Here is a 227,285-nt window from a genome sequence, read left to right as displayed (position 1 = left end):
TCAGGGTACCTGAGGCCTATTAGTACATTCAAGGCCCCAAGAGCAGCTTCTCCTCCGGTCATGGTGTGTCCCACACCTTGTAAAGTCTGCTTTTTTGGATAATTCCCTTGGACGCCAGATCCTGATCCGCTATGCTGGCAGCCATGTTTTGCCGGCATTTGGGTAATATAACATGCTGATTCAGCAACTAGTCAAGACACCGGATCTGTGATCCATACCATTTTTGGCCTCATAAATGTATTCATGAATACCTCACAAAGTAGAGATCAGGGATCAGGAGTAAAACTGTCTGGAAAGTGGCTTGGGAGCACATATGAAACAAAGATCCTGAAGGAACGCTTACACTTCATGGAATACTGAAACTTCCCCTGATACATGGAGAATTTCTGCATCTTACTGCCATTCTTTTCATGGCAGCATGGTTATTTAATAATTTCAGTGGAAATAATGGAAGTGTATTCATGTTCATAACGCTTTTCTGCTATACTGGTGCTCATTCTGAGGAAAATGGGCAATGCATCATTAAATAAAAGCACCTCACTCACCTCCTTCAAATGGACAATACACCAATAATCATGGGAAGAACCTGAATGTAGCAAAGCTAGAGGCTGTAAATGAATGATCTCTTTCCGCCAAAAAGAAAAGCACCAACTTTCATTTTTAACCTCCCTAACTTCCCCACAGCACTCACTACAGTTGCCACGCTACTATTTCATCTGAAATTGGTGGCTGGGAACCAAAGCAATCTGTTTGTTACAGCAGAGGGGGTATACTCAGTGAATCACCCTGGAAAGCTGTGTGTCCATTTCTAGATGCCTCAAATGCAGTTACTCAAAGCTGGTTTACATATGTATGTATTAGGTTTGCTGCTCAGATGCCGTAGATTCAAGTATACTGCTGCTGAGGTGCAACTTTCTGTACATCATTGTATGGCCCATGTCAGAGCGTTCCCATGTTAGATTTGGTCACCTGCGGAAGACAGCTGGTTGAAGCTGAAGCAAAACTCAGAAGAAATTACTTAATTATTGCCCACTTGGATGTTACTGCATTAGAGCTACAGCATCCAGGAGATGGACATTTTTTTGAGCCTAGAAACAAAGTGCCGAAATTCTCTCCACAGATCTCTGTATCTCCTGCTGCATTGCAAAAGAGATTTCCTTCATTGCTTGCTTTAAGGTGAATACATAGCAACATTATGTACTTTTGTACATAAATGAAGAACCGAAAGCTGCCGCACATGCTTCTCTTCTGGGGGAGAGGGGAGCAAACATGCAGCAGGTGGCACTGGCACATGTTGCTGGCAGCAGGAGCACCAGGATGCTCGAGATCTTGTTCATTGAACCAAACGGTCTGTAAAAATCCACATAGGGTGGGATGGAAGGTACGAGAGAATATATTTCATGTGAACATGCCCTTGAATTGAGAAGTGTGACAAGAACAGCAACACTGGAGAAGGAAACGGGAATACGCTGGGGACATAAGAACATGAAACAGGTCTTCCTTCTGCAGAGATATTTACAGAAGAGCCTTGAGTTGCTCAACTCAATACGTTGTAAAACACAGTTCCCCCCAGGAGGCCCATGAGCAAACCGGCACTGGTTTATCTCTAGGTGTCTGCCCCGATGCCAGGCACGTCCGCCTCGCACACACCGGGCTCGGCAGCCCGTGCCAGGGCCCTTCCCAGCCGTGTTAAGGCTGGAGGGACACCTCTGCGGGGCCCCCGCTTGAAGCTGGCTCCACTCACTTTTTGCGGCACTTCCACCGGCACCCCGGGGAAGGCAGGCGGGGACTCCGCAGGCCCTCGGCGCCCCTCCGGCACGGCCTCCCCTCGCACAGCACCGCAGGGAGCGGCGCAGGCTGCGGGCTCCCGCTGCCAGAGCACTGCTCAGCCGCACGCTCCCAGCTCACCCGCGGCGCTGGCAGCCACCGCCGTGCACCGGCAGCCGCGGGCTGGGCACCACCGAGCCCCTTCGCCACGGCTGTGCCGTTTGCCGTGGGCTGCGCCCATCCCAGCTCGCCGGCTCGCGGCGCGGCGGTTCCCCGCAGGCACCCGGAGGGGCCGCCCCGCCGCGGGGCCCGCGGGGCAGGGGGGCAGCCGAGGGCGAGGAGGCGGTGGCGTCCCCCCGCTCCGGGAGGGGCAGGCGGGGGATGCCGCTGGCCGCCACCCGAGGGGCGCACGGGCGGCGGAGGGAGCGCGGCGGGCCCCGGCCGAGCGGCTCCGAGCAGAGCTCTCGCCAAGGCGATCCGGCGCAGGACGGCGGCGGCCTCTCGCTCCAGACTCGGCCGGGCCGGCTCCGGGCGTCGTGAGGCGCGCTGGAGGCCCGGGCCGGCGGCGCTGCCTCCCCTCCTCCGCGGGGCCGGAGCCTCCCCTGGGCAGCGCCCCCAGCTCCTCCCCGCTCGGCAGTGCCGGTCCCAGCCCCTCCTCCCGTTTCCGCTGGCAGAGGCCGGAGCCGTGTCCTGCCGTGCCGCCGCAGCTCCCCCAGCACTCGGCCCCATCCGGCCCGGCCCGGCCCGGCCCGGCCCAGGGACCCGCGGGTGAGACCCGGCGCCGCGGGGGGCGGCGGGGACTTGCGGGCGCTTCTCGGCCTGGGGAGGTGGCGGGAGCGGGGCGGCGGGGGGCAGCCGGTGCCGCTCGCAGGGGCCGGGGGGCGCCGGCCCGGCGGTCGGGGTCTGTGAGGGGCGGCGGGGTCCCGGCGGGCGGGCCGGGGTAGGGGTGCGGGTGGTCCGTAGGGGCCAGGAGTGTGTGGTGTAAAACAGCAACGCCCCGCGCCCTCAGCGTGTGTGATTTCGTGCGGAAACGGGAAAGTTAGTTCCGAGGGGCGAGCTGAGCCCGGCGGCATCTGGGTCCGCGGTGCTGCTCCCTCGAAGAGCCCGCGCTGCCCATCCCTCACGGGAGCGAACGGCTTCGCCTGGGCATTGCCCCCGCCACCGGGGGGGACACGCTGCCACGGCGCTGCTGGCAGCGGGGGGCTCCCGTCCACCCCCCTGACACCCCCGGGGCTGCAGCGGGGTGCGAGGGCGCCGGGCCGCGGCTCGGGTGGGCGGGGGAGCCCCGGCGGCGGGCGGGAGCGGGACCGCGGCCCGGGGGGCCATGGGGGCGACCCCCGGGCTGGCCGGTGGGCTGACAGCTCCCCTCGGCAGCCGCGGTGCCAGCAGTGCCTCCTTCCCCCTTATGTAAACCCGGGCTCCAGCGCTGCCTTTTCCTGTTGGAGCTTTTGGAAACTTCTTGCTGAAGGCTGGATGTCCGCCCGCCCGGCACCCTGCTCCCCGGGGGGCGCTGAGCGCTGCCTCCCTCCAACGGGCCTTCAGCTCCGGAGTGTCTGATGGGCAGAGCAGGGCCTGTGGCACGGGGGTGCCGTGTTGGAGGGGGGGAAACTAGGTTACAAGGGTGAATAAAGCTGCGCTTCGTAGTCCTTTTATCAACTTTTGCGTTCTGTGCTTTTACTCTGCGTAGTTTTGTGGTTTGAGCCGCAGCGCTAGGAACGGGGGCATCTGATTTTCCTACCTGACTGCACTGAACTTATTATAAGACTTGGGGGTAAGTCACCTGGGATTTCACTGGGAAAAAGTTGGATATTCTTCAGAAGAGCCGTGAGAGTCAAATCACATTGTTTTTGCTGTTACTCCTAGATGGGCCGAAATTTTTGGCATCCACAGGTCAAGTTAACATATTATCGCAGCGAAGTTCTTAGTAGCAGGTGCTACAGGTAGTTTTAATGGTTTAGTTGTTGATAGATTAAGGTCTTTATAGCTAGGGTGTATAATGGTAAAGGATAATAGCCCCTGAAGAAATGCATTAATCTAAGTTATATTGGTATAGACTATGGGGCCAAAGTTAACACTTAATAATTTTAAAAATTACAAAAGATAAATTATCAATGCGATGTGCATATAGTTGATAACACAAAGGAAAAAAAAAATCAGTCCTCATAGTTCTATACTCTTTGCTTCCATTTTGCATTTTTTCTGAGCTCCGGGAATGAAAACTGACGGAGCTAATGTAGCTTCTGCCACCAGAACTTTCCCTTCTGTATTTTTAGACCTGTGATATTCAAATTGCAAATGCTACAGACAAGGCCTTTTCTATAGTGGGGCTGTAAGACTTAACAGTTTTGGGCATCCACACTTATAAAAAAAATTCAGAATAAAGCTGCATGAGGAAGCCTTGGGGTCAGAATACGAATATTGCAGTATCATTTGCATTTTTCAGACAAAACTCTAAGGTTAGAATGATCCTGTTCATCTGTCTTGAGGAGGGTAGAGGGTTAACTGGGAACGTCAGTGGTATCTTAGTTATTGTTGTTATTTTAATGGAAAATAGCCATCAGAGATGCATATCCCACAGTTTTTGCTTTCCTTGCTATTTTAAGTTATTTTCCTCCAAAGCATGCCAAACCTCAGCCTGTCGATGAGGGTATTTCCAACACAACTGTGTATTTTTAGTGTTTAACCCTTCCCTCCCCAAATACACAAACTAAAAAACTGCAATTAAAAGAGTGAAATATGGCAGCAACACAAAATAAAATAGGAAAACAACACTGAGGCTGCAGCACTGGTTGGAAGAGTTACTTTCACATTTGTAGCATGTGAAACGAGCACGTTGCACTAGAAAATGCAAGATGCTGTCTCAGTATTACTCTGTGAGAGCTGGTATGGAGTTGATTTGGCCTCAGTCGGAAGAGGCTGCTTGTTTAGAAGCAGTATGTTAAGATTCCTGTTGCATTCGTGTTTTACAATTGAAAACCCATCTCAGTTTTTCACTGTTGTCATGTTTCAGAATCATGCTGTTTGCGAGTAACTGGTGCCCCATTAGTTTTCTACATTGCAAGAATGTCACTGCATTTATTGATGCATAAAACGCTTTAAAGAAGCTGGGCATGAGCCAGCAGTGTGCCCTGCAAGCAAAGGCAGCTGACAGTACACAGGGTTATATATTCATAAGACTACAGCCCATAAATGCAGGGAGGTGATCATCTCCCTGCATTTAGCATTTTTTAGACAAAACCTAGAATACTGCATCCAGTTTTCTGCCCTCAGAGACAAGAAGGGTATGGATGAACTGGAGCAAGTCCAGTGGAAGGCCACTAGGACCACTGGGGGCTGGAGCATGAATTGTGGAACAGCTGGCCCTTGGTAAGGGATGGGGGGGGTTGGCAGCTGAGGGGTAACCCAGCTGGCAAGGAAGATGCCCCACCAGCCAGGGCACCGTCCCATGGTACCGAGTTAGGCATCCAGTGCCAAACTAGAGTCTAAATCACCAGGCAGGTTTGTGGTGATAAGGCAGGTCCAAGATGAAGTTGAGACATGAGTAAGCAGGTCGGGATCAGGCCCAGTGACGTTAATTAGGGACAGGCACAGTTTGGTTATCACTGAGCTGGTCCATGGTGATACAGGTAGGTCCAAGGTCAAGTGAGGAAGTTATATCATGGGTCAGTCGGGGTCTGGATCAAGAGGGTCCGTGACCATACACAGGCATGGCTGGAGACAGGCACCTATGATACAGCCTGGGCAGGGACTGAAGGCCAAAGACAGTTAAATGGAGCCCCCAGGGCCATGGGCAGAGAGTGGGGGTGGAGGTGAGGCTGATCAGGGCCTTGAAAAGGTCTTTCAGTGCATTCAGGGCCTTTGTGCAGTATGAGAAGCATATGTTGGGGGAACAGGGCTTGTTCAGCCTGGAGAAGAGAAGGCTTTCAGGGGACCTGTAGTAAAATTTCCAGTACTTGTGAGAACGTTATCAAGGAAACAGCTGGGCTCTTCGCATTGGTACGTAGTAGTTGCATGAGAGACAACGAATACAAGTTGAAACAAGAGGTTCAAGCCAGGTGTAAGGAAAACCTTTTCTGTTGTGAGGACAGTGAAGTGTTGGAACAGGTGCCCAGTGGGGCTGTGCAATGACTGTCCTCACAGGTTTTCAAGACCAAAGTGGGTAAAGTCCTGTTGTGACCCTGTAGCTGACCCTGCGTAGAGCAAAGCAGGAGTAGAACCTCAAGCCTGCTCCAACATGAATTCTCTGATCCTAAGATCAAGCAACCATTTGGTCTGAGAAGGAAGGAGGTGTGTAAAACTATGGCAGTACTTGTAAGCACCACCAGCGAAGAAATGGAGAAAGGTTTAAGGATGCTGATGTGTTTCTGAGATACTTGGTTGAGGAATTTTTAAAAAATTTAAACATTTTCTTCACTGTGTTAAGGTCTTGTGCTGGAAGGTGTGTGTGTGTGTTGGCTGGTAGGCTGAAGATACTTTCTATCTGAAAACTTGCTTTCCTTTAGTGATTCTCAATGTACAAAATGCCTTTTTAGTGTAACATCACGTAAAGATGCTTTCTGGGATAGGTCAAGCTGCGTTCTTTAAGAATTCTTGTAGAAAGTGTGATGACATTAAAACAGGATGCTCAGCCTGCGGAAGGACATTATATGATCGAGGAAGAGTTCTTACCCGAGGGTTACTTTCTTTGTAGAAAATAGAATGGACATGTCAGGATCAGCAGAGCATTTCCCCATTTGTTAATGGACCTGAGGATTGAGTCAATCCTGGTAGGACCAGCTTAGCAATACCCAGAGAATGTGAGCAGATACAAATAAGTCTTTGTCTTTTCTTCTCTACATGGCAGTGAAATTGTGGTAAAGTAGGGATGTGCTGAGGAGCTGCCTTCACTCAGTACAACGCATGCTAGGATTTAATTTTGAGGAGAAGCGCCTATTGGGATGTTACAAACTTTTGTGTATTTTGCTCACATGTAACAAGATGGTCTGTTGGAGACAAAAGAGCTATCACTAGTTTGCTCTGTCCTTCCTCATTTTCTCTCCTGGCCTTCTAAAGCTGACTTCCAGACACTGTTTCTGCTGCTCCTTGTAGCCTGCCTCCGATGAAACTTGCATTGCTGAATGTCAATGCGATGTTTCCTGGGGAAAAATAAAGAAACCAACCCCATGAAATTGGTTTTGTGGGTCACTTTCTCTGGTTCAGTGTTCAGTGGCATACTTTCTGTGGTGTGTTTGTAATGAGGCAGGATGTCGTTCTCCACTGAGATACCAAATGCTTTCCTCATTGCTCAGGTGTTCCTGGGAAGGTTATGTGTCTCTGTGTCTATTGCCGCAGTTAGACGGCACTGTACCTAAACTGCCTTTCAACCCCAACCTCACCGTTGCTTCTCTGCCTGCTTTTGAAAGCACTTCCCCTTCAGGCTCTATTAAACTGTTTCTTCTGATATTCCAAGCACTTGCATTCACTGCTGTCAAGAATAAACTTTGAGGGCTAGAGCTTGTAGAATAGGGCACAATCCTGGGGCAGAGCCCTGCTGGTTTTGCCCTGTCTGCAAGCACAGTAAAACAGGAAGCATCTGACCTCAGTGCTTCACACAGAAGAAAGGACAGATAGGAAATACGGGGTCCCCAGTAGGTAACAAACTGCATTTTGATGGCGGTGATATGTATTAAGCTGTTAAGCTGCCTGTTGAGGAGAGGTAAAAAAATCCTATTGTTGAAAAGCTTTTAAAATCAAGAGTATAAAACAGATAGGCATGTTCTAGGGATAGGTTCAGGGAGATGAGGCAGACTAAATCATAAGCATATGCTCCAATAAGCCTTTAAGTGGACAAAGGTATTAATTAAGCCTAGCTTTCCTTTGCAGTGATGTGAATATGATGTTGTAATATTATGACGCTGAAGTAGCAACATCAGTTTAAAAGATTTGAAGTTTGCATTAATCTTTGTTTCAAATGGTATAACAGGAAAATTTTTCTTGATTATTTTGAAAGCACTTTTTTCTTTTGCTGTTGGAGTTCTCCTTTCTAATGCAAACTCTGTCATGCCTGATATTCTAACGCCTGATATTTCTGAAGGTGGAAGTGACTAATAGCTAGGGTGTTTATTTCCATGATCCCTGTTACAAATGCAGAACCTCCTTATGCATTAACTAGTGAATAGCTGATTATATTTCTCAGGCCAAGTCACTGTGTGTCTCTAGAATCAGTTGACCTGTGTTAACTGAGCTTTAGTTTCTACACTGATGGTGTGAAAGTACAGCTGCCTTCGCTGTGGGCAGTCTTCACTGATTTATAGTTGCTTGGAGTGGTCTGTGTGTACTCATAATAAGGATATGATGGAGTATATCAACCTCATGTGGGCATAGGACCACAAGGGCTGTATTATCTTTATGTGGCATGTCTGGGGAGGAGGCAGGGCTAGACTGGAGAAGGAGCTCATGGGGGGAGTAAGTGAAAATGCAGGAGTCTTGAGAAGGCAGTTAGGCTAAGGGAGAGGAAGTCTGCAGCCCTCCCTTGGGAGGAAGGACTGAAGAGGAAGGATGAGGTGGTACATGAACAGAGAGCTGAAATGTCACACCCAGCAAGTCTGAAGGAGACTTAAACCTTGTGACTGGCCTGGGGAACAGGGATCAACTCAAATCCTAGAGAGCAGAGGGCTCTCTGAACTGTCCTGTATTTGGTGTCCTTCAAGTTCACTCCTGAAGTCATTTGACTCAAAGAATTGTGGAAGGCAGGGCTTGAAGTTGAAGGAATCCTGGGTTTAGGACACTGCGGGGAGACTCATAAGAAAAAAAAGGTTGTGACAAAGCTAGATGAGTGGTACTTTCTGATCGGTAGTTTTACTTGTTCTCTATAACCTCTAGATAATCATTGCTAATTTCAAAATGAATATGGCTATAGAGGGGCAAAGGCTGAGAGACAGCACTGCATACTCTATCTAGTGTTACTAACCCAAGTTCCTAGTTTTTTGCAATTTGGTGGTGAATGCTGTCTCCTCAAGTGCCTTATGGTGATATGTTGACAAACACTGTTTTCATGGTGATTGCAGCCATACCCAGAACTCATGCTGAACACAGGCATTTAGACTTTTGGTTTGTATTTACTAATTTTTAAAGGTTAAATAATTCAAGAATGCTTTTGAAAGCATATTTTCCTTTCTGTGTGTCTTTTGCTGTTCTTTACCTATAACTCTGCATACAGTTCAGTGTAAGGTGGTTCTGCCCAGGATGTTCAATTAGCTTTATTTTGAACAGTTTTTTTGATTTCTCAGATACGTTCTTATCCCAAAATCAATTTTGAATTGCATTTTATGTTAGGACTGTAACCTTATGTGAATGAAGGTTGTTACTTTGCTTTGTTGAAGAAAGTGTGTCTGAAGTTGTGAAAGAGTGAAAGCAACATTCTAAGAATGTGTGCTATGTTGTTTGCACTGCAGGACAGCGTGCAGAGTATTGTTTATATGTGTTTATATACATGTGGACAAAGTACCATCAGGGGACTAGGATAATGGCTCTGGCAGTAGAAGAGACCTGTACTAACAAGCAGACAGGAGATTGTCTCCTTGTAAAACAAAAAAAGTAGAAGGCTGGCTTAAAAGCCTGTAAAGGAAACCTTCCAAATATAAATAAAGTTATTCTTTTTCATAGAGCAGAGCATTTGGATCTCTCCAGTGCTACTGTCCTGTCTGATGAAGTTCTGCCAAGTAACAGTGGCTCTGAGTGTTACAAAGACTTTTGCTAATCTGTTTCCCAGCAATGGAGAAAGCGACAGGACAGCCAAGACATTTTGCATTTCATAGCACCTGGGACACTATCGATAGCAGCAGAGGCAGCTATGGGGAGGATGTAAATTGTTTAGACACCTATTGCTGAGCTATTCAGTGCCGTAAAGATGAAGAGCAAGGGGGAGGAACTGTAACTCTGGAAAAATTTTCAACTTATTCCCATTACAACCACTCAGGATGGAAGATGGGCTGGATCCTATGTGAAGCTTCTGTTTCAGGTGGGTAACGGGGAGGTTCCAGGACAGTATTTCAGGTGAATGTGGTTGTAGATTAGGTTAAGAAGGTCATGATAAAAGTGGTTGCTGGGACCAGTTATCTGTAGAGGGATATGAAAGAGGGGAAGAGACTTCATTGTGAACAGAAGCTTTTTGGAAGTGTTCTCTATTCCAACTATACAAGGCAAAGTGGAAAGGACTGTGAAGTAGAGAAGGGATCTTCTAGGGAGAACCAGGAGGAGGAAATGAGAACAGACGGAGACCTAAGCTCCCTCACCAATGTAAATTCATCTGCGTGGATTTCACTTTTCCAAGTTCCATGTTCCACCCTTTCCTGGTGAATGGTCACCATAAAATATCTCCCAACACTTTTATAAGAATCTTTCTCCTTTTCATTCTGTTTTTCTTAAAATAATTTCTCAAGATGTCTTTTTTTAAAGCTGTCAGTTTTCCCTGAAAAATTCCTGCTTGTGTGTCATCATAGCTTGGCTTTCCTAGCTGTGTATTCTCCATCTTCAACTCTTCCTTCTCATTCTGTTCTCCATCAATTCCTCTTTGAGGAGCTGAGGAAGCTCACTGTATGGTAAGAGCGCCACATGTTCTGTTTGGCTGTCTGTAATCCATTTCTTCCTCACTGTTTTTACATGAAACCACAACAAGGCAAACAAAACTAGTTCAAGTCATTTAGATATGCAGCTTTTTTTTCTGAACTGCTTTTTAAAGGGCTGTAGAGACGAGTGTTGCTTTGTGCAGGAATCTCCACCTTTCTTCCTGATTTAGCAATGAGTATTTCATTCCTCTTTTTGTAAAACTTGAAAGTCACTTCTCAAATCTGCTTAAGGCACTTGTCTTTTCTGAAGGTCCTAAGGCATCCCTCTCCTTTACTCTTAAGGGGCAATGAGAGGTTATGCTCTATTGGTCCATGTTTTTCTGAAGTCAACAGAAGATAGCTATCAGGCTGTTTCTATTTGGATCACTAGACAGCCATGTTTCAAAGATCTGAAAGTGGTTACAGATGTATCTTTTACTTTTATTACTAAATGCACTCATCCCATGCTTTGGGTACAAAATATCCTGAAATTGTCAAGTGACAAGCCAAAGTAGGTATTTACCTGGTGCTGATGGCATTAGTCCAGACCATCCATTTGCAAAAGCAAACAGACTTTGCTTGCCCTTGGGACGTAATTCGAGGAAGTGAAAGACAAGTATGCTTTATCTTAGAGGACTGAGTGTAGTGATGTACCTAATGGTTATCAGGAGATAAGTGCCTACCAGTCACTGAGCTTTCTAGAAGAGAAAAGATCTGAATTTTCTTCCAGGTTTTGCTAGCCCTCATGTTATATAGGACTTCTGATTTGGAAGGTAGCCCCGTCTCCTGACCTCCTTCTGCTGTTGAACAGTAGATTGAACAGATTGCCTGGCTGTTGACTACAGTTCCCCACTCATGTAGACAACATGGTGAAAGATCCAAGTTTCTGAAGAATTTGCAGAATAGCTGTTCCTTGCATCATTTGCTGTAGGAACCTTGTGCCTACCTGAGTCCTCTAGTGAATCATGGAGGGCATGAACCGAGCTCTTCAGCTGCATCTGCCTGTGGTTTTTGTCTCACCAGTTCTGGTCTGTCGGAAGATTCTTGCTTCTTTGAGTTTGTTGCCAACATTTGCCTTGGTCAACAGCAAGACCTCTTTTCTCTAACAGTTTTCTTGCAAGCACTTGATTTTCCTTTCTTAATTTTACTGTATAGACCTGGTTTACATCAAGGTAAGCAATGTACCTCTGGTGTGGCTAGGACCACTACCTGGCGCTGGATTTTATGATTTGAAGGACTAGTCTTGGACCGTTTCTGCCTTTGCTGCAAATCATGCTGTGTTCATAACATCAGTGGTGAATGAAGTTCATCTTTATATGAAGTTGACATCATGCAGTGTGTGGCATCAGTTCGACTAACTAGCCATCATCTGTGCAGTGGAACTGTGGGAAACTTGGATTGTTTAATTCTTGAATTTTAGAAATATTTTTGGTTTTATTTTTTGCTAAGCTATATGTTACTTCAATTAATTCAGTTGCTGAAATTGTTGTCTCTTCTGTCTCTAGGGAGCTGGTTTGGTTGGTTGATTGCCTACACGTGCTTGACACAAAGCCTAACGTCAGCTGTGAACGTAGTGTTCATATAGTATTACTTCACTTTGTGGAAGATGTATAGAGCTGATGTGTATGATGTGTTGAGGTGTCTGTGTGCTCCAGTAGGTATAGTAAATAGACTGTATGAACTGTGAAATCAACATGACTTTCTCTTGGCAACAGCGGCAATAGTTAATTAACTATTAATTAAAATTGTATTAAAATAACTATTAATTAAAAAGGTAAATTAATTCTTAAAACTGGGTGTGAAAAGCTTGAAAGTGAAGACAACTAATTAGTTCCACATTTACTGTTCTGGAAGGAGCAGTAGTTAGTTTTGAAAACACTATTCTTAAAATCGGGTTTTCTTATCCACCTTTAAAAAATGCTCTATATTGGAAATCTGAAAACATTTAAAAATTAATTATTTCCTTATGGATATGCTTGAGTACCTTTTGTGACTTTGAAATCAGTGTTTCAGAATCTTGATACAGTGAGGCAGGTGGAGGGAAAGCATTTGTTTAAAAACCACCAACAACAATGGAATAATGGAAACATTTCTTTTGACCAAGTTTGGTGAATAATCACATTTTTTAAAATAATCAGCCTGTACTTTTTTGTACGCAGCTGCAATAATCTGATGGGCTTTTAAATGTTGCAGATGTTACTGTTCTGTGTCTCTCCTCCACATGGTTGGAGGAAATCCTGGTCTCACTCTTGTTGGTTTGCAATTTTTGTAGCACTCTTCTAACACGAGGGTGATGCTGTTACAGCCCTCAAAGTACCAGTGTGAGCTGGAGAAAGTGGGGTGCCTTATGCTGTTTGGTTTTGTGTGATTTTCACTTCAGCAGCGGTTTGTTGTACTAGAAGCAAAGATGAGACCAGTCAGAAAGTGGGACTAGTGCAGGAGAGTTCAGCAGGGAAGGTCCTGCTTAATTTCTGTTCTTGCTACTGTGAACAGGTCATCAGGTGTCTTGGTTTTAGGGTCTTAGGGGACCTAATTGCAAAGGGGAAGAAGCACGGGATTTTTCTGACTAGTATTTATGATTTAATTGACACACAAGTTTTGCTTTTCCCCTTAATCTCTGTTTTCCCTGTTGCCATTATTTAAATTTGAGTCCAGATGAAATCAGTGTATTATGCCCTTGAGACCAGCATTTAGACTTATTCCTTTTGTTCAGAAGCAGGTGGGATGTGACATAACTTTTCCTGTTCCTCTCCGCAATCTCTCCTTTTTGTCCTCTTGAGGTGATTATGTTTGTGATGGGAGGTGGGTCCAATAGGCAGCAAAGTTCACTTTGGTCTTCTTCATCTTTCCATGTTGGGTCTGTGATTTTGCCATTGGCATACGTTCAGTTACCTCAAATAAGTAAGATCTCTGGGAAGGATAATTGGGGTTAGTCAATGTGACCTTTAATGCTGCTCACATTGACGTTAAGGGGAGATGAGTTGGGCCAACACTGAGACCTTGTCATTTCCTATTTTCTGGTGACACATGTGGAGAGAGTCCAGAGTAATGTGGTTGTTGGTGACGTTGTCTCCAAGTGCTCCTGTAGATTCCCAAGGAAATATAACAGAAAAGGACAGTAATTCGCTTCATTATATGCAAATACTCTTCTTCCTCTGTTTCCTTACCAGCCTCTGACACTTGAAGGGAATGGAGGCAGGGAAGAGCCCAACAGAGTTCCTACTGGTAGCACTTTCATTAGTCCATATGAGTTTTGTTCTTTTGTGCAAGCATAATTTTATAAATAGGCTTGGAAAAATAAACTCATCTTGGAGGATGGACCCACTGTTACTCTCACATTTGGTGTTCTAGTGCGGCTGCGGGCCTGTTGCTTTGAGTTTTTACATTCCCTACATTTTTCAGGGTTTTAGACTTGACTAAGAAGTGAGTGGAAAATGTGGTGTTGCCTGTCTTTCGTTGTGTTTCTGACATAGTAGAGGGAGAAACTTCTGGAAAGGGAAAGGAGAGGTGAGAGCCACCTTTCTGCTGAATGCCAAAGGCAGCGAGGAGCGCAGGCTGGTAGGTCCCAGCAATGGGAGCAGCAGAGACGTAATAGTCCACTCTTGCCCATCGCTTGCTAAGGACTGTTAGGGACTTCTGTGCCGCTGGTGTGAAACTTGTAAAGACAGCTGCAGGCAAAGAACACCTACTGTTGTACATTTTGGAATAAGTGGTGAGAGATTATAGTCTGCAAAGGAAAATAATGTCCCTGTAATTGGAAAAGGCAAAGAACGTGTTAGGTGGGGCTAAGAAAAAGAAATGCTGAAGCTTTCCTTCACTCTTGTGTAAATCATTGTTACAGGTGATGCCACACAGTGACTTGGTCTTGGGGATATGGCAAAGATAAATTGACCTTGGGGTGCTGTTTATATAAAGGAGAACTGGGAAATACACCGAGAGGGATTTTATTTCTGTTGTCCAATGGCTGTGGAAAGCATTACTTGTAGAACCTGTAAGTCTCTGAGAGAAAAAATTAGTAATAAGATGTATTATTAATAAGAAGTGTACGGCTAGCTCAGAATCTGTACATTTACTATTGGACACGAATAGCTTCTGGGTAGTTCTGTTGCAAAACAAAGAAGAGATAGTTGAGGGGTGTTAGGCATTGATATAGGTAACATCTGTATTTGTGGTGGATGAGACAAAATGTCACAGTATGTAAGATAAAGAACCTATGACATTTCATGCTGTAGAATTTAAGAAAATTATAAAAAGCCTTGGCTTAGGCATAAAATGTCTCTCCTGCAAGGCTGCCGTGTGTTTACATCTTGCAGTGATTTTTTTAATTGCTTTTTGCACGCGTGCCACGCTCTGAATCATACCGAGTGGTGCTTGGTTGATTCCTGTGTCCTAGGAAAGCCAGGCTGTGTTCTTGGGTGATGGAGTATCCTAGGGAAAAGATAGATGGGGAAGCTTGAAATGGTTGTTATTTGTTCCAGGAGTTTTCTTTCTGTTCATCTTTATGCCACCTGAAATGATTGCTGTATTGTGAGCTTTTTCATCTTGTTTCCACTCCTTTAAAACTTGATACTGCAGAAATTAATGTAACATTACCTAGAATGTTTAAACTGCCTTATGTTATGAAAGTGAGAATTCCCACAGCAGCCTTAACTCTGCCCCTAGAAGAGAAAGCATGTCAAGTGAGTGTCTTAAATTACACCATTATGGAGCACTGGGCACTAGGATGTAATGTATGGCAAATATTTAGATTTCAGGTCTGGTCCAAGTCCATGGTAGTGTTGAAATAACATGTGCTAATTATGCTAAATGATCATATTACACTGATAAACGGGCATAGGCTTGATTCCCAGAGTGCTGATCTGTGAATCACATCATCAAGGAGTATAAAAGAATCCACATTCCTCAGAGAAAGATGATAAATAGGACATTTCAAACATTTTTCTTGCATGCATGGTAATATGGTAATATGCAATTTTCTCCCCTTTCCATTATGTTACTGAAATCAGTTTCACAGCAGATTGAAAAATTAGTATCCCATCTCTAATGGGGGTCTGGAAATTACCTCACTTTCTTTACCTTGCTGATTGGTGTTAGCTATGGGATTTCAGATACTTTTTACTGTAATTCAAGGATTTTCTTTTCAAAGGTGTCCATTTCTGCTGAGAAGATAACACTTTTTCATGCTGAGCAGAATGGGAGATGTTTTTATTTCTATGAAACATACTCATACTTATGCATATTAAAAAGCTTGCCAGAGTTGAATTTCTAGTATCTGAACAATAAATTTGTTGTTAAAATAAAATGAATGCCTTGATAATGTGTGGTGTTGAAGTTCACTGAAATATTCCTACTCATCACCCAAAATTAAATGCAGTGTATTGCAAAAGCTATTGTAGGAAACTGCTTAGCAGAAAAGTCAGACCTAGACTGATTAGTGGAGACGGTCTTCAGTTGTATCTTAAAACCACACTGTGATTTTTTTTTTTTTAATGTCGGTAAAGCACTGTGAGCCGTGATTGTTGTCACTGTTGTGTAATGGAATCAAAAAGAGTGTGTGAGATGCTTTGTGATGGTGTGCCTTTGGCAGGCAGCCTTTTTAAAGGAGGTGGACATTTTAACATATAGAATGTGTTGAATAATGTTTAAGATATTTGAAGCGCTATTGTATGGGGGCAAGTTGGCACTATGCCTTACCCGTGTGGTGGACTGTGGGATCTTCTAGGTGACCCTGGATAACTCATTGGGGCAGATCTGTTTTTCTTTGTCTGGTTTGTTTTGGACTGTGAGCAGGGTTATTGCTCCCAAATTCTTCGTACTGTGCCCAGCAGAGTGAAGGACAGGGAGGAGGGCCTGGGAAGTACTGTACAAATACAGGCTGTGAAGTTTAATCCAAAATGAGATCAGAGAAGCAAGGTGAGAAAGAGAAGTATTAGAATAGATTTAGCTAACTTATTTGGCTGTCTTACAGAAATAACTGGATGACCTGGTTGTGCCAAAGGCACATATTTATAAAATGTGTGTAATGTGCTGGAGTGCTCCACAGCTGGACCAACACCTAATTTGTGTCTGATCTGAGTGACATCTTGGCATTGGTCTCTGTTCTTTGTCATACGAAGAGCTTGTCCGGTTAAATGGGTGATGTTAGATCAGGTCTTCAGGAACAGTATTAGAAGTCCTGCTAAGGCAGCGCGAGGAAAAGAAAGAGTCTCTGGCCAGGAGCCTTGGGGTTTGCCCAAGTCAGGGTATTTTTGTTTACAGGGGTCTCTGTTTTAAACTGGATTCTGAGGCCTCGGGACAGGCTTGTAAATGATCGTGTCCTGTAAATTACTAAGCAATATGATACAGCTAAGCTTTAATGTACCATAAACTTAAATCTCCGTGTATGAGAGCACCCCACTGGCAAAAGATAAATTAGTTATGGGGAAAGGAAAATGATTTGTCCCAGAGATACTGTTAAGAGTTAATCCCTGTCTCAGGTTGCTTGAACCTGGAATATTTGCCCCATCATTAATTGAGAAGTTCTCTTTGGTGCTACCACTGTTACCAGGAAAACATGTTTTCTTATTACTTTTGCTCCCTTGGAACATCAGATTTGTGGCCCTCTCCCACAGGTAAATTTTTATTTAAGTTTTTTAAAATGGAGACAAATTTTCTGTTGAGTCTTTAGTGACATGTATGACCAAATCTCCTTACGAATGGTAAGATGAAGCAGTTTCTTCATTGTTTGCCATGTGAGAGAAGGCATGGAGGAATGTGATCACTGATGGAGCACCGTTTTCTGCTCTTCCCTACTTGTTGTCCCTATTGCTTGTCACCGAGCTCCTGCAGAGCTGTGGTCCCCAGCTGTCTTCTGTATCGCAATTCTTGAGCCTCTGTTGCCTCTGAAAGCAACTGGGAGGTGCTTCTCTGTGGTCTGAGCTTGTCCATGGTACCTGTTCCGTTGCATGCAATGTATTGTCTGTTCTCTGTGATGAAAGGGAACAGCCTCATTTTTAATAGTGATGTGTATATGTTCACATGCTAGCCTATTGGACAGCTGTGAACTAAATTCAGTTTCTTAAATCAGCAGTTTTCAGTCTTTTTATCATCAGACCTTAAGTATTTTCTGCTGGAGGCTTTATGTACAAGTCAGTTCAAACCCACTTTGATTTTTCAGCTGCTATATTTAAATTCCTGACCCAGCTGTTCGTGTCTGCTCTGTACATCACGCTCATGCTGCTCAGCTCCAGAGAGGCTATGTATGGTTAGGAGTATTTGTCTTAAGGAATCAAGAAAATGAACTTGTTAGAGTACCGAAGCCTCCATTATCAGTGGATTCTTTCTTTCTTTTTATTCTCTTGCATAAAATTATTGCCCTTATAATCCCTGAACGATTTCCTTCAGTGTAGGAGAGAAATTAGGTCATGTATCTGTAGCTCCACATGGATGTAGGTGGGAATTTCAGGAGCTGCACTACTTTCCTTGCTAGTAGCCCTGATCTCCTCCCCATCAATATCAAAGGGATGCCTCTGTCACTCAGCAGGAGTATTTATAGTATCACAGAGGTTAGAGATGGCCATGATGGGAAAACATCAAACTTTCCAGCCCTCTATAGAGCCAACATCAAATTGCTTCCCATGAATGTGTTTCCTGGCACTTGGGTTCGGTTGCTGCAGATTTTCAGCATCTGCCTGCCCCTAGGCAGCTAGGTTTCCCCCAAGCAGAGGCACAGAAGTCTGTTCCTGATACACTATAGCATATAGAGTATGTCATTATGGATTGTAGAAGTCTTTGCCAAGGTTTTTGCCAAGCCCATTTGTTTGGGCTGACAGTTCAGTGCTTTTGAAAAAAAAGCTGTGGATATATGTAGGTAACAGGAATAGCCATTAACCCTAGTTCTTTCCCTTCTATCAAGCTAATTAATCACTCCTCCCCTTTGTGTTCCTACCACTGCAGTACTGAGAGGCTATTAGTTTGTTCTCATCCCTGTGCTGTTCTTGACTAAACTATGCTACTCAGCTGTTCTGTCTTTTCCATCCTGCTAGTTCCTTCACTGTCTGTCTCTGTATTGCCCTCAGGCTAACATGGAGATTAATTGACCTAGTGTTATGGAATTTTTCCTGTCTTAAAGTCCTAACTCCAGGAGTGTTTAAGAAGGAAAATGGGGGAATAAGAAAAAAAAAAATCAGCTAGGATTTGGTGTGCAACATCTGAGGACAGATAACACGAAGCAGTATTATTGATGGGAAAAGTATGACATATATACACTATTGCTATATAGAGCTCAGGATGTGGGGGATGGAAAACCTGTTGTATTTCCTCTAATCTGCCCTCAGCAGTGGGTTTCAGAGGCTGATGGAGAGATTCCCCAAAGTAACTCACCAGGAAACTTATTTTTCTAGATGGGCTGCATCAAGCAAACCCCCAAACCTGATCTGATTCAATCATTTGATTGAGGGGAGAGTTGATGAGATCTATTTGGATTTTTATAAGGTTTTCAGTAACAAAGCCAGGCAATAAAGTCAGATGGAAACTGAAAGACATACCAGCTGACAAAAGCCGGTCACGTGGACCAGGAGGAGGTTAAGAGCGATCGTGTTGAGCTGGCCTATTTGATGCTATGCAAAATGGATAAAATTTGAACCCAAGGTTGCTGGTATTTGATTTGCCTTTGTTTATTTTTACCTTCTGCTCCAGGGATGAGCATTAAGTCAGACCTGACTGTACATTGCTAGCAGTAGTAAGACTGATGGGAGATGCTGTGGGCATGGAGAGTGAACAGAAATGGAATTTGGTGCCTGTGAATCTGAGCAGGACAGATGACACAGATTTGTGGGGAGCAGTTGCAAAAGCACGAACTCGTCCTTACAGAAAAGTTAGTTTGAATTAAGGTAGAAAGCAAGCTTAAAGCACAGTGGGAATTTGCAGGGATCCGTCTGTGATATGAGCATTCACACAGAGTGTTGACACTAGTTATTTTGGATTGTTCTCAGCCTAAACATGCTGAAGGCTGATGGACTTGTCACACAGCACTGCTGAAAATACTGAGGATGTTAATACCATTACCAGTTACTGAGCAAAACCCATATCAGGATGTGTATCTTTTTGTCATATTAATTTTAGTAATCTTTTTAAAGTGTACAGTTTAAAGTGAAAACAGAAAGCTAAGTAGTTTCAGATGTCTTTTTTTTTAAAGTGGTTTTGATTCTAGAATGTATTTGCTTTTCTATAAGCATATTTTTAAAAAGATAATGTCTAACAATTAGTTTATATTACCTCAAGGGATCTATTTTTAGCCTAAATGGTGTTTATGTATCTGATTTATGTTTAAGTGTTACATGCTTCTCTGACAGCATTTCCTACTTTTTTCTTACATGCCTTGTACATATTAAAAAGAATATAGAAACACTTGGGAAGAAGTTAGCGAAGGCTGCATGTTGTGACGTCTATGCTTTATTCACTATATTGATGTTAATTTTTTAATGGTTGCTGTACATTTTAAACTTAAAGCATTGTGAGTGATGTTGCTTAAAACGTGCATTATTAAACCTGTTTTTTTCCTTGTGGCTTGCGATTATAAGTTCTGTTCACCTACGAGAAAGTGATGATGTGCTAAGAGCTGGTTTTTGTATGGGAGACCTCACACGGAAAAGCTATCGAGTGTGCTCTTTGTCCAGTCGCAACTGATACTTGGGGGTGTTTGGATCATTCCAGAGATATGCAAGATGGGAAGAGGACTCCAGGAGTGAATTGAATACTGAGATTTTGTGGTTTTGAATAAAAAAAAATTATTATACTGGCAAAACTGGTATCCTGCCTTGTGATTTATTATTATAACCTTGTTACTTAATTAAAAAAAGAGAGAATTTGTAGATGCCAGTGAGTGTGGCTGTACAAGAGTACTATTTTTTTACCTTTGGCATTTACAGATATTTGTATATGTCTGGCTTTTGATGCTAATGGCTGAAATAAAAATTTAGGGGGCAACATTGACCTTTGTTAAGATTTTTTACAAGTCAAGTGTTTGCTGCTTTAGTCTTCAGTGTGCTTGTTGTTTAGTGTGAGTTTTTTGGGGGATGGCGGAGGTTGGTTGGTTGGTTTGATTTTGGTTCTTGTTTTGTTTGTTTTTGCTTTAAAGCTGCCCCCAGTGCATCTTTCATTTATTGGTATGATGTACTATGCAATGAAGACTTAAGCTGGCAGAGAGCTGGTGCCAAGGAATGTACCTTTTCACTGTTTCCTGCTTTTGTATTTTCATGTGAGTGCTTCCTTTGATAGCAGCACAGAACAATACATAGACTAAACTCTACATTGTTTTTTTTTTTCTTTCTTTTTAACAATTATTGCTTGTTCAGGAACAGTGGTTTACAGTTGGCTAGTACCAGTCATCTACAGCTGGTGAATGAGGGTGCAATTGAGAGAATCCAGCCAAGCTCAAACAAATTCCTATTTGTTAAAACATCCAGAGCTACCCAATTTGAAATGTTATTAAATGAGGCTGATGAACCTTAGATGAATGAGAAGATAGTAGCAGTATGTGGAAAGAAGTATAGTGGTAGGGGCATGGATATTTTCTCCTTTAAGGGAGGGTGTGTAGAGAGAGAAGGTTAGACTAATCTTCAACATTTTTATAGGTTAAAATACTGAAACTGTTTAGTGACTTTGTCTACTTTTTGTTCTCTATGCTAAATTTACTGACAGTTGTAGATATATTTGTGTACCCTTGTGTCAAGATAACATCTGTTGATTCATCTTATGCACTTTTATTGGCATTATTGTAATTCCACAGGTACCCAATCAGAACAAGCATATTAAGTACTTAAAATTGAAACTATATATCATTATTACACATGCTGGCCTATCTTTTAATTTGGTAGTCTTCCAGGATTCTTAAAGAAAGCTTTTAAAAGATTGCTTTCTGTCCTGTACAAGAAGGGGAGGTTCACTGAGACTCAAAGATGGGAAAAACAACGAAAGAAAACTGCGTATTTCTTTTCACACACGATATCATCATCATAGATTGTAAAAGTCATCATCAAGGTTTAGGGTAGGGCTGTGAATTTAGTGCATTTAAAGCAGTTTGGGGGTATAGTTAGGTAATGAACACGTGTGCAATACATCCCTCTCCAAGTAGGATTTCTTATTAATTGGTTGACATCAGTTCTTCAGTCTGTTCTCCACCTATTAAGTTCAGCTGGGGATTTTCAAGTGGGAGCAGTTTTACTCTTTACTGACTGCTGAGATTCTTGTCCCTGTGAGAGTATAGCACTCGGCATTTCAAAACTGCACATGATCTAATATTTTAAGTGAAGCACTGGCAGGCTGTGCATCATGGTGTATCAGCTCCAGTCTGACCACGGTGCCAACAAGCTCCCTGTGAAGGGACCGGGAACTTCTGGTACTGTACAAACACGGCCCACGCTTGTGCCACCATGTGACAGGGAGGTTGTTGCATGTGACTGGATGCATGTTTATTATTCAGCAAAAAGGGAGGCATTTTCCTCCCATTTCAGTAACTTCTGTCATGCGATGGGAGTGTGCTATGGGAGTGTCAGGAAAAAGAGAAAGGAAACAGGCCTCCAGCCCCTGGGGAATTAATCTGCCCGCAGCTGTGGGATGGTCAACAAAGATGCTGGGAAATGGCCTTTGGGTTAGATGAGTTGATTTGTAAAAGTGGATGGATACCAGACCAGATGCTGTACTGACTCAGAGATTCCCAAAGGCTGGTACATGTGCTGAACACGCCCATGCAGCAGAATAATATTATGCTGAGAATGTGCATTAAAGCAGCAGCAGTGCCATGGAAGTATGTAGCTGAGCAAAGTGGTTTTGAAACTTCTGTACTCTACGAACTCTGGTCTCCTCTACTTTAGAGACTTTGACATTCCCATGAAATATTTATAAACATAATTCTCTGGTTTAAAACTGTATTTATCTTTTGTCCTAAATATTTAACTGTGCTTCAGAGATCCAGGGATGCTTACTGTGATGTAATGCCTACTGCTGATACTGGTGTGAACACCACTGAATTTTTTGACAGATTTCACAAAACTGCTGAACAAAAGTAACTGTGTAATGTGGGTGACTGTTCCTGAATGTGTAACTGAGAGTCATGGGAGCAACTGGAAGCCAAGTATTACATCAGGCTCTGCATTCCAGGCAGTGATTTGGTTTGGCCCTGCTGGCTTATTGCTGCTTTCAGAGGTTGTGTCAGCAAGTTTACTCATGATTGGCATGAAGTTTTAATCTAGATTAATGACATTAAATGTGGGTCTTGTCATTGACTTTTGCGGTCAGATACTTGACAGTATTCTACAACTGGCAGCCTTCATGCTAATGATGGCTGTTACAGAGCAGATACAGTAAGGATAATGACACTACAGAGGTGATACACAGGCCAAGGCGACCATCTGTGTCATGGAAATTTTCCAAAGACTTGCTTCCAGCTGGATTAAAAGCTTGTGTCTATATGACCTTATGCATCTTGGTACCCGTATCAGTATGTTTGCACTGAAGGAAGCATACAGAAGGAGTGCGGACAGATTTAAATTTTCTTGAAGCAAATGCTGCTAACTAAGCACGTAAGCTGTGGATGAGCAACCCAAACATTCCGCAGTGCTGCAAACATACGCCAGCACTGCTTGTGAATGCAGAACAGGAAGCCCTGGTATATCCATATGCCAGATGTTAATGCCATTTCAAATACCGTTTTAAAAGCATTTATAAATGCAGTTGCTTCAGAGTGGTGAGCACCCAAAAATAAATAAATATTGTTGCTTGTGATGTTACTGTCAGAAAGAACATTGAATCCGATACCCCTGACTCCCTTGTGGTTAGGGTGATAAGGTGAAGTCACTTGCAGAATCATTCCAGTTGGAAGGGACCTCCCGGGACTGTCTCGCCCAGCTCCTACTCAAAGCAAGTTCAGTGCTGACTTCAGGCTAGGTTGCTCAGACTTTGTCCAGGTGGTTCTTGAAAATCCACAGGGCCATGGATTCCGCTGCCTCTCGGAGACCTGTTTCAGTACTTCAGGGTAGTGATTTTTTAAAAAAATGTCCTGTGGTATCTTCAGTTTATTGTCTCTTGTTCTTCTGCCATATACCTTGGTAAAGAGCCTGGCTCTGTGTTCTTGGTAGCCTTCTCTTAAGTGTTAAAAGTTTGTTGTTTTGTTCCCCCAAAGCCTTCACAAGCTAAACAAGCTGAGTTTCCTCAGCCTTTCCTCACAGGTCCAGTGTTCCACCTCCCTAAGCATCTTGGTGGCCATTGGTGGGACTTGCTCAAGTTTATCAACATCTTTCTTGTACTGGAGGCCCAAAACCAGATTTAGTACTCCTGTGGATAAGTCCCGTAAGCTTTTAGCCTTCATTGCTATCACAGCGTAATTGTGACTCCTGTTTAGCCTAGTGTCTGATCCCACAAATCCTTTTCAGCAGAAGTCCTTTCCTGATGGCCTGTTCCTCTGCCCCGTCTAGGTTCCTCAAAATGGTAGCTCTGCCCTGGAGCATATTGACTGCATCCCCTAGTTTGCTGTCATCCGCAGACTTGAGAGATTACTGTGCCACCTTCTCCAGGTCATTGATAAAGATGATAAACAGGACAAGCCTCAAGACAGACCCAAGCAGTACTCTACTCATTGCTGCTCCTCCAGTGTAGAGTATGACACTTCAACTACTGTTCTTTGAGCCCAACCTTCCCACCGGTTTTTTACCTATCTAGTTGTTGACCCATCCAGACTGTAATGTCATAACTGGGATAACAAGAGCACTGCGAGAGACTTCAGAGACTTGCTGAGGTAAATGACATCCAGTGCTCTCCCATTGTCCACAAATCCAGTTGTTTTATCATTTAAAGCAATCGAGTTGGTCAGGCATGATTTGTCACTGGTAAATCTGTTAAGTGTTCCCACTCACCGACAGCATCTGCATATGCCCGGAAATGTCTTCCAGGAATACCTGCTTCACGCACCGGGACACTCTGTGGGCTGACTGTCTGCAAAGCAGCTCTGAAGAGAAGGACCTTGAGGTCCTGGTTGATGACTGAGCTGGCTGACCATGAGCCAGCAATGCACCCTCGTGGCAAAGGCAGCCGACAGCATGCAGGACTGCATTAGGAAGAGCATTTCCAGCAGGCTGAGGAAGGTGGTCCTTCCTCTCTGCTCAGCATGGGAAAGCCACATCTGGAGTACTGGGGCCAGTTGTGGGCTCCTCAGCAAAAGAAAGGTATGGACGTATTGGAACTAATCCAGCGAAAGTCCGCAAAAATTAGTAAGGGAGTGGAGCATCTTTCATGTGAGGAGAGGCTGTGAGAGCTGGGGGACTGTTCAGCCTGAAGAAAAGGCTCAAGGAGGAAAAATCTTTTCAATGTGTATAATATCCCATGGAGGGTGCGGACTGTGTGTGTGGGGAGGAGGTGGTGGTGGTGGTGGGTGGGAGGTGAAGAAGAGGGAGCCAGACTCTTCTCAGTACTTCTCACGGATGGCACAAGAGGCAGTGGGCACAAATTGAAACATAAAATTCCATTGGAACACAATAATATTTTTTTTTTTTTTTCATTTGAGCATGGTCAAGCACTAGAGCAGGTTGCCCAGAGAGGTTGCATGTCTCCATTTTGGGAGATACTCAAAACCCAACTGGACAAAATCATGGGCAACCTGCTGTAGCTGACCCTGCATGAGCAAGGGCCTGGACAAGATGATTTCAAGAACCCCATTCCGCCCTCCATGATTCTGTGTTTCTGTGATTTTCCCAGGTAGCAAAGTAAGGCTGACCAGCCTGTAGTTGCCTGGATTGTCATTTTTCCCTTTTTGAGGACAGGTTAAACATTTGCCTTTCTCCCGTTGTGGGAGACCAAGCATGATCTCTGCAAGCTTTCAAACGTGGTACTGAGCAGTCTCGCTATTACATTGACTGATTCTTTCAGCACCCTAGAATGCATCCTGTCTTGTCTCAGGGACTTCTGTGGGTTGAGTTTTTTTAAGACATCCCTGACTCGATTCTCTTCTGCTACTGATAGCCTTTATCCTCCTTGAACCCCTTTCTACACGCAGAGGCGAGACCTTCCTTGTGAAGGCAAGGCAGACATGAAGAACCTCAGCCTTATCTGTCGCTGCTGATACTCTGTCATCTGCCCCCCAGCAGGCCTATGTTTTCCTTATTTACTCTTCTGCTGCTTTTCTTGTTGCCCTTGATGTCCATTGCCAATTTTAAATTTAGGTGAGCTTTGGCTTTCCGAGCAGCACTCTACACGCCAGGCAGGGTTTCTGTATTCCTCCTCTGTAACCTGCCCTCATTCCTATCTTTTGTGGGTGTCCTGTTTGCCTTAGAACTCAGTCCTGCATTCCTTGTTTAGCCAAGCCAGTCTCATGTATGTATACTTACTTTGCTGAGTAGTAGAACAGACTGTTCCTGTGCTTCGAGAAGGTTGCCATCAAAGACCTGCCAGCCTCTCCTTCCCTGGCTTAAGAGCTAGGAGGTTGTTTATTCCAAACCAGTCTACGGACTTCCCCGACACTGCAGGTCTGTATTACACTAGATGTAATACAGGTGTTAATGATGGGGCAGGCCTGCTGGAAGTAAAGATCGGGAAGTCAACGTAATTCCTGATCTTGCGAAGACAGTAGTACACATGTAGTAGCAGACACATGTGTCCAGAAAATCCTTGGTTATTGCTGACTGAAGTAGTACACCTATGGTATCACGTGGAGGTATTATCTTAAGTCCTGAAAGAGGAGTAGATGTGTTATTACACTGTTACAACTCAGGTAATCACCCTTATCTCTCTCAGCAGGATTAATTAGATCAGGAACAGCACTGTCCCGGTATGACTACACTGTCACTGGTACTGCAGCAAACTTGGTCAGTACTAGCTCTGAGTAAAAGCTCCATATTGCATACAATAAACCCGCCCATGAATAATGGATCTGCTGATTTCCACTGAACTATGGAATATATGCATTATGTATCCAGCTTTAGACTGGGCCCTGACTCCTTCGGTAGTAACCCTGGCTGAATTTCATGTAGCAATCGAAATGCGGTGGTGATTTTCTTTTCCTAGTTGTTAAATCCTTGGTCTGTATTTTCCTATTTTAGCCCATTATATAGCGTATCTGTTAGAACATTTCTTTTTCTTCCATCAGTACTTAATATTCTTAGGAGTCTCGCTTTTCGGCATATTAACCTTATTCTTTATTTCTTTATTGGTGCTCAGGATTTCATTTAATGTGCTGGTAAAGGACTTTATGCCCTTCAGAGAAGGTTTCCCTCTGAGCTTTCCTTATTCTGCTTACTAGTCAAACTCAGGTTAAAATTTCTATGTGCGGCCTAAGGAGGAAAAGGAGAGTTTGTCAACTGTGCTTATCTGTAAACAGCTTGCTTTATTTAAAGTGAATTATAAAAGCCAGTTCTCTTCTAGTTTTAATGTTTGCTTATCTTAGAGCTTGGTCTGTGGAAACAGGTGATTGATTCGTTTCTCTTTTAAAACTCGGATTCCTAGTTTAGTATCAGACAGAACTTCTGCTTGGGCACTGTTTTCCTAGAAATCCGGGGCTGAATTCGAGTAAAAAAAAGTCCCACAATTTCACGTAGCCAGCTCCTGTGGGGCTGAATTGCACGTTGGAAAGAAGGTTTAAAAACCTTCATTTGAAAGCCAGAATTGGCCCGCTGCTCTTTTAAAAATCTGCTTCTTAATTTTTAGCTTTACAGTGGCTAACAGGACACATAATAATGAATTTCTTAACTCGAGTTATCTTTGCGCCTCCCGCTCGGCTAACCTTTGCGTTAATTGTAACACTAGAGGGCAGCTGGAACACTTGGGTTCTTTCAGGACACCGACTTTAGGAGAGCAGCTTTCATTTTTCATCATCAGAAGAAAGGAGTTTTGTTAGCCGCCTATTATATGATGTTTATTTTGAGCAATTAATTTGCTTTATTTCTTTCGGTCCTTTTAAAAAAACCGAAAAATCCAGCTATTAACTTCCTAGCTTGCTTTGTGCCTTTATAGCTCTACCGTGCAGTTTGATCAGCCATTCGGGGGGGAGAAGAGTTTCACGTTCCAGTAGCTATGAAGACATACTGCTTGTGTTGCCTGTGTGGTTAGATGGGTGTTTTGAACCACCTTGTTGCAGAAACAAGGTGAAAGATGCCAGAGAAGAGAATGATTAAGGTTTCTTCTGTTAATTTTTCACAAGAAAGTAAAGTTCATTTTTATAGCTCTTCAGATTCATTTTGCAGTTTTTGTTGGTGTGTAATTTTAAATCAAACTCCAAAACACTTCAGTGGGTCTTTCCTTGTTCTATGCTTTGCTTTAAAGTCATCTTTTTTCCCTAGCAGAGCTTCAAAATGGCAACTCCTATCCTTCCAGATGTTATTCCACCCTCTCAGCAATCGGAAAACGTAATCCAATATGAAGACTTTAGAAAGGAGAGAACAAACCAGTTAAAATAGATTCTTTTCAGAGCTCGCGTGAAATTGCCACAGGAGTTCTTCTTGGCTTAAACCTGAAACTGGAAACATTACATTTTTTTATTAAGGAAGTGTGGTAAAACACATAGCGAAACATGGTACTCTTTGTAAGTTGCTTCAAGGGGATACTGTCAGGGATGCGATACCTGTTCTGGCTGTAAAGTAAGAATCTATTTTGTCTTATGAGTTTGTTGCTAATATATCTTTGGGGTTTTTATTTCCTTTCTTCCTGTTTTGAATCCACTACACTTACTGCAAGTACTGAAAAATAGTTTTCAGCGGCTGAGTGATCAAATGTTTATTTGCACTTAAACTTTGAATTGGAACAGTAGCAAAACAGTATCAGAAAGCCTGTAAGAAAGGAACTCTTTGTGTCTTATGGTTAGTGTAAGAGATTAATCTGATTTTTCCTTGGCTTGGTGTCAGATGATTTGTTTCCTTCTCTGCAAATTATGTGATCTGAAAAGTAACCTGTGCTTCTCTTAGGGACATCTTGCACCGCAGCAATTTTGTAGTGACAGTAAGGACATAGTGTTTTCTCTTTCAAGCCAAGCTCTTGAATTGTGTAGTTATAAGAAAATTGTGTCTGTTTTTATCAAAAGCTTTTCCTTAGCTTTAAGAGGTGGAGAGAAGAATTAAAATACCTAAGCTATAAACAAAAGCAATAAGAGAAAAAAGATGTATAATTTATTATTTTGGAGAAAGAAAATAATAAAAAAAAAAAGAATGGTTTCATAGTGAACTGCATGGTTTGGCTTGTGATGCTGACACTGATACGAAACTATGCGATTGCAGTTTTCCCTGGTTTGTGGAGAGAAAGGCCTGAGCTGGAGTCAATGAGAATGGAATGGCTTTATTTCTTGGTTGGTGTTTTTCTTTTTTTTTTTTTTTTTGTGTGGAATCCTGAAAGTGCTGCAGTTTTTGTACCTTTGCTTGGTTTCTACCATCATTTCCTTTTTATGTTGCAGAGAATGTTCTCTCTGATGCTTTCTTGGCAGTTTTGGTCAGAATGTAAGTGTTCTCACCAGCCTGTGCTGATTGATAGGACAGATTTTGAAAATGGTTGATGCGTGCTAAATTTTTTCATATGCGCTTCTATGAAGTGCAGGGATGCTTGGCTTTTGGACAGTGCCCTAGTACTACTTTACTAAGAGCTGAATTTCCTTAGAAGTGATTCTAAAAAAAATGCAGTAATAGAGCACTTTTCTTTCTCTTACTGGTTCTGGGTCACAAGAAGGAACCAATTAAAAATGAACAAAACCATTGCATTTTTATTTTGTTCCTAGCTGCCAGCTTTGCAAATTGAGACATTATAGTGGGCTTTATTTATAACAATAAAAGAGAAGTTGCTGAGGGCCAAATTTTCTTCCTGTGGGGCTTAATTGTTGGGTTGTGATTACGCCCTGAACTGCCACAATGCAATCTCATTGCAGATGTGCAGAAATTAAACCAGCTGTAAATTATTTTGATGTCAAGGGTAAACTTCTGCTCCCTCTCTTTGAACTGCATTGCCTTCATAGGACAAAAAGGAGTTATAAACCTTCATTGGCTATTTTTATTGTTATATTTAGTAGATGATACTGTGGCTGTGTGTAGAGAATAGACCTGGTGGACAGGCATTGCTATTTCGATGATGTTTGAGAGTAGATTGCATTTGAGCTTGACTGCTTAGTAGGCCATCCTTCTTCAGATGTGGCTCTTGTAAAAGAAAACACTTTGGAGTAGGCACTTTCTATATTTTAATGTTTCATATTTAAAGGTCCTAGTAGATAAATAAGCTTTGCTTTGATATTTTCCCCTTGGTCCTTTCCTATTTAAAATACGAGCACTTGGAAGACTGGCCTCTTTTGGTAGCTTGCTTAATTTTTTGCCTGGTTATACAGTGTCCTGGCAGCAGTTACTTTGTGCTCTCAGGAGACAAGTTCTTGCAGAAGTTTAAATTTTGATAGTCCATTATAGCTTCCTCTAGTGTGTGAGAATGTAAAGGGAACAGTCCTTTTCCAGAAATATAAAGCTTTGATGTTTTTGACATAGAAAATTGTGCTACCCTTCATTACCATCTACCTCTCCTCCACCATCGGCTGTTATTTTGATTTTGTTGAGCTTTGCTTGCTGGCACACTACCGTGCCACATGGCGTAAAGCAGGCTGGACTGGGGCAGTCGGAACGAGTGAAATAAATCAAGCTGATGAAAAAGTCCTGTGATAGTCCGTGAGTCTTGTTCTCTTCCACCTCGATTCTCTTCGCTGTGCAGTGTGAGGAAGGTGTGGGATATCTTCCTGTACTCCACTGCAGACTGGGTGGAATTGGGGCAGTGGAGCTATAGCCATTTTCCCCCTGTTGTACAGCGTGGTGTGGCTGTGTGTGAGCAAGTCGTGGGAGTGAAACATGGAACTTTCCTCCATAATCCGGCTATCTCTGGAAGATCAGGAGTTGTGAAAAGCTCTCCCAGTGGAAGAGTTGTGCAGCAACAACTAGGTACTGCTTGTTTGCTCCTGTGCTTCTTTCAGTGTGAAGTGAATTGGACCGCTGTCTGTGACAGCACCGCTGCGTTGGTTTGGCTGGTGATCTGATCAGCTTAAATTCTCCTTGTAAGTTAGTTAAGTCTGTGAGGAACTAATGTGCTGGTCTCTTCCTCCCTAAGGATGTCAAGCTCCTGAGAACAAACGTGGAAGCGTTAGCAATAACAAAAGCCTCCTCTGTCTTGATCCAGTTTCTCTTAGTTTTCTGATGAAGAAGCATCTGGTACAGACTTCAGCTGTGCTTTTATAGGCAGTAAATCCTGATACATTGCCAAGTGGCATAATATTACATTTCATTTTTATAGAGGATTTTTTTGAGGAAAGGGAGCAGTGCACAATAGGTTTATTTGTTGCAAGATAAGGTCATTCTCTAAGAATAAGGCAAAACTACAAGCATGTTATTTTTGATCAGCTTTGACTTGTGATTAGTTACAGCTTCCCACAACCAACCCTGTCATAGTAATTTTTATTCTGAGTCATATACAATGGTTGTAAACCACATTAAAACAAAACCCCCAAAAAACCCAAAAAGAAATGTGTTTGCAAGAAGACTTTTTTATTACATGAGTCATACAGTGCATGGACTTCTTGCAGATGAACTCTGCTATGGTTGCTTAGTGTATTTCCCATATGTATCGATGTGGGAAATCATTAGTAATGCTGGTATCTAAACCACTCCGGTAGTACCTGCTTCTCAGTGACATGGGATGCTGTGAATCAGCACATCTGCACTTTGTGACTCTGTCCCTAAAGTAATCCTATAGCTACTTCCTTCTGTATGAAGCTAAATCTGCTTGTAATGTATCTATTCAATTGCTTAAAATCTGACCTGCATGTCTTCTTGTTTGTAGGAAATACCTTAGACTTTAAGAAATATCTAGGATAGTTTTTTAACTGCAGGCTGTAAAAATGAAGGGAAACAGTGGGAAATGTTTTGAATGAGAAGAAAATAAGGTTTTTATATAATGAAAATTGTTTTCAGTGCTTTCTAAAAATATGGTATCGGAAGCTTTGGGTGTAGAAGCATTTGAAGATATTTCAAGAGGCAGGTTATTGCATTTTGATAATACACTTTAGTTACATGTTTTTAGAGGAACAGAACAGGATTGGCAGTGGTACCTCTGTTTTAACTGGATCTGTGAACTATGTTTGATACTGAAAGGGGCCATCATGTTCTTACGTATAAACCAAGAGATACGTAGACAGTTACGTGACTGTAGGGATGGGTAGTGTGTGATTTATGTGCTAATGATTCCTTTAGTGATTTCACTAATTTCTGGTGGTTGTATTGGTTCAAAATGGATTTGAACGTCCTTAACTGGAAGTAACTAAAGCAAAATTGGGAAGTCTTTTCAAAACACTTTCCCAAAAACCTGAACTACTACAGAGAGGAACTACTAAGTGAAATCCTGTGCTCTCAGTTGCTTCAGTGGTCAGGTGAGGTGATCAGAATACCTGTGTGGGTAAAGAGTTTTTGTTGAAAAGGTTTTGTTTGGTTTTGTGGTTGTTTTTTGGGGTTTTTTTGGTTGTTTTTTTTTTTTTTCCCCAACAGCAAGGTTATATTTATTGAAAGTCTGTAAGAGCATATTTTGTGGTATAGCGCCTTTATTGACAAATGAAATGCAGCTAGAAGAACTGTTTATAAGTCAGTCACCCCTAATCTCCAACCAATCCTATTGCTAGTTTGGGAAAGGTTGGGAGGAGTGGGAGAGGATGCCCTTGTGTATCCAAACGAATTTAAATTGTGCTGAACTTTCAGTGGACGTGAACAAACCAAATCAAGAATCTGTCTTTGAGAATCCCCTTTGGTAGTTTCTTTTTGTTTATCTCCAAGACCAATTTGTTACATCAGCAGTTGTTGGCAGGGGTCAGTCTCTTGGATAATTCTTTCTCAAGCGATTTGGCTGTAATGATTAAAATCAAAACCTTGAATTTTTAAACTTACAAGGACAGATCCTTGAAACATGAGCCTGATGATCTCAAGTGGCACCATGCCACCTCATAAATAAGGATCAGCATTCCTTGCCAGCTGCAGGGCCTGAATGGCATCACACCATGTAGGTCACAGCAGTCTTAATATTGAGGTGACAAGTTCATACATCACTGTGGCAAGGTGTGATTTGGGCCAGCATGATGAGCCATATAATACAATGAGATGCAAGTGAAAAATAGTTGTGTTCACTATAGCCTTTAGTTGGCACATGTTCCTGGCAAATTCTTACTTTGGTTTTGATTAAGTACCCCATATAGTACCCAATATATTGTTTTAATAACATTCTTACAGGACTGGTTGATCTGAATGTGACTCTGGAGCTAACAGCTTCTAAGGAGTTCTAGCTAATGGTGGTAAGGATCTTAAAAAGGAAGATAGTATAGCTTTATGCTATATTGATTATAAATGGCCAGAATTTCAGAAGTTTTGGAAGAAATTTAACAGGCAAAAGTTAAAAAAAAAAATCCCATAGAATTGAATAGTGTAATTGGAAGGGACCTACAAGGACCATCTAGTCCAACTACTTGTTGGACCACTTCAGGGCTCACCGAAAGCTAAAGCATATTAAGGGCCTTGTCCAAATGCCTCTGAAACACCGACAGGCGTGGGGCATCGACCACCCCTCTAGGAAGCTGTTGCAGTGTCTGACCACCCTCTCGGTAAAGAAATGCTTCCTCATGTCCAGTCTGAACCTCCCCTGACACAGCTTTGGACCATTCCCACGCATCCTGTCACTGGATCCCAGGGAGAAGACACCATCACTGCCCTCTCCACTTCTGGTGGCTGCTCACCAGCCAGAGGTAGCCCCATTCACTACAACCCTCTGAGCTCTGCCCTTCAGCCAGTCCTTCACTCAGCGCACTGTGGACCTGCTCATCCCACAGCTGGAGAACTTGTCCAGAAGGATGCTGTGAGGGACCATATCAAAAGCCTTGCTAAAATCCAGAAAAAACTAGTAAAGATTAGATTCGTACCCTACAGTGTTCCTGCAGAAACTATTGAAACTGAACTATGCTCAGATCTAGGCAGTGTCGCACAAGCTGCACATACTTTTTTTTTTATTTTCTGTCTTTGCATAGAGACTGTAGGTTCTCTAAGCCTCTCAGTGAAGTGGCAGTTGGAGAGGAAGGGGAAAAAGAAATGGAGGTGGGAGGGGTGGGTGGGAAGAAAGAAAACAAAAAAAGAAAATGTCAATTAACTTTTATAAACGCAATAGGTGCAGTCTTGTAGCTGTAGGGTTTCCCCTCCCCCCCCTTCCCCCCCCCTTCTGTAGAACTGACCACCTGCTTTAGAATTAATATGTGGAACATGTAAGATTGGTGGGCATTTCAGCAAGTCTGTGTAATCTGTTATTAGTATGTATGTCTGAAGCTATCAAAAAGAAATCGAAACCGCTTAATTTCCTCAATTTTAAATTTTCTGATATATTTATTTATTTTAAACAAGAATTAGGCTGAATGAATGATTGTCTCAGGAATCAGTAAATACTTAAGAGTGCAAACTATTTTCAACATCATGGATAACTCAGCCATAGCTAGGAGAGCTGACAGAGTTAAGTCCAGTGCTGGCTTTTTTTATCCGCATTTAATTTTTTTACTGTCATTAATTTGACCCTGTAGCACTCCGTAATTTAAGTCTGTCTGTAAACATCCATACATTGGAAGTATTCAAGTTGGCTTAAGCAACATTCTCATGGGCAGTGTGCCAAGAACTCTTAAGGCTTCACCTAAATTGCATATTGCTGGGAATAATCTCACTCTCAGCTGTTGTTATCTTTTGTTTGGTTTTTGCCTGGTCCTCCATCTGGCTTTTTACTGGGATGAGATGAGTAGCAGTAAGTGGTGGTATCTATAATTTGTATACGTTGCAGCTTCGTAGCGTGTTTGGAGGGAGGTAGAGATCAGAGACACTGAAGCTAAGAGAAGAAATTGCCATCAAGTTCCAACATTTTTTAAATAGTCTCTACAGACAGAGTACTGGCAGCGAGAGCGTAACAGAGCATCCGTGGCTTCAGCTATAATTCTTTAACAGTCTGAGTTCAGCTCATTAAGGAATCCAATGCAGCTTTTAGCCGTGGTAATTCTGTTGACCTGGGATACACAGAATCATCAGTCTGTCCCCTGACCACAGCGTGTGGCTGCAGGTATTTGAGATACGGGTTGGAAGGGTTGGTCAGGAAATAGGTTTTATCTCTACAAGAGTTTAGACACGCTTTGCTTTTCAGTGTATCTTCTAGAGGATGGATTTTCTCATGTAAAACATGTTTTTCCTTTGGAGATGGAAAGATTTTTGAATACTTCACGCTACTTATTTTTTAAAGTGTAAGTCAACCCTCCCTGATGCGATGCAACAGCTTAAAATTAGAGATTCTTTTTGTTTCTGTGGTGAGATAAATAGCGGTTATTTTCTGTTGGTTTTGAGCTCAACGGAGTGTTTTGAAACAATGATTTCTGGAATCTGAAACACTTGAAAAAACATATCTGAACCTGTGCCGTTGCAGGACTGCGTAAGCTGAGACTTTAGGAGAGAAAGTGTGAGATTTCAATACAGTCATGAAGACTGGCAATATAGAAATTCCTCAATTCTCAAGTAGTTACTCTCTATGGATGGGTAGATTTATTCAAAACAAAACTTCCGTCTTAACAAAAAGGCGTGCTCTTGGAAGCATGATGATTCTGACTTTTGATAAGGAAGAAACTAATTATCTAACTTTAAGTGGGATTTTTTAAATTTTTGGGTGCCTGGTTATCAAGAGTAAAGAGCCTGTAGAGGAGTAGCTGGTTCAGTGTAGACATTTTTTCCTCTGCTTTCCAGTGATGTGTACATGATTCAGCTGGAGTGGATGTAAACTGAACCCAAAGCATACCTCGCATTGTCCCTGTTTTTTCCCCTCCCCTCCCTGCTGAGCATCTCTTTAATTAAGTATGCAGAACTGTGGCGCTCTGATTTGTACAGTTTTAAACCCTCTATCACTCCAACATTAGAAGGAGAGAGTCCAGAAGTCTTGAGCTTCAAATCGGATAGCTAGCTCATTTAGGGGTCTCTTACCCAGCCAGGCAAGCTAAGAGCTTGATTTTTAATTATAGATAGAAGATAAACTTCGAGGTTAAAGGACAACAGCTTTGCGGAGCCTTGACTTTCTGTTTATTGTGAATGGAAAGCTGGGAAAAGCAGATGAGGGAAAATTCTGTTGTGTTCCTTTATTACAGGCATAAGGTGGATGTGTTCCCTATTTTAAAGCCCTGCATTTAATTACTGCTGCTAATGTGCTCTTCAGAACCAGCAGTAACAGGCGTCTGCACGAGAGATGTTAAACCTGCAGCCATTACGTTTAGTAAGCTTCCCAAAAAGTAAGAAGATGCCCACCTTTACTACTTCTATTTGGTCAGTGTCTTGACATTTCCTGGAATGAGCCCATTAATTAATTCTCAGACTTTTATTTCCTATCTATTGATCTATCAGGACCCTTTCTAATTGCATCATAACGCAGCATGCAAGAAAATGGTTTTGTTGTCTGTAGTTAGGGATGTAGTAGCTTGTGTAAATAAGATAGGAAGGCTGTGAAAACTTTTTTCCCCTTTAGGTTTAACAAAAGGTTGAGGGAAGTGCTAAGCAGATAAAAACATCTTGGAGTCACAGAATACAAACTCAGCTGGATTGGAGAACGAATACAAACACCAGGACCAGTTTGTGGGAAGAGGAGGCCTCAGAACAGGTTAATTGAATCAGCCTTTTATAAAATTAATTAAATTGGCTTGCTTACTCAATATGCCCAGTATCTTGAAACTTTCCTTGAAATTTGTTTCAAAAAATAAAATAAAATCTTGATAATGACTACAAAATCACCTGCAGTATTTAATCAGGCATTTTGCACAGTCAGTCCTTCTAAAAAATATGTAGAATGTTTACTTTCTGTAGTACATTTAGGTAACGGGTGTCTTCAGTACATTTTTGTGAAGGCTCATGACCTCTCTGTGTGTTTTGTTTCTGATGAACTGCATAGGAATTCCCCCATAATGTGGGTGTTTGTCCCACCTCATATATATTGTATCAAGCCTCCTCAGTACTTGTTGGGAGCAAGTCGTAGCTTGGGAGGCAAAGTTTTCTTGCTTGATAATGCTTTTTCCATTGTGAGGAACATTTGTCAATTTTATCTGATTGATAATTTAGGGTGGATTTAGAGTTCTGTCTGTCAGAACACAGTTATGCGGTTTATATGATTAATTCCAGTTTCAAGTTGCTCTTCATGTTTTTTTAATCATGCACATCCATTAGAGCATACCCTTCTGGTAGGTAATAGCAAAACAATACTTTCCTTAATGGCTGGTCCAGATGGGCAACTTTATTTTAGCTGTTTCTGGTATTGCATGGAAAGATGCACAGACCTTCAAAAGACTAGATTGACAGGGGAAGGTTAGAAATTAGCAAGAGTGCTGGTTTTGGTTAAAATGGCAGGTACCTACCCTCTTTCATTCAGTATTCTGCGTAGCTGGAGAGAACAGGACCATCCAAGAGTTGCAAAGGAGAAGACAGTGTTCTGTTAAGGTAGTTATGGGGTGTTTTTTAAGCTATCAAGACTTTTTTTTTCAATTTTGTATTTGTGTGATTTGCTACAGTAATTAATGAACAAGAGGGCCTTGCAGAGTATGGTAGTGTGGTAGTTGCTAACTTACTTCTGCCTGTATGGTATTAATGACAGTTACCTTTAGCAATATAAAACACATAGTAACTAAAGTTACCTCATCAAGAACAAGGTGGATTTGAAGATGGACCAGTGAGCTGCAGCTGATACTTCTAAGCTCCATCAGCTATGTGGGGAAAGAGGAATGTCTGGGGATGTCATTAACCCTTTTAACAGTGGCATGAAAAGACCTCACTTTTGCTGGAAAGGTGCGGTTTTTGGTCACTGGGTCTGCTGATTGCCAGCTGTTCTGCCCAGTGCTGGCGGTTTTGCCAGTGGTTTTATTTAGAGTGGTTCTGTGCTGACTGGGCACCGGCTTTCTTAGTAATAAATAAAAAATCAGTACATCAGCTTCTTCCCAGTACTGTCATGTCTGGGTCAGGGGGAAGAGGTGGCTGAGCATTTAGCAGGATTTTCTGTGGATGGCCCAGGTAATTACAGGCGTCACATGTCACTCATAATACTTTCTTCAGATGTTCTTTGTATTTAGATTGCAGTCTTGCCATTCTTCATCATTTGCTTTCTTAAATGTTTAAAGTTCACATTTTTAAAGTTCCCGGGGCAGATAAAGTAACTCCAGAACAGGTAAGTAACATTCAGGGTTGTGTGGATGATAAAAGAAGCTGGGGGGTGCTAATTATTCAACTGTTTAAGGCAGCCTAAGAGAAAATTCAAAACCAGAACTTCTCGGAAGACAGGAGATTGGAAAGAAAGGAATCTTTTTGTGGTAGAAGAACTTGAGGTTTCTACAGGTAAACAGGAAAAACAGGAGGTTTGTGCAGACTGGAAAATCTGTAATCGGGTGCAACGTCTGTGCCAACCAAGTGAATTATGTTTCAGGAACTGGTATGCAAGAAGGGAGCTTTCAGATTCGGGAGTAGTAGCCATTCAGTATCACAGAAAACAAATTGGAACGTTAAGAGTTGGGAGGAAAAAAAAGGATAATGCTGTAAATGCATTGTGGATAAGCAGTAATAGCCGTATGGGAGCTCAGTATTGCAGCTTATTTATTACAGTGTACATTTTCCTTTGTAGAGGTGTATCAGGAAGCTTCCTGTCGGAGCTGCAGTTTAAATAAATCAGTTCTTTAAGTGGAAGGATGCACAGTGGCGACTTGAATTTTGCTGATGTGATCAGGCAGTATAAATTTCCAATCTATGTCAATGTAAGGGTGGGAGTGAGGCTGACAGCGTGTCTCTACTGGCAAAACTGAAGCGCAGAGGGATGACCCCAAGCCTTCGCTGGCCTATTGGTGGCAGTACTTGCTAAAGTAGTGCTTGGTGGTCGGTGTTGTACTCTGCCCATTCAGTCAGTACTGCCCCTTAGAGCTCTTATCTAGCCTTGCTGTCAGCTTCTTGCATTTTCCCGTTTCTGTAAGCATTGTTTAAGGCTGTGGCTTGAGGACTGTTGGTGTGTGGGAGGCTGGATCTGCTCTGCAGAGTACAGCTCGAAGTGGAGATCCTTGAGGTAGTAGTAGAGGCTGTAGCTGTTCAGACTACGTGATGTGATGTGGCTTGATGCAGTCATAGTTGCTTTGATGTGTGTCAGCTACCCTCCGCATCTCAGTCCTGTGTGCCAGCTACAGTGTAGCATCTCAACCCTGTGGTAAAATGCACAGAGCTTCAGGAGATACCTTTGCACAAAGAGTGTGAGGCTTGGCTCATTTAAAAAAGAAAGAATTAAATTGTTGACACCAAGGGGTCCAAGATATGCTTCATAAATGAATTTTCTATTGAACTGAAACCAGAACTGAACTTGGGCTCAATGGTGATGAGATGACTTCAGGGGGAGCTGCAGAAGAGGAGAAAGTCTGTAGTGAAAATAGTATCGCAACAATCTGCTGGGGATACTGTTGAGCTCTTGATTTAAACTGTACTGTTTCTTTTCCGTATGTAAATCCTGCCCTCTGGCCAAAGGGCTCATTTCCATAATTGCTGTGTGGCTCGTTCTCCAACCTTCAGTTTAGGCGTGCATTGCTGTTTTCATTGGCTCAAAACTTCCAACTGTTTGTCAGCAGCAAAGATGCTGCATCAGCTTCTTCCTCACTACAGCTGGAACAGGGAAGTGCCAAAACATTCTTGAAAGAAAAAAAAGGCAATGCAATGTGGTGGTCAAACAGCCGAGAGGCAAACCCACTTAAACCTTTCATTCCCCCCCGCTATTTCCTAATCTTTTTTCCTCTTCTCTGTAGACTAACTGAGCTTTGACTTGTAGACAGTAGAAGGACAGAAGCTTTGTTGGTGCATAGAACCGAAGATCCCAAAGTCTGTTACAAAGAAGGGTGTTTATTACCGTTCCCTTTCTTGATGTGGGATCCCAAAGCACTGGTAGCACCAAGTAACCTATGTAGCTACCTGTGAACTCTGTTGTAACTGAGAAGCTGAAAATCTGTACCTGCTGTGCTGTTGTTTCTTACTTGAACCGTTAAACTACATGCCTTCCTTTGAAAGTATATCTTCTAATGAAAAGTTTATTCACTGTTCACTTAGCTACTGCTTGTCTTCCTGTTTTTTTATAATAATAAAATGTGTGCAAGATCTAGGCTATTGCAGCTTCTACAAAGAACTTTGCTAACACATAAGTGCTAAACAGAACCTCCTTGATTTGAAAGATGAGGCAGCAAGGAATTATTGTTTAGGGGTATTTATTTTTAGTGAAAATGCTGCATTATGTTTATTTGTCTGCTGTGGATTGTCATCACCTATTCCACAACTCAGAGTCACTAAAATCAGAGGGATGCAGTGCAGGCTGGAATGTGTTTTATCTGTTGGCTACATCTCCGTAAGACTACAGGCTAATGCTCCATCTCCATTTGAGGTAGGAGGGCAGTGGGACCGAGATGAAGTGTTGCAGCAGTTCTCATACTTAATCCAGTTCCCAGAAATGACAAAAGGCAATATGCCATCTGATATGTTTCATGCAGTGGTCCCAACCACCAAGGGCCTGGCTGATTGCCAGTGAGGACCTGAGTAGGGCAGAGTTTCAGAATGTGCTTGTGGTGGTCATGAATGTCAAGTTTCTGATGCCTCTCTGCAATGAGATGTAGTAACAGCTGTGCATTCCTATCCCGCTGCAGAACAGGAGTGGGATTCATGTTCTGGTTCATATTCATTTGCTAGAGTGAGCTTCTGATTGCCTTCCAGATGGTGGTCAACTGATTCTCAGTTGGGTGTCTTGAAAGCGCCCGCTATATCAGAAAACTCCAGGAACTGGGAGTGTAGGAAGAAGGAGAAGAATTGTCAGCATCATCAAAAGGCATTTTACTAAGAGCCTGGGCTGATGAGGAATGCGTGGCTGTATAAGGCAGCCATGACCCAGTGCAAAAGGATATAATCTGGGGGAATAGGGAAACTCTGTTCCTGGTTCTTTAAACCACTTGGTGATGTTGGTACAGTAGTTTTGTTGGCCTCTGCTTCAGTATTCCCGTCTGCTAGATAGGATCCTGTTTGTAAGATGTGTTGAACTTGACAAAGTGAAATTCACTGTCATGCAGCCAGTTACTAGGGATTGTAGTCTGTGTAGCCAGTATGCAGAAAAAGGGTGTCCACATGAAACAAAGGAGTAACCTAAACATTTTCTGCTGTTGTTTCCTATAATGCATGATCACTACTACTTGTTTAACAGCTTTTGAACAAGCTTTTGTCTCTACAAAGAGGATGCTGACATTCTTGGGAGAATTACTCTGCTTTATTTCCTCCACCTTCAGAACTTGTAGGAGCCTGCCGATTCAGAAAGAACCCTGTCGCCCTTTGCCTTTTGTTTTTTCCTTCTCTGTCATTTCCCTTCCTCAGGTCCTCAGCCCAGTCTAATTATTGTCAGTACAACAGCAACAGCTGCTGCCTCTGCACCGCTGAAATCTTTGTGTTTGTCCATTTCAGTGAATTCCCCTCTCACATCCAGGCTCAGCAGAGCCGTACCCTCTGCCTGTGCCTCTTGCTTTTGTCTCCTGTTATCTAATGACGTAAAGCATTTTGGTCTACAGTTTGCATTAATAAGATGAAAACAAAAATTGCCCCACAAAAAATCAAACAAGCGCTGAACAAAACTGTATTGTGTGAGACAGTGGCTCATTTGGAGCCTTATTTTGACAACCTTAGATTGGGAAAAAAAATCCCACTGTGCATCTTCATGTCTCACTGAACTCTTTCTTCAGTGAGTTAAGATCAGCTCCCTTTCCCGACAGCTCATTGTTTGAACAGGAGCGTGCAAGTGTCCAAGATACAGAGCAACACAAAGGGATGTTTTGTCTGTTCATGTAGCATAAGTATATATATAGGACAGGACAGCATAGTCTGAAAATGTAGTTAAATGCAATAAATAAATTAAAAAAAAAAAAGAGTGTGATGAAAAACATGCATGCATTACTGTAATCCTGGTCCTTTCAGAACAAAGGCTAAATGTGGCTGCTGCTACTCTAGTTGCAGCCTGGTTTTTTTAGTCTGTAAGCATGCGTGAGAAGAATCAGTTCAATAGAAGGTAAGTGTAAAATCACAAAATAATTACCAGTAATGTATTTAAGGATGATCTCCTCTAAGCTTGCTTTCTTTGCTCTTTCTTTGTCTGCTCTAAAGCTCATATAATAATTATAATGTGAAAATAAAGGATAGAGGAAAAAACCCAAACCGGTCTCTTTTTTGCTTTAGTACCATGTGAATGCCTTTAAAGGGGTTAGTTTCTTTTATATATTCTGTTTACTTAGGTTAATTGTCCCTCTACACTAGAAATTCAGATGCACCAGCAGGAAGCAAGATTGGCATTAGTATGAAGTGAGGGAAATAGAGATGGGAAATAAGGGAGTAGGGGGCACATTACAGCTTTGTCTGTTCTTTCTGCCACTCGTCCTTTTTTATTTTAAAGCTATTTGGCGTTTTTTGTATTTTCCATTAAAGTTCACTCTTTTGAGCTTATTTTTCACAGCCCTGGAGACCAGAACCAGAATCTCCACTCCCTTCCCACCCACCTACTTTTGCTAGTGTAAACTAGAATTTTAAAAAGTATGTGTAGTTTCAGAACATACAGTACAACTGTAAAGTTGCCAGCAGGAGGTAACACTGGACGTATGTACTAGTGCATAAGGAACTGTGGTCATCCGCTGATGCTACCTAGTATTGCACACCTCATCTTACGGAAGGTGGCTGTGAAGTTGACTCTCCCATCTTCTACCCATTCTTTCCCTCCCACCAGTAGCTGTTGGTTTCCTCTGTTCTTATTTAAATATGTTGTCAGACTGGCATACTAGAAACACACTGGGATTTGTAGGTGACATGAGCATTTGAATTGTCTCCCTGTCAAAGTAAGAGCTGGTTTTTGGCTTTTGTTTTCTCAAGGCAGGAAAAGAGAAACTTGCCATTTGCCATTGATTTCTTGATGGTCGCTGCTTTCTGCACGGTGCACGTATTTGGACTTCTTTCTGCTGCTTTCTGTGTGGAAATCTGGGCAGCCTGGTCGTTATTAGGGGAATGACACATCTGGTAACATGGCAGAGTTGCAGCTGCTGCAGCTCTGTGTCTCCAGGTGCAACTGCTAGCGAGGCTGGACACGTATTCCCAGTAGGGGCACACACACACAGACGCGTATGACGCATACACATGGTTGGCCACACAGATCAACATAGAAACAGCAGGCGCACAAATGCAAACAGCACCAATGGCCTCATCCTGTTTTCCCCTTTCCCACTAAGCAGGGTGGGTTTGTTAGTGGAAAATATATACATACGTGAAGTGTCGCTCCCTCCAGTACCTGGGTTTAGACACTGTCTGCTCAGTAGCTGGCCCCCGGATCCCAGTTTTCCCAGCTGCTGAAGTCCCCAAGGCTGCAGCCCCACTCCGGGTTTTTTTAATAGACCCTCTCACTCACAGACACACACAGACAGCCCCCCACCCCAGCGCGCCCTGCATTGTGGGTCCCCCAGTAGTTAGTCTTGGACACAGAGTCCATCCAGAAGCAGCTCTACCAGTTGACCTCCAGACCCGAGTCTCTCCAAAAGTTGTCCAGGACCACATCGATCTCTCCAGAAGCCAGTTCCACCAGTTGTTTCACTCCTAAAGACACACACGTACCTCTCTACCAAGCCACTTGGGTTAACTACTTGCTTAGCCAGCAAGTAGTTGCTGGATGCTGTGACTTGTTAACTAGCAATTACACACTCGCTGTAGTTGCAGGCGCCACAGATACGTGGGCTCTCAGACCTGTAGTCCCACTCCAAGCAGCACGCCTATTTACGTATGACCAGCCCATTTGATCCTCTTGTCCCTCTATTTCCTATGCTTGTTCCCCCTGAATCACATTGATCCCACCCTTTTCCTGTGCCTGTTTCCTGCCCTAACAATCCTTATGCAATTCCAAAATGGTCTTCCTCTGCATCCCGTAACATGTCCTGTACTTCTGGGCAGTACCCCCCCTGTAGTCTCTAAGGTGACCCTGAGGGCTTCTCCACTTGACTCATCTGGTGGGTGTCACACCTGGGCTGGTGGCTCTCCTGGGGTAGCCCTAGCGGGGGCTCTGTTTTCCCGACTGAGTTTTTGGGAGTCACTGTGCTTTTGTGCTCATATATGTGTATGTGTACGTAAAGGCCTTGGAGGGGATGATCATTCTCCTGTGATGGCCCTGGGTGTTTCTGGGGTTCCCCCACCTGCCATTGCCTCTCTGTGCTCCATTTACAGGAACATGAATAGGCACCAGCCTTTGGCTACGGATCATTCTCACACAGAGGGAAGAAATCTAATTTTTTTCCCCCTCATTTCTCTTTTTGTATGACTCTTATGCAACAACTCCTAACTACTGGGTAGCTGCAAAACCTTTTTATGTGGGACATAACAGTGATCAATGCTTGGCTTTCTGTTCATCTTTGCATTTACTTTTTTGTTAAAGGGTTTTCTGTAGTGGTCATAGACAGTGTGTTTACATGCTTATAGAAAGAAGATCCATGATGTGATGAATGACGACCTGACAGGGGTGATGAGAACAATAGTAGTAATTTATTTACATACTACTACTTTTTTCACTGTAACTGGTAAAATATAAGGATGATGAAAAGGGTGTGGGAACTCTAGAGATACCTCTCGTCTTAAGCTGTTTTGATCCAGCTGTTAGTTCGGCTCCAGTTCTCCAGTATCCCCCCTCCCTATCCCCTTTCTCTCTCTCTCTCTCTTTTTTTTTTTCTCTCTTCACCCTCCAATTGCCACAGCTGTTAGAATTTCATCATTGTCTCCAAATACCACATTTCCCATTAGCACCACAGCCCCTTCTGTGCTAAGGGGAATGCCATTTGTGTGCTTTGCATGTGTATTACTGTTAGGTGATGTGCAGCCAAAGCAGTACTTACACCTTTGACTGCTGGAAGGCTGAGTTCCTTGGTAAGAGTCACACATAAGATGCAGAAATACTGAAGGGTGAGATTCGCAGACTTGCTGGCAGAAAATGGTTAAGGCTTTTTTTCCCCCATGCTCTGCTTTTCAAATGCCTTTGCACGTATTTAGCCTTATCAGTATCAGATTTAACACTGAATGCCAGCATATTTATTCCTTTTGGCAGTTTTAGTGCCGTGTCACTCATGGACTGTCACAGTTGTGTCATATATTAGATGGCTTCTCCTAAAAAATGATTTGCAGGTATGAAACCACTGCCCATTTTAATATTCTTTATCTATCCGTCTGTGTCTATCTGTTGAGGGTTTTTTTTTTTTTCAGCTGATATTTAGGTTTGTGTAGATGTGTGTGCTTTGAATCAACTGCTTTTGTGAAGTTCTTTCTGCCCGGTGTCTTCCTTTCTGCCTCATACTCATTTTGCACTTATCTTGGCTTCCCAAAAAATCTCTGGCAATGCCCTTGCTCTTTCCTTATAGTCTCCTGTGATTACAGAGTCTCTGCTAGACTCTTTCTGTAAACTTGGCAGAGCAACTTAATTTGGACTCAAGGGTCAGCTTGGAGTTCTAAATTATTTGAACGTTGATTCCATCTTGCAGTCTTGTTCTTCATTTCTACACAGATCTTACTGCATCATTTATGGATGGAAGAGACCTTGGGCAAGCCTTAGGTTTTTCACATGTGCAGTGGGCATTGCAGATACCATAAAAATGCCCTAAAATAAAGTTGATTATAGTGTGCCTTTGCCACATTTGTGATCCACATGACTAGTTCCCTCAGGTTCTCTTTCCTTATTTCCTCAGACATGGTGTTTAGATCTTTTTAAAGTGTATAATACCTGGGTGGAGAGAGTGTCTGGAACATAAATCGAAAGTCCTAGGACCGTGCCTGTAGATTTAACTTACTAGACCACTGGGGAGGAGAACCTCATTCCAGGGAACAGAATAGGCCTTTCAGTCGTAATTGGTAGGAGGCACATTGATAATATATACCTGCATGTGTAGCCCACGTGTGTATATATGTGCCAAATGAAACTGTGACCTTGAACGTATAAAATGAAGTCATGGGTCATCTGTGATCACTGATGCAAGCTCTGCCCTCTTTGCACCGAAGCACTGAATGCATCTGTGTTCAGCGTTACATGCCATTGTGTATTGGCTCATTTCTATACTGGATGCATAATTGTGAATTCTGTTGTGCAAATACAACCGTACCTTGTGCAGTCTGAAGTGTAAAGCAAAATACAAAGCAAAATACTTCTGGCAGTGCTTGTCATCTTCTATTCTTTCCTCTCAAGAAGTAGCAAGGGTATTTGTACAACACTGACAACACCAGATATTTTTCTCTCTTCTGACATGTTCATTCCATTAAATCCTTTGCAAAGAGGCAGAGGATGCAGCTCCTTTTGCAGTGTTAGTTCTCTGTATAATGCACGGGCTTAGGACATATTCCTGAGGGCAGGAATTGCAAAGCATTGCCAGGTCATGTTCAACCCATTCGTCCACCAAGACCTGCGGGTTTGCTTCTGCACAACTGCTTTCCAGTCAGTCTGCTCCCAGCACGTAGTGGTGCATGGGGTTGTTCTTCTTCAGGTGCGAGACTTTGCATTTCCCTTGCGTCAATTTTCATGAGGTTCCTGTCAGCCTGTTTCTCCAACCTGCCAAGGTTGCTGTGAATGGTAGCACAACCATCTGGCGATCAGCCACTCTTCTTAATTTTGTATCATCTGCAAACTTCTCAAGGGGAGAAAGTGGTAGCACCAGACACAGGCTCCTGAAATTCGTGTTTGCTTTGGGAGCTCGGAGTGAGCTCAGAGTGGAAGCAGGATCTTGCCATGTGACCTAGGGTGAAAAAGTGTTTGTTGGATGCAGTAAGAAGCTTAAGAGAGTGTTCCTCCACTTCGGGGCCCTTGGAACTCCCCGCTGATGAAGGCTGTGTGTGTCTTTTCTGTGTTTTAATTATTCAGGAAGGATGTCCTACCCTACAGAGTGTTTGCCGATAGGCTGAAATTCAGATGACTACTTTTGATGTTTACCTTTGATCCTGTAAGTCAAAAAGACCCTAGATGGAAATCCTTGTGAGACTCTAGGAAGCCCCAAGGGCTGCAGGCGTTGCCTCCCGGTACCCGAGTAATGCTCAGCACATTTTGAGTTCAGGGAAATGTGAGTTTTTTTGCAAATAAACATAGCTTTGTGACTATCCTGGATGGACCTTTCTGTTTCTTAATTTTACTAATCAGGAGGGACCTGCTTGCTGCAGTGGTCTGCATCTTGTTGGCCATGTGATTCTGGTATGTTCCATTCAGGACAGAAAGCTCAGCCCTCCTCCACCTGGTGTCAAATGCTGTCGGCTGAAAATTGCATCTGCTGTGGCTAATGTTCACAGCGAGCAATCCTGAACGTGCATTTTTACCTTGTGTTTCTTGACCTAGAGGTTGTGGGGAGATCACTTTAAACAATGCATTGAAACTGCAGCTACTGGTCTGAAAACAGGTGTTGGAAACTGATTACCAGCTTGCTTTGGGGATGTGGATTTAACTGGTTCGATCTGTGAACGATTTTTTTTAATGGATTTACCTCTTAAAAGTCTCATAAAGTCCTGTCGGCTTTCTCCTGCTAAATAAATGTTTCCTAATAATCCCCAAATCTGTTCCTTCATTTCCATTGTTTATTCACTTGTTTAATAAACAAACAGGTTTTTTTCTTTTTTTTTCTCCAAGAAGCCTGAAAAGACTTACACGTGAGCTGCTCCTTGGCTGAACCTCATAGCAGCTTCTGTACTGTGTGGCGTATTTGGCAGTGTTCTTTGAAGAGCCACTGGTACTCCAGAAAATCAGTGCTACATAGTGATGCTGCTGAGGGGTGTGGAGGTGTCGTGGGAGAATAATATGAAATAGGTCTTGCACGTCTCTGCTGAGCTAAAGCACCAGGGAAGTGGTTAATTCTGGGCTTCCTGCGTTGTACTGAACTTCTGATTTCTGAAGCCGACAGTGAAATTCTTGGCTGTTTGCAGGATGTGAACGGGGTCTCCCGTAGAATCCCACTGCCTGTTCCTTCTGACTTGACAGTAAAACATTAGTAACTAGTAACCAGTTCATTTAAACTGTCACCTAAGCGTTCCGAGTAATCGTTTCGTAAACAATCTAAGTAAACATTTTGAATAATTTGCTTTTAAAATTCAGTTGTTCTAATTTATTTTCCATGAGCGTATCTTTAGAATAGAATAGACTAGACTATTTCAGTTGGAAATTTATTTCAGTTTAATTTTTGCTCGGTCAACATCCTAATAGAGGAAACTGTAGACAGGATCTACAGCACCATTCCCAAGGAAAGAAAAAGGAAGGAAATGCAGATTTTGTCCATGTCACTCACTTATGAATAGGTCCCTGCAGAATAATAAAAAGCTTCAGTGTCACTGGCTTTTTTTTATAGCTAAATAGTCATAGACTTCACATGTGCAGGATAAGATCCCTCTAGCTGGGTACCTTTTTGGGAGAGTTCTATATTATATTACATGTTTCTAGCTGCTGGTTCAAATTTCTAAAGTAGGATTTTTCTGATTACAAGCTAAAGTTTGAATTTCCAGCCCCTCTAAATCCCCTTCCGAACCTGCTGACTATGCCAGGCAGGCCAATATTTTAGTGGATTTGTTAATGTTCAAGCTACATTCTTACCATTCTTTTCTCACAGGAAAATATCTGTAAATAACTCTTGTCTAAAGTTTCTTACTCTGCTGGGTTTCCTGTCACCATCAGGAACTTTAGTGCCTTCTGTGTTCCAAGTGTTAGTATACCTCTAAGAATAACCAACTGAGGGTACGATGACGGATCAGTGCCATTTGGGTAAAGGACCATATGGTGAAATATGTCTTTCCCACCTTGTTTTAAAGGTACCTAGTGCCACTTTATCCTTGCATGTGTTCAAGGAACTTTTTATTTCAAGATTTTAATCTTAAAATAGGATTATTGCAGCTCTAGTTTCTTTATTTCCTGCAAGTGTCATTGGTTCTGTTAAAGTTTAGTGTCTGAATCTCACCTGAAAGCTTTTTTTTTTTTCCCAATTCAAAAGTTTTCATCCACAAAAGTCAGCGTCAAAAACTGTTACATTTCCTCTATCAAGAGCGGCGTCCAGTTTAACTAGACAAAAAAATGCAAAACTATAACTGAATATATAAGCTAACTGAATTTGAAACTGTCTTCCCCTTCAAGAAAATTGGACAAATGTATTTAGTCTCACTTCTACGTTTTTGTCTCATTCCCAAAGTTAGTCCTCATAGTTTCTTTTGATTCAAAACAGACGAGATAACAAACTCTGTCGATAGAGCTATGTTTAGGCCAACATTTTTAAACTTTTGCACTTAAAAAATACAGACTTGAATATATTGCCATTTTTTCCTTAAAATATTTTTTTTTTAAGATTATGGAGAATTGACCATTTTACAAATAGACCGTAAATATAAATTTCAGAACTTTAAACAGACAAATTTCAAAAGTTAGTCAGTATTCTTAGTTTGGACCATAGCAATCCTCATTACGCTCGGGATGTGAGGTTTCTAGGTTTATCTGAGGAGTTCCTGTTCGACATTTTTACTGGTTAATTTCTCTCAGCCCCCCCAAATCATCTCTTTTTTTCTCCAGTTTCAAAATCTTGCTAGAACACCTGAGAAGTGTTAAGTAGTTCACATTCATCAGGGATTTTACCTTGAATCTCTGATGTCTTTTTGTGACTTTTTAATCGTCTTAAGGATTGCTGTGTGAGTCAGCAGGCTGGTCAGGACCTTCTGCAGCACCGTGCTGGGGTGAGAACAAACTGGGTGATGGCTGGGTTGGAGGGAGTTCTGTTGATGCCCCCACTTTTAGCTGCGGTGTAACAGCATGATGGCATGTCTCGGAGCATGAGTGTTGAAAGTTGTGCATTATCTGCACTCCTGAGCATTCGAGGATTCTTCTCTTTCTCCATGGTTGAGTGTCTGAGCTGGATGAAAGCCTTCTTGCATGCCTCAGCTGTCGAGACTAGAACTTTCTTCCTTGAAAGGGTGGGATGCTTATAGCTGATAGAAGTCCTGAGCGTGGAAAGTTGTGGGCTTCTTACAAAAAACACCTTGGGAATTTCAGGATTTTCAGGTTTTTCTAGTCTCAATATTCAACCCTGAAGGTTAAACACCTATACGTAGAGAGGAATGTGTTGTAATTGTATACTTTTTACAAGTGAGTCTACAACAGGTAGGCAAGTATATGCAAGAAATGTGACACAATAATAAAAACTAGAAGTGCTAGCTCTTGTAAGATTCTAGTAAGGTCCTTTTACTCTCGTTGGCTGGCAGTTTGAACTTAATTAGATCTTATTTTTTATTGTGATAATTTATATTTAATTTAATTGCATAGTACTGGCTGATAGGAATGGTATAAATGAAACAAATCTGTTGCTGGGTAGTGTATAATGCAAGGCATTTTCAAGAGCTGGCAGGTTTTGTACAGGCTGAATTATCATGCAAAATACCTAGGAGCATATGATTTATGTCAAAGGTGCTGTAAGACTGCATAAATTTAAGACTTTTATTTTGAACTACTGCGTTCATACAGGAAAATAATTATACGGTGCTGATGATGCATCACCATTTAAGAAAATGAATGACTGAATTTTACTTAAATCTATTGTTTAAGATGAAACTATGCTACTGTATAAAAAAATCGAAAAGAAAAACCCCACACAAGAAGATGAAGTGCTGTCAAGTCATAGATCATAACACTGGAATTGGGAGTTGCTCTCTGTGGAGAAATTACATTGGTTTTACCTTCTTTTTTTTAAAGTGTCCTCACACGATGAAACAGTTCATACAGATGTTGAAATTTGGCGATGTCTCTGTTGCTGTTAAATTTTCATATTGACTAAGAGTATGGGCAGTAGTCTGATCTGAACTGACTCACCAGTAAACTTGCTATAATTATAATAATTGTCAATGATTGCAGGGGGCGGGGATTATTTCGGGTACAGTGATGCTCAGAAGTACAAAATTACTAGGTCTTGTGTATACACATGGTTCCATAGTGGTACACCTGATGGTTAGCACTTGGGCATGAGTACCTACGCCTTGAGTTTGAACCCAGGGCTGCTGGACTGTTCATTTCAGGGAACCAGCTTCTTGTATGAGTCTCTGTGGGGGCATGTTTGTGCTGTAGGAATCCAGACTCTCTTCTGGTTGACTCTAGGAGAGCTTGTCCGCCCGCAGAGGTGTGGGGTTTGAGAGGTCTGCAGGGGCAAGAAGAACTTGGGGAACCATTGACAGGCTATGGGCATAGAAGCAATCCGTTGTGTTGTCCTCACCCTTGCAAACAGGTTGGGTTTACCAGCAAAGTACTTTATATGACAGTCTAGATGAAAAATACTAGTAAACCATGAAAAAAGGCTTAAAAGAAATATAAATCCCCCACTCAGTTACATCTGCTGTGAAGAACAGCCTGAAGGGGTAAACTTGAACCAAAGAGCTTGGACAGTCAGTTGTCAGAGCAAAGAAACGATGCTGTGAGATGGCCCGTTTCAAGCCATGTGTCAAGCCTGTGCCAAATGGAGCAGCAGCACCCATCACTCAGGAGTCCTTCCTTGTGCAGGGCTGTGCCTCGTTAGCTCGTAATCAGCTTTCCTTACCTATTAGTAGCCTGCACTTGTATAAGGCTGGGTTTGGTGTTAGCCCAAGCAGAAGCAATGGAGCTGGAGAGGAGAGGGGGAAGTGGAGGGCAGGTTGGATGCTCACTTGGTGTTACAGACGTTTTGCACTACTGTTCTGTGGCGCCCTTACATAAGGACCCTGGTGCAAGTATGGTGTTAACGGGAGATGTCTACAATGCATCACAAGGAGTTGCCCCTTCGGTTTCTCACTCACCATCTATGTTGAAAGAGAAATGGAAAAAAGCACAGTGGGGGAGGAGTAACGAAGGGCTGATGCTATTTACTAGCAGCTCTTTCCAGGTGAGCATGACACTGGTGGACCAGCTCCCAGTCGTTCCAGAAATTTTTGATAGGAGCTTCAAACATAATATTTGAGGTGAACCTTCCAGTTTAATTTGTAATAGGTGTATCTGAATGAATATTTTTTTTCATATCAGACCTCCATTTTTATTTATGTATTTCTAATTTTGAGGATTCTAAGCTTCTTGGTAAAAATAAATATAAATTATTTATCTGTAGCAGTTGCCAGAACAGAGGCATGCTGATATAAAAACTTATATTGGTGCTCTGGTATCCCAGCCTTCCAGAAGGCTACTAGTCAGCAATAGTTACAGTGAAAGATATAAATTTACTTGTCTTCAGGTGATTTAAGCAAGATGTGTGAACTTAAAGGCTTTTGTGGGACTGTGCTGGATTCTTCTAAGATAAATTTTATTCGAACTTTGTTAAAGCAAGTGAAGGAACTGTAAAATGCTTGACAATTGCAATAGAGTGACCTATAGCAGGGTGACCTATAAAGAGGGAAAAATGAGCTGCTTCAGATTTTTTTCTCTTGTCTGTGCTGCTTAAAGAAAACCTGGGATATAATTTCCATGTTTTCCCTACTCATAACAATAGGAACTCAGATCTGACTCAACATCAAAAGACCTTTTCAGTTATTGGAGTGCAGTGGCATCACATCTTTCAAATGAATTTGGAAATAGGGACTTAAAGTATCTCTATCTTTAAATAGCTTTAAAATGTAGTTCTAGCAGTTTCTGAATTCAGTGAGAAATTCAAGGATGGAAGAACCACAGATCCGCAACAGAATTGTCCATTTTCAGAAAACAGTGAAAAATAAACTTTATTGTTTTGCTATATTAAAGAGGTCCAGAAATCCAAAACACGTTAAGCAAAATTTTTTTCTTTCTGTAATGCGCTTCCAAATTGCCAGTTTTATGATAATCTGGATATAATGGAAATGATCTGGTTTAATGTTGTTTTGCATTATTAATTTAGTTGTTTTTCTCTGGGGGAAAACAGATTTGGTGTTAACCTTGGTGTTCATTTTGGCTGGAAGTGGGGGAAATAGGAAAATGGGTTTTACTGCTTCTCATAATGTAATGAATGGTCCATTGATTAAGAATTGCAATTTTCATGTGGTTTGCATTATGTTTAAACCTCAAAAATTGCTTGCTTGCTGGTGTAATATTTGATTTAGGATTATGTAAAATTGGATGTGGCTTGAAATCTGGAAATGAGTTGAAACTATAAAAATTTGTTATAATGTTACATAAGGCTACATTAATTATGCTGGAGGCTTAAAGAAAAATGTTTTTAAAAACATGCTTTCTATTTGAAGTTAGTATTGGGGCAAAGTATCTGTGGTATGTTGAGCTGTATTTGTTAGTCACTGTGTTAAAGTATAAATATGGAACCTATCCCTGTGTATCAAGGGGTTTTTTTTAGATGGGAAGAAACCAAGCTTCCCACCCCTGTACCCTCTTTTTTTGTTGTTGTTTTGTTAGCTTGCAGCTTCATGTGAGGTGGTGCCGTGGTTTAGCCCCAGCTGGCAACGAAGCACCACCCAGCAGCCACTTGCTCGCTTCCCTCCAGAGGGATGGGGGAGAGAATCGGAAAGGTAAAAGTGAGAAAACTCATGGGTTGAGATAACGCACGCAAGCAAAGCAAGACAAGGAATTCATTCACCAGTTCCCATGGGCAGGCAGGCGTTCGGCCATCCCCAGGAAAGCCGGGCTCCATACGCGTAACGGTTACTTGGGAAGACAAACGCCATTGCTCTAAACATCTTCCCCTTCTGGCTTCTTCCCCCAGCTTTATACGCTGAGCATGACGCCGTATGGTGTGGGAGATCCCTTTGGGCAGTTGGGGTCAGCTGTCCCAGCCGTGTCCCCTCCCAAGTCCTCGTGCCCCCCCAGCCTGCTCGCTGCTGGGGTGGGTGGGAAGCAGAAGAGCCCTCGGCTCTGGGTAAGCACGGCTCAGCAATGGCCACAACACCCCTGTGTCATCAACCCTGTTGTCAGCACAGATCCAAACCACAGCCCCATACTAGTGACTCTGAAGAAAATTACCTCCATCCCAGCCCAAACCATCACGGGTTGTGATGAAACAGAACTAGCTGATGAGGCTGGCATGAGAAGAGTAGCTTCTCAGAAAATACTGCTGCTGTCAAAAGTAACATCCCCCCATTCTGTTCTACACTTTTATTTCACATCAAACCTGGAATACTTGAATATGTTTATCTAATTAAAAATATTTTAATAGCTTGGCAATTTTTAGATCTTAGAAGTTGTCATAACTTGGAGTTTTTAATAATTTCATTTTAGATGAAAATATGCCTTATACTTGCAGGTATGTGATTAACTGAAAGCATTGAGAGACAATGCAGCCACTGGTCGTAGCCAGCATGGGTTCATAAGGGGAGGGTCCTGCTTAACCAATTTCATTTTCTTTTATAACCAGGTCACCAATCTAGTTGACCGAGGGAAGCCAATTTTTTAATTTTATTTTTTTTTAGCAAAGCTTTTGATGCAGTCTCTCACAGTATCCTTCTGGATAAACTGTCCAGCAAGTCTGTAGTATGTTGAGTGAGCAAGTGGCTGATGAGTCAGGCTCAAAGAGTTAAAATAAATGGGGTTGCATCTGGCTGGGGAACAGCCACCAGTGGGGTTCCCCAGGGCTCAATTTTAGGACCAGTTCTCTTTGATATTTTTATAAATAATCTGGACATAGTAATCAAATGTACATTAAGTTTGACGAGGATGCTGAACCAGGAGGAGCTGCGGACCCCCTGGAGGCAAGAGAGGCCTTACAGAGGGATCTGGATAGACTGGAGAGCTGAGCAGTCACCAGCTGCATGAAATTTAACAAGAGCAAGCGCCGGATTCTCCACCTGCGACAGGGTAATTCCGATGCTGATCTCCTCTCTCTGGTGACCAGCAATAGGACAGGAGGAAATGGAATGAAGCTGCATCAGGGGAAGTTCAACTTGGACATTAGGAAGAAGTTCTTCACTGACAGGGTGGTCAGTCGCTGGAACAGTCCCCCCAGGAAAGTGGTCACAGCACCAAGCCTGGCAGGGTTCAAGGAGCATCTGGATAATGCTCTTAGTCATATGGTTCCATTTTAGATAGTCCTGTGGGGAGCCGGGAGTTGGACTCAATAATCCTTATGGTTCCCTTCCAACTGGAGGTATTCTTTGATTCTGTGATTCATTCTTTTACCTACGGTATTTACTATGTGGAAAATTACATGGCTGTTATTTAAAATGCAGCAACCACCTTCCAAGTTGTTCACAGTATTTTAAATAACTCATTTTTTTCAGTTACTCTGCACAGCTTGGCTTCTTCAGGTTCTGTTTTTAAGACATGGCTGTCTGAAGCTGACTATGGTACTGATGTAGCTTTTCGCATTGGAAGGATGAGCAAAGATCTGGGATAATGTTAATTCCTGCAAGATCTGGTATAAAAGTGCTGAAATATATATTTTTAGCTGCTGTGCGAGACTGTTGAAGAGGCTAGTTTCCCATCAGGGTTTCAATTTCAGAATGAAAAAGACACGTGTAGCAGGCAGTCTCTGCATTGCCATGTTGCAGCAGAATCCCATAAAGCGAGGTATCTGTCTGTAATTCAAAACCTCAAGAGGGATCCAGCTGAAGCAGCGAAGGTCCCACTTTTGGCATTCGCGCAACAGCTGCCTGGGCACTGTGCCATTCATCAGAGGCAGTGCACATTCCCTCTCAATCCTGCTGTGATTCCCTTCCTCCCTCCTGTTTCAAATGCTTTCGTAGATCTGAGCTGTGTGAACTTTCATCAGAGGAGGTGAAAGCAGTGTTGCTCATTCTGAACATGCCGGGATTATTTTCCCAAGTTCAAGTCCCACTGAAGGTTTGTTCCTGTTGGTCTCCTCACGTTTGGTCCCTTGTAGCCCTAGAGCTGGCTTGCACTTTGGTGTCGTTGCAAGAAAAAAAGCTAAGAGCCTTTTTCAGACAAAGAAAATTAATGGCCTTTTGTTCTGAGCTGTACTGTATTATTCGTAATCCAGTTATATTCGGTCCTTTGCAAAGGAAGACCATAAAAGAGAAGCAGCTTTGATCCGTCTCAGTTACAATTGCCATAATATCCATCCCATCCTCGGAGTCGTCGTGGAGTTTTTTCAGCAACAGTTGGTACAGTTTCTGAATGTGGAACTTAATTTCCATTGTTAGATGTTATAAATGATGGTTGGGGGGATTTCTATGACCTCGTTTGGTGAGAAGCTGTACCTAACAACATAAATACCATCTCTCTGTCTTCTGGAAAAACTGAAATAAAAACAAAAATTTTTCATCATGAAATAAACCTTAGGGACCTCTGCACAAGAGCAGCTGTTAAAGGGAATACCTGATGGGTGGTCTCTCCATCAGGGGATCTCTCTAACAAAAGCCTTGCTGATGTGAGGAGGCTGGTGAGCACTTAGATGAGGTCCTAAGGGATAAGACAACTTTCCGTTTTAATATATATTGTGGTGAGATCGCTGTGTTTAAAGCTTGCTTCAGCAGTTTCCCATGTAGTCATGGTGGCCAAGTACTGAAGTAAAAAACTGCTGTGGTAAAGTAGTTCTGGAAGTAATGCTAATTATGAAAAATCGTATATCTTGGTGGTTGAAAGAGCCTCTCTGGGTCACCCCTGCCTGAGAGGAGATTCTACATGCAGAAACCTGAGGATAAGTCTCTGAACTGCTCTTAAACCCTTCAAGTTGTAGAGCACTGCAGCTTGCCTTTTCTTGCTAGCCATCTTCCTTTTGACCTCACCCATAAATCCATCCTTCCACTGCGTTTAAGGGAAAAAATGCCAGAAGGATGGATGACATGTACATAATGATCTATAATAGTCTCTCCGTATCCGTATCACTGGTTTGCATCCAGCCCAGGTGGTAAGGTCTGAAAGCTGTTGACAGCTGATAGCTTTTTGGTGGGCTGTGAGAAATGAGCTACCATCCAGGCTGTCGGGAGTAGTTGTTTCTGGTAGAGAAATGCAGTTTCGCTGCATCTTGGAGCATCGGCAGAGGTGCTGAGGCAGAAAGAGACCCAGGAGACTGAATTCCTTTGGATTTATGTCGACGAAAAATAACTGCACGTGCTTCAGAACAGACTGTAAGGGAGGGCTGGACCGCAGATAGGCTTTGTACAAACACAGCAATATAGCTTTCACGTAACAAGGTGTTAAAAGCAAATACAGTAAAATCAGTGATAGGAATAAACTGTACTGGTTTCACATACTAAGGAGGAAACTGGAAGAACATTACTGAGGCCGCAGAAGTTAAGCACTGATAAGAAGTAAAAAGCAAAGGGAGCTTGTGGTGGCTGTTTTAACAGCAGGGAGAAAACAGCCTTGGCATAGATCGATTGAAGAAGGTACAGAGCCTCCAGCCTTGGAGGCTTTTAGGAACACATATTGAGTGCGGCCCTGGACAGCGAGCAGACACTTCTGCAATTTTAGTGAGGTCTGGCAGACCCGAACGATTTCCCACAGAGCTGTGAGAAGCCGTGTTTTATTTCCTCCGCTGGTCTCTGGGGGAGCAGTTACAGGACATCTCTGCTGTTTCCCCACTGTGAGTGTGACATGCAGCATCTCACAGAGCTGGAACTGGGACACAGCTTCCCGCTGAGCACGTCTCTGTTGATACTGCTGTTGGAGAGAAGGGTGTACTACATGAGTTGTTGAGCCTTACCTGGCTTTGAGTCTGGTTCTGTGAAAGCTAGGGGTACCAAGGGATTCAGGTACGTGGCTTCTGTTCGGTTGCCTTCTGTGGATTCAGTGTCGTGCCACTTTTCAGTTCCTGAGATCCCATCTCATTGTCTTGGAGGGGAGCGTGCTACACCGTACAGCCAAGGAGCACCCGTTTTGCTGTTTACTCAGTGTTCGGTAGTAATTAGTATGTGCTGTTGTAACTCTGCTTTGAAGACAGCCTGCAGTGACCTTATTGTGATAAAACTGAAGTGCTTTATACAGTTTTGGAACTTAATTTTTCAGAGTACTCATTTGAGGGAAGGTGGAGGGTGGCCTTTTCTCCATTGTAATGCATGGGAATTGCACACAGTGAGGTTAGTGGAGTTTTTTTTTCCTGGCTGCCCAGTTTTAGATCCTGTGTTTTTTTTTCAGAACAGCTGGTGTTAAATAACGGCCTGTGTTCACAGTGCAGGTCCCACTGTAATTGGACGTGCTTGGCCATTCTGCCTGCAGAGCAACCTTGGTCTCAAGTAACACAACTAAGAAACAAGGAACGTGATTAGTAAAGACAGGACTATGTGAGGAATTTTGCTACGCTTTGCAAATGGTAAATGCAAGGATCATGCTGGATTTCAACGACAGGAGTCGACTGCCTTGACTGTCAGAGTACGGTTCCTGTTTGTGCAGACCTGGCCTTCACCATCACAGGACCTGTGTCCTCAGGTGTTGTGTGAGTAGGTTGTACACGGTGCTGCTTTCTCCCTGGAGCAAGCTGCTTGTGCTCGCTGAGTGTGGAAGCCACTTTATGTTCATAGAGAAAATAAACCTATGATTGCATGAGCGAACCCACAGTGGGCTGATGATGATGGTCCCCAGTATTTAGTGGGTGAATTTGCAGTTGCAATGTCCTTTTAATGTGGATCTCAGCGCATTATTTCCCAGGTTTTCAAAAAGCAAACATTAATCCCCCTCAACCCTTCCATATGTGTTGTGCTGCTGACAGGGATGGCAGGCAGGCAGTCGTAGGTTCGCAGCGCTCCTCTCTGCCCCTTTTGCTGATGGTGTCTGTTCCATCAGCGTTTGCCAGGCGGTCGTCCTCTGTTGGCCGCTTCGCCTTTAGGCTTTGCAGCTCTGAGCTGTGTAGTGGGATATTTAAAAAGCCAGCTGGGTCTCACCCCGCGCTCCGGTAAGGAGCGAGTTCTTGCTTGGAGGAAGTTCCCCTTCCCTCAAAGATAAGTTTGTCTCTACTATCAAGTTGCAGCGGTGACTTGTGTAGCTGTGGTTTTATTTTGGTCGCCGCCTTCTCCTCTGGCCTTTTCATGTCTCTGTGCTGCACAGTGTTTTCGATCGGTGGTTTTGTTTGTTGCTGATTTGTGCCACTGTGGGCTTTTGGGGTAAGTAGCTGGGTTTTCCACACCAGTCTGGTGAGGTTTAGAACTCCTCCTCTAGGTGTTTGACAAACCAACATCTTATGTGGAAAGTAGACATGCAGAAACACGTCCCTGGTATTTAGTCCCATTTGAAGACAAGACAAAGTTTATAAATAAGTGTATTGCTATTTTCATCACTGCAAATACAGCCTTTTGTTGGATTGATTCTGATAATTACGAAATGGTTGTCTTTTCTTCACTTGTCATGTTTTCTCATTAAATCTGACCATAAACACTACTTTTTTCTTTCTTTCCTTTTTTTTTCCCGTTTTTGGGGAGAATATTTTGCCCAAAATGTCACTGTGCATTAGGATAAAGTGATGTTTTGAATGTCCCTCCCTTGTTCATGAGGTTGATTCATTTAATTCCCTAATAATGACACGTGTTCCTCCCTACTTTCTTTTAGAATCTAAGACCAACCTGTTGAGTGCTTCTGTCGCAGAGTAATTTCAGGATACTTACTTGCTCCCTCCATAAAGGAGGCAACCTATAAGTATGAATTATTTCCTTAAATATTTACCGTTTTTCATAGAGGTGTTCACCTGGACTTGTGTTCTAGCACACACGTGAGCAAGTGAAAATTCTGTGATCAGAGTTGAGCTCTGTAGGCTTCAGTGTGAAAGATCATTGCAGCTGATGAGAACGACAGATCCTGAACTGGCTGTGAGCAGCAGCGTGATTCCCATTTTCTCTGCGTAAATGGAAAGCTGCAGTTCTGTTGTCAGTAGGGTGGGAGAGCTGAAATGAAGATCTATCAGTATTCCTAAAATGTATGCATAGCCTGAATGTTTGTAACTCATTCAAGATGTGACCTTCAAAACAGTTATGTAATACTTGGGTTCAGCGCTGAGTCTGCAAGGTTTGTTTTGCTTCATTTTAGTTATGGGGGAGGGCTACACGTAGGCATAGATTTTGTAAAATGAGTTAGTTCTCACGTGGTCACCTCAAAATCCATAATCCCTGTCAATATTTATTGAGACACTAAGTCCTCCATGTGGAAGAGCTGTGGAGTACTGAGTGTCTTTGGATACTGAAAGGAAGGCTGTTGGCTTTGAGCTGTCTTAAGTATCTGAGGCTAAAACAAGAGCTTTAATGCTAATGCGCCTTGAAAAATTAATGAACTTTTCCACTGTAGCTTTTTTTTTTTTTTTGCATTTTCTCTGTGACTTCTTTTCTGGTATTGTATATACTGTGTGCTGAGGTGCTTTTCAGTCTCTCTTATGAAACTTCAGGATCCACCTTACTGTTTCCTATGTTTTAGACCAGTTTTGTGTTCATTCCCCCACCCCACCCCCACAATTTCCCACTGGTATCTCAGGATACAGTCCTCCTGGTGCTTTGATGTGCTTGGGCTTACACTTTCTATTTGAGCTGAGCTGCCTGTCATGGGATAGTTACAGGCTGCATTCCTGTGCTGGAAATAGATGCTTTCTGCATAACCTGCTTCCTTATACCCTTTTAGCATCTAAAGCCTCTGGTAAAACTGTCTCCACTACCATAGATAGCGCAGCATGGGAATCATCAAAAGCTCAGAAAGGTGACAGGGAGAACGTAAAAAGCTTGCCAGTTTTGTAAGAGATGGAAGTTCAGGGCGTCTTTGGTTCTGAGGTACCGTCACTGTACTATTAATTTTCTTTAAGCTAGAGGAAAGAACCTGTCTTTTTCTTAGTAGATATAGACATAGGAAAACCCCCAAATACCTTACGAGGCTTAGAATGACGATACACAAGGATTTTTAGTCTTTTCATTCTCCTCTCTGCCCTTAATAGGAAATTATTTGGCATGTGCTGCTTTTGCTTTTACCAAAAGATGTCTTCTCAAGAACCAAGCAACGGAACTGAAACATTGCTCAGAATACATTCTGATCATTAGCTGACTGTTTAGCTGTTGTTTTCTTCCCCATCAGAAAAAATGAACTTTAAGGTGTTGTTAAAAAAAAATAAAATTACTTTTCATTTTAGGATCTTATAATATTAGGGAAGTACTGTCTTGTAAACACAGATTTCTGTAGTTCCAAGTTAATTTTTGCCTGTGGTTCTGTCAGCTGTGGCTTTTGCCTGTGGTTCAGAACAACTGCAACTGACTTTGGGAAAGTCACTTTTCTGACATGGGTGTCTGCTTCCCATCTTTAAAATAGCACTTCCTTTGTCTCTTGGGGTTCCAGCTTTCTGCTGCAGAGACAGCCTCAAGTGACAGGGTCCAGTTGTTGGAGGTGGTGCTTCTTGAATCGTGACAAGCCTAAATTCAGCTTCCCACTCTTGCCAGAGGTTTCCTGTGGGAGCTTTGGCAGTTTACTTGACACCTCTTTGCTATCCATGAAATAGGATAATAGGCATGCCCTGCTGCACAAGAATATCCAGAGGGTATATCTTCGAGAATGGACTCATCTAGGCTGTGGTTGCACAGCTTTTGAAACTAACCTTGAAACGGGATTGCTGGGATCCAGCCCTACCCTCCTTTTCCCCTGAGCGAGTTTTCCTCTCTGTGCTAGTAGTACCTTGTGGCCAGACTGGCGGTGCTTTTTTCATAGGGATAGTTTGTGGTCAGCTCTGCTTTTTGACGTGTCTCACTGAATAGATACGGATGCCAGTGCCTGGGCAGGATGGGGTGCTGCAGGGGAAGTGAGGAGACCAGAGGAACTCAGGAGCTTGGATTTGCAATGTCTTTAAGTTGCCCAAACCCTGCAACCCAGAAGCAGATTGCAGTGTTAGTGATGAAATAGAGATGTTGAATAAACAGTTATGTACAGACCAGTACAAAGACACCTTGTTCTTCACAGATATCATGCGCAGGTCCTCCTAGCTCAAAAGCTGGTACAGAATAGTGTCTTAAAGTAAAATTCTTAGTTTTCTCCATCTCACCCTAAGTATGTTGAGAAATTTTCATCCTCCGCCCACAATGTATATTCCACCCAGTCCCAGTGTTTCTTGTTCTTGAATGTACCTCCCTGTGCTGAGTCTCCTCCTATCGCTCTGCTGTGCAGCTCATAGCATTTGCCTCTGAACTCCAAAGCGGTTATTCTTCCTTTGCTGTAGTCCTTTTCTATGACTTGGTCTTTCTATATTTCTGTGTAGATCTGTATTTCTATAGACCTTGACTATGTAGGTCATTGCTTTCCCTGTCTTGCTCTTTTCCAAGGTGCTACAAGTGCCCACACCCCCTCCCCCCTCGCCCCCAAACCAAAAAAGCAAAAGGTGGGGAGGAACTGAAAATAACATATTTGATTTGACATGGTCTCCAGCGTGCAGGGCAGGGGACTTTGTAGCAAGTCCTTCTAAAGGCGTGGGGAAGCGTGTTGGTAATGCAGCATTTCACCGAAGAGTAAATAGTTCATAAGAACAAATCTCTGGGAAAAGTATGTCTGGGGCTGTACATTTATTTCTGTAGTGTCCCTGCTGGCAGCAGTTATCAAAATACTTTAATTCATAGCTACTGTCATTCATATATACTGTAATATATGTATATATAAACACACACTATAACTTCAGTGGAGGGGGTGTATGAATTCTTCAGATCAAGTGCTAAATTTTAAAGTCATTGTTTGACAGAGGTCTCGGGTTGTTTTTATAAACTGGCAGCATGTTCGCGATAACCTGTGCACTTGGCCCCTGGTTTGCTTCCCTTGATTAGTTCTGTGGGAGGAGTAAGTGCGGTGGTGAAACACAGTGCACTCATCATTGCTCGTTCAGAAGATCCGTTAGGTTATGTGATAAAAGGCTTATAACCGCAAAGGAGCAGAAGGTGAGGGAACCCCACTAACTGTAGTGCAAAGGGAGCGCCCTGGTCTGGCTCCACCTCGGGCTGTCACCGGAGAGGGATCAGCCTGTGGTCCGGGTGCGAGACCTGTCAAGGTGAGTGGGCATGAGAGGCTGGTCAGTATGTTTGCAATCATCCGTGGCGTGAAATTTAACAAGAACATGCTTTAGCTTTTGGTGAGCCCTGAAGTGGTCAGGCAGTTGGACTAGATGATCCTTGTAGGTCCCTTCCAACTGGAACTACTCTACCCCTATGGCCATGCCCTGTGCCTAATGGCTGCAGTTTATCTTATCGTCTTCCTGAATTCTGTTTCTGACTGTTCCCGTGGGTGAGGGACTCACTTGTCTCTGTGTATGCATGAAGCCTGAGTGCCGGCAAGTAGGGAAGGGGCCAGGGATCATAAGGTCCAATACATCCATGGTGCCGGCGTGTAGAGAGACTGCAGTTTGTGCGTATTGTGTGGGGGTGCATGTCAGCTTGCTATTGTAACTGCTATTGACCATTAAGGCAAAGTAGCTGGGCAGTGAGAGAAAAGGTCTGAGGCGCTGGGGATACTGTAAGTCTGGACTGGATGCTGAAGAGACCAGAGGGTTTAGTGTCAGCTGCTGGAGGAACTGGGAGGTCCAAGACGGCTACTGTAAGAGACCAGGGGGAATCAGCTACTGGGGAAGCCATGGGTCTGAACCGGTTACTGGAGAGATACACGCGTGTGTGTGTCTGTGTGTGTGTGTAAGGCCAGCTAACGGGGGGATCCATAGTATGTGCACATGTACGTGCATTTGTGATGAGGGGGGCTGAGTGCAAACTACTGGAGAGGTGTTGCTGGCCTTAGGGGTGATAGACCCAGGTATCAGCCACAGTGGAGACCAGGGACCTGATGCTAGACAGACTAAGCATCTAAGGGCTGCAGCTGGAGGGATCCATATTGTGTATGTGTGCAGATAGTACAGTTTTTACTCTAATGAGCTTTCTTCCCCATCAGCCAGTGAGAGGCACAGAATCAGGCTATTCCTATTGTCTGTATCTATGTGACTGGCCATTTATATATATATATATAATATGTGTGTGTGTGTGCATGTGCATTGGGAATATATGCCTGGCCTTGCTACTGGCTGGATGTGGGGACATGAGCCTGCAGCAGCCTTGACTCTATGGGGCTATCAGATTTGGCAGCTCTTAGCAGGTTCTAGTTACCCTTTCTAACTGGATAGCTGGAAATCTGACATTTAAATATTGAGGATGGGAATAGCGGTGAAAAGGTGGTTGGTTTGGTATGTAGGTTATTCTTTTTTGTGTTGAACTTTTGAGAACAAAGTATTTCATAAAGAATTCTCTGTCTTTTACACAAATGAGCTGTCACACAGTACTCTTAGAGGTTTGCCTGCGTTCACAACTGGAACTAGGTTTGCACTGATGTGTCTTAGATGCTGTACCTCCTTCTGGCACTTCCAATTGGCCTGTGTCCATCTCTGACATCTTGCTGTTGAATAACAGCATTAGTCTGTCCCCACTAAACTTTTCCAGGACACAGGATGCCTGAACCCTAGGGCATCCTGAATAAAATGGCTTGGCTAATCTAATTATGAAGGCAGGCTGCACAGAAGTGCACAGCTGGTTCTATTGACAGTACAGAATGCTGCTCTAAATGCTGAAAAGTGATAAAAGTGTATTTATTTAAAAATAACTTCTAGTGGATTTTGTGTTGTCCACTTAACATGTGTGACTCATCCGGTGATCCCAGGCTGTGAAGCTGGAACATAGAATAATGGATGAAGCACCAGGAGTTTGGCTCAGAAATTTTTCTTGCACAGGTTTTTACAAAATAAAAACTCTGTATGTCACCAAACATAGAACTGCACTTGTTGTATTCTGTAACTATGCTGGAAATGTTTTTGAAGCATTTGCAGGTGTTACTTAGTGCCTGAGCCTTTTTCCAAGAACTTTGAAAGTACTAGCAATGAAGACAATCAAAATGGCAATAGGTTATACTTTTTTTGTGAGATAGTTACTGGGCTAGGTATTACTTGGTTTGCTTCTTGGTTTCAGAGAGCTCCCCTCTCAGTTGTGAGACCCTGTGAGAGTTGTGTATTTCTGTTTCTCCTGTAGCCCGAACCCAACATTATGCCTGGCTCCCCAAACAGCTGCCCCAAACAGCTGGCCTCTTGTGAGAGAGGGAACTTGAACTTGTAATTTGTGTAGCATATAGGCCTTTGTCTTATAATAGCCCTCAGATGCTTGCAAAGGAACATTTTTTTTTTGAGCCATTCTATTTTCTTATTGTTTGTTTTGCTTTTTTCAGCTTCTCTGTTAAAGCCGCCATATGAATGCAATAAATATCCTGAGAGTAAAATTAGTCTGTGTTACTCCTAAACAATAACAGAACTATTCTGTGTTCATCATGGCATTGCTATTAACGCAGAAAGGAAAGCGGTGGCTGATGTACACATCCCAACAAAGATAAATGAAGTGACATTCAAAACCAAAGACACTGTACAGCGCATAGGTCCCTTTATGAACAGTGGCCAGCATCACCCCTTTATTTATTATTTTCTGTTGTCACTGGAGCCATTGGTCTGTGCCATGTACCAGAAGAGCATTAACCTTGGTTTTTCTTGGGTTGTGAGAGTGTGAATGTGGAAAAGCAGACCATCTTCACTCATTCCTCTTCTCCACCTTCCATGTTCCCTGCAGTATGTCCAGGACTGAGAAATCGCTTTCCCGATCTAACATAAACAGCAGACACAGAAAGTGTTTAAAAGCGCAGCCAAGGGTAGAGCTTTATATTGCTGGGCTCTAAATATACATATGAGAAAGTCTTCCTTGTTTTTTTTTTTTTTTTTTTTTTTGCATGTATTTACCCCTTCCTGGCTTATTAAAATCTGAACCTTCAGAACTGACTGAACTGCTGCAGCTGCTTGCTCGCGGCTGCCCTGCCCTTTCCTCCCTTTTGTGCTGCTCTCCCCCAGGCATAACAACAGGGTTTGTACACTGCACCTTTGTTTTTTCTTCTGTTGTATGTATTTGCATTTCTAGGAAATTCTCTGTCTGAATTCCCATCGCTTACCTGGCCTGTTTTGTTGCAGCTCTTCCCTGTCGCTCTGCCTGGTGTCTGTTTCCACCTGTTCAGCTTTCCCTCGCTGCGTGCTGGTGATCCTGGCTGCAACTTTCCTGTCTTCCATTTCTCCAACACTTGGGGTACAAAGAGGGGACCTTGGTCAAATGTCTTCTTCTCTGTACATTAGCCACTTCAATAAACTGCTGTTCACTTTGCTCCGTTGTTGCTTGATCGACTGAGGAAAACTGCTTGAAAGCATACAGAGGCTTATATTCAAGTGCAGATTTTGTAATTTGTTTTATGAAACGCCAGCTTCACCAAATGTATCAGTTCAAAGATTGAGTTTTGACTGTGATTAGAAATCCTTTGCACAGGGTGCAAGGACAGTCAATATTAAAATTTACCGCTATGAGAAAACCTGGAGAAGTAAGATTGAGAATCTATAGTTAGATGCCTTATAACAGCAATGGGGAAGCAATTATTTCTGTTTCTTGCCGCTCGGTATTTGTGAGGCCACATGGGGAGTGCTGTGCCCAGTGCTAGGGCTCCCAGTACAAGGGGGATGCTGACAAGCACATCCAGTGAAGGGCCACACGGAGATTTCTAAGGGTCTGGAGCACACACTGTATACAAGGCTTAGGTAGCAGGATTTATTTAGCCTGAAAACCAGGCTGATTTATGTACTCTTACTTTACCTAGAGGGGGTGATAGGGAGGATGCAGTCAGACTCTTCTCAGAGGTTCAGAGGAGGGATGAGGGGCAGTGGTCACACTTGGTGTCTAAGTCCCAGATAGAGGTGAGGAAAAAATTCCTTGGGAGAGCTGCTGTGGGAGGAGGTTTGTCTAAGGAGCTGTGGAACCACCAACCTTGGAAGTTTCCAAATTCAGCTGGACAAGGTCTTAAGTAATATGATACAGTTTTGAAGTTAGTCCTGCTTTGGCCGTGGGGCTGGACTAGGTGATCTCAAGAGGTCCCTTCCAACCTGAATTATTCTGTGAGTCCAGACAGTATTACCGAGTGCTTGCTTGCAGCAGAATGCTAACATTAAATTAACATTTCTTCTAATGGTAAAGAGTTGATTAAGAGAGTGTGTGAAAAAGAGGTTCATTTTTTTTCCTCTTCCTTACGCCTCAGTTTAAATCGTTTGTGTTTATCAAACCTTCTGGCAGTGCCACTGTTGTGTGATTATTGTTTTTGTGAGAAGGTAGCAAAAATGAAGTGTCAGTGTGAATAAAGAGTGGCAGCTATAGTGTTGACCTTCAAAAGAGTGGCAAGGTTTTTTTCGCTATTACTGTCCTGACAGTGTAACCACTGGTGAAATAATGGGACTGATATTAAAAGAGGATGCAAAACTAAGAGTCTGCAGGGTGACAGAATTGTCAGCAATAACAACATGAGTTCATAAAAAGTAAATCTTGCCAGACAATGTAATTGCCTTTTTTGATAGAATTGCAAAATTAATGATTTTAGGGAATGAAGAGAGGAGTAAGGATGTTTACTTTCTAACGTGAAGATTAATTGAAATTGGTTTGGGTAGGAAGAGTATCGGGTGGATTGAAAGTTGGGTGAAAGTAAAGAAAGCTGATTATCAACAGCAGTGTGATGGTTATATAGGCTGGAAGTTAGACTGGTGGCATGTAACATTTCTGTTAACGGTATATGACAGAAGGAGAGAGAAAATACTCTTGATGATCTTTGAAAATAAACTGGGAATTGTGCGCCTTAGAGCAGAAAAACAAGGGGACGGGGGCTTTGGTTACATGAAGAGAAAATAAAATGGGATTAAACTTGGAGAACTGTTAAATTGGGGGCATATATGCTATCTGGAGCATATATCCTAAATGGATGTGGGGAAAGAGGTGTTCAAAAGAGACATACGAATTTGTGGTGCTGAAAATGGTAGCTAGCGTCCTAGAACCCCTTTTGAGCAGAAAACGTGGTCTTGCCCCTGTCACTGGGCAGGGTCACCTTACTCCCCTTGCCCATGCCTTCAGGCTTGAACAAGAGAGTACGTTGTTTGCAGAAATCACTTAGAATAAACTCTGCCCTGTCTGCATGCATCGGTATACCCTCTAAGAGCATTTTGAAGGTACTAGGATGACCTGTGATTTGGTGTCTCGAAGTGCCTGTCTTGATAGAATGAGATCGGCTTGAAAATGACTGATCGGAAATGATGGCACCAAATGAACTTCCCCACTTTTTCCACATTTTAATGGGAATAGGGGGCTTAATGTCACAGCTTATGATGAGAGGTATGCGAGGAAAAGCATACACAGCTGAAAGTGTGTTTTGGTGGTAGGTCTTCTGAACGCCGCTTTTTAAGTGATGTTCTTGGCATATGTCTTTTGTTACGGTGCATTCTCAGAAAGCACTGTGCAACCTGTTCAACCCCGTGACTCCACCACAGTGGCAAGAGCTCACTGTTCTCAATATGTGTTGTGTGTACCTGCTAAAAACAGGTCTGTACGATGCCAGAGCTTAACCGATTATTTTTTGTGCTTGAGCCTTGCCTGGGAAACTGCAGTGAGAAACTGGACTTGAGCTGTAAGACACAAAGCAGAAAATGATCCTTGTCTCAGAGTTTATTATAACTGTTGTGATATCCCACAAATTCTTTATGACTGGTCACAGCTTCCCTTGGCCCTCTAACATGCAGAGGGGTTCAGTTCCACCATGCCAGGCGCAAGTTGAGAGCTGCACGAATTATTCTCATTTACATGAAAGGATGTAGTATGTATGTTTGATCTGATTGCATGAAAGATCATGGTTTGGACGAAAAAAAAAAAAAAGTGATAGTGAGTGTGCCTCACCTTCCTAACCTGAAAAGAATTTTTAACCACAAATTGGCTTAATTATTTGTTTCAAAGTAAATAAGGATTGGGACAATCCATAGCCAGGTTTGGGTTTTGTTTTGGTTTTTTGGATTTTTTTTTTTTTTTTAACTTCACTGCCTACCCAGAGGAGCATTAGGATGGCTAAGATTTAGGTAAGGGTGGTTTTTACGCTTGGAGGAAGAATTTTGGGGCTAACATGTTGGCTAAATTAGGGGTCACAGGGCTTTGGGGGAGGTAAATTTCAATCAGAACACAAGCCCACAGAGAGATGCTTATATGGGGAATATATTGAATGAGAACTGGATCCCAGTTGCAAGCCTGTGCTGGCCTCTTAAAGACGTTACCTGGTTGAAATAGAGAAATAAGGATACACAGCTGATATTAGTGTGACTTTATTTTTGTATATAAGCTTAATAGCTTCAACTGTAACTATTACTTTCCGTGTTCAGTTTCATCTTAGCATTTCTCTTGTTTTCTGGATGATGCAGTGCAGTTAGGGTGGAGTGTATTGCTTTGTTTTCTTACCTGGTTTTGTGTGCATTGTAGCAAATAATAGTTGTGGTAAAAAAAAAGAATAAAAAATTGCTCTGTATGTTGTTGAGAGTGGTCTATTTGAGTATTGCCTGAGAACTGCAAGAGCTGTGTGTGGAATGACTACAATATTTGGGTCTTTTGGGATTGTTTTTTTCAATTATTACATGAGGGCAGCCTTTAAAGTGAGCTTCTGCCTCATCTCTTCCTAGCCATGCTGCTTTGATCATTGCGTTCATGTTGACTGCTGCTCAGCTGACAACTTCAATCAAACTCCCTCTAATGTCTTTAGTGAAACACTGTCTCAGCTTCAGAGGTCTGGCTCTCATATAAGGCATGTAATTTCTTTTAGCTCCTGCTTGCTGTTAGGATTCCAGGGATACCTGTCCCTGGTCATAAGAATCAGGTTCACTTATTTGCAAAAAAAAGAAAAAAATATTTACTTAATCCTGATACACATAGAAATAAAAATGTTCATTAATGCATGAAGGTTCTGCCATCCAGTCGAGTCACGGCCCCTTTATGGTGGGAGTCCGTAAATTTCTTTGCAGAATGCCCTGCCCTGAAAGGGAGAGCCTGGGTCATTCTGCACGTGCCTAACTTTCGTGAGTACAGCTGTCAAATGACCATGACCCGACTTACGGATACGCGCTTTCTGCTGCTGTTGCTACGTGTACTTGGGGCTCCTCTGCGCAGTGCTGGAGGTGACGATGTGACTGCCCAGCTCCTGTTCTTTTACCATTTCTATTTCTGCCAAAAGCAGAACGAATGAGTTCTGTCTGATTTTTCTTGCAGACTTTTATGGGTGACTGGATTGTAGACTTCTCTCCTCCTTCCCTACCTTGCACCCCGCCCCCCCCAGACTCCCAGATCTCCCCCGTGTCCCTCTGGTAGGGCTCTGCAGGGTAGAAGCTCGGTGCGCAGCGTGCAAGCCTGGAGCCATGTGCGGACTGTTGCGCCTCACTGCTATGGATACCCCGAACACATGCTGCTGTGTGTTGGGTTGGGTTTCCAGGACTCCTGCGCCCTTCCCTCAGGTTTCACTGAGGCTGATAGGCAATCTGGTTGCATAAATCTTATTCCTTTAGAAATCTGGAGTGAAAATTAATCGTGATTTGGGGTGGGAAGAGTGGAGAGAATCTGTTGCTGTGTTGCAACTTCATTTATAGCGAAGAGGTGGATTTGTTTGTTTGTTTGTTTTGGGGTTTTGGTTTTCTTTTGTTTGTTTTTTTGGGAAGTGTGGAGGCAAAGAGGCCACCAGGGTAAGCTAGAATTGACCACGAAGTGACTTAGGTTTATTGCTGGCTGTGTTTGTTTTAGAGCTTAAAAAGGAAGTTCAGCTAATCTTCTGTGTGTTCATCCCCTTCTTTGACTCCTGTAACAGCTTTAAGTGTTATCTGTATTGACATGCTGAAATGAGACTTAAAAAGAGGCCTGATTTTGTTAGGGACAGAAGAAACGCATTTTTTTTTTTTAAATCTATAGGGACTGTGCCATGGGTTTTTATTTTGGACTGTAGCGAGTTATTTTTCCTCCGAGTTACAGCAGGCACTGCTAGTTTAACATCGAAAATGGTCACTTGCTATGGGAAGAAACTCAGTTGTCAACCTGCATAGCCACCCCGATTAGCCTTGAAAAGGTAAATCATGTCAGGGTATGAAAATCCATTTGATTCTGTAAGAATGAAAGGAATGTACAGCACTTTGAAGGTATGTGCAAAGAATTCATTAACCTGATCTTCAAAATTAATTGTTTTATAGTCACATGAGTACCGAAAGCTGGGAAGTTAGAAAGATTTCAATTCTTGTAGCGGTTCCCTTTAAAATAGCTTTTTAGTGTTATTAGCACCCAAGGAACAAATCCATGTTTGTTTGTTTTCTTCATATTTTATGCCCCTTGTAATGTAGCACAGTAAAGACAGCAAAACACTGCAGAGGAGGTGTTTCCATATGCTAATGCCTGCCATTAGAAGAGCTCATGACAAAGAGGTTAAAAAACTGGTTAGAAAACTTAGAGGTGACTGATAATCCTTCAAAATCCCAAGGAAAATAACACACCGTGCCTGTCTGCTGCAGAATGAAACATCTCGGTGGGCTCAGCCCAGTGACAAGACTGCCTGTAACCGCTAAAGGCTCTAACAATAAAGCAATTATTTGGGGATGTGGCCAGAGATAGCACCATTTTGCTTGGTAAATTGCCTTTTTCCTTTGAAAGACTAGTCCTTTACTCAGTATTTTGATGAAAAAGCTTTAGTAATCACACCAGTATACATTATTCATATACTCAAATCTGATAGCTTTTCTAGCACTTAAAGGAACAACAGCTGCTGAAGTCAGACTCCTGTCCAAAAAGTTCTATTCACTCTTATTACAGTATCATCTGGGATGCCCTGAATGAAGGTGTTTGAGCGAGCTAAAGAATTTTTCTCCGTTCTTTTTTTCCCATTCTGTATTCTCCCTCCCCTCTTCGTTGATTGTTTTTGTGCAAAGTTTCACGGACTGTCCTCTCTTCCTCACTGGGGCTGTACGAAGAGAACAGTATGGTAGGAAAGCTGTAGGGAGAGACTCGCAACACAAGATGTATCTGAAACAAAGTTGTACACTGTAAAAACTAACATTATTTTGTTGATAATGCCCAGTTAAGGAGATGGGTGCATCTAAAACTGTATCAGCTTGTCAGATCAAAGTCCTTAAATAGCTTTCCACTGTCATGACATAGTGGCAACACCAAAAGCAATTCCACCGTATCTGTGCTCAAGGAACAAGGTTTCTTCTCCCATATAAATAAGTTTCATTTGGGATCTTTCAGAAAATTTACTCTTGAGGAGATTAAAACAGCCCTTCATCTGTGCAGCCGGTACATCTCGAGGGGCAGATGGATTGCCTTTAAATAATTACTAATCCCTGTTTTTTGCAAGTAAGTTGCATTCCTTGCCTTAGGGAAGATCCTGCATTCTGACAAATACACCTTTGTATAGGATTCACAGCCCAGTAGGGGGAAAAAAAATGCAGAACATGGTGATGGGAAAGACTGCAATTTGTTGTGTCCTTTCTTCTGTTAAACATGTTTTTCAAGAAGACTGTAGTTAACAGATTAGAAAGGATAACTACCAAACTAATTCACACAGATCAGACAGGCTTTATGATATGTCGATATTCAATTGATAGGATGAGGATGTTCCTAATTCGTCAAGTCTAGGTACGGATAAGAAACACATCTTCTTTTCCCCCTCCTCATCAGATTGATAGCAATTTCAATTTGCCAGGTTTTGTAGTCCCTGCAATTGTACTTAAATTGTGACCAAGTCAGTACTACTTTGTCCTTCGAGAACTCTGCGCCTTGGAGTTCAGTGTCAGTCTTTGTACTCCAGGGAGGTGTTATGCAGTGATGGGGAATCACACAGCCCATCTTCGGGCTCAGTGGCTGACTCAGGTTTTAGACATTAGGACAAAATGTTAGAATCACAGCAAAGTCTAGGATGGAAGGAGACGCTGGGGAGCATGAGCCAACCTTCTGTTGAAAGCAGGGTCCCAGTTTAGGTTATCCAGGCCTCTGTCAAACTGAGACTTTTTGTCAAACTGAGAATATTTCCAATGAGGAGATTCTACCACCTCTCTAAGCAATGTATTCCAATGTTTGATTGTTCTACCACTGAAGGTATTTTATCCCTTATATCCAGACCAAATTGTCCCTGAGCAACTTATTTCTGTTGCTTGTCCTGCCAATGTTCATCCCTGTGAACAAAGTACCACCGTCTTCTGTAACTGCCTTTTAGCTATTGGAAGACATTATTAGCCTTCTGGAAAGGGAGAGTCTTTTAGGTGTTAGGCAGCACATCTGTCCTGACCTTAGTGCCTGCATAAAGACCTGATATTAACATTTTATGAGCTGAAAGTTTTATTTCAAACTAGCGTATAGCATCTCTTGAGGGTATCTTCCCGTGGAATTCTGTTCCTAAGCATGTATCTTTTCTATAACAGAAGTCAGCGCTTTAAGATTTCCCAGTACTGAGTACTGTGCATCAATGACGTGTATCTGGCTTTTAATTTCAAAGGGCCCCTGGTTGCTTTAAAAATGTGATTTACAGATTGTGCATAACAGCTACTGGTGACCAGCTTGTGAAATCTGAGAGGGAATCTGGTTCACAGAACTTTGCAGCAATAACGTAGCAGTGTACTGTGTCAGGCCTTGAGTGATCTGGGGTTTTTTCCACTGCTTGAGAATACAGGATACTGTGTAGAAAACTGTTTTGTATTTTTTGGCTTTCAAGTATTTGTGCTTTATATTAAAACAAAAATAACCAGATCTTAAATATGAAGGATGTTTAAAATGTATGAAGATAGTTCTGTGATAGACATTTTGAAGGCTCTGGTGCCTGGGAACAATACATAGGGAAGAATTCATTACTCCCTCCTCCCCGCCTACAGCTTGGTATTGATGTAGTCTTTTAGACTCAGTCAGAGATCATCGATATTTGAGAAAGACTATATAAACATAACAGATGTATTAAGTAGGGACAAAATTGAGGCATCTGTATAAATGGAGCTAAAAGAGCTGCAGAACAGCAATAGGCACTCTTCGGGAGGCACTGAACTGGAATAAGGTTTCTTTGAAATGATTAAGGCACTTGCTACGTCTTTTTTTGCAGCATAACACATAAACCTGGCATTGAATTACAAGACAGGTGCAAAGCATCATTCCGTTTGGAAAAAGAAACTGCACCTTCCAATTCCTCAGCTCTGTTCCCTTTGTATGTTCAGAGATCCATAACTCCTGATTCTATTGATTAAGCTTTTATTGCTTTTTGGTACCTTTAACCTACAGAGTTCCAGTGGTACAGCTGTCAGGGAGTGAGAAGAGGGGTTTTTTCTTCTTTGTTTTCAATCTCAGGCCAAATTACTTACCATAGTGCCAATTTCTGAACCTTTGTTTTCGGTGTATGGGGCAGAAAGCATTCAAGTTGATTTAAAAGAAAAAACCACAGTGGGAACTGAGCTGACTTAATTTAGCAATCCTTGTAATAGAAGAAACATCGGATTTCAGAGCGCAGTGTATGCGATCAGGTTTTGGTTGGAATCATGTTTAAAGCTGTGTATTTTGAGTATAGTATTTCTTCAAAAAGAGACAAACATACAGACTCTTTTAATGATCGTGTCTGCCAAACCATCTTGCTTCAGCTTGCAGCAGAAGAGAGTAACCCCATTACCGATAAATATTTAATATAACAGTTGCTGTGCTATTGGAATAGAAACACTTAAGTACTATACAGGAGTGTCCTGTCATAAAACCAGTGGCACAGAGAGAGGTGGGGGAGGAGAAGACTGAGATGTGATCAATTTAGAGAAGTTGAGTTCAGATACGGAATAGGGTGATGAGTTCTTAAAACTCTCTGGAAGATGTCTGGGTGGCCTGAAAGGATTATATGTTTCTTCTGGCCAGATGCTTGACAGGAAAGGGACTACTGTGACTTAAGAAATGAGCATATGAGAAAAATAACACAAAAGGAGAACCCACAGGCTGGATAAAATCCAGGGGACAAAGTATCTTTTATGTCAGGGGCATCGATGTCCAAACCTGTATAGCTCTGTTTTACAGACACTGAGATTACAGGGTTAAAACAACAACAAAAGCCAACAAAACATTACCACATGGATGATATTCCGGTAGATTTACTATTAGCTTGTTATTCTGAAGGGAAGAAGGCTGGAAAGGCTTTTCAGTAAATTAGATTAGGTTTGAAAGAAGTCTAGACTTGGACAGGTAGGAGAGAAGAGAGAAACAGCATGTAGATACCATTACTGTGGGCGTCAGATTTGACTCCTGGAAGGCATATTTGGACCCAAACTAGCACTGTCTACCCTTATGTGGCATTGCATTTTGGAAGCCTTTAGTTTAGTTCATGTTTTTTAAAAACCTGTCTGGATGCACACCATTTACTAAACATTAATGGCCATGTATTTTATAGACTCCTCTGAACCAGTGTGAAGAGCATAGCATGAAGCATTGTGTTGGTTGCTTCTGAAACAAAATGCCAGTGTCCCAATTAATTTGTAAATGGAAAATATCTGCCTGTGATAAATTAACGAAGTGCTGCTTCTAAAGGCCAATTGATATTTCATGCTGTAACTACCGCATACTTGTTACATGCTCAAACAGATCAGGGCAGATTGAATGACACAAGTAGTTTTCCCCTCCAAAACCCACGTTTTTGTCTTTCAGATGCCACTATGGGGATTTTTTGCAAGGTGCTTAGTTTCTGGCAGCTGATCAAGGGCATCGTGGTTTTATCACCTCTGAGAGACACTGACAGTACAAATAAACTTTTTCAAAACTCGAGGGCATGTGGGCTTGGCGTTTGGGAAAGAGTCAAACATGCTTGCATCCATTCTTTATACCCCATGTCAGGCTCTGAACGCCTGGTATTGCAGCTAGCCCACAGCATTCTCGCCAAGTGTAAATGAGTCCCCCTTAATGCAGATAAGGTCATAAAACTCTTTTTTGCCATTATATTTCTGCCTTTACAAAAGATCATTAATTAAAAAGCTGTAAAAAGGTAAGTAGTTCCTACTGTAAATCAGCTAACTGAACTGCTGCGTAGTTTTTTGCGGCTTGACAGGCAGGGTCACATCAAACTGTACTCTATTTTTTTTTTCCCTTTCATTTCCTCCTTTGTCATTTTAAATCGCCCAACCCTTGTAGTAAGAGGTGACACCGATCACAAAGCTCATGAATAGCAGCACCATATACATAAACCTGCTGGATTATAGTGAGAGGTTTACCTTGGTTTCATTTTTACGCTTTTCTTGTATCTCATGCAGAATAGATGAGAACCATTTAGCCTCATTCTTGTGAGATGAGTAGGGTGGCTAAAGTATCTGCCTCCTCTTGGGGTTTAAATCTGACTTTGTTGTTCTCGGCAAAGCAAAAAGCATTAATTGCATGACTGTTATGTTACAGGCACATGCTATTTTAAATGACCATATCCCACAGCGTCACCACACAAAGTGCAAGAAGCTTTATTGTGAGGGGAGCTAAGCTTTATTGCAAGGGCAGATGCAGATGCTCAGAGAGGATTGTGTTTATAAACCTAAAGAGCTTCAAGACAGGACAGAGTCCGTGGGCTTTGCTCTAGCTGTACGTTGTAGAAGCTTGTTGGAAGCCATAGCACAGAGCCCAGTGCAAACCAGCAGGATGAAGCGTGGCCGTTGTGCCGTGGTTTGATCAGATCTTGAGGAGTGCTGTTAGGCGCTTCAGGTATGTTCGAGTTATCTTGAATTATGCAAAAACTGTTTCTCATGACTTCGGGAATGTCTCCTTTGGAGGACAGAAGGAGGTATTTGCAGGGAATCATTAGGCAGTGTAGCTTCTTACTACAGTTGGTGGACCTCAGGGAGGGCCCAGAGTAGCCTGGGGGCCGCGTGGCTGTAGAGGCTAGATCCCACCCTTGCTTCCAGATGTTTCTGCCGTGGGTCATGCTGGGGGCCCAGCAGAGGGGAACCTGGTACTGTGGGTTGAACTCAGCCTACTCTGCTGCTAACTTTCAGCTGTGAGGCTCCTCGCTCTGGGCAGGTACTTAAATTCATTTGCCGGTTTGACTCCTTTATGAAAGCTGTGCATCTCTTTGACCTGAAGGTGGAACCTGGGATCAGGTTTTGCTTGGAAGTGCTGCTGGTAAACAGCCTTTTGATAACTCACACATCGCTGAGGTGATGGCTCTCCAGTGAGTCCAAGTCTGGCACTTTCCGTGATGTCTTAAATTGGAGGCTGGGGCTGGTGATGAGGCAATGGGGAGGGGAGCCCAACACAGCGGTGTAAGTTTGCTGCCCATTGTAGACATCTGGGTCTCTGCCAGCCCTGACACAGTGGTTTTAAATGTTCCCATTCATGGAATCACACCTGTTTATGCTTAAGTGCCAAAAAATGAATATTTTAGCAATGAAGGAATTCACTCAGTTGTGAACGTTCCTTCATGGCGTAACTGAGCGTGTTTCAGAGATGTGTGATGCCTTTTAAAACTGAATGCTCACATCATTCTCTTGGTCTTGCTTCATGTGGAGGCATTTATATGAGGGGGTTGTAAATTTTTTTTTTACGTTTAAGTTACATAGTTCTGCTGATACATAGAACCAGCTGCCAGTTAATTCAGAATAGCAGACTGCTGGTGACATACAGCCTCTTTAGAACATAGGTCACAGAATATCCACCTGATTTTGTTCAAGGGACTTGTACATGTTGGATGTGGTTAGAAGAGTTCTTGTATTAATTAAGTCTCCCTACACTGTCCAAGAGGAAGAAGGGATGCCATCTCGCATGAGAGGCAAAAGTCTTCTGCTAGTTGCTAGCCTTTTTTAACCTGGAGTCAATATGGAAGATGTAAAAATCGAAACTGTCATTTGAAGTGGGAGAAGAGAGGCGCTCAGATCATGTACTTTACCTCTGCAAAAAATAGGTGGTAAATAAGAAGAACCTCTCTCACTTCCTCGTCCCTGCTTTCTTTTTTTTTGTCTTTAATTTTTAAAGCATGGTTTTGGAGATCTGATTTGTGATGTTTAACCGCTGGGGATATCAGGGTTATGATGTTGCTGCCTTCCTGTCCATGGTTCGCAGCTTTCATCTTGCTTTCTTTGTGCGTGCAGTAAAAAGCGCTTCTCTGCATATGCTTTTCTGTGTATTGGGAGGGGACAGCAGCTGGTACCACACATTTATTTGCATCATTGATGGCCAAGGCTTGGATTGGCTTGTGTTAGCTTCTTTACAAGGAGTCTCTGACTTGAAGATGGGCTTATTGATGATTTTACAAGTGACTAGTATTATACTAACATTGTTGAGCGAGAAAACTCCCCTTCCTCCTACAGGTGAGATACAAATTTAAACTACAAGGGTTTTCCTGTTAGGTTGTGAAATGCTGAACTTCTCAGAGACTAAATTTTGAATTTGAAATGAAAAAACAGAATAGGAATGATGAGGAAAGGTCAGTTGCATCTGGGTGACTTCACTTTTGTAAAGGTAAGGTGTTGATAGAAACAGAATTGGTTAAATTAATTTTGAATTTGAATATTAACTCTTATCCTTTAAAAAGGCGATCTTTTCATCAGCAGATTGGAAAAGACTGTGGTATAAACATAACAGAGAAAGAAGCACTAAGATAGTTAGCTGAAATTATGAGGGAGTTGGAGAGTTTTCAATAACAGGAGGCACTGGAAAGATAAGTGCTTAGTTTAATGAAGGACAAATTACATGAGCTGTAATACAGGATTACAAAATAATGAAATATGGGATGAGGATTAATGCCAGAACAGAGGACAGAGCTGGAAGGCTTAACAATAGCAAATAAGAGGAAGATGCTGAAATTTTTAACATAACACGTACCTGCAGAACTCACTGCTGTAAGATACTGGGGCTGAGTTCTCAGCAGAATTTAAGAAGGATTAGCTGTTGATGGAACCATGTATTCACCACCACAGAAGATGAGATAAACACCCTGTAATTAACAGGGATACAGATTCTTCTGGTAAAAGTCATAAACAGACTGTTCTAAAGCGTCTGGCACTCTGCTGTCCAGCAGGATAGGCCTGTCTGCTTGGGCACATGCTCTTCTCTTGCCCTTCATATTTTTTATGTTGTCCCACCTGCTGGTGGGAGAATTTTTAAGGTAGTTTTGGGACTTCAAAAAGAATGTCCAATTTAGTTATTGAATTCCGAGCCAGCTATTAATATCTTGTTTTCTGTCTGGACTGTATGCTGTTGTACGGGTTGATTTGATCTCCCTATGTATGGTGCCAAGCCCAAGAAGACTCTGACTTCCAGGGCTTCTCAGAAACAAACAACAAATAGACTTTCTGGATTTTTTTTCTTAAAGGTGAAAATATCAATGGTAAATTGCATTCTGACATAATCTTTAGAGGACTTCTTGCAGATTTAGCATGTTTCATGATGTCGTTTGTAAAGTGAAAACAAAACCCCTAAAAAGACCCTTGTGCTAGTGCAAATGTTTTGATTTAAAAGCTTAAACGTGGGTAGCAGGATTTCTGGGGTTTATGAAGTTATGTTTTTCTGTCGCTTTGGAAACTCAGGCATGCTTTTTGCTCAGTCTGAGGGCTGCTGAGGGGACAACTGGTGTGAAGGTGACATTCACAATTTCTAAGCTTCTGGACCCCGTGTTGCACTTTGACCCTTACCTCGCATGTCTCCTGTGCGTTAGTTTATCAAGTCATCTCCTGCATCTTATCACAGTGGGTTAAGGTCCCTGACATAGTTTACAACTAATTTCTTTGTACAGTTTTGAGACAGAACCTCATTCTGTCTCTGTTGCGAAATCCTAAATGAGAAGTCTCAGCCACATACACACTGTTAGCAGTAAATGGTTTTTAATGGAAATCCCAGGGACCAAATGACACAGAATGTTTGACACAGTGGGAAGTCTTATAATAGGGTCTTATTTTCTTGATCATCCATCCAGTGAGGACCTCACGGTGGAAGGATAAACTGTTCTTATTGGTATATGTAAGTGTAAACTAGTAAGTAGTGATTTAGGCCATTCAAAGATATTTTACCTCTTTGTCTTGGGAGGACAAGGAGAATTACTCATCAGAGGCAACCGCAAGCTGTAATGCTGTTGTGTCAGAGGAAACAGATTAATTAATTTCTTTTCCAGTAACAATATCAACAAAGGTAATTTCTTTGGGGTGAAGTCAGGACTGATGAAGGTGGATTTGGATTGAGGTGGCTAGGCACTTGGTCCCTATGTCCGTAAGAACAAATCCTTTCCCCACAGATCTCAAGCTCAGTGCCTTCTCGGGGGTGTTCCCTCACGCTGTTCCTGCAGCCTGGAGCGCTGTCCCACTCCTGTATCCCTGCCAGGCCTCCTTTTCTCCTTCAGCCGTGCCAATGCTAGGTGGAGTCACAGAATATGGAGCCCAGCCTCTAAAAACCCATCTGGGTGTCTCTGTTTTCCTTCCAAGTTACGCCGTGTGCACGTTGACCTGTCCCAGATCCTTTTACCTGGCCTCTGGAGGTGCCTTTCTTCCGCAGGTGGAGCTGAGGGTCAGAGGTGCCTGTCGAATGCTCTGAGTGAAGAGAGAAGGGCACGAGCTTGTCTCTGTCCTCTCTCACAAAACATTAGAGGAGAATTATTTACTGGTCAGATCGCAGGCACCAGCTGTGAGGAAGGCAGTTCCCTGACGAATCCAGCCTGCCCCTCCGTCACTGGCCTGTCCATCCAGTGCCCAAGGAAATGAGGGTTTTCTGAGGGTATTAGAAATGGCTGCTGTTCAAGGTGGTAGGGAAACTGTGTGTTTCACTCTTCTCCACACACTTGGTAGTGATTCTTTCTAGCATTGATAACAAACAAGCTGTTCATATCTGCTCTGAATAATGTGGGAAGCTGTGATCGGGTATTGGAGACTCCAAAACTGACGTTACAGTATTTCTGTCTGTTTCTGATGGAAGAATTTTCCTGTTGGAAAATGAAAGCATTTGAAGGGCAAAATATGGCTTGGGATATTTAATGCTGAAAAACAAAGGCAGGTTTCAAAACTTGTCTACCATACAAAGTTGTCCTTGAAACCTACCTTGCTTCTGTCCAGTCCCACGGTGGGCAGAATGCTGTGGATTTACAACATGCAGGCGGGGAACCTGGAAGGCCTCAGGACGTGGGATACAACCCTCAGAGCATCCAGGTTTTTGGTTAAATCCTGCAGCCTTGGGAGCCCTGGAACTCCGGGTATTTTGGCTTGCTGGAGACTAAGCTCTTTGTTGTGGAACCAGGAGCATAGAAGTCCCGAGAACTTCATGGGTTTGCCTCTCATGTGATACTAATTTCAATTTGATTTTTTTTAGACTTTCTTTTCCCTGTAAGCTTATTCCAAAATCAGTTGTGTGGTTTTTTTAATCTGAGGTTTCATCTGTAAACAGCTGTATGCCAGACTGATAAGCTATTCTTTCCAGCTCCTGTTCCATATCTCCTCATGGCTTTTCAGGATTTGGAGAAGTGGCTGGGAAGATGTAGTCACTGAATTTATACTCAGAGATCTTGGTTCTTTGTCTACCTAGTGTACTCTGAGGAAGGCTTGTGTAATTGACTTCTTGGTTAATATCATTCAGAAGAAAAGAATGAATTTAAGAACTGTATCCCTCGAAGACCTGATCATGTACGCATGCGTTTGTCTCTCTTCAGGGCTCGGTACTGTTCTGAAGTTATGTGGTAGAGTTACTCAAGCTCACAATTTCTAAAAATAATTAATTTGAGAATGATGCAATGGTCAGTGTGCTAGCCGAGGCCATGTGAGGCACAGATTTAGTTTGCTTATCCGACAGCAATTTCCTATTCATCCTCAGCTAATGTCTTGGTCCTCAAGTTCCCCATATTTAAAATGGTGACAGTAGCACTATCCTACATAATAGAAATTGCAAGGTAAAATATAGAATAAGTTGTAAAATGGTTTGTATGCTGTGGTGACCGGAATTTTTATCTTCCTTTTTTAAAAACTCCTAGTGTTTCAGATTTCATAGTCAGGAATCATGAGGGACTATAACAAAAGCTTGAGATATTTTTGCTCAGGCTTCTGTGTTTGTTCCTGTTCTTGCCTATTGTTGCCTTGTCCCTCTCCCTGGATCAGCAAGATCATTTAAGGGGAGTGTCTTGTAAAATGGATTTTGAACTTTTACAAGGGCAAAAATAAACAACACTTTTATATGTCGCTGAAATACGTTTTATGTCTGTAATATGTCTTTATAAATACATGGTTATAAATATGTGCATAAACTTGGTCAGCTTGTGCTCTGTTTTGCAGTATGGTTCCACAAGCCAGTTGTGCAAAAACAGCTGAAGAGGGCGAAGAGTAACAGAAGGGTTCAGAACCAGCGTAGCTGGCATAATTGGCACTGAAGTTCTGATGAGATAAAACCAAGAGCGGAGAAAAAGCACTAAATAATTTTGTGACTTCCAATAAAAACTGAAGTTGCTGGGATCTGTATTTTGAGGGCTATGGTGGACTGTTCCTGGGCGGGCACCAAGTAAATCAGATTCCGCAGGAGAACCAGCCTATGTTGTTTGGGTCTTATTAGTAATACCCCTCCTTTCCATTTTTCTGCTAACAGCCATTGTGACATCTGTTTTCCTACCCAGTATCTGAAAGTGGCCTAAATTCTTACCCTTACTACTTGTCTGAGCCATTTAGGTGCGATGGACTCATTGATGTTCATTGCCTTGTCCCAGGCATTTGTGTATGGGTCTGAAATTATTTTCTTGATGTGGAAACACCTATCAGCAAGAAAATTCTGTGATTCACTAATCAAAGATTAATGAAGTACAGAGTGAGATTTTGAACGTTTTTCATGCCCTAATTACTTAACAGAGACGAGATCCGTAGTGAAGCAAAACGTGTTTGTTGCTGTGCTGAGGTTACGCTGTTGAGTGGGACCACCGTAAGGTGGTGTTGAATGGACTCGCCGCAACACCTACCACCGAAGTCTCAGTCGGAGGCAGAGTGAAGTGCGCTGGCTAGTCAAAACACAGCTGGATGAATTGCTGACAGGTTTTGCACCGTTTATTTTTTCAGCAAATCAGCAGTTCTGTGTGATTTATTAACTGAGCTACAGCTAAACGGAGTTAAGAGTTCCAGCAGGAGGAAGTGGCATCTAATCTGTAAAGCTGCTCCGTGGCCACGAATTCCAGTGGCAGAAGGTTACTAAAGCTTGTAAAGTCTTCCTGGTGGGAAGAGCAGAACCCTAAGAGGGTGGTATGTTTCCTTGGTGCACAGCGGGAGGGCGGGCAGATCTGGAACTGCGGTTGCCCTTGTGCTCCTCGCCCAGGCTTGGGTTTGAAGCTGGCTGCCGGCTCTACCTGTCTTCGGTTCTCGGCTCTGAAGTATAGACTGTGATGCAGACCAGTCACAGAGAACACGTAATGGAAGGTGCGTTACAGGTAATGTAAAGAAAACTAATCTTTTGTAGCCTTGGAAGGCAGAAACAGAAAACTGGAAAGCCTCAATAAAGTCTCATAATGAAAACCTGAAAAAATTAAGCTTGGAGGGACAGTTATGTTGCCTTTTTATTTGTTACAAATTTTTATTATTATTTTTAACCACTAATAGAAATGTTTACACTATTTACAAACTCTGAATGGATTTGTGGAGATTTTTGCTTATTACAAAACATTCTTTCAGTTTTTTTAACCTTGAGGACTGTGGATTTATTATTATTGTTCTGTATCTTCATATGGGAAGCTAAGGCAAATATTTATATTGCGTTAGTTTTCAAAAGTGCACAGCACTGTTTATTTTTTTTTGCTGTAGCTAGTCTACATCAGTGGCAAACCAATGGGTGCAACAGGAAAAAATGCCTTAAAATACTTGTACCTTCTCATAATTTTTTGGTTGAGAGCTCGATTTCATGTGGCAAGTAAAAAGCCTGAAAGTAGCTGCTTCAGCACAGGATTGCAAAAGCACAACTTCACAGTGCAGTAAGTGAATTTCAAACAGAACAGGTTTTTCAGACTTCTAAAACCATACTCGGACGTCTGTTTGCCCTGTGTTCGGATGCGACTTACCCTGCAGGCTGCAGTGTGTGAGGCGGGTACCTGGCCGTGGTCTACAAATCTCTTCCATGTTTTTTTCTAAGAAAGTTAGTTCTTGATGACTGCTCACATGGACGTTTGTATGCGCGCCATAGGTGCGGATAGAAATGCCTGGCTTTGGTCACGGCTAATTTATCATTTTGTGGTTTTTTGCGTGTAGCCTTTCTGCTATGGTGCGTGCTACTGAGTGGTCATCTTGCAGTTGTCTTCCTGATGGGCACATTTGATGCAGGTAGTTCTGAAATGACGGTTGAAAAGCAAAGTGAATAAACACTGTTGATACAGGCTCGGGCCTGTCTGTTGTTAACGTGTTATTCTAGAGCGGAAGAGGTGAGAGAAAGATGTGACACATACAGACACTGGGTATTTTTGTGATGTGAAGTACTTGATGGTGGAGGGAACTTTTCTCAGAAAAAGCCTGTCAAGAAAGGTACAGCACTGCTTTAGGGTGTTGATTCTGATGTTGTTACGTAAACATTACAGAATTTTAAGGGGCTTTTGGGCATAGCTGTCTAAGATTGAATCCATGTTAAATTATCTTTTCTCAAAGATACCTGATAAAATAATTAACAGTGCATTATAATGTCGATATGGAAGGGTCAGTCGAAAGTTGTGCATAATTTTTGCTTTTCCTGGTGGCTGTTTTTCATTCATAGCGCCCTCCTAATATGGTTTCTTTACCAAGAGAAAAGCATAACCTGCATTTGAAATCTGCTGTATCACTTTGCACCATCAGTGTGCTGCTCTTATGCTTATGACAAAGTGACGAATTTGGAAGCACCAGGCATGACCTGAAGTATTTCTCTTCCTGCACACATACACATGTGCACAGTCATGCCCTCTCTGTTTCAGGAGTCCTAGCAGGCACGTTGCGCTACTATCTGGAAAGGACACGTGGCGTTTGGGTCAGTGTTTCTAGTTCACAGACTACCTGCAGTGTAGGATGGCTTATTGCCATACACAAGAACAATCTCTGACACACTAGTTAAATAGCGTGTAAATAGCTGCAGGTGCAGATACCCTTACATTTCAAGAGTTTGAAGAATTGATTGATGACCCTGTGAGAGCCAGCAGCTCTGCTTTTCTGGTTATGGTTAATTATATCAGAGGTGATGGCGTCACATTATGTGCATGTATCACTGAGGCATGTGCCTATTCAGTGTATGCTGGGTGCTACTCTATTCCAGTTCCTTGTCCCGTGGCATTCGTTCCAGCCAGAAAAGAAATGTAAATCGCTGTTAATTTAATGAGCAGGGAGAGGTTAGCACCTGTCTATCTAATTCGTACTTTTCCAGTATTTTATTGCGTTACAGGAGTATCACTGCCTCGTAGTTCTAGCTCATAAACAGCTAAACAGTACTTGACATTTAAAGAGATTTTCTGTTGTGCACTTGTATAGTCAAGAGTAATTCTAATCCTATTAAAGATATTATGTCATGGAGGCGTGCTCTGGGGGAGAAGGCTTCTGCTAACTGGCCCGATGGAAAGCAGAGGGGAGGGGCGAGCAGGAGGGTGGATTTATTACTCGATAGTTAGGTCAGGGTTTTCTGTGGGAAATGCCCAGTGGTTGCAGTTGCTGATGATTTCACGGCAACAGCAGTGAAACACAGAGTGCGCTCCGGTAGCTGGTTACTGAATGAGATACTGCAAATGGGTGGAAGGAAAAAAGACAGCTTGTGAGAGAGAGTCAGAGAGACACAGAGAGGGAAGCTGAGAGCAAGGAAAGTGCTCCGGCTCAAGGAGAGTCTCCCAGGTGTACTGCAGAAGCTTTTTGGAAATGGATGCAAGGACCATCTGCTGCCTATAGATTAGAGGGCTGCCTATAGACTAGGAGTGGAGAGAAAGAGCTTATGGCTCTCTTGAATAAAAATCGAAGTTCTGCATAACTGATTCATCAAGCTAAATCATGAGTATGCTCTTGCATGGGATATTAATGTATAAATCCATGCTACAGATAGAGTACAGCCTACATTGCTATAAAAAATAAAACCACCAACAATGCAATGAATAAATTCTGCAGTGATTATCTGATTTATGTACGAAGAAAAAGAGAAGCAAAACACAGGCAGCTCTTATCGCACTGTGGCATTTGCAAGGCACTGCATTTAATGCTGAGAGATGCTATACATTAAATCTGACAACTGTGAAAAGAGAGATCATGGAGAAGTCAAGTAGTGAGGATTCTTCAATTCATCGGAGTCCATCTTTGGATAGCAAAGACTCAGATTTTGCTAAACCTTCTACCTCAGGGAGGCAATTTGGTCGAGGTTTTACGGCTGGAGCTTTCTATGGTACAACTGGATCACGCACACAGAGCCACACTGGGGTCGGAACCGGGACCGGCGTTGGGACTGGGACTGGCGTAAAAAGTGACAAATACAGTGCACCCAAAGGCAGCAAATACGTGGTCTTTTACCTGGATCTATCCTTTGTTTTCCTTTTAGAATTTAAGAAGTGCAACATGGCAAGAGGCTGCCTGTGTTGTTTGAAATACATGATGTTCCTTTTCAATTTAATATTTTGGGTGAGTACTGCCTTTTCGGTTGCCTTCATATGTTAGTGTACCCTGTACTGCTGCATTATGTGTATAGTGCATCTTTGAAGCAGTACAGTAAGTTCCCCCCTCCCCTCCCTCCCTCCCTCTCATACCTGCTTAGAATATTTTCAGTGTTAAACTTGTGTCTACTGGGAAAACGTACATGTTTTCTGTATCTTTATTACTACCTGGTTACTGTAGTTTGGCTACCTACTCCTCAAACTTGCTGGTCTAATATGTATTTTGAACCGGGTTATCTAAGAAAGGACAGAATTGTTGCCCTTTAAGGAAGAGCAGAATTACTGTAGCATTAAAATCCTTCAGTGGCAGGATTTTCGCATTCTGTTGTACTACCTCATGTTGCATTAAACTGCAGGTTAATTTAAATTTGAAGTACATTCTTTTTGTCACCATACATCTCATTTGCTTATTGCAAACTTCATTTGACAAACTGCTTTTCCATTTGAAGGAGGTTCTGTACCATTTCTCCAACTTAAAACAATAAATAATGTATGTTCTAACCTTTTAAGGTATCAGCATAAATGTGACATGACTGGAACAGTGAATTAATCTGGATGCAGTTTCAGCTGCAGTTGTCCACGTTGATGTGTGAAGTCGGAGACTTGCACTTGCTTCTGAGGGATCAAAACTGATTTTCCTCCATCAGCCAAGAGGCATGAGGAGTTGTAACAAAGCCTCAGCAAGCAAGTTAAAAGCGTAATGGCTACTTTGAGCAAAGTATTGTCACGTACAAGAGAAGGAGGAAAAGTTAAGTCATCTGGCAGCTAGGCAGCCTCGAGTGAACAATATTGTTGAGGAAATCACAGGCTAAGTGAAATACTGAGTGTGCATAAATATAGCCCAACATGAAATGGTCCTGGTGGTTGCAAAGCTTGGGCACGTGAACAAAATCATTCGTGGTTCTGCTCCAGAAGTATACATAAGCTTCATAAATAAATAAAAACACCACCCCTGGCTTTATTTTAGAAAAAGGGACATTAACAGTCTAGTTCAGATAGATGCCTCTGGCGTAGAGAGATCACTGCTGAAATTAGGAGTCTTACTAGCAGCTTCTCTGTTTATCTTGACCCACTTACTGAAATAACCTTTAAGAGCAAGAGTTAATGGGAGATTTGGTACGGTGTTGAACCACTCAAGTAACAGTGAGCTTCTATCTGAAAATGCTACAATCACTGAACTTGTGGGCATCCTGCATAAACAGAAGGGTAGAACTGGTCACTGAAGAACACCTGATCAAAGTTCACTTGTGGTTTTTTATTTTTTCTCTTTTCTGTACAGCAATCCTACCAGAAAGTTGTCTTAAGTATTTCTGGAATAAATCACTTTGAACACACCATATTTATAGCAAACTGGCTATTTGACCCAATGCTGCATTACTTTGACACCTTGGAAGTATTTTTTTCATGTGCTATATGTTGTGTTTAATTTTGGAACAGCTTTTTTCTGGTATTGTTACTCATGTCCTTTGTGATCAGTCATTAAGTATCTCTTACCCCTCACCTCCTCGGATGCAATATCTTTCTTTCCCAAGCAGCAATGTTCTTGACTCTGCATCAGACTGTCAAGAGTCCATTTTTTTCCATTCCTTGAACTTGCAAAAATATTTCAGAACTCATCTGCATGCTCAGCTCTGCTCAGCTCCCACTGGACAAACCTATTGCTGCTTAGGTTAAAGCTAGCCGACGGTCTGGAACAGTTCTCTAGTGCTCTGTGCTGCTTCAGCTCTTACTCTTACCTCTTAATTCCCTTTACCCGCTTCCCACCATGTCTTCTGCTGTGAGGCTTACACCACTTTTCTTTGTATTTCTAAACTTTGTCACCACGTCTCTGTATAAGATTCTAGGAATGCTTTTGGTATGAACCAGGCTATGGAGAATGAAAATGATACTCTGGAATAGTGTATCTGAGAGATGGTAGAAAAACGCTAAATGCAAGATGTCAGGTACTTTTCAGAGTAGTTTACAACAAAAAGTTGATCCACCAGCCTGTTTTCAATTATTCGGAAGCCCCCCTTTCTTCGCTTTAGCTGGCTTATACTCAATTTTGCAAGCCAGTCTTGATGTTCCTGTGCATCCTTCCAGAGGACTGCAGTCTTGCTAGATTCATTGGGTTTTTTTTTTACCTAGCTATTTTATTGTCTTGAGCCATTCAAATGAACAACATTATCACCTCTTTTTACTCATGGAAATGCGAGCTAGAATGAAGCATACTGCAGGCAGGTGTTCTGTGGTTTGCCGCCTCTGGCTTTGTACCTGGAGTCTACGTTAATTCTTCTATGGCTGGCTGACAGGTTTTGGATGTTTGGCTCCGTATGTGCTCCTTGCTGACACCGTGTACTTGCGGTACTTCTCACTCCTGCCCTGAACGCTCCTGCCAGCCCAGCCCTGGGCTCTCCACACAGCTCTGTCAGTACCCTCTGCTCCCAGCCTGTCCTGAAGCATTCTCTGCTATTTCAGCCCTGTCTTTCATCTTAACCCATTTTTTCCATTCCCAGGATTGCGTGTTCTCATTGCTTCCTTCTGAATTTCTGTTAAGAAACCCAAATCTAAAACCATGAAGCTGTGATCTGCTCTTGAGCAGTGACTGTCACCTTTTGCGATGCAAGCTAAAAGAGAAGATTCATTTTTAAGCATGAAATTTTCTGAACCTGTAATTCCAAGCAGAATGTGACTCCTGGTCTTCAGAGGCAAGGGGACCACTTCGACACTGTTATCTTCTGACAAAGGCAAGCAGTGTTTGGGGGTTTTTATAACAGGAACCTATTTAGGCAACTGGAAACAGGTGGGAAAACGGTGTTCCAGGGAGTCTTTAAACAGATGCTAGCCTCACAGCTGTACAGCTGCAATAGGCGATCCAGCTGACCAGCTTGCTTGCCACAAAGCTACATGGTTCTTGAGCCTGCGGTAGCAGAAAGGCTGTCTCATGGGAAGTGTTGTTCCACCATGGTAGAATGGTGTTTCTGGGATGCTTCCTCTGAAAATGAAGACTGGTGGTATCCTTTGGTGTCCCAGAATGCTGGGCATTATTGTTTTGAATGGTACTCAATGTTGGCCCAAAGAGGGATGTTCTTCCCTAAAAAAAGAGGAATCTTTTCCCGTTATTTGCTTCCTGACACAACGGAAGAGGTTGGGACCGATTCTGTTCCTCATGGGGCAGTGAGCTGTACTATTCCTTCAGCCTGGCAGCCAGCTCATAGATACTTGAAGACCAGTTATATATGCATGTTATCTATTATACGTGTTTTTGGTATGAACCAGGCTATGGAGAATGAAAATGATACTCTGGAATGGTGTATCTGAGAGATGGTAGAAAAATGCTAAATGCAAGATGTCAGGTACTTTTCAGAGTAGTTTACAACAAAACCTTGATCCACCAGATAGAATATATAATAAATATATTTTAAAATATTTTATTATATGCATATATATGTCTACACATGTATATGTTTGAAGGTAAGGGAGGAGCACGCCAATTGGTGGATCCTATCTGTCATTTTGTAGCAGACAGTGTTGCTGTGATAAAGAGGTGGTGGTTGCTTCTTGCAAGCAAGAATTCAGCATTTGCGAATCATATTTATGACAACAAAATACAGTTTTTGAAAATTAGTAGCATGTGTATGATTTAACGTGGAAGGGTCACATATGAGTTCTGCAAAGCAAATGGATCTAAGCGGGACCCAGCATTAAGCTGAAACAGAAGGTGTTTCTCCAACATATCACTAAGAGCTTCAGGTATTTCTCTGTGGCCCTCTGATTCTTAACAGTTGTTCTTGGCCATCTGGCATTGCTTTCTTTTAGAGATTAGGAAAGTCTGAGCTGAGGGTTAAGGAAGCTTAGAGTATTTAATTGTGTGGCTAGGATGATGATTTACACTGAATTCATCCTAAGTGCATAATATGTTTTGCAAGGGGACTGGGCAACTGCAAATGTTGGTTGATTTAGTTTGTCTTCGAAAATATTTATGTGCAAACATATGGAGATTGCAAAGTAGCCAAAATAGCTCTGCAGAAGAAATAAAATACCGATTTTTGCTTCTACAGATCGCAGCTTAATTGTCAAGAAAGGTAATGGCCAAATATAAACATTAAGATGCATGACTTTCTAGGGTAAATTTTGCATCATTGTTTTATTAGATAAAAGAATTACAGTAATTATTTTCACTAAATGTATCAGCAAATCTTAGTGGCTATAAAATGGAATTTCTGAAAACATAATTTTTAAAAGAAATTTCACTTGTGAAATAAGAATTTCATAGCATCCTCAATGGGAAATTTTTAACTCACAGGGATAAGTTGTCAAAACATCACTAGAGAACTTTGCAAGTAGATGGTGGCCATGGTTAAATTTTGGGTTGTTCTATTCATTTAATTAATTCATTCATAAGTCCCTATAAAATGCATTTTATTAGGGTGATTTTATGGCAAGATCATTAAATCTGTGATCTTCTGTGTTTTGGGAAGAGCTAAGGAAAAGCTAAGCATAGTCAAGAAGATCCTTAATGTGGTTTCTTTGTTAAATTGTTTATATTTAAACTACTCCCCAAAAAATCCAACGGGAATAATACCTATAGTTAATGGTGTAATTATAAGCAGAAGTTATAACTTATCTAAATTAAATGGAGTCAAATTTACAAAGTCAGATATAGAATATTCAGTTTCAAAGTAAATTTTGTAATAGGTTGGGGGCATTTTCTTGTCACTAAAAAATAAGACTAGAAGAGGAAAATATGGGCTGGAAACTTGCTGGTCCAGAAGTAGCAGCAAAAAGTCAAATGCAGCAAATTTTTCATCGATACACTGTTATTAAAATAATGGATACAGGATAATGCTCCTGGAGAGCATTTTTTCTACATTAATTATTTGTTTAATCTTATAGTGGTAGTAATTAATACTCTTTTTCTGTAGATTAAAATGATGTTGTGTGTTTAGCAGTGAGCGTCAAGACAGCAGTACCGCAGCCATGCAGGTGACTTTTACCAGAGTCTCAGGTCACACTAAGAGAAAGGCAGTGTCTCCATGCCCTGGGTCTGGCTGCTGGCACAGCTCTTGGTACTGAGGAAGCAGCTCAGAATTTTAGAATGGCTTATATAAGTTAATCCATACTTGTTTATATCAAACGGGAGCACATGCTGTAGGGTACTGGTTAGTTTGAGGTCCAAAGCTCTAATGCTGAGCTGAACCTGTTGGACAGACAGTTAAATCTTGCGAAGAGACTGTGTCCCTACGCGTAACAGAGTTACCTCTGAGGTTTAAGAGGGGCGGAAAGTTTGTCCCTGAAATGAGAACAAAATAGCTAAGTACAGCTTAGAACAGGAAACATTCAAATTCTCTCTCTCTTTTTTTTTTTTCTTTTTTTTTTTTTTTTTTTTTTAATTGTCCTCCCCTGGCTGCGTTATCTGATATTGCCCATTTTCTGACACAGGGAGAGACAGTGAGTGACCCTGGGATGCTTCTCTCTTGACATAATAGCAGTATTTACTTCTGTCGTATTCTGACTTTAATGCTGTAAGTCAGCAGTGCAGTAGCAGTTGCCTGTACAATCCAGTGAAAGTAAGACTACTCAAAAGCAACAAAACAAAAAACCCCAACTAAACAAAAAACCCCAAACCAACCAAACAAAAAAACCCTGCAACTAAACAAAAAACCTCAAACCAGCCAACCAAACAAAACCAAATGAAACAAGCAAGACAGTGAAATCTGGAAAAAAACCTGATGTTTTCAATCGTGTTAGCAGGAAGAATTCGGTTTTTAGTAGGGATTCAATAAGCTGTGAAAAGATTCCAGCTTTAGTTGTAGTTTCTCCTGCAAATGGTATGGCTCGATTGGTGTGCCTGTGTGACCATGGACCTCAGCGAGGGAGAACAATTAGCTACATGTTTTACCATGTCAGTGTTTTGGCTGGGAGGAGAAGGAAAGGTAATATTTAGTTCATGAATGTGATGTAAATAAAGTCTATTAAAAAACCTGTATGGTGACATGACGGACTAATACTCGGACATTACTTGAGTCCTGAGACTAGTTTTAATTTCCAGTAGCAAAGTTTGCCTCACAGCTGAGTTAGCCCGCTTAGTCCGGGTGGTGAGGGCCCCATAACTGTTTTTAGGGTCTAAGCTGTTTTAACTTCACAGGGAGGCCACCTGATACGGCATTTTTCACAGCGTTCCTCTCAGTAACTGCTCTTTGCTAACACCATATTCTGTTCAGGTTGTTTCTTTTTATTTGGTCTTTGTGGTTTTTTTTTTTTTTTTAATAATTTTTGGTTTTCTTCAATGTGAAAGTGTTTTTACTGTAGCTGTAGGTAGGTGTGAGAGCCGTTTGTGTCTGTTATTTTGGATAAATGATGGTTTGATTCATGACTCAAAGGCGGATTTGTTGTATGCATCTGTTATGATGTCGCCTGCTGGACATAGTTTAATCATTTGTATATGAGGAGGTTTATAGTCATTGAAAGTGAGAAGCGGAATAAGAATTTCAAATTGGAAAACAAATTACCCCCTTCCAGCCATCCCTGCCCCCCTGTACTCTCAGAGTTAAATCTGTCTTTAAATATATGACTCAAGTTCTATTCCTTGTATCCTCCAGCTGCATGACCTCAAGCAAATTTCTTCAGCCTTCTGTACCACATTTCCCCTAACTTTTAAAAACAGTGATGATATCAACTGTTATAAAGCGATGGTTCTAATCATGGGGTGCAGTTATTGTTAATTTTGCATAAGCTTAATAACCGTAGTATTTCTTACTTAGCTCTGGACTCCTAGACCCGTGCAGAACATTTCAGTGAGCTACTTGATTTGACCTTGGTTAGCATGCTCCCTTTTGGTCGTTCCTGCTCCCTTCCAAGTAAGTCTGCAAGAGGTTGATCCAAAGGGGTATTAGTCTTCCACATGTGAGTAGAGGATGAGCTTGTAACTCCATTATCTGGCTGTCTGAGGAGGCATCTAATTTGCTTATTTAAATGCTGATGCCACAGAATGAGACCTAGGTAGAAAAGATGGAAGGATGCAGTCCAATTTGTGGAAAGTAAAGTTTAGTTGATTGGCGTTTTGCTGTACGTAAAGTTAGGATGTTCCTAATGGGCAGCCAAGTTGACACAGGTAGTATAGTATACTATACTTAGTAGCTCCTCTATGTTTATCCCATGTAATCTGTAGAGTTACCCAACCTTTCAACAACTCATGGAAACTGTGACTCAAAGGAGGAACTTTGCTCGATTCCTTGGGTTTTGCTTTAAATACCTTGCAGAAATAAATAAACCACACCTTCCAAACAAAGTAAAGGAACCTAACATGGCTGAAGGTGTGTTATTAAACGGTGGATGTTTGCTGAACTTACTGGGGACTTGTCGCATGAAACTTAATCGTTTTAATATCCCTTTACAGAAATGGCTGCAGGCACTGAACTCAAAGCTATTTCACAACTTCCTGAAACAAATTAGCTTTAAATCGACTCAGATCTCCATTCCGCTCAGTCCCTTGCTGTTTAAGAGCAATTTAAATTGCTGAATTTATTCAGCAGAGATAATTGAACTTCCAAGTGTTCGAAAACTTGACTGGGATGATTGTTCTTTCCTCCTGCTTTTCTTGAGCTGGGCCAAAGTTCACATGGCTGTCCATTGAACTACTCCATCCAGCGTAGCAGGGATCGCGAATATTCTTGGGACCTGCAGCCTGTTTGAATTGTAAGCGTCATCTGCAGCTCATCTTCAATAATATCTTGCAAAACTTGGCACCGTGGCCAATAGCTTGATCACTGCTCAGGTAATGCAAGTAGGGCCAGGTTTTCCACAGGGTTACAATACATCCAGGCAATGTTTGTGGTTGTCACGTCCCCACAATCTTAGCAGCCAATGTCAACCCATCTTTAAGTGTTCAGTGTCACAGTTAACGTGCTGGCTCTCTTTTGTCTCTCGACCAGAGCCTCTGTGCTGTCTGGGACACAGCTGTCCGCTGCTGGTTGTTACCCCTTGCATCCCTGGAAATGGGATGCAAGCTGAAGCATGGAATGATTAGCGTGTGATTTCTTTTATTTCTTTCTTGGCCTCTTTGTTTTTGCTACGTTTTTGTTGTTAAATGCAGTAAACGAGAATTAACTTTTCAGCGTCAAAACAATTAATAATGTTTGCAAATACTGCTTCTGCTTTAGTGGGGAAGGAATTCTTTACCCATGGATTCTTGTTGAATGTATTGGTCCTCATTGCAAGCTGCATTTGGTGCTCCTATCGCTTCACCTGTCTTCTGACTCTCTTGAATGAAAATTCTTTTTCCTGTTTCTAATCAACGTACCAGGGATACGTAGTTTTGAAAATACATTAAACTAGTGTCTCTTGGCCTCTTCCCATATAACACTGGCAAGTCATGAGATATCAGAGATTGAATTTATCTCTTTTATATGTCTTTCGTGGATTTCCCCATACTTCTGTTTTATGTGCATTCTGGTACAATTTCTACTGTTGTACGTACAAATTATAGGTCTGCAGTAGGAACAGATCACAGTACTGTTGGTTCTTAAAAGTGTGTGATGGGTATTGAGAGTTGCTGCAAGGAATTAAAACCAGCAGAAACTGGTATGCTACGTTTCTTACTTGCAGAATTATTAATTTCTAACACTTCAAGGTTTTGTGATTGAGAAGTGGTTTTTTTGTGGTGTTTTGTTTTTTTGTGGTTGTTTTTTTTTTTTCCCAAAATAAATGGGTTTTAATGGTTTTTAATTTTTTTATGGTGAAGAAGATTGAAGCAAGACAATCATGAGCTATGGATGGAGATAAGATTATGAACAGATGACTATAAGCTGTAGGGCTTCATCAGCTTAACGAATTACTAGTCATTAGCAGAGATGCATTAGTTGCTTCTGTGCACACTTTACCGTGCTGCACATGTGATGCAAAGCATGTTAACCTAAACCAAGCAGTTTACTCTGCAAGTAATTTGTGTAATGGTTAATAGTGGGAGCAGTTATCTTGGGGTAATTCTGTCATATATAATCATCTCAGAACACCACAACATACAATCACTGGGTCTGAAATGAGGCAGAAATGAAACAGAGGGAAAAGAATTGGCGCTGTACTATTCAGTCAAATTGTCTCACTTAATTTGCTGTGTTAGAGAACTGAAAGTTACTAGAAGAGCTGCTTCTGAATCAGAGGTTTGTTCTTTTAAGCTTCCTGATTTATATATTAGGCACACTTTTCTTTAAATGACGCTGCTGAATACTTACATTTTGTTAGTCGCTGTGTCACTGCTGAGTAGTGTGGGTTCTTCCCAAGAGTCATTTCTTCCTCTATATTGTCTTGGAGAGTTTCCAACCAATTATCATCTTAAGCAGGTAAAAGAGCTGTCTGTCAATGGATTGTAATTCAGAAATGTAAACATCTCATTTTGTCTTATTTCATAGTAGTTTTAAACTAAATTGGTGGTTAAGAATCTGATTATCCTGTACTTCTGTGCCCCCAGCACCTTTCCCTGCTTCATCTAGCTATTGCTGTGTCCCAGACAGTGCCTTTTCTTCTGCAGTGTCCTCTGGATGCAAAGACACAGTTAAATTAGAAAAAAATAAACTTTATGTGCTCAGTTGCTCTTTCCTTAGAGTTTTGATTGCCCTGTCATCTCCATTGTCATTGCCTTAAGAAACTTACATTACATCTGTGACCATAATCTCAGAGTACCTTAGGACCACTTAATATATTTATCCTCTTGACACCTTGGAAATATGGGCTGTGCTTTTATCCTCTTGATACAGATGGAAAGCTGAGCTACCAAAACAAAGGGAATATCTGTAGTGGAACACAGGGTAGAGGGCTGAGAGCTATTAGAGACCAAAACTAGCAAGTCCACGTGCAGGGCAGTTCAGCAGGGGTAGGCTGGTGTTGAGTTCTGCGTGGCATTGCCCATGAGCTCCGAAATCCTGCCCATCACCTATTTGGAGCTTGGGTGTCTTTGCAGCGGTCTTCCCTGCACTTTCATTTCCAGATTAGCTTGGGCAGAGACAGCTTAAATCTGTCTATATCCATGGTGTAGATGTGTCCTACTAAGAGACTTGTACAAAGTTAAACTGAAATTGAATCTGGATCTCTAAAGTCCTTGGTAAGTGTCTTAAGTAATGTACCATCTGTTACATGCCATGCCATGCCTTTTGAGAGACTTGATGCAGGCAAGCCACCTCTGAACTCCTCATGCTTGTGCAGCGTGCTCCACAGGCACAAAGCTCCTTCCACATTTAGGACCTGTAGAGGATCCTTTTAGCTGGCTGCGTACTCCAGAGGTCTGGCATCTATCTCACTGACTTCAGAGGTACCTAGAAGAGTGAAAGTTTTCTCATGACACGTAACATATATCCTAAACCTCCCCGTCACCTGCAAAGTGTCACTAAGAAAACTGAAATTATCTTCTTGAGGTTGTCATCCAATAGATGACAGTCAAGGTGAAGACTTCGCTGTAGGATGTCTCTCTATGGCATCCATTGTAATTTTTTTTTATGACTCCAAACCAACTAATAAAATAATTCCGTAAGTGATAAATAAAAAATAAACAACATTGTGTTTAACACTTACAGAAGGTAGAGATAAGAAGACAGAGAAGTTTCCTGTTGCATGCCTGGCAGTAAAAATCCTACTTTCCATAGCCCCTCAAGCCATATGTTTGTCTTCTACTGTCAGAGCAGTGTTTGCTCTAATGGCTTTTTCAGTGTCTGGAATGTAAAAAGAACTCTCTGGTGGGATCTTTTTTTCCACAGTCAGCGTTTGGGAGGATGTTGGGTTTATGTCTTTCAGTGCAACATTGGTTTTGTGTCTTATGGGATGCCCTTTAAAATGCAGATGGCTAGTGTTATCTTTGATCCTGTTTTGTTATTTTTGTGTTTGTTTAGGCTTTTTTTAGGTGTTATCGACTCTGCTCATAGAAGTGACCTGTGGAGGTGGCTATGATGTATGACCTTGGTGTGATAGAGCTATCTGTTACTTTGGCAGGCTGGAATCCCATTTTCTTGGGGATTTTAACTCTTTCTTTCTGCCTTTAAGTAGAAATGGAAGCTGGCGCTATTATTGGATCTTCTCCTTGTTTTGCTTCTTAGCCTGTTCTTCCGTGTACAACTTAACTGGAATAAATCTTGCGCTTTACGATTTATTAGATGTTAGTGGTAACTTCTATCATTCTGCTGTGAGCATTTAAACTGATGATCCAAATAAACTGTAGCGGAGTTACAAGTTAAGACAGTTAGGACTATGTTTGACTTCTAGTGTACCGATTTATCTTCATGAGGCTCAAATGTAAAACTGGATCTCTCTGATCAGACCAAAGGTTTGTATATCCTGTCTTTGAAAGCTGACGATAAAGAATGCTTAGCAGACACCAAAGGAATTGAGCACATTCATGGAACTCCTTTGAGTCCTTTATCCTATGGCTTTCCTAAATTCACTGGCAGTAGGCTTGCTTGTTTAATTATTTATTCTGTGAAAGGGAACTTCCTCTTAAACCTACTGCTGGATAATTTCCATAAAGGCTGACGGATACTCTGAAAGCAGTGAACTGTCCTCCTTTCCGCCTGTCATTATTGTTGTTGTTTATTTAATTAATTTATTACTGGAATAGGAAGAAAAATCAGAGAAATTCTGGCTTAAAATGTTACGGAACAAGTAATATTTAGCAGTGCTTAGCATAGCATATGTGTAGATCATAGAATCATAGAAAAACTCTGGGTTGGTAGGAGCCTCTACAGAACATTTGGTCCAACCTTCTACTGAAAGCAAGGCCTTAAATTATCTGACCCAAGGCGCTGTCAAGCTCAGCCTTGAGTATTTATATCAAGAGAGATTTCACTATTTCTCGTGATAATTTATTCCAATCTTTAATTGTTCTCCATTCATTCACTTTGTTCTCAGTTTTTCTTATAGTGGCACCAAAATTTTCCCTGAAGCAACGTGTGTCTGTTGTTTGCCTTGGTGGCACGGCTGGATGGTCTCCAGTTTCTTGAGCTGGGACGTTCAAACCTGGACACAGTAGTCCAGGTATGGTCTGCAAGTGCTGAGTGCAATAATCACATCCCTTGCTTGCTTGAGCTGATGGATATAGTCTTGCCAGTGCAGACTGGGGCTGGATTTAAATGTTTATACTAATATTTATACTGTCCCGGTGGACTGTGGTGTGGCTTTTAACATCACGTTTGGAGCATCAGCATGCACAGCACTCCCTATAGCGTTCATATAGAGATGAAGCAGCTTTACTGTGAGGACAGAAATGTTTTCTTCCTCACTTTCGAGCATTTACACTCATATTACATTGCTGCAATTAAACATTTTAATCCTTTTTATTGTTTTTCCCTCCGGGAGCAGATCTGACTGCCTTCCCTTGCAGCCTCTCCTGCAGTACACTTCAGCTAAAACATTTCTGCTTCTTCGAGCCATTCAGCAGTTTCTGTAGCCCGTCCTGCAGCTGTGTCACTGTAAGTCATACTTAGTTTTAAACTCCATCCAGCTTGAATGTACAGTTGGCGCAAGTGCTGACAAGAACAAAAACACTGATCTTACCACCCCCTCTCCAAGCAGCCGCAGTGTACGATTGTGTTCTCTAGTACGGTATATTGATTTTATACATTGCTATGTGTTACACTGCTTCATGGTATTTATCGGAACTGCTGACTGCTTTTTTTTCTTCCACAGTACTTTTATTTTTCTGGTCTGGTCAGGGCTCCTGCAGTCCAGCTAGTGCTTGTTTTCTCTGTTCTGTTTAGACTCATTAAGAAGGTGTATCTCAGAATCATGAGATTTTAGGCGTTCATTATTTTTAACAGGGCTGGGTTTGGAACAGATTAATGGTTGTGGGGGTGTGCGTTGTTTTTTTTTTTTAATAAAAAGCTAAATATATTTGTGTATTCTCATGAGTGGCGTTTTTTAAAATGATACTTTCTATTTTAGGCTTACGTTGAGGGCGGTTGGGGAACAGCTAAAGCTTGAAAACAATGTGTCTGTCTGAAAAACAGCCTGTAGAAATAGAGGTGGTGGGTTTTTTACATGTTTTATCAAAGTGCAGACTGCATGACAACTCTGTGTGTTTCCTAACAGCGTATCTGTTCTGACATGTGTCCTAGTTTTAATCCTTTTTCAAGTTCTTGAATGTATTTTCTTTAGAGGGCTGTATTAGAGCCCAACAGTATTTCTTTCAGGATACTTCATCTTGCTTGTCCTCATAGAAATAGCTGGGATCAAGCACGTTTCCACAACACACACAGTTCTGGAACGTCCAAGGCTGCAGGTTTCTCACTTAAAAGCTTCTGCAGCTGTGTGTGAGCAGTAATAAATGGTTGACAGAAGCCTCTGGGGACAACTTTAAATGGGTGAACTGTTCCCTATTTCAGCAGTCGCGGGGATTTTTTTCCCCACCGGTTGGATGCTATGTTATGAGCCTGACCCAATCCTTAGTGACAGCTTGTCGGGCTGATTAATGTAGACTCCAGAGAATAGCTCTTTGCTGTCTGATTGATTCATTTCGCCAATAGAATTCACATTCCTGTAGTGTGAATAATAAACAAGTGATTTAATGAGTTCCCCAAAACCTATTCCAAATGGCGTATCCTGACTGGAGCAGCGCATGCTTTTAGAAAGCTTAAATACTTGCTGTATGTTACATGCTGAAGATCCACTGAATTACATGTGTCTCCCATAAATCCAAATTAGAACATTAAAAATGAATTTTCTTCGGTGCTGTACCATTAAGACACATTACCAGAAATTTCACCTACATTTAAATTGTTAGTTACTTCCAATTTTTCTGGTTCTTAAGCACTGATATTTTTTTTTTCCCTCTCTGTGCTTCCCACCCTGGAATGTGTTTCTCATGAAACTACTATTTCTTTGCAGCATCCACTAATTTTTATCTCAAAAGGAGCCATGCAAAAGGTGGGAGGAAATTTATTCTTCCTCCAGGCTGTCATTATCACGTGTATCCCTGATGCTGGTATTTTTTTGGTGGTGTCCCACCTTGTTTTGGGGTTCTGTGTATACATAGGTATTGGATGTTCTAGTTTCTGTGTCTTGGGAGACTCTCAGGAGCACGAAAGAACAGGGAGCATTATGGCGCAGCAGGAAGATAGGGGAGTGGAGCCAGAGCAATGGAAAGGAGAAAGAATTTCTTGTTTGAATCTGGATGGTTTCTGTTTCCTTATTATTCAAGAACTCTTAAAACTGCCATTAGGTGATCCTGATTCTGGATCTACAAAGAGTTCTCCAGCAAACACAATCAAGAAGGGTGTGCATAAAACTAATATAAAAAGAGGAAAACAACACTATTGTAATTCTATATGGGCTCTTGCTTGTGGAGCATATACGTAGAAGTATTTTTATCTTTTAAAGCTTTACTGTGTGCATCATAAAGAAACATGAAAGAAAATGGGGGAAGTAAAAACATCCATAGTTTGTTCCCCTCTGTCCCTCCTGGTTTCTTCCTCCTCCTTTCTTTTGTCAGAACCCCCAGCACACAATGTGTTGCTGCCCCAAGTTTAGCTGTACACCTACCTAGCTGTTCTCCACACCCAGCCTTGCTGGTGCTAAAGTCGTACCTGCCCTTTTGTGATTCAAAATTTGAGTAACTGAGTGAGGGAAGGAAAGATCCTGATGAGGTTATGATCAGGTTTCTGAGGAATAACAGCTGCTGGCTTATTTGCTTGCTTTCCCAGCCTCCATCAGAGAAAGCTGAGAGGGTTCGTTTGCACTTGTGTGAGGCATTGCTTTTATAAATCCGATAGCGCTGTGCCTGCATGCACACGGTTCTCTGACGTGACTTCAGGGTTTTGAGTGGATAATTGGTAGATTATTTTTTTTCTGTTGCTGTTGAAAGATACTCAACACCTTCTAAAGAACCTTCTTTCTGTCCTCAACTTCTTGGTAAAAGGTTCTAGAAGCTGTAATTACAATACCACTTTAATGACAGTCTCTGGCATAATTTTTTGCTTCATTGCACCTTGAGGGGGAGAGGGAAACTTCTTCCTTCATTCTTTCTGTCCTGTAGTGTCTCCTGCTTCTCTCTGTCCTTCCAAGACTGCAACCTGATGTGACATTCATTTCAGCAGTGGCTCTTTTTGCTGCAGTATCAGTGCAGATTTATGTCTGGGCATTGATGCAATGTATTTTCTAGGTAGTCAGCTCAAGGTTATCTGTGTTACGTGTTGTGGGCAGGTTTAGCAAAGAAAATGTTCAAACCCAATAGCGTGAAGAGGAAAAACAGGCTTATTGTGTTATGGCTGCTTAGGATTATATAGACTATATAGACTTAAGATGTGTCTTAGGGCTGGCATGAGCACGGCAGTGCTGAAACAAAAGGCAGTGTACAGAATCAGGAACATACGCTTGAAAGGAAAAAATTTGGGACCACAGAGACATTGCAGTGTCATCACTGTGCTGGATGGACCTGAATTATTTTTCCTCCAAAGGATTAGGTAGTATTTGTGGTGCCTGTTTTGCATAAGTGAAGTGCCCCATTATTTTCATATAAAAATAGTTTAAAACCGCAGAGAGCATGACATTACACGTGATTGAGTTTGAGATTGTTTTAATGATAAGGCACAGCTCAGCTTCTTGAGGCTGAGCAGAGGCAGCCTTTTGCCTAGCGTTCCAGGAAGAAGGAGCAAGAAGAGGATAAAAATGTTTTTAGTTCTCCAGGGTAAAACAGTGGGCACTGGAGAAAGACTGTGCCCAATAGTCTTAGTCATGAATATGCTTAATTTAAATTGCTTTTGAGTACTTGACACTAGTAGAGCCCATTAAAATATGCCTTTTTGATAGACTTTGTTGTTTTCAGTAAAGTTGTTATTTTGTAACACTTGTGCAAGTACTTGGAAAATCAGTCCTACCTGAGACTCATTTTTAGAAAATTAGACCTGAGCCATCAATTGAAAAAAAAACCACCCAACAAAACAGACAACCAAAACCACCACCAAACCAACAACTTCAAGGGAAGTCCTGACCTCAGACATCCATAATCAAAGGTAGGATTTTTGAAAGCTTTCATCACTGACTGGGCTTTGCTGCTGCTGAAGTCAGCTGTCTGAAAGCAGAACGGATTGACGGCCAGTTTCAAACTGCTGTATGCCTGGTAGCCCGTTCAGTGACTGGCCAGATGCTAGTGCCTGAGGATTTGTTAAGCTTGTTCCCAACAGCTTGTGACAGAGTTCTTTGTGTCTTGAAAACTCCGTTGTTTGTCTTTCCAGCTCCGTGGACAGGAGTCATCTTGCCTTAATTATCTATGTTTGCCAACAGATGTCTGCTATGGAGATCTGTGCTATAGATGCTGTATCTGAGAGATTCCCCAAAAGCTTCCTTCATAGATGACTGAGAGGCTATGGCTAAACTTGTTCTAATGTAGATGATTCAGATTAGACAGGTAAACATGATTACCAGAGCTTCTGCTTTGGTACTTTGTAGATGGCTAAAGCAAAGTGAGATGGATCTTAGCTTGAATATTCAGTTTAGCGTGTGTGATGCTGAGTGATAAATGACGAGGATATTTCCATTTGCAGACTCCCAGGGCGCATGCTGTTGTTCTAGCCTTTTAAACTGTTTTTTTGTTGTTTTTCTTTTTGATACATAGTTGCCTGTCATTTAGTGGGAGACAATTTAAAATGTCTTTGCCATTAAGCAAAAACTCTCACCTTGATTTAGTTGCTGTTAAGTCAGATGACTCCAAGTTATCTCTGTTTAAGTTACTAATTAGGAGGAGACTTTAAAAAGTTTTTTTCAGAGCCTAGTCATTCAAATATAGCAACAGGGATAGAAAATACATTTCAGCTGACAAGTGACATGAGCTTTTATTTAACAGTTCTTATTCAAAGGTACTGAATTGGGAAGACCTGCTTAAATGAATCCATTCTTCTGTCTTCAGAATAGTGTGGTTTTGTAAAAGAGATTCCTGCTCGTTCTGGACTGATACGCCCATGTGATCCCATGGCAAAAGCATAAAGAGCTCCATTTATTCATGACTTCATGGGGACTTTCCACAGTGAGTGCAAGCCAGCAGCACAGGAACGCTGCCATAGCTACCACTGAGCTGTAACCTTCAGGCAATTTCTTTACAGAGTTTTTCTTGAGTAGATTTGCTTACAAAAAGGTGCCTGGTGATGATGCCTTCCAAATAGGTTTGGGATACGCTGGCAGAGGGACACGTGAGAGTGTCTTACTTTGTGTTAATCTGTGCTGTAGATGAAAGGCTTTACAGTTTTTTCATTTCCTAAGGAAAAACTAGGGGTCAGAAGTGGGAAGAACCCAAGGACCTGGGTGATACTGGGTTTGCTTTGTGGTTAAGTGCAAGTTGCTTTCTACTGCTGCCTTTCGTGAACATAAGTGAAATAAGTAAATAAAGTGAAGACTCAGGAGAAGCCTAATACTAATACTTTTCCTCTGCTAACCCTCCTGAAAGGAAAACTAACGAAAAATCCAAGATGAAGATAGGGAGGAGTGTTAAGACACCTTTCTTCTTCAAACTTCAAAGCCGTTTATTAAGGATTACAATTGATGTCATTGGAGAGAAGTCTTGGGAAGTCACAAATAGTACTTTTCAAAGGTAGGCAATGAGGTACAGAGGGCTTGACTGTCTCAGCCAGGGCCATGCAGGAGGGCAGGACAGACCTGAGAGCAGCACTGGGTACTTCCCTTCTAGTCAGGTCCCTGGCTCCTACAGATTGTCCCTGTGCTTTTTTCCCCCCTTTGGTTTTTTGCTGTAGTTATAGTGACCTCTGGACTAGCAAGCGGATGAGGTGGCATTTTATTAGCAACATTGCTTGTGGTCTGAGGGCTGTATAAAAGTGACACTTAATGCAGCCATTTGTGTCTTTTAGGTGTCCAGCTCTTCCTGAGACTTGAATTAAACTTCTCAGCAGTGGAATGACACAGGGTACATACCTCATGGTTAGGAGAGCTCTGGGGAAGGTTTCAATAAGTACTTCAGGAGTGTGAGGTGACAGCAATTTCTTTTAGGTCCCTTTGCTTTGTTCCTGCGTGAGGCTCACCTGGGTATGTTGTCGGACAGAGCTGAGCCATGAGTGTCATCTGCATTCTAAAGTGTTCAAGCCACACATGGCTCAAATGCTGTAAATTGGCCATCTGTGATGTAGGTCGTCATGTCTATCGACTTTGGTGACTGAGGTAACTTGGAGAGCTTTTCACTTCTTGGCCTTTTAGTGCTTCTTTAGCCCAGGAGCAGACCTGCACGTTTCACAGAAACAGTGGCTTTGTTGAGGCAATGAGACCCTGCAAGCAGAACTGCACCAGCTTCTTGAAGAACAGAACTTGCATGTGAAAGCATGGCTGTCGGTGAAAGTGTGACAGAAGAAAATAGCTCAGCTAGTCTCTAAAGCCCAAGGCTGATATTTCAGGGTTCAGAATCAGCAGAAAAAAGCCCCCACAAAACTCTATGTGATAACTGCAAAGTAAGCACAACTGATGGGAAAAAAAAACAAACCAAACCAAAAAAAGACATGTAATGTAATAGTGGACCTCCCTACTGCTTCTTGACACTGCCTCGTGGAAGAGAGCCATGGTCGTTGCAAGACACTGGGGAATAGGAGTGGTTTAAATTTTTGATGCTCAGGACAGAAAAATCTTTTTGCTTGAAATGGAAGATAGAGTTCCCTGCGAGAGGGATTGTGTGTGATCACTGGCACTTAAAATAATGTTGCATATGGGTCACAAATACTCGGTTCAAAATGTTCTGAGACAGGTTGTTGCAGTCAGGTTTTTGCTAGGCTCATTCAAAAATTGAAGCAAGTGAGAAATTGATTGGTGAGCTGCAAAGAGAAGCCTAAAACTAACTTGAGCCCTGGTACGTAGTATGTACCTGCCAGCCAAGCAATTTATCCTGGGCAGAAACTTTAACTTCTGTGATTTTGTCTGAGTCTACTACTCCTGGTGGCACCCTGCAGGTAACCTAGAGTGGGGCACAGTGCGGTTCTGCCTGTGTTGTCGTGTGCAGAAAGAACCGTCTCAGGATACCACTCAGCAGCTGAGGTTCTGCTTGATGATATTCTGAATGAAAAGACCGTAGAAGGTGCTCCCGGCAGCTGGGAGTTTGTGATCTGAAATGGGAAGTACTTCTCCATACATATTTACATACAGTGAGCTGGAATCTAAAGTTATAGAAAATTATTTATGAGAGCACTGAGAATTGAACCTGTGTTTCCAGAGATGGGGTTAAAGGTCTTGGCTGCAATACTGTTCTTCCTCCCCTTAGGACCTCTAGATGACGACGAACTTTCTAGGATGTTAGAGGTTTTTTGAAGTCTGTAATTCTGCAGGCACTTACAATAGTCTACAATGTCTCCTTTCTGAAGTGATGCTGAATCCAGAATAGCCTGTGGACTTTGTGGAGGGTAAATGACTCTTGAAAAACATGATTTATCTCTGGCTTTTGCAACTGGAGAGGAGGAGAGGAATTGCAGGAAGAGGGAAGCAGCCAATCTGTGCCTTTATAAAGCCAGAGTCCTGCTAATTTCTCTCTAGTTTGTGATTGTTGTGTTCCAAAAATAATTGTGGAGCAGTTGATTGTAAATGTGGTGAAAGCTGTTGAAATGAGAAGAGTAATTGAACAGTGAAGGGAATATGAATCACACGCTGTGAATCCTTCCAGAAGACAGATGAACTTCACATGTGATGGCTAGGGTCTGTCCTGACCCCCAAGCTGGGGTTCCCAGCCTTAGTGAATGGTCCCTTTGACTGTCTCCTGGGGATCTGCAATCCAGCCCCTCCACACAACGCCAGGGTAGATATTGACTGTATGTTTTGTTTTCCTGGCTGCTGTTTACCATGAAATGAAGCACATACTCATTCGAAAAAGTGAGCCAGAGCTGTCATATTCTTGGAGGATGGCTAATGAGAACAGAGTTTTTAATTACAGTGGATCTTTACCACATGTAAACTGACCATCTGTTAGAGGAGAGTACTTGTGAAGGAGAGAGAAAAGATACAGTGTGTACCTTTCAGTGAGGATGCTGCTCACTGATACGACAATAATAGGTGTTAGCCAGGAGGATTCTGGAAGTTTCATCCTATTGCTCTTAGTAGCTGAGTTGTCCTTAAGCAAATGGAAACTTCCTTTCATGCTTTCCAGTAGTGGGGGTTGTCCAAGATGACCAAAGTCTTTGTGGTAAAGTGTGGCATTTTTTCTTACCACTTCAAAAAACATTTTATTTGAGGTTCTTAGGCTAGGGTGGAAGACTGACTTTGCTGCTTTTACACTGCATGAGTGCCTATGCCATTGATGCCATTGGAAAGAAATCTGGGGAACTCATGAACAGTACTTCTCAAAGAAAGTGCACTGAGCTTTGTGCAATGAAATTCACAGATAAGGTAACATGAGGCTGTCATGCACACATGTGGCCTTCTAAAGGGATGAAGATTGCAGAATGAAGAGTGAATCCTGAGCAAGCATTCTGGCTAGAAGGCAATCCAAAAAGGTAGCCATCTTTTTAATAGAAGTATTTGTTAGCATTATTTTTAGTGTTTTTATGAAATCAAATGAAATAATCCAATTATTTTAATGATGGTTGCAAATAGGTATGTGGGGGTGTGTGTGGGGATGTGTGAAGATTCTGCGTACAGTGGTGTAATAGTTACAAGATGTTGCTCTGAGAGAAGTTAGCCCCTTTTTACTTGCACTCATAGTAATGCAGGAGTGGTGGAAGGTAAAACTTCCCTTCATCTGTTGCACTTACTGAAGTAACAGCATTCCTCTGAAAATGCTGATTCTTCATGCCCAGCACCATGCTCTATAGAAGCTCTTCTCCGCTTTACTACCTGTGGTTGATGGATGGGTTAACTAGCCCATGCAGTTAGCCTTTTCCTTGAAAAGTCCATGACCATTCCCTACTTTGCTCTCCTCCACTTTTTCAAGCCACGCATGAGTGTTAAGTCATGCTAAGGTGATCTGCAGTCTGGTTGGTTTGTCTAATTTTTGCTTTTCAGTGCAGTTTTCTGTTGAAATTCTTTCTTGGTGGCCAAGATTTTTTTAATTAATAATGGAAAGCCTTTTGGATCAGATTTATAATATGTTAGGAATCTATCTAAATGTCTTTGCCTATATGCACTTGCGAACACTAGTTGGAACTGTTGTACCAGAACCTTTCTTGATCTATATAGGGCCGATACCTGTTGTTGATGAAGAAAATGAAAGAAAAATTCTATGCATCTAAGCAGTTAAGCAGTGTTTGTAGCAAGGGGCGAGACACAACACAACTTTCCTTCGTGACCTCTGACCTCAGTGTTTACTGAAGCAAGAGATTTGATTGCCCATATCTTAGGATGCAGAGCTGCAAATTAGTGCATTTCGTTCTCTTTTTCCGTGTTTGTGCATGTCATCCTAATTGATCTCAAGGAAAAGCAAGGCTTTTTGAATTCCAGTTTGCATATTCTGTTCAGTCTTCTTATTGCCAAGAGTAATATTAAATGCTCTAGAGAGAAGGTCATTTATCATGAAGCGGGGATTTGGGACTACTGAAGAATTAGGTTATCTTTATGTTATGAAACCACAGTGTCAGAATTGGGTCACTGTTTCCTTTAAAGTCTCTGTGTAACTGGCTGAGAAATCTACAGAAAAAATTGAGGTAGCAAAGAGTGTGTTTTTGATGAACCAGGGAAGAGCACTCAGTTTTCTGGGTTGACACTGGTCAAGTGCACTGCTAAGGGATGCGCTGATGCTGCAAGTCACTCAGGTGGATCAGTAAAGGCACTTTTCTCAAATCTGTGTAAAAATGACGCCTCACATAGTGTTTGGGGGCCATCTAGCAGATGATGGGATTATTTCCTTTGGGTGAGAGGCAAAACAGCCTTCCTGGCCACTTTTCAGAAGTGCTGGAGTGCTAATCCTGGCATCGTAGCCAAGACCAGCTCGGGTAATTATGTGCCGTCTTCTTAAATTCCACATCGTGTCTGAGTGGGCTGACTATTCTTCAATTCACATCCCAATCGTGGTATCACAGTTAGATGTTTTCCCTGATCTGCCTTGTGCTGATTATGTAGATCTTACACAGTGCTTACCACTGTTGCGTTCACCACCGTTACTGTTCTCCTGTTATCATTGTATTGAGGTTTGTAGGAAGAGATGACATCTTTATTTGACCAAATAACACAGTTGGAGAAAAAAGTCTTAATATAAGTGTCAGAACAATGACTAGTAGAGACCCGAGCTTGGTTGCGCAAGGTGTTGTGTAAATGCAGAGTTATAGGCAGGGTGTGTTTTGAGTTCTTACACACTTGGAAGATGAGGCAGGTGGAAGGACCAATGTGTGCAGTAAGAGTGAATGATGGGGTGGCAGGTAGAACTTTTGGTGGTGAAACAGGAGTGGAATTACTTCTGGAGGTGGTGAGTTAATTCACAAGATATAGGGGGGGAAAAGAAGTGTAGGAGAGATGGGACTTCTTGGCCCTCTAGGAAAAGATGACGGGGAAACTGTGTAGAGCAGAGATTAGCAGGTTGTGAAAGCTGGTGTTCAAGCAAGTGGCTGATCGGAACAATGGAAGAAACTCTCCAAGTGAAGCTCTGTGATCGCCAGTACCTGTGTCGCCTGCGGTGGAACAGGCGGGGGCCCGTTCTCTCTGCTTGGCCTCTGGGTCTGGGTTCCTTGTGCACAGCTCTGCATGGCTTGGGGCGACTGTGGAAGGCTGTTGCGTGTCTGTGGACGTAAAAGGGGGAAGAGCACCTTGTTCCAGAGCTTTGGGGAATACAGATAGTCCCACCTTGTCCTTTTTGTTCATTTTCCACTGAACGTTGCATGAGCACATGGTGCAGCAAGGTGCTGGGATGGAGCATCTCACCTAACTGGAGACCGCTCTGGTTAGCGCAGCTCCTGTGCCACTGATGAAAATGGTGCAGAGCTTTTGAAGCAGCTTAGGTGGGCCAGCTTTCTGTGCTTTATCCTCTGCCTTTGAAAGCAAGGAGAAAAGGGCTCTTAGCTTCAGATTAGTGTTGCTACTTTGAGAGGAATATCCTCCGATTGGAAAAGTCCTGAGAAGAGAACCCTGGACTGTTCCCCGGACCACCTGCTCGCAAAGTGGCTCTCTTCCAGCTGCTGTGGAAGATCTTGCTATTTGTTTGCGATACTGGGGAGCTCTTGCCTTAAACACGTCTGCTGTTTTTGTTAGCGTCCTAGAGTATAGTTACTTTTACTGATGCTAGTTTATGTAAAAATTAACCCTGAAAAAGTGGCTTTTTCATTCAGTCATTCCCCGTAGAACTTGCTGATTACTTGTCTTTTAGCAACCAAATATAAAAAGCTAAGTGTTTTGGCAAGTCATTTTGTGCAAACCACAGCAGCTGGCCTGGATGTGGCCCAACCTAGGTGTAAGATCTCTCCCCCACTGGCTTCTCATGGCCCCCGTACCTACGTGAGCACAAGTGACATTTCAAGTAGCCTGTCCTGAGGGACAGAACAGTTCTTCACTCGTTGCAGTACTTGTGCTCAATTAGGAGAGCTCAGCACATTTTTCTTGGAGCTCTTTTTATTGTCAGAAACCAAACCCCTGACAAAATGCACAGGTCTAGATTTATTTTTGGACTGCTGAGTTTTATGTTTTATCTAACCATGTTCTCTTTACGGAGAGGAGCCATCCTAGCAGATGATGTGTTTATTTCCTTTGGATGAGAGGCAAACCAGTGTATTTTCACTACTTCAGCTACTCAGAGTCTGTTTTTGGTTTTTTTTCGGAATCTTGTCCTCGTTTCAGATTCCTTAGTTACTCCATTGCTGAACAGCAGAACACGACCACCCAAGAGAACAGCTTTCCACTTGTTTGTGTTGTGCAAATGTTAAGTTTTAAACTTTTAGAAGCATGTATTGTCTAGTAATGCTTATAGTGTATCTTATCTCAGTGAGCAGAGATGCAGAGCATGGAAAAAGAGAAGAGGTAAGTTCTTACAAATCGTGGGGGTTGGTTGGTTGGTGTTTGAGCGTGCTTACAGTGTTCTGACTAAATTAAGCAATGAAGAGTCTCTCAAAGTTATGGGGGGAAAAAAATCAAGCTCTATTAAATGCTTGCAGTAATGCATGCTTATTTTGAGCTGTTTGCTTCATCAGTGTTAGCCTGATCTGGTTTTGCTGTTCTGCCTTCTTGATCCAAAATAAATTCCTTCTCTTTGTGTAGTAGCTCATTTTTATTACGAAGTGTGTACTAACGCTGTATGGGTAGGTGCAAGACATCTAATGATGTTACCTCTCTTGAGTGAATTAGAGCTCCATTTGACACCGGTAAGACTGTTGGGATGACTTCACCAGCAAACGATAAGATGGTAGTGCTGCAGTTGGAACTTCAGAGGTTTCATTATTGTCAAATATTGTGGCTTTGAGTCTCCAGTCATTCATGAGTTATCTCAAGGCCTGGATCTCAGAGCCAGATGAATATTCAGAATACTAGCTGAAAAGAAACCAAACAAAAAACCTAGACAAAGCATTAACCCTCGCAGTTTTGAAGAAAAGCTTGAAAACACGAGTCAAAACGTATAGGGGGAAAAATAGAGACAAAAAAAGAACCCAGAAGATATTAATTAATAAAAAAACAACGTTTTTTGGTTTTGTTTTTTAAACCCTCTTAAACATGAATTTTAGAGAGGCCTGACTGTTAGTTTTTACTGTAAACAGAGGGAGTAAAGAGGAGAAGAGAAGGTGTGCATTTGGAAAGCGAGTAATCGGGCTATTGTAATAGCAGGAACTGCCATGAAGTTGGAAGTGAGAGAGGCTTCTCTTGTAGTAACTTACAACTAAAAGACTTTTAAGAGTAAGTCCTTCCATTGACTGATGATGCTCAGCTCCTTGTATTTTCAGTGGGAGTTGAGTGATGACTCAGCACTTTGCTGTCATGTTCGCATCGATCTGTTTTTTGAGAGAGCTGAAAGGGGTGAATTAAGAACTCCAGAGGACAGTAAAACTTTTCCCACTTGTAATGGTGAGGAGCAACTTTTAGCTGTGAAGGAGACAGCAAAGCAATATACTCCAAAGCAGATTTTATCACCTAACAGCAGCGCTCTCTTGAAATAGTTCCTAATACTTATTGGTGTTTCTGTGATTTGAGATTGCAGTGCTGGTTACACATGGAGGTTTTGGGGGCAGCAGTTGTGCTTTGGAGCAGTGCTTTGCCTGTCGTGGGTGCTAGTACACGCAAACCAATAGTGATGCTGGTAAAGTTGAAGATCTTTTTTGTCCTTCTCCCCACACGGCAACATTTCTTACAGAAGCCTGGCATAGGCTGGTTTCCGTTTTCAAACAAGCCATCACCTGTGCTGTGTTACTTCTGAAATCTGTTCCACAAAAAGAGCAAATGCTTCATCAGCACCTTCCGTGCTGACTAAGAGGATACCAGAGAACAGCGATGTATAGAACAGAGAATACTAGAGACGCATAGAATAGTTAATGTATAGAGACAGATGAATAGAGAATATGTATAGATGTATAGAGAATACAGATGTTTAGAGAATACTGGAGAATACCAGATGTGGTGCTTGTCTGTCGTACACATTAGTAGCATCTTGGAATGAATGCCTCTAAACAAAGATTAAATTTTAAATACATTTCTGAATATTTTCATAGGGTTTTATGTTCAGCCATATCATAAGCTGCTTTAACTGCTGTCTCTGATTGTATGCATCTTTGAGTATACCTGCATTAACAGGGAGATGAGATTTGTTGCAAGCCACAGTTGCTCGCTGTATTACTTACTTTATTAAGTAAGATGTGTCTGTTACTGCTTTCTCTGGCAGACTTTCTGTTATTAGGCAAGAACTCGGTGGCCCAGTATCTAAAGCATATAGTTCAGGATAGCTTCTTTATAGCTCTGAAGTGCTTTGAGATCAGCCACTGCGTGGGATTTAATTGCGGGGGCAGGAGCAGGCTGCTGGGTGATCCAGTCCCCAGCCATGGAAGGAAGCAAACTAGTGTCTTTGGGGGGCTTCTGCACCTGACACCTTGAAGTTAAGGGGTACACCTCCAAGCCAAGCACATTGTGTGTTAGACCAGCGAGCTCTGGAAAGCTGCTGCTGTCCTGCTGTTTTCTGCTCTCCCACCTGCGAGAGGGTCCCAGCCTGTTTCCCCTGCTCCCGTGCCCACCCCCGCAGCTCTGTGCTGGGTGTCTGCAGTGCTCCGCCACAGTCAGGAGCTGCAGTTTTGCTGCTTGTAGGGTTGTGAAACCTGGTCACTGGGTGTTCTGCAGCAAGGAGTGTCTCAGAACTGGTAGTAAATCAGAGGAGGAGTGAACTCCCCCCCTCCCCCCAAGTTTTGTAGGAATGGATTCTTAAGGAATTTGCTCTCATTTATACTTATTTACAACTGTTGTGATACATGCCTAGAAAAGGGCTTGCTAATCAGATGGGCTTGGAAGAACCATTGTGTAACCCCTCCTGTATCTGATGTGTGCAGAGAGAGGAGTCAAAGCCACGTGTATGCCAGAATTCGGATGTGTGGTGGTCCTTCAGCCAGCGTTTCACAGGGCTAAAGTAATGTTTCCTGGTATTTAAACTACTTCAGTGTTTCCTGGTATTTAAACAGCTTTAGAGGAGGGCAATCGTTTAGGCAATTTCAGAAAGACTTGAAATAAAAGCTGGCTTGAATCAGTCTTTCCTCTCTTTTGGGTGCTGTGTGCTAGAGTTTGGAAAACATTTGAGTAAGGCGGCCTTGCCAGGGGAAGGGACTGAGCTATTTTTACTAACTCCTTGAAATGGCAATTCCCTTCTGTTCTCCTCTGTTGAAGCCTTCAGTATCAGTGAAAAGTTAACTGTCTGCTTGCCTAACGTAAGCAGGTTTTTGGTTGCAGAACAGAGTTTGGGTTCTGTCAAGCAAACCTCCTACACCTGTACATCTTACCCTGATGGTGTTCCAGAGGGAACTGGATGAGGTCATCCGTGTGTTTGTTCATCCCTGATATTGCTGATCAGATGTTAGAAAAGCTGCCAGTTGCTTTGGGCAACATGGGGACTGGGATGGGCTGGCAGGTCATTCCCTGTCAGCCGGTAATTTTTTCAGTCTGTTTCAAACTGTTGACCTAGATAAGGTAAAAGACAGAATATCCTTTGACCAGCTTGTCTTCCCTGGAGCCATCTGGCTCCTTCCCCGCCCTGCACGTTTGCATTTATAGTTCAAATGCTGAAAGACTGGATGGTGCCTTGTATTTCATGGCTGCATGCACTAAATGGATAAAGCAAAAAACATTTATCAAGTAACTTTCTTAAGAACCTCATTTCAACTTACTGAAACTTGTCTCCCCCAGTTACAACTGAATTTCCGTTATCCTGTTAATACGTTTTTCTTTTAAAGGAAGATGAGGAGTGATACGTGAGCAAGGTAGTAGAATTGAAGGAACTCAGGTATTCCAAACTGAAGCCTCGTACTACACGTTGACAGTGCACGTTATAGTAGCTGCACGGCTCAAGTGAAGGGTTTGTGACTATTTTTGTTTGTAATACCTCAACTGCAGGTGAGTTTCCAGCTTTCCAGCAAGCATTTTAGGAGTAGTCAAACTTTCCTACCCAGAGGTAGGAATTTAGATAGATTAAAAAAAAAATGAGACTAGTATTACAAAAAAAACCTTACAGCAATTCTTGATAGTGCTTGCTCTGTGTATGTTTGTGTACGTGTGTGTATGTGTGTTTACGGAACAAAAAAGAAAATCCAGGAAAGAATTGCTCTGATGTTATATAAGCTTCCCGAGTAACTCCTGCTTTGGCTTGCCTGTAGCCCTCACTGCCAGGTTTATTACTTCAGTGAGGTTTGGTAGAACCCAGTTAAGTCCCCCATTGTAGCAGTCCCTACAAGTAAAAGCAAAGGAGACAGCCCTTGGCCCTTGAAGACTGTAGTTAAGAAATTTGACTGAATGCGATAGTTGATACCCAGCCAAAAAGTGAAATTAAGGGCAAGGAGTAAGTTCGCTGTTGTGTGTTAGGTTCTTAGTGCTTTAAGTCTTGGTTTGTGACAGTCGATCTATGCTGGGGGCACTTGGCTGCTATTTTTGTGAGTTTTTAAAGGAAGACCAGGCATCTATCTTCACGTTTTGAAGGGTTGAATTGACCCCGTGCTGTGTATTCAGCAAAGAAGAAAGCAAATAGTGTTTGGAAGATAAAAGTGTCAGTGAATTCATCGGTGAACCATACATGTTCAAAACATGATAAAGGAATTTTTACAGCTGTAGTAGAGAGGTGGTCAGTTTTGTAGGGGTGTTTTCCCAGTGCAAGTGTGGAATGATGTGAAGGTACCTTACATAAGAAATGTGCCACTGCACGGCTGCTGAGCGGCAGTGGCATTGCTTCTCACAGAAACAATTCTTTACGAAAAAATAGCATCCATCATCCAGTGCTGAGTGGTAGAAGCAACTCTATTGCTTTTATGTTGAGAGTTGTTTCATTTGCCTATGTTGACACATCAATTACTTCTACATTTAGAGTTAGGATCTAATTAATTGGAAAATTAAGTGCCTTGCAGTCATTGCCTGGTTAAAGTGCAGCAACAGCAGCTTCTTATTCTGGTACTAAAATGGCAGTCAAAGGAAACACACTTTTATTCTTTTTTCTTTCTTCTTTTGTTGTTGGGGTTTTTTTGTTTAGTTTTTTTTTGGGGGGGGTTGTTTGGATCTTTTGGGTTTTTTTGGTGGTGGTTTTTGGCTTTTTTTTTGTTTTGTTTTGGTGGGATCCTGCCTCCTGCTTTTCTGGAGGACAACTTTCTCTGTGTCCGTCTGCTAGGACCATTGGAGAAGGCATTCCGTCCTTCTCCAGCATACCTGATACACTTCAAGATTCCCTTTTTGGGAATCAGGAAGCAGCTCTATCTGTTCTTCCCTCAGAGCAGGGGTTTGGCTGGGGGTACCTCCGACTCCAGCCATGGCTGTGTGTTAGCCACAGCCCTGGCTGTCCAGAGCACCTCTGCGACCTGTCGGTGCCTGGGGAGCATCCCGTGCAGTGCTGGGGCTCTGTTCAGCTGTGTATCTCACGGACAAGGGAATTGTTGACACCTCTGTTACGGATAAGGCAAAAATCAGGAGGTCTAGCACATCTCTTAGAACCATGGTGTCATTTTGGAAGCTAGCAGGATTAAAAATAAGCTTTCCGTTTGTGTGTTGACACGTTTGCTCTGGATGACAAGGCATCAGAGCCTTATTTTAATGGAAGTCTTTTTTTTTGGGTTGTTCCTTTTTTCTCAGATGTATGGTATTGTAAGCATCGCAAGTTTAACCATAAAATATCTCTGGTCTTCTGAGCCATAAATTACTAAATACAATGTATTTATCTAGTCTTGTTGGGCTGGCAGTGCGCTGGAGGCTTGATTTGTGCTCTTATGAAGTGCTTTGTTACATTACACAGAGAGATTAATCTGATTAAGTCTTACATAAAGAAATTATCACTTGCTTGTTCAGCATCCTGCTTTTCTGTCATACTTTCATGGCACATGGTTGGACATTTTAATAGCATTTCCACTGTAAGGCCCTATGTGAAAGGCTTGTAACATAAGCAAATGGCTTTCCTGCATCTGCACTTCTTAACATTGCAGAAGGAAGAACCTGCAAGTCATCTTCAGTTCTGTGTGTATTGAGTCACACAGCAAGAAACCTACCATCACTCAGCAATTCTCTTCCTATGCAATGTGAATGACATAAAGCACAGTGTAACGGGTGCTAAAGTCCACAGTTTTAATATATGGAAATCTAAAGACACATCTCCATGCTTGTTCTTTATTGTTTTGCTCATATTTGGCTCAAATAGTGACTTTAACAGTTTGATTTATAGTGCTGCTGCTTTGCTTACAAATTGGAGACGTTATTGTGCTAAGTCTGCGTTTAAAATCGATGCAGAGTAATTGCAGTGTGCTCATAGTTTAAAGACATTAACAAGAGGAATGTGCTATAGCAGCAATACTTGGCACAAACACAAGCAATTACAGCTAAATTCCATGTCCATTTCCAAACTAATGTGAACAAATTTTTACAGTATAGGTTCTTAGACTTTGCAAGTTGGTTACTATGGAAAGAGGGATGAAAAACATCAGGCTGAGCTATCTTGATTAACCATCTTGCAACAGCATTCTGTTTAAAACAGGTATACTGCTGGTCTCTCCTCCAGATGCAGTTTTTCAGATGTCTGCCTCCACGTATCTGCTGCCTCATTTGTTATAAAGTCTTCGGTCATCTTGAGTTGTTATGATTTGTATTCTGTTGTAACTTTACAGTTTGGCCTGTCTTCCTCTTATTTACCATTTTTTTTCAACTCCATTGTGCACAAATATGACCGGTTGTGTTTGGTGTACCTACATTAACACGTTCCCAAGCTCTCCTGGCAATTGGCACGTTGCTGCTAACAAAGCAAGTTGCTTGGTGTAGTGGAGAGTGTCTGCTCCTCCTGTAATAAACAAAGAAGGTGCAATTGTTTGGTTTCTGTGACTGTCAGCAGTGATTCAATAAATTAATTTGCTATATGTACTTGAAGTATTTTCCACGAAAATGGAGGTTTTTTTTCAGTCACCTTGTTTGCGTATCGGAGAGTTTAGGGTACAAGCAATGAGAACGTGCTGTTACGTCTCCCTTTCTCTGACGGTGCTTGTGGATCTTGTGTAGGTAGAGGAGAGCAGTAAACAGCGGTAACTGCAAATCCACAGAGATAGTGAAAGGCCTCTGGCGTAGGTGCTGGCTGATTGGAGATTGCTTTAGAATTGTGCTGTTGCGTTTTACCTGGCAAGGCTTGAAGTTGACTTGTGTCCCGATGAGTATTTATACTTCTACTAGGAAAGGTGCAGGGGAGAGGTGCAAGTGGAATTTCATTTGTGATCTCCTGCCAGGTATCAATTAAAGGTATAAGAAACGGGCACAAGAATTGTCATGAAAGCGCTGAACTAGACAGTGGCTTAGACAAAAGGATGCATGTTCTTCAGCTGGTATCATATATGGTCTGATGTTCTGTGATGCATGACAGACAAATAGTGACAGCTGTCACAAAGCATTTAATTTCAGGTTTGACCTGATTCCATCTTCGGGTTACCCAGCTATGTATCTACGCACCTCCACTTTGCAAAATTGTTAAAAATTGGAAGTTACTTTATCACTTCGTGAGTGAATTGCTCGGTTTGGCTGTACAGGAGAGTGTGCACGTGTGTGTATTATGGCTTTAATGTTAGATTGAAGTTATGCTGCACAGCAACTCAAATTATTTTATTATAAAGATAAAGGAATTTTCTCTGTAGGTGAGTAGGAAGCTAAGAATATGAGTGTCAACAGAGCTAAATCAGGATGTCAGCATTTTACTACTGTTTTTTCACAGCTAGAATTTCTTTCTCTCTTTGGTTGCATTTTATTGGAGGAAAACCACCTTGCTTGTTTCTCCTAGTATTGATTCATGCCAGGAACTGTAAAAATGTCATTAATGTTGTATGTTAACACTTGAAAAAATGAAAAGGTTCTGTCTTCGTCTGAGAAAAAAAATTCCATTATTGCTATTATAACCTTCATGTAATTGCTAGCTTTCTTGCAGCACTGCTTCTTGGTTCTGATGTCCTTCCCAGTGGTGAAAAGCTGCTTGGAAGTTCAGGTGACAGTATCTTCATATGCACAATAATAACGACATTTTACTATCACTTTACGCCTCTGTAGAGCCTTTCATCATTGGACTTCGACATGCTCTACTGTAGGAATATTTGGCATCTGGAATGAGTGGCTTCCTCTATCCAAGAATTACAGGTTCTTTACAAGTAAGGAAGATGGGAAGCGTCATTGAAATCATGTGGCCAGGGTCACACAGCAAGTTGCTAACCATTGAATAACCACACGAGAGCTGGGTGCAAGTGCTAACAGTTAGTGATAGACCTCAGAACCAAAGCCAGAAGCTGACAGTGGAAGTGCTGACTTGAAGCTAACGTGCTGTAGGTCTTACATTATTGTGCTAAAGTTATCGTACATTTAATATATTTTACACTTGAGAAAGCTGAAGGGCTTTAATAAACACAATGAGCCTGTCGTTGTGGAAGGGAAAGATGAAGGATATAAGTTTGTGTGAGTATGCAGTGCGTACCGGCAGCCACCTTTGTGAAGGAAGGAACCGTAACATTCCATCTACATCAAAAGTATGGCGGCGTTCTGTTTTGCGGCCTCTTAAGGTTTGCTGGGGAGTGCTAGTAAAATGGTAGTAGAGGTACACTAGTGCATCAAAAGGATGTGTGGAGTACCCTAAGAAATTAAAGGACGATGCACATTCTTTAAAGGATGCACGTAGGGGAAAGAAAGCACTTTTATCTTTGACCTGAGTTCATGTAGGAGAAAGGAGGCAAAAAAGGGATGCTAAGACACGTCTCTTTCCGGTGCCATCGCTCTTGTTATGCCCAAATGTAGTAAATTTATGAACATTTAAAAAAGCTGAAATGTCTACTGCTCATGAACGTTTCTCCACAGCTGATGATGGGAAGAAGGGGATGGGTCCAGCATTCCCAGTTCTCCTGAGGAATGCAGTGAGTGATCCACCCGTTGCAGGGGCAGAGGCTGAAGGTGACACTGGATTGATCAGTACTGGTAAAAACTCTCATCTTACCCTAAACATGTAGGAAAGTGTCAAGAGGAAGATAAAAGAAGATCCTTTATGCTGGCATCTGTTCTAGATGCTTAACAAAGGGGAAGGTGAGGATGAGGAGTTCCGGGGGAAGTAGATGGTTAGAATAAACGATTCAGGGACCCTTGGGATGCTTAAACAATCCAGAAACCTTCTGCGGGAAAATAGGTACTGAAGAAAATGCACTCAATAAATTTCTATAATTTTAATGAAAAACAATTTTCTGTCACACCAGATGGTGGAATCTGACAGTCTTATATCACACCGTGGTGGGCTGAGCTGATCTTGCAGTCTATGCTGGAGTTAGGCAAGATGAGGACTAGATTGGGTGATCCTAGAGGGAGGCTGTTTGCTGCAGGATTTGGTGTTGGGAATCAGCAGATGGTGCTCTGTGTTCCCATTCAGAAATAGCTAAATATGCTGTACTACAGGGAGACGCAAGCTTATGATGAGAAGTTTGCTGAGATGATGGGTTGGTTTTGCTTACAGCTGTCATAGTTTCAGGCTAAAGTTTTATTGTCATCTCTTTAAGATGACATCCTTTTTTGACCTGTGTAGTTTTCATTCGGGGGGGGTATGTATTTACCTGGCCTTTAAAAGCCTTCTCTGGCACAGGGAAGACCCAGAGAACAGTAGTAGGTTCTAATCTCAGTGCTACCATTTGTTACATGTGCTGTCTCCAACGATAGGTGTTTGAACTGTGATGCTGATTTATGATGCATCGGGAAGGGTTGGCTGGTTGACTGGATGGCTGGTTACATTCCTGTACAGGGTGTGAAAGGATCACACGTTGCCTCTACTGTGAGGTAGTTCCTGCATCAGCTGATTTCTGTTTGGTGTGAAATGGTTTTTGGCCATTATAAATTAGCATTTTTTGCAAGATGGTCTGTCTGATGGGGAAAGAGGGAGACATTCAACTACTGCTTGAATCTGTCTTCCTTGTGATGGCCTGAGCCACGTCATGCCCAGCCTGTGCTGCTTCAAACTCATTAAGTGTGCCTTGATCGTTAATAAGCTACTTAAGAGAAGTGGTACACCTGAGAAGCACTCTTTGCAGCTGGCCTTTGTACATGATGTTGAAATCTTACAGATTTTTAAGTCACATGCTGATTTCTTAATCATCCAGGGTATATTAGACATTTGTTGGGTGCTGTCTGCAGTATCTGCAGTCCAGATAACAGATTTGGTATGCAGAGGATGAACCTGCTTCAGGCACTTTCTCAGGCTTGCTAATGGGACAAGAACTCGGGACAGAAAAAGTTCATTGGATTTGTTCAGGCAGACAGCTTGGGATATGTGCATGGTGCAGAAGGGCTTGTTGAACACCTATACAGACCTGCTCTCCGCATGTGTAAGTCATAAAACACTTCTGTAGATTAAACAAAATAAACCTCTTATATACAAAAGATGAAAAATATGAAAAAGCTATCACAACCTGCAGGAAAGTACTAGAATTCTAGGTCTGTACAGTGGTGCACAGTTAAGCAGAAATGACTGTGTGATCTTTGCGAGTGGACCGTATTAGAGAGTACGAAAATTACCCCCATGGATCCTAGAATTCCTGCTTCGGGAAAACTCCTTTCTAAGCCTAAATCTGTGATTCTGTTAACTTTGCTTTCATAGTCAAGTTGCACCAGCAAGCTTTCTGGTAGTTTCTCAGTGCTAGGAGCACTACAAAACCATAGTCTGTTTTATATTCCCAAAGAAACAGAATGTCCATCAAAGCCAAGCTATAAATACTCCTGCTTACCAGTGTCGTTCCAAGTGTTCTCAGGGTGTTTGCAGTGGGGGATTTCTAACATGAACATTTGAGGTTTTTTCTAGTGGTCTAGGATGGTCCTGTGAAGGTCAGAGGCTATAAGCAAGCGATACTTCGCAGGGAAACGTATTTATTTCCTTATACCAGTTGATACCTCCCCCAAAAGGGGATGATTTCAGGCATACAACTTCTTTGTTAGACTTGGATTCCTCCCGTCCCTACGTTTCTTCAAATCACCTCCATAGATTTTACTAGAAAACAGCCAGGTTTGACATACACCCGTCTCGGATTTAAAGCTAATAAAAACTGGTCATTCAGGACGAGGACTCTAAAAAGCTCCTGAATGGTAGGCTGATGTCATCTCTGCTCCTGAATGCTATAAACTCCATATGAGCTGCTGCAGAATTATTTCTGCATCATGAAAATAGCCACTGTTACTCAGCTCTGGCACATCTGCCACTAGCAGCAGCAGTGATTGGTGGCGCAATTATGGTAGAAGCACTTTGATTAAGAATATTGGGGATAAATTCATACTAAGGTATTTGCATGGCATGATCCAGAAAATCTTAGCTTTCTTAACGTTTTAAGATTATTTCAGTTAGAGGTAATAATTTTGTCTCAAACTCGAGAAGCAAAAGGTCACGTTCCTGCTTCCTTTGGACCTGTCCGGCCAGGACAGCACGGGAGGAGTCATGGCCAACCTGTGATTTTGGGAGACTTCTGGTCTGATTATGGTGGTCGTATAGACTTTCAGTGTGACCTTCAGGAGTACGCTCTGTTCCTGTGTCAGTTCTTCACCCCTCAGTTGGAGGTAACGGTGCTTCTTTTGCAAGGGTATTTCCTGGAGAAGTTCATTCGTGCCTGTGAAATGCCTTAGTAATACGGTAAGGGAGCCACGTAAGTATCTAGATAGAGAAATAAATGCAAATGGTACCACCTGAAGGTGAGGTTACCTGGGTGCTCACAACAGACCTCTCATTGTAACATCTTTTTAATGGCTCAGCAGGCACAGGTGTTGGTCTCAAGTGACCTATAAAGTACCGAGTACGTTGTGTGCGTTTCTAATATTATCCTGAGGATCAAGTATTTTACTTTATGTGATGGTAGCTGTTTATGCCATAACACGTGAAATTAAAGGGTTTGGACAACAGTCACAATTCCATATAGGGATTATTACCGTAGACTCCAACTGCATGTTTACCCCTGGGGGCAGGGAGAGGAAGCGAAGGAAGGTGAGGCTTTGGCTTATTGGTTCTTGGACAGTAAAATAGAGTTGCATAAGGGTGAATTCAGTTCACTTGATTTCTGACTGCTTTGAATACGTTTCAATAGGGTCAAAATGGCCCATACTCGTCTGAGGTTAATAGGCTACTCTTAACATTATTTAAAAATGAACAGAGTAGAGCCTGTCCAAAAATTGTCCTGAAAACCTGAAAGTAACCAAAGCTTTGGCATGAATGTAACTCTGGAAAGCAGAACTGGTGAACTGAATTTTGTTCCAGTAGCTGTAGAAGTTTGTTAGAAGACCCACCACTTACTTTCATGGGATTTTGGGTGCTTATTGCCAACTTCCTAGAAATAGCAGAGGAACAAATAATGCTGAAAGGAAATTGAAAAGAATCTTGGGTAATGGTAAGGATGTGGCATAGCTCAGATCCTGCAGCTGCTGTTTCTGAGAAAACAGATGTCTTTGGGGGATTGCTTGACCACCAAAGAAGTGGCCTATTTCTGCTGCAAAGGTGGTGAGATTCCAATGATTGTAAAATATGTACCGTGTTTAACATCTAACTTATTTTCATTGTCCTGTGCCAAGCAAGAAAAGAATTGGACTGTTCTAAAGTTACTGTTACAAAACGAATTTAGTCTGCCTAGCTTCCACGGTGCAAAATAGCTTTCTGTTTATTCTGTGGATTAGTACCCACATGCATAACGGGTACACACAAACTAGAGTTCTTTTGATGGAGAAAGCCCTTTAAATTATAAGCAAAAGATGCAGCAATAACTATTCCCGTGAGCTGTTTTGCAATGTCATACCTCTTCTATTGGTCATCTCAAATTTTGTTCCTGTGACATCTTGCTTGCTGCCTGGGAAGGGAAAGTCTTGTGTCATGTTTAGATGTGTTTGGTTTCCTTTGGGAGTAACAGTACCACAACTCTGCACAAAATCTACTTTTTACTGTCAGCTTTCCAGGTATTCCTGCCTTCGACAGGTTCTTTGTGTGCTGTGTGTGAAGTGAGATGGACTCCTTGATGAAAAGGAGTCTCCAGTTGTTGTACAATCCAGCGTGTAATAACTATATACAGACTTTTCCTTGTTTAACACTCATATGAAATTGTTTCTGTTCTATATGAAGAAAAAGTTGGCGGTTTACTATTGAGAGTTCAAAAGAATTCCACCGGGTTTTAAAATTAGGGCCCTTTTTAACATTGAAGATTATTGTAAATACAACATCAAAACATTTGAGGAATTTTTGGAGAAGAAAAATGACTGTTGTGAGGAAAGCTTGTGTTCCATATATAATGCAAGCTCACTGCAAAGAGCTGTTAGTTACATAGCTGAGACTTCTAAATGCAACCTTAATTATGCAAGCTCTTATCAGTTATATATAGAAGACAGTCCATAGATAGAGCAATCTAGTATGTCTTGTGACAGCTATGACTGTATTAAATTGCATACTCTGGTGGCATTCTGCCAGCTAAATGGGACTGTAAAATTGAAAGAATAGGATTATTCAAAAATGCTAAATCTGTCCTAAAGCCACTGCTACTTTATCTCTCTAGGTATGCAGCTGGGTACGTTGGTACTGAAGGTTATAGAAAGGAGGTTTTGCATCCCAGATCAGCAGTAGCAATATTGCTCTTATGCTATAAAATATCACATTCTCTTAATATGTTGTACATGTTGTACATGACATAGTTGCAGTGACAGCCTGCTCGGTGACCCTAAACAGCTGAAGATATCTGTTTCCTTGGAAAATTTCGGAAAGCAGCCTTTTTGGAGAAAATGCTTTTCATCAGCTGGTTATATGTTCCCAGTATCTGTGCAGTTTGTTCCTCTCTGACTGTGTGAACCATATCTGTGAAAGTACATTTATTGCTTTGCTCTTCCATCTGCTTTTGCTTCTAGGACATCATCTGATATCCCAGTCCTTTCCATGGGATGTCACAATTTCTAGAAGGAGTGAAGTTTGGGAAGTATGACTATTGTTGCAAATGTAGAGATAAAAAACAGTCACAACTTACTTGACAAGTATGCAACTTCTGCCATGGAATCAGTTGCCTCTCGTTCCCCAAATAAACTGAAATTTCAACATGATCCTCACAGCTGATGTGCAATCTCTTTCTCTAGTACTGAATTCTGTTTCAGGTTTGAATTGTGTTGGACGAGGTCAAGAATAATTTGGGTGGGGCTTGGAAATACCTTTACTGAGTTCTTGATTCTGCTGCAGGCCTCTGGGGTGATGTTATGGGAGATATTTTTGTCTCATTTTTTTCTTGCTTCCCTTTCTGCAGAACGGAGAAAACTTTATTTTCCTTTGTTTTCATTGTCTTGCCTGTCCAGTTGTGGAGTGTCTAGCATGCAGCCCATGGACTGAATTTTGCCTAGAGAACCATTCTGCCTCGCCTCCCAGCTTCCCGTCTCTAATATTAAGCAGGGAAACACACAGCGGAATTCGAAGTGTGCTGGTCAATAATGATTGCTTTTCCTTTCAAAGGTGTAATCTCCACTTTGTGCTCCCGTGTTAGTTCAAAGGAGAAAAAGGAAAGTAAGAAGGGAGAGTTTATTGATATTTCTAATAGAGTTAACATGTCTAGGAATAAGTCATTGATGCTTTTGATAGGTGTGGGAGGAAGGGATGTTGATTTGCTATGGAAAATTAGTAATATTTTTGAGGGGAATGTGCATCTTTCTGCGTAAATAACGGCATGCTCTTGGCCCAGAGATTTCTTACTGTTAAATTATCAACTGAAACGTTGCCTCAGCAAAACTTCTGAACTAAGAATAAGAAGTGACTAATAGTAAACACACTTCAAAGTAGCAGGTTGTGTGGGGACCTTAAAAAACCCCTGGAAGTGAGATAAGAATTGTGTGAAAACATGGTCTGAATGCAGGTGTTCTGAATGGAAGATGGCTTCATTTCATCCTGGTGTACTTCAGGCAGCTGTTGGGGAATGATTGAAAGACCTGTGAATCAGCAAAAGGATTCCTGCTTTTTAATTATAATTTTTATTATTAAAAAAACCAACAACTTTGAAAGAACTCCAAATAGGGAATGCATCAGGAACTTTTTTATTTAGTCTCTTTGAAAGATGCCATCAGGCTTGTTTGATGTTCTTGGGTGCTTCCGTCTGGTGTCACTGTGAGCGGGGGCTTGAAAGACCCACCTGTTCCTCAGGTGGCCAGGGCTGACACCACCTCTATACTTAAGTCCTTCATTTACTCTTAATATCTTCTATCTTCCCGCCCTCTGTTATTTTTGTTCAACTAGCCTGAGACCTGAAGCACTGCAGAGGATGAGAAAGGAATTACAGCTGAGTGCACCAGGCTTGCAACGTGCAGATTAGGTTAGTTAACATTAGGGTCGTTAATCAGGGTAATATATTGTGTGGAATTACATGCAATAAATTTGAAAAAAAACAGACTTAGGTTGTGCAGACTTAGGAGAGCAGACTGCCCAGAAATCTGCAGCGCTGTATCTCTTCCTCATTACTTATTTAAAAAGCTAGTTTTATGTTGGTGTTCTTACTTTTTTGCCTCTTCCTGAAAAACGGTAATTATTTAAGTTATATGTTGGAGGAGTTCATTGTGACCTGCCAGTTTAACCGCTGAGTTTTGCAAAAGCTTACTGCCTCGGGTCCTGCGAGATGAGGAGGATTATCACGTGTAACGCAGCAGCCTGCTGCCCTGCCTCCCCTCTGTGTCCCCTCTGTGTCCCTTCTGTGTCCCCTCTGCGGCCATGTACCGGCTGCATGCCCACCCCGATGGGTTCAGTGCAGATCCCTGCTCCCTCCTCACCTGCGAGGAGCATCCCACCGCTGGATAAAATGAATTAAGGGTTAGTTTATATGGGATTTGTTACCCATTAAGGGTTTCACTAAGCTCCCAACAATTCGTAGCTTAATTTCACTTCCTTCCAAAATTTCTCGCAGCTTTAATTACTTTTTGCCTCAGCTTTTGCCCAGCGTAGTTTTGGCTGCGGTACTTTAAGGAGAGGGATTTTAGAAGACCTAAGTGAGACCTGGGTTCCCTCTCCTGCACATACCAGTTCTAGCTGTCTTTCAGTGGAAGTCGGGTGCCTTGCTCATTTTTGTGCCTTTGAAAATAGATTTTAAAATAAATTGAATACCACTCATTCTTTACAAGGACAGAGGACAGAGAAGTGAATCGCAAGACCTGTGTTTCAGGGGCTGCTGTTGACTTGCTGTGACATTTTAGCTGGACTGTAAACCCTGCTTTGATTTCTTTGTGGAAAGATGCAGTGGTACCCACGTCATGGAGGTACTGAGACTTCATTGTTTAAACACACTATTGCTGCAGGACTGTCAAAGTTGCAAAACTAAAATGATTTCTGCTTGAATTCCTGGTGCAGGAATTTGAAATTAAAAGCCTTAGCAATGTTAAACGGTTAACAGTTGAGAAGGTGAAACAAGGAAGCTATATCCAGAGTCAATGCTGGTGTCTCCCCAAGACAGGATCATCCCCATGGTTTTTTGTTATTGTTGTATCTGTTACTCATTCAGATTTACAACATGAAACCTTATTAAAAAGGAAGTATTTTTTTTTGATGGGGAAGAGAAAGGATTTTGGGCAAAAGCAGGTCAAGTTTACAGGTGTATTTAATTCTGAAGTTCAGAAATACTGACTGTATTTCAGTGTATCATTTAGTTAGGTACCATCTAAAATTTATTATTTATCTCATTAAAATAATAATTAAAAAATATTATTATCGTTCCTTTCTTTTCTGAGTCTGTTTCATCTCCAACATTTTGCTGGTTTCTGTTTGTCAGACCTCTCTAACTGCCATGTCTGAACAATCAACTTTTTCTCATCTTAGACCCACAAAATGAAGTAATCTAGATTGCTTTCTTCTGCAGCAATATTCTTCCTGAAATACAGTGATTGTAATGACATACTAACACTCCTTGGGTAATTTACTAATACCTTTTAGTGTGTTGTAATAAGTAGTGCTAATTTTTTGCTTGGCGTGTGCATTTCAAGACCTACTGAATTGTTACTTCTGCACATAAAATCAATTTCAGTATTTCTGTTCATCAGACCTGATCGTGATTTGTGTGTCAAATCCGCTGAGGTACATCTTTATCTGTGTGTAGTCCTTTTATCTGTGTATCAATCTCCTTTGAGTTTCTGGCTTTTCCTTATGTGTATAGGCTGCAGATTTGGGGGTTATTTTTATTAATCTGAATCACAAGGAAAACTTCCATTGATTGTATAATCAATGTAAAATAATCACTTGTAAAATGATGAGCATACCCGTATTAATTAAAGGCAAGCTAATGGGCTGAAAATAAATGGCTTAAATGGTAGCGCTTCTGATTTGGGTGAGAGGAGTGTGGCATTAATTTATGCTCAGCGAGACTTGTGTTACTCAGCATGCAGGGTATCTTGCATGTGGATTCTGAAGTGATCTATTTGGAATGGCAATTTTATTTGACACCTTTCATACTGTACATTACTTCTAGCTTACATATTTAGTTTATAGCCTAGCTTTACTGTTCTGAAGCATCATCTGGGAAAAGGAGGTTTTAATCCTATGCCTGACAAGCTTGTAAAATGTGAAGTTAAATTCCCTGTTGTGAAACAGAAAGGAACGCCGGAAAGGCATGTGAGACTTGGGCCTGAGCTCCATCGCTTTGAAGCTACGAGTCCTTTGAGTGCTTTTCTGTATTTGGAGATTTCCCATGTTCCTGGTTATTGCACACCTCAGGTGCACTCAGGAAACACGGAGCTGCCTGGACCTGAGGCATGGTAGCCTGGGTGCAGGGACAGCAGGCCTGTTAGCAGCCCTTTGGAGGAGCAGCGCGCCTTCCATTACACCTCTTTCAGGTGCGCTACTGTGTCTGCTTCTCAGGGGTGCCTGCAAAATGAGAAACGGGGTGCCACTGATGGATACAAATAGGAAAAGAAGCAGGCTTAGGACTCCAATCAGGGCATCAACTGCAGCTCTGCTTGTCCTGAGTTGAGAACAGATGGCTTCTGTCATGTGAGACCAAACCTGTAAAAAGAGTAGGGCTAAGGCAGCTGTTAATGTTGATGCAGAATTCAGTGATCCCAAGGTAACAGTAATGGTACAAACATACACTGATATTATCATTCCTATCTGTGAAGTTCTGCAAAGGTGTGATTGCTGTGGGCAGAGTGCCTCCATTAGCACCTCCCTGTGTCCTGGCTGTTCTCCTGGATGCATGAAAGCACGGATCTGCCCTTCCTCCTTCTCACCAGGCAGTCAGGTCAAGCCTAGTTCCACCGGTCGTACTAGGGATCAAAATGAACTTCACATGTGTGGGTGCTGGACAGGAGGATGATACATTTCACTAGATGTGCTATATCCTTTGTTTCCAAAGGGTAGTTACTTCGTTGGCTAGTGACTAAGATGACCTTTAGCAAAGATGACAAATGAGGCAAGGGTGTGTACTGAGAAAGATGAGTACGGACCCATTCTCTTCTAACCTCACCAGTGGTCTGAAGGAGGGAGAAAGCAGCAAGGTAAATTCATCTGCGGATAGCACCAAAGGAGATTTTGGCAAGCGGAGGGTGTACAGGGAACTCGAGCGACTTGAACAGCATTGAAACACTAGGCTTGAACTGGGAGAATAAATGCTAAAAATTATTTGGAATATTATTTAAAATGCCCTTAAAAGAACAGGAGAAAGATGGCAAATGAAAGGTAAATCTCAGAAAAATAATCAGTGTCTGAGAGGTGCATAGTCAGAACATGATCCAAAACGGGACAGCACGTCGGACCTAACTGTCAAAGGACAGATGCACAAATACAAAACTTCAGTGGCAGAGGTGAACGTGAGAGTCTGGTGAAAATCTAACGGCGCCACCCACTCAACGACATGGAGACATCCGCTGCAGGATGAAGACTTCGCTGTCCGTGGAAGAGGCGATGCCAGGCCCCACAGAGGGTGCTTTATTTGGCCTAGCACGTGAGGAATCCTGAGGATTTCCATTTCAGCAGAGATTTCAAACAGAAGACCAGGGTATAGTCTACTTGTAAAGCCCTACTGAATGTGCTTTGTGTAAGGGTACAATTTTGGAACAGAATAGAGTGGCTACAGTTGGAAGGGGCCTGCAAAGATCATTAGTCCAACTGCCTGACCACCTCAGGGCTGACCAAAAGTCAAAGCATGTTAGTAAGGGCCTTGTCCAAATGCCTCTGAAACACCGACAGGCGTGGGGCATCGACCACCCCTCTAGGAAGCTGTTGCAGTGTCTGACCACCCACCCTCCCTGTAGTTTCTTGAGTCTTCGAAGCCTCATGCCTCTTGTAGATTGGAATAACGTTGGGTAGCTTCCAGTCAGTGAGCACCTCCTCAGACTCCCAAGACCTTTGGTAGGTGATCAGGATGGGTCCTGCTGTAACGTCCGCTAGCGCTTTCAGTACTGTGGGATGATTCCCATCAGGCCTCATGGACTTTCATACATTCAGCTGATACAGCTGGTCCCTTACAATTTTGGTGTCCACAAATGGAAGGTCACTGTTCCCACAGTCATGGTTCTCCAACTCAGAGGACCAGGCAGCCCAAGGTCTATTGGTATTATTAAAGACTGACGCAAAATAACATTGAATGCCTCTGCTTTTTCTTCATCCCTAGTTGTTAGGTGACCATCTTCAACAAGTATCAGTCCAATATTTTCCTTAGACTTCCTCTTGCTATTATTGTACTTAAAAAAACTTTAAAAACTTTTCTTACCTGTAGAGTTGGCTGACTGATGAGTTGACAGAGTGTGAAATCTGTCTTTTAGAAGTCTTGCTCTTTATTTCAGCTGCAGGTTAGAGAAAACCCACAGTTACTCCAACAGACATAATTCTTCTAATTAAAGCTTAATAAAATTGTAATGGTTTATGGAAGCTTTCAAAGAAGTGGTGTTTGGTGATTGTTATCATAATTTATTCTACCACTAGAATGGAAGGGTCTCAGTCCCCTGTACTGTGTATGTTTTGCTCTTTACTTGTCCTTGTAAATGGCCCTTGTCACTGTCATGTAGGAAGCGTCAAGCATTTTTTAAGTACAGTGCACTATGTCCTGCTGTGGTTCAACATCTGGAAATAGGCTAGTAGCCTAGAAATCCTTTTTGGACAAAGGGTTGGGGTCTAACAACTGTGAAAGCAGTCTGCCTTGCAAGGGAGACAAAGTGCTGTCTCTTTTTAATCAGGAAGTAGGCAGTCACGTAACAGTTGGCGTTGCAGTAATGTTGTCCAGCGTTAACAGCTGGTGTAGCCCCAGCATTCTGGAAATTCACCTATCTGTAGGCATAGGGAGGATTTTGTGCGACCTTCTTGTTTGACTCATATGAGTAGGTAAGAAAACACATGAGTTCTGAGAGTGGGGCTTATTCCTGAGGAGTCTGTCTGCAGATGCAGTCCCACTGAAACCAAAGGCATTGTTATCATAAGTAAGGATGTACGTGATAAGATTCCTTCTTTTGGGCTCAGGGCTCAGACATGTCAGAAGCTTTCTTTGATAAGAGGAATTTTTATTAGTTTATTAGATGATTGAAGTTTATTAGTGAACATCCTTTAAAGAGAAAAGAGTTTGGAGTCTTGTTAAATGCATGCTTTCTAACTACTCTGTTTTCAGCTAGGTGTATTTTTGCATAGTAAGGGATTTATTTGTATTCAACTTGATATGGTTGACCATTGCCAGAGGCAACTGAATTTGATGGCTGTATAATGATCTGATAACTTGGGACAAATCCTGCTTATAGTGAAAGCAGAGGAGTGTAAGAAATGCATGCACACTTATTCCAGTGCACAAAAGCCAGGTACATTGCATTTTCAGTGGTTAGTTATTTATGTATTCATTTAAATTCAATGCTTAGGAAATAATGAAGAAAGTATGAGTGTCAGAGAAGGTACTTGGATGAATTTCAAGTCAGCTTTTTTACCTTGTTATTGCAGTACTTACATAGGATGTGGTCATATGAGTTGTATGACAAATAACCTGGTGAGCGTGCCTCTGTTGTGTGGAGTAATGAGTTATTATCTTTAATGACTAAAGGAATATTAGTACCCAAGTTGAACCGATGTTAGAACTAATTTTATTTTGAGACCTAATTTGTTAGAAGCTAGGACAGGAGCCAAATACATTAAAATAACATAATTCATTATAGCAAATATACCTTCTTATGATAAGATGAAGTCTTGTAGAGGTCTGTAACTCTTGCTGAGTGTGACAGACGAAGATGCAGTTTATTCTGATGGATCTTTCTCCCAGATACATAACTGAATGCACTGGCACTGAATGTTCAGCACAAGTGTGTTTCTGTCTTCTCTGTAAATACTATTTTATGGTATATTTTTGATATGATAGAGTGAAGCTCTTCAGAAGGTAGATGTTGAACTAGTTCAGTCTGGTTCTGTTTTGTTTCATGTTTTCCTCCACATTCTTTTTGATTCTCAGACATGAAAGTAGTAGAGGTAGTACGATTGTCCGTAGTTTTTACTGCTTGCCTTGAAAGTGGATTTTATCCAGGTGGTTGTAGTTCACACAGCCAGCCGTTGCAGTTGTGCTGAAAGGTACAACCATTGCCATCTGTGACAGCTATGAATTTTGCAAAATTCTTTTTAGTGTTTATGGACTGTAGATGTACTCTTTGCAGGTTGGAATTCCAAACCTGAGAAAATAATTAGCTATAAAAATTCAAGGTTCCATGCAAACCGCTTATTCCTTTTTAATAACTCTCACTGGGTTGTCATCTTGGGCTTTTTTTCCAGCTTCATTTTTCTGTGCCTTTTGGTGCCATAGAATGGCAATAGAGAAGACTGAGGAGAAAGAAGGCTATCAAATGTATTTATATAGCATCTTATTTTTTGTATTTTTTGGCAGATATTTTTAAGTGACTCATGACAGTATGCAGTAGCTTTTTAGGTGTTTCGCCCCTTTCCTCCTACTGGTATGGGAGGTTCCCATTTAACATCATCTGTGTGTAAGAGCCTGTTCATAGCCGTAAGGTTTCAGACTACGCCTTTGTGGATGTTGGAGTTTTTTGCTAGTTAATGTAAAGTTTCCAATGAAACTTCAATATAAGAAAACAACACAGAACCTTCTGCCTCTACAGAAATTACTTCTGTGTATACACATATGGAAAATGCAGAGTATTTTAGTAATTTTGGCAAAAGGACCTTACATTAAATATAACTGAAGAAATTAGATAGAGCTTCCCATTCCACAAATTTGTGTGATTACAGTTACATAATAAGCTTGTCATAGCACAAAGAATTTATGTAGGAACTCACTAGTGTAGCTGTGGTTGATTTCCAGTGACTCTGAAGTAGCTGAAGTGGGTCCTTCGGACGGGTGCAGCTGCACTGGGGGTGTTCCTGCTTTGCTTTTCAGTAGCATTGCCAAGCGCCTATTGCAGAAGAGGGTACCATAAAAATAATCAGCATTATATGATATAAGTGAAGCTTGCTTTCTGTATTAATAGTTAGCTTTTTATGACAAAATGAAATTAAAGTGCTGGGGTAGAAACAAATCCCCATCTTGCGTGTCTGAAAAAAGTCTTATATTTTAGTCACCCACTTTATGATACCTTTAAAAAATGGTAGTATTTATTAATTTGTGGAGTGGAATTATACATTTTTAATTCTTCCTCTAGCAAATACAGAAAGTATCACTCTGCTTTGCCTTACAGTGGTTATCTCTTGACTTCGTGGTTGCAGTATGTTTCAACTTCAGTATCTCAGAATGTTTCCATGAAAGATAACATGAAAAATTATCTAGTTCCTTCCAAAATAAGCATAGGATTCTGATTAAGGGAATGACAATGGATAGGGGGGAAGCAAGAGGGTTGCGGCAGGAACAGTATAGCTCAGGTCTGCTTTGGCTCCTGTTCAAAACTTCCATTACTGATTTGCCCTACAGAGAATGTAAAACATAAAGAGAAAATACCCCTCTGTGGTATGTCACGCTTCAGAAGTCAATAATTTTCATGATTCGGTATGTGTGTAGAACTCTTCCGTTCTGGTAGTCCAAGGTGGTTTACTTTCAGCCTTGCTAAACAGTGACAATATTTATGTTCTGGTTATTCTACCAGTGCAGCTGTTGTGACACGTTTGCCTATAACTCCCCGGCATAAATGCAGCTGAAGAGCGCTCGCCATAACTATGGCAAGAGCACGGATGTGTTCAGTAGATCTCAGAAGGAACTCCAGGTCTGTGACGGGGGCACAAGGGAGGGATGCTGACACCACAGCCTGCCTTTCTGTCCAAGGTAGTTAACTCCCTAATGGCAATTCCATTCCCTCTCCTTGACCTGGCACTTGGGATCTCCTCTGCCCCATCTGAGAGTTGTTGAAAGCTCATGTTTCTGTGTACTAGCTAATTGCTTTAGTAAAAGACAGGCAGTTTTGTTCTCTCTTATGCAAACCAGTCACATCATACGTGTTGAGGGAACGGAGGAGTGAGGCAACATGCTTGTGGTGTAGTTTTCAAGAAGGGAAATGAGAAAAGCTGACTGCCACAGAGCAGTAAAAAACAGAATGATGAGGTGGTAGGAGGACTGCAGGGAAGAAGCAGATGATCTGGGTGGTTTCAAAGAAATGAGGAGGAAAAATATGAGGAAGGAGGGTTAGGAAGAGGCTGAGAACATGGAAGGTGAAGGGAAGGGGGTCAACATCTTCCTTTTCCCCATTGTTTTCTTGAGTTTGCTTCTCCAGGAAATAATTCAGTTGTCAGACCTCTAGCTTGCATTTAGCTGGCATGCCTTTAGGTTACATTTTCTAACTGGAAACATCAAACACATCTTTTTTTTTTTTTTTTTTTGCCCTTCTTATAAAGCTTAACAAGAAAACAAGCCCCACCGTGCAGTGTAACTGCATCCAGCATCCTCACTGCCGGGTTCATGGTTTTGATGGTTTAAAGACACTGTTCTCATTTCAGCCTTTGGTTGTCTTTTCACTTGAAAAGCCGGGAAAGGAGGAGTGGTTGCTGGGTTGTGACCGAGGTTTGCTTCACAGCTCCGGTGTCTTCACAACTCTGCTCCAAGCCCCCAGACTCCTTCACCATTTTGTCACCCTATTCTCCCTTTCAGGTGCTGAGCTCCGGCACTTCCAAACGCCGTGTGTTTTTCAGTGATCTGTTTCCCTGTGCCCATATCTGCGCGCTCTCATCTGTAGTTAACAGTTTTGTTCACCGCTCAGTAGGCTTACTGCCATGAAGTGGCCAAACTTGGGTTTTCTTTTCTTGTGTCAAGCACGTTGCAGCCTGAGAGAAGAGCTTGGCCCATTCCCAGACTTTCCTTTAGCTGCTGTCTCCCTCCTTCCTTTTTCACGTTTAACTGCCTGCTCATGCCGTTTCCTTTTACAGTCCTATCAGCCAGTGTTCACTGGTAGGGTTTGATACAAATTAGGTGGTGTTTTGGTATAATGGGTGAACGCTGTTACGTATAATTGCTGTGCCAATGCTGTTAATGGATATATGTAGAAGAAGACAGCATTTCTGCCTTGGTCCAAGTCAGATGCACAGATAGAAAGACAGTATACCAACATTTTCTTCTCTTTCAAAGTGGCACAGAAATTTATTGCTGATTGTATCGTTAGTGCCACCTTCTTACTCAAAATGAGTGGAAAAAGGACCAGCTAGAAAAATCACGTGTATAACTCACTGTTTTTTTTTTTAAGAAGGCAGGTTGTTTGCATTAAGGAAAGGGCTTTGTGCACAGAGAGGGTGGGTTCCTATGTTTAGTGTGATCTTAGGTGCAGAATTATGAATGCAATTGTATGCATAAATTCTGGTTTATGTGCAAACTGTATTCTGTATTGCAGGCAAACTCGGAACATGTGAACACTTCAGGAGGGGAGAGCAGTTGTTGTCTCGCTTACGTTTTCTTCTTGGCTAGACTCTGCTGTAATTCCACTTCCCTGCAGGAGTGATTCTTCATTTCTTGCTGATAAACCACATGTATAATCTAATGGTTGGACGTGTACCAAAACATCTGAGATGAGCATTAATAATTCACAGGAATTTAACTGGGGAAGCTCTCTTTATTAAAGCATGTCCCTTTTACTCACTTCATGGAAGAAAAAGGGTCTGCCAGAGACTTGCGTGCTTTCTTAGCTCATTTCTGCTCGTTGTGAATAATTTGTATGTAATTTAAACCCCATAGTTAAGCACTTCTAAAGCATCTGTGCTGAAAGGCAGCTGTTTGGTGGTGTGAAAAGAAAGAAATTGGACTGAATTTTTACAAAGTGGATGCTAATGTTATGGCTTTTACAGCCGTTAAGAAGGTTTAACTGCAGTTGTTGGTATAGATACCTACACTGCTGGTGAACAGTCAGAGCCTCTGCAAAAGATGGAGCGTGGTCTCTGGTTGTTGGGCAGCATTAAACCCCTGGAAAGACAGGAAAGTTCAGGTGAGGGAGTGCTTCAGCGCAGTGTTTTCTGCTGTGACTGTTAAATGGGGCAGCTGTGCAGGTGGCCTGGTTCCAACGGTGGAGACAGAGGAGAAGCTGAAATGTGAGAGTCAGCTGGTAGCTTTTCACATGTGACAGTGCAGCCACAAATCCAGTAAAACATCAGCGCTAACCTCAGGACCATCAGAAATGGGCGTTGGGAAGTGAAAGACAATCCTGTGACAAAGTTGAAAGGAGTGGCTTGTACAGGCTGTTTATAGAAAGGTTGAATGCTGCTTTTTTTTCTCTAGCCTCCCTCCCTTTTTTGAATTAACAGTGCCTACCGTGCTGAGATAGGGGTGAGACACCCGTGGGGCAAGGAGATAAGAGACAGTCTGGTACGGAGTCCTCTGCCGTTGTGTCTTTCTCCCTCTCTCTCCTGCTTGGTGACCAGGGCAGGTGGTGGGATTATTGAAGAGTTTGGCTGCTTCCTTGGGCAGATGTGTTGGGTGAGCACTTGTCTCTTGGCTGATGTGTAACTGTGTGCTGTGAAGCACAGGGTGTCCAAAGAAGACAGAATATGACCAAGGACCACACACTCCCAGTCCTTCTCCTAAAAATTTGGAGTTTTTTGCGCCTTGGATTCTTAGCTTAGAGTTTGGTGTGTTGAGCTTTTTTCGTCTGTCATCTATGAAAAAAAATACACTGTCATTCTAAGAAAAACCAGATGTCTCAATATGTGCCCAGCATTCAAGCTCAGTTGTTAACTGATGGTCCTCCGTTCCTCTCCCCATTTTGCAGAATGACCGAATTCCTTCACCCTCGGGTCACCAAGGTCATCATGGCTCTACAGTTTCCTAGCACTCATTGTCTACCCCTCTTTGATAGAAATTGCTGTTATTTCCATTTTCTTCACCTCCATAGGACAAAATACATCTTAAATTTAACCCCTCTGCAGCAGCCTGATCAAACTGGGTTCCTAATTCCGTTTCTATTGACTAACAGGTAAATGAGATTTTCCTTTCTCTTTTTCAGTAAGCCTTCCACGTTCTGAGTAGACCACTCAGCTGTGCGTATATCATCTCTCCTTTCTAAACTTGTTTGTTATTATAGCCCCACATTCACTGGCATTATTCATCGCAAAGAATAGAGTTAGATTAATTTAAAGAAAGAGATGCTTGTTTAAGGAAAAAGAAATAAAAATACTGATTTCTTAATGCAGGGCTTTTGCCACATTTCGTTATGGCAGGTGAAACATGAAGACTAGAAAGTGAATAATACGTAAATAGTTATGAAAGGTCAGGGGAAAAGCAATATAAAGAGACTCGTATAATAAATAAGTGTAAGTTTAGTTGCACTGCTGAATTGATTTTCACGTCTAGGGATTTTTCCAATAAAATATTGGCTGAGATTTCCAGGCATGGGTGCCTGGTGAGGCACCTCAGCTTCAGGATTTGGGAAGCCAAGGTGGTAGCCTGCAGCCCCAGCTTGTATTAGCTAGTGAGTAGTCCCATCAGAACATGAAGCCCTCTATCTTTTGGAGGCTAAAGAGGAACTGAAAACCCATTTGCCATGCATTTGCCTTAAGCTTTAAAAACACAGTCCAGCCTGATACATTGATTTATGTTTCAATAAATAAACTCTCCTGTGCATATGTCATCAGCTGAGATTGCTGTGCCACGGTGCCATTTTCCATTTTAGGAAGATTATAATCTTGGCATTCAGATTGAGTATTCAATTTACTGCCCAATCTGATCAACGAGATCTGTCCATGTGGAACATCTGCCAAGCCAGTTAACCCCTGTTCTGTTTTTGTGCATTAGAAAGGAATAATCACTGTGAATTGCTTCCCATTTGTCTTTATAGTAGTTCAATTCATTTCTGTCCTTTTCTTCAATCCGTCAGTTTTATTACTAGATTGAATGTTAAGCCTAAACTCATTGGCAATATCCCAATTTTAAAGCTACATTTTATGAGATGGGTGTAATTTTAAAAATAAATTATGAGAAAACCCCAAAACTCCCTTTTCTCTGGGGGGAAAAAAAAAAATCTGCTCTGAGATTAAGTGTACACTGCTCCTGCTAGGGAGCTTTGTCTTACTCTTTCTGCAGCATAATTTTTCTGATTCTTTTTTTTTTTTTTTTCCTGTCTGGTTCATGTCAGTTTAGAATTGAGAAAGAAATTTGTTCTAATCTTTTTTAAAGTTTGTAGCTGAGACAGAATTCTTAATCAGTAGCATGCAGTATGTTAGCACAGAGTAGTGGTTTTGAGTACGGGATTTTGAAATATGTATTGCTAGAGGATTATTTCTCACTTTGGTTGGCTTAACCTGTCCATAGTTGCCATGAACATAACTTATGCATATCTAATTTTAATTCTTAATGAAGCTGAGCCCAACCTATCCTTATTGACGTAAAGAACCAAGAAAGACAGAGAGAATGCTTGTTCAGCATACGCTTCCCTGGCACGGGACAGGTTTCGTTTTGCTGGCATTTCACCTCTGAGTGCAGTGCAGGGGGGAGCGAGAGCGACTCAGCTTCCAGGGTTCATTGCTCTGGTTTATGTCACCCACTGAATATAGAACAGAATTCTGCCAAGTGACACAGTAATTCCTATGTGAAAATAGATGCTGCGCTCCACTCTCGGGCTAGCAGCTGCCTGCTTTGATAGATGGGCTTCAGAGGGAGGCAGTCACATGACCTTGATATAAAACGGTCCAATTCCTGGTAAAAGTTCTCTGCATTTTCGGTGAGCGTCAGCAAATGAGGTGGAGCAGCTTTACTTTGTGAAAAGAGCAGGAAACAATCTGTGATACCATTTTGAAATGGATTAACCTAATAATTGGTTTTCTGGTTTGTTTTTGAGCTGCTGGCCTTTAAAAACTGATAGCGATCGCTTGTCTGTGCTCAAAACAAATGTATTTGTCTTGGAGACTTTTGGAGTGGTGAATTGCAGAGGTTATTGGCATTGCAGTTGTAACTGCTTATGGTTAACCCAGAACGCGCCAGTGTGTTGTAGTGAGATGGTAGTTGGTTTTTGGGCTGTGCCTGCTGAATGCTCGAGCTTTATCTGTGCTGGGGACAGGATGGCTAAAAGACTCCCTTCCTAGATGAAGGGACAATCCTGCTTCTTTTCAAAGATACTTTTGGCATTGAAGGAGAAAGCTTACTCTGTTCTTTGCTTCAAAGAGATGGAAAAAGTATGGAGAGCCTGAGAAGACTGCTGCTGTCTCAGAAATGAGTTGAGTAATGAAATGACATGAGTTGAATAAATAACACTGTAACAGAATGCAAAATAATGAAACTTGATAGAGAAGGGAATCTGTGGTTCTGCTTGATCTTGTTCCACAGCATGTGGCAAATCAATATGCAACACACTTGAAAACCCAGAAGTTCCCAAATGCTGCTCTCATGGTGCATGCTTTGGCTGTGGAACTTACTGCTTAAGATGATATCAATACCAAAGGATTCAAAGACAATTTGGGCTTATCTATGATGAGACTGGCCAAATAGCAGAAGAAAAGAAAATCTTGCTCTCTGACTTAATCTGATCTTTGTTTCTAGGATGTCAGTTGCCAGATTAACTTTTACAGGTGCGTTTTGCTTGTTGGACTTCCTTTGGATGTGTCTGGTTTTCACACGTTGTCGAAGGCAAGCAACTGCAGTGACGGGGACTTAACATTTGATCTCGTATGGCAGTTCTTCTGTAGCAGAATCCTAGAAATTATGGTACTGAACTTGGCATAAGAAATATGATTGACGATTTACCCTGTGCTTTCCTGTTGCCGTATGGCGTCAGTTCATGTCCTGGTAGCTTCTGATCCTACTTGGATTTGCCCAGCCTCTGTGGGGTAGTTTCAAAGTACTTAAGTTGTTGATCCTCCCTATGTCTTGCGCTGTTGATATTAATAGGAGAAAGGCTCTTGCTTTCTTAGGCATCAGCAATTGCTGTTAGGGGCAATCTAAATTAATATCCATTAACCTTACAAGTAGCGGTAGTGCAGCTTCAGTGGCATAGAATTAGCTAACACAGGAGGAATGCCGTGGCTGACTAAGGTACTGTCATGCTACAGCGTTGCTGGTCTTTAACCAGGGAGAAATGAAGGTGACACTTGGAGCAGCATTCTCATACCAGCTATGAAGCAGTACTTTCACAGTATCCTGCGCTTGCCTCATGATGTCCTCTTGCATTTATAAAATGGTCCTGTGTGTATGTTTTAAAATAACACTGATTAAGAGGGATCTTAATAGAATATGAGGGAATAAATATCATTTGAATACCTTTGTGAGAAAGCATGGCCCAGAAGTTTTACTACTAAAGTGCAGTGGAAAAGGATACTGAATAAAACATGGTTGCTTTGAGGATCTCTCTTGTTCTTCTATCTATTGAAATGCAGAGTACAAGCTTAATGATCCTTTTTGTTCTTGCTTGTAATTTCTTTTGTCATTTTTTATGCGCTACATTTTCTTTATTAAATATGGGAAAAAATATTCATTTCTGTTTATCTTCATCATGTCTAGCTTTTTTAGGTTCTTATATAGTCACTGCTCTGACCTGAACGCTACTAGTTACACAGAACCCTAAGAAAGCTGCAAATAATAGTTGCAGTCTTCAAAAATATCTTTCTTCATAATTGCGAGAGTAGTTAGTGTACAGAACTTGGGTGGCCAGGTTTCACTGTAAATAATTTGGAGCCTTTGTCTCTCTTACTGGACTCTTTTGTGGGACTTAGGCGTGTCAGGAGCCCTAAGAATGCGTTGCTCCACAAGGGGAGGGGAGCTAGCGGCTTTAATCTTAGCGGCAGGACTAGCACAAACCAACCCAACCATTTGAAAGACAGAACTAACAACATACTAGCAAAGCATCAAGTGAGCTGTAGATATGGATAGTGAAACCATTGTGAACACACTTGGGATTGTAAGGATTCTAACTTCACAGAAGAGCCAGCAATGAAACATTTCATAAAAGGAAAAATTACATTAAGGTGACCAGGAAAAAAAAAAATAAAAATCCTTGCATTCTTACACTGGAGCCTTCAGTTTTGTGGGCTCTTAAAAGCTAGTGGGCATCACTTCCATTGCATAACTTACTTTCAATCAGTAAGTGTATGTATGGCATGTAGTAAAAGCAACATTAGCTGTAAGAATTCAGGGAGACTGACAAAGTTAAAAACAATTTTTCTGCTTTTGTCTTCCATTCTTTATTGTATAGGCAGAAAGCAAAAAGTCAGGATTATTTTTCCTTCATGAAAACAAATGTCATGATCAACTTCTGTCAAATGAAGTCTGATGACTGATGTTGCTTGCTGTTGTTTATTGTATTTGAAGATGCTGGAATCTTCTGACTTTCTCCTTGGCTGAGGAGCAAATGTGGAGCTATTTAGAAAGGGGAACTTTTCCTCAGCCCATTTAAAATGAATTAGTTAAGCAGATGTTAACAAAAGGAAATGATGTTTAGATATTGAAATGTTCTTAGCTCTATGGCTAAGGATTTCGTTGACCTTTGTAATGGCAATCTCCTGTCATCTGTGTGAATCTACTGAAATACAAAGTGTAATCTCACATTTTAATTATGTGTACATGCATTGCACAGAACAGATGCAGGGATAGATTAATTTTTTGTTGTTGTTTTTGACAAAGCATATGGCTTACTCATTATGTATGCATATGCCTAAGTGGACAGAGTAGCAAAAGAGGAGACGGAAAAAGGACACCAGCTGGTTGGGGTTTTTTGACCTATGTTTGGACTTCCCTGTTGCAATAAGGTTTCTGTTCTAACCCACAGACATTTCTGTACTTTCCTAAATTTTATGGAGAAGATCGCGAGTGTATACTTCAATCATCTGTCATTGCAAGAAGACTGAAAAAACCCACAAACTTTCCTTACTATTATACAGGAGTAGCTGGTGAATGAAATAAAGACTCTTAAAAGTAAGACTGCATATCAGCTTCATTGAGATGCAGTGCTTGGCCAGGTTTAGAACTGAGAAAGTTAGTAAATTACATGATTTCATCTGGTCCATATGTTACTTAGTCTAAGTCTACACTGAAGAATCTCCCTTAGTCTCACTGCTTACCACATTTTCCAGAAGGTGTGTGTAACACTAAAGTTCATTGAAAATCAAGTAGATTTGGTCCTGAATTTTCATTTTTCATTTCCAAAAATGCTCTAGAACCACCTTCTTGCATTTTTGAGGAGACAGCCCAAATTGTCCCGAGGGGATCTGTGTTTTGGTGTGGGGGTCATGACTTGTTGACTGCTTTTTTGTTTGTGGTCCTGTGTAAGGCACGAGGATTCATTTATACTTATATGTTGATTGTTATATAGCATGTATGAAATTTGTGGGGGTTTTCTACTCCAAAAAAATAATCTGTGGGTCTGCAAGGATTCTTGAGATAAGAGTGCAAGAGCTGTACTGGATTAAGGGAGTACAGCATCTGCGTACAGTGCATTCTAACGGCTGTTCATCCAGTAATGCAAAATGAAGACCAGTAATAAGCCAACAGGGCAGTTTGCTAGTCCTCTACTAGTATTTAGAGACTTAAAAGTATCCATGTGCTGCTTAGTTGTGGAATTTTTTTCTTTAATGATCTGATTACGGACATACAAATTGTCCATTATCAACACGTATCTTGGCTAGCTGCTGTCTCCAGAGCATTTTCAGAGACAGCCGTCTGGCTGAGGGTATGGTAGCAAAGGGCAATGTATGTCTATGTAATGAGGTGAGATTCAAGGAAAAAAAAATTATGAAAGCGTACCACCATAATATTTTCTTTTACATATGATACAGAGGGAGAAGGGAACTGCTCATCTGACAGATATAAAGCATTCTGCAGCAGGGCAGTTTCAAATCCAGCCCAGGCTGTTAGCAACAGATCTGTCACCATCTCATTTATACCTGCCTCTTTGTATAAAAACTTGGTGAGGAGCCAGCCCAACACCCATTGAAAAGCAGGATGCTGACAACTTCACTTTCATTGTATGGAGCAACTAAGCAGGTTTGGGCACGATGGCTCTGTGAACGACAGAGCACCTAGAAGAGCTTTGCCGCTGTAAGGGCTTGGGTTGATTCTGTAAGAGCATGTTTCAGTTTTAGTGCCGTAGCATAAGGTAAACCTGCACAGGGACTACTACATTTCAGATGGTTGGGGTTTGGCTTTTGAATGACCTGATTAAATTTCCTCCTGGTGATTACTGTCATCATACTTACTTTGGTTTTCATTGGTACATTACCCTTGAGCCCTAGTCAGGTTCTTATTGTACAAATACAGAGTCAGGAATTGAGCAGGACTGATTTTTGTAACAGTTTTCGGCAGCAGATCAAAAAGTGCTTTTTCAAAGAGCTGAATACCCTTAGGCTAGTTTTATTAATGGAGAAATCAAGTCAGAGGCAGTGAAATCCCTCCTTGCCAGCCCTCCAGCAGGCCAGCAACATGTTGAGGATAGAATCTGGGGCTTGAGAGTCACACTCTTCCCTTGTTCATGCATCCGCTAACACGTCAGGACTAATTTAACGAGGAGCTGTTCAGTCTCTTTTGGTTTCGACCAGAGTTTTGAATGCCCAGTATTTGAAAAACCGAAGCCCAGCTTAGCAAGAATGCCCCCAGCTGCCTGTATTTTGACGTGGAAGGCTGTGGTCCCTTGGTGAAGCTGTTGTGGTTTTTTCTGTACACAGTTGAATATTGAAAGTGTTCACACCACAGGTAGACTGAATTTATAGGCATGTGCTGTAATGCCTATTGTAAAGATTAGAAAGGCATTGTAAGAAGTGGTGAAGATCAGTCTGGACCCCTTGTCCAGAAATGAGGTGACTTAGTTCTCATCAAATCGATACTGTGAAACTGAATATTATAATAGATATGGCATTAGAATTATGTCTAAGTTGTGATTTATGGGTGTTGATAACGTGGAAATCTCTGATGATATATTCCCTCTGTTTTCTTGTTGTAGATATAAAAGTCATTCATAAAGTGAGAAAAAGGTTAATGTAATTTGTCTGGAAGCAATCTGTAATGTGAACAAGAGGCTGTTGTTTCTGGTTTCCATTCATTCATTGATTCTTCATGTAGATATTAGGTTGTTATTACAAATTCATTCAGGACTAGAAACAGTTTGGGAAATTTTTATGAATAGCTGTGTAGAACATCTTCATTCTCTAGCTAGCTGGTGGGGAAAAAAAAAAAAAAGATAATTTGCTTTTAAGGTCTTTCTGGGGCTGCTTTGCACAAATTCGCTCACATGAAAGAGCCATAGGCTTGGGTCACTTGAAAATTCAGCCCACCTAGGGCATGGCCAAAGACCGTCTACCTCTCTCTTGGCTGCGTGTATAGTCCACAGGGAAGATCTAAAATTAGGAAACTGTAAATAAGGTCCTCTTAAATCTTGTACCAATCTTAGCACCTCTAGGCAGGGACTAGCATTTAGGGTGAGAAAATCCAAACTATTGATGTGAGTATCTATTTTAGTTTAATTCCCTGATTATTCTAAACAGCCACATTGGGAATGGAAAGGTATCCACTGCCCTGAGAGAGGGAGACGTTAACAAGTAAAAAGACTTCTTTTTTATCTGGTTTTTTTTGGGGGGTGGGGGTGGGGAGGAGCTTGACGGGCTGGGGTGAAGAAACTAAGATGTATGGACAGCAGTTAGAGAATTATCTTTGTGTATAGCAGAATAGTTTTCTGCGTTACTTTACAGTAGCTTTTATTTCAGTTGCAAGGCCTAAAAGGAAGGAATTTCGATCAGGTACGTGGTTTTGTGCTTTCAGTTATCTTTCTAAGTGGAACAGTTGGTGCCCTGCTCTGTTAGTTGCATACCATAAAGTTCATTCTTTCTACATCATTGCAAAGCTACAAGCTGTAGAATATGTGGTCATTTTCTATTGCATTTAACCAGGATACAGCCACCTGACAATGTATTTAACACATCTGAGCTAGCACTTGGCAATGCTTCATACTTCAAAAGTGCTTGAAATTCTCCGAGTGCTGCTATGCACCTGTATTACAGCAAACCCATGTTATGTAAATCAGCAATTTTGTGCTCCTTCGGCTGTGTCTCTGTATGTGAAATAGTTGGGTTTAGCTGCTTTTTCTTTTGTTCAGCTGTTAATTGTTGTACTAAAAAGGTCACGTGTAATTTTTCCCTTTTGGTAGGTGTCAGGAACATGCTAAGTAGCAATTAGACCAATATCTTGGTCTAATGATTCCATTTCCAACTTGGTCTTTCTCGCCAAAAAATCCTCCGAGGTGCAAGGTCCTTCAATTCACTAGTCTCTAAAATGTGAAGAAAATAGATAACTACATTTTTGAAGCTGGTTGCTTGAGAGTGATTTTCTATATCTTTTTATATAGCTCCCAAAATCTTTTTTCCCTGAAAGTGGTGAGCTGCAGTTAATCTATTTCTTCTTGAAAAATACCAATTCAGCTAATGTGCTGAGAAGTGGAATTCTGTGTGTGCAGAAATGGGGCAGTGGGATTGCTCGGATACCACTGCCAGTGGTAAGCTAGGGGCCCTGCCCCTCTTATCATCTCCTCCTTCTCTTGATTTCTTTGACGTTTGTGTTATGTATCTTTGCATTATGAAAAACTCAGCATGAAGAGGATCAGGAAGGCTGGCCTCCATCTCTCCTTTCTGTGACCCTGTTGAAGTCATCAGAAGCTATGCTATTGATCTCACTGCAGCCAGAACTTTATCCTTTCTGTTTATGAAAACAGTTTGTGCTCAGCCTCTTCTACCACTTACTTTTCCCATTATAGTCGCAGCTAAGTATTCTACCTGTAGTTTGTGGCCATTCAGGAAACGATGGATCAGTTTCTTTTTCTTTATGAGGAAATTAAGATAGATATGAATGGAATGTTTTGAAGTCTTTGTCATCTGTGTAGGTTATTTTCCAGGCCTAGACATTTCAGATACATGTGACAGATTTTCACACACATGCATATATGGCAGTGACAATGAGCTCAAAAAGACTGGTTCAGAAGTAAGTTTACAACAGTGGATTTCAGTGTAGTGCCTTCCTCAAATGAACTTCTGCCAGCTTCCCCCTGCACAAAACACATCTGATCTCTGGATTAGGTGAGCCAAGCCTTAATTTAATCTGAAAGTTTAACCTAAAAACTGTTTGGAAAGTTATTTACAATCTGTATTTATTAAGGACACTGGTCTTTTCCTTACAAAAGTGCTCCTTAAGGCTTTTTGTCATTCTGAAAATAAGTGAAATGACTGCATTAATGTTACGTGGGAGCCATTGCCACCTTTATCAAAGAAATATTTAAGCTTCTTTGAACATTTCACCTTCTTACACGGACTGCTAGAAAATGAAATCAGAAACCATCCTGCCCTAGAAACTGCTTTGGAATTTATGGAGGAAATAGCCTTTGACTTTTTTTGCTGCAGCAGAGGAATCACCGTGTACTGCTTGTCACCAAGAAAGGATTCATTTAGCCAGAAATTCATCCTGAGCTGCCTCCTTATAAATGTACTTGGACAGATCTAATTCTTGTCAGGCATAAAGCAAGTGATGCATAAACAAAGAATCCCAGCACATTTCATTTATGGCTGCTAGGCCTGCCTCATTTCTGACCTCCGTGTTCCTTCAGTGTTTTATGTAGTTTCAGCTGTTCAATTTGAATTCTTAGTGGCCGTTTTTAGTTTCTACCATTATTGCAGAGGTTACAGAAAAAATGGGAGAGCTGTTTCTGGTGGTTCAGTTTCAACTTGGCTGTACATCCACTGGCGAGTGGTTTAGTATGTGCCCCCAAAAAATCCGCATGGGCTCAGAATGAATGGAGAAATCTTGAAAATAGCTTGGGAAAACAGCATAGAAGATATTTGATTCAGAGTGGCAAGGCAGAAAAAACATTATTACGGCACAAAAATGTCGCTTTGTCTTTAGCAAGTTGGCCTTCTTAAGGGTTTTCCAACAGCAGGCTGGCTATGCTGGTCAGTAAGGCAGAAGCAAAAGACCTCTGAGTTGGTGTAGGTCTGAGCCAGTAAGTCCACTTACAACACAGCCCAGACCTCCTGGCTCATGTCTGGAGTCAGTCTGGCTTCTCCACTGCCTCTTCCGAATCTGGTAGAGGTGCCCCATGCACCCAGTGTCAGAATTAGCTTGCCTAGACTGTGCTGTCCCTGTGCAGTGTACTGAAAAGAATCTTGAATTTTCTTCTTGCATGGGGTGAGGGGAGGGGAACGATGTGTAAACTCAAGGTGACTGTACTTGACTGAATTGTCCGCCACCTATGTGCCTATCCAGATCTGTACTTTGGTTTCATACAACTTTGGGCCAATGGATGAAATGTTTGAGGAAGTTAACATGCTTACAGAGTGATAATGAAGTTGCTTTGCTAGTTCAGAGATCTAGTTTTACAGGTCAAAGAAGGCAATACATGTAGCTCAGATTGTGAACTGACTAGTCTGGGGTCATATGACATATCAGGAGACAAATTACAAGTTGAGTCTAAGAATGCCATGTGCCTGACGTAATTGCTGCATAGCTTCTACCATGACATTTGGGTTGCATTTCTTTGCAGCAGTTATGTTGTTCATTTTGTGATGCTTAAAAATGGCCAGAGCAAGAATGACACCATGACTAAGGAAAGCCTGAGGTTTGGGCTGATGGCAAGTTGAATATGAGCCAACGGTGTGCCCTGGCAGCCAAAAGGGCCAACCGTGCCCTGGGGTGCATCAAGCACAGCATAGGCAGCCAGTCCAGGGAGGTGACTGTCCCACTCCACCGTGGGTACTGTGTGCAGATTTGGGTGCCTCAGTACCAGAGGGACATGGGAGTGTTAGAGTGTGGCCAGAGGAGGGTGACCAAGGCAGTGAAGAGCCATGAGGGCAAGAGTTACAAGGAGTGGCTGAGGCCACTTGTTTTCTTCATCTTGGAGAGGAGAAGGCTGAGGGTGACCTCCTCACAGGCTGCAGCTTCCTCAGGGCAGGCGGCGGAGAGGGGGTGCTGATCTCCTCTCTCCGGTGACCAGCCACAGGACACGAGGAAATGGCGTGAAGCTGCATCAGGGGAAGTTCAGCTTGGACGTTGGGGAAAGGTTCTTCACTGGGAGTGTGGACAGTCACTGGAACAGGCTCCCAGGGAAGCAGTCATGGCACCAAGCCTGGCATCCGTATGTGCACCACTGATACTGTCAAGGGAGACCTTAACAAACCAAGTGCGGCTGCAGGGCGCTGGAGCCCAGGTGCTGTTCTCCTTGGTCATGCCAGTGGAGAGGGAAGGCTTGGCCAGGAGGGCCCCCACCCTGTGGGTTAAGGCCTGACCGCACGGCCAGTGTTGCGGGCAGAGCTTTGGCTTTTCTGACCACGGCCCCCCGTGAGGAACAGGAGAGCTGTGGAGGCACAGGATGCCGCACAGGGGTGCAGCAGGCGCTTGCTTCCCAGCGGCCCTTCCAGCCTAACTGGGGGCGCTTGAGCCTGGGTTCGTCAGGGGATGGTGACCAAAGCCTGGAGAGAAGGGGAGGCACGGGGAGCAGGGGGGGAGCGCCGGGTGTAACGGGTGCCCACGCTTTAGTTGGGGAGCTGCAAGGGGGGAGCCGGGGCTGGCCACGGCACAGGCAACGCCATCAGCGGCCAGGGTGCGCTCCCACTGCGGGGGGGGTGGGGGGCAGAGCAGGTGCCCTCACAGCAGGGTCCACCGACTGTCCCGGCCAAGGCAGGGTAATGAATCACATCATGGTCCATCCAGAGAGCCCAGTTACTGCTCTCTGCAGCTACTTCATGTGTGGACGTAAACAAGATGGAGCCAGTCTCTTCTTGGAGGTGTGCAGTGATGGCGCAAGAGGCAACAGGTGCCAGGTGGAACGAGGGAAATCGTGAGTTGTTATTAGGAAAAGGGTTTTTAGTTTGTGGGAAGTTAAACTTTCAAATGGGTGCATAGAGATGCTTGACTCTCCATCCTTGGATGTATTTGTAACCTGACAAGGCCAAGAGTTACTTGGTTTATGCTGGCTTTGTTTTGAGCAGGAGATGAATCCAAATGTCACCAAAATTTATTTCTGAAGTAAACTTTGAATCCAGAATAGTGTGAATACTATGTCTACCACCGTAGTTTCCAATGTTGAGTGCAGCCTTGTCTTCAAGATGAGTAAGTTAAAAATTAAGATTACTTGGTCACATGTAGTATGACTTTGTCAGGAATATTCAAGAAGAGAGACCCTCAGAAGAAAAAATATTTCAGAAAGAAAATTTTAATGTTTGTATTTGTAGTTTTGATGAAAACCAGCAGGCTGTGCTAACAGATTTTTCTTCCAGGAAGAAACGCATGATTTTGTCTTTCTTACTTTTTATGTGAGCAAGGAAAGGAACTGCAGCACAGACCATGCTGGTTTTATTTCTGACTCTTAAATTTTCATTTGGATAATGAAAAGAGGCTGCTAAAGTAGTCATTAACGTGCTGTCTTCAGATGTATTCAAGGCCTTGTTTAGTAACCTTTTTTTTTTTCAGGATGGAAAGCAGAGACTTCTATATTATACTTTAATGATTAATAGCTAGTTTGTGTTAATGCTTCCTCCTCTGTCCCCCCCTCACCCCCTAAGAGTTATGTAGGTTTGGTACAGCCTTCCTATTTTAGGATTATTTTGTGTTGTATAAAAACACTATGACATTGGCAGGATTGAATATTGTCTGCCTCTTCTGTTTCCCCATACAACTGGAATCAGAGTTCTTTTAGGTTTGGTTTCTAAAATATTCCCAGAGGAAAACAAAACGGGGGACTGCTTTAGCTAAGACTAAATAGCTGCTTTTTTGCAACTGGAGGGGAAGTTTAACAGCAACGTAGTGTTTTCATTCATTCATTTCAATCTTTCTGGGGTTGCTGCGTTCCACGTTTCTAAACTGGAGCTGTGGGTTAGTAATTCCAGAAGTGAAACCATGCATTTGCAAGGACCCAGGTAATAAGAATGCTCTTTAGGACAGTCCTGCTGCTTTTCTTCAGCTTTTTTCAAAGGTATTTACAACAGCAGGTGAATACAATCTCCAAATAGGAAAACAAAACCATTATGATAACAGAGCAAAACCATTGTCAGAGACTAGTTCTTCTCAGCCCCATAAAAAGAGGAATCTTGGTGATAAAGTTTATCATCATGATAATAAAGTACATAGTTTCTATGAGTAGGGCAATATAACTTTCCTAGGCAAATCCTTTGAGCATGGGAAGTCAAGAGCATGCTGAACTACAGTGGAGTTAAGGGACATAATTAACCATCCATGTAGTGCCTTAATTCAGTGTAAGTTCTATCAGTTCAGCCTCTTAAAGAGTGTTGTCCATTTCACAGAGGCTTCTTCCCAGAAACGGAAGAGTTTAACAGCATCCATATGATCCATTATTTATGCCTTTAACATACCTGCAGGGAGATTTCGGTTTCAGAAGTGAGGGTTTATTAGACAAACTCCATAAAGCGAGGGTTCCTTTAGCACTGCTGCCCGCTCCTTTGGTCTGCATTGTCACTTTGGAGTATTGCAGAATTTCCAGTTTTCCACCTTTTACATTAAAAAAAAAAATAATAAATGAGTAAGAAGTCACTGAAGTCACTGTGGATTCTTTCCACCATTTTCCTGGTGCTTTCTGCTATGCGGATGGTGGTTTTATTCAGAGATGCATGCAAACCTTATCTATGAGGTGGCTCTGAAGCCTTGATCACAACGTATGATGGTCATTTCTTGCTGTTTTGGTCAATGCCAATGTTTTGGCAAGGAACTGGCATCCCCTGAGTCATGCCTTTGTATCTGTGCTTCTTAGTGTTCCTCCTTCTCCTCTGGAAACAGAAGGTAGACCCTTCTTTGCGGTAAGTAGTGTCTCTTTGTGAAGATACAAGACCAATAACAACGGGCTTATCAGTGGCAGAAATCTGTCTGCTGTGCCCTCCTATTGTGCAAGGCACTGCTCTGATTTTCTGTTTGATATTGGCTCCTTCATACAGTTTTAATTTTTAACATTATGACGATACAGCTAAACCTACCGTATAGCACTGGGAATGACCCATGAAACACATAGGATGGAGAGCTTGTGAACTCAAATGTAGTATTGTATACTTGAACATAATTGTAAACAAAAAAAGAAATCCATTGATAAAGCAGGAGAAATTTTCAGAGTGCGAGGAAGATGAGTGACCCCATGGTGGCAGTCAGCACTTTGCTGGATATTCAAGACAGGTTCTTCTGTAGCTTTGGGAAGTTAGAACCGTACTATGTGTTTTCCATGTTTAAGTATAGAAATGATGGCAGCAATGATGCTTCGTGGCATTCTTCGTACCCATACGTTATCATTCATCTAAATGTGCTTGTTTATGGTCTACTCAAAAGCAAATTGAACTGATGCAGTGCTTTTTTTTTGATGACTTCAGGAACCTGTGAACATTGCATCAATCCAATTCTATTAACTTCCCTGGTCCAGTAAGCTGCTGTTAGAATTAGTCAAGTTTATGGAGTTGTGGAGCCGCTCACAAAGTTTGACATGTAGTTGAATGCGCTGCATCTTGTACCACTAGGAGGTCTGTTGGAGGACAGCAGAAGAGCAGAAGTCCCACCCTGGTTATGTATTACCCAAAGTAGCTCAAGGGCACGTGGCTGGCTAAAAGCTTCTGCTGCCTGAGGAAAAAATCAGGTCTGTGCTGCCTGTCATCTGTTTTTTGACTGCCTAGGAGGGAATTAGCATGGAAGTGAAGGGTGACCATCAGTTTCAAGTGAAAGTATTGGAGAAGGAGAAGCCCTCAGGAATTTCTGTGTGAAGCAAATAGTGTCAAACACCAGGAACTGGGTTGCAGAAGCCAGCAGAACTGCTGACTCTTGGGTAAGTGAAACAGGGAAGTCAAAGGCATAGGTTAACGTGACCCCTGTGTGTGCGTGGCTGCTGGGTTTTGAGACAGAGAATATTTGAGTACTTTCGTGGAATTTAGTATTGCAGACACTTGCACATCTATCTAATATTTCTTATGTTGGCCTGAAGTGAGAAGGCTCACCATGTTTGCACAATATTGAGCCTCAAGGCAGTAAGGGTTAGGGACACGATGGCTTCCCTCAGCTTTTCTATTTCCTGAAACAATTGCCGGCTTTTTATTGAGTTAATTTTGCACACTGCAATTCTAAGCTCAGTTAATATATGTCTGCAGGCATACATGGACTTTTGAGATGCTTCTGCCGATTCCAATTTTTTTTAAAAAAAAAATCCTGAAATGGAAAACATCCAAAGTAAAGACATTTCAGCCTGCAGGCAAGTTTTATGCAAATTAGTCGGTAGGCATGAATGACTGTCTTGCATTGTTGGTGGTCTTGGCAAGCCAGGAATAATGTTGAGAATGGCTTTTGTCCCGTGTCTGATGAGATGGGTGGAACATACCACCTTCTGGTTATCACACTGTCTTTGGCCCATATATAGTAGCTCTTGCAGTCAGATGGTAGTTTGGCTGGCTCAGACTGATGTTTTTAGTAGGCATGGGACAGGACAGCTACATTACTTACCATATGATCAGTTTAGCAGACATGCATGAACTGCTTAATGAAAGAATACTGCAAAGGCTCAGTTACAGTGCTCGTTTGGCAAGGAAGATATAATTAATAATGTCATTGCATAAAAGTCAGCTGTTCAGTAGTTATGTTAGCTGCCAAATGTTACACGATGCAGATTCAGAAATATTTCATCCATCTGCCAATGCTTTCAAATCATTCTGGCAAGGTTTGTATTTCTATTTTAAACTGTGTAAAGGGAAATTGCTTTCATTCTCTCAGTGCTAAGGATGGTGCAAGCCTTACCCTACCTACTTTTAGAGAAATAGACAAGTGGAAGAAAAGTATTAGAGGTCATCACAGAGGTTTAATTTAGTGTCTAAAATGTACCGGACATATGCCAGAGTGATTCTGACAGTCTTTTTCGTGGGGAAAGGATTGGTGGATCTCAGGATCAAATAATGTATGCCTCCAGGAAACATTCCACAAATATTTGTCAAGTAAAATTATCACTTCACAATGATAAACTGTAGGAATTTTCATTTTACACCTTCCTTTAATGCTGTGAAACAAATCGGTATCATTTTCAATTATGTACTGCTACTTTTATAAGCTAGGTATTGAAGATTTATTTATGCAAATTTTATATTTATTTTTATTATTATTTGAAAAAAAAAACCCACCCCACAAGGTCTTTCATCTATGTGCCCGTTTTTTCTTCTCATGCATACTGAGCCAGTGTAATCTATTGTGTTCTCATGGTTAATAATGGCATAATGGAATCATCAGTTGGAGTTTTCCATTTTCTTCCCTTTCCGTCCCTGACCATACCTGTAATCACATCTTTTGTACTATTTCCTATGGCGAGAACCAATTATTTAATATCAGACATATAAATGAAGCAAGTGAAATACCTTAGCTAGTGAAATTTTATGTATAATAATGCAAGAATTCTACAAAAGCAAAAAATAATTTATTTCATTATTTTTGTTCTTACTATGCAGTACAAGCTTTGTAGTCCTGTATGAAGTCTCACCCACGTAGTCCATACTACTAGGTTTTCCGGGTTCAGATCAAAATGAGTCATGTCTTTGCACATAAAATACAGTGTTTCATGCTTTTCTTTATTTACATATGGAGAGCAACTCTCTCTGGTTAATGCAGGATCTGGAATGGGTGTATTAAAAAAAAACAAAATGAAAAATGGAAATAGCAAGAATGTTTGCGGCGTAGGGAAGAAGGAACGACTTTCACTTGTGGAAATGCTGTGGTGTTTCTAGAGCATTTGGTTTGGCTGCTTTTTTTAAGGGACGCTGTAACTTTTGAGGTAGGACTGCAAAATCATCGTAGTTGTATCTGGGACAAAACCCCATAAGCAAACGGAAACAGTGCTGTTCTAACAGTGAGACAGGAGGCTAATAGACACGGGCTAACGTCTTTACTCTTATACCCAGGTTGCTGCTTTTTATGGAAATATTTTTCCTTGTTTGTTATAGCTGAGGGAATTTGCATATGATATTAATTTCATGCTGCTCTTTTGACTATGGTTTGAAGAGAGATTATTCCATTCCTACTGCAGCATGAATCCTTATAGCATCTGATCGGTTATTTTTTGCCCTTCCAGCACAACTACTACTGGAGATGGGCTTTTTTAAAATAAAGAAGTGAAAATAATTTTTTTTTTTTTTTAAAAGGAGGAGAACTCGAAAGATTAAGGACAACATAAAGAATTACTAGAATTCCTTCATACTTTGGCAAGATAGTTCTCAGATTTTTCCTAGTTAACAGTATGCTTTCTAAGGTGGAGGCGAAAAAAAAGAGGGACCTTTTACTTTAACTCCACTTAAGTGCTTTTGAAAAAACTAAGCCTATTTGAAATCTTGACAACCCATTTTATGACTAGAATCTCTGAACATGAAAGTGAAATAAAAATATTCAAGGACTTGATACTTGCTGACAATTTCTACAAAGAAGGCAAGCGAAAAGCCAGGTAGAAGTCTCAGCAGCTGGAAGCAAAGCTGACTGAAAGCCTAAGCCAGTTTTTGACAGCAGTAGCTTTCATTTCAGATTATTAATTTAGTTCTTCTCAACATTAGTTCATTCAGTGCTGAAAAATTGGTAGGTGAAAAAGCAGACAAGCTTGCATTCCATTTTTGAACACATAAAGAGAATGAGGTACTAGCGTATAAGAGCTACTGTTTCTCCGTGTTTAAGGAGTTTGGTCATCAGAAATGTTCAGTTCATTAACTACAGGTAATACTGCCACTGTTAAATAAATCCATTTTAAATCAAAACTATGGTTTGGCAATTTTCCTGGTTTCTTCTCCACACAACACACTAGACATAGTACGGTGTAACTAATAGTGTATATTTTTGAAATGTTGTATTGTGTCTTTCTATTAAATTCTGATTTCTACCAAAATTCCGTTACCATGAATAAAAAAAACCCCAGCAACAAAAAAACAAACACCAAAACAACAAAGGAAAAAAAACACATAAAAAGATATAGTTCACTCTCTAACATAGTAACAACAAAAAAAGATGACTAAGTGCATAAACATCGATTCTCTTCTGGCCTGACAAAACAACGCATTAAAAAATATCTACGGAAGGAACCAGGGTGAAGGATACAAAAGCAACACAGAATTAAAATCCCTGACTTACTCAAAGTTTCTTGCTTTTGATTTAAATGATGGTTGAAGTTGGTGGTCTAAATAGCTGTGATTTAAATCGATCTGCACTGACTCTGGCCCATCAGAAAAGCATTTTTGAGAGCAGAGGTTGCTTTAAAAGGTTCCTCGTAGAAATAGCAGAAGCGTTCCTTTTCCACATCTGGGGAGAGTGGTGAGATCTCTCTCCAGCTGTCATGGCTACGATCCACATGCTGTTCATAGTCTTATATTTGGAGTAAGCAAAGCTAGACTTTGTCTCCAGAGTGGAGATACGCAAGTCTTTTTAACAGGTACCGTTTTGGGCCCTTGTTTTTATTTGATCCTCAGTTTACAGACTCATTCAAACTGTAGAGCACTCTCGTCCTCATTCCCCTTTCTCCTAAAGCAGGTGAACAGACAAAGCTTGTGCGTCTTGGAGACGGCTGAACTGCCTTTTAAACACAAAGTAGATATGGAGCCATACAAGAATACCATCTGCCAGTCCGTGGGAGGTGATGATGTTAGTTACTGTCGCAGAGTTTACTGGCTTTTCATCAGATCAGGCCTGCTGCAAATGCAAACAGTAAACTGAAATAACAGGTGGTTTGAGCTAAACGCTCAGACTCTACAAGGAGTAGAGGGCTATTCACAACCGAGCACCAGCTTCATTTTTTTGTATTGCCCTCCATCTTATAGCCAAGAGGTGTCTTCGGTTGGATTCTAATTTGTATAGTAAAGCATGAGCTAGGAGGTTCGTGCTAGCAAGGCACTGGGCTCAAGCCCCAGTCAGACACGCGCTGTGAATGGCAAAGCACTCACTGCTTAAGTTTCTATATTTTTGTAATGTGTATGAAGTCAGAGGATGATGGGAGAAACATGTCAGCATATATAAAATAAAATTGGGAATTAGAGAAATCTTTTCTGACTTTTTTTCTTGCTGGGTGGATTTCATGCTTGGCAGCAATAACTGGAGCCCACTGTAGCTTCTTTTAGGAGTATGTGGCAAAAGCGATGGAAGTCTATAGGAAGGTAGGTGAGCAAGGGCTGTGCTTTTGGGTCTTCCAGCTGAAGCAAAAGCTATTTTAACTTTTGGAACACGAAGAACTTTTGGAAAGCTTTCTGGATAGACACTGGAAAGGTCAAAATCCCATGGCTACCTCTCTGCTGGAAGATTATTTTAGTCAATGTGTTCATGTAATCGATGTTTGTATTACAATCTATAGCACAGTTTGCAGTTTAGGATTGACTGTATTTTCCAGTGAGATACCTTGTGTGAGGCTAGTCGGTACTGAGATGTCATGTAAGAAAATGTCCCCAAAATGATTTTATCATGACAAGCAGTCTAATGCAGGCAGATTACACTGTACAGATTTACAGTCAGCAACTGGAGCTTTATGATGAATTCTACAAAATTAGTAAAGGAAACTCAAGATTCACATGTGATAACAGGCTATCCTGACTGTACAAGAAGGTAACCAAGCCCAGCACGTGGTTTGAACGACAGATCCCTCTGATATGGGTAGAACTGCTGTTCTGAGTTTGTTTGAACACTGCCATTCTTACAGATATGGAGATTTTGTTTCTGTGTTGCTTAAGCTTTCAGATGTGGCTGCTGGCAGCTCTTCGTTCTGTCTTCTGCCTTCTTTTGCTTGCCAGATGATGAACTCTTCATGGGCTGTGTAAGCTGTGAGAATGATTGTATTTGAGTGGCAGACCTGTCTCTTGTGTGCCCTTGTGGGAAGAACAAGTTGTTTGCAGCCCATTTGGTGGCCCTTACTGTTTAGCTCGTAACATATCAGCTTGTGCTTTTAGCTACAGAGGGCCCCAGTTTACTTTGAGGTGAGCTCCTCCCGCTTCAACCAAAATATAATCTTGATGTGGAGATGGTTGTCATGGGCTGATATGAACCTCGTGAAGTTCAACAAGGGGAAATGTCAAGTCCTGCACGTAGGGAGGAACAACCCCATGCACCAGTACGTGCTGAGGGCCACCCAGCTGGAAAGCAGCTTGGCAGAAAAGGACCTCAGAATCCTGGTGGACACCAGGTTGAACAGGAGCCAGCAATGTGTGCTTGCCTCAAAGAAGGCTAACAGTATCCTGGGCTGCATTAGGAGTGTTGCCAACAGGTCAAGGGAAGGTGACCCTTCCCCTTTCTTCAGTGCCCTTGAGGCTGCACCTGGAGTTCTGGGCTTCCCAGTAAGAGAGACATGGACATAGTGGAGAGAGTCAAATGAAGGGCGACTAAGATGATGAAGCATCTCTCGTGTGAGGAAAGGCTGAGAGAGCTAAGGCTGTTTAGCTTGGAGAAGAGAAGGCTCAGAGATATAGTCAGCGTATAACTAAAGGGAGGGTGGGAAGCAGACTGAGCCAAGCTTTTTTTAGTGGTGCCCTGTGACAGAAGAGGCAATGGGCAAAACCTGAGTATCGGGAAACACTTTTTTATGGTGAGGGTGGCCAAGCACTGGAACAAGTTGCCCAGAGAGGTTGTGGAGTCTCCATCCTTGCAGATATTTAAAAGCTGCCTGGATATGGTCCTGGGCAACTGACTCTAGCTGGCCCTGCTGGAGCAGTGGGGTTGGACCAGATTGCCTCCAGAGGTCCCTTCCAACCTCAGCTGTTCTGTGATTCTGTGATTCATCTTTGTGTCTTGTTGAGTATGTTGTCTGTGCATAATCATAGATAATTCTCAGGCCTATATATAGTAAATGAGCAGTCTCAGCACAACCCAAGGTCCCTCCAGATGGGCTGTAATGCATAAAGGCTGGTGAGTTGGCAAACCCGTGTGGGAAAGGACATTCCAGGTATACCAGGCTTGGAAGGAAGACTAGAAAGGAAACCCAGAGACGAAATTGTGAGAAACTGAAGATAACAAACTTCTGACTCTGGAAATTGCCATTTCTGGATAGCTGAATTTGTGCTATGCAAGTCGATCACTAAAAGCATAGAGGCATATATACCGTAAGACACTGAGGTTCAAAACCTGATGTTGACAGCTCCTTCGTCTGTTGTCATGTAGAGTTGTGTAAACACATTTCCACATAGTGGGTGTTATGAGTTGTCACCTTCCAGAGAATCCATTAGTCCTGTTACATGCACACTGAGGTATCTGGTGGCAGCCAATAAAGACAAGTAAGCATGCTTCCCTCACAGCAGTAAACTTTGCTATTTTTCATAAAAGTCTACCTGTTTTTGGAGACTTGTGTACGGCTGTGCATTCCCACTGGCTTCATAAGGAAGAAAAATCATTCTGGGTGAAAATACACATCAGAGAAAAGATGTTCTGGGTGGATCCAGGCTTAGAGTGAGTTTAGCCTGGAGTGATTTGGGTTTTTCTCAAGAAAACTGACAAATTTCATTTTGATTAAGTGTTCATTCCTTTGGCTTTTAGACTCACAAAGATAGCCAAATCTGGATTTAGGAGCCTACAGTTATGTTTTACTTTATTTTAGAGACTTTTTATGGCTCTGTAGGCCTCAGCCATGCCCATGGCTTGCCATGTATCTGTCCTTGTGTAAAGCCAGTGAAACCATCATTGGTATCAAAGAACTACCTTGCTAGAATTGCTCTTGATAGGTAGTGTTGAACATCAGCTTAAGCCATGAAAACAATGGGCCAAAATACAGAAACACAAAATGATATTTTGAAGAGAAGCATCAAGAAAATCCAGGGAGTGAAAGACTGCCACTCAGAAATTGGACTCGGTGAGGAGCAGTCCTTTGAGATGATTCCCAGTGTAAGGCTTGTGAAGGTAACTAGCATAACTGAAAATAGATACGCTTACCTCTTGAGGGATTCTGTGCTCAGAGTTTGTAGACACTACAAAAGTGTCATACGAGTAGAAAAAAATCACAAAAAAAGCCACAAAAAAGTGTAATGTGTGGGGTGATAAGACGGAGGGGGTTTTCTCATTTCATACTCTGTGTATTCTGGTTTTGTTTCTAAGCTTTTCCCTCGTTTGTTCTGGTGCTTTAGTTGTTTGGGTTTCCTCTTAAGGATATTGTACTTAGAGAAAGCAAATACCTCTGCAGGGTAAAGAAGCATTATTATTTAATCTTCTAGATGGGGGAATCTTGTATTTTAGAAATAACAGAAGGCTTGTGACTCCCTTAAGACACAGTACTGAAGTACAATAGTTTTGCTCCCATTAATGGCTCATTTGTATGTAGTATCCAAACTGATGCAAAAAATCAGAAGATGGCTGGGTGAGTCCAAACACAATTCATACCAGTTTGTTTTACACAGAGTCTTATCCCATTAGAACTGTCCTATATTGGTTTATATCTATCTATTTGCATGAGTTGTGTTGCTTGTAGAATTGGAAAACAGATTATCTGCAGCAGTGTAGATAGCACATATTCTGGAGTGGGGTGCGTTCCAATTCTGGTTCCACCTGATAAATATTGTGCAATATAGCTTTGCAGTTTTATGCCACAATTTTAATTTAAAGACAACAAAACTTGTATATGTGAATCATCTCTTGTCTCTGCTTGTAGGCTGTGTAGGATGCTGGTATCCACTTTCTGCATATCCATATGCAGATGCATATCTGCATCACTACTTCTAGGTGGCTTAAGTCTTTTTCTGAAGGTGTGCATGTTTGTCTGTACAGGCAGTCCAGGATGATGAGACTTTTAACTAGAGTGCCTTAAGAAATACGTAACATTATAGGACAGAGAAATTCTAGCTGTTTTGCCAACAGAATGGATTTCAGTTGAGGTCTCCTGTGTAAGTTGCTGAAGCTTTCCATGTAGTGGTGTGAGACTTCTGTAAGAGGTTTGATTATTTCTTTGGTTTTGGTTCTGGAGTCAGCTCCCTCTTGAAAGCAATACTGCCCTAAATTTAGAAGTTTAGCTTCAAGGTAGTGAGGCTTTTTGCCTAGGAATAACTTGAAAATATGTGTATTTCTCTTCATCATGGATATAATTTTTGTAACCAAGTAGTTCCGTTTGAGTCTCATTCTTAGAGTGTGAAAATATGAAGTCACATTTGCCATTAGCAGGTGTAAGTCTAGTCAATTCCATAGCTACAGAATATATTCGTAGCTTGACAACTAAGGCAGTTGGCTTTGGTAAAAATTTGAAGTAATGTAACATTGCAGTTATGCTTGTAAATGTAAAGAGGGTCTACTTGGTAGTCTTGTGTTAGGTTCCTATCAGTTAATTTTTTTTTCATAACCAAGTTGGATGAAATAACTAAGAAGGGCAATGAATCCTTTGTTTGGAATAAATATGTTTAAAATAGGGCTTTATAAGTGATTGTCCATTACCATAATTTGTTGGTTTTCTTCTCAGTGGTTAACCATGAACTATTTCTGACACCAGGATAAATGCATCAGGTAGCTTGTTTTTAGTAACAAGCGAGCTAAAGAAATTACTGGAGAGTGTGGTCTGGACTTACTACCAGAGCAGCCTACTCTGTACCGAAGATGTTTGATTTCTTGGTAAATTACTTACAGGTGACCTGCAGAAATGGGAGGAAAAAAACTGCTCAAGGGGCAGTGAACTTGTAAGTAAAGAGTTAGAGGTGGGGAAAGAGAGGTATTTTTAGGCTGCATTTGAAGGATTTAATTCCTTCCATCTGTGAAGTTTCCGAGTCAAGCATGTGTCCATAAACCAAACAATTAGCACCTGGGGTAAGAAAAAAATCAAACCTAGTGTGTACTTGTTGAGATGACCTTTGAGTCTAACTTTCACTGTATATCGTGACTAGCTCAAAGTGGTTGTCTGTTTTGGCTATCTGCATAATGCAATGGATGAAATTCTGTTAACAGTCTTGCGGTTTTTCAGTAGAACATAATTTACATTTTAATGAATGCTGCAGGGACAGAAATAAAGCTGAAGATGTCACTGGCTAGTGGCCACAGACCCTGCTTCCCTTAGAGGAAACCTACAGAATGAACTCCAACTTTATTAGATGCCAAAGAATCAAGAAGCAAGTTGTTCTACATGCCCTCAGTAACAGACATTAGTTCATAATGGATCAAAAAGCTGAGAATCCGATCATGAGCCACAAATCTATAGAAATCCAGGTTTCATTATGTCTTCTGTGGCAGAGTGATTTGCTTTTTTTAAGCCACAGTCAAGTGAGTAGGAGTTGTTGAGGATATATTTTCCTCCTGTAAGCCAAAATAAATAAATCAGTCTGAAGAACTGCTGGGTTTATTTGCATGTGGAAAGAATCATACATAGGAAATATGACATTGATTTGCTGTTGGCATGGAACACTTGAGTCCTTAAGAATAGTTTCACTGCATCATACCCAGATGAATCCTGTGGGCACAGATTTTTGTTCCTTACAGAATTTGAATGCTGATTTTCTTTGCTGTGTGCACATGATGTAGATAGGTAGTGATTTTCTCAAATAGTGATGCTGCAGCTAGTATCAGTGTATTGTTACAAGTAGTTGAGCCTTTTAAGCAGTAAAATATGCCCACAAGACAGGGCTTTGCATTTTGCCTTTCATTTCCAGTATGTGGTACATTTATTTTGGCTTTCACATGTGTGAAAGTGGCAGAGCAGAAATAAGAGATTGGGACATGTCCTACATGATGTAGCCAAAACCTTTTTTTTATCTTATTCTGGAACATTTTATAATGAAGTCTGCTTTGTTATCTTGATTGATTGTTGAAAGGCATTTTTAATTGCACTCACATTATGTAACTGTTTTTATGTAAAAGCACAAAGTAAATACAAGTAATTTTGAGTGCAAAGCTGTAGTCAAGTGAGTGTAAGTTGTGGAGGATCTATTTCCCTCAACATAGTTACCGCTAGTTAATTTATTGCTCTTTCTGATAACAAGAAAGCATTAAGAATACTTTGTAACTCTTGTCAACAAAAGAGTTATGGGAAATTGTTTTATGCTACTGTCCCTCATGCAGCAATCACCACCTCTGACAATTATTGAATATTGAGTTCCAAAATAAACCACACTTACTCCTCTCAGTCTGTCTGGTGTAAAAGCTCTGTAAGTCTTCTGATCTGTGCAAAGTGGATACAAAGAAATCTGTCAGAGAACGTACGGTGGGATGGAAGAGTCTTCTGTAGTCCCAGTACTTCCCAACTGTGACCACTGCAGTCCTGTCAGCATGTTCAAATGTAATGCTGTCAAAATAGCAGCTTTTGTCTTCACTGAGCTTGCGTGGTGGCCAGAGAGGCTCACTGAAGGAGAGGGAAGGATGAGCCGACACCAGTCTCACTTAGTTGTCCTTCTGCTAATATTTTCTGTGAATCTAATACAGCTCCAAAAATGAGAATATATGGGAAGTCTGTGGAGAACTTGCAGAAAGCCAATGATTTTGGTGTTACAGCAGGAATCAAGACCTGTAACTTCACCTTACAGATTGTACAGCAAGTTATTTTTATTTAAGATATTTTTGAGATTGTACGTTTCTGTTAGTCTAGTGTTTTCCTGTACATTTATATCCATTGCATTTGTCTTTGGGAAGACTACAGTGCAACTGGAGTCCAATGGGAAGCACTTTTCTCTCCTTAGCACTAGTTTCAGTTAGATTGCTAAAGGCACAGAAGGCATGGAATGTCTGTCACCTGAAGTATTAAATCCGTTGGTTGTGTTAGCAGACTGAACATGTAGTAGTGAAAGGACAGTCTAAACCACAGATAAACCAGCCACTCCTTGCACTTTCCCCTAGGTATCAGGGACATCAGGTGTCACTGTGATACATACTGCTTGCAGAGTCCCTTCACGGTAGTATTTTATCAGTTGTGGATCCTTAAGGCTTGGATTGTTCTTTGCTGACTCAATTCCTCCTCAGTCTGGCTTGTGGAAAAAAGATACATGAGCCTATCTTCCACTTCTCATGGCCTTGTTTGTCCACCTGTTCTAGGGGCTTTCTGTCACCTTTTCTAGGGCTGCCCCTTTTAGGTTTACCTCCTATTCTTCTAAAATCACTGCATCACAAACTGCCATCTGTTTTATTAGCAGTGCCTGTCTGAAGACTAAATGTATACACATAACGAATACTGATTTGTTAGTTACAATTGCAAGAGCTGTTAGTCATTGTGTGGTAGGTTGACCTTGGCTGGACACCAGGTGCCCACCTAGCCACTCTATCATTCCTTTCCTCAGCAGAAGAGGGGGCGAGAAAATAAGATGGAAAAAACCCCTTGTGGGTCAAGCTAAAGGCAGTTTAATGAAGCAATAGCGGAAGTCACATGTACAGAAGTGAAAGGAAACAAAAGATGTTATTCTTTACTTCCCACCAGCAGGTGATGTTTGACCATTCCTGGGAATCAGGGCTTCAGTACGCTTAGTGGTTGGTCTGGAAGACAAACATTGTAAATAACGAATACCTCCACCCCCACCCCCTTTCTCTTAGCTTTTGTATCTGAGCAGACGTCAACTGGTAGGGAATATTCCATTGGGCACTTTGGGTCAGCTGTCCCGGCCAACTTGCCCACCCCCAGCCCACTGGTGAGGGGGGCAGGGGGAGGTTGGAGATACAGCCTTGGTGCTGTGCGAGTGATGCTCAGCAGCAGCCAAAACACTGGGGTGTGATCACCACCTTTCTACTACCGATACAAGCACAGCGCTGTGAGGGCTGTGATGGGGCTCAGCCAAACCCAGTACATATTGCTGAGATTTGGAGTTGGTTGCTAGACATTCTTTTGTCCCAGTGTCTTTCTGTTCAACGTTTCAGATACTACGATAACATCACAGCTCTTACCTGGCAACAGTGACTTCTTGCCTAGCTTTTCTGATAGGAAGATTGTTTCATCATGGTATATGAAAAAAAAATGGCATAATGGTGATGAAGCAGCCCCATGTCTTTCTCAGCCTTTTTGCAATACTCTGCTCTTTACTTCAGTTCTGCCTATTTTTATGTGGCAGAACTGGAATCGGAAGAAGACCCATGACACAGTTCTCTTTTATGAGCTAAATCCTAAATCTTTTTAGATTGGTCTTTGCTGATCCTTCCTGCTATTTGAAGGCTCTGTGAATAAAAGCTTTGGGAATACTAAGGAGTATCTTTAAATACACAGGGAGATACAATGGGAAGCTGGATTTGCTCTGATGGTAGCTGGACAGTGGAAGTTAATCAACACTGAGCAGGACCAGATCTGACCTCAGTGCTCCCATAACTAAACCAGTCTGTCATCTGTTTCTTTGCAGGTTCGTTATTCTTGTAGTGGGTTTGGCAGGAACATACTGTTAAAGCATTCTAGATAAGAATTGGAGTGTTTTCTTTTTTTCGTGCTTCCACAATAAGTAGTCCTCAGTCTCCTTTCAGATAAGTCAAAGAAAGCTTTCAAAATGTTTTTTCTTGGAAGGAATGCAGGACTCAAAGACAGTTTGCAGCATGCATCTGTATTTGTTAAGTGGTCTAATGCCACCGTCCTGTGTTTGCTTTGGGATAGCAAAGGTGTTCGTCTACCTGTAACTGGAGAAATTTTTAATTTCCCTAACACAAATCTCTGGACAGAAGGGAAATGCAAGATTCTGAGTGCATTAATTGACAAGTCATCTGCCTATTCCATGATGCTTATAACTCTCCTCACTGTAGCACACAGGTGCTCTCCTACCCCTTTCTATTTATGTGGCCCCTTCATAATGTTGGTCTTTGTTAGCAGTCTCTCTGAAGAGAATCAGGTTCAGCCTTGTAGTATTTTCAGCAAGCTGCAGGTGGAAGGTTTCACTTGCCTTTTACTTTTTTTAAGTCTTTGAAAGTAATGAGATACAGATGATCCAGGCAATGGATGGATAACATGTAACATCTTTTTAATTGAAGATCTCTTGCCAGAGTATTCAAAAATATGTAGGAGGTGTTCCCAGTTCCCTGGGGGATGTTATTTGCTAGGTAGCAGCTTAAAAATAGAACATACTAACAGAAAGAGGTAGAATAACTTTGAATAGTACCAAAGACAATTTAAATCTGTACTGAACTAGTCAGTTGTAATACTTCTTTCTTTTTCCTCTGGTAGATCTAACATAGTTACTGAGTTTTTTAATATTTTTTTTTTTCTAATGGATGCTGAGCAAAACCATCCATCCTTTTATTACCGTTGTTATTTTTTATCACAAAATTGTACTTCAATACCAAGAAGAGCAGATAGTGCTGAGGGCAAACAACTTGTTTTCCTGTCTTTGTTCCTGTTGTATTTTAGTATTGGCATGCTTGTTCTACTGAAAGCTTAAAAAATGTGAACTGGAAGCCATGCTACTATCTGATGTAAAGTAAGTAAAACTGGAAGTCAGTTTTACTCCTTAGTCGGATATCAGTAGTACCAGAAGGTGCCATGAATTAAAGAGAGGAATGCATCCCCTAGAATTTTGTGCTGTTTTAACATAAAAATGCACCAAGAGAAACATGTGCATGGTGCTCCAACCTATTCAGCACGAGAATCACATATGCAATGACTGGTTTACAAATAGCTCCTGTAGGTAGTTGCTTCACACTGATTCTTTGCACCTTTTCTCAGAAGTACCTCCAACAGCTGAGAGGGAAGGGTACAAGTGGATTTGCAGATGGTAGTTTAAGCCTCTCTTAGCATCTTTTGAGCTGATGGAGATCACCAAGTGTTTAAGATGCTATGTTCTTGGTTGTGCTCAGTAGTACATCTTCAAGAGAGTATCTTAAATATGGGAACTTCTTTGGGGCTGGAAAGGTCCTCGGTCCTTTTAGACAAATTTTGATGAGGGTCACTGACTGTTGGCCCCCCTGCCCAAGTCCTTGAAACATCTGATGTTTCAGGGTTGCTTTTTGTGTTACTACTGCTTTTATTTGGTATTAAGAGATAGAGCAGAATTAAGCAGCTAAAATGGACAAAGAAGATAAAGAGACTTCAGGAGAATTGGTTCAAGAAAAAAGAGATTAATGACACATGACCAACAGAGGTGCCTAGATTTCATGAAGTTATGCCAGTGAATCCTAAACATTTTTAATGTGTGTTTGACAGTGGACTGACCAGAAACTGACTGTGCTCCTTGTGGGGTAGAAAGGGTCCATAAATAAATAGGTAGGGATATATGTCTCAGGCAAAAGTGCTGCAGGTACATGTCCCTGCATTTGTGCAAATACATAACATTTGAATTTGGCATATAGTTTTAAACAGCTATACAGTTCTGTTTTCAAAAGGCTTTAATGCAGCTGCTCTAAAATTAGAGCGCTGGGGGAACTCAACAGATCATGCCTCTATTTGTTTTTCTCTCTGCTATCAATGGAATAAAATAGGATTACCTGTCTTGTCCAATGCATTTCTCTTGGGGCTTTAATATATTGGATTTTGGACTGTGATTTAGATATGCTGCTTGCTCTTGCAGATACATTGTTACTCTGAAAACTGTCTGGGTAAAATTGTCTCTTCCTGCTGATATCTATGAAAGTAGTTGAGGTCTCCTTCCAGCTTTCAAAGCTTTCAGTGCTGGTTTTGAGTCTGCGAATCAAATCTTTTTGAAAAGCGGTTATAATAATGAGATAGAGCAAAATATTTTTATTAGCCAAATCACGGTTGCCAACATGTACAAATCTTGTATTCTGCTATGCTTGCACGGGGATTAGGGATTGCAGTAAAATATTCTTGTAATTATTCCAAGAACTGGAAGAACAAAACTCAGTTCTCTTTCTCTTCTGCAGGTCTAATGGGATTAAGCAGCAACATGTATTTCCTTTTGCTATCAAACTCAGATCTGAATGTTTCCTATGAAGCAGTTGAATTCAGGAGATCTTCCTGTCCAGCTGTTTTTCAGATTGGATTTTAATTTCAAGTGAAATTAACTTTATGGAAATAATTAGTAAAATAAAATAAAATAATTTTAAAATCATGGCAGATTTCCATTTTTTAATTAATGGTATTATATAGTGAAAAGCCTTAAACTTACATCTTCTGAAAAGTAGCTTCAGAAAGTGGTGTATGAAAAGACAGCATTGCAATTTGTTTCCTGTTTTCAGTTTGAAGTCTGTGTAGACAGACTCATTTGCAAGAATTAAAGAGAGACTGAATTTAATCCCCAAACTTTACATTTCAGAAAGATATCTTTACAGTTATGTGTGTTTAGGAAATAGGGTTTAACGCTCAGAACTGCTTTGTTAGGCTGATGGGATTTTCATTCATTATGATGAACTGCTTAGAGAATTGTTCTGCTCCTATCTCCCCTTGCTTACTAATGAGAAAATGGTTTAATACAAAGATTATGTATAATGCTTAGTTACTGTATTTTAAATGAACTATTGTTGTCAAGTTTGTTATCAAGAACAGCATAACTGCACATTCTAATATATGCATAAGGTTAGTATTTCTGTAGGAGCCACAAGTCCTTTATGAATTATATAGCCTTTACAATTTACATAGCCTTTATGATTTGTATGTTAAATACCCATCTGATCGGGTCGCCTCTGTGGAGCGACTACATAATTCCTTCTTCTGTATTGGTTATTTTGAATTCTGTTTGGTCTTTGTGTATTTTTCCACCCAGCAGATGAATGACTAGGGTCCTATCAGTCCTTCTGGTTTTAGGAGTCTCTGTAGTTTATCTGTAATTCTTAATCTTCTTTCTTTTTCTTTTCTTGTAGACCGTAGACCTAGCACTGTTTCCATGTTCCGCCCTCATTCTCCTCCCTGCCCTCTGAGTTTAACTATCATTCAACATTTTAGTAGGGCCTGTAGCAATAGGACAAGGGGTAATGGTTTTAAACCATCACCAGATGTAGGTTAGATATTAAGAAGAAATTCTTTACTGTGAGGGTGGTAAGACACTGGAGCAGTTTGCCCAGAGAAGCTGTGGATGCCCCATCCCTGGAGTTATGCATGTCCAGTTCATTTAAGTGCTCCATAGCCTGATCCTTCTCAGGCTCCCTGTCTGGCTCAGCGGTCTGGTCTGACCAGTAAAGACTGAGACAAAAGTGGCATCAGACACCTCAGCCTTTTCAGTGTCCTTTAGGGCCCCCGTCACATTTTTTAGCAATGAGCTCATATTTTCCCTAGGCTCCCTTTTGCTTTTTATGTATTGTAGAATCTTTTCTTGTTGCCCTTCACATCCCTTGCCAGATTCAAGTCTAGATGGGCTTTTGCTTTTCTAACTTCATTCCTGCGTGACTGAACTGTCTCCGTATCCCTTCTGACTCATGTCCCCCTGCTTCTCTCTCTCATACACTTCCCTGTTACGTTTTAGTTTAGTCAGGAGTTGCTTGTTCATCCACACAGACCTCCTGCCGTCTTTCCTCAATTCCCTGCTTGTCAGGATGCACCGTTCTTGAGTATGGAGAAGGCAATTCTTGAATATCGGCAGCTTTCTTGGCCTCCTCTGCTCTCCAGGGTTGTATCCCATGGGAGTCTCCCGAGCAGATCGGTAGTACGGGTACCACTGATGCACAACACACGAAGTGGCACGTGCCCCAGGCCCTGGCAGAAGTCCCGCCGCCCCCGCAGAAGCCTCCAGGGCCATTTGCCGCAGAAGCCACTCCCCTGTTCTAGTCACGTCTGTTGTGATTGGCTGGCAGGCAGGCCCAGCCACCCCCTACTGGTTTGCCTGGAAGTATTTCTGACCCGGAAGGCCCTCCCCCATATGTACACGGGGGGCGCCATTTTGTTTTGGCCGCCATTTTATGACAGGGTGATGCCATTTTGATGCCACTTTGTTAATCATCGTACTGCTCGGTGATTGACTGACAGCCGTTGTGGCAGGGCCTAGCATCTATGGGAAAAGCTGTTTTGTAAAAGCCTTTTGAAGAATGCCAACCAAAAATGGCAAACAAGAGTGTTGTTCTCTGTTATGGCTGAGAATATTATGTGGTATTGCAGTTGTTGGCAACTGTTGTAACAGGAACTGCTTTGTAACTATCATTTTATCAATTTTGTGAAAGACTTATCTGAGCTTCTCAGTGATAACCATTTATTTCTCCCTAATGAGGTAACTATGGTTGTGATCGATGATTTGATGAACTCTGCTTATGAGAGCAAAAAACCTGAGAAAGCTAATCGCAGGAGCATTAGGTCGTGGACATTGTCCAGAATGTTTTTTGCCAGAGTAAAAAGAGCCACACCATCACGCTTCAAAAGAGAACATATGGTGTTATTTCAGAATCCCTGAGTTAAGCTCAAAGTTGTGTCCCCAGCCAAGCAGATGTATCCTGGCAAGGCCCTGTTCTTTTTAGACGTGTTTGAAAATGCTACAAAGGCATCAAGTAGCAGCAGGTCCAACAGAGCACCTCCTCTTGTTGACTCATTAGTCGGCCTGTGTTAGGAAGTTGTTATCAGTGCATTCCAGAAATCTCTTAGATTGCTTGTGCCCTGCTATGTTGTCCTTTCAACAGACATTGTGGTGACTGAAATCCTTCATGAGGATCAGGGCCTGTGAACATGAGACTTCTTCCAGTTGTATGAAGGAGGCCTCATCTACTTTTTCTTCCTCATAGGAGGTCTATAGTAGATAGCTACTCCAATGTTACCTGTACTGGTCTGCCTACTACTATGACCCCATAACTCTTGACTGACTCCTCACCCAACCAAAGGCAGACCTCTCTGCATTCCCATTGCTTTCTCACATAAGGTACAAATTCCCAGCCTGATCTTCCTAAAGAGCCTGTACTCATCCATCACAATACACCAGTTAGGTGAGTTATCCCACTCTCTCTGTGATTGCAGTCATGTCATAGCCCTGTAACTGCACCCAGATGTACGATTTCTCCTGTCTGTTCCCTGTGTTGCATGCGCTGGTGTACAGGCATTGGAGAGAGATACACAGCTAGGCTGATTCCCCAGAATGGGCATGAGGGCTTTCCCTGTAAAGCTTCCAAAGGTAAGAGATTTGTTGTCTTCATCAGAAATGTCGTGGTGGTTGGATTTTTCTCAAATTAGGAAGAACATGGTAGCTGAGGAAATGGTAAAATCAGAATTGTTGCTTGGCAGGAATCTCTGCAAGTCATACTGAAGTAGTACTGTTGCTAGCGGTAGGTCAGGTCAGCCATGAGTGTCTCTAGCAAAGCACTGAAAACCTCAAAGACTGCAGATTTTGACACCACCTTGGTAACTTCATCCAGTGCTCTGCTAATTTCTCAGTTAAAGTTTCTCCTAATGTGCAACATAAACTACCCAAGCTGCCCTTCAACTAAGTAAAGAGGAGATTAAGCTGTCCTTGGCAAACCAAGCAAACCCAGTTGTTGTTAGAACTTCCTTCTGCAAAACACGTCCTTTATTGAAAACTCCAATGTGACCAGGTAGGAGCATCCAAGCCAAAGCTTAAGGCTTCTGGCTGCCTATTTACACATTCCAGAAACACACTGGCAGAAGTTTCAGAACTTAGTGCCCCTCAGGGTATCTCTCTTTTTGTGAGCCCCAAAGATCACAGTCTCTGATACCTCATTTCAGTTTTCCAAGACCATCCCAGCAGTACTGCTGGTGGTTGACTCAAGGAAGAGGATAACTGCTTTCTCTGGCAGATGAATTGAGGAGGTTCAGCATTTGCACAGATTCCAGTTCTGTACGTTCTGTTCCACACAGACTGTCATTACAGCTGTTACTGCACTAGTCTCAAAGGAGACACTGAAATAATTCCTTTGTCTTGCCTTAATGTCCAGTTCACAGGAATATTGTAGAGAAATTAAAATCTTTGCTATATTGTTATGGCAGTAGCACTAAGTAGGTATTATTAAGTATATTCACCCACTTCCATACTCCATTCTCATTTTCTAGTCTATGGCTGAAGAACTTATCAGATTTAGGTGTCCTTGCTATATTTTGGATCATATTTAGAAGGTGATCTTGTTTTGCAAGAGACTTTCTCTGAGATTTTCAGCTGTTAATCCGCAGTTTTGATTAATCCTGTGGATTATCAAGACAGAGCAGGAAAATTTATCTGGGCTTACCTGAAAATCTCCTTTAAGCACCAGCCCTTTCCAGAGATGGATGAACCACCCAAATCCAGAGATGGCAATTGGCATCCAAAAACTTAATTTGCAGAAAGCATATCTCATTTTTTGAAGTGGTAGAAACCATGTACTACCCATACCTGCTCCCTTCCAGAACATACGTTCTGATCTGTAGCTCATGGAAGAACACTGCAAAAGCAAAAGATGAGCACCTCTGACAGTAAATGAATGGAATGGCTCCACTCTTGAACTTTGAGTCCCCTTCCCCCTTTAAGTCACCCCCTGCTTTGATTAATGTTGGGCTCTCAACAAAACAGTTAATGCATTGTGATAGTTTGAAAAATCCTGTTATTTGTGATGATAATATTTCTGGACAGTCAAGTTAGTATCTTCCAAAACTTAGTGCACATTGAAACAAGAACAGGGACTACTGTGTCTGTTGAGACAAGAAAACAGGATGTTGGTTTTTTGAACAGTAACTCTTACTGTTCTGAATCTCCACACCAGACTGCTTCCAAATGAAGCGCCAGATCCAAAATGCACAGATGTGAACTCTTCATGCTGATCTGAAGAGTCTTTGAATCAGGTTTCCAGCTGCTAAAGAAGATGATGTCCATCTTGTCATAGAAGTCATCATCTCATAGAACTTTTCTTTAAAATTTCCTGCACGGTGGGAAAGAACAGCCTTTCAAACTGTTTTCCAATATGTGCTGCTGCTTGATTCCGTAGGAAACCTGTGAGCTCATTGAGATTCCATAAGTCAAGGACAGGGGAAAATGAAAATAATAAACCAACCAAGGACAGATTTAGAAGACTGTACTGCTTCATGAGGGACATTCTCTTCCTCCTCTGCACACTGACTGGTGTAAGAGTCAGTTGGAAAAATGCTGGAAAATCTCTCTTATCTTGAAAAGAAGAGCTAAGATACGTAACCTTTATTTCGTAGGACTTACCAAACAGAGGGAAAATATTACAGCTTTTCCAAAATGTTGCTGACCCCAGGAGAAGGGATGGTTTTAAGAGCCACCTGGACACTGAAAAACCTTTCTGTGCTAGCCTTTGGTGGTGCATTCTGTTTGTCCACATGGCTTTTTCATGCTTGTCCTGTTGGTGCAGGTCATAGAATCATAGAATCATTTGGGCTGAAAAAGACCTTTAAGATAATCAAGACCAACCATTAACCTAAAACTATGAAGTCCACCATTAAAGCAGGTCCCTAAGTACCACCTCTACATTTCTTTTAGTACCTCCAGGGATGGTGAATCAACCACTTCCTTAGGCAGCCTGTTCCAGTGCTTGACAACCCTTTCAGTAAAGAAATTTTTCCTAATATCTGATGTAAAGCTCCCCTGGCACAACTTGAGGCCCTTTCCTCTCGTCCTATTACTTGTTACCTGGGAAAAGAGACCGACCCCCACCTCGCTACAATCTCATTTCAGGTAGTTGTAGAGAGCAATGAGGTCTCCCCCCAGCATCCTTTTCTTATGGCTAAATAAACCTAGTTCCCTCAGCCGCTCCTCATAGGACTTGTGCTCCAGACCCTTCACCAGCTTCGTTGCCCTTCTCTGGACACGCTCCAGCACCTCAAGGTCTTTATTGTAGTGAGGGGCCCAAACCTGAACACAGTGTTTGAGGTGCGGCCTCACCAGTGCTGAGTACAGGCTGGCTCCCTAGTCCTGCTGGCTGCACTATTTCTGAACAAGCCAGGATGCTGTTGGCCTCCCTTATCTAGGGAGGAATTTTACAGGGGACAACGGACACTTAAAGAAGAGTAAGCATTTGGCTCCATGAAGTTGTGTTGGTTTCCATTTTTGTATTTCGATAGCATATTGGACTGCAGTTACGATGTACTGATGTGCGTATGGCATAAGCAAAAATGACATAGTGTTTTTTCCCATATACTTTTTTTGTCGCAGATGGTAAACATGCAAAACTAAACTAAGCAAATAGAATTCTAGAACTTTCCCTAAAACTAGTAGGAATTCTAAACTGCTTTGGCTTGATTAGGATGTTTACCTTTTGCATTGCATGTATATATATGTATTTTTATTTATATATTTTTATATATACATATATAAAAGTATACCTTTTCTTATCTTGGCCATGTTTTGTTTTTTGGTGTCTTCTTGTAATAAAGGTCCAACTATAATTGTAATAAATGTCAAGCCTCTATGTTTACTTATTGTTTAAATAGAGGCCTGTCAAAGCCTAATTCAAAGCGTCCTTTTGTCACTGTAGTTGTCCTGAAATGAGCTCGCAGCGTTGACACTTATTGTCGCAGCCATACTGTTAGTAATTCCTTGTAACAAACCTCCTGTGGTTTTGGCTGGTTCTGTGGGGGCTGTATTTAAGCTGTTGCGTGTATTTTTTGTTGTATCATCTTTGCTTCAAGCAAGATCGCCTGTTTTAACACAGCACAGAGGAAGGTGGGGAGATTTCTGTTCTCCGTAACTGGGCCACAGATGGCCCAGGGCATGTTACTCAAAGTGGAGGTACAAACTGAGACACTTGCTGCTTCTTTTTGTCCCTAGTGGTATCTCTCAGTGTTTGGCTTCTGCATGTCTCTGTTCTATTCCAAATCTGTTAAGAGCTCCCCTGGTATTTAACCAGCAGTAGAAACTCTGATGTAAAGAATAAATCTTCCCTTCATTCTTCCTCACACACCTAGTTGTGCAGCTTTTCCATCACACTGTGCGTGCATGGGATGGAATAATGGCAAAAGTCAGCAAGAGTATGGCTTCGTCCCTTTTCCTCTTGGTAGAGCCTTCCCTATCAGTTTCCTGTTTTCTGATGCTGTTCAGTGACTTACTTCAAGGGTAAGTCTATCAATATTATTCTGTTAATAAACCTTACCAGAGTGGCATATCCTATCACTTCTTTACGCCAACTTGTTTGCTGCTTGGTAGTTTTGCTGGATTCTGCATGCATTATCTTGCTCTGAGAAGCATGAAATGTCATTATTCATGTATATGCTAACAAACAACAAGTGCTGTTACCAATAAATAAAATTATCTAGCCCTCACTGACAGTTGTGGCCACAATACTTGATTCTTGTAATCACCTATGACATAATTTATCAATTTACTTCTCAGTTATGTAAAGCAAAATATACTACATAATGCTTACTAATATTCCCCTTGTTCCTATTATTGGAAAAAATGAAAGAGGCAAGCTCTTTGGTTTTCATACTGACCTCTAGAGTTGTGAATATTGCATTCACATCCTCCCAGGCTAGATAATCCTGTGCACGATCTCCTTCTGTACAATATGTCAGTCTTGGCATACCTCTGACCATCTGTGTGGTCTGTCCCTAGGTCTTCTAAACTCTTACTGTATCTTCTTTAGGTTAAAGCAACTAAACCTGGATATTATGCTCTATTGTCAAAGTTTTTATTGTTCGCACAGTGTTCAAAAATCCAGAAGAAAATAGAAAAGCCCCTTTCCCACTCCGATGATGGCACTTGTCAGGGAAAGACTTGCTTTGGGGTTTTTCTCTCTCTGGGTTTATCTGGAGTCCTAATTTTCCTTGAAGCATTTGAAACTTTTTTTAATGTTTCCTAGAATGCTGTATGTTTTCTGGGCATAGTGATGACATCAGATATATGTTGAGGTACTGAGAGGGATCCACACTTTGACAGTGAAATAGCAAAGTGTGGGAGAAACTGTGAGGCCAGTTGGTGTTCCTTTTGTTTGCTTTCAAGCTCAAAATATGTGTGCCATAGCTTGACTAAATTACCCCGTAAGTAAGAGTGTGTGTATATCTGTGTATGTGACTGACTATAATAGTGTTCTGCAGTTACCTTCATGACATAAATGCCAAGGGATGGAGAGATTTGATGGTTGCCTGGAGGATGATGATTTCTAATCATGAGAGGGAAATGAGCCAACATTTTTTGAGAAGAAAGATCCAGTGAAATTTATTATGCTGTTGAACCATTTCCCTGGGGAAGGAATGTCAGTGCCATCACTCTCACACTATTAAATACCAGGCAGTGTATATTATTTAATTATATGGTGGTAAAGGAATTAATAAGATGACTTGATATATTTTTGCTGCTATCACACTCCAGTATTCAGTTGTACCAAACAGAAAGAGGTGGATCCTGTGAGTATAAATAGTTGTGAAAGCATTTTTACAGTGTTTGTGTTGTTAAAAAACCAAGATTGGTAGAGAATGAAGTGTTATGGGAAGCTATTTTATTGATAGAAGTCTAGCTAGCTTTGGTTGGTATCGTTGTATGCAATTAAGTCCCACGTCAGTGGAATTATTTGGGATTTTTTTAAGCATGAGTGAAGAAAGCAGTGTCCTGGGACCTGGGCTTTAAAGTATAAGTTTTAGCATCAACAATACCGCTGCTCAGTAGAATGACAGAGATAAAACAGAGAAGAAAGCACAAAAGTTGAGGAGCTGTGGAGAGGAGAAAAATAAAATTTGACTTAAACTGCTAGTGCTGTTTGGTATGGGATGCCACCGTGTGGAGGTTTTTAGGATGTCATGTCTTTTATCAAATCTCTTCCAAGTCTTCCTGTTTACTCAGCCTTGGGCTTTAATAGCCCCTCCATCACCTGATTTTACTTTGGGGAGGTAAAATGTCTGTGAAAAGGAGAACTTTCCTTGGCTTGCCCAGTGGGCCTCAGTGGGAGTCAGCCATGGTGAGAGTGTGGTCAGTGCAGGTACCGTGCTGTAATTGCAGTACTGCACTAGTGTGTGCTGTCAGAAAGCTCTGAAGGGAACTGCAATCGCATTGTGCACTTTGGCATGTCAACCCAATCACTACAGCAGCTGGAAAGGAGTTTTTTCCATGGTATTCTTCAGCGGGACGTTAGAATTACAGGATGAAAGAGCAAATGTGGACATGTCTGCTGCCTCAGCTGACATAACACTTCATTTTGCATTGTGAAGGACTCATCTTCCCACATGTTCGGATGTCTGGCATTCAAGTTTTATCTCCATAGTGGTCTGCCTAGGGACAGCACAGGTGTATTGCTAATCCACAAGTCCTCTGTCACAAATGTTTCACGTTGTCTTGAATGCTTATTCCCTCCTAGGGGCATTGTGGAAAGGCAAAGGTGCAGTAGGTGACCAGTCTTCTGCCAAAAAGCAAGTGTTTTGCCGCTGAGTTTACCAAAATACTAGGGTGGCTACTACAAACAAGTAAAGAATTGATCACTCCTGTATGGAAGTGTATAAAGAGGATCTCCTGAACCGAGACCCTGCCAGAGGGACAGAGGCCATCTGTCCATTTTTCTGTTCTCCAGCTTTGATCCTTCTTCTCTTCTTGGTCCTTTTCTGTCTTCATGTCCATCCCACGGAGCACCAGTGAGCCTGTCATTTTCCTGATTTCCTACACTTGAAGGTAGTTCTCCCATCCCTTATCTAACTAGCTGCTTCTAACTTTGTCTAAATAAACATAAACACAAGCCTTCTAGAGTAATTTCCTAGCCACCTTTCTCTTCTAGACCCAATTTCTGTCAAGGATTTTGCTGAGGTTTTTTCAAATGGTAAGAAGGTGCTGATAAGGGCTTGCTGCTTCTGCCTCTTGTTACTGTCCTTATAATTGCAGCTGGATACTAAGGCGCAACTCTTCGTGGGCTGGTCTTCCTATTGATTGCATGTACTCCTTTTTTCCTTCACTTGCCATTCCTCTGTAAGCCTTTTGCTCTAGTCTTGCTCTTACCACCACCTTGTTTGTCTGCAATGTTCTATTGCTTTTGGCCTGATTATTCCAGAATTCACCACCCTCTTTCAAAACACTTGAGCTAGGGCTCTGATTTCCTTCATGTTCTGAAGGAAAGTTACACCGAACAATTCCAGTCTTTGGTAGAAACGTCTTTGGAAGCATTTACAGTCTCATCCATGGAGTGTCCCAAAGTCATCGATTGAAGTGCCATCAGCTATTGGCAATGTACAGCCCTGGCAGCTTAGAAATGCCATTGAAAACCTTAAATGAACGTTGTGTGGTGAGAGCTGTTTCTAACCCCCTGAACCATCAGCCTGAGCTGCTGCCTGCAGTTCTCATCTAACGGTTGGGGCAGCTGAGCCACAGAGTGGATGCCTGAGAGAGCTTGAGGCACCAAAGCTGCAGCAATTCAAGGACGGAGTAGATGAAATTTAAAGCAGGAGCAGTGGGGTGACTGATTCCATGAACTGCAGACAGTTTAAACCTGTGATGATGTCCACTGGGTCCTGCAGGAGGATGTGATCAGGAGACTTCTGTTTTGCATGCTCTCCCCGTTCTCTACTAACTCCAAGTTCACATTGACCTTGCTGACATACCGTGAAAGACAACGAGAAATCACTTCAATTGATTATTAATTGGAGAGGGCAGATTTTGAGGAAGAGATGAAAGTCCTGTAGCCCTTTCCTGCACGCGTGGATGTTTTGTACCAGTCTTTCCACAGGGATAGTAGCTGTTTGACTTTTTCCTGCTACCTACACTCACGTAGCAGCTGCATCCAGCTCTGTCAGAGGAAACAGATGTTGTGATGTTTATCCACACCCAGTCACACAAAGCTTCCCAAATCACCCTGTGAAGTTGTTCTGTGTTGAGTTTTGGAAGGAGAGGTGTTTCCCAGCCTCCTTACAAGAATGCTGAAAATTTCCTCTGTGTAACTCAATGCATATACTCAGTGAGATACAGGCAGTTGTGGGGTTTTTTTCTGGATTGCTAAACCAGCACTTAGGTGCAAAGGGGACTGGAAATAACCACTAGTGCAGTATAGTTAATCTCCTTCTCTAATTCTCTTTCTCTGTCTACACGACCCTATATTTTTATGCTTTGCATGATGTTAGCTCTTGGGGACTTGGTACACTGGGAGATGCTTTACTCTGCCTCCCATGGGAATGCCTGTGAGCACCTTTTTCATAAGGCCTGCTCCAGGTCACAGCTGTTCACTGAGCAGGTGAATCTCCCTAGCTGCAAAGCAGTTTCAAAAGCTTCAAGCAAACTAGGAAAGGGGCTCAGAGGGGACAGAAGGGTCACAGGGTTAAGTAAAAGGAAATAACCATGTATGTGATTATGAAGACATAAGCCTGACTTATAAGATAGTGACATGAATTCAAGAAGGTACTACTCTAGTTTTTCTTTCATGTTCTGTGAAGCAGCAAAACCCCAAAAGGCCCCAGTTGTGCCCTGAACTATCTGCCCTGCTGGTAAAATCACCTCAGACAGAAGTGGGGATATTTACCCAAAGTTAGGTCTGTAGCTCTTCATCATGCCAGGTTAGTGCTCATCACAAGGCAGGTCTGAACCCTATTTTGGGGGAGGTACCATTCTCTGACCTTGAGTTTCCACTTTGAGTGAAAGTTGTAATTTTATGCAAGCACAAGGGGGTGGGCTGGGTGTGGCAAACCTGCTAGTTAGCAAGAACTTTTCTTCCTGGCTGCTGACAGGTGAGCACCAGCAGCTTTGGCATATCACTGTGAGTCATGATTAAGTCCTTTTTTGTTTTTCCCATGCAGTGATGCAAATAAATTGGAGAAAATATTCTGAGTTGCGGGGGGGGGGGGGGGGGGGTCCAATGCCCCTCCCAGTGAAAGTGATGTGAATTTCACCTCTGAACTTGGAAAAGGCTGTATCTGGCAGGAAACTAATAGTACTGTTTACTAGCTTACAGATTTAATGGAAGTGCAACTAACTTCTACTTCTGGTTTCGCTGCACTGATCACAGATCAGATGCAAAATTGCATAATACCAGTTTTGAGCAAGTACTAAAAGATGGCCAGCTTTCAGGCCCCCCAAGCGCAACACTTGGCCGTTGTTCTGAAGACCTGCCCTGTGACTTAGGGTGGGAAACCTTATTTCCTTAACCAGCCATGATATTGTTAAGAGTGAGGAGCAATGTGAAGTTAATTTTATGTTTTATTAGCAGCTTTCTATTTCCTTCAGGTTCTCTCACAGACGGAGAAGAGCACAAGTTGAGCTTCCTGTAGATAATAAACTTAGAAAATAAACCAGATTTTTGTGACATTGAACACTGGCAAACAACAGTAAAGCTATGAGAACTCATACTTGGCTACTGGGACTGAGCATTTTATGAGAAATATTTACTGAAATGGTGCTAGTAATTGTAATTATCTCCAGGACTTCCTTGCCTGCCCTAGGATGAAGAAATATGGGGCTGGATACTCTGAGACATTGTAGATGACAGCAGAAATAAGTGCAGTGGAACATACTTTCAAATAATGTTTTTTACCTTCCCACAGAAAAAACTGCGTTGGGTTGTGCTGTTGGGAGCTCAGTGGGTAGCTGGTTTCATGTGCTATGTCTTTAGAAAGAGAATTCCTTCATTCAGTGGCTTTTGGATAGATTTATAAGTATAGGTTACATGACCAAGTCTAGTTAAGAGCGTTTAGTTTCACTTTGTTTCAGCAGCAAGCCAGTGAGAGCATTACTGCAGGACAATTACCTGAGGAGGTGCTTGAGAATTCTATGCTTTCAGAGTTGGGGGGAAGGAACCAGTGCCATTTATTTTAATGGTGAAACCTTTCTTTTGTTTATCTCTTTGCAGTTATGTGGCTGTGGGCTGCTGGGCGTGGGCATCTGGCTGTCAGTGTCACAAGGAAACTTCGCCACGTTTTCTCCTAGCTTTCCATCACTTTCAGCTGCCAACCTAGTCATTGCCATTGGCACAGTCGTCATGGTCACCGGCTTTCTGGGCTGCCTAGGTGCTATCAAGGAAAACAAGTGCCTCCTGTTGAGTGTAAGACATCAATACTTCTTTTTACTAAGACCATTGACTGTTGCTTTGTTATTACTTTATTTAAATGACCAGTGCCAAGTAGTCTTGTGCATCACTGTAACATTGTTCTTGGCTTTCAATCTTCTATATGCTTGCAGTATGACATCCCACAGCTTTAGTCACTGATGTCATTGGTGTATTAGCAAACGTATCCTTGTTACTGTGTACCCCAATGTATTAGATAGCAAAGCAAATTACTGTCAGTTACCTCTGAATGGTTAAACATGAACTGCAGGGTCAACCTGAACAGCTCTTCTGGAAATGTCTGTTAGACTGACTGAAAAACCTTAAGCACAGCTGGTTTTAGATGCTGCTCAGAGCCTCTCGTGGCTATTTTCTACTTAGCCCTTATCTAAGGCCTTTGTCAGGGGTTGGTGGAAACCATTTGACCCAAAGTTAAGAAGTCAAGGTCTCTGCCAAGCCTTACAAATAAAAATAAAAAAATAATCTGATCCTTGGCAGTCTTACAGAGGTTGGGAACACCTCTCAGAAGATGGAGCGCGGGTCCTTCCTCTTGCATAAATGCAGCAGGCTTCATCATGTTTCTCCCCACCCCAAGGAGAGAGGTATTGTGGCAGAAGGTGAGAGGAGGGCTTTCAGAGCAGACAGCTTCCAATTTAGTCACAGGTGCTGTGACATTAAGGAGCACATGAGTTTCCCTTGTTTAAAAGTCTCCCTTACATAGTGTTGGGGAACAGCTGGGAAGCATTCCTTAAACCAGCTCAGATAATTAAACTGGAGTACAAATGTGCTCTTGTTTTTTGCTATCTGCTTCTTGGGTTTGTATGTTGTACAGCTGGGAAAGCAAACGAGAGAATAGTAAAGAGGTCTATGTCATTTATCTACACAAACTGCAACACCAGCTGAATTTTGGGGTTTTTTTTAAGAGTGTTTATATTATTGGAAGGTTCTGCAAAAGTCCTTCTACACTTTCATGAGTTTCCTATTGGAGAGCTTGCTGCATTGCATACTACATCTCCCCCAGTGTCTGTGGCGGGGATGCCATGCCTATGTGGCAGTCCACTAGTACATAAAGGCAATTAGTGGGCATGAAAATTAGTGAGAAACTACTGGAGCTCACACTTGGGATGCCCCTGCAGAGAGATTTCCACTACAGAGAGTTGGGAATGGAAGTGCTGAGTAATGTAATGACTATTCCAACAGGCAGTCAGATGTGGTTAAAGCTTATCTGCTAGGGAATCACTCATGAAGCACATCACACTGATCTTTGTGGTAACGGGTTTAGCATCTGTTCTGTAATCTGTATGAAGAAAAGAGTCTACCAGGACTGCGTGCTGTGGCAGCAGTCACAAAAGCCAGACAAAAGCATTGCTGAAACCTGCAAACTGGTAGTAGGGCAAAATCTAAGATTAGAGAATGCAGGACACTGAGCTTCCTCATTGATGGTGAGACCTACAGGAGCTTTAGTGGCAGTATATCAACATGCCTGAGGAGTTTGAAACCAAACTTGCATAGTTTTGGCAGTAGAGGAAGGGTTTAGATGACAAGAAGACCTATAGTCTTCAGTTTCTAGCAGCCCCAGGTTTGCTCTTTAGCTGGCAAGTGTGTATAACTGTCTGTTTTTTCTTTGTTCTAGTTTTTCATCGTTTTGCTGATAATTCTCCTGGCAGAGCTGATATTACTCATTTTGTTCTTTGTTTATATGGACAAGGTAAGCAAATATGCCATATAGATTAATTGTCTGTACTGTCGTGTAAACCAGGTTCAGTTTGTTTTTGTATAGTGGAGGTATGTGGGTTCTCCTTGCTCATCACTTGGTGATGGTTTTACATTGAGATCTTTGTGACTTTCTGTAAGCTGCTTCTGCAGGGGGAGGAGGAAGTGATGAGGAGGGCACACAGAAGAACCCGCTGAGCTTTACAGTTCCCCCCTTGAAATAAAACCATAGTCTAGGGCCTCCCTTTTAGTCTTCTAAAATCTAAGATAGCCTTCAGCATAGCTGTTTGATGGCTCTGCAAGAAGCTGGTCATCTTGTGGATCTTGGCTGTGGGAGATCCTGCTTAAGACCTGGTTAGCTTCTTAGAGTCAACCTTTGAACAGGACTGGAGGAGAGGTCAGGGATGTTCACAGGTTAATCCAAATGTCACCAGCTGTCTCACTTGAATGGGAAGTCCCAGAAATTTTGACAAGGGTGTAGAGCAGGTCAAGAGGCTGCTTCTCATAAAGCCCCTTGTTGGAATCTGCTGTCTAGTAGAGACTAAATGAAGCAGGCACAACTGGCTGGCCTGTCAGATAGGTAAAAAACCTCAGAAATCTCTGGGGAACTGGAGGATTCTGCTAAATACAGGACAGAGCCTTACAGTGTGAGCATGTCTGATGTTAGAACCGAGCTTCTACCAGATTCGTGTCTCTTCCCAGGCTGTCATTATGATGCCTGCCACTTTCAGGGAGCTGAGGTGAACTTCTGATTTTGAGTGAGATGTCAAAGAGGGATGAAACAGACCTTATAATACACTCAACCTTTATGCCAAGACCCATAATCCTTTCTCTGCTGCCAGCCCACTGCTGTCAGAACAAAGGTACATTCCTACCTGCATCCAGGACTCCAGACTTGGACTGAAATTTATACAAGAAATAGGACATCTCATTACACATTCCAGCTTTTTCCTCTAAGGAAAGAAGAGCACATTTGAAAATCATAAATTCTACAAGCCTGTCCCCACAAGAAGAACAATAGCAATGCTCTTTGTCAGTTGATTTTGTATGGGCCATTTATTATAGCCTGCCTGAACCCGTGCAAGGGATAATTATATTAAGGTTGGGAGGCTGGAACTCTGGGTTTATGATATTAGCAAATTAAAGTAGGCCATAGGTTACAGGCAGGAGGCACTGCTGTGAGGTACTGCCAACAGCTATCTCTGGCAAAGTTAAAGTAAGCTCAGCAGATTTCTGCTGATCACTCTTCAGTCAGTTGGGATCAGACGATGACTGTATAATGGACTCTTAGTAGAGGGGAGCTGTTTGGTCTCGTATCTCATCAGAATTAATACAGTATTTTGCAATGTGAGGGAGAGACTAGACTTTGGCAAGTGCTGAAAGGTCACACTGCCTTCTGAGAGTCTTAAAGCTATGATGGAGCTTTTCTACCCATGTTAAATTTGTGGTGAGAAAGGGTAAGAGAGATACATTCTATATAGAAGTCTGTACCATCTGGTCCTTTCCCCTAAACAGCAGTGCATTGACTTTCTGTATTTTTCACATGATGCAGGTCAGTGAGAGTGCAAAGAAGGATTTGAAGGAAGGTATGAAGCTGTACAATTCAGAAAATAATGTTGGACTGAAAAATGCATGGAATATCATTCAAGCAGAGGTAACATTTTCTCAGTAGAAAAAAAAAAGTTTGGCCATAAGGGCTGGTGCAGTCTATTAAATGTAGCATCCATGCTAAGTCTGAAAGATGGCTGATGCAGCCTTTGATTTCTCATTTTGTGCTCCTGAACATCCAGGGAGTACTGTGAAACCCAGGATTAAAGTGTGCTTTGTAAGGTTAAAGATGCTTACCTCTTTCTGAGGCTCTTTGTGCCTGTGATAGGCACAGAGATGATTCGAAACAGAGGAGAAGCAGCAAAACCTGCATAGGTAGAACTGAAGCTTTTGCAGATGGGCTTTTGCTGTTCAGCATTTGCGGGCAGATTACCTTATATTTTGCTGTTTGGGCTCATGTCTCTGTGACAAGAAGACTAACATATCTTGGGCATGGGACTGTTTATTTCGAGGGGTTTTTTTCATGTTAAGTATTTGCTTTTGGTGATCACTGAGCACAAAGCATTTAAAAAATACAAAAGTGTTGTGGCAACCCTTTTGAAAATATACAGTGGTTTAATGGAAGTAAAAGTTTGTGGTGGTACATGATTCACAAATTGTGCTAGTTAATTTATTAATCCTTTACTTTTGCTGTAGATGAAATGCTGTGGTGTGAATGACTTCACGGATTGGTACCCAGTGCTGGGAGAAAACACTGTCCCAGACCGATGTTGTACAGAAAACTCCCAAGACTGTGGACGGAACTCTACCGAATTAGTGTGGAAAACAGTAAGGCTTGCTTTGCCCAGGTCAAGGGTTAGGGAGGGGTGGGAAGGAAGAAAGTAGAGGGAATGCACATGAAACAAAACGTGACCGTGGGATTTCAGTTTTCATCTTTCATCATTTCAGGGATGTTATGAGAGAGTTATGACCTGGTTTGATGAGAACAAGCATGTCCTTGGTTCGATTGGGATGTGCATCCTCATAATGCAGGTAATACTGGTATGATGTTGGTCAAAATGGCTTTGATTTGCTGTCAGCTTTCTTGATTCTGCAGTGTGAAAAGTGGTGCCCAACTGCTTTGAGTTTGATCAGAATTTCAAAAACATCAGCTTTGCTTTATGAGTTCATTTAAGGCCATCTACTGAGAAAGGAAGCAGGTCAGTAGTCAGTCCCACAAAGAAGACATGCTATAATGGGGTTTTGCTTACCTGCATTTTGACTTCAGAGCACCACCTTGGACTTCCCATGTTTAGCCATTTTGTTATGCTGTCCCGTAGGGAACTGGTTATTGTAAATTTTGGAAGCAAGTTCTAGAAAATGCCAAAATGAGTCAAATCATGGCCACTGAACTGAATAGGTTAACATGTTTTAAAAAAGAAGTGTGGAAGTAGCATCATAATCTGTTAAGGTTTGGGAGTTCCTGTATCACTGCTGTACTTCTGGAGGAGAGTATTTCAATCTGATGTTTTCACTCCCAGTTATCTGGCTAAAGAAGCGCAAGTTGTGGAGTAAAAGAATGACTTGTATGTATTGATTCTGAAAAATTGTTGCATGTATGACTAAGAGCCTGGAGAGCTTTTTCCTCAATCTGTGCTCTTTACAGATACATCTCCGGACATCACTGTGTGCCTGAACAACATACATCCAAGTTTATGATCAGTGTTGAAGGCTGAGAAATATGACTAGTGTAGAATGACTTTTAAAACTACTGCTGCACGATGAACACAGGTCAGCAGTGCAGTTTTGGCAGCCTCCCTGTACTGAAGCCCTTATTCTTTGTTTCCCTTCAGATTCTTGGCATGGCCTTCTCCATGACGCTCTTCCAGCAGATTCACAGGACTGGCAAAAAATATGATGCCTAAAGCCTCTGAAACATTATCACACCAACCTTTCTGTCTCATAAAAATGAACAAAAGGAATGACCGCAAAGAGTATCAAGCCTAGCCCTGCTGAGGGAATCCATCCCATTGACCGATCTACTTTGTTTTTACTTGTTCAGTTATTATCACAACTTGTTATTTGACTCATTTTTTGTCTGTTCACATTTGCCATTTATTTGCCAAAGAGGGGGAAACCCCCACCAAACAAATGGATTTTCTACACGAAATCATAGATCTGCTCTGAGAATGTTTCTGAACTTAAGAAAATGTTTTGCTCTACTAATCCATGCTATATGTGCAAAAGTTATGTGTGTTCAACTTCAAGGGAGAATTCTTCAGTCTTCCATTAAGTTTTCAACCCTCATGTCCAATTTACTGGGAGACTCGGAAAAGCCACTGTAACTGACAGTCCTAGGAATTGGAGCTGCTTTGCTTTGCAGCTTCTTGTACTTTATGGTGTATACTTTTTTATTATGATAATGGTGATGATTATTATGATGGATATAGCTTAGAATTTAGTTGCCTGACTTATAACTTCTTACTGGTTTTGGTTTTACACATTTATTGTACATTAATTTGGGAACCACTGTGCGATCTCCAGAGGACATGTTTTTCAAAGTTGACCGTTGGTGCAGGCAAATAAGGACATTTCTCAAGTCCACAGGGAGGCATCATCTACCTTTATCAGGGCCTTTGTGCCCTTACTGTAACAAAGGTGGTTCCTTTCAAATCAGAGGCTCTTTCCTCAGATGGAATGCAATGTCTTCCCATTGGAACGTGTCGTGAGCTTCCTACTGCTGTGAGGCAAAGTTCCAATGCCTTTACTCACCCAAAGCAGTGTCTGGCTGCTTTGATGTCATGCTAGTTTAAAAGCTAAAAGAACTGACTAAGCAAGTTACTGCTCCCTGGCACGAAGGAGAGAGATTGCAGTCTGACCTACTGGCCAGCTGGAGCAGACTTCACAGATTGTGCTGTCTGTTTCAAAAAGTTTGCCCAAGGCATGGCATGCTGCTGGATATGCGGGAAGGGGATGGCAATTTGATGGCAACGTTGTCATGCCATGCCCTTCATTGAAGGGGTTTCCTCAGGCAGATGACAGCTGTCTCCTGAGCTGGGAAAGGTGGTTTGATCAAAGGTGACCAAATGATGCAGGAAAGGGGCAATTTCCAAAACAGGTCTCAGAGACAGTATGTGTTGTCACACCTTCAGTACAGAATTGGTTCTTGCTGACAGATTGCCAAGTCCATCCAGTGGGGTAGTTCAGAGTTCACTGCAATGCATATTTTTGCCAACATTCCTGTTAGAAAACTTGAACATTAATTTCTCTACTTTGAATGCTGTTTCATTGCAAGCAGCCCCCATTTACACCTAGTTGCAGGTTTTTGTTGTTTTGTGAAGGAAGAAGGAAAGGCTCAGATATTGGAGGATGTTCTAATTTAACCCCAGTCAGGGCTTGACTTAGCTCTGAAAGAAATACTGCTTTTTGTATTAGCAGCAGTCAGAGGTGACCTTCGAGTTACCTCATCCAATGTCACTCTCAAAGGGGTACTGTCATCTATGAGAGAATGGGAGTTTACTGTAACGTTATTGGGCTGAGTTTCAGAAACTATTGAGGATGGAGACTTTGTGCCTTTCAGAGCCATACCATGCCAAACTATTCCTCTGGTAAACAAGTTTCTCTTAATATCCAGTCTGAACATTTATACTTTAAACTCTGAAAAGATACCATTTTCATTGTATCATTCAGCCTATCTTTTCCTTATGAGCTGAAATAGCTGTTGAGCCATTTCATATCTGGGAGGTGTTAGTCCCTTGTTTATCTTCCTAGTAGGTCCTGCATGCATCTGTACATCTGGCAGCAATAGTGTTTTGTGTGGCCAATGTGTCACTTTTTTGAGTTCCTATGAAATCAGTGTGACAGGAAGGAGTGTGAATGTGTGGGGGAGAGAGATGAATTTGGGTGTCGCAGTGAAGAAGGAGGTTACTATTCTCAGAGCATGGCCTTGCCCATATGAGCACAATGCCCAAAGTTTCACAGGGTTCTTGTTTCCCACTGTAGCAGACAATGCCATATGGGTTCAGCTATTTCACTTGGATTGACTTTGAAAGAGTCAGGGAAGAAGCACAGGGAAAGCACAGAAACTGAATCCAGTTTTACTTCCATTTCTAACAAAAATTGGGACCAGGAGCATGTGAGCCCCACTAAAGATGGATGTTCCATGTTGAAGAAGGGGCTCTGATGCCCAGTGTACTTGCTGCTACATGTAAGACTGTATCCAAAGTTGCTAAGATGCGTTCCCATTTTTGGAAGAAAAGACAGGACGATTTTCATCTGATGGCTCCACTGCATTCTCCCTTTGCACAGAGGTGCTGAGCTTTCTCTAGCGTTCAAATGAGCAAGGTGCAGGGCTGAGCAGGAGCATCATCGCTGTCCTTTTGGGTCGCACAGTGGTACCTGCCATATCTTAAATTTTAATCTGCAGTCAGTTTTTGTACAAAAAAAAAGGTAAAATATATTAGTGAAAGTAATAAGGAAATAAAAAATGTTTATGAATAACTCAGAGATGAAATGTGTAGTTGCAAACTCAGCTACTTTGCCTTCCATCCAAACTTATTTTTCTAGAATGCTTCATTCCATTTCATGATCTAGCAGCATAGATCCTCAGATCTTTTTTTAATGACTACTTTTGGCATTTTAAGCACAGTATTAGGCAAGACAGTTACACGAGCTTCATGTATTCATCTCTGTGAGGCCACCTACAGGAAGGGAGTCAAAACCAGGGCTGATCTGTGTCTCTAGCTGACTCTCTGATGTGGGAGGTGATGACAGACATCCTGGAAGGAGCAGAAAAGTAATGCCATTTTCCAGGCAACAAAAAACAGCCCTGGAAAGTGTGAAGCTGCATCAGTCAGTTTGTCAGAGAAGGCACTAACTGTCCTGTAAACTGGTCAAAGGGAGCTTTGGCTCATGTATGTATGCACTTTTTTTGCTTATGCTGGTGGGTGGCTGTCTGTATGTTTTCCCCAAATGTCACTCTGATTATTTAACTATAAGTTTTTAGCATGTTTTTAAATAAAAGCTGATACTGAGTAAAAGTATCTTTAATATACACAAATACTGATTTGTATAAATGCATACCTCTCTGTATCTCTTAATTCCTGAAAGCACAGTTCAAGTGTGTGAAAGTGCTGTTTCTCTGAGTGTTCCTTCAGACTGTAGCATACCTGCTGTCTCACTGTGCTTCATGCTTGGAAGTTACAGCAGAACTTCAACAGAGACGTAACAGGAGAACTGCTTGAAGAACCTCTACTTGAAAGCTGTTGAAGTAATAGCAGTGAGTTCTGTTCCCTCCTGATGGTACCAAGGCTGTTAGTTACAAGAAGCCCATGTGGAGGGCACTCAAAAGAAGCGCCCATAGCCAAGTAGCACGTGAGATGATAAAAATAATGGCATAAATGTCTCAAGATGACAGAAGATGCCTTGTATATGTCATACATTGAGTTCCTGGGCTATGGTCATGTCAGGCCAACTCTCCTGTCCTGTGTTCACCCCTCATTTGTATGCATGAAATACAAACTCACACACAGGAAGGCTGCAAGCAGAGGGCAGCCGAACTGATCCTCATGGTGTTTCTTGAGCAATGTATTGGCCAGACGTAGAAAGGGCAAAAGGCAAGAAGGAAAATGGTCTTATCCCAGCAGATGGTTCTTGGGAGCAGCAAGGAATAGGACACACATAATTCTGATGTAACTTTTTTTCCATAGAGTTGAGCAGCTTCATTCTGTAGCTGGCATGGGGAAACCTGGAGATTTTTGCCTATGGGCTACCCATCTGTTGTGCAGTAGATAGTAGACACTAAGAAACAACATGCCATTCCCACCAGGTGATGTTTGCACCACTGTTTCTTCTATGCAATACCTACTTTCGCCTTTATATAAAAGATTTTTACTAGGATTATACAAAAATAAAGGATTTTTTAAAAGGTGCTTCTTTGAGCTCATTTCTCTCCTAACCCCAACTACCACCAAAACCAAAAGGGGACAAAAACATTCCAAAAGGTGACTTGCAGAGATCTATTTCAACTTCTACGTAGTTAAAGTCCAGAGCTCTTGAAGCTATTGCATCTCTGAAAAGATCCACACCCCCTGGTTCTCTCCCATCCTCCTTCAAAACAATACTCTACTAAAACAGAAAGAGGTGTGAAAGATCGCAAAAGAACAGCAAACTGCTTTTGAGAGCCTTGTAATATAGGAAAGTGTTTGCAAATGACCCAGAGAATATGAACTAGTCAAAGAGAGGACAAAGTAGTAGAGAGCTTGAAAGATAAGAGGACACTGAGAATTCTCAGAGAGAAACACTGAGCTAGAGAAAGAACACAGACCAGCCCTTCAAATGCCAGGAAAGCAGATGGTCTGAAAGATCCTCAGATAAAACAGTGGAGTCAAGCAGAAGCCAACAAAGCAACGAACAGTCTGAAAGATTCAGGAAACAAAAAGTTTCCTTGGGGAAGACAAGAAAGCCTGTAAGTGCCCAAGGAAACAAAATGTAGCAGTGTCAGAGGCCAAGAACAAAATAGACAAGACAAAGGACTCTTCCAGAGAATACCGAAGAGGCTCAGTGATAACAAGAAAGTATCGGAGATATTAAAGGAGCTCCAGCATACCCAGTAGTACCAAGGGTGGCATCGGAGAAGACTGCGGGGGGGAAAAAGGCAGAAAGCTTGAAAGTGCCCCAAAGAGTAGTGTCAAAGAAGGGAAAGTCAGCCAAACTCTGTACAAGACTCAGAGAATACAGAGTAGCCTCAGAGGTAAAGAAACTAGTAGAAGGCCTGAAAAAAACACGGTGAACACACCAGAGACCTTGACAATAACAAGAAAGTAGCAGAGATTCAGAAAGAGCACTAGGAGAGTATGCTTGCAGCTGCTAAGAAAGAGAGGCTAAAAGAGCAACTCATAATAGCCTTGGAGAAGGGAAGAAACAAACAGGGAGGCTGAAGTCATTCCAGGAAAAAGAAAAGTTGCGGCTGAGATGCTATGAACCTTGAAGAGAGACTGAAACGGCCCCAGAAAACCCAGTTTAACTTTAGAGAAGTGGCAGGGGCAGGGACAGGGATGGGAGGCCAGGAGGACACAGCAGAAAGACTGAAAGTGCTCCAAAGTCCTCAGTGAGAGGAAGGAACACACTGAAAGCCTGAAGGGCAGCTTTGGAGAGGCTAATGAAGAAGTGAAGAGGTTGAAGGAGTCCCAGAGGACAGAGAAGCCTTGCAGACCCTGGGACACCAGTAGAAAGCCGGAAAGAACTTGGAGAAGACAGAGTAGTCTCAGAGAAGGTAAGAAAATAGCATAAAGCCTGCAAATGTGAAGGATAAAAAAAGGCTAGCCTCAGAAAGGTGGAAAAAAGTAGGCAAGAAAGAGACCCAGAGAGCATAAAAATAGAGAGAGGTGAAAATCTTGCCTAATACTTTCACCCAGAGAGGTGAAAAAATACAGCAAAAATACCGGAAGAATGCTGAGAGAGCAGAGAGCAGTCTCAGGCAGGCAAAGAAAGAAGCAGAGATGTTAAGTGTCCAAGGAGAACACACCGTACCGCTGGAGGACAATGAAAAAGCAGGAGACAGCCTAGAGGAACCCCAGTGCACACAGTGTATGCTTAGGGCAGTGAAGCCTCAGCCAGTGAGAGGCTGCGGAGCAGCTGTCCTTTAAACAGCTGGAGGTAGATCTTGTGAGGGTTTGCTCTGTGATCTTGCCAGGGGTGGAGATTAGGCTGACAAGCCTGTAATTCTGGGGGCTCTTTCTTGCCTTTCGGGGCAGATGTCCAGCAGAAGGGTGTGCTATGTACCTCTTAAAATCATCAGGAAACTCCCCTGCTCACTATGACCTCTCCAAGATGACAGCATCAGTGACTTTGGTCAGGCCCCTCAGCACCCTTGGTCACGTTTCAGGTGGACCCATGGACTTTTGCATAGCCATTTTGGTCCCAGCATAGTCATGCTTCACTGCAGGCAACGCTCCACATCATTGCCAGATTTTGCCATTAAGCCCAGGGCCCTGAGGCCTAAGAGCAGGCCTTACGCAAGTAAACACCAAGGCAAGGAAGACACCATGTGTGTCCTTTGTCACCAGGTCTCCTGCCCCATTTGGGCTTTTTCTTAGATTCCCTTCTACCACCAATGTAGTCATAGGAATCCTTCATGTTGCTTTCCATGTTTTTCACTAGTTTCAACTCCAGCTGAGCTTTGGGCTTTCCAGCTTCCACCCCACCACACCCAGGCAATGGCTTCATTCCTCCAGAGCAGCCCGCCCCACTTCAGCCTTCCATGCATTTCCTCTGTGCTATCAACCTCAGTCTGGTGGTCTCTGTCCCTCCATGCTGACCTTCTGCCAGGCCTGGTAGACTTTCCACACAACAGATGGACACTTCTTGTGCTTTGAGAAGGTTGTACTTGAAGGCCGACCAGCTCTCATGGACTTGTTTGCCCTCCAGGGTGACTGATATGGGATACTGCCTACCAGATTACCTCAAGAAGCCAAAACCTGCTTTCCTGAAGTCCAGGGCTATGATCTTGCTACATGTCTCACTCCCGGCTGGGTGGACCTTGGACCCACACTGCAGCTTTGTTGGCAGTCCTGCCTCTATGTCAGAGAGCAGCAAGGGCTATCTGCTGCACCATGGAAGGCTAGTCAGGAGCAGAACACAATAACAAGGCACGCACAAGTAGTGTCCTCACCAAGAAGGAGCCAGAATGCAGAATGGCAAGCCCAGGTCACGATGAGTGCCAAAGACAGCAGGTCACATGCAGCCAGCAATCCCCCAGCAAATCCGTAGTGACGAGGCAGACCCAGGGTCAGCCAGGTCAGGGTCCAGGCTGTGCAGGTACAAGATCAGCCATAGACAGTGCTGCTACACAGCTGCGATACAGCACAGGCAGGAGCCTGTGGCAAGGCCGCTGCTTAAAAACAGTTCCCAAGAGAAAGGAGGGACAGGCCCACGCTCCTCCTAGCTTTCTTCCCAAGAGCTCTTGCCAGCAAAGGAGGTGGACTTGGACTCAGCCACCTAAACTCCAACTTAGCCAACTAAACTCCTGGAAGAGGGATGCACTTCAGGCCCTGACATGGTGATCCCATCTCCTACTTGTCCTGACTGGGCTCTCTGGATGGACCATGATGTGATTCATTACCCTGCCTTGGCCGGGACAGTCGGTGGACCCTGCTGTGAGGGCACCTGCTCTGCCCCCCACCCCCCCCGCAGTGGGAGCGCACCCTGGCCGCTGATGGCGTTGCCTGTGCCGTGGCCAGCCCCGGCTCCCCCCTTGCAGCTCCCCAACTAAAGCGTGGGCACCCGTTACACCCGGCGCTCCCCCCCTGCTCCCCGTGCCTCCCCTTCTCTCCAGGCTTTGGTCACCATCCCCTGACGAACCCAGGCTCAAGCGCCCCCAGTTAGGCTGGAAGGGCCGCTGGGAAGCAAGCGCCTGCTGCACCCCTGTGCGGCATCCTGTGCCTCCACAGCTCTCCTGTTCCTCACGGGGGGCCGTGGTCAGAAAAGCCAAAGCTCTGCCCGCAACACTGGCCGTGCGGTCAGGCCTTAACCCACAGGGTGGGGGCCCTCCTGGCCAAGCCTTCCCTCTCCACTGGCATGACCAAGGAGAACAGCACCTGGGCTCCAGCGCCCTGCAGCCGCACTTGGTTTGTTAAGGTCTCCCTTGACAGTATCAGTGGTGCACATACGGATGAGCAGGCCGAAGTCCAGACATACCTTAGAGCTCTCTGCAACAATCTCAGTCCAACCTCTGCGCAAGGAACAGATCGTGTGAGGTAGCAAGTAAGGTCAGTAGATGGGTGCCTCTGTGCCCTGTAGAAGGAAGCCTCCAGCCAGTGTCACACACCGTTTCCTCTTGGCGGTGGTTCAGGCTCACCTAGCTATGATGCATCCCTTGACAATTCATAGCACCAGTGTTGTCCAGGGGGAAACAGTGGGGTGATGCAGCAAGTTGATTAGACCAAATGCTGGGATGCACATGCACATCGGAGTGCGGCAACATGCTGTAGCAGTGTGAAAGCCTGGCTGTGTGTACAGCAGAGAGATCCTGGAGGTGTCCTTTTCCCATTTGGTGGTGGGCTGACCCCCACTCGCAGCTAAGCATCACGCAGTATCTCACTCACTCCCTCTCCCACCCCAGCAGGATAAGGAAAGCAAAAGCAAGAAAGCTCTCGGGTCGACTGGTGCCCGGCCAGTCTCTGAGCAATGGCTACGGTCCCAAAATCCCTCTCATCTCATTTTTTTCCACTGAGCATGATGTTATATGGCACTTGTGTCAGTTTGGGTCAGCTATCCTGCTTGTGTCCTTTCCAAATTCTTGCGTACCCCTTGCTTGCTGGGGGAAGCTGAAGGGGAAAAGAGAAAGTCTTGATGCTGTGCAAGTACAGCTCAGCAACAGCCAACACAGAGCTGCGTTATCAAGGCTGGTTTAGGAACAAATTCAAAACACAGCACCATACAGGCTGCTACAAAGAAAATAAACTCTATCTCAGTCAGACCAAGTACATTCTTATACATCATTTGAGTGCTGGTGGGAAGAGACAACATGAGGATACACAGAGATGTAGGATGTAATTTTGCTGCTTCTTTTTAGGGATGACTATCCTCTCCAGATTTCCCAGACAACCACAACCCAATCCCACAGCACACCATGTGGGATTTTCTCTGATCATCTCAGTCTTGCTCACTACATCCCCCAGACACAGAAGAAACTACTGACAGCTGCTTCTGCTGCCCAATGTAACTGGGAACAAAAGTGTTCCACAATTTTTTTTTCTCTCCTCAGAGATAACCTTAGCCCAGCACAGGGAGCAAAGAGATGGAGAGGCTGCACAAAAAAGCCATTCCCTATGTGTTGTTCACTAAAAGGTGGGGTGGACAGGAATGCCATCTCCAGTCATTGAATTCCCTATGTGTTGTTCACTAAAAGGTGGGGTGGACAGGAATGCCATCTCCAGTCATTGAACAAGGTTGCAAGTAATCCCTGCATCCTTTTCTAGGTTGCAATGAATGGTAGGAGAGTAGTGCATCAGGTTATAGGAAAGCCTCTTCTTCTTTATGCATAGAACTAACCTTTATATTGAAATGTCAGGTTGATGGAGTCCAGTGCAGGCATGACATGTACCACTGGAGCACAGAAGAACTATGTATATAGTACACAGACTGTAAGAGAAGTATGGTGATGAGCAAAGTTTAGTCATTAGAAAAACACACAGGGAGCAGCGCTGCAGGGTCAGTGAGAACCAGCCCCATTCAGCTGTTTGTGTCACATCTGAGAAACCACGCTGGTGCTGGCAGACTCACTGGCTTTGAGGTTATCTTGTTCTCTGTGTTTTGGCTGTTTGGCTCGGGCCTCAATGTCATTATGCAATGTTGCAGTTAGCGATACATGGCTGTGTTAGCCTAGAAAAGGTGGGAGTCCAAAATGAGTCCAAATATCAAGGTGTTGTGGTTCCCCTGGGCTCTGCTATGTCCTTCTCTAGAGGAAAAAACAAACAAAAAAAGCGCCTTCCAGCTCTCTGCCTTTCTGCCTGTGCTACAAGTGCATCTATTTGCATTTAAGTTCTCTTAATGTCAGCTGAAGGTTTGGGAACTTCCTGGACCCATCTTCCGTTCAAAAAAGAAGACAGACTGAGATGCTGAAGCTCAGTCTATACATAAAAGGAGAAAGGCAACTGACAATTTCAAACAACCAAGTAATGACGAAGTATTTGGTATGAAAGTGAGACAACCCGGGGGTGTGTGGGGTGGTGGTGGAATAAAGGACACCTAGGAATAGGAAAGAAATGCGGAAAGAGACAAAGAAGTCCCTTGGCTGTGGCCTCTGTTCTCCATGATTAAGGGATAGAACAGACGTAGCAGACCACAGCTTTCAGTGAGTATCACCAAAAAAAAGCATCAAAGAATGTTCCCAGACCTTTTCCACTTCAGAGACTGCAGAATAGGCATACCTGGGGAAAGCACAGCACGAACAGGACTAGAAGAGTATCTTCTAGAAAACAGAAGGATGCAGGAAAGTCAGGTTAAGAAAGACCACGTAACACATCTAACAGCTCCTTGAACAACAAATCAAGATGATGCAGGCTTTCAAGGAAAGAATACACAATTGTTGCTTCTACAGCTTCTTCTATATATCAAGACCAATGCCATGTTTGAGGTGGACAGCCACTGCCTCCAAATGTGATGCTCTGTAATAGGTAGAATATCTCCTCATTCTCCTCTCTTGCCTCTGGACAACTGTATTTGTACATGTACAAGTTCGTGGATACCACAGGCTTCACATGCATCCTACAATTTCCTTTATGCTGCAATATATATGCCCATCACAAAATCTTCTTTTTCTGCAAAATGGCAAAACACTTCATTTTTTCCCCCCTATGGCACAGTTATCATATTGTTATGATTTTTTGGCACATATATTTATATTTTGGTCCTTTTTTGGTTGTTTGTTTTTTTTGCCAGTTAATGCTGACAGAATTATATTTCATTATCATTTACATTGTCAGTCAATTGCATGAATGCATCGTTACATTGCATATTAAAAATTAATCTACTGTGAAATGGCAAATACCAAAGACTCACCGACTTTTCCCTGTAGGAGAATGTATAATGGCAATTTACCTTCCTTGTGCTAGTGGATACATTCAAGGGCAGAGAGCTGCTATTCAGAAGGTCATAGACAAGCTGGAGAAATGGGCTTAGAGGAACCTTGTGAAACTGAACAAGGACAAAACTAAAGTTTTGTATGCACCTGGGAAGAAATAACCCCTGGCAACAATACAGGTTAGGAAATTACTAGATGGGGAGCAGCTTTTCTGCAAGACTCATGATCCTGGATGGAAAGCTGGATGTAAGCCAGCAGCGTGCCCTGGCAGCAGCGTGAGCCAGCTGCATCCTTGGCTGTAAAATAGCAGGACCCTACCCAGTAGTTCAAAGGAAAGGATTACCAGCATTTGTTAAACATCCAGCTGGAATAGCGCATCCAGTTTAGGGCCCATTACAAGAATGGCACTGATCAACTGCAGCAAGTTCAGCAGAGGACCACCAAGACAGTCAGGAGGCTGGAGCTCTTGCCCTGTGAGGAGAAACTGATGGACTTGTCTTATTTAGCCTGAAGAAAAGGCTCAGGTGGGATGAGCTAACTGCAGTCTTCCAGTACCTACTACAGAGGTTATCAAGAAGACCAGGCCAGGCTTTTCACAGTGGTGCATGGTGGTAGGAGAAGAGACAGAAGGCTTAAGCTGTAATGAGAGGTACAAAGAGGTATGGGGAAAACTTCTTCACCATGATGACAGCCAAACATCAAGCACCGGAAGAGGCTGGCCAGAGAGGCTGTGCAGTCTGGATCCTTGCAGGTTTCAAGACCTGACTGGACAGAGATGTGAACAAGCTGACCTGATCTCATAGCTGATCCTGCTTTAAGCAGGAGGTTGGGCTGGATGACCAGGGTGCGTTCCAACCTGAATCCTCTTTTAATCGCCTGACCAATACAATTAAAGAGGCATTATGTTATGGTACTGACTGTCATTTCCCTCCCTCTAATTTTCAGTGGCTTGGGGGCACTGTACTCATTATTTCCCTATCCAGGGAACGGCATCAGAAGGAAGAGGGAGGGCACTCACCTTATAGGATTACAGTGAAAGGACAAGAGGCAATGCGCACTAGCTGCAGCATGGGAAATTCTGCCTGGAAAAAAGGAAAAAAGACCTTGTGCCCCTGAAAACAATTCAACAGATATGCCTGGGGAAAAAAAATGGCTGGATGAGGAACTGAGCAGTCTAATCTAGATTTGAATTTAGGCTTCCTTTGATAAGGAGACTGGATTGAAGAACCTCAGGAGTCCTTTCAAACCTAGACCCTTCTGTGATCCTACGATTTATACATCAGGCAGTACCAGGGAGTTCTCTTTTTCACTTCCCTTTGACCATTCCCTGCAAAAATGTGTCTGCAACTCAAGCCACGCGGCCAAACCTCTCCAGTTTCCGCCTTTTTGATGCTTGAAGTAGAGGCTCATGATAATCAATAAATGCAATTAAGTCTTCTCCAGACAGGCTGTACACAGTACATAGCTACAGAAATCTTTGGATTTAAAAGGTTTTTAACTTCTTGTTGCTGTGAAGAGTCTGGCATTAGCATGTAGCTTCCTGAGAATAGTCATACTAACAAGCTATATTTTCACTGGAACTAAGATATTATCGCAAAAGAGAGGCTTATGTTCTGTTGTTATCAGTTTAAACATACAAAGAAAGGGAAGAAACACAACATAGATCTCAACACTTCAAGGCATAGCAGCAGAAACCTCTAAAACTTTTGGCTGCTAGACAGCTGTATGTTGGGCTTCCGTAACTTCAGATACACTTAGAAATTCTGCAAAAAGCCTCATCATTATTTTAAAAATACACAAGCAGTAATAACAATAGATGATTCAAAGAGGCCCACATTAGGCATAAAGCACTGCCAGCATCTTTTCAAGCAAAAAGAGATGTTCAACAGACATTCTGCAACAGCCAAGGCAGAAACTGAATCTTCCCTTACTCCTATCCCACTTACAGGTTCATAAAGCAAGGCGGCACCAGTGGGATACATCCCCACAATCTTCCTGTGCTTTCCAACAATGCCCATACAAGTATCACAGCTGGAGAAAAACATCCCTGCTTCCAGCAAACCACTTTATTCCAGAAGCACCCCGTTCACACCAGTGAAATACCCCCAGTAATTCACCGCAGGCCGCCTAACTTTTTAACTCAGAAAAAAAACCCTTTCCTAACTCTGCATTTGTAGGCAAGGTCAGCCCAGCCAGAATCTGGACATGCATCCTGCCTCACACTGTCACGGTTTAACCCCAGCCAGCAACCAAGCACCACACAGCCGCTTGCTCACTGCCCCCCACCCAGAGGGATGGGAAAGAGGATTGGAAAGGAATGTAAAACTCCAGGGTTGAGATAAGAACAATTTAATAGGTAAAGCAAAAGCCACGCAAGCAAAGTAAGTAATTCATTCACCACTTCCCACGGGCAGGCAGGTGTTCAGCCATCCCCAGAAAAGCCAGGCTCCGTCACACGTAACTGTTACTTGGGAAGATAAACGCCATAATGCCAGATGTCCCCCCCTTCCTTCTTCTTCCCCCAGTTTATATACTCAGCATGATGCCATGTGTATGGAATACCCCTTTGGCTAGTTCGGGTCACCTGTCCCAGCTGTGTCCCTTCCCAATTTCCCATGCCCCTCCAGCCCTCTCACTGGCAGGGCCCAAGGAACTGAAAAGTCCTTGATTTATTATAATCATCACCCAGCAACAGCTAAGAACATCAGTGTCCTGTCAACATTGTTCTCAGGTCAGAGCCAAAACACAGCACTGGACTACCTACTAAGAAGAAAATTAACTCTATCCCAGCTGAAACCAGGACACCCTCAGAATCCAAGAAACTTTCAGTTCACCGGGGCTGTTTTTGGCATTGCTGCTCAGCGAACACCCTTCACACAGCAGGATGCGCTGTCACGGCTTTGCACCCCTTTATGAGAACTGCCTGGGTTTTTTAAGTGACCAGCCCACAGTCTGGCTGCAGATGGCTTTAGCAGGCACCACTGCCCGCTTTCCCATGCGGCAGCTCCCATCCCCGAGCCCCTGCACCGAAAGGCCGGGGTGAGCCACATCCACCGCTACGGCCTCTCATGTTATGCAGCCCTGGAGCTGCCTCTGGACCTCAGCTGCGCACAACGCTGCCCGGGGGCCCTGAAGGCGCAATTAAACACCTGCAACAGGCTGCAGTTCTTACTCCCTCTTCACATCAGGGAATTGCACCTCATGCCTGGTGTGAACGGTCACTTCTGTTGCCCTGCCCGGTGCTGACACGGGACCAGCTCTTTAAAACGCTCTCAGTACAGAATTACACGCATACAGCTCACAAGAAAATTACGAGCTGTCAAAGTTCCTTGGTAAAGCAGAGGCGCATTGCTGCCCAGGAGGACAACCGACAAACAGAAGCACTAAAACTCGAAGCGGCGGGGTCCGGAGCCTCGAGGGATGATGCGCTGGAGCCCGGCGCCACCGGAACGACCCACACCGCGCGGCATCGGAAAGGCTGCAGGAGCCCGCACGGCTGGCAGGCGGCAGCTACGGCGGACGAGCGGCTCGCAGCTGTGCCCGGTACTCGGTACCCATCCTGCCAGCGGCGCGCCAGAGGCTCCAGCCCCTCCCACCCCGTCTCTCATTTGCCTACAAGGCCACACCCCTTTACGTAATGGCCCTATCGCGCGCGTCCTATAAAAGCTGTTGCCCCGCCTCTTTCTTCTGCCACCGATAACGGAAGCGCCCGGAGGCCGAGCGGTGACGCGCCCCGCTCACCGCCCCCCTACAGGCTCCCCCCCCCCTCCCCCCCCCTTCCCCCCGCCCCCTGAGCGGTATGTGGGGAGCGAGCCCCGGGGGGGCGGCCGATGCGGTGAGTGCGGGCGGGAGGGGGACGGGGACAGGACAGGGACGGGGCAAACGGCCGTTCCTTTCGGCTTTCTCCTCCTCTCCTCAGCCCGTCTCCGCAGCCGGCGCGCCCCGCAGGCCGCTGCCCCGCCCTGCCGCCCCGCCCCGCCGGCCGGCAGGTTGTGGGGGGGGCTGAGGCCTCCGTCTTTCGGGGGCTTGCGGCCCAGCCGCAGGGGGGCGGGTGCTGCGCTGAGGTCGAGCGCCCCGCCGTGTCCCTGAGCCCCGACGGGCTCAGCTGCGGGGCTCGGGGGGGCCGGAGCGGCGGGCCCCCGCAGCGCGGGGCGGTGAGCGGCGGCACAGCGGAGGCCGCTGGCCGGGTGCCCCGCGCTGGCGCTCAGGCCGCGCCTGGCTGCCCCGTTGGCCCTGGCGCTGACCTCGGCCGAGCCCCCGCTGAGGCGCAGCCTTCGCTGAGGAAGAGCCGGGGAGTCCCTTGGTGCTGCCAGTGGGCCCAGCAGCGGCCTGTGAACAGTTGCTGTTGGTAGGGCTTTGGCAGCAAGCACCATCTGCCCGGTGGGAGCAGGCAGGCTGGCCCCGCGGTGTGCCTCTGGATTTGCTGCTATGCGGGTGCTGAGGCGCTGGAGCAGGTTGCCCCGAGAAGTTGTGGTTGCCCCATCCCTGGAAGTGTTGTTGGATGGAGCTTTGAGCGACCTGGCTAGTAGAAGGTGTCGCTGCCCGTGGTGGGGGGATTGAGCTAGGTGATCTTTAAATTTCCCTTCCAGCCCAAACCGTTCTGTGATTCTGCACACTGTAAAGCGTGTTTGTCATTCAAACTTTAAACTGTACCTCTTGAAAAATGAGGCCATGCATTAGCAGTGGTGGTAAAGCCATTCAGTCACAGCACAACATACAATGAGCATTCATTCTATTTAGAAGGATGTTTTTGCTGTCAGAGTAATTGTGGTTAATTTGAGCTGTTCTGGTAACTCCTGGACCAGTAAAAACAATGCTAATAATGGGAGTTGAGAGGCCTTCTGTTAGGGATAGCACTGCTAATTACATTCTTATTGCTGCATCTTTGACAGTTGACATCCTGTCATCCAGAAAAAAACTGAGCTTTTTCTGCTCACTGTGCGTGCATTCAGCATTCTTGGGACAAAAAGCAACCTGTTCCTTATAAATGGTGTGGGTTTCATTTTAAATTCATCAGTTGAGCAATTTCCTTCAAGCATTTTGGATTTGTATCACCCTTGAGAACAAGCTCTCTTGGTTTTATGGCTTTGTGTGTTCATGTCTTTGAATCATTCTTCCATACTTCTAAGTATCTTGGAATCTACCTTCTTACCCTGGACTTTGTGACTAGGGTAATGCATGTGGATTGAATGTAACGTTTTTGAAAGTTTTTGTGAAACCATCTCCTTAGTAGATGGTTTATTCTGGAGGCTGCGTTGCACCCAGAGGAATGCAAGTGTATTGATGTGGCACATATGAAAACATGCGTTCTCTGGTTTTAACTTGTTCGAAAGGCATTACTGATTTGATTAGTCAGATTCAAGATCCAGAACTAATGTTGGGATGGACGAGGTCTGGCGGTTTCAGAGGGAATATGAGGAAACTAAATGTTACCAAAAAGCCTGAACTGCTTTACTTTTAGCTTTAAAAAAAAGTGTAAACTCTCTCGGCCTTCTCTCTGTACTAGAGAACACAGCCAAATATTCAAGTTGAAGGCAAAAAGTATCATCAATAGATGCTGGCCAGTTGTGTTTGTAGAGGAATGAAGGCACTTAATTAACATTGATAACGTAACAGCTGTGGGCTGGCTTCAGGGGCGGTGGGTTGGCTGACGTGGATAATGTGCAGCTGTGGCTGGTTCCTGCTAAGTAGTTAATTAGCTCTGGGGGGTATGAAGATGAGACTGGGTGAAAAGAGACCTGGAAGAAGCAGAGGAAGGAGAGAGTGTGTGTGCTGGATGTAGGCGAGATAAGGAGAGGCTCTGGAAGAAGCAGGGGGCCTGAATGAGGAGTGGCTGACTGGAAGAGGAGCGCGGAGAAGGAGGAATCTGGATGCCGCAGAGGCGAGAAGCAGGGTGGGCTGGCCTGAAGAAGGTGAAGAAACAGCACAGACAGTAGATGAACTTTTGAAACTTTGTGAGGGATTGGTGGTTGTGCTGGGGCAAAACACGGTAATTACTTATTGAAGTTAACCTGGTATGGGATGGTAAAAGCCTTGTTGCAGCCACCTAGTCTTGCTTATGCTGCGACAGTGCTTTAACATCCAACAACTATAGGCTCTGTGACTGCATTGCTGTGAGGAATAGAAGGGATCTTGGCAGATGCCCTCTGAAATAGAGAACAGTTTTCTTACCTCTTTCAAAGTATTTTTTCGTGCAGCTGTTGTATCTTCAGTGTAGTTGCGCTTGAACTTGAGGCAGCCATGTATGTAGCCTTGCGTAGGCTTCCATTTGTACCAAAGTAGATTTACACTCAGATTCCGCAGTTTAGAGGTGATGCGGAGTTCCATGTCTGATTCCTCTGTTTTCGAAGCATCTGGATTTTTGTAGCCCTTTGGAGCTTTTGATGATTAAAATACAGTCCCTAGCTATTACCACAAAGAGGTTTCTGGAATTGCTCTTCAAACAAACACAGGGGGCTAGCTTGGGAAAGACAAGAGGGAAGGGTAGTGCTAGAAGAAGTGTCTTCTGCTCCCAACTCCTGTCCCAGTAGCATTGGCCAGACGGTGCCTACTAGTCTCCAGTATTTGCCTTCTTCAGGTCTCTACTTTTTTTCTGGGTTGATGCGTCCAGGAAACAACTGAAGCATACAGGATATTAAGTGGACATTGTTTGATTTGCTCGTGCTGAAGGGTGTTGTTCTACTTCTTGGAAGCAAAAGTTAAGTTGAGGAAATCGTTGGGAAGAGTGCCAGCCTTAGTTAAGCAGTTAAGAGTGGATGAATTGCTGACCTTTTCTGGGAGTAGGGCAAGCTTCTCTCCCTGAAAGATTCCCCCCAAACTACTTAGAATTTTTTGCTTGGGGGTTGGGAGCTGGGGATGGCAGAAAGAGTTGACATATTAGGAGATGCATGCAAGTAGAGTCAAGTGTTTTCAAAGTTTTCAGGATTTAATTGATGAATGAAGAAGCAGCTGAAATATCTCAGGGACTGCAACGGTATTCCAGCCTAGCTCTTCGTAGGCTTGAACTTGTCTAGCTGCTGAATTCTGCAGACTGCCACCTGTTTTATGAAGAAGTGTCTCTTTCACTTGTTACGAAATTGACACGTGCAACCTGTGATAAGCGTCTCCTTCTTATGTTGGAAGAAAATGTGATTTATTATGCCTTATTGGGTTTTGTCATGATTTTGTAGACCTCTGCTGTGTCCTTTCTTCAGACCTTTTTCTTCCATCCTGCAGTACCCCAACTATGGTAGTCACTGCTTGTGTGGAAGTCACTCTGGCTGTCGGTGAGAACCTTCTCTGAAATTATAAACACAGAGTATCAGTAGTTTTACTGTATCATTTTTAAGTGGGTGCATCAGTGGGGAAACAAACCTTCACGCAGGGTTGAGGAATAATGCATTGCGGACTTGCACAGTTAAATAATTATGGTTTTTGTCTTAGTTTTTTAATCTTTTCCTAACAACTTCTGATATCCAGTCTAATTTGTTCACTGTTGATGAGTACCTAGTAGATGTTTTCATTAAACATTAGGTGTAACCTCAGCACCTCATTCCTGAGTGGTATGAAACTCTGAGCCTGTTGGGCATATATGAATGGCTGTGCTTATGTGACCATCAGTATGAAATTTAGCACCTTTCTTGGATCTGATAAAGCCTATAGCTCTTGCCTTTGTGTATTACTGGCACACTTTCAGACATTCGAGAGTTTTGAAAATACTTAAAGGATAATACTGGATAAGTAGCAAATTGACAATTTTTCTCTGAACAAGAGAAGATAAATTTGCCTTCCACCTGCCAGGCTTTCTTTTTTTTTAAGCATAGCAAAATCACTTTATTTTTCTTTTTTATGAATTTCTCAAATAATGCATTTTTTGTGAATAGTATCAATACTTTTTTTGTGTATATGTGTGAATGTTTCAGGAAATGCTTCAGAGAACATCAGAAGATTTTTTGCCAAAGATGGAAAGTTCAGTTGAAGAGATGGATACCTCTGATACCCAGTGGGGTTGGTTTTATTTGGCTGAGTGTGGTAAATGGCATATGTTTCAGGTAAATACATATTAACTGTGATCATTTCAATACACCAAATTAGCTATTGCTGAATTTGTCTAAATGTGCTTTTTCATTTATTTTGAAGACTGATTCAAACAGTCATTGCTCTGTTAGCAGTGAAGATATTGAAAGGAGCTTCCGAACAAACCCACATGGTTCTGTTTCTTTTACTACATCAAAATTTAACTACACGCTAGACTTCTCAGGTATGTATCTTTTCATAAAGTAAATTTAAATAATAGAAGGTGTTTGATACACCAGTTCACTTGATCATTCAGCAAATTATTGTCCTCATATCCCATGCAAAAACTTGTGATGGCAGAGGTTGTCTTTACTGGATAGGAGTTTTTAGAAGCAGCTGCTCTGTTACATTTTCTAGTATAGTTTATTAATAAAAAGTAGCATGTCTTTTTTAGTAGCACTCCATGTTACTGCCACTTCCCTCAGGCCTAGTGGCATATAGCATACGTCTATGGGACTGGAATGTTTGAACCTTTTTTCTTTAACATTCAACTGCTTGTAAACTTGAAAAACCTCTTCCATTCAGAATCTTTATAAGAAACATTGATGTGAAGGAAGTTTTCTGCAATATACTGGCATCAGAGTGATTTAATAGTTCAGCAGGTAGTTGAAGCCAATTTTGTTGTCAGAATAACAGGGAGACAGGCAAAGAGATTTTCTGGTAGATTGTAAAGGCCTCACTTATAGCATAATTAGAATCCTGTAATATTCTGTAATTTACAACGTAAGTAGCTAACTATAAATTAATTTGTCATTTGTTCAAAAGTGTCTTCTAATGACCTCTCTTTTTTTTTTTCTTTAACATTTCCATTCACAGATTGTTTATTTTCTGATTAAATTATGTAATGGCTATATGCTTAAATAGAAGCCTCTTTCCAATCAAAGAAAATAATATTTCAAATACAGAAAGTGGGAACTGAGTAAAACAGTGATTTACTAGGAGTAAATTTGTATGTAACAGTATAAGGAGGTTCATGTTTTCACGTGTTGAAATGTCTGTTTAAAAAAACTTTTTGTTTTGCATCTGGAATAAAACCACTAAGTGCAAATACTAAAGACTGATTTATGTTATCGTTTGTAGGTCATGGTGTCTTGCATTAAGAATGTTAATATGCTTTGTCATCCTAGTTGTATTAAAGTCAGTGGGGGTTTTGCCAGGGATCTAGTGGGGGCTGAATGTGCATTTTGTTTGTGTAATATTTGCACATTTTGCCAACTTGTATAAATGACAGTGGTTCTGAGGCAACTATTTAGAAACATTTATTGAAAATGCTGATTTGTTAGTTGTTGAAATGGGAATTCCTGTCAAGCAACTGTGAGTGTAGTAATGTTAATTTTAAAAATGACACTTAAATGTTTCATATACTGTAGATGAATTCCAGAAACATTCACCTTAATTCTTCTTTTATTCTCAGTTATGAAACAAACCAACCTAACAACCCTTAAGCAACGTCCAATAAAGCGAGCTCCCTTTTCTATCAGTGCTTTCAGGTAAGGAAATAAAAGGAAGACTCCTTATTTTATGTTATTCCTGATTCTTCTAAGTAAAATGAAACAAAAATATATTTATTTACTTTTTGCATCAAACAATTGAACCAAGGTGGGAGCAGAAGTCAAGAAGGAAGACATTTCAGAGTAGAAGAGTGGCAAAATAATTTTTAGTTTGTTTTTTATCTTTTTTTCTGAGAAAGTAAGGAACTTGTAGTGGGAGAGGCAAGGCATACTGAATACTGACATCCTTTGGCAAGGTTCTTAAAGCTGTGCCTGACTTTAGTCATTGGAGTTCCTTGCTGTAAATACCTGTTGAATCAGAATTGCTGTGGAGAAGCAGCAGCAAAAAATGAAGTTTGTTCCATCGTAATAATGACTTCATAAATCATTTAGAAGTATTATTGTAACAGCAAAAAAGTGTTATATTTTCTTGCCTCTGTTTTGATCATTTTCTCTAAAGTTACTTGAAATTACAAGAAATTGCATCATAACAACCAGATTGTTTTATGAGCCTAGTTGCTTTAGATTTTTTTCTTACCATTTGATCAGTCATTAGATGTAAAGCTGTGCTGATGTAAATCTGATACTCAGTAAACAATAAACTGATCTATGCAGTGATACTACCACAGGTAAAATTGACTATATGGAATATGTAGGGTTTTTTCCCCCCAGTAGTTTCTTAAAAATTATGATAGTTCTGAATTGCAGTCTGTTTTTACTTTCAAAAAGAAACTTGGCATTTGTAATAAAAAATGTAGTAGCAATCTTTTTACGCTGACGTTCAGGAAGGTGTGTTTTTTCAATGGATATCTGCTGAAGAGGGCATGCAGCAACACGGCAATTCACTTTTGGGTTTTTGTTTCTTCAATAACTGCATTCAGTACTCTCTTTTCATGTGATGACACCATTCTTTACTTTCAGGAAATCCCTTCCTTTAGTCCCGGTTTTAAGGCTTAAGAGCTGCTTTGTATATGGTGTATATGCTTAGAACACTTTTCTGAGCATTTGGTTTTGTTTTTTTAAAAAAGAAATTAAACTATAATTTTCGAGTGTGTATTTCTAACATGATGCTTTTAAATACCTCAAATGAGGGCTCAGTTTCCAGAGGCTTAGGCTAGTTGTAATTCCTGATAGTTTGGAATGTTCAGGCTATGTGTACACTCTTGCATTTCTAAATTAGTGTTACTCTCCTGATGTTGCGGACCTTTCTGACAATCTCTTCTGATTTATCTTCCTACCTTTTGTTGGGTAGATGGTGTATAATTTTTTTAATGTTTTATATAATTTTATATTAAAACTGTTCATTGCTGTGGTTTATTTATAATAAACTAAGCCAGAATCTGAATACAAATTAAGATCTCTTGCCTTTGACATTACCTGCTGACAACAGCCTTTGTTTGAATTAAAACCCTAAGTAGTTTTGTATAAGTTCTGTGGGGTGTTGGTTGTTGGTTTTTTTTGCATACTGTGTTGTTTGGAACAGGATTTTGACAGGAAGAAAATGCCTCATGTCTTTCATGTGATGTGTTTTTACCTTCCTTTGAAGTTTCATCTGTGAAAATGAGGCTATCCCTATGCCTTCACACTGGGAGAATGTAAATACTGAGGAGCCATATCAGGTGAGAGTTGGAATGCATGTTGGTCAAAAACATTTGATAATGAAGTAATGCACCGAACTGAAATCGTGCTAACCTCTTTTTTTCCAGCTTATTCCATTGCAAAAGAAAACAAATGAATATAATGAAGTTTCTAGTCTCTTTGGAAAAACAATGGATAGTCACCGAATTAAAAGAATTAAGAGAATACAAAATCTAGACTTGTGGGAGTTTTTTTGCAGGTGAGATTATTTCTAAAACCAACAGTCTTAGGATTGTTAACAGAGAAAATCGTGAAGGCATGCAGCAGAAATATGTTTAATTGCTTTTATTATTAATGAAAATGTGTTACATCTTTAATTTTTTTTAATCTGTATTCAAAATTCCAGTTACAAAACTCTGTAGTTTCTACAGGTGCAGAAGTGTAATACTTGTAGAAAGGCATTAAAACGTTGCAGTGCTAGGTTAGTGGTTGGACTCGATGATCCTAAAGGTCTTCTCCAACCTAAACAATTCTATGAATCTAATTGTAAATTTGGTTATATTTAGCTGTTTAAGTATTTAAGGCTTATTTGCTTGGCCTTGTGTTTCAACATCTACCTTTCCATAAATAAGTTTCTGTAAAGGTGTATTTATACCATCTTAATACCAATTTTAATTTTTGAGGGTAGGAATAGCAAGCAGTCTTGAAACCAAATGTCTTTTGAGTCTCCAGTGTAGATGTCAGAGGGAGGCAGGGGAAGACCTTTTTTGATTAGTTTATGAGCTAACAAATGATGTCATTTGGAGAGTGTACTAGTTTTCCTGACTGGTCAGTGAGTAGAATTCATGGTTTAAGAACTCTGAATCTATGGATGCTGTGCTAGAATATTCTCACAGTATGAAACTGAGAATGGGAATTAGAATTTCATATGTTAGGAGTATTACAGTATCTCCATATAACTATCAAAAACTATGGTATTTTTAAATAATGGTATAAAAGTATATGGAGAAAAGTTGTTTTGGCTCTAGAAGTTTTTTCCTTTCTCAAAAAACCCTCTACAATATAGTAACAATGAAAATTGTTAGAGTAAGTGTGTGCAACTGGAGCTCAGCTGCCTTTCTGCTGTGGGTAAAATAAAGCCTTGGAGTAGATGAGCTTAGGGACATGAGTAAAGAAATTACCGTCTTGGTAGTATATTACAAAGAAGTAGGTATTCCAGTATTTCAAATTCACTTGAAGTTCTTTTGGTGTCCTGTGTGGGAAAGTGAAGGTAACAGAAAATGAATCGTAGTCTAGCATATTTAGGTTTGTGCATCGCAGTTTGGAGTTGTAGAGGAGCACAGGAAGCAGAAAGCAGCGTTTGTCAGTGAGGTTGCTGAGCGTCTTTAGAAACAGCCTGTGTGCTTGCATGTGTACAAAGAGCCTGTCTCTGGGTGTTTAGTTTTGCTTTAGATTCTCCATTGAGTGAGTTGGCTGTGTGAGATCCTTCTGGGTGGTGGATCAACTTAATTTTGTTTTACCAGATTAGCTTATTGCTGCTGGTGGAAAGTGCTAAATCAATGGTTTTAAGAATGGACTCCTCAATTTTTGTTCCAAATCAACAAAAAATGCATGGCATATCTGCATTATGCAGAACCACCTTCCTAGCGTGCTCAGCGTATTCCACTAATGAGGAACAATTGCTACTTAAACTTTTGTGGTTTTGGAGAAGTGTTTTGTTTCGGGACTGAATTTGAGCATTGCTTGAATGATTATTTGCATCGTTGTAGTGGTCAATACACATTTACCTCTTAATTTTCCCCTATTAATGACTATTTTAAACTGGTTTTATGAAATCAGCTGGTCAGAGATAGTGAAGAACTGTTACAGAACATTTTTGAACAGTTGATTATTCATCTTTTCTATAAATCTGTTCTCTTCCTTTATTTCAAGACAAGTTCCTCTAGGTTACCTTCATACTTTGTCAGAGATCAGCAGCCATCAATAGAGGGCTGCTAATAAAATTTTGAGTGTTCAGCATCACTAGCCCGTAGCTCAGAGGTGTTGCCTTACACAGGTAGTTTTCTCAAAATGCTTGGCTCCTGGGTTTTGTTGAATTGCTAATGGAACTTGAGGGCCTGGAACCTCCCTGCCTCTGACACAAAATGTCACAAATGAGATTAGTGAAACCTCCCAGATGCCCTTGCGATTCTAGTGATGTGCTGGTTTGGAAAGCCATTGTAGGTGAAAAACAGACACATAGAAAAAAAATTAAGTTTCCAAGTGTCATGGTTTAACCCCAGCCAGTAATTAAGTACCACGCAGCTGGTTACTTTCTTCCCCCTAGCCCTGGTGGGATGGGGGGGAGAACTGGAAAAAGGTTAAACCCATGGGCTGAGATATGAACAGTTTAATAATTGAAATAAAGTGAAATATAATACTACTAATAATAATTGTGATGAAAAGGGAAATAACAAAAAGAGAAATAAAACTCAAGGAAAAAAAAAGCGATGCACAGTACAGTTGCTCACCAGCCACTGACCGATGCCCAGCCAGTGTCTGAGCAGTGATTCCCCCTCCCCACCAACTCCCCCCCAGTTTGTATACTGAGCATGAGGTCATATGCTATGGAATATCCTTTTGGCCACTTTGGGCCAGCTGTCCTGGCTGGGTCCCCTCCTAATTTCTTGTGCCCCTCCAGCCCTCTTGCTGGCAGGGCCTGAGAAACTGACAAGTCCTTGACTCGGTATAAACGCACAGATGTTTTGGACAATAAACCAGAATAAACCTATCTTTCAAGCTAAGTACTGCAAGATTTTAACTTCTGTGAAATGTACTTATTTATAAATCATGCACATTTGCAATGTAATGCCATTAATGTGATAAGGACTCTTTGCTGCCTGTCTCTTTCCCTGGGACCTGGTTGACAGGACTTCCTCAGGCTACATCTAAACTGCAGGCCCTCAGAATGCTTCCCCAGTTCAAGTGTGCACTCCAGTTCTAAGCAGGTTGCTTAATTTGATAAATCAAAGTACTTGGCACAGTGCCACATGCTTTGTGGCTTTTATAGGAAGAAAATTTGGGTGCACAAGACAAGAACAAAGCTATGATGCGCTCCGACTTGCTTTTGTCTGGATAGTCAAGGGATCGTAACTATGAGCTTGGTGATTTAGACACAGCTTCAGAGTCAACTTCTTCATGGATCTTAGGAAAACCCAGCTGACAAAGTCACTTAAAGATTGATGGAAAATATATCTGTGCTGTAATTGAAGATGTGCTATGCCCTTCTGCCCATGAGACTGTAATATAGATTTACCTGTAGTATAAGGGTTTTTTCAGAACTCTAGACCAGTGTACGACTTCGCTCTTTTAGAAAGTACGTGAACCATAAATTCAGAAAAGCATTATGAAATGATCACATTAAAGTAACTTTACCTAAAAATTTAGGCAATTTTATTTTTAGTATTTTTGCTTGTTTACCTGTGCAATTACACTTTATAATCCACTATGTTATTCCTCCCACCATGCTATATAAGTATGTAGAGGAAACAAAATGGGAGGAAAAATGCCTTTCATTTAAAAATGTATCTGCAGAAATTGACCATGCTGAAACTAATGCCAAATGAACAATGTTAATAAAATTGCTATAAAAGACCTTTATTCCTAATCTTTGTTTGCTTCTGAAAATAGTCCACAGCATCTAGAAGTCTGTGATTTCTGAACATGTACCTTACGAATTCTGATCTGTTTAAAAACTAGAATCACCTAGACACTTGCAAAAGTGGCAAGTGTGGTGTGTTTTAGGTCTGTTCCCTCTACAGTGTTTTCAGAGTAGTAACGTAATATGATCGTACAGATGTTTGTAACGTTGTGTTGTGTGTTCTCTGTAGGAAAAAGGCTCAACTAAAGAAGAAGAGAGGGGTCCCAACTATTAATGAGCAGATGTTATTTCATGGCACCAGTAATGAATTTGTGGAAGCAATATGTATTCATAACTTTGACTGGAGAATAAATGGAATGCATGCTGCTGTGTATGGAAAAGGTATGACAAAAATACTTACAACAGTTTGGTAATCTTAACAGTTCAACATTGTTAAGTGTTCCCTATAATATGTTCTTTGTGATGTACTCCCTGTGTTCATCCCAGAGCTGTTTGCTATAGTTCTGCTTTTACATCAAGTGTAATTAAGGCAGTTAAGATGCAGTAAGGAATTCAAATTGCTGCAGCTGGCTGAAAAGACCATGAAGCATGGGGAAGGGATGCCCAACAAAGCAGTGTTGATGACAAGACAATTTCTCTACTAAAACATTCCCACTAAAAATATTTGGTCATGTTGCTATAATCTGACAATTTAGGAAAGAAAAATCGAATTACTAATGAACATAAAAGAACAGACATCTTTCATCATCTTGATAACTATGTCCATGCTCTAGTAGTTAAACTGTCACAATAAGAATGTCACCAGACTTTTTTTTTATTTGAAAGGGACCTATTTCGCAAGAGATGCATCTTATTCCAGTCGCTTCTGCAAAGAGGACATGAAGCATGGAGATACATTTCAAATTCATGGTGTGAATCTGAAGCCTCATCTGCATAGACCAGATAAAGTCATGTTTCTTGCTCGTGTACTAACTGGTGACTATATCAGTGGTGATTCAAAATACATGAGGCCTCCTTCAAAAGATGGAAGTTTTGTGAACTTGTATGACAGCTGTGTGGATAACACCTGGAACCCAAAGATCTTTGTTATCTTTGATGCCAACCAAATCTACCCAGAGTACTTAATAGAATTTTGTTAAGCTCGAAAGGAGCTGAACAGAATATTGTTTGTGTCTTTTTTTGATACTTTTGTTCCTTTTGTAAAGATAACAGTATAAAAACATGAAATGTGAGAGAGGTGAAAGAAAAGCTAGCATATGTTCATGGAGGAAGGAAGCTATCAAACATTCAAGGGAGGTTGTCGGGCTGTTTTTAAAAATCTGTAAACTTTACTAATGCATTTTTCAAATGTAGCGACTATTACAAATTTGAAATTGCTTAGTGAGCCTTAAATACATTGGGCATTGGTAAGTTTACAAAGGCAAGGTTTATTTTCTGATTTTTTTAATGTATTACAAGTATTTATTCATGTGGTAGCAATTTACCTGTAACATAATATGCCTATGATGACACTAATCTTTTATAAAGATTGTCTGTAGAACATAACAATCACAAAATCAACAACAAAACCCCAGGGGACTTGGCTACATATGTATGTATGTCTGTGTTCTGTAGTACACTTTGCTTTGTTTGGAGGCCTAATTTTATTTTTTTTTTTTTTTAGTAGGTTTAGAATGCAAACTATCTGGAGAAAACTGATGAAGGAGCTATAAATTTTACCGACTCCATTATGTTTAACTTTAGGTACATTTACTGTAAGCTTCAATTACATACTTGCAAGATTACAAAATCCTTGCACTGGGACTTGAACTTTTGATTTGATGGAAACGGTGCCCATAAGCTCTTGTGGTCAGTTGTTTGGTGTGTAACTGTTGAGCTCAGTGCTGGGGCATCAGCAGTGCCATACACCTTCCGGAGTTCTTGTCCTGTAGGATTTTTGCCTGCCTGTTATCGTATACATATGCACGCACTTGCATTCGTGCGTCTGTGCTGCTGGGATTCTTGCCTGGTCAGGGTTTAAGAAGCACTCGGTGCTCATGTACTTGCTGTTGCAGAGGACAATGTTTAGACTAATTTTACTGGAAATAATTCAGTTAAACTGACAATGCAAATTTCAAAAGATGCCATCCTTTAATTTTTGAACACTTTAATAGAAAGCTTTCAGAAACACTTGTATAGATCAGGTTTTCATAACTGGTATGGTTGTAAAGTTGAAGAATATTTTTTCACATGTAGAAAGAGCAGAAGAGACAATAATTGGGTAAAAAACTTGAGTACCTAATTACATGAAGAGCCTGAAGAAGGGGCTGTTACAGTGACATGCACTAAAATGTTAAATAATTCCCTAAGAAATTGTGTCCCTAGTGCTTTTCTTTTGTTAAAGAACCTAAGGAGCACCAAGGGACAAGGTCTAAGTGGAAGCCTTTCCAAGCTGCTGCTTTGGCTATGACCAGTAACAAATCATGATAGAAATTGTATATAACTGTGGTGGATAAAGAATGATCTGCATTGGTCTGGCCTGGAATTGTCAGTGGACTTTTTGGATCAAAGGCTATGTTTTAAATCTATTGTTTTTAAAAGGCACTGCAGCTGGCATGATCACATCCACTCAAAATCATATAAACCTATGGAACTGGAAGGAGAATGTGACTGTGTATCTGGCATCATAACTGAGGATGCAAACATCTCCTCCTTAGTGCTCTTATCTTTGCCTGTCAATGGATCTTGCACAAGTTGGGTGTCTGTTTGTATTTGTAATTTCATGGCAGGTTTTCCTTTTGCTTCTGTTCCTAAACCACTTAGGCCAAAATGCATTTTCCTCTATTTTAGTGCAGCAGGAAGTATGTGCTTTGATCCCAGTTGGGAACTGTAGGTTCTACTGTTGTAGGCATAATTTGTGTTTGATTCACTACTATGGTAGCAGTGTAAAAGGCACATTGTTCCCCATATTGCGTAAAATATTTAATAGCAAAGCGTGCAGGGAATTTGTGTATTACTGACTCCTTTTTATTCCTATACAGTATTCTACAGAACGTACATTTTATGAAACTAACATATGTGCTGCTGTTCCTTTGATCTGGTCTTTTATACCTTTTCAGGTCTGAACTGATCTTTTTAGTTAAGAAAACTTAAGTTCCCTTTTTTTTGTGTGTCTCATGGACACAAAATACCGTCGTCCGTACTGATCTTAGTGCCTTTTCCAACTGTTGATGTGGTGGTGTCCTGTTTATTACTTATCTCACTTAAATTGAATGGTACAATCTTAATCTTGCCAAATCAGTGCACAATTGTAGTTTCAGCTGCTCTTTTAATGTACTGTTCTGCTTCCTGCTGTCTGTTTTTGTGCTGATGGGTCTTGATACTGAAGGTTATCTGTGAAGTAGTCATCCTTTTGCTGGCAAGGGGAGAGAGAGTAGTATTGCAGGTGAAGTCCAGATCTCTACAAGTAGCCAATACAAGAAACAGTTGGACTTAAAGGAACAGTGCGAGAGGGAGAGAGGAAAACAATTTCTAGATAATAACAGAGCATTACAGAAATGAGAAGGATTTGGTCTGATTCTGGAGAAGGAAACCTATTTTCTGTTACTATTTCATGTAGCAAAACTTTATGCTCTTTTTTCCACCTGTGCAAGGGAGCATGGCATTCTCTTACGTGTCTTGACTGAGGTAAAGCTGTCTTGCTAAATTATTCTTGTAGAGAACGTTTTCATGGGCACAACGCTTCAGTATGAGCTGATCCTATTTCTGTATCGTAGTGGTCTTCTGTGCCAGCTTTGCTTTTTCAAATGGGTGCGTACTCAATTATTGCTGAACAGATCTCATTTCATCCAAAGCAGTTTGGGAGAGTGTCTGTCTTCATTCCAGTTCATTTACAGGTGCGGTTTCTACAAACTTCTGTTTTTAAAGTTGAAATCTGTAGAAACACAAGGATACAGCTTTGTCCTAGTACTCTCACATCCAAGCTCCATGTGAGATACATAATGTACCAGCTGGAGTTAGTGACTTAAATTCCAGGAATACACTGGGTGCCAGTCCAGCTGGTGGTTTGAGGACAACTCTGATCCTTTTTAAACATCTGTCAGCACAAATCATAGCAGGAAAACTAAAGCGAGTTTGTACAATTTACATGGGTGGATATTCAGGAAGAAGACTCATCAGTAATTGGTGTGTTTCTCAGTGGCCTATACAGACTGTACCTCTGATGAGTGCGTGTCAGTTTTAAAATTCCTTCATGTCCATCAGTGTTGTAACTATGACTATTATTAGGCACTGTGCAAAAGAGCAGGCTCCCAGAACAGCATGGGTCTGCTCCAATAGCCATCTGCTCTTCAGCAGTCACCAAAAAATTGTGGGGTCTGACAAAATAATTTGTGTTTGCTTCTCCCGTGTTTCTCTTGCTTTTCTTTGCTGATTCAACCCTGCAGTTGGTGAGGGAGTTCAGTGGCATAATTTCTGAGCAGCCAAAATAAGAAATTTTTTTTGTTTAACAGAGACAAAATGCACTCACGTTGCTGGTGAATTCACTGATTCAATTTCTGTCATTTGCAGAGTAGAAAAGCCTATATCAGCAAGCCATGCTTGAGGTCAAATTTATTTTGCAAAAAAAACCCCCATAAGTCCCATAGCAAATGGACTGGGGGACCCTGGCCCCCCCAGCCACCGGCTAGTCCAGCTTAGAGTTCACTGGTGGAGGCGCACACACAGCTCAGGCTCACCAGAGCCGGGGAAGATGCAAACTGCCCCCGCAGCCGGCACAGGGCACCCGGGCCGTGACCCGGGGTCCCGCTCCAGTGGCGCTGAGCTCCGTGCCCACCTGGCGCACGCTGCCCCCTGACAGCTGGTTTTGGGAACAGACGCTGGTCCTGCCCCAGTGGCGGGGGGTTCGAGACCCCCACTGGCTCCAGTCGCTGGTGTGACAGGCCGGGGGCTCCCACCCCCAGTGTGACCCCAGGAGCTGCACCAGGTTCCCCTCACACACACGCGGGTCTCACCGGTAGCTGGCACCGAGCCCCCGTGCCAGGGGACGGAGCGAGCGTATGCAGAGGTGCTTAGGGAAAGGTTTATGAGAAGGCAGAAGAAGCTGCGGTGACGCCTGCAGTGAGCAGGCACAGGGCTCAGCCCCGCTTTACAGCTGACTGGACCCTCTTACACCCCTCTCTGTCTGCCCCCTTTGTTCCCCCCTGCGCATCCCCCACCCCGGGGGTCTGTACAGCTCTGCCGGCTCCTGCCCCCCCGGCAGCCCGGAGCCCTCCAGCGTGCAGGATCGTCCCTTGCAAAGTCCAGGCTGATCTTCCTGGGGTTTCTTGACAGCCCATCAGTCCGTGGGGGTGGCGAGGTTTGTTTTGTGCCATTGCCTCCATGCCATTTGTTTTGTCAGGTCTGGGTCTCGGTGTATTTTATTTCTGGTTTCCCCTTTTTCCCCCTCGTTTCCCAACTGACAGGTCCCCAGTCAGATAACCTCCCTGGAGTAAACTTTCTCGTGCTCTTATCAACTGATGTGACTGACCAGGTTTGGTTCTCATCACTGCCTCCCTCACCGTGCCAGTCAGGTTGTGTCCCTGCGTGGTCGTGTTCACGGCTTCCTCCTTTTCCTGTCCCTGTTGCACCAGAAAGGGTCCGTGACCAGGTACCCTCAAAGGAGTGACGCTCATCCCACATACCTTTACTGATAACTGTGCACATATTATGTCCTGCACTTCTGGTCCCACATGTGTCCTAATCTGAGGGTTTAGTTGGAGAGGTCACACTTCATTCCTCTGGGAATGAACGCAGAGCAGGATTGTTTGCACTGAGTTTTCATCCCGATACCTGGGCAGACAAGACACCCAAGGTGAATACAAAGACTGGAAGCTTGCAAGTTCTTTGGAGTGGATCTTTTAATTTTAAAGGGCCCATTTGGATCTACAGAAGTAGCAGAGTATTTGGTGCGTAATGGAATAAGCAAGACAAAAAATGCACTATAATGATGAGGGGGTGTACAGTATGGGAAAAGGATCCAGAAAATAGACTCTGCCCATTCAGACATGAATCAGTTCCATGGAATACCATAAAACAAGTCTCTCCTCCTTGTGTGCTTTGAACTGTCACAAGTTTGATACTGCTGTCATGTTAAGCATGGCAAACCAGCTGGTCCTGGCTGTTTGCACACTTATTTGCAGACATTTAAAGATTAATTTACGGCTGCTACTTTGAAAGGCTATTTGCAAAAGAGAGTGTGACTCCACTGCTAGAAACAACAGTTTTAAGCTATGCACTCCTCAGCTATTTGCTTTGTTAGCTAGAAGTGTCATTAATTTCTTTACTTAGATTTAACCTTCCTATTGCCTTCGAATGTCTTTGAGGTTGTTGGGGTTTTTTTCAGTATTTTCTGGTTTAGAAAAATGTATTTTGCAATTAGCGAGGGCTGAAAGAGTAAGAGGAAAGGATAAATGTATCAGCGTTTGGGGAAGCCGCTTGGTTCATGTGCTGTGTGCCTATCAGGAAGGCAGATAGTGGAAATGATGTTATGTTTCCTATCTAAACCCAAGAACAGTTAGAGCAATTTCCTGTTTTAGTTTGCTAGCCAATAAATGCCAAATTTTACTGACGGGGAATGCAATCATATTGACACCAAAAGGAACACCCCTAAATGTTTCTTCTCTTCACTCAGGTTCTCCACTGGTATGGTTTTCTTCCCTTCGTCTAATAAGGCAAAGTAATATGTAAATCATTAACAGGTGGTGTCTGACTCGTGTCCTGGTTTCATGAGCAATATAAGGCAACACAAGGCATTGGCCTGCTCACCGGCCTCTTTCTGTTCCCGTACTCCTGCTTGCATTCACGTTGTCATAAAGTGAACCAGATCAATGATCTGGATCTTTGTTAAAAAGTAATTTGGAATGTGAAAGATGGTTCAGCTCAGTTACAGTGCCATTCAGTTTTCTTTTCTGGTCTGTAACATTACTGCATAAATAACATACGGCTCCAGTATAGCCATCAACCATTGACAAGACACAAAGGAAAATGGGAGAGGAGTGTCACAGGATGTAACAGGAATGACAGACCTGTGTCTTTGGAAGTAGCTCGAATTTACAGTGTGTTGTGCATGAAACAGCGTCAGCTGTAATGAAAATCTGCCACCTCCAACTTTGTCAGAAGGCCATCAGGCGAAAGCAGGCAGAAGGGACCTGAAGGGCAGCAGCTGTACTCGCTCATCTGTGAGCCCATGGCTACTCTTGCAGTCACAGTGGGGTTTTTTAACTTAAAGGAGTCCTTAAGAGAAGGATCACCTGACTGCCTAAAACACACACAGAGATGCCATTAGCTGCAATAGCCTTGCATAGGGCTTGAGGCACAGGAACTGGAGCAGCAGTTATACAGTGTGCTTGTCCTTCAGCCTACTTACTCACCTTTTTATGACTTAATTCCCATTTCATTTCTGTTCTTCTTTTACGTTTACAACACATATGGTGTGCAGCTTGCAGATGAGCTTGACTAGCACCCCAGGTGCCCTTTGTAATACTCTAAGGCAGTTTATTGTATTAAGTGATGTGTTCAGGTTACAGAACTGGTGATGACCAAGTAGCTAGTACATGTAAATTTTTTTTCCCAGTCAATATTTACCTTTGAGCCAGTGAAGATGGTCCAAGAAAGTGATCACAACTGAGAACAGTTGGTGCAAATTAGGCTTTCAAAGGGTAATTGGATATTGGATTCACTGTGTTATTATCTATGTGTTAACTGGGGGGATACTTTTTAAATACTTTTTTCTATAAAAGGGCTGGCTGACACAAATACTTTCATTGTAGATTTTGTGTTAACACAGCTGTTGAGAAAACTGTATGCCTGACAAAGCACTCTCAACTGATTACTGGATGTATGAGAATGACTAGCAGCTCCAGATTGATTTTTTTTTTTTTTTGACCTTGTTGATTTTTTTTTTTTTTTGGTATAAGAAATATGACCCAAAGCAATGGGATAAGACAAGGACAAGAGATGGAAAACCTGAGAAAAAAAGACAAAAGGGAGAAAAATGGCTACGTAAGTGTAATAGTTCATGTGTATGCATGTATACTGAGGCTTGGGAGTGTAAGTAAGATGAGAAGAGAACATAAAAAAAATTACTGCTTTAAATCTGTCCTTTAAAATTTTAAAAACTTTTTCATGCTGATGATCTTCCTGAATGTTCAGCAAACTTACGTATTCCTGATGGGAGTCAGGGGACTCGAATCCGATGGAGAGTCAGGAGAGTCAAAATTTCATCTCTTTTGGCGCTTTGTGATAAGGGCACACTTAGGGAAGTGGTACATAAATGATACAGAACTGATGAAGAGAGCCTGCAGCACCTCTTCTAAGCACTGTTGTGGGGAGCGTGGGGATAGCAAAGTATTGCTGTCTGCTGTGAGCATCACTGGCTTCTCGAGGGGCCAACGTGCTTCCTGGAATATCCCTACACAGTGATGTTGCATACATCTCGTCTTTGCATCTCTTCCATGGCAAGTGTGGGATATCAATTTTACTGTACTTAATTGATCACTCTGTTGTGACAAAAGCAGCAAAAATCTTCTGGTTTATGTTAATGAATCAGAGGAAACTGTTATTGCTCTAAATCTTTCTGCTTTACGAAGCAATTGATTGCTGGACAGGAGCTGTCTTCTGTTTTATGCATACACTAGTTATTATAATAGATCTTAATTCTTCCTGCTATGGTGGTAAGTGTGACAGATTTCCAATTTCACAATGTGAACTTTTTCTAAAAACAGGTTTATATCGAGCATGCTTATAAAGGTGGTGGGTTTCTAAAAGTTTTCCTTTGATGCATCCTTCACTGCCCAGTATTCAGCATGCTCTTTATGAGAATTGCATTAGGGAGGACAATATAGTTCTCTTTATAATGACTATTTATTTGAACTGAAAAGCCGTGAGTGGAAGAGATGTGACTAACAGGGCTTTTAGCTATCGGTGCACTTCAGCTGTTTCTGGGCTGGAATCTGTGTAATGCTTCATCACAGATTGCTGGGTTGTGGACAGAAATACACAGTTTGACCCCTCAGCATAACTGCAGGGGGAATTGGTAAGTTTGTATATAATTAATGATGGATTTGATCCAGGGCACCTTTCCCTTAGGAGAGCGGATCAAGATTTTTAATGGCAGTGTGTTTTAAGACTGGCGTATGGTTCAGCAAACTGTGGAGTACTGAAGATCAGGACTGTATCATGGCACAGGCTGAGAGGGGAGAAGTCCATCTACTGTACATCTGGCTCCACATCCTCACATCAAAAGTTTCCAAAATGGTGGGGACTTTTTAAAAATAAAAATCAAATGCTAATACTTTTCAGTTTGAGAAATAAGAAGAGTGTGGCTGTAAAATGTGATAGGAAAAAGGAGTCAACATAATGAACTGATTTGAATGTTCCCCTGGGAACGTTGTGAGTTTTAATATTTCAGAAATGGGTTTGCTTAGCCCTGAGGGAAAGGGACTGGAAGACCATGATAGACATGAGCGTGCGCAAAGACTACTTTTAGTCTTAATGGGGAAGAAATAGGTCACTATAGATTAAGTAGCTAATTTGGTTTCCTTTAAAGCCACAAGAGGTAGAAAGTGCTGAGCTCCAATGAGGAAGAATGAATACTGTCTTCTGAGGGACAGGGCAAATAAGCAATGCAGATCTTAAGCCTTCTTGCTTTGTAAACTCTTGATTTACAGAAATAACACCTGTTAATTCATGCTTTATTACTGTGAGCTGATGTTGCCTTACTGGGAAAAGTGCCAGTTTATGCAACAGCTCTAATTAATCATGTGCAATGCTGAGCTACCCATGGTTTAAGAAAAACATTTCTAATGCAGGTTGTACGGGAGGAGATACTTCTCTTGTTAGGTTTTCTCGTTTGTTTGTTTATTATTTATTATGCCCCGGAATGGTCCATCCCAGCATCCAGAAAGTCAGGCAAAAGCGACAAGATGCCCGCATGGATGAACAAAGAGCTCCTGACTGAGACGTCAAAAGGAAGGAAGTACACAAGAGGTGGCACCACGCAGAGGTGACCTGGGAGAAGCACAGCAACGCTGTCTCGAGCGTGCTCCACAGTGTTAGGAAAGCCAAAACTAACTTGGAGTTGAATGTGGTGAGGGTTTTCAAGGTCAACAAAAAGAACTTCCAGAGGTATATCAGCAACAAAACAAAAAATTTAAAAAAACAAAACAAAACAAAAAACCAAACCAACACAAAACCAAACCAATACCAAAACAATTAGGGACATGATGACCCTGTTGCTGAATGGGACAAGGGACCTGCTGGCAAAAGGACAGGGAAAAGGCTGAGATACTCAATGCTTGCAATGGAAAGATCTGCCATCAGGATCCCCAGGGCCCTGAGACAAGTGGTAAAGCCTGGCACAGTGAAGAAAGACTTCTCCGCCGTAGAGTCAGACCAGGTGGCTGGCGTAGGGTCCTGTGGCTGGGGTGCCGTGATGGACAGTTACTGATGGACAGTTACCGGCTCTGCAGGAGGGACAGGCAGGGCAGGCGAGTGGTGCTCTGTGTAAGGGAGGGGTTGGATTGTACGGCGCTTGCGGTTGGCGGTGACACAGTTGAGAGCGTCTAGGTAAGGATGAAGGGGAAAGCAATTAAAGCAGATGTTGTTGTGGGAGTCTACTATCAACCACCCCCCAGGAAGATGACACCGATGAATTCTTCTAAAAGGAATTAAGGGATATCTTTAGATACACCACCCTTGTCCTTATGGGTGATTTTAGCTTCCCAGGAGTCAACTGGGAATATCACACAGAGGACACAAACAGGTCCAGAAAATTGCTGAAGCACCTTGAAGATAGCTTCTTGGTGCAGGTACTAAGGGAGCCGACTATGATAGGTGACCTCCTAGATTTATTATTTGTAAACAGAGAGTTTGTCTGGTGGGTGAAGTGGTGATTGGTGGCTGTCTTGGTCACAGTGACCATGAAATAGTTGAGTTTTGAATCATTGGTGACAGGAGAAAAAATGCCAGAAAAACTTTGGCCCTGGATATGGGAGACTGGACTTCATGTTGCCGAAGGAGTGAGTCAGTAAGGTTCCCTGGGAATCTGCTTTTGAAGGTCTCGGGGTCCATGAATGCTGGTCACTTTTTAAGAGCCATCACTTAAGAGTGCAGGACCAGGCAATTCCAAAGTGGGCAGTCAAGCAAGTGGGGCAGACCTCTTACACCAGGCTGGTGACCAGTCACCGGTGGAGGTTCCCAGGGCTCAGTTTTCAGGCCAGTGCTCTTTAATATTTTTATGAATGATCTGGGTGCAGGAATCGAATGTACGTTAAGTAAGTTTGCCAACAATACTAAACTAGGAGAAGCTGTAAACTCCCTGGAGGCAAGAGAGGCCTTACAGAGGGATCTGGATAGACTGGACAGCTGGGCAGCCACCAGCTGCATGAAATTTAACAAGAGCAAGCGCCGGATTCTTCACATACAAAGTGGGGGACGAGAGGCTGGAAAGCAGCCTCATGGAAAGAAATCTGGGGGGTTGGGCTGATGGCAAGTTGAATATGAGCCAACGGTGTGCCCTGGCAGCCAAAAGGGCCAACCGCATCCTGGGGTGCATCAAGCACAGCATAGGCAGCCAGTCCAGGGAGGTGACTGTCCCACTCCACCGTGGGTACTGTGTGCAGATTTGGGTGCCTCAGTACCAGAGGGACATGGGAGTGTTAGAGTGTGGCCAGAGGAGGGTGACCAAGGCAGTGAAGAGCCATGAGGGCAAGAGCTACAAAGAGTGGCTGAGGCCACTTGTTTTCTTCATCTTGGAGAGGAGAAGGCTGAGGGTGACCTCCTCACAGGCTGCAGCTTCCTCAGGGCAGGCGGCGGAGAGGGGGTGCTGATCTCCTCTCTCCGGTGACCAGCCACAGGACACGAGGAAATGGCGTGAAGCTGCATCAGGGGAAGTTCAGCTTGGACGTTGGGGAAAGGTTCTTCACTGGGAGTGTGGTCAGTCACTGGAACAGGCTCCCCAGGGAAGCAGCCATGGCACCAAGCCTGGCAGAGTTCAAGGAGCATCTGGATTATGCTCTTACTTGTATGGTTTAGTTTTACATAGTCCTGTGAGAAGCAGGGAGTGGGACTCGATGATCCTTATGGGTTCCTTCCAACTTGAGATATTATCCTATGTTTCTAAGTCTACAGAACCTGATGGGATGCATCCCTGAGAAGTGAAGGAGCTGGCCAGTGTCATTGCAAGGGGACTCACAAGCAGCAGTGTGTTTGGCAGGTTTGAGGAAGGTGATCCTTCCCCTCTACTTGGACCACATCTGGAGTGTTGTGCAGTTCTGGGTTTCCCAGTATGAGGTGTGGACATACTGGACCAAATCCAGCAAACAGCCACTAAAATGATTAAGGGATTGAAACACCTGGGGAGAGACTGAGAGCTGGAACTGTTTACCCTCAAGAAGAGAAGACTTGGGGGGTAATTTTATCAATGTATATAAATACTTGGTTGGAAGGAATAAAGAAGAAAAAGCTAGATTTGGTACTGCAAAGGGAAAGGACAAGCGGCAATAGACACAAATTGAAATACAGGAAAGAGAAGAAAAACAATTTTTTACTGTGCGCATAGTCAAACACTCGAACAGGTTGCCCGGAGAGGTTGTGGAGTCTCCATCTTTGAAGATTTTCAAAATCCAGTTGGACAAGGCCCTGGGCAACCTGCTGTAGCTACCCTGCTGTGGGCAAGGGGTTGGAACAATGACAGCCAGATTAATTCCATGATTAGAACTTGATTTTTAGAGAAGTCTTACATATTTTTTTGCCGTGTAGCGGGATCAAATTTATACCGCTACAGGTGACTTGAGCATGAAGTCGAACGGATTTCCTTTACTCTGGCAAGTGAGAGGACTCCAGAGCAGGTCAGGCTGGAAGACCTCCAGTTTCCAAGTTGTCAGTTAACGCAATTTCCATTTTATAGCCAATCTGTAAATTTCTTGCACTATGTTTATGATTCCAGTTTCTGTAACTTTTTGTCTGATCCCTGAGCATAAAAAAGGAAAACATGATTTTGAATGTTACTATGAAGTTCCCTCAGGGTGATGCAATTTCACGGGCAACTAAAAGCTGCATTAGAGTGGAAAGCCAAAACAGGTCTGTTACTAATAGCCTAAATGTAGAGGAAAACGACCCCTTGCAGCCGAGCAGTATGATGGCTCTCCACACTGAAATAAACACACATCACCATAAATAAGCTGTGAAATACAGCCTGTTTTATTTAAAGGGTTGGGTTCTTATTTTTGTATTGCACTTGGCATTTCCTGATTTCAGAGCTGCAAGCTGTCTTCTGCCTACCACCTGTTTCTGTTTGTAGTTCTGGCATTTGTATAACCCAGCGGTAGAGACTGTCATCCAGTTTCTAACTCATTTTATGTTAAACATAGCAGTCAGAAGGATCCCAGATCTGGACAATATTTTTTGCACCCTGTTGTTTTTCAGAATCTCTTGGTTTTAGTCCTTGAAGAACATAAAGTGAATTTGTACCTAGACTTCAAAGAGGACAATTTTTGACCCATATAAAAGAGTGGAATTCTTTAAAGTATTCCATTTACCACTGTAAATTGAGCCTGTGCTACAAAGTAGATTCATGCATATGCATCTTTATTCTTGGGCTCTTTTTCCTCTTTGCAGTGTTGCATCATAGTCTCTGACATCAGAGTATATGAATTTTACTGCTTTTCACTCCACTTACTCTAGGAGGGAGATACAGAAATGGATTTGATCCTGGCTTTTCATGAAGAACAAACTTGTGGCTGCTAAAACCTGTCAGGGTCTTTGTCATCATCAGCTAGGGAACTGACTGCATATGAAGGAATATGATCAGAAATTGCTGAAAGAAATCACAGCAGTGCAAGTGCAATTTTGAAAGCATAATTCTGTTCTGAAACAGATTTCTTCAAGGCCTTGGAGGCTGAATTTCCATGGTAGTATATAGGAATCTGATGTTCCAATCCCACCAAATTCTAATGTGATAAATTTACCCTTTAGCTACATGTCAAAGCGGTCCATTCCTTGTGTGGGTTTTCTGGTGTTTGATGATTACAGCGAGTGGCTGATAGTCCTCTGAAAGACATATTCTTGCTACTCCTACAGTCTGCAGAACTTTGATCCAAGTCCAACACGCTTCTGAATTTTGCTAAAAAGAAAAGAAAAAAAGATTGATTTTAAAGCAGAGGACATAAAATGGATAGGTCTTACGGTGCAGTTTCACCCATCAGGTGATGTTCACTTAGGATATTGACTTAGGTAGTTGGAAATAACAAATACTCACTTTCTTCTTTTGGCTAATTTGATTAAATCCAGCAGCTCCTATGACTACTACTCACAAGAAGCAAAAGTGAAGATTTCTTTATTTTTTGGGGAGACCTAGACAAGGCAGTTTAATTCAAACTGCAGATTTGACCCAAATTTTCAAACAATACCAGACTAAATAATTTAAATAGTGAATTAGAATAGTTACTGCTAAGCCCTGTCTTCTAGTTGGCATGTATCTGCATGGGTACTGCCATGTAGTATTGGCAAGTATTTTATGTCTTGCTTCTTACTCTACCGTTTGTTATTCCTAATGAAGAGCTAGAATTAATAACTTTTTGCTGTAAGAGAGAATGAAAACAGAGAGCAACAGCCCATTTCTAGCTGGCTCTGCAAGGCTTTACTCCAAAGCATTCACAGATACGTGTAAAAGCAGCATTAGCTGACTAGACAAGACCTAGACAACCTCAGTGACCAGCTCTTCTACTATCTTAGTAGACCCCCAAACTTTCTTAACAGAAACTGAAAAGTCTAAACTGCATCATAGTAAAGGATAAGGAAGAAAATAGAATGATGTATTGCAACAAGGTGTTTAAGCAGTCCACAAATTTAAGATACGTTCTCTGGGGCTTTAATATGTTAAATGTTACCTCTAAGTCTGCAAATGCTACTTCAGTGAGGGTTTTTTTTCCATGCATGCAATAAATTCTTTTGGCTGTTCTACAATGTTCTTCAGTCTTAGCAAATCCTGAATACAGGCTGTTTCTTGGAAATACTTTGATGTTGTTTCTCATCCTGTCTTCCCTGAATTGTTATAGTATGTAATGCCGCTGTAAACCCTTTACAGCAGTTTTTAACATGCTGAGAAATTAACTTTCTATTTGCTGTCTTCAGTTTCTCCACAAGCTTCTGAATTACGACTAGTACCTCGTGGCTGACAGCGTACCTTCGTTTCTCTGAAAGAATCTTGTAGGAAACATTGTGCACATCTTTAAAATAAATGTAATTCCACCTTTTACACACTATTTTACCAACACAGCAAGAAGTTAAATAGAAAATTAGCCTGAGTCAAGTCAGCATGTGCAGAGTGAGTGTTATCGCTATCCAACATGCCGATGATTTCATGGCAGCTACCTGTGTGCCTGTTTTAACCCACAGCACGGGTAAGGCAGCTGTCGTGGTAAGCAAGTTTCAAATACTTTTTTACTGAGTGTAAATGTAAGCAGTGACTGCCAAGCAGCACTTTAACCTTACTTTAACGTACACTTTAATGTACTGTAAATCCACATGCAAGCTTGCCTTGTGGAAACTCGTACAAGCCTGTAGTCAAAGAATTGTAGTAATTAGGGAAGTAAAATTTCCCTTTGCAGAAGCTGTTTGAGTTAGATGCAGTTACGTAAATGTCAACTCAGCATTTTGTAACAGTTTTAAACTACTACTTGTAGTGCTTTGTAAGTAGATACATTGGGGGCACATGCAAACATTCTGCAAATGACCTGCAGGCCTTCCTCTCGTTCCTCTTCATGGATGCAAGATTTGCTGTTTATCAGCACTCGGGTCCCACAGCTTACTTTAAAGACACGTACCCGAAGGGTTCCGGGCTGTTTGGGAGGGACGTGTTGGAAGGAGCGGGAGGGCTCGCATGGTGACAGGGGTGCCGTGGGTGCAGCTTGCGTGGTGACAGGGGTGCCATGGGTGCTGCTTGTGCACTGTGGCAGGGGTTCCATGGGTGCAGTTTGCATGCTGTGACAGGGGTGCTGTGGGTGCAGCTTGCGCGCTGTAACAGGGGTGCTGTGGGTGCAGCTTGCGCGCTGTAACAGGGGTGCTGTGGGTGCAGCTCACGCTGTGACAGGGGTGCTGTGGGTGCTGCTCACGCTGTGACAGGGGTGCTGTGGGTGCAGCTTGCGTGCTATGACAGGGGTGCTGTGGGTGCAGCTCACGCTGTGACAGGGGTGCTGTGGGTGCTGCTCACGCTGTGACAGGGTGCGTGGGGCCTTGCCTGGGGACAGCCGATGACCCCGGGGGAAGCGTGGGTCAGGGCTGCAGAGCAGACCCGTGCGGCTGGTGCCACAGCAGGCGGCGGCTGCCGGCTCAGCCCAGCAAGAAGAGGCAGCCGAAGGCTCCCTCAGGCACCGTGCCCCAAGCACTAAGGCTCCTGCAGCCACGAGAACCCTGCTGAGGCTGTTTCTCTTCCTGGAGCAGATCTCAGAGAACGTGACCCCAGGTGCACACGTTTACCCATTTTTTAAAACACACTTTGGGCTAGGTGAGACCTGGGAGTCAAGCGCAAGCGGAACGCGTCCTGCCTCCTGCCGGGGTGCACCTGGCCTTGGCCAGGCCGCGATCACACGGCGTGGAAGGTCCCAATTGGTCCGTTTCCACCGACCGCCGCCTTAAAGCCTGGGGGGGCGGGGGGCGCACCTCGGCCGGCCGGGCTGCGGGGCGCGGCTGCGCGCCCTTGTCCTGGCGAGCGCCGGGCACCTCGCTCTGGCTGCGGGGGGTCCCGGCGGGCAGCGCCCCCCTGGCTCCGCGCCGCGGCCCCGCCGGCCCTGCCGAGGTCGGGGGGTGATGGTGCCGCAGCCGAGCCCCGGCCGCACGGCCCCGCCGCGGGGGAAGGCGCTGGGCAGGGCCGGCCGCTCCGCCCCCGGGCGCAGCCCGCCTCGCCCGGTGGTGCCACCCGTGCTGCCAACAAAGTTTACAAAGTTGTTTCAGCCCTTCAGCCGTGCGGCTGCCGGCCCGAGGCGGGGGGGTCGCGCCGCTCAGCGCGCAGGGCTCAGCGCGCAGGGCTCGGCCCTTGGGCCCGGGCGCCGGGGGAGGTGAGTCGGGGGAAGGTGTCGCGGGCCGGGGGAAGCGGCACCGCCGTGCGCGGGCGGGTCGCTCTGCTGGCGGAACGGCGGCGCCGCTGCGCCCTCCTTTGCGGAGCGCCGGTGCCTCAGCGGTGTCCCGCTCTTCCGCATGCCGCCAGCTGGGCTGTCCGCGGGGGGCCGCCCGCCGGAGAGCATCGCCTCGGCGGGCTCAGGGCAGCCGTCGCTGCCCCGTGCCCTGTTCCCCGGTGCCGAGCGGGGCAGCGGCCCTGCCCGCCGGCCAGTGCGGGGCGGCGCCGGGGGCTCCCGCCGCTCTGGCAGCCCCGGGCTCTTTCCTGAACGCCCGGCTCGCCCTCAGGCGGGGAGGCAGCGGGAGCAGAAGCAGCCGAACAGGCCGCTCCTGCCTCCGCGAACGCGGGCGGGTGCCGTGGCCCCGCGCTGCCGGCCGCGTTGTGCAGGCTGGGGCGGGCGGGTGAGCGGGCTGAGGGGCCGCGGCCTCTCCCGCACAGGGAGCGTTTCCTACGGGCGGTGCCCCGCAGTGCTGCTGACTGATGGTGGTGTTGACTGACAGTCTTCGTGTTTGCGCTCCTGCGTGCCTCCTGCCGCGCCGTGCGGGGTGGCGGGCGGCGTCACGGAGCAGGAGCTTTGCGCCCAGGTTACCTCGGGAGCCGCCGGGGGGTGGCGGGGCCGGTGCGGCCTGCGTGGCGGGAGGGGCCCGGTGGCGGCGGCGCTGCTGCTGCGGATGGAAAAGCGGTTTTTTGTGCCCCAGCAGCAGTTTGGTGTCAGTCTCACACCGCTTACAGCGCTAGTGCGGTGTCTGATGCGGGTTTCGGTCTTTCGTGATACTGAATGCTTATGTCGGTATATGACGGGTATAAAAACCACCTTTGCGCTCGCTACCAGGGTAATGGATTTATAATATATGCCAGTAGAACAGATCACGACTGCAGGTAATGAAACTTGGGTAGCGTCGCAGTTGGGAGAATGGTGAAATCCCTCTGGAACACTTTGACTAATGCAACATACTTTTCTGTTTCCTTAGTTGCAAGTCTGTGGTTTTTAACAGTAGTTTCCAGGTTATTTTCACTTTTCTTTTTAGACGGCATATGTGAATTAATCTGAAGCACTGGTAAAAGGTTATTGTTTGTCTCTGGGATGTCCTGAGGACTTGGATATCTGGTCCCCAAATCTATCTTTAAGGACACCAATATTGTGCAACTCTAAAGGTAACTGTCACACCAAAAAGAGTGAAAACTAAATGTCAGCCTTCTCTATACTAAATTCTCATCTTTCTTGACATCAATACATCAGAAGTCACTGTTTCAAGTACAAAGAGAAGTTAAATTTCTCTGAGTGGACTAAGTAGCAAATTAGATTCAGGGCAATAATAGCTTAGTCTTTT

General features: G+C 42.5%; 3 protein-coding genes across 12 annotated transcripts in view; all 3 read left to right on the top strand.

The window, feature by feature from the left end:
* The first annotated feature begins 490 nt into the window (after positions 1 to 490).
* On the top strand, positions 491 to 187,407 carry TSPAN9 (tetraspanin 9). 5 transcript variants are annotated; one of them, XM_080393622.1, is made up of 9 exons: positions 2,421 to 2,535; positions 3,455 to 3,538; positions 85,631 to 85,710; positions 178,043 to 178,234; positions 179,871 to 179,945; positions 181,503 to 181,604; positions 182,195 to 182,326; positions 182,447 to 182,530; positions 183,331 to 187,407. In XM_080393622.1, exons 3-9 carry the CDS (start codon positions 85,648 to 85,650, stop codon positions 183,400 to 183,402), a joined length of 720 nt encoding a protein of 239 aa, XP_080249748.1. In that variant the 5' UTR covers positions 2,421 to 2,535; positions 3,455 to 3,538; positions 85,631 to 85,647; the 3' UTR covers positions 183,403 to 187,407. The 5 variants fall into 5 exon arrangements, 4 of the variants coding, with proteins under 4 accessions (XP_080249746.1, XP_080249748.1, XP_080249747.1 ...); XM_080393620.1 differs by lacking the exon at positions 3,455 to 3,538 and having other exon boundaries at positions 2,227 to 2,535; XM_080393621.1 differs by lacking the exons at positions 2,421 to 2,535; positions 3,455 to 3,538 and having other exon boundaries at positions 84,755 to 85,710.
* Positions 187,408 to 190,286: 2,879 nt separating this feature from the next.
* PARP11 (poly(ADP-ribose) polymerase family member 11) lies at positions 190,287 to 210,406 on the top strand. Of its 2 annotated transcripts, XM_080393676.1 has the most exons (9): positions 190,287 to 192,325; positions 192,387 to 197,895; positions 201,962 to 202,090; positions 202,179 to 202,299; positions 203,530 to 203,605; positions 205,152 to 205,224; positions 205,312 to 205,442; positions 209,053 to 209,204; positions 209,649 to 210,406. In XM_080393676.1, exons 2-9 carry the CDS (start codon positions 197,860 to 197,862, stop codon positions 209,960 to 209,962), a joined length of 1,032 nt encoding a protein of 343 aa, XP_080249802.1. In that variant the 5' UTR covers positions 190,287 to 192,325; positions 192,387 to 197,859; the 3' UTR covers positions 209,963 to 210,406. The 2 variants fall into 2 exon arrangements, with proteins under 2 accessions (XP_080249802.1, XP_080249803.1); XM_080393677.1 differs by lacking the exons at positions 190,287 to 192,325; positions 192,387 to 197,895 and adding an exon at positions 197,906 to 201,325.
* A 14,825-nt stretch (positions 210,407 to 225,231) lies between these two features.
* CRACR2A (calcium release activated channel regulator 2A) overlaps positions 225,232 to 227,285 on the top strand; it is a 59,102-nt gene continuing 57,048 nt past the window's right edge. For 4 of the 5 annotated variants that reach the window (XM_080393611.1, XM_080393612.1, XM_080393608.1 and 1 more), the window contains exon 1: positions 225,232 to 225,895. The gene's annotated coding sequence lies outside the window, so the exon portion shown is untranslated. Of the gene's footprint in view, positions 225,896 to 226,982; positions 227,110 to 227,285 lie in introns of all 5 variants that reach the window. The other variant, XM_080393609.1, reaches the window with a different exon arrangement.

The sequence above is a fragment of the Falco punctatus genome (genome assembly GCF_963210335.1).
Source record: "Falco punctatus genome assembly, chromosome: 6".
NCBI lineage: Eukaryota > Metazoa > Chordata > Aves > Falconiformes > Falconidae > Falco > Falco punctatus.
This window is presented reverse-complemented; position numbering and strand designations above follow the sequence as displayed.

Excerpts from the sequence above, each read along its gene's own strand:
- TSPAN9 (XM_080393621.1), top strand. The coding sequence starts at position 85,345 with ATGGAGAAGTCAAGTAGTGAGGATTCTTCAATTCATCGGAGTCCATCT. Across the intron at positions 178,235-179,870 it reads ACAAGTGCCTCCTGTTGAGT|TTTTTCATCGTTTTGCTGAT; the intron begins GTAAGACATCAA and ends TCTTTGTTCTAG. Across the intron at positions 182,531-183,330 it reads TGTGCATCCTCATAATGCAG|ATTCTTGGCATGGCCTTCTC; the intron begins GTAATACTGGTA and ends GTTTCCCTTCAG.
- PARP11 (XM_080393676.1), top strand. The coding sequence starts at position 197,860 with ATGTGGGGAGCGAGCCCCGGGGGGGCGGCCGATGCG. Across the intron at positions 202,300-203,529 it reads CTACACGCTAGACTTCTCAG|TTATGAAACAAACCAACCTA; the intron begins GTATGTATCTTT and ends TTTTATTCTCAG. Across the intron at positions 203,606-205,151 it reads TTTTCTATCAGTGCTTTCAG|TTTCATCTGTGAAAATGAGG; the intron begins GTAAGGAAATAA and ends CTTCCTTTGAAG.